Consider the following 276,893-nt stretch of genomic DNA (forward strand, 5'->3'; position numbering starts at 1 on the left):
GGTGTACCTCTTTGACAACATTTTAATACCACCTAGGTTGAGGTATAAGAAAAGTATTATGCCCATCGGATATGCTTTGCATGGTCGATCGAGCATTAAATACCATTTTTGCCTTAGTGCCATGCACATTCGTAAAAAAACACGCTGCTAGGTGTGTTATCCGATCAAGAACTTATGCGATGGGAATGCCACTTTGCATGTGAGTCAATTACACCTAGTTGAAGATGTGTGCAAATTATCGTGGCCATCCGATATGATTTGCATGGTTGATCGAGCATTAAATACCATTTTTGCCTTAGTGCCATGCACATCCGTAAAAAAACACGCTGCTAGGTGTGTTATCTGATCAAGCACTTATGCGATGGGCGTGCCACTTTGCATGTAAGTCAATTACACCTAGTTGAAGGTGTGTGCAAAGTATTGTGTTCATTGGATATGCTTTGTATTGTCGATCGAGCATAACACACCGTTTCTGCCTTAGTGTCATGCACAACCATATAAAAATACGGCCATAGGTGTGATATTAAAATAAGTACTTATCAGATGGGGGATCCACTTTGCACGCAAGTTCGTTTCAACTACGTTGAGGTGCATGCAACGTATTGTCACCATCGAATATGATTTGCATGGTCGATCACGCATTATACACCATTTTTTTCCTAATGATATGCACATCCGCAAAAAAACACGCCATTAGGTGTGTTATTTGACCAAGTACTTATCGGATGGGTGTGCCTCATTGAGAACATTTCAATACCACCTAGGTTGAGGCGTACAAAAAGTTTTGTGCCCATCGGATATCATTTGCATGGTCGATCGAGCATTAAATACTTTTTTTACTCTAGTGTCATGCACATCCGTCAAAAAACACGCTGCTAGGTATGTTATCTGATCAAGCACTTATGGGATGGGCGTGCCACTTTGCATGTAAGTCTATTCCACAAGTTTGAAGGTGTGTGCAAAGTATCGTGCCCATCGGATATGCTTTGCATGGTCGATCGAGCATTAAATACCATTTTTGCCTTAGTGCCATGCACATCCGTAAAAAAACACACTGCTAGGTGTGTTATCTGATCAAGCACTTATGCGATGGGCGTGCCACTTTGCATGTAAGTCAATTACACCTAGTTGAAGGTGTGTGCAAAGTATTGTATTCATCGGATATGCTTTGCATTGTCGATCAAGCATAACACACCGTTTTTGCCTTAGTGTCATGCACAACCATATAAAAACACGGCCATAGGTGTGTTATTCAAATAAGTACTTATCAGATGGGGGCTCCACTTTGCACGTAAGTCCGTTTTAACTACATTGAGGTGCGTGCAAAGTATTGTCACCATCGGATATGATTTGCATGGTCGATCACACATTATACACCATTTTTTTCCTAATGATATGCACATCCGCAAAAATACACGCCATTAGGTGTGTTATCTGACCAAGTACTTATCGAATGGGTGTGCCTCATTGAGAACATTTCAATACCACCTAGGTTAAGGTGTAAGAAACGTTTTGTGTCCATCGGATATGCTTTGCATGGTCGATCGAGCATTAAATACTATTTTTGCTCTAGTGTCATGCACATCCGTCAAAAAACACGTTGCTAGGTATGTAATCCAATCAAGCACTTATGGGATGCGTGTGCCGCTTTGCATATAAGTCTATTCCACCTAGTTGAAGGTGTGTGCAAAGTATCGTGCCCATCGGATATGCTTTGCATGGTGGATCGAGCATTAAATACCATTTTTGCCTTAGTGCCATGCACATCCGTAAAAAAACACGCTACTAGGTGTGTTATCTGACCAATTACTTATCGGATGGGTGTGCCTCATTGCAAACATTTCAATACCACCTAGGTTGAGGCATACAAAAAGTTTTGTGCCCATCGGATATGCTTTGCATGGTCAATCGAGCATTAAATACTATTTTTGCACTAGTGTCATGCACATCCGTCAAAAAACACGCTTCTAGGTATGTTATCCGATCAAGAACTTATGGGATGGGCGTGCCACTTTGCATGTAAGTCGATTCCACCTAGTTGAAGGTGTGTTCAAAGTATTGTGCCCATCGGATATGGTTTGCATTGTCGATCAAGCATAAAACACCGTTTTTATCTTAGTGTCATGCACATTCGTAAAAAAACGCAGTCCTAGATGTGTTATTCAAACTAGTACTTATCGGATAAGGGCTCCAATTTGCATGCAAGTCCGTTTCCACTAGGTTGAGGTGTGTGCAAAGTATTGTCACCATCGGATATGATTTGCATGGTTGATCACGCATTATACACCGTTTTTTTCCTAGTGGTATGCACATCCGCAAAAAAACACGCCCTTAGGTATGTTATCTGACCAAGTACTTATCGGATGGGTGTGCCTCTTTGACAACATTTTAATACCACCTAGGTTGAGGTATGAGAAAAGTATTATGCCCATCGGATATGCTTTGCATGGTCGATCGAGCAGTAAATACCATTTTTGCCTTAGTGCCATGCACATCCGTAAAAAAACACGCTCCTAGGTGTGTTATCCGATCAAGCACTTATGCGATGGGAATGCCACTTTGCATGTAAGTCAATTCCACCTAGTTGAAAGTGTGTGAAAAGTACTGTGCCCATCAGATATCCTTTGCATGGTCAATCGAGTATTAAATACTATTTTTACTCTAGTGTCATGCACTTCCGTCAAAAAACACGCTGCTAGGTATGTTATCCAATCAAGCACTTATGGGATGGGTGTGCCACTTTGCATGTAAGTTGATTCCACCTAGTTGAAGGTGTGTGCAAAGTATTGTGCCCATCGGATATGCTTTGCATTGTCGATCAAGCATAAAACACCGTTTTTATCTTAGTGTCATGCACATTCGTAAAAAAACGCAGTCCTAGATGTGTTATTCAAACTAGTACTTATCGGATAAGGGCTCCAATTTGCATGCAAGTCCGTTTCCACTAGGTTGAGGTGTGTGCAAAGTATTGTCACCATCGGATATGATTTGCATGGTTGATCACGCATTATACACCGTTTTTTTCCTAGTGGTATGCACATCTGCAAAAAAACACGCCCTTAGGTATGTTATCTGACCAAGTACTTATCGGATGGGTGTGCCTCTTTGACAACATTTTAATACCACCTAGGTTGAGGTATGAGAAAAGTATTATGCCCATCGGATATGCTTTGCATGGTCGATCGAGCAGTAAATACCATTTTTGCCTTAGTGCCATGCACATCCGTAAAAAAACACGCTCCTAGGTGTGTTATCCGATCAAGCACTTATGCGATGGGAATGCCACTTTGCATGTAAGTCAATTCCACCTAGTTGAAAGTGTGTGAAAAGTATTGTGCCCATCAGATATCCTTTGCATGGTCAATCGAGTATTAAATACTATTTTTACTCTAGTGTCATGCACTTCCGTCAAAAAACACGCTGCTAGGTATGTTATCCAATCAAGCACTTATGGGATGGGTGTGCCACTTTGCATGTAAGTCGATTCCACCTAGTTGAAGGTGTGTGCAAAGTATTGTGCCCATCGGATATGCTTTGCATTGTCGATCAAGCATAAGACACCGTTTTTGCCTTGGTGTCATGCACAACCATGAAAAAACACGGTCCTAGGTGTATTATTCAAACTAGTACTTATCGGATAAGGGCTCCAATTTGCATGCAAGTCCATTTCCACTAGGTTGAGGTGTAAAGTATTGTCACCATCGGATATGATTTGCATGGTTGATCACGCATTATACACTGTTTTTTCCCTAGTGGTATGCACATCCGCAAAAAAACACGCCCTTAGGTATGTTATTTGACCAAGTACTTATCGGATGGGTGTGCCTCTTTGACAACATTTTAATACGACCTAAGTTGAAGTATAGGAAAAGTATTATACCCATTGGATATGCTTTGCATGGTCGATCGAGCATTAAATACCATTTTTGCCTTAGTGCCATGCACATCCGTAAAAAAACACGCTGCTAGGTGTGTTATCCGATCAAGCACTTATGCGATGGAAATGCCACTTTGCATGTAAGTCAATTCCACCTAGTTGAAGGATCGTGCCAATCGCGGATATGCTTTGCATGGTCGATCGAGCATTAAATACCATTTTTGCCTTAGTGCCATGCACATCCGTTAAAAAACACACTTCTACGTTTGTTATCTGATCAAGCACTTATGCGATGGGCGTGCCACTTTTCATGTAAGTCAATTCCACTTAGTTGAAGGTGTGTGCAAAGTATCGTGCCCATCGAATATGCTTTGCATGGTCGATCGAGCATTAAATTCCATTTTTGCCTTAGTGCCATGCACATCCGTAAAAAAACACGCTGCTAGGTGTGTTATCTGATCAAGCACTTATGCGATGGGCGTGCCACTTTGCATGTAAGTCAATTCCACCTAGTTAAAGGTATGTGCAAAGTATTGTGCCCATCGGATATGCTTTGCATGGTGGATCAAGCATTAAATACCATTTTTGCCTTAGTGCCATGCACATCCGTAAAAAAACATGCCGCTAGGTGTGTTATCTGATCAAGCACTTATGCGATGGGCGTGCCACTTTGCATGTAAGTTAATTCCACCTAGTTGATGGTGTGTGCAAAGTATTGTGCCCATCGGATATGCTTTGCATTGTCGATCAAGCATAACACACTGTTTTTGCCTTAGTGTCATGCACAACCATATAAAAACACGGCCATAGGTGTGTTATTCAAATAAATACTTATCAGATGGGGCCTCCACTTTGCACGCAAGTCTGTTTTAACTATGTTGAGGTGCGTGCAAAGTATTGTCACCATCGGATATGATTTACATGGTCGATCACGCATTATACACCGTTTTTTCCCTAGTGGTATGCACATTCGCAAAAAAACACGCCCTTAGGTATGTTATCTGACCAAGTACTTATCGGATGGGTGTGCCTCTTTGACAACATTTTAATAAAACCTAAGTTGAGGTATAGGTAAAGTATTATGCCCATCGGATATGCTTTGCATGGTCGATCGAGCATTAAATTCCATTTTTACCTTAGTGCCATGCACATCCGTAAAAAAACACGCTGCTAGGTGTGTTATCCGATCAAGCACTTATGCGATGGGAATGCCACTTTGCATGTAAGTCAATTGCACTTAGTTGAAGGTGTGTGCAAAGTATCGTGCCCATCGGATATGCTTTGCATGGTCGATCGAGCATTAAATTCCATTTTTGCCTTAGTGCCATGCACATCCGTAAAAAAACACGCTGCTAGGTGTGTTATCCGATCAACACTTATGCGATGGGAATGCCACTTTGCATGTAAGTCAATTCCACTTAGTTGAAGGTGTGTGCAAAGTATCGTGCCCATCGGATATGCTTTGCATGGTCGATCGAGCATTAAATTCAATTTTTGCCTTAGTGCCATGCACATCCGTAAAAAAACACACTGCTAGGTGTGTTATCTGATCAAGCACTTATGCGATGGGAATGCCACTTTGCATGTAAGTCAATTCCACTTAGTTGAAGGTGTGTGCAAAGTATCGTGCCCATCGGATATGCTTTGCATGGTCGATCGAGCATTAAATTCCATTTTTGCCTTAGTGCCATGCACATCCGTAAAAAAACACGCTGCTAGGTGTGTTATCTGATCAAGCACTTATGCGATGGGCGTGCCACTTTGCATGTAAGTCAATTCCACCTAGTTAAAGGTATGTACAAAGTATTGTGCCCATCGGATATGCTTTGCATTGTCGATCGAGCATAACACACTGTTTTTGCCTTAGTGTCATGCACAACCATATAAAAACACGGCCATAGGTGTGTTATTCAAATAAATACTTATCAGATGGGGCCTCCACTTTGCACGCAAGTCCGTTTTAACTACGTTGAGGTGCGTGCAAAGTATTGTCACCATCGGATATGATTTGCATGGTCGATCACGCATTATACATCATTTTTTTCCTAATGACATGCACATTCACAAAAAAACACGCCATTAGGTGTGTTATCTGACCAAGTACTTATCGGATGGGTGTGCCTCATTGAGAACATTTCAATACCACATAGGTTGAGGCGTACGAAAAGTTTTGTGCCCATCGGATATCCTTTGCATGGTATATCGAGCATTAAATTCTATTTTTACTCTAGTGTCATGCACATCCGTCAAAAAACACGTTTCTAGGTATGTTATAGGATCAAGCACTTATGGGACGGGCATGCCACTTTGCATGTAAGTCGATTCTACCTAGTTGAAGGTGTGTGCAAAGTATTGTGCCCATCGGATATGATTTGCATTGTCGATCAAGCATAAAACACCGTTTTTATCTTAGTGTCATGCACATTCGTAAAAAAACGCAGTCCTAGATGTGTTATTCAAACTAGTACTTATCGGATGGGGGCTCTAGTTTGCACGCAAGTCCGTTTCAACTAGTTTGAGGTGTGTGCAAAGTATTGTCACCTTCGGATATGATTTGCATGGTTGATCAAGCATAACACACCGTTTTTGCCTTGGTGTCATGCATAATCATATAAAAACACGGCCATAGGTGTGTTATTCAAATAAGTACTTATCAGATGGGGGCTCCACTTTGCACGCAAGTCCGTTTTAAGTACATTGAGGTGCGTGCAAAGTATTGTCACCATCGGATATGATTTGCATGGTCGATCACGCATTATACACCATTTTTTCCCTAGTGGTATGCACATCCGCAAAAAAACACGCCCTTGGGTATGTTATCTGACCAAGTACTTATCGGATGGATGTGCCTCTTTGACAACATTTTAATAACAACTAGGTTGAGGTATAGGAAAAGTATTATGCCCATCGGATATGCTTTGCATGGTCGATCAAGCATTAAATACCATTTTTGCCTTAGTGCCATGCACATCCGTAAAAAAACACGCTGCTAGGTGTGTTATCCGATCAAGCACTTATGCGATGGGAATGCCACTTTGCATGTAAGTCAATTCCACCTAGTTGAAGGTGTGTGCAAAGTATCGTGCCCATCGGATATGCTTTGCATGGTCGATCGAGCATTAAATTCCATTTTTGCCTTAGTGCCATGCACATTCGTAAAAAAACACACTGCTAGGTGTGTTATCTGATCAAGCACTTATGCGATGGGCGTGCCACTTTGCATGTAAGTCAATTACACCTAGTTGAAGGTGTGTGCAAAGTATCGTGCCCATCGGATATGCTTTGCATTGTCGATCAAGCATAACACACCGTTTTTGCCTTAGTGTCATGCACAACCATATAAAAACACGGCCATAGGTGTGTTATTCAAATAAATATTTATCATATGGGGGCTCCACTTTGCACACAAGTCCGTTTTAACTACTTTGAGGTGCGTGCAAAGTATTGTCACCATCGGATATGATTTGCATGGTCGATCACGCATTATACATCATTTTTTTCCTAATGACATGCACATTCACAAAAAAACACGCCATTAGGTGTGTTATCTGACCAAGTACTTATCGGATGGGTGTGCCTCATTGAGAACATTTCAATACCACCTAGGTTGAGGCGTACGAAAAGTTTTGTGCCCATCGGATATCCTTTGCATGGTCTATCGAGCATTAAATACTATTTTTACTCTAGTGTCATGCACATCCGTCAAAAAACACGTTTCTAGGTATGTTATAGGATCAAGCACTTATGGGATGGGCATGCCACTTTGCATGTAAGTCGATTCTACCTAGTTGAAGGTGTGTGCAAAGTATTGTGCCCATCGGATATGCTTTGCATTGTCGATCAAGCATAAAACGCCATTATTGCCTTAGTGTCATGCATAATCGTCAAAAAACACGATCGTAGGTGTATTTTTCAAACAAGTACTTATCGGATGGGGATGCCACTTTGCACACAAGTCAATACTGCCTAGGTTGAGGAACGTGTAAAGTCTTGTGTCCATTGGATATGCTTTGCATAGTCTGTCTCACATGATACACCATTTTGTTCCTAGTGTTATGCACAATCGTCATAAAGTACATAGGAGGTGTGTTATCCGAACAAGTACTTATGAGATGGGTGCACCACTTTGTATGCAAGTCAATAAGACCTAGGTTGAGGAGTGTACAAAGTTTTGTGCCCATTGGAGAAATGTAGATGCGATAATATTAGAAAATTCTCGGTATATGTATATGTGTGTGTGTGTGTGGCAAACAATTTTGGCACAAAGTAAACACCTAGTGCACAAATTATGCACTTCATACCTTGAGTAAATAAGCTTGTTGATGAGGATAAATATACCCTTGAATAAAAGCACAGTTGTTGTATGACCACAATAGGATCGCTTTGACACCTGTGATTTTGCCCATATGTAAGTTTACAAATAGTATAAAAAATCATGTAATAATATATTAATAGTTTGCAAATGTGTATAGCAAGTGAGTAATGGGAAGTGGAAGTGGGAATGAGGAGGGAGGAGTGGAATAGGATAGGGAAGTAATAAGGGTGTATGATAATTAGTATAAAAAATAGTATAATAATATATTAATAGTTTTTAAATGGCAAGTGAGTAATGGGAAGTGGAAGTGAGAGTGGGGAGGAAGAATGGAATGGGAGAGGGGAAGGTAATAGGGGAGTAGGCTAATAAGGGAGTGAAATGAGTGAGGAAGTTAATAGGGGATGAAAAAGAGGAGGGTGAGATGGGGAAATATGGGATTTTGGAAAATGGGACGTGGTGGAAATGTGGGATGGGAGTGGTGGCAATGGGGAGGAAGAAGAAATGGATGGATGGGAGGAGGGCTAATGGATGAGGGATGGGGGTTCAATAGGAGAGGGGGAGTAATGGGAGCCAATGGGAGAGGAGATAAATGAAAAGCCAATAGGAGAGAGGGGAGGAATGGAAAGCCAATAGGAGAGGAGGAGGAAAATCTAATTTTTCTTATATATAGTCTTCCTTCATTCATTCTTTCTCCCCTCATTTCATTCAAGCAAGAAAGCAAGGACGATCAAGAGAGCAAGGAAGGAAGAGCAAGAAAGCAAGAAAGAGCAAACTTACAAACTGTTTCCAGGTACTTGCAAACTTTTTTTTCTAGTTTCTTTTTTAAAATTTGAAGAGAGAGAAATTAGAGAGAGAAAGGTTCAGGGGAGGGGAGGGAGGAGGAAGGGAGGGGAGGAAGAGGGTGGGACGGGAGGGAGGAGGAAGGGAGGGGAAGAAGGGGCGAAGAGGGAGGTGGGTGTGAGGGAACGGGGTGGGAGGGGAGGCTGGCGCGGCGGGTGGGAGGGAAGCGGGTGGGTGCAGAGGGGGGCTGAGAGGAGGAGGGGGGAGCGGCTGAGAGGGGGAGGGGGGGGCGCAGCTGAGAGGAGGGGGGAGCGGCTGAGAGGGGGAGGGAGGGGGGCGCGGCTGAGGGGGGGAGGGGGGGGGAGGGTGAAGAGGGGGGGCTGGCGACCGCGGCCGCCAGCCAGGGAGGGTGAGGGAGCGGCTGAACGGGGGGAGGGGGGAGGGGGGGCGCGGCTGAGAGGGGGAGGGGGGGGGCGCGGTGAAGAGGGGGGGCTGGCGGCCGCGGCCGCCAGCCCGGGAGGGTGGGGGAGCGGCTGAGGGGGGGAAGGGGGCGTGGGGGAGGGGTTGCGAAAGGGGGGGGGCGGGTGAAGAGGGGGGGACTGGGTGAGAGGAGGGGGGGGGGGCTGGCGGCCGCGGCCGCCAGCCAGGGAGGGTGGGTTCCGAAAGGGGGGGGGAGAGCGAAGAGAGGGGAGCTGGGTGAGAGGAGGGGGGGGGCTGGCGGCCGCGGCCGCCAGCCCAGGGAGGGGGTTGCGAAGGGGTTGGGTGAGACGAGAGGGGGGGGGGCTGGGTGAGAGGAGGGGGGGGGGCTAGCGGCCGCGGCCGCCAGCCAGGGAGGGTGGTGAAGGGGGGATGGGTGGGTCGCGAAGGGGGGGGGGGGGCAGGGTGAAGACCCCCCCTGGGTGAGAGGGGGGGAGGGGGCTGGCGGCCGCGGCCGCCAGCCAGGGAGGGTCAAGGGGGGGGATGGGTGAGTTGCGAAGGGGGGGCGGGAGTGTGAGGGGGGGGGGTGGGTGAGAGGAGGGGGGGGGGGCTGGCGGCCGCGGCCGCCAGCCTAGGGAGAGAGGAAGGAGAGGGGGGGGGGCTGGGTGAGAGGAGGGGGGGGCTGGCGGCCGCGGCCGCCAGCCAGGGAGCATGAAGGGGGGGGATGGGTGGGTTGGGAAGGGGGGGGAGGGTGAAGAGGGGGAGGGGCTGGGTGAGAGGAGGGGGGGGAGGGGTGGGGGGTGGGTGAGAGGAGGGGGGGGGGGCTGGCGGCCGCGGCCGCCAGCCTAGGGAGAGAGGAAGGAGAAGGGGGGGGGGGCTGGGTGAGAGGAGGGGGGGGGCTGGCGGCCGCGGCCGCCAGCCAGGGAGCGTGAAGGGGGGGGATGGGTGGGTTGGGAACGGGGGGGGAGGGTGAAGAGGGGGAGGGGCTGGGTGAGAGGAGGGGGGGGGGGCTGGCGGCCGCGGCCGCCAGCCCAGGGAGAGAGGAGAGGGGGGGGGCTGGGTGAGAGGAGGGGGGAGAGAGGAGAGGGGGGGGGGGCTGGCGGCCGCGGCCGCCAGCCAGGGAGGGTGAAGGGGGGGGGGATGGGTGGGTTGCGAAGGGGGGGGGGGTGGGTGAGAGGAGGGGGGGGGGGCTGGCGGCCGCGGCCGCCAGCCCAGGGAGTGAGGAGAGGGGGGGGCTGGCGGCCAGCCCCAGGGAGGCGGAGGGGGAGCTGGGTGAGAGGAGGGGGGGGTCGCCAAGGAAGGAGGGAGGGGGGGCCAAAGGGAGAGTGGGGAAGAGGGTGGAAAGGTTGGGGGGGTCGCCAAGGGGGGTGGGGAAAAGGGAGGAAGGTTAAAAGGGGGTAGGGGGAAAAAGGGGTAGGGGAGGAAGAGGTTAGGCGACAGGAGAGGGGAAGGGTAGCAAGAGGGGAGGGGGATTTTGGGGAAGGAGGGGGAGCGGAGGGAAGGGAGGAGTTTTGGCGGCGGAGGGAGGGGAGGGAAGGAAGTTGGAGGAGAGGATTGGGTCGAGGGATGGATGGAGGGAAGGAGAGGAGAGAGAGGAGAGAGAGAGAAGGAGAGAGAGAGATGGGAGAGGAGGATTTGACTTACTATCACGAGCAAGAACGAAAAATAAGATTTGACTTACGAGAAGAATGAAAAGGACTTACGAGAATGAAAAGGACTTACATGAAAAGGACTTACGAGAATGAAAAGGACTTACGAGAATCGAGAAGAATGTTGAAGAAAGTATCAAGAAGAATGTTGAACATAAATTTGAATTCAAAAGAATGTTGAAGAAAGTATCAAGAAGAATGTTGAACATAAATTTGAATTTAAAAGGAACGTATAAGAAGAAAGTATAAGAAGAATGTTGAACACAAATTTGAATTCAAATTTATAATGAATTCAAATTTCCCTCTCTTTTTTTAAAATTCAAATTTATGTGTAGGAGTGGACTAGTTTTAACTCTCTCCTCGTTTCATTGAAGCAACCAAGAGCGGAAGAGAAAGGATAAGCCGAGCCTTACTTTTTTCACTTTTTCCAGGTACTTGCATTCTTTTTTATTCGTCTTGTAATTCTATTTCTTTACTTACAATTCTTTTCAATTAGTTTCTTGTTAAGGTTTTTGAGTTCTATTTCTTAAAATTCGTATTGTAATTCTTTTTCTTTACTCATAATTCTTTTTCAATTAGTTTATTCTTAAAGTTTTTGAGGAGGGTGGTCTTTTAGAAGGCATTACAATTCTTTTTAAATTAGTTTCTTATTTGAGTTTTTGAGTTCTATTTTAATTAGTTTTTTATTTATATTCGAGTTTGTAAATTTGAGAAATGGGAGAATAGGGAGGGAGGGAAAGAGAGAAATTAAGAGAGAGAAGAGGGGCTCCTTAAGAGAGGTAGAGAGAGAGAGAGATTCACACAGAGAAGAGGGGCTCCTTAAATGAGAGAGAAGAGTAGGGAGGGAAAGAAAGAGAGAGGAGAGAGGCGGAGAGAGATTAAGAGAGAGAAGAGTAGGGAGGGAAAGAAAGAGAGAGGAGAGAGGCGGAGAGAGATTAAGAGAGAGAAGCTGGTAAAGAGAGAGGAGAGAGGGGGAGAGAGATTAAGAGAGAGAAGCGGGTCTCTTGGGGGCCGTGGCTACTTGAGGGAGGGAGAGAGTAGGGAGAGAGAGGGAGAGAGAAAGAGAGAGAGGGAGAGAGAGAAAGAGAGAGAGGCAGAGAGAGAGAAAGTTTATGGGAATGAAACGTGGCGAGAGGAGAGAGGAAAAGAGAGAGAGAGAAGAGAAGAGGGAGACTTAGGGAGAGAGAGGGAGAGAGAGAGAGAGAGAGAGAGAGAGAGGGAGAGAGAGAGAGAGAGAGAGAGAGAGGAATGAAACTTCTGTGCTAGAGGGAGAGAGAGGGAGAGAGAGAATAAGTGGGATGAGGATAGAGAGAAAAATACTTAAGAGTTGTCAAAGAGAGAGAGAGAGAGATTAAGAGAGAGAATGAGGTGTCTTGACTATGGCTACAAGGAGATTTAGGAGGAGAGAGAGAGAGAGAGAGAAAGTAAAGAGAGTTTTATATATTTACATCTTTTATATTATATTTTTAACTGAGAGAGAAGAGTAGGGAGAGAAAGAAAGAGAGAGGAGAGAGAGGGAGAGAGATTAAGAGAGAGAAGCCGGTCTCTTGGGGACCTTGGCTTCTCTTGGGGACCGTGGCTCCTTGAGGGAGGGAGAGAGTAGGGAGAGAGAGGGAGAGAGAGAGAAAGAGAGAGAGGGAGAGAGAAAGAGAGAGAGGGAGAGAGAGGGAGAGAGAGAGAGGAATGAAAAATACTTAAGAGTTATAGAGAGAGAGAGAGAGATTAAGAGAGAGAATGAGGTGTCTTGACTATGGCTGCAAAGAGATTTAGGAGTAGAGAGAGAGAGAGAGAGAGAGAGAGAGAGAGAAAGTAAAGAAAGTTTTATATATTTACATACTTTATATTATGCTTTTAAAAAATTATAAAAGAGTGAATTTATGGTTTGTTTTGAAGGTGAGATAATGTTTTTATATATATTCATCTTTTAAATTGAAAAATGTTAACTTTTCTTTAGATACTTGTTCTTTATTTATATCACATGCAGGTTTAGCCTCTACATCACAACCCCTTCTTTTGCATATTTAAGCCTCTTAAACCCCAGCACATTAAAATGAACACAGAAAAAGAAATTATTTATTGCTTTTCTTCGCTTCGACGGTTGGTTTAGCATAGTTTAGCATAGATTAGATTGCCTTAGAGGAGAGACAATTCTCCAAGTTGCCAATCGAAGCCATGCTCAAATTTTTCTAACTAGTTCCTAATCGTTGTCAGTCCCTTCGCTCACATGCGGTTTAACACTCATAACATGCTATTAAATAAGACCTTTTACCATTTACCAAGAAGTTTATCAGTGGGCAGATTGCATGAGCAGATATCAGTGGACAGATTGCATGAGCAGATATCAGTGGACAGATTGCATATATCAGTGGACAGATTACATGTCATGGGACATATTGGAGCTTGATGATTATTGGTTATTTTTATTGCATTTGTATAAATATTTAAGCTCATTTATTGTCATAAAAATCCTTGTAAAGCCTTTTATGCTATTTTTTACATTTATTGTCATATGAAGCACCTTGTAATAAACCCGACCATCCCGACCATTCACTAATTAACGAGTATCAGTGGGATGCATAAGTGGATATCATGTGGGCTGCATAAGTGGATATCAGTGGAACAGTTTTTAGTGGATAGATTGCAACAGTTGGGTATCAGTGCTCAGATATCAATGGATGGACAGATTACACGAATCTTCACGAAGATTGAAGCTTTATCACTAGACGACATTTTATATTACTTGTAAAGCTTTATTGGCTAATTCTTTTACATTTGTACAAATATTTAAGCCTTGTAAAGCCTTTTAGGCTATTTCCCACATTTATTGCCATATGAAGCCTTGTAAAGCCTTTTGGGCTATTTTCCACATTTATTGTATCAAGGGTTGTATATTGTACTTTACTTGTATGTATCTAAATTCTTCATTATCTTTTCTTGTAGGATTATGGAGCAATCAGCTAATGTGATGGCTATGCTAGATGACTCTGAGATCAGAGAATGGGTTTCTGATGTCACTTTGAATTTCAAAGGAAAGGAATATAGCCCCAATGGCTTTGGTAGGTGGACTCGATATCACATGGGTAGAAGAGCCTGGTTTCTTCATCAAAAGGAAAAGAGACTCTTTCTACTTATGTCAAAAAGGGAGTTCAATGGTGTTGAAGATCCATGGGATGCTACTTTCTTCAAAAAAGATATGACTTCAAGCCTTGTAGTAGGCATAATAATTCAGCGAAAAGACACCTTTGTGGATATTTTAACAAAGAGTTCAGATCTTGAAGTTGGCGGTATGCATTTTATTGTGTCAAGGAGAGACGCAAAGACCTTTGTGATGCCTCCTCCTCAACCATCAAAGTTTCCAGAGTTGCAAAGGGCATTGGAGACTCTTTCATATACTTGGGAGCAATTTCCTAGTGTGGTGGCAAAAAGGATGCATGCAAAGATAATGCTTGAATACTTTTAGGATGCAGAATATGCTCTCCATATGCAAGAATCATCACATGAAGGAGATCAAAAAGCTCAGACTTCAATGCAGGGACAAGAAGAACAGGCACACTGTCACAAACCTGTAGAACATGAGCGCAAACTTGTAGAGCCAGAAATGGTGAATGTAACTAAGGATGATGAAAAACAAGCCTTGAGTGCACGGGAATTAGCAAAAATTGAAGAAGATCAAGGTCGATCCACTGCAGTTATGCTAGAAGCTCTTGCTAGCAAACCACGACGTGAAATGCAAAAGGCTAGTACTGCAAGAGCCACGGTTCCAAGCAGTAAGAAAAGACATCGTCCCACTGTAGAGAAAGATAATGTGGATGAAAAACGGTCAAAAAAAGAGAAAGATGAAGAAGACTCAGAATCCGAGGCTGAAGATGATCAAGATGAACTCACATCAATTAAAAATCTTAATCTGCGTCTTAATGAAGCAGTTACAGATGATGATGTGGGATATATCTGGGGTCAAAGGACGTGGTTTGTGAATGCCAAAGATGTGGAAGCTGCAGCTCTGTTTACTAATAGCCGAAGCCTTGATATATCCTATGCAATGCAAATATACGAGGCTTTGAGAGATGGTAAGAAACCTGTGGCAAGTAATGTGGTCTTGCACCCAATAATGTTTTGTCCAACCAAAAATAGTTTTCTGGATCAAATAACATTTACAGGGCCTACACATTTCGAGGAGATCTTCAGTCAATTCTTTAAAAACACTCTAAAAAATATTCCACATGAACAAGGCAAAGAGGCACAAGGAGAGAATATGCTAAAGGAAGTCAAGAAGGAATTTCTCCTTCATTGCAGATTCTAGCCCATTGATGGTCAACATTGGGCTTATGCTTGTAATCAGATCGCAAGGGAAGCAAAGGAGGGCAAAAGACTCACTCCAGAACAATTTGTAAAGATAAGCTCATTCCATTATTATCCTGCAACAATCTGTATATTCAAGCATGAGATTAAGTATTTGATTGAGTCCGAAAGACTTAGTCATTATGTCCATGGAAAGCGTAAGATATCCTCAACATCAGAGGTCTTACAAAAGGCAAGGGTGATATGGACAACATTTGGTTCCCCAAATCCTGATTTGAAGCGAAAGGTCACAAAAGCAGACGCCGACACACTCACAAACTTTTATACTTCTTTGAGTGCAGTTGTGCCTAGGGGAACCCAAGAGCGGGAAGAAAGTATGACAAGCCTCAAGGTGGTGAGGGACAGATATGCCGACTATACTTCTATCATCTTTCGTCCTGTTGAAGTGTTCAATGAGATGCTTGAAACGTGCATTGCTTGTGAGCGTGGACAGCTGACCTATGAAGCTCCTTTGTTTATCTCCGGCAAGTCAAAGGTAATGGATAAGAAGGAGTTGACGGCAAGGATGTGGAGGCCTGTAAAGTACTTACCTGATAAGTATGCATCCATGGCAGCACAAAGAATTTTAAAGAAAGAATGGTTTTTTGGAAAAAAAGACAAAGACCACTGCATGGAAGAATGCATCAATGTACAGGTGAGGCGTGATGCAGTGCATAGTGCCATCAAGTATTTGCTGTCAGAGAAACAAATTCCACTTACTCATTGCAACATTGACTATAATGTGGTGAAGCATATAGCTTCTTTGTCAACACGCAACATTGTGTTAAATAATAATGGTTCTTAATTATTCGTGTAGGGAACATTGGAGTCTGGTGGTTTGGAACCTTGAAGACAACTATTGTTGGTTTGTTAACTCCATTGCAGGCTTTCATGGCTCAGTGCAAACGTAAGTATTCTATTAATCTGTTGTTACTTCTATATTATGTACCTTATGTGATAGATACACTAAGTTTTTTTAATATGTCACGATGAGCAGGTAGATTGAGAAGTTGGTATCTGCTATCAGAGAAACAGGACAGTACAAAGACTCGGTAGACTTCCAAAAGCGTTTAGTAGTAGAGCAGGAAGATGGGCATAGTTGTGGGTGGAGAGTTGCCTACAACTGCATGTTGATTTTCAAAGAAATTTTCTCACTTATGCCACAGATCTCATCGGAAGACTCTTTGGAGCTCAAATATTCAGAGGAGGATATACAATTGTTTAGGGCTGAAATCATTCGAGACCTAATTGCTGCCATTAGAATACAACGTGCAACTGAAGCAATACCAGAGCTTCCCTTTAAGGAAGAGGAGACTGAGTCTACTATGAAAGCACTGCATACTACAGAAGAAGTAGAGACCCAATGTACACCTACAGCACCACAGCCTCCACTGGAAGCATCAGAAGAGTTGCCACCGCCTCCGCTTGCATTTAAGGAAGAGGATACTGAGTCTACTCCGAAAGCACTACATACTACAAAAGAAGTAGAGACCGAGTGTACATCTACAGTACCACAGCCTCCATTGGAAGCATCCGAAGAGTTGCCAGAGTCTCCACTAGAAGCATCACAAGAGTTGTGATGCATGTATGATGTTGTGTTTGTAGTTTTTGTTGATTATACACCAATTTGTGACTTATTACTTAAGTGGCATAATCATGATATTTATATAATTTCTTTATGCACACAATTTTATGATATGAATGTGTGATGATGTGATTATTTGGAAATAAATCCTTGTGTGATGGGAATTCTGATATGAATATTTGATGATGTAATATTTGTAATATATTTATTTCATGCACACAATTTTATGATATGAATGTGTGATGATGTGATTATTTGAAAATAAATCCTTGTGTGATGAGAATTTTGATATGAATATGTGATGATGTAATATTTGTAATATATTTCTTCATGCACACAATTTTATGATATGAATGTGTGATGATGTGATTATTTGGAAATAAATCCTTGTGTAATGAGAATTTTATTCAGTTGGACAGTCTCCACTCACTTAAAGTAGAGCATTCGCAATGCTTCTCTCACTTTATTCCAACCCTTATCCTTATCATCTCCACTCACTTAAAGTAGAGCATTCAATCTCCACTCGCTTTATTCCAACCCTTATCATAGTGAACACATCGTGCCACTCACTTTATTCCAACCCTTATCCTTATCGTAGTGAACACATCGTGCCTTAGTGCACTTGTATTCTTCCATCCTAGTCTTTCCACAAACACTCTCTTATTTCTTACATCCTAGTCCTTCTGAGTAACTTGTATTCTTCTATCCTAGTCCTTCCGCAAACACTCTCAGAGTCTTCTTTCATCCATCCTGATAACCAAGTATTCTTCTATCCTAGTTCTTCCACAAACACTCTCTTCTTTCATCCATCCTAGTGCTTCTCATTAACTTGTATTCTTCTTGTATTCTTCTATCCTAGTCCTTCCGCAAACACTCTCAGAGTCTTCTTTCATCCATCCTGATAACCAAGTATTCTTCTATCCTAGTTCTTCCACAAACACTCTCTTCTTTCATCCATCCTAGTGCTTCTCATTAACTTGTATTCTTCTTGTATTCTTCTATCCTAGTCCTTCCGCAAACACTCTCAGAGTCTTCTTTCATCCATCCTGATAACCAAGTATTCTTCTATCCTAGTTCTTCTCTGCAGACACTCTCTTCTTTCTTGCATCCTAGTGCTTCTCATTAACTTGTATTCTTCTATCCTAGTCCTTCCGCAAACACTCTCAGAGTCTTCTTTCATCCATCTTGATAACCAAGTAATCTTCTATCCTAGTTCTTCCTCCGCAGACACTCTCTTCTTTCTTGCATCGTAGTCCATCTCCCTTTCTTTATCATCTCCCCACCCATGGATGTCCTTGGCATTGTCGAAGACGTGGAGTTCGGAATTAACAATCTCAAAGAATGGATTGCTGACCAAGGAGCACAGAGAGAGGCCAGAATTCGACAAGGTTCTCCTTTGACACACATGGAGAGAGAGGAATTTGCTGCACAAAGGCACGCAGAGAGGGAGGAGACTCTCAAGATAGCAGACAGTGAAAGACTTCTAAGACGTATGATAAAAGCACGACAAGATCTATTAGATTTCTTAAGTAACCTGCGTTATCGCAGCTCTCGTCATGGGCGATTTGATGCGGATGCTGAGAGAACAATAAGAGCCTCTCAGAGAAATTATAAAGAAACAATTTGTGATTGCTTAAACTTCTTCTTCGCATGTAATTATGTTGAGGATACAGCTGTGGAGGCAGTGAAGGATTGGGTTGTTGAGAAGATAAGAGAGACCAATGATGAGATCTTCTAGACTTAGATAAGAGAGACTGTATTAAGGTGTTTTTTGACACCATATGGCTTTGTATTAAGGTGTTTTTTGACACCATATGGCCTTGTATTAAGGTGTTTTTTGACACCATATGGCTTTGAGTAATATGATCTACTTCTTGTACAAATGTGATGTTAAGATGATGTTAAGAGAGACTGTCTTAAGGTGTTTTTTGGCACCATATGGCTTTGAGTAATGTGATCTACTTCTTTACAAATGTGATGTGCTCTTTTTGAAATGTACTCTAGTTTTCATAACATGTCACGCCATTTTTTCTAATTTGATTTTTTAAAATCTTACTTTTTTGTCTCTTTTAACAATGTGATGTACTCTATTTTTAACATCTCACGTCATTTTTTCTAATTTGATTTTTTTAAATCTTCCTTTTTGACTCAATGTTTTGTTTTATAAGAGCCTCTTTTTTTGAAATGTTTTATCCAGAATTATCTCACAAAATGAATTTGGACAGTGCAAGAGTCCAAAATTAATGAAATAGGTGTTTTACCTTGAAGATCATAATGTCCCAGTTGATGATGATGAAAAGATGGACTTACATGACCCGTTCAGAGAGAGGTTGGTGGATGAAGAGAAAGATGATGATGCCTTCTTTGATAATTATGGCTCGCAGGGTTATGTAAAAAGGCCACTACGATAATACTTAGCAGTATGAACTCTCTATTTCTCAACTAAATACAATTTTTTAAATAAGATTTAAATTTAAAGATAATGAATCTAATCTCTTATATTTGTTTACAGGCAATAGAGGGAGAAGAAATGGATGAAGTCAATATGGAGGCACTCCCTTCTACTTCAGCAATGCAACCACCTCTAAATTTGATTGAAGAATCCCATGAGCACAAGAGCTTTAAAGACACCATGGAAAAGCAAAATGACCGCAAACATAGAATACAAGCTATGACAGAGTCCTTTAGCTGCATTGGATAAAATGGAGAGCTCATATGAAGCTAGGATCGTTTTGAAACGAGAACCTCAGTATTTGAGCTTTGGTAGAGAGGAGGTTTCAATCCTCTCCAATCCTTTAAAAGAGGTTAATGACAATGTTATCCTAGCCATTCTCAGGTAACGTTTGTTTATTTGTTGCTACTTCAATGAGCTAACATTTGTTTATTTGTTTACAGTGTAGTTATATATATCAGTTTCCTAGTGCAGAATGCAAATCAATTCTATGAGCTAATGTTTGTTTATTTCTTGGTGCAATGTAGTTATTTCTCAGCTTCCTAGTGCAGTGCAGAATCGTGTCTACATGCTCGATGCTCTCCTTTCTTCTATTCTTAGCTCTCCTCAAAAGACTATAGAAGATGTTTGTACCTGGTTAAGCCCTTTGAATTTAGATGGGGTGCAAGTCATCTTTATGCCTTATCATGAGGAGTAAGTATCAACTCCAACCTTATTTTTACTATTTCTTTGGCAAGTTTGTGTAAAACAATAATCATTTTTATTCTGGTCGTGTAGCTCACATTGGAGTCTGATCGCTTGTGGGACCTTGAAGTCAACCATTTGTGGTTTATGAATTCAATGGAAGGCTATCATGCCAACTCCCCAAGGTAATTATTCTCTTAATATTTTTGTTACTTTCTTATTTTGTATCTTATGATCATGACATTAATATGTCATGATGGACAGTGTTGCATATCGGCTAGTATCTGCTGTCAGAACAACCACGGAGCAACAAGACCAAGTAGAATTCAAATGACATCTACCAGTGGAGCAAAAAGATGGGCACAATTGTGGGTGGAGAGTTGCCTACAACTGCATGTTGTTTCTTAGAGAGATTTTTGATTTGGAGTTACTAGTCAAAATGGAATCATATACAGAAGCCGATCTACTAGCATTTTGGGTTGAGAGCATTCAGCGTCTAATTGCTACCATTGGGAAACAACCTGAAAATATGACTACATTGTAGCATGTATGAAACCTTATCTTTATACTTGTATGCTTGTTCAAGCCTTTAATTGGGATGTGTAAATCTCATAACTTTTTTATATTTTCCTCCAAGAGGAGAAGAGACTAAGTCTAATGAAAGCATGCTATCTTTATACTTCTATGATTATTTAAACCTTTATTTTTATTTGGGATGTGTAAATCTCATAACTTTTTAAATTTTTCCTCCAAGAGGAGGAGAGACTCACTCTAATGAAAGCATGTATGAAACCTTACTTTTTAAATTTTGCTCCAAGAGGAGGAGAGACTCACTCTAATGAAAGCATGTATGAAACCTTATTTGCTTGTTTAAGCCTTTATTTGGGATGTGTACATCGCATAACTTTTTTATATTTTTATAGCAAAAGGAGGATGTAGAATACATAGCAAGTGAAGAAGAATATGATGTAGACTACTCTCTCAATAAGATGAGTCATGAAAATATGACTCTATTGCAGCAGATTGGAAGTTCATTCACCGCTATGTTGTTGATTCGACAACAACCTCATTTTTTTGAATTTGGTGAAGAAGAGATTTTAATCCTCTTGAATCTTAAGAAAGAGGTTAATGTCAAAGTCATTACAACCATCCTCAGGTTTGATGCAGCCTTTTCCTTGGCTTTATACTTTGCTTATTTTGATTAAACCCAAGAAGCTAATACTTTTTTTTTAAATATAGTAATGTTATAGCAAATTTCCCTCAAAATATACAAAGCGTTTCATATATGCTCGATCCTCTTATTTCGGAAGTGCTTAGCAACAAAGAAGAAACCATAGAGGATGTTTGCAAGTGGTTGAAGCACGTTCCTATGAATGAGGCACGAGTTATCTTTACAGCATATTATGAGAAGTAAGCATCAAACCCTACTTGTTTTTTCTATTGCATTGCTAGAATTGTCTCAAACATAGTAATTATTCTTTATTGATAATGCAGCTCACATTGGAGTTTGGTAGTCATGGACATCTTTGCTAAGAAGTGCTTCTTTGCCAACTCAATGACATTCGTCCATGGCACTGTGTTAGAGTAAGTATAGACTACACTTGTTGTCACTTCTTGACATGTAGATTGATATGCAATGCACATATTCACTGTTGTTATATGTTTTGATGTGCAGATCGGCTCGAAAGTTAGTAGATGCTATCGACACAGTAATGCGGCAATGTGACTTGGCACAATAAATAGAGTATATAACATGTCAGGTATCACATCAAGAGGATAGCCACATCTATAATTGTGGATGGAGGGTGGGCTACAATTGCTTTTTGGTACTTCGTCAAATTTTTGAGATACAAAATGACACTACACTGTCAACATATACGGATTTGCATCTCTATGCATTTATAACATGTACCATTCGAGTAATCATTAAGGGCGACATTATGGACCCTCCCATAAGGCAAATAGATAATGGCTCAGAGGAGTACAAAATGAATGCCGTCAAAGAGTCAAAGGGGATAGAAGACCTCAACTCTACAAACATGGCTTCATTGGAAGAATTGGGAAGCTCTTTTAATGTTAGGGTTATGATTCTATGTTTTAATGTTAGGGTTATGATTCAACATAGACCTCAGTATCTTGAATTTGGGGGAGAGGAGATTTCAATCCTCTCTAGAGCTTCAAATGAGGTCAATAACAACGTTATGATGGCCATTCTCAGGTTTGATATAAACTTTTTCTTTGCTTGATAATTCAATATTTTGATTAAATCTAATAAGCTAATATTCATTTATTTGTTGGTGCAGTATAGTTATGTCACGATTTTGTAGAGCCGTACAAAACCGTGTGTATATGTTGGATTCCCTCCTTTCTCCTATACTTAGCGATAGCAGAAAGACGATAGCCAATGTTTGTAAATGGTTACAGCCTTTACATTTACATGGCATGCGAGTCCTATTTATGGCATATCACGAGATGTAAGTATCATGGCAACCTTTATTTTCATCTTATACTGGCAACATTGTGTTAAATAATAATGGTTCTTAATTATTCGTGTAGGGAACATTGGAGTCTGGTGGTTTGGGACCTTGAAGACAACTATTGTTGGTTTGTTAACTCGATTGCAGGCTTTCATGGCTCAGTGCAAACGTAAGTATTCTATTAATCTGTTGTTACTTCTATATTATGTACCTTATGTAATAGACACACTAAGTTTTTTTAATATGTCATGATGAGCAGGTCGATTGAGAAGTTGGTATCTACTATCAAAGAAACAAGACAATACAAAGACTCGCTAGACTTCCAAAAGCGTTTAGTAGTAGAGCAGGAAGATGGGCATAGTTGTGGGTGGAGAGTTGCCTATAACTGCATGTTGATTTTCAAAGAAATTTTCTCACTTGAGCCACAGGTCTCATCGAAAGACTCTTTGGAGCTCAAATATTTAGAGGAGGATATACAATTGTTTAGGGCTAAAATCATTCGAGACCTAATTGCTGCCATTAGAATACAACATGCAACTGAAGCAATATCAGAGCTTGCATTTAAGGAAGAGGAGACTGAGTCTACTATGAAAGCACTGCACACTACAGAAGAAGTAGAGACTTAGTGTACACCTACAACACCACAGCCTCCACTGGAAGCATCAGAAGAGTTGCCACAGCCTCCGCTTGCATTTAAGGAAGAGGATACTGAGTCTACTCTGAAAGCACTACATACTACAGAAGAAGTAGAGACTGAGTGTACATCTAGAGCACCACAGCCTTACATCTAGAGCACCACAGCCTCCATTGGAAGCATCAGAAGAGTTGCCACAGTCTCCACTAGAAGCATCAAAAGACTTGTGATGCATGTATGATGTTGTGTTTGTATATATGCATGAGGAGCATATTCTCATGATGTTGTTTATTCCATGAATATTATGGTTGACATTTATTTGTTGCAATGTATGAATCATGATGTAGTTTTTGTTGATTATACACCAATTTGTGACTTATTACTTAAGTGGCATTTAGTCACAATATTTATATATTTATTTCATGCACACAATTTTATGATATGAATGTGTGATGATGTGAATATAACCTTCTGTGATGAGAATTTTGATATGAATATGTGATGATGTAATATTTGTAATATATTTCACTCCAAAGTATCAATTCCCAATGCTCCACTCACTTAAAGTACATCATTCCCAATGCTCTGCAAAATTTTATTCAGTTGGACAGTCTCCACTCACTTAAAGTAGAGCATTTCCAATGCTTCTCTCACTTTATTCCAACCCTTATCCTTATCATAGCGAACACATCGTGCCTTAGTGCACTTGTATTCTTCCATCGTAGTCCTTCCATAAACACTCTCTTATTTCTTACATCCTAGTCCTTCTGATTAACTTGTATTCGTCTTTCACTTTACGTCTTCCCTCACTTTCTATCACTCTTGAAGGAGGGGCAGCTCACTGTGCATCCCTCGCTATCCCTCCCTCACTCTCCTTCTCCAACTTTCCCTCTAAGACAATGACTAGTTACTATCCGACTTCATTTACTGAACTCAAATTTTGTCTTAAATCTCTTTTATATGGACCAATGAAGGAAATATCATTCGAGGAGGATATGTTATGCACATGGTTGCTTGATTTGAACTCAACAGAAGAGGTGAATATCCCTAGCTTTCTTTTTCGCTTCTTTTAATCACGTACTTCTTATGCTAACGAGTTAAATTTTTGTACAGGATATGGCGGTGGCTAGAAGCTGTATTGAAAAAAATGGTGAAGATGAGGAAAGCCAAGAGAGAAAAGAAGAGTTGTTGAATGCTTACAAGTCGGCGGAAGATTCGAAACAAGTTGTGAGGAGAGTCTATGAGGAGATTTGTGATGCCAGCCCTGGTTACGCATGGCCTGCAAGTTTAAAGTCTGCTTGTTTTCATGAAGCCAATGCCATAGTAGGCACTTTCGAGGACATATGCTCTCTCTAATGTCTTAATAGTCAAGTGATGGAAATTTAATTCCATAGAGACTTATGTGTTTTCTAAAGTAACGGTAATAGACAAGAAATGAAACTACAGTTCTACAAAGACTTTTTAGTTCTCTAATGTAAAGTTGTAATAAACAAGAGAGACAAAGATGAGATCTTCTAGGCTGAGCTAATGGAAGGTGTTTTTTAACACCATATGGCTTTGAGTTACATGATCTACTTCTTATACAAATGTGTCATGCTTTTTTTTAAATGTACTCTAGTTTTAATAACATGTCATGCCATTTTTTCTAATTTGATTTTTTAAAAACTTACTTTTTGTCTCTTTTAACAACATGAATTCCTCTTTTTTTAATGTACTCTAGTTTTAATAACATGTCACGTCATTTTTTCCAATTTGATTTTTTAAAATCTTACTTTTTGACTCAAAGTTTTGTTTTATAAGAGCCTCTTTTTTTTTAATGCTTTATCCAAAATTATCTCACAAAACGAATTTGGACAGTGCACCAGTCCAAAATTAATGAAATAGGTGTTGTCCTTAAATCATAATCAAGCTTAAGAGACCAAAAAAATCTTTTTACAAAAGTGTACTCTGGAGGTTTAAATCAAATAAAATCTAAAAAAAATCTTTAAAAAGGGGGGTCATCCACTCCCTTATGGAAAAATAATAAACCTTTGGAGATTAAACCATTGTAGCTGGGTGTAGTAATCAAAGTGATGTATTAACAATGGAGGGTTACTTCATAACCAATTTTAAGAGATCAAAAGAACAAGTTAAGATAGTAAGTAACACGAGCTTTATGCTCTTTTTGAGCTGGGCCCTGGGACATAGTGTGCTGGTAGAAGCTAGGTCATCAGGCCATCTTTGCTGCGTTGCCTCATTGTCGTGAATTAGAGAGGTCAAGGCCGAAGAGGGGGGGCTTGGTCTGCATAGTGGGACTACCACCGTTTGACCACCATTGGTAAGCGAAGCAGTTCAGGCATGCTAGTCGACTTGGCAGTTGACGGCGTAGCACCAGGTTCTTCCTAGAATAATATGTTCTTTGATGGCTTCTATAGGGAGAACATAAAAGCATATATCCACAGCTTGGTGAACAACCATTAGACTTAGATTTACATAACCCAAGGTCTATAGAAGTTGGCCATTTATAGCTCTTATTGAGGTAGTAGTGAGGGTTAGGGGTACTTGTAGCTTTTCCCATACCTCTTGGGAGATGAAACTGTGGCTCGATCTTGGGTCCACGACTGCTTTGATGCACATGCATGGTACCTATAGCTGAATAAGCAACCTGGTTGGATCTATTGTTGGCTCATTTGTTAGTTGAATCTATTCAGCCGTTGCGTTAAAAAGGGTCATTTGTTTATACTATTGGATCTTAGCATTACTAGCATTATGGATTCTGGCTTCCTTGATGGCTTGGCGCTTCATCCTAGCCACCTTTACCTTGAGCTCTTTTTCTCTATGCACGGCTTGAAGGGTAGGGATAGTGAGTGGCCTGTAGTATCTTTTCAATTTGCTTCCGTTTAGGTAGCCATCCATTTCCATCCCATCAAGGGTGGCTATTCGGCACGCCCCTTGGGGGGTGATCTCAACTACGTGGTAAGGACCCATACCTCGATACTTAAGCTTATGTTTGGTGTTGCCGACACTGTACAGGAGTGCCAAGTCTCCTTCTGCTAGGTCTTTGTTCTTGAGGTTCCAGTCAAGCCATTTTTTACATCGGGCCTTTTCTACTCGGAGAGCATCGGCTGCTTGCAACCTTGTCTCATCTAGCTTTTTGAGGTCAACTAGCTTTTCAACCAGTGCATTTTCTGTGAGTCTTTCCCTTATGGCAAGATAGAGGCTACGCACTACATACTCCATTGGCATTACTGCCTCTACCCCAAAGGCTAACTTGAAGGGGGTACAATGTGTTGCCACCTTGTAGGAGGTCCTATAGGCCCATAATGCTGCTATGAGCTTATACGCCTAGTTGGTAAAATTGGCTTCTACCGTACATGTGATAATCTTACAGCAAGTTTTGTTGGAGCTTTTGGCCAAGCCATTTGCTCTGGGGTAGTATGGCATTGACTTCCTATGAATGATCATAAACTCGCTTGTCAAGATTGCTATGGTTTCATTGAGGAACTGGGTTCCTCGATCGCTGACAAACTCCAACGGGCATCCAAATTGTGTGATGACTTGTTCATATAAGAACTTGGCGGTGAATCTTGCATCAATCTTCACCATAGCTCTTACTTCTACCCACTTGGTGAAGTAGTCGGTGGCTAGGATGATGTAGCGGGCCCTGGTCCCCTTAGTAGCTATGCTTATGGGATCAATGAAATCGATGCCCCACTTCTCAAAGGGTTGGTCAACTAGGATCCCAGTCAGGGGCATCATGTTTGCCCGGTGTGGGATTTGTATGCACTAGTAGGGTCACATCATTTGACGAATTCGGCCGCATCTCCAACGAGCATTGGCCACCAGAGACCAGCTTGCAGCACTTTACGTGCGATAACCTCAGCAGCAGCAAAATGACCTCCTACAATTCCTGAGTGGGCTTCTTCGAACACCTAGATGTATTTGTGTTCACATACGCACCTTCGAGTATGCCATCCTTACCCATGCGGTAGAGTTGGCCAAGTAGTGGCTAATTTTGGTGGCCCATTTTGGAATGACGTCGCGGAAGAAGAGGGAAGCATTGGGGAGATCATCTTCTACTCTTGTGGGAGCTTCATCGCCGTTAGGCATCCTCGATAGGTGGTTGGCTAAAACATGGGTTTTTCCCTTGCACACTGCGATTGTAAAGTTGAATTCTAGCAGGATCAGCATCCACCTAGTGATGCATCCCATCATGCAAGGTTTGTTGACTAAGTACAATAGTGCTTGATGGTCCACGAAGAAGACAAACTTGTTAGCTAACAAGTAGTGCCAAAATTTCTTGACTGCATGGACCATGGTGAGACCCTCTCTCTTAGTCGTGGTGTAGTTAACTTCAGCCTCATTTAGTTGATGGCTTGCAAAGTATACCGAGTAATGCAAATTATGCTCCCCGGGCTGAGCTAACACATATCCAATGGCAAAGTTAGAGGCATCAATGTGGACATGGAATATTAAATTCCAGTCGGGAGACCTCAGTACTTGGGGTGGTGGCTAGAGCTAGCTTGAGGGCGGGTGGGCTATGTTGGTGTAGAACAGAATAAACCTCCAGTAATAGCCCATATGGCTAGTAAATCAATGGACTTCCTTAGCATTGGTGGGAGGCGGTAACTCCAAGATGAGTTTGATTTTATTGTGGTCCATAGAGATTCCATTCTAGGACACTATGTGGCCAAGGATGACACCATGTTTGACCCAAAATTGGCACTTAAGGGGGTTCAGGGATATGCAGTATAAGTGGCACTTCTCGAGGGCCAGCTTGAGATACTTTAGGTGGTCATCCCATTTCGAGTTCACACAGATATCATCCAAGAAGACTTCCACAAAGTCCCTCAGGTATTCTTTGAACACCATGATCATCATACATTGAAAAGTAGCTGGGGCATTGGTTAGTCCAAAGATCATAACCTTGGCTACACATACTTCCCATTTGATTGCAAAGGCGGTCTTATGTTGATCTTGGGGGGCAATTGAGACTTGGTTGTAACCTGGAAATCCATCTAGGAAGCTATACGCTTCCTTCCTGGCTACTCTTTCTAGAACATGTTTCGTGAATGGCAAGGGGTAGTGGTCACGTCTCATGGCCACATTGACCTCTTCAAATCCACATATAATTTGATTTTTCCATTCTTCTTCAGGACTATCACAATGGGTGATACCCAGTCTATATGCTCGATCTCATAGATGAATCCTGCATCTATGAGTTTCTAGATTTCTTCCCTCTGAGTGCGTATTTAGGATTCATAGGATAGGGGCATTGTCGTACTAGCCTGGTACATCCATCATGGGGATTGTATGCTGCACTACTGTGGAAGGTACTCCCTTCATGTCCATGTACTTCCAGGCCATGCAATCCTTAAATTCCCGTAGGAGGGCTATTAGGGCATTCTCCTCATTGGGAGTGAGGTCATCAGTGACAAATAGAGGTTGTGGGTCCTGGCCTTCTGGGGCTAAGTTTACTTCCTTGGTCCATCATATGCTTGAGAACAACCATCCTCTCGAGTTCTTTTGGCTTGTTGATATAAGATCTTGCGATCCTGAATAGTATAGGCCTTGTAGTGTACCCATAGGTCTTCTTTGTCCTCAATCTCCTTTCCATTATCTACCAGGGTAGTGGACTCCTTGGCCGTTGCCTTGCCTTTGGATGTAGGGGATTTGGGACCTGAAGGGGGCTCTTCCCTTGTACTTATAGAGCCGACAGGGGTGGCTACCTTACTCACCCTATTTCCCTAGTTAGAGGAAAACTTGTGGTGGGCGGTTGTGGTGCCCACATAGGTCAACTAGTGAAGATTTTATTTTACCCTTATTGTTCCCTTACCTCTCATGGTTTGAGCATAGAGAACATCCTTAGGGGAACTACTAGGATTAGACCCTCGAGCTCTGGGGTGGTGATCTAAAACCCTACTCTTTCTAGGACATCTATGTTGGCCAAGATGTGCATCCAGTTCTGTGAGAATTTTGGCTCGAGGAGGGGTGCATACTAGAAGTCATCTGACTCCTTCTCATCGTCTCCCTTGTCATAGGGTTGGAATAGCTTTACAAAGGTGGTTTGGGTAGTGGTGTCAGACTCCATGGCAAAGAGGTGTCCTAACAATGGGTGGGCCTTGTAGGAATGCAAGTTCACTCTCATGGTTTGCTCCTTGTGCTGTAAGTAGATATTATCATTACGCCAGTCATTCATAAGAATGGTTTGCCTAGGATGGCTTCATATCTGGGCTATCGCGTGTGAAGTCCATGACCACGAACCTGACAGGGTACGTGAATCCAAACACCTTAATGTTGATGCCCATTCAATACTCCCAGAGGTTCAGCGGTTCCTCCATCGGCTAGCTTTACTACTAGATGGGTCTGCTCAAGTGCAGGCTTTCCCCACTTTTCCTAGCATTTCTGGGTGTAGACACTCTCCTGATCCTCCATCTAGGATGGCTTCCACCTTTTGGTTTTGGTAGACTATGGGGATTGAGGCGTTTGTGTCATCACCCTCAAAATATTGGCCTCGCTTGTTGATGGGAATCTTAGGTAGGTTCTGTCTGTTATCTAGCATTGATTGGTTGGGCCTAGGGCTGGTAAGGGCTGGAGGTAGGAATGGCATGTTCATCCAATTGGACAAATCATGCCATAGGATGGGATTTCCTCTTAGCAGAGATGCGATCGGCTTTTTCACTTTTGTAGATAGGAAGGCAGCCAACCCAACACTGTCACAAGGTTTTGGTGAAGCTCCTTCCTCCATGGACAACATGTCATTGAATCCGTACAGGTCTTTTTCATCTTGGAGGTTCTGCAACACTAGGTCTTCTTGGAACATCTTCTGCATCAGATCTAGATCTTCTGACTGCTCCAAGCTAAGGTGTTCCTCTTCGTCCACTCTTTTTGGGACCTTGAGAGATCTCACTCCTTGATGCCCCATTAGGTGGGATGGATGGATAGTATCTAATCCCCTACTGGCATTTATTCGATGCTCGAACTTATCTTGGCACTCATGCACCAAGTTCTGGGCATCACTTATGTATTGCTTTTCTAAGACCAGGTCATGGACCATAGGGCCACCTTGTCAGAGTTGGGGGTTGGGTGGGGCAGTTAGGGCCAATGGGGGTCGCATTTGATACATGGGTTAGGGAAGGGACCTCAAGAAGTGACATTGGGAGGTATCATGGTTTCCCCACCTATGGCAGTGTGCACAATAGAGTTTTGGCCTTGCCCTTAGGTGTAGGCACTCATTAGAAGGGTGGTTGCCATTGCATACCCCACACCAGACATTGTCTCTTCGTGGAAACAAGTGGGGGTTTCTTGGCACTTCTTTAGAGGTTCCTACTCTCCATCGTTGACTTAGTTGCTCCAACAAAGTGGAGGCTAGCTCACTCACATCCAAGCTTTTAGGCTCGTTAGCCTCCTCTTACTTGACTCTACACTTGAGGACCTAGCTGATGGAGCTGATTTGGAGGGGGCCAAGGCCTTGTTCGAATTCACTTTGTCCATCATATTGTCACATATATGGATGGTCACTTTGCTGCATAGATCAAAGGAGGTTGGGTTCATTACCATGAGATGGTCATGTAGCTTTGGGTCTGCTAACCCAATAAGGAAGCATGGCAAGCTCATTCACTCATAGGGTTCGCAACACGCATTGAGGTGCTTAATCCTCGCAATGTAATCCCTAAGGGATTCTTTGTCATTTTGTTTCACCCCATACATCTGGTTGATTGGGCTCCATTTATGACCGCTGGGAGCGAATCCCACAATAAAAACCTTTCTCAATCTCTCCTAGTTGATCTTTTCCTCTGGGGTGAGAGCTCTATACCATTGACTTGCCTTGTCGTCGAGGCTAAGGCCGAATGCATTGGCCATTTCAAGGTCGCCTGGTGCACCAAAGGCTTCACAAATCTGCTCAAACCTTTCCACATGAGAGACCAAGTCTCCTCTGAGGAACTTGGTCATGAGCTTGGAAATGGCTATGGGACGGCTCCTTGAGGGATTTGCCATCCCTGCAGGGAACACTGGGGCGGGTGGCGGTGGTGTTGCCCCCCTTCCTACGGCATTCACCAAAATATGCATAACCTCATTAGTCAACACCGTTTGAGTAGCTAGCAGAGGTGGTGTGGCTGTGGGCTTGATGGGTCGCAAGGCTAGCCTTAGGCCTTGTTGTCCAGGTGGTGGTGTCCATGTAGTTGCAGGTGTCGGCATCGGGATCGAAGTACCCATGCCTACGTTCATTGGTGCAACCAATATAGATGGTAAGGAATGGACTCTCGAAGGTGGGGGGTCCTGGGGCATGGTAACATTGGCCCCATGCTACAGGGGGTAGGTTGGAAACTACGACACCCCAAATTTGATGAAGGCTGGTGGAGCTGGGGTGGTTAGAGGGTCGTAAGGCATCCCACCTTGGAAGTTCCTCCCATCCCCTCGACTTGGGTCTTGTCTACATAGTTCCCTCATCCATGGATCCTCATCATCCATGTTCTCCCATTGGGGGGGTCTAGTGTAAGAGGAGGAACCTGGATTGGTGAAAGTAGTATCTGGCCCAGTTTGTGGCTCGAGAATTGCATGTTGCTAGCCTTCCCTTCCTGTGGACATGCCAGGCAAAGGGGTTCTCCATGTCTGCTAACTCTGTTCCTCCCAAGTGGTTGAACATATTGGAGAACATACCTCTAAGCCTAGATGCAACTGAAGGTGCAGGAGAGTTGGAAGAGGCTACACTCATGAAGGGGCTTCCGATGCCCTTGGACCTGTGGGGTCTTGCATCACTCCTTCAAGACTCTCTGTGTCGTTTGAACTAGATTGAGTTTTTGGGTGGGGTCCTATGAATGAGTGGAGGCTAGGAATCAAGCCGCCGGACCCTCAACTAGGATGGAGGATGGGTTGAGCATAGCTCGAAGTGCTTTCCTCTGGCACTGGACCCTTTGGCAAGATCCTTTTGGACCTCAAGTGCTTGTGGAATGCCTTTGATTGGGGACACCTAAGCTGAGCTGAGGTTCTAGAATTTTTTGTTAATTCCTTAGCTACCCCAGAGGTATAGCACCGATTGATGGGGTAACACTACAACACTGGTCGGTGGGCTACGGGTATAGCAATGGTGGTGTAGTATGGTTTTGGTAGAGGATGGTGGCATAACCTTTCAGCGAACAATCGGTGGGATAAGAAAATGGCACCAGTCAGTGCAATGGATGTATGGTGATGATTGGTGGGGAAATAGTTGCAACGTGTCGGTGCAATTGGAAGGACGGGATATCCCCATGGGTGTAGGGATACAGTATGACACTGATCGATGAAAAAATGACTTGATGGGATAGTATAGCAACGATGGCGTACACGAACAACATTGGACGATGGGATTTTATAGTGATGGGCGGTGCGATGTAGTAACACGACAGTGGAGGGGAATGATTATGACTATGGTCGAAGGGGTAGTTTTGCCACGTCAGCAGTGGGATAGTAAAATAGCAATAGTTGGTGGGGAACCACTCTAGCACCAGTCAACGACCTGTCAGATCAATGTAGAAGTAACTCTGACAAGCATTAACTCTAGGCGACGGGGTGAACAGTGGTTAGGGGTTAGGTTGGCGAGGAAGTACTACGGTGTCGGGTCATTGATGTTTGATCGGCGGGATCTGGCTAACACACCGATCGATGAAGAATCTGGTCGATGCGGTACACTACCACGCCGACTCGATGGGATAGTCAAACACAGTTGTGCCAACTAAGATTGGGTGGTTTCTAATGATTTTGCAATTTCTGTTCCTATTTTTTTGTGATGGGGGTGTGCTACACTACCTAATCTACCTACTCAATGAAAAAAAACTTGAAAATAAACGCTCTTTGGAAGTCAAAATGCAAAAACTTAGAAAAGGGAAGTTCTAAAGCATGAAATACTTCAAAACTTGACACAAATCCTTAGTTTTGTTATTTTTTGAGGTGATTATACTACACACACACCTTAGCAATCAAGTTACTATGTTCCTATCAACTTGAAACACCAAAAAGCAACCAAAACAAGCTTCCCAAGCTCAAAAATGGCATTCCTTCATGAAAAAACAGATTTCCATCTTCTCTCTCTCTCTCTCTCTCTCTCTCTCTCTCTCTCCTCTCCTACAACTCCACTAACAAGCTCCAAGTTAAGCTTGAGAACTTGTGTAATGGGAATATAATGAAGGGAGACAAGTGCAAATGCAAAAGCATACCTTTTCTCCCCGGCAACAGTGCCAAAAATGTGGTGGGACTCAGCGGTGACTCACGTGTCATGGGGTATATGCTGATGGAGCTTCCACTCCCAGCTACTCCTTATGGGAGCAATGCATAGCACGAGCCATCCGCAAGTGTCTCAAGCGGCCTCCGGATTGTTGCAATGTGGTTTCACGTGAGGAAGAGGGAAGGGGAAGAGGGGAGGGGAGAGTGAGAAGGAGGGAGAAGGGAGGAGGAGGAAGGAAAGAAGGAGAAGGGAGTGAAGGGGGATAGAGTGACAACCACAAAGGCACCATAATGGGAACAAGAGAACACCCAAAACGCGCTCTCTTGGAAGAGAAGAGGGAGCTTGTATTCAAACTTGTGCAAACAAGAATGAAGACCAAAGTCAAACTTTTGGCCTTTTATACAAGTCACCTTTTGAAGGGAGGGCCAACCCTTTTCCTTTTTAGCACTTTCCCTCACTTTACAACCATGGGCTCTTGGGCTCGTAGGGGCCAAGGCATATTGCTATTCTTATTGACTCTCCCTACTAGCAGAAATAGCGCTTGGGACAAACCTAGTAATAGGAGGTGATCCTAATCGATTTCCAAATAGTGCTTGTGTTAGCCTCGCCACTCCTAGGCTCAGGTGATTTGGGGCTCAAACTCCCTGAGAGCCCTCACACCTTCACCTGTTTGGGGTTAGAACCTCATGAATGCATCTCAAAACCTAGAGTGACGAGGCTAGGCTTTAGTGAGACACCCCATGACAACCCTGAATGTTGTTGGGAAGCCTTTTCTCTAGAATATTTGGGGATTAAACTCCTTGAGTTTGAGCTATACTCCTTTCATGGATATTTTTGTTGGTGTCACTATTTCCTGTGGATGTGGATCTGAACATTGCAAGGCGCATGCACTCTTTGTGGCTCAGAAGTGTGCATCTCCTTGTTCCAACACCTCCTTGTTCTGGCCGAGGGCAACTAGAACATATAACCTGTGCATGTTGCATGAAATCTTTGGACTTTTGGGTAGGCTTAGGGTATTTGGGGATCAAACTCCCTGAGTTTGAGCTATACTCCTTTCGTGTGCACATTGCTTGTAATCTTTGACCTTGGTGTATTTGGGTATCAAACTCTCTTGAGCTTGTCCTATTGAAGTAGATCATTCTGCTTGGTCACCTTTACTCATTGATTGCCCTACATTTGGCGGCTGTACTCTGTGGATGTTAAAACATCATGGTAGGATAAGGTGATGTGGTAGTTGTATGCCACATGTTAGTTGTTGTTGGAATGGCTCTCATCCACCATATTGCAAGGTTTGGATTCTAGTCTAGCACATGGCAAATTACCACATTGTCTATGCTTGATCTATGGATAGAGTTGAGGTATGCTAGGAGGTTTAGTGTGATGATTGAAACAATGAGGTTGATTTTGCATGCATAGGGCTATAGTGAAGCAATTAAGAGTGAGTATTCCTCCTTGACTACTACGTCTTGCATATCTACAACAACCGCCTCAATGTTGTAGTCTAAAAGGTTGAAGAAGGGAGGTGTAGTAGTACTAACACTACTTAGTAGATTGAAGGCGTGTAGTAGTATTGCCAATTCCTTAGAGCCTTGAAAGACCCAACCCAAAGCAAGCCCACAAGCCACTACTCCTCCTCAACATGGTAGCATTGCAAATTCACACATTATATTACCTTGGCTTGTGTACCCATAAGCTCCCACACAATAACATCTAGAGATGCTTGCAAAAAATGAGAGCTCTAGTGGCATCTCCTCAACAACTCAATCAAGGGATTTAACCCATGAGCTCCCACACAATAACATCTAGAGATGCCCAAAAACTAGAGCTTTAGTTGCATCTCCTCAATACCTCGATAAAGAAATTTAACAATGGCCACAAGAGCTCTATGAGATTGTTGGTGCACTGCCAGGGCTTATGAATGGTGGAGGTGAAGTGTTGTTTGGTTGTTGTAGAGCTATTGTTGTATGCAATGGGAAGTTGAGTGTTGGTGTATGAGAATGGAACCATGGAGATTGCATACTACTAATGACAATGCCTCTACCTCTAAGCGAAGGCAATTTCCAAAAGTTAAGTAAGCACTTATACTATGTTTTAGTTGTTGTATAGTTGTGTCAATTAGAATAGGTTGAAGTTCATGAAAAACTACAAGTCATAGATGAAAAAATAATTGATGCAAAGTGGTGGAAAAATGCAAGGTGATGTGCAAGGCTCAATGAGAAAATCTTGAGGACAATGAAGACTTGAGGTGCTAGGCTTGATGAGGAATGTTCCTTGAAAACATTGCAAAAATCTCATCCTTTTCTCTAAAAATGGCATAGAAATACACTTTGCGCCGAGATTCGAGAACATGAAGATGAGTACCAAAGAATCCCCCATGCAGTGTCCTTTCAAAGGAATCTTGGAATCTGCCATCAGAATCTAAATGACTCAATGGATGTCTATAGGAGCTATGCTACTATCACATATTCTATTTCCCTCTTACATGATGCTACTACCACCCCTTCCACTTCCAGAGCTATGCTTTCATCTCTTACCCTTTTGCCTACCGTGTTCATCTACATGCTAGTGATTTTCTACCTCCTATGTTTTCCTCTAAGTACCTGAAATCTACAGAATTTGTTAGCTGCCCCACAAAACGGTTAACAGTTCATATAGTGTAGATGTAGGAGAGGGCGTCAGGATTAGCATATGCTATTTCCTTTGGAGACGTATGGGCCCAAGTGATGTAATATGAGAATGAGAGAGGTATAAGAGAGTAGAAGGAGCCCTCCCTTCAAAAGGTGGAATGTATTTAAGCGAAAAGTTTGACTTTGGTCTTCATTGTTACTTGCAAAATTGGGAATAGAAGCCCTCTCTTTTTCTCTACATTCTCTTGCACTTGAGTTTTCTTGTCTCCTTTGCTAGTTGCTTTGAGTGATTCCCACTATCACCCTTCACCATTCTCTCCCTCATATCATGCCCATTCCCTCTCTCATTCCCCTCCCCTTCTTTCCCCCTTCTTCCCTCTCTCTCGTGGAATCACTTGAACACAATCTGGTAGATGCTTGGGTGACATAAGTGTGAGGCTTGTGCATACAAAGCCCCCACAAGGAGAGTAGAGGCTCTGATGGCATTCTTCCAAGATCCCCATGACACATGAGTCACCGCCATTGGACTACACATTTTAGGCATCATTACCGAGGAGTCGGAGGTATGCTTTCATATCGCATAAGCTTTCTACCATAACCCTCCCATTGTACAATGCTTCTAGCTTAACTAGGAGTGTTGGTAGTGGAGTATAGGATGGGGTTGAAGGAGGAAACTATGTGTATGAAGTAAAGTAGAAACTGTCATTTCTGTCCATAGGGCATTTTTATGCATTTAAGCTTGTTTTTTCTTATTTTCTATTGTTAAATCACAGGAATAGCTAGCTTGGTGATTTTCTAAAGTGTGTGTGGTGTTAAATCTCACTAAAAAACACTAAAAAATAAATTTGAATCAGATTTGGTAGAGGCATCAGTGAGTTCTCATCCACCCCCTTCAAAAATCTCCCATTTGATGCTTTCAAGTTGTTTTTTGTAATTTTTTGGTTTGAATAGGTAGATTAGGTAGCATAGCATCCCCTTGTGCTTACAAACCCTGCACAAAAACTAAAAATTCACAAAGACTACCAAAAACTAGGTGATGACAAAGAATTGGAGTGGAGCTCTTGCATGAGCTGCTGCCCTTGGCTGATCCTGTTGCCCTCTCCCACCATCTCTTCCCTCTCGCAACCTCCTCTACCTCCCCTTGCCCTCCTCCACTTCCCCCCTGTGTCATCTCCTCTCTGCCATCTCTTTTGCCCTTCACCTTCTCCTTGGCATCTCTCCTACCATCTCCTTCGCCTCCTGCCTCCCGCCTGCTCTTCTGCCCCCCCGCACCATGAGAGTGCTCTCAACGGAAGCAAGAACGGAAGAGGGAGAGAGAGACAAAGAGCCATACAATTTTTGGTGGGTGCAGAACCACCCTAATCTTATTTTCATTCATTTATATATGTGTTTGAATATTGTACATAACCAGGGTAAAGGCACAATGACCTTTAACCCCCACAACCTCCCACTTAAAGGACAAGGTGCCTTTAAGGGAGAACAACTAGTGAGCATACTATCCAATGCCCATCAGGTGAACACATAACCAGAAGTGGATCTCCTACTATCCACATGCCCTGCATAGTCTGAATCTGTGTACCCAAGTACACGCATGTCTCCTTTACCAAAGTAGATGCACATTTCCTTGGTACCCTTCATGTACCTCATGATGCACTTAACTGCCTCCCAATGCCTCTTTCCTGGATTAGCCATATATCGGCTAACAACTCCCACTTCAAATGCAATGTCTAGTCTAGTAGCTATCATAGCATACATAAGACTCCCAATTGCTGATGCATAAGGAACCTTGGCCATCATGGCCCTCTCCTTATTTGATTTGGGACTATCTGTATGAATCAGTTTCACATACGGAGGCAATGGAGTACTCACTGCCTTCCCCCCTCCATATTGAAATGATGCAATACTTTTGTAACATACTCCTTCTGTGAAAGCCAAAGGAGTTTCCTACTCCAATCACACGTGATGCGCATACCAAGAATATGACCTGTAAGTCCCTAATCCTTCATATCAAAGGCCTCATGCAACTTGGCCTTTAATGCATCTAGCTCATAAGTATTTTTGCTAGCCAATAGCATATCATCCACATAAAGTGCCAGGATTATTAGGCTATTATCCTTAGCCCTTTTAGTGTAGAGACAGTGATCAATTTCACTCCTTCTAAAACCTTGGGACTGAGTGAAAGCATCAAACTTTTGATACCATTCTTTAGGCACTTGCTTAAGACCATAGAGATTCTTCTTTAGCTTGCAAACTAAATGCTCTTTGCCCTTTTCTTCAAAGCCTTCCGGCTGCACCATGTAAATTTCCTCATGCAAATCCCCATGCAAGAAAGCTATCTTGACATCCATCTGCATAAGCTCCATATCCTCTGCAACCACTAGGCCAAGCATGCATCTAAGTGTGGTCATCTTCACAACCGGAGAGAATATCTCATCAAAGTCCACACCCTTCTCTTGCTTGAACCCTTTAGCGACCAAACGGGCCTTGTACCTAGGCACATCATCACCTGTGACCTTCATCTTGTAGACCCATTTACATGGCAATGCTTTCTTTCCATGTGGCAAAGAAACCAAGTCCCAAGTCTTATTCTTCATAAGTGAACTCATCTTTGATTGCATAGCATACTCCCACTTGTGTTGATCCTTGTGCATCATAGCCTCTCTGTAGCAAGAAGGCTCCCTGCAATCAATAAGCATCACATAGTCTACCGTTGGAACAAACCTATCAGGTGGTCTAGACACTCTAGATGATCTTCTCAAGGGCATTTCAGCTTGCTATCCCACTTGCATACCAGCCACATTTGGCTCATCATTTCCACCAATAGATGATCCATCATCTACCCTTGATTGTATACCTGTGGGAGTATTTGGTGGTACCATTTCTTGCACATTTGGTGCATGGATAGCTTGTTGTCTATCAACATATGTAGGTGGATTCACATCCTAAAAAGTGATTCTCCTCATTTCAACATCCCTCATGGGTGCCTTATGCATCTTCTTCTCATTGAAGACTACATCATGGCTGCGTATGATCTTCTTTGCTTCTGGATCCCAGAGATGATAGCCCATCTCTCCACTTTCACCATAACCCATAAAGATGCATTTCCTAGACTTCGAATCTAGCTTCTTTCGAAGCTCTTTTGGCACATGTGCATATGCCTCACACCCAAATATATGCAAATGAGAGTAAGAGGGCTTCTTGCCACTCCATGCCTCTTCAGGAATACCACCATCCAAACTCTTACTAGGTGATCTATTGATCAGATGCATTGCAATCTTCATTGCCTCAGCCCAAAAACCACCTGAAAGACTTGCATTGGAAAGCATGCATTGCAACCTTTCTTGAATGGTACGATTCATCTTTTCTACAATTGGATTTTGCTTTGGAGTACGAGGGGATGTGAGCTCCCTCTTAATCCCACGTGTATCACAGAAATGTTGAAAGTCATGAGAGAGATACTCTCCACCATTGTCAGTCCGTAGGCAACTTAGCATTCTACCTGACTGATTCTCAACCAAGGCCAACCATTTCTGAAATACCTGGAACACATCACTCTTCTGAGCTATAGCATAAGCCCACACTTTCCTAGTTGCATCATCAATGAATGTCACATAGTATTCAGCCCCGCCTAATGACCGTGTAGGCATGAGACCACATACATTTGAATGCACCAAATCAAGCTTTTCAAACTTTTTCTTTCCCCTTCTTTTATGGGCTGATTTAGTCTGCTTCCCATAGAGATAGTGCTCACAAAATTCAAAATCAGAGAAACTTAAATGTGGTACATAACCCAAATGGCATAAGAGTTGCATCCCATTTTGGCTCATTTGGCCCAACCGGCAATGCCATAAAGAAGTGCTTGGCTGCTTGGTTATTGCAACAACATGATCAAACGCCCCTGATACATGCAAGGTATACAAAGTCCCACACTTGGCACCCCTAGCCAAAAGCATAGAGCCCTTTTGAATTTTCCAACCTCTAGAACCAAAAATGGTCTGAAAACTAGCATCATCTAGCTGACCTGTTGAAATGAGAGTCTTGGTCAGCTTAGGCACATGTTTCACATTTTTTAAAATAAATGCAGACCCATTTGCAAAAGAAATTTATGTCACCTACTCCCACTATGTCACATGCATAGTCATTTCCAAGATGCACACAACCTGTCTTTCCACTGTCATAAGTGGAGAACCATTCCCTATGGGGAGTCACATGGAATGAAGCACCAGAATCCAAAATCCAATCCTAGGAATATGCATCATCTGAAGTGGTAAGAAACTCTACAGATAAACTAGAAATGAAGAGAATGTCATTGTCACTATCATGTGTGACTGCATTGATCTCCTCAATCTTTGCTTTTCCTTTGTTCTCCCTTGGACTCTCTTCCTTCTAATTTGCACCCCAATTTGCATTCTTTTTCTTATTCTTCTGCTCTCTTTTCAACTTGTAGCAATCCTTTTTCATATGGCCCTTCTTGCCACATTGGTAACACTCAATGTTCTCTGCCCTGGATTTGCTACGAGACTTCTCTCTTTCTTGGGACTTCCCCCTGTACTGTGATCTACCCCTTTGCACATTTAAAGCTACATCTTGCTTGTTGCCATCCATAGACTTCCGTCTAATCTCCTTGGCCAACAAGCTACCCACAACATCATCTAATTTTAGTACTGCACCAGGTGTAGAGTTATTGACAGCTGTACAGAAGGTATCCCATGAGGATGGCAATGAACATAAGAGAAATATTGCCTGAGTCTCCGCATCAAAATTCATCTTCTGAGCCTAAAGCTGGCTAAAAATAATATTAAATTCATTCAAGTGAGAAGCAATGGAGACCCCTTCCTTCATTTGCAGCTCAAACAACCTCTTCATGAGGTAAACTTTATTAGAGGCAGTTTCCTTCTCATAAATGGCACATAGTTTCTTCCATAAATCTTCCGTAGTCTGCTCATTTACTACTGTGAAATAAACTGACTCTGCAAGATGAAGTCTAATAGTAGACTTTGCTAGTGCATCGAACTCATTCTAATCATCCTTAGACATATTTGCAGGCTTAGCTTCAATCCCTGCCAAGGGTTGAATTTGCTTCTTTTGAATAATCACATCCCTTATTTGTTCTTTCCACAAAGAAAAGTTTGTCCCATCAAACTTTTTAATGCTGAAAAAATCATTTTCAGACATGGAAGAGGATGCCATGATGCAAATGAAGCAAAATCCCAAATGCTAGTGCCTGTAAGAGAGAATCACACCAAATACCAGGTGCACCCAAATGTGCATGCCACAATAGATTAAAATATCACCAAAACTCAAAGCTCAAAGCATCAAAAGATGCAGCTGACTCATGTGCATGTACTATGCATCCATATGAGCAAATCTGGCCCAAAAGAAAATGCCAACTACGATGGCAATCCAAAATGCCAATAAGTGCCAAATGGCTCAAGCATAAACACCATCCATGGGCATATACATCAATAATATCTCATCCAAGAGAGCATAACACTATCAGTGCATCACCTGCAATGTGTCAAAGCTATCCCTCAGCATAATATAGCATCCATGTGCAAAGCATCCATAAAAATAGCATCCCACAAGGCAATCTGGGCCTATTAGTGCATCCAATAAGGATCACAATGCATCCAAATAGCCTATAAATCATCCACTGCAACCCAATGCACACCACAAATGAGCGCACACGATAAAACTTCAACCAGAGCGATTTGCATAAGGTATGCTCAAGAAATCATGGTTCCACAGAAAAGACCGCTACTGAAAAATAGAACCTGAGATGCCTCAAAACATGGGCACCATTGCATAATCGGACTCAGTAAGAAAATCTGCAAATATCTCTTCTCTACCAGAATTCCAAAATCCCAACCGATGAGTGAGAAATAAGAGTCAACACTTATCCACTACCATGTGGCATAAATCTAAGTTTTCAAAACTTTAGAATGAAAAATGCATAATAGAGAGATGAAATCAAATACACAGAGATCTATAACTCTAAAAATACTCCACCAAATCGTGCAAGAACTGATAAGTAGAGGGTTTTTAGGCATCCGAAATGCAATGGGATAGATGGTTTTGGAAATCGTGGTCTCAATCATTGGGTCCAACACACGGACTGAAAACGTTTTTGGAAACAGAGCTGTCTATAAGCTCCACCGGAGTGCAAATGATGAGCAATATAGAAGTTTTAGGACTCCTCAGTCCATCGAAACTGACAAATCTGCAAATGGTTACTCCAAACTTGAGTTCCAACACCCAGGCAGAAAAACGTAGGAACTGACACAATGAGTCAGAAATCCAATGAAATGATCCCAGATTCAAGAATGAAGGTGTTTCCAAGCTCTTGAAGTGACTGGGGTAAAGGCACAGTGACCTTTAACCCCCACACACCATCTCTTGCACCACCTGCCTTCTCTTTAGAATCCCCCTGCCCTTCTCCTGTGCCTCCCATTGCTTCCCTGGCTCCTCCTTCAGCTTCCCCCCCACCTCCTCTTTGCCTTCCCTGCTTCCTCCTCCCTGCCTTCTTCACCTCTCCCCCTGCCTCCTCTTTGCCTTCCTTGCCTCATCCTCCCTGTCTTCACCTCTTCCCCCTCGCCTCTTCGCCCCCTTTTCCTTGCCATCCCTTGCTACCCCTCTTCCCCTTTCCTGCCTCCTTCCCTGCCTTCTCCCTCCTTCCCTTAGCCTACTATCCTCTTTCGCTTTCCTCTCGCCTCTTTTTTGCCTCCTCCTCTAACATCTCTCTACCTCACCCTAATTTTTTATCTTTTCCCTCCCTGTAGCAGGAGCGTTTGTGCTTGTTTGGAGAAAGAAATTCTTAGTGGTGACCCTTGGTCTAGCCAGAGGGGCTCTATGGCATCATTGTCGAATCCCACAGCCATTAAGGTCCTTCTTTCTCTAGCAGACAAGCAATAGGTATAGCGAGTAGTTCAGTCCCTCCAAGACAAGGTGATCGTGGGTAGAATTGTGGGCCTCACACCCACAAGGAAACAGGTGCAAGAGTGGATCTAGGCGAGCTTGGCACTAGAGGGTGACCACATTTAGGAGGTCACCATCTATGGAAGAGGCATCTTCCTCATCTAGTTGAGCTTCCCCAATACTGCCTCGACACTTGTGGAGCAAAGCCCCATCCTCCTTGGCCCACATTTGGTGTACCTCTTCCCTTTATACCATGGATTTATAGCGGAGGACATAAACATGACACACCATGTTCCCCGTTTTTCGGTTACACTCTTCCTGGGGCTCCTAAAGGAGTATAGAGCCATCTGCCCCTCCATTGGTCAAGCATTTGGCACTGTGATGGAGTCTCTGGCAGATTTGGCTGCATTAGTGGTAGTAGATGATGGGGTCCCCAGGATTATACTGGTGGTTGAGAGCCTAGGGTCCCAAAGCTGCTGATCCTCCTAGAGACACTTGAAGGGGGTACACTTTGCCAGCAAGTGGAGATTTTTGGGTTACTAGGCCAATGTCTTCATTGCAGATAGATGGGTCACCCAGCCAAAGATTGCCCTATGACGTCCAAGGTCGAGCTCCCCCCTCCAACCCCCATAGAGTAGGCAGAGTTAGTAGGCTAGAGCCTAGCACCTCCCTAGACAGGAGTAGTAGGAGTCTCAGACCCCCTAGGTGACTGCTTCAGAATGGGACTGGACCCAAGTTAAAAAGAAAAGAAACCAAGCAAATAGGCTCAAAAGCACCGTAGGCAAAGGGCTAGATGCAGAGAGAGAGAGAGAGAGTATCTTGAGAGGCACCTGAGGAGGAGTAGCAATCAAAGGCCATACATAGAGACCCACCCCCCCAGCAGCAGGGGCTAGTGCTCAGCTAGGTGGTCCTTGCAGGATGGAGGTCCAGTGTGCACATTCACCCTTGTATCAGTAGCGATCCTCGAGAGCTCTTGATGTTGTGATGGCAAAAGCTGTGAACGTTAGCCTGGGAGTAGTTGAGGAGAAGCACATTCAGAGCTCGGCGAGCCTAACTAGTAGGGGGCCTATGGTCACCCATACTTCCCCCACCCCCATCTCCCCCCAGATCCCTCTCCCTTTGCACTGCCCCCCCTTCCTCTTAGGTTCCCCTTGCCCTGTCCCCCCCTTTGCCTCTCCTACTATGGTCATCCTCACCACCCGTTCCCCTCCCTCCACCTCCCCTCCCCCTCCCCCTCCTCCTCTGCCCCCCCTCCACTTCCTTAGTAGGTTCTTCAGCCTCCCCCCCCTTCCCTGCCTCGACTCCCCTGCTAGCGAGCAAGAGTAAGACAGTGCCCCCTTCCGCTTCCTCATTGCAGTATCTCGTCCCCTCTCTTCATTTGGAGGGGGGAGCCATTGGGAAGGAGCCCTCCTAGTCAGCAGCTCCCAATTTCCAACCACGGCATCCCTTACTGTGGGACTTCTAGAGATTGGGACCCTAGAATTATGTAGATATTTCATACTCTTACCCTCTACCCTTGGAGGTAATGCTTGTGATGTTGCAGCCTCGAAAAGGGGGTTTGATCAGTGTAGTGGGCTCCCAAACACACCTAGTTTGGAGATTCCAGCTTGCCTCCATAGGGTTGGAGAAGTGGTTCCTAGTGGTGTTTGATGCTATGATGGGAGATCAGATTTCATGCATGATGGATGAGTGGATGGGGCCATAGGGACTCGACCTTTGGCACGCCCATGGTGCTGAGTTGAATTTTCAGTTGTGCTTCATGCAAGAGAAGCTGATGTGTGGTTTGGTGCTAGGAGTTATTAGATTGTTGGTTGAGGCAAAGGTTGATCAGGCATACTACTAGCCACTCTTGAGGTGTGCAGACTTGTTCGAGGTGGAAGTCTCCTTCATGATTAAGTGGGCATGGAAGATTGGCATTGAGCCAGTGTCCACCCTAGTATGCCGTCTTGTTTTTTGCATCCTCATCCTCATGAACTAGACCATAGTGAGTTGCAACATGCATGGGCTCCATGACCATGCTCATAGTCAACTGCAGTACCTGATCCTTTCGGCAGGAGCTATAGAGGGCAATGGTAGGGTGGGTACTGGACATCCTTTTGATTTAGGAGCATATGTTCTTAGCATCGGACATTAAACGATGACACCACCTCCTCTCGAGGAGAGGTCCGAAGGTGTGGCCCTCTCTAGCAGGACAGAGCAGAGGGGTTTGCATCTTGGTGTCATCTTGGTGTCATAGACAGTGGCTCTAGAGGCTTATGATCAGGGCGAGCTTATTCCACGACTAGAAGTTTGGATGGGAGTTAGGATGGGAGAGTCTAGGATTGGGATCTTGAACATATATGACCCAACATGCAGACATCACCATCCGGCCTTTTGGAGGAGGCTGATAGAGTGTCTTCCAGATGTAGACTCCTACAGAAACACCACCTCCTCTTGGTAGGGAGAGGCTCGAAGGTGTGGTCCCCTACTCTAGGGAGAGGCCTGGAGGTGTGGTCACCTACACTAGGAGGTTAGAGTGCTCTCAATAGAAGAGGAACAGAAGAGGGAGAGAGAGAAACAGAGAGCCACATAAGTTTTTGGAGGGTGTAGAACACCCTAATCTTCTTTTTTCATTCATTTATATCTGTGTTTGAGTATTGTACATAACCGGGTTAAAGGCACAGTGACCTTTAACCCCCACAACCTCCCACTTAAAGGATAATGTGCCTTTAAGGGAGAACAACTAGTGAGCATACTATCCAATGTCGATCAATACACGATAATACTCAAACCGCTGACTAGGTAGAGTCTTTGTCAGCATATCTATAGGGTTATCATCTATATGAACCTTGACAAGCTCTATGCACTTGTCCTCAAATACTTCCCTGATGAAATGGTACCTGATCTCAATGTGTTTGGTCTTTGCATGAAAGACCAAATTCCGTGCTAGCTGAATAGCACTCATGGAATCACTATGCAATGTCGGTACACCTGTATGAATCCCCAAATCTCCCACTAGCCGATCAAGCCATATAGCCTCCTTGCAACCCTCTATGGCTGCAACATACTCAGCCTTTGTGGTAGACAAAGCAATGCACTTCTGTGTGTGAGACATCCACAACACTGCCCCACCTACAAAGCTGAACACATAACCAGAAGTGGATCTCCTACTATCTACATGCCCTTCATAGTCTGAATGTATCTACCCAAGTACAGCATGTCTCCTCTACCAAAGTAGATGCACATCTCCTTGATACCTTTCATGTACCTCATGATGCACTTAACCTCCCAATGCCTCTTTCCTAGATTAGCCATATACCGGCTAACAACTCCCACTACAAATGCAATGTCTTGTCTAGTAGCTATCATAGCATACATACGACTCCCAACCACTGATGCATAAGGAACCTTGGCCATCATGACCCTCTCCTCATCTGATTTGTATGACTAAGTTTCACATATGGAGGCAATGGAGTACTCACTGCCTTCCCCCCCTCCATATTGAAACACTGCAATACTTTTGTAACATAGTCCTTCTATGAAAGCCAAAGGAGTTTCCTTCTCCAATCACGCATGATGCGCATACCAAGAATATGACCTGCAGGTCCCAAATCCTTCATATCAAAGGCCTCATGCAACTTGGCCTTTAATGCATCTAGCTCATAAGTATTCTTGCTAGCCCATAGCATATCATCCACATATAGTGCTAGGAGTATTAGGCTATTATCCTTAGCCCTTTTAGTGTAGAGGCAGTGATCAATTTCACTCCTTCTAAAACCCTAGGACTAAATGAAAGCATCAAACTTCTGATACCAGTCTCTAGGCGCTTGCTTAAGACCTAGAGGCTCTTCTTCAGCTTGCAAACTAAATGCACTTTGCCCTTTTCTTCAAAGCCTTCCGGCTGCACCATGTAAATTTCCTCATGCAAATCCCCATGCAAGAAAGCTGTCTTGACATCCATCTACATAAGCTCCATATCGTCTGCTGCCACTAGGCCAAGCATGCATCTAAGTGTGGTCATCTTCACAACCGGAGAGAATATCTCATCAAAGTCCACACCTTTCTCTTGCTTGAACCGTTTAGCAACCAAACGGGCCTTGTACCTAGGCACATCATCACCTGTGACCTTCATCTTGTAGACCCATTTACATGGCAATTCTTTCTTTCCATGTGGCAAAGAAACCAAGTCCCAAGTCTTATTCTTCATAAGTGAACTCATCTCTGATTGCATAGCATACTCCCACTTGCAATAACCCTCATGTATCATAGCCTCTCTCTAGCAGTGGTATTCCTGAAGAGGCATGGAGTGGCAAGAAGCCCTCTTACTCTCATTTGCATATATTTGGGTGTGAGGCATATGCACATGTGCCAAAAGAGCTTCGAAAGAAGCTAGATCCTAAGTCTAGGAAATGCATCTTTCTGGGTTATGGTGAAAGTGGAGAGATGGGCTATCGTCTCTGGGATCCAGAAGCAAAGAAGATCATACGCAGCCATGATGTAGCCTTCAATGAGAAGAAGATGCATAAGACACCCATGAGGGATGTGGAAATGAGGAGAATCACTTTCCAGGATGTGAATCCACCTACATATGTTGATAGACAGCAAGCTATCCATGCACCAAATGTGTAAGAAATGGTACCACCAAGTGCTCCCACAGGTATACAATCAAGGGTAGATGATGGATCATCTATTGGTGGAAATGATGAGCCAAATGTGGCTGATATGCAAATGGGACAACAAGCTGAAATGCCCTTGAGAAGATCATCTAGAGTGTCTAGACCACCTGATAGGTTTGTTCCAGGAGTAGACTGTGTGATGCTTACTGATTGCGGGGAGCCTTCCTACAGAGAGGCTATGATGTGCGAGGATCAACGCAAGTGGGAGTATGCTATGCAATCAGAGATGAGTTCACTTATGAAGAATAAGACTTGGGACTTTGTTTCTTTGCCACATGGAAAGAAAGCATTGCCATGTAAATGGGTCTACAAAATGAAGGTCACAAGTGATGATGTGCCTAGGTACAAGGCCCGTTTGGTCGCTAAAGGGTTCAAGCAAGAGAAGGGTGTGGACTTTGATGAGATAGTCTCTCCAGTTGTGAAGATGGCCACACTTAGATGCATGCTTGGACTAGTGGCATCAGAGGATAAGGAGCTTATGCAGATGGATGTCAAGACAGCTTTCTTGCATGGGGATTTGCATGAGGAAATTTACATGGTGCAGCCAGAAGGCTTTGAAAAAAGAGCAAAGAGCATTTAGTTTGCAAGTTGAAGAAGAGTCTCTATGGTCTTAAGCAAGCGCCTAGAGAATGGTATCAAAAGTTTGATGCTTTCATTCGGTCCCAGGGTTTTAGAAGGAGTGAAATTGATCACTGCCTCTACACTAAAAGGGCTAAGGATAATAGCCTGATAATCTTAGCACTATATGTGGATGATATGCTATTGGCTAGCAAGAATACTTATGAGCTAGATGCATTAAAGGCCATGTTGCAAGAGGCCTTTGATATGAAGGATTTGGGACTTGCAGGTCATATTCTTGGTATGCGCATCACGCGTGATCGGAGTAGGAAACTCCTTTGGCTTTCACAAAAAGAGTATGTTACAAAAGTATTGCAGCATTTCAATATGGAGGGGGGGACGGCAGTGAGTACTCCATTGCCTCCATATGTGAAACTGGGTCATATAGATAGTCCCAAATCAGATGAGGAAAGGGCCATGATGGCCAAGGTTCCTTATGAATCAACGGTTGGGAGTCTTATGTGACAAAATATGAAGAGGGGAGAGGAGAAGAGTGGAGATGAGGAGAGAGGGCACAGCTAGAGAGCACACCACAAATGACTAACTGTACACTAGATTTAGTTGAAAAAATAGAATATATACAAACCTTTTTAGGGTTAGGGTTAGGGGATCTAACCCTTTCCTTTATAGCACTCTAAAAGGTTAGTGCTATGCACATATGATCATGTGATGGTGCTATCCACACATGATCACATGATGTTGAGTGTGAACTCTCAACACCTTCCCTCAAGATCAACATCATGAAGTAGGCCTTCCCTCAAGATGATGATTCTGGGGAATTGAAGAAGGACTGAGCATGAAGTAGGCCTTCCCTCAAGATGATGATTCTGGGGAATCGAAGACAGACTGAGCATTACATTCCATCACACCCCTTTAATGGGAATGTCCTTCCTCTGCATCAAACCAAGAGCTAGTCGGTGTTTCTCGAATAGCTCTTTACCGAGTGGTTTGGTAAAGATGTCTGCAACATTTTCTTTGCTATCACAATGCTGTAATGTGATGTCACCAAGTAACACTCTTTCTCTAATGAAGTGCTCTCTGACATCAATGTGCTTTGTCCTGGAGTGATATACTGGATTTTTGGCCAATGCTTGAGCCGATTGATTATCATAGTATATTGTTGTTGGCTTTGACTCATCAAAGTAATCTGTTTCTGATAATAGTCTTCTAAACCATATAGCCTCACATGCACCTGTAGTGAGTGCTCTATATTCTTCTTCAGTCAAAGACAAGAAACAGTTGGCTGTTTGTTTGACAACCATGATATAGCACCTTGACCAAGGAAAAATGCATATCCCTGTGTCGATCTCCTGTTCTCATGATCTCCGGCATAGTCACTATCACAGTATCCATACAACCGTGGATGACTTCCTCTGTATTCAATCCCAAACTATCTTGTACCTCTGATGTATCTCAAGACTCTTTTGGCTGCATTCCAATGAGACTGTTTTGGATTTGCCATAAACTGTGCTAGTGAGCTTACTGTATAACAAATATCTGGCCGCGAATTGTCAGATATATAAGAGATCTGATGAGCTACCTGTACTATTTGTCATTGATTGTAGGCTTTTCTGAATCTTTAGTAAGTTTCAAACTCTGTTCCATGGGAGTGGCTGTAATCTTGCAATTTGCCATATGAAACTTCTTCAGCAGGAGACTGTCAACATATTTGAGCTGACTCATGAATGTGCTATCTGAATCTCTCCAGAACTCAATTCCAAGACAATAGTGCATAAGTCCAAGATCTTTCATGTCAAACTCTGTAGATAAGTCTTGTTTCAATTTTCTGATGAAGCTATCCTTGCTTCCTATCACAATCAGATCATCTACATACAAAAGTGCAATAGTAATGTCTTCCCCTTGAACTTTGTAGTAGAGAGTATGATCTGCATTGGACTTCATGTATTTCAGATCAGCAAAATACTTGTCAATTCTACTGTACCAACTTCTGGGTGCTTGCTTTAAGCCATAGAGACTTTGCTTGAGATGGCAAACTTTGTTCTCCTTTCCTGGTTCAACATAACCTGTGGGTTGTTGCATGTAGACTTCCTCGTCTAGATAACCATTGAGAAATGCATTCTTGACATCAAGCTGATACACATTCCATTTACTGAGTGTCACTAGTGATATCAAGAACCGTATGGAATCCATCTTTGCTACTGGAGCATAAGTCTCATCATAGTCCTGACCATATTGTTGTGTAAATCCTTTTGCAACTAGTCTGGCTTTGTATCTCTGAATACTGCCATCTAGATTGTACTTCACTTTGTATACCCATTTGTTGGCTATGGCCTTCTTTCCTGGTGGAAGGTCGCATAATTCCCAAGTGTTATTTTTATACAAAGCATCCATTTCTTCATTCATAGCAGTTTGCCATTTTGGCTTGTCTACTGCATCTTCGAAGTACACTGGCTCTTCTGTAGCCATGATGGTAGTCATAAGAGCATAGTTGGTGGTTTCCACCTGAATTGCTTTGCCTTTCTGAGCATATGTCAATCTGGCTGGTGGTCTGCTTTCCCTAGTAGACCATCTGAGCTGCTGTGGCTCTGCTTGAGGTGTTGCTGGCAATTCTTGCTCTTCTTCATCAACCTGTTCTTTAGATGACTGTGAAGTCGATGCTTCTATCTCCTGTGTAGGTGACGTTTTCCATTCTGATTCCTCTCATCAAAGATTACATCTCTGGAGATAATGACTTTGCGGTTGATGGGATCATACATTTGTATGCTTTGCTTTCTTCAATGTAGCCAACCATGATGCATTTGCATGACTTCGCATCCGATTTCCTGCAATGATCATTAGGTATGTGGGCATATGCTATGCAACCAAATATGCAGAGATGCCCAATGCGTGGCTTGTGTCTAGTGAATGCTTCATAAGGAGTCATACCCTGTATGGGTCCGGTAGGAAGCCGATTATGCAAGTAGTTAGCTATAGCTATTGCTTCTGCCCAATACTGATTCGGAAGATGCTTTTCACTAAGCATTGCTCTAGCACTGTTTGCTAAAGTCCCATTCTTCCTTTCAGCTATTGCATTCTGCTGAGGAGTATCTGCACATGTGAATTGTCTTCGTATGCTGTGATTTTTGCAAAAGTTCATGAATGCTGAAGACATGTATTCACCTCCTCTATCTGATCTCATGACCTTGATCTTTCTGCCTGTCTAGTTTTCTACCATGGCTTTGAATTCTTGAAATCTGGAAAACACTTCAAATTTCTCTTTCAGAAAGTAGACCCAACAATATCTGCTGTAGTCATCGATGAAGGTTAAGTAATAAAGTGAACCATTAATGCTGCGGGTCTGGGCATAACCCCATACATCTGTATGAATCAAATCAAGAATACCTCGTGCACGAGAGGTACTTCTGACAAAGTTGGTTCGCTTTTGTTTGCCGAAGCAGCATGCTTCGCAAACTTTTCCAAGAAACTGTAGCTTCGGAATCCCAATTGCCATATTCCACTTCCTTAGATCTAACAAGTACTAGAAATTGACATGACCATATCTCTTGTGCCATTTTGTAGATAGTGGCATCTGTTGCATTTGAGCTGACATGGCATGCTTATCTAGTACTGTAGCTAGCATTCTGTATAAGCGTCCTTCCTTGACACATTTTGCTACTAGTTGACATCTTTTGGATTTGTCTCTGATAGTGCATTCATCACCGTCGAAGTTGACTTTGTAGTTGTGTTCCGTCATTTGACCTACTGACAAAAGGTTCTTGCTGAGCTTCGGAACATAGAGCACATCTTTGACTAATCCTTTTGTTCCAGTGAAATTGTTCATAGGGATAACACCTGTCCCTTGAACTGGATTCGGTGTATTGTCTACTGTGTAGATGACATTTTTCTGTCCTTCCAATGGTTTCATCTCTGTGAACCATTCCTGATGATTTGTCATATGAGATGATGCACCGTTGTCGATGTACCAAGGATCCTATTCCACTTGGTCGACTTGATAGCTGAAATCCTCTTTGGGATTGAAATCAGTGTCTAGGTGCATTGCATCAGACTGATGCAATTCCTCGCTTGCAAGAAACATATTTCCATGTTCATTTGCAAAATGACTGTGACTAGAATGTCCACCACGATGATTTCCTCTTCCTTGGGAATTCCCTCGATTACTGCTGGATTGACCGCCTTGGTCGTACTGCTTCTTGCGGCAATCTCTTTCATAGTGTCCAAACTTGTGACAGTAGTTGCACTGAATGTTTAACACATTGGTGGATGCATTCCCTCGTCCTTGAAATCTTCCTCGATTGGAATGATTTCCTCTTTGCTGATTCTGACTTTGCTGAGGATGATGCTGATGCTGATGCTGACTTTGATTTTGTTGATGATGACCACTTTCGTGATATGATCTACCTCTACTTTTGCCTTTGCCTCTACTTCTGTCTGAAGCTGTGAATGCCTGATCATTAGAATGACCTTTGCGTGCTTGAATGGCCTGAGTCCTGAGTTCTTCACCAAGTAGAACTGACTGAAGTTCTTCCAGTGTTGGAATTCGCTTGGACTAGATTCTCGTATCCCTCTCCTAGTCCATTCAGGATTACTTGAACCATTTCTACGGGGTTCATAGTCTCTCCTGCTGCTGCAAGTTGATTGTTGTAGTCTTTAATGCGGAGTACATAAGCATGACCAATTTCACTACTGTTGCAGAAACTCTGGTTGATTTGGTTTCTCAGGGTGAGAATCCTGGATGTGTTTTTGGACTCGTAGAGAGCGGCAAACATATCCCATGCTTCTTTTGATCTCTTGACTATGTTGAGCTATCCTAGCATGACATCTTGCACATTCTGCTTGATCAGGTGATAGGCATACTTGTCTTTCTCATCCCATTCTGCTTGAGCTCGGGCAATGGTAGGATCTACTACTAGTGCAAAAACTGTTTGTGTAGATGTAGATCCCGTTGCTAGTGCTGTGACAACAGATGGAGTAGAGCTACTGGTGGCTAGATCGGCCAATGGTCTAGGTGTAGACCCATCGACATACTCCCATTTGTCCTGAAGCACAAGAATGGTCTCCATTTGGTATTTTCATGTACCGTAATTGGAGTTGTCTAACTTAGTAGATGCCTCCAGATTGAGGTTGCTAGTCAACATGGTGCAAGAAATGTACTCAGAAGTGTCATGAAGATCTCTGTATGAATCAACTGCAAATACACTGAATATGCCAAGTAAAATCTCTGAACCGTCGGTGAATATAGAACTGCAGTATATAAAATCTAATCTGTATTACAAGGCTTGTGGCAATGATGCCGGGAATAGCCAAGAGGCTTTACAAGGCTGAAATGATGTGCACGATGCCGTGAGATAGCCGAATAGGCTTTACAATGGTGGCATGTGTGTGTGAAATCAAATGCTATCTGCCCATTGAATCAATCTGCAATGCCTCTGAACTCTAAAGTTTGCTCACTGAACTGATGAATGTAAGGTTTCAGGTAATGTAATGATGTGAAACCATATGTGAGCGTATGGACTAACTCCGAGTAGGTACTAGTCGAGAATTTCAGGCATGGCTTAGATTGGCAACTTGGGGAAATTCAAAGCGTCCCCTCTATGGCAATCTAGTCTACTCTAATCTAGATCTAAACCAGCCGTCGATTGATGAAAGAACAGCAAATAATTTCTTTTCTTTTGTTCTTTTTTAAGTGCTGGGTCAGATGCGTCGATGTAGAGGCAAATGTGCGTGAAGGAAGTGGTTTTGTCGACGAGGCTCAAATGTGAGTGTAACTTGCGCCAAAATGTGCACATGATGTGACGAGCGCGTAGAGCACAAAACGACTTTCCTTTTTGGAGCACCCTCAAATTCTTCCTGGATCAAGAGATATGACTTGATCTAGGTGGAGGGACAAAAGGAGTGCAAATGTGCTCAATGATGATGTGTCACTGTGAGTCACATGCAGTGATGATGTGGCAGTGTGCCTAGCAAGAGGTGTGCCTGTGTGCACAGTGTGCTTGGCAAGGGACTGTGCCTACAGGGGTCAGTGCTGACTGGACAGCTGAGGTGGCAATGCTGAGGTGGCACTGCTGAGGTGACAGAGGTGATGTGGTAGTGATGACGTGGCTTGATGATGTGGCCTGATGATGTGGCTTGATGATGTGGTAGAGGTGACATGTCACTGATGACGTGTGCAAGCTAACGTGGCACTGATGATGTGGTAGCTGAGCTAGCAGAGTGACATGGTAGCCTCACGAGGCTGCTGATGTGGCAAGGTGGATAAGCTGATGATGTGGCACACGGGCCACGTGTCACTTGGCTTACCACACCTCAATGTGTGGTGAGGTTGAGGATAAGATATCCTCCCTTGCTGCCACGTGGCGCTATGAGAGCGATCGAAATCTATCAAAGATTCTATTGATTCTGCTGACGAAGGTTCACAGTCGACGATGCTTGGAGGTCGTCCATAGTTCAAGCGGCATTGTTGGAGTCGATGGCCTTGGAGCTCTTTGCATGAAGAGCTGGCTGGCATCGGCGTTGAAGCGAGCACTTCTGTAGAGGAGCCTGCGACTATGGAGTTGAGTAGCTATGGAGCCGCTAGGAGTCGAGGCTCTGCTATGAGCTTTGGAGCGGCTATTTTCGGCTATGGAGCCATTGTTGTAGAGGGAGCCGCTAACGTGGATGGAGCGTTGGTGGCTCTATGGATTGCTGGCCGAGCCATGAAGAGGTTGCCGCTGGCATGGATGGAACTACAGGAGGCTCTGAAGCATTGTTTGCATATCATGGAAGCTTGTTGGAGGCGGCTTTGAGAGGCTCTATGGAGCCTTGGAGAGGCAGAAGTCCGCTCATATGAAGGTCGTTGTGGATTACAGCACCTGGGATTGCAGCAAAGTGCATGAAGAAGGAGTCGTTGAAAGTTGGCTTGGGAGGTGCGTCGCCTTGAAGTTTTCTTTGCTTTAGACTTGGAGATGGCGTAGGGTGCTCCCACCCATTGGATACCTCCCGATTGTAGCCATTGAAGCATTGGCTATGTAAAGAGCTTGGGATGTAGGCTGATGGGCCGCCTTGCTGGACGTAGCTGATTGCCTTATGCAGCTCGTTGAGGCCCGTGAGGTCTGGTGAGGCTTAGAGATCTTAGAGCCGCCGCCACTGCTGTTCTATGAGTTGAGAGCTTAGAAGAGTGAGAGGTCGTTGAATGATTGATAGGAGGCTTGCCTTGCTTTAGAACTATGTGGACTCTTGCTTATTGCTTGCTTGCCCTTGCTGTTGAAGCTTTTTCTCAGATGCGTTGAGTCGAGAGAGCAAGTAGCAGGCCGACTTTGTAGAGGCTCGATGAGAGGCTCGTAGAGGGTAGTAGAGCTAGAGCAAAGCCTTGGCTAGATTGTTGTAGCTCATAGGTGCACAATTGCTCTCTCAAAATCTCTAAAAAACTCTCTGAGACACTTTCTCTCACAATGATATCAAATGGACGGATATCTATAACAGAAATCTCTCTCTCTCTCTCGGATTAAGAGAAAACAATTCTCAAGAGTGAAACTCTCACAATAAGAAGAATAGATCTCTCTTTTCTCTCAAATCTTTCTCAATGAAGAATCTCTCTCTCTCTCTCTCAACTCAAGAAACACTCAAAGGAGATGAACGGACAGAAATTCCTCTCACATGAACGGAAATCTTTCATCAACAGAGTGAAAGATAGAAACCTCTCAATCTCTCAATCTCTCTCGCACTCTCAAGAATCGCAATGCCTCAGCGGAAGGCAAGGGGGCTCTAATACCATGACAAAATATGAAGAGGGGAGAGGAGAAGAGTGGAGATGAGGAGAGAGGGCATAGCTAGAGAGCACACCACAAATGACTAACTGTACACTAGATTTAGTTGGAAAAATAGAATATATACAAACCCTTTTAGGGTTAGGGTTAGGGGATCTAACCATTTACTTTATAGCACTCTATAAGGTTAGTGCTATGCACATATGATCACGTGATCGTGCTATGCACACATGATCACATGATGTTGAGCGTGAACTCTCAACATTATGTATGCTATGATAGCTACTAGACCAGACATTGCATTTGTAGTGGGAGTTATTAGCCGGTATATGGCTAATCCAGGAAAGAGGCATTAGGAGGCAGTTAAGTGCATCATGAGGTACATGAAGGGTACCAAGGAGATGTGCATCTGCTTTGGTAGAGGAGACATGCGTGTACTTGGGTACACAGATTCAGACTATGCAGGGCATGTGGATAGTAGGAGATCCACTTCTGGTTATGTTGCAGCCACAGAGGGTTGCAAGGAGGCTATATGGCTTGATCGGCTAGTAGGAGATTTGGGGATTCATACAGGTGTACCGACATTGCATAGTGATTCCATGAGTGCTATTCAGCTAGCACGGAATCCGATCTTTCATGCAAAGACCAAACACATTGAGGTCAGGTACCATTTCATCAAGGAGGTACTTGAGGACAAGCGCATAGAGCTTGTCAAGGTTCATACAGATGATAACTCTACAGATATGCTGACGAAGAGTCTACCTAGTTAGCAATTTAAGTTTTGTCGTGTATTGATGGGCATTGGATAGTATGCTCACTAGTTGTTCTCCCTTAAAGGCACATTGTCCTTTAAGTGGGAGGTTGTGGGGGTTAAAGGTCACTGTGCCTTTACCCCGGTTATGTACAATACTCAAACACATATATAAATGAATGAAAAAGAAGATTAGGGTGGTTCTGCACCCACCAAAACTTGTGTGGCTCTCTATCTCTCTCTCTCCCTCTTCTATTCTTGCTTCCATTAAGAGCACTCTCACCTTTATCTGGTTGACAAACCATGTATGACTGGCCAGTCATTGTAACGACTAGGAGCATAAACTCACCATAGCACTTTGGGCATATTGAATGGCATATAAGGTCTCTAAACCAACTGCACGTCCTTTAGCCTAGCATTTGGGTGGAAGTAATTATGCCTATGGACTTTATCATTACAAGCCTTAGAGTTGCAATTAGGAAACGAATATCAGAAGAGGCAATCCTAGAAAGGCTAATGGCTTGATGAGACAAGGTTGAGAGCAGACTATGCCATAAATATTGAAATGCAACACTGCAAAAGGTGGCTCGATCGCAACCTCAGGAACAAGGCCTAAAGGAAGGTGACCTCGTGCTATTGTATAGCCTAAGGAACATAGAGTGAAAATTGAACTATAGAGAAACAGGTCCGTATCGAGTTGTAGAAATTATGCCTCAAGGGTCATGCAAAATTGCAACCTTTAATGGTATGAAAATGGATGGTTATATCAATGGCAGCAAGCTAAAATGCTACTATGACCCATTGATGCTTCCAACACTATAAGCCATCCATCGAAAAAAGGAGCTAAGGAAAGATGTCACTCGAATGAAGTGGCTATCGATGGAGAAACTAGGGCATGGCGGGCTAAGACAAAGAACTAAAGGCTAATAATAATCTGCAAGAAGGCATCCGTGCAAGGGTTAAACCCCATGGAGGATCTAACCATTGCCCCTTCTAGGGTACATGTGGACTTCCCATTATACATGAATACAATTTGCTCGACAAAAGCCTTCATTAATCCTGGTGCAAGCCATTATCTAATTTCATATGAAATGTGCATCTAGCCCAAAATCTTGCCCGTGATAGGTTGTATTGAATTGCACATGTCAGTTAATAACCACGGCATGGCTAGCAGCAGATGCTATGCTATGCCTGCAGGTGCCATGGATGAATAGGTTAACATTTGACAGACTTGGTGTTGGGCAGTCAATTGCCAAATCAACTGGCGGGAAAGCACCATGACTCTCACCAATGATGGCTACACCTTAGTCATCCTCTAGTCATCTCAATGGATCATAAGGCCCCACTTTTAGTGCCTCGAGTGATTCCAAATAGCCACCAAGTATTCCATGAGTCCCTCAGCGTCAGTGGAAGCCTCTTCATCTACTTCGACTACTATTTGAGAAACAGCAACCATTAGGAAAAAAGTAAAGTCATTTTGAGGCCTTTTAGCCTAGAAGGAAAATAGCCCTCCACCAATCAAGGGAGGGCCAACGTTATGTTGAAGAAATACAAAAAAGGAAGAAAAAAGAAATATTATCAAGTTTGCATTCAATGAGGATACTCGAGCTACTTTATTATATCTAACATGCGGTGTAGAACTCAGTATTTCTTCTCTTCATCTAGGAGATCTCAAATCTAGGACTCGGCGCTATCCCAACCACTTGACGCGTGTCGCGGGGTCGAGCAAAGCAAAGCAAAGCAGAACCGTTAGGTCAGAGCAGAACGGAGCCATCAATCGTGGACACGCGGCATGAGTAGAGTAGAGCACATGAGATGACGTGTGCCGACTCGTGTAAGCATCTGGCCTCCAGGGACAAAGTAGCACCATTTACTCCCCACGTGAATTGGAGGAGGTGGCAAGATCACCACCTGGGTGCGCGGGGCAAAACCCTTGGAATGACATTTGAAACACTGAAAATGGGCACCCGAAGGCCCAGAAAAGGCCAAAAACATCCCATAAAAAAAGTGTACTAAAGAAGGCAATTTGATAGGTTGGCCAAGGACAACCTATCAAATCACCTTCTTTAGTACACTCCTGGCCAACCTGTCAAATCGCCTTCTTTAGAACACTTTCTTTATAGGGCCTTTTTGGCCTTTTTAAAGCCTCGGGGTACCCGTTTTCAGTGTTTCAAATGTTGTTCCGAGGGTTTTGGCCCGCTCAAAATAGGTAGTGTTGTCAGAAGTACCAAATTCTACAACACCATGCGTCAGTGGAGTTATGTCGTATTTTAGATTTTATAGGAAACAAAAATGAAGAAATTGTGAATTTTTCTCAGGGCCCCAAAATGAGCTCCCTTTTTTCCTAATGATCCGTGCAATGATGTGATCCCCTTGCAGCTCTAAGTACAAGTAACAATGGATCGACCATCCATCCTGCCAATGGCTAGTACATTCAAAGGAAGGAGATCCTACTAGCATCCAAAAGGTACACTCCCACCCTCGACCCAACGCTTTATAGAAGATCAGATCCATTATGCAGCTTTGCCTCTCCACCCACTTCCTACGTCAATGGAGGTCGAAGCCTGCAACTACAAAAATCTAGTATAAGAAGATGCAAGACAACTAAGAGGAAATGGAAGTACGTCCCTAGGTAGGTTCCTAAGAGGTTGGTGAGGCTTGTGCATACAAAGCTCCCACAAGGAGTTTCTTGGGAGTAGAGGCTCCGATGGCATTCTTCCAAGATCCCCATGACACATGAGACACTACCAAACTACACAGCATTGTGACTTTATGGTTATCATGGTGACTCTTTATGAGTATTCCTCATATGTATCTTTTGTTTTTTGTTGCCAAATCTCTATAAGAGATTGAGATGTATCAAGGACAACATGTATATTATTTTTTACTAATATAATAACAATCATTTTTGCTCCCAAAAGCAAAAAGGAACCATAGAAACAAACCATTGGGACCAAAGAAACAAACCATTGGGACCGTAGAAACCCTAAAAATGTATAGCAAGAGCTCTCACGAGTAGAACGAGGGGCTTTTTGAACTTAATCAAAGATGGCACCCAAAGATACATGGTACCACAAGCTATATGAGTAGCTTGAAGAATCCAAAAGATGACTCAAGAGGAGGTCTTTGTGACTTGACAAAAGTAACGTTAGTGTCTCTACAGGATAGAGCACATTAGGCTTTGATACCATGTTAAAAGATTGGAGGAATAGAGAGAGGAGTGCACGACCAAGATGGTTAATTTTTTACTACTTGTATTATGAAGATGATGATGAATATATACACCTATACCATTTAGGGCTAAGCTTAGGTGTTGTCCTTATGCCCTTATAGTCCTCTCTAGAATAGTGAGATTTACATTATTCTTAGCATATATTATTATAGGGTTGAACATGTTACCTCCCATGCTACTCAGTAGTTTGAGTGTCTCAAATCTCAATGTGGCGCACTTGTTAGTAGAAATCCAAAGAATTCCCAAATAGGAATGCATCACATTTCTTAATAAGAGCCAAAGACTTTGAAACCAAAATGAAACGGGTGAAAGCTCTTTGGAGGAGGGTACTCATAGAGGAAGGGTGAAAAAGAAGAGGGATAAAGGTAATGCAATGGATTTAAGGTAGAGGAAGAAGTCATGGACTCTATTTGTTCTTTAGATGCCATAGAGTCTCTTTTCACTTTAGGGGAATACTTAAATACCAAAATGATAAGGAAGCCTATAAAAAAGCTCAACATTGGATCTAGGTAGAGCAAACAAGGAAGCCAAATTAACCTATAACATATGATGTACCAGAGTACAGAGGTAATGAACAAGAGATATGGATACCACCCCTATGCACACTTGATGATGAACAACCTTCAATGCAAATCTCTATTCTCATCCCTCCCATCTTGCCAAGCAATGACCAAACTTCAAGAAGAGAAGTCAACATGATTGGCATGGTGGGCACTATAATCAACACTCAACTAGGGGTCTTATTGGCTTGTAGCTATAATTAGCACTTAGTTGGTGGTGCCATTGGAACTCTCCTTAAGGGTAACACGGCCCTATGGCATGGATTAGATATATGTGTTTTCCCTAAGAGACCTCTTATTACTGAAATGAAACCTCTCATCACTGAAATGAAACCCACCGTAGGTGAATGATAATGGAGTCCTCCCTAATCGAGATCATGACGTCTCACTAGGAGATTGATGCCCAAAACACTACCACTCCCCTTAAACCATAGGAAAGAACCAACCATTGTAGTAGTGTTGATGGTGGTGCTAGTGAATGTGGTTTCCATAGACATTCATAACCTCCATTATAATCAATTAGTACACTAGGCCAAGATCCATCCCTTGGGAATTGTAAGAAATGTACCAATCAAAGCTGCACAATTATTCTTTACAATCACATATGTACTAATGCAATTATATAAGACACTATGAGCCTATGAAGCTATACTAGAATGGCCTTGGGTAAATCAAGACTACTACATGATGGGTAGATAGATGTGTTATGACTAAGAAAATTGCATCAAAGTGGATCTAGACACATGAAAGATCAAACAAGTTAATCTAAGATCCTTGGATGAGACATCTAGCACCGCCATTAAGAACTCCTATGGATGCATGTGATAGAAACCGTAGATGTGCCTAATATTAACCACGTGTTAAGTATGGAAGGAAGTTGAAGAGAGGTCTAAAAAAATACCACCATTCATTGATAGCTTACCGTAGGGCCCTTGGATCTGAGGACTCTCAATCTTTTCTTCTTGTAACTTTAATTTTTCTTGGTGGTGGTTGTACCCCTCTCTAAGGTGAGAGCTCGTTATTCCAAATCTTCATAGATTCATGATCTCTAGACTAGAGCAATGGTCAGCGAGTCATTGCTCTAGCTCTTCACATCCATCTAAGATGAATTTAGAGTAGTTAATTGCTTTCATGAATTAGTTCTCTCCTACATAACAGGCTATAGCGAGGGCTGTACTCAATGAGCCAAATTTGTCCCATTGTTCCAATCACTCTAAACCTCCTCATGGGACACAGACACCTACTTTGTGAGGCATCCTTGCCTGGCCCATGATTTCATCATATATCAAAGAGAAGGAAAATAAAGAGCGAGGAAGGTATATGATGTGGAGGCACAGAACGAGAATTTTGATTTTGTTTAAGTATAGACGATGGTGTACTATAGAATGGGGCCTACAAAAGCCAGTCTAACTACTTGTTGGACAATACAGTGTCTCCAAAATTCATTAAAGATCAGGGTCTCCGTAGCATCTAGGCACCAGAATAAGTGACCACTAGATGCATTATTGAGACTACGTGGCTCTTAAATATGTAATCGGTGCCGTGATGGCAGAAAGGAGTCTACAAAATACACATTCTTTGGATGGTGGAAATTTGAAAGCATGAATTAGCATGTCTTCCTAGTGCAGCCACATCCATGTCAACTTTTCTATTGATACAACTATCTCTACTAGCTCCATAGTCCACAACATCCAAGAAGCCTAGGCAAAACTTCATCTTCTTAGTTTGATTGCTTTTCTAGTTTGATTGCCCCCATGTTCCAACATTGTTCATGGTGGCTATGTTTAGGTACATTTTCTATGTTTATTAATGAATCTTTTGTTAGAAATATTTGCCGAGTTGATGCAGGTGCTTCTAGCGTTCATGTTATGTTTCTTTTGTTTGTCATAGGTTTGGGTGAATCTCCAAAAATCTAACGTAACATATTACTTTCAATGTTTGAACTTTGCACATTTAGCTAAAAGCTGTAAAAATGGGTGAGAGATAGTACTTCTTAGTTTTCTTCTTTCTTTTGATTAGGTTCAATTTATACTTTTTGGGTAGCTTGGGTTATGCAAACAACCACCCTACAAACGTCGTGTTGATTTCATCTCTTGCCAAAGAGATTGAGTTGGTCATCTTTTGGATGCTAAATCTTTGATCATCAAAATCTGGGAGGAGTTCTTACCTTATAAAAGTATATAATGCTAGAGGCAAAGCTCACAAGTTAATTGATAGTTTGATGCTTGCACACAACTAGCTATATGAAATTGTGCAAGCAATGAATTCTTGATCTATTTTAAGTAGGAGCTACCTTATCTTTTCATAAACATTTTGAATTTTTTAAAAATTTTAAGATTTTTAATTTTATTTTGCTTTGTGGTGCTTTTGTTAGATGCAAGAAAAGCCTAGCAATGTGTTATGGTAAGCACATAGGAACATGGCTTAGGGAGAGGCTAGTTTTCAATTTCATGGTACTATACTACCTGCATAGAATCTTGCAAACAAAGCATTTGATCATTAATTTGAGGATGGCGTTGGTTGGATATGAAAACACATAATGTGTTGACTTTGGGCTTGTCGGAAAACATGTGCACTTTGATTTGATTCTCTGTCCTTTTGTCCAAAATAGCATCTACCCTAGACAATTTCAGCTCCCTACCCAGCGTCCTATCCTACCCAGACCATCAGTGCTTGGTAGCTTATTACATGAGGCCATTCGACATAAGGAGAGATTGCTTAGAGCGCATAGGGGAGACTAGGGCATACATCTAAATGCTGCTCAGAGTATGATGTTTGAGTTTTTTTGACCACACAATTTTGATCGGGAGGGCTCACAGAGAGGTGACAACCACAAGGACCCAAGATAGAGTCAGAGACACGCCATGATCAACCAGCGTACATAGGCATGGATCATGCTAGGGGACCTTAACTCAATGTTTTCTTGATGAGACACACGACCCGTGGGAGTGGCTATGGAACTTGCTTGCTACAAGGCTACAGCCATGAGACCTTAGTAGGCAGTACATTCCGCCAGCCCCGCCAGTGCCCTATCATAGGATTTTTGCCCCTATAGCACTCTCACACACCAATAGCCCCCTCCTAGAGTTGACACTCTTGCCAGGTTCCACCTAGCGAGTCTTTTTCTTTTATATAGCTAGACCTCTATGGGCAGGACTATGGATTTTTAAAATTATGCATGCATCCTGGGTGTTGATGCCTATTTAGGGACTCTACCCATCAATTCATTGTATCAACTTTTTTTAGTCTCACAGACCCTTTTTGGTCTTTTGAAGACTTTGATAGACCTCTCTCTCTCTCTCTCTCTCTCTCTCTCTGGTGATTTGAATGGTTGTTGCTGAAGTCGCTTTCCTATGCATATTTGATCCTTCACGCTTGTTCCCTGCCTATTCTAGCCACACCATCACTATTTGCTCATGCCGTCTTCTAATCCGTGCACTTTGGGACTCCTCTCTAGCAGCTTCTCTAGACTCTAGATCTTTGTAGGTTCTACACCATCGCCACCATGCATGTGGACTTCAATGTATTAGTTAGGGCCTTCGGTGCATTGGTGTGCACCCATATGGTGCTTCTTCGATAGCTTCTCCTTGGGACAGGTCTCATATCTACCCCCATTGGACAAGATCACTCTGTTTACGTCCTCCTATAGGGTAAAAGTCTACTCTGATACCATGAAGAACCGTGGCACCCTCTCATTGGGCCATGTTTGGGATACCAATCCCACCACCTTGCCATCCATAAGGGAGCCCAATCCCCGAACTTGAATCCAATAATATGAGGTTGTCCGCCCTCAAGCCATTATATGGCATCCTCCATGAGAATCTCCTTTGCATGTGGGATATCTAATTTGGACCTTGCACATGTGGCAGTATGGCTTGCCAGACCATACGATGTAACATTGCTTATATGTGAGGGCTTTTTAAATACACAATATAACAAAATAAATCAATTAAATGTGGCTAATTCATAAGGTTACTATAACAATTACTTAGTTAACAAAAGGAAACAAATACTTTTGCTAGCATAATAAGCAAAGGAGGACAATTGCTAACATATGTAAGTGCTAAAACTAGATTTGCTTACATTAGTTAAGTGAATAGAGATCAGGTTACAAGTTGATTAATTAGCAATAGGCACATTCTCAATCCTACAGCTGATCCAAGCAAGAAGTAAATTATTGAGAATTTTTCCTTTCAATTTTCTTACTCAAGAATCAAGAAACCTAGGAGATCAACGGGTTTCGCTTTAGGCTAAGACATTGAAGCTTTGGGTGCAAAAATAAATGGGTGCAAATAAATTTGTTGAAATATGGTAATCATGGTGGCACATCAAGCTACATGATTGATGACCCCCATAAAGGAGAAGCAAATTATGTGATTGGACTTGGCTCAAAAATGGTAGTAAAGGCATCCAATTAGTAACCCTAATGGATGACTATGAAAAAGGGAGGACCGACAAAAGCAAGTGGCAAACTCAAGCATAACCCAATAAACTCGAGGAAATTCTAAGAGCATAATAGTTCCTAGAAGAAGCACAGCCCAATAACCCCAAGTAGAGGAAGTGAGAACAAACAAAAGAAAGCAAAAAACTCAAGTATAACTCGATGACCTCATGCATTTCTAGAGCGGGAGGATTGATAAAAGCAAGCAATAATCTCATCCATAACCCAATGACCCAAACAAAAGATCATGGAGGGGCCTGGGAGAGGGAGTTGGGAGGTGTTGCAACATCCCACCAAAATCTTAAAGTTGGTTGTAGAAGCAAGCTCACAAGGATGCATGCATTATGGGAAGATGAGAAGATGCAATGAGTAGGGGATGAAATAGGCTCCAAGGAATTCTAGTAGCTTGTGGGCATCCTTAAGCAAAACCAAAAAGTCAACCTACTTGTAAGAGGAGTGTGGGAGGAAGCATGTCCATGAGAAGGGAGTTAAAATAGGTTCAATAAGTCAAATAAAAAGCCAATCAAGGACCCTAATAGGATATGTCCATTAGGAAAGGATGAGAATGACAAAAGGACGAGGAAAGGCCTAAATAAGAAACCACAAGTGAGATGATGACAACAAAAGGAGATGAGAGGACCCTAATAGGATATGTCCCCATTAGGAAAGGAGAATGACAAAAGGATGAGGAATGACCAAAATAAGAAACCACAAGTGAGATAATGACAACAATGAGTGAGACTCAAGAGCAAACTTTATTATTAGAAGTAGTGGAGAAAAGGCAACGAATCGCACCCCTACTTTTGACAAAAGGGCTAAGAAAAATTCACCACCCCTGAGGGTCAAAAGTTTCAAACATTCCAAGGTTTTGATGAGGAGGATCCCTTCAGTCACTTGTAAATTTCACTACAAGATATTGGGCCTTCTTTTATGCATATTATGATGGAATTTGATTAGAATTGGAAATTTCTCTAACTATAAAGCCATGATCTAAGACCAATATTTTAGTGGCTATTATCCTTGCTAAACTACCATCAAAATTTATACCAAGTCTCAATGCTTTAAAGGTCTTGATCTAGTGTCAAATTGCCATCTAATCATGATGCTTCAGAATTTATAACCCTAAAACGTGTCAGTATTTATCTTAGTATATTGTTAGTTCTTGATGTAATACCAATGGCATTATTGGTGCTCTTTTTAAAGTTTTAAAAATGGACACAAGGGAATCAACACTATCATAGACTCTTTTGGCAATTTCATGTATCCCTTGATGTGCATTGTGCACTACAAAACTTACCATCTTGTTCATCACTTCAAGGTATTTTTTCATAACCTTCTCCTAAATCATGTATATTTACAAGGTTCTCAAAACCTATGTTGCTTGGGTAACAATAGGATAAATACAAAGCGCTTGTTGACAAGAAGATTGGTGCAAGTTTAAAGGGCCAAACATTCTTTGCTAGGATATAAGGGGTTATAGGCTTAGATCCAACTAGCTACTTTGTGGTGAAAGCTTTTAACGGCACTAAAGAGGAATAGTTATACAAGATTCATGAAAGAGGCATCCATGCAAGTAAAGGGCAATGTACTAGTATAAGTGCTTACTATGTCAATAAGCCCTCCACATTGGGCATTCACACCATATTTCAATGGGTAGACACAGCACAAAGTATTCTACAAAACACAAAAGGCTTCTATGAATTGTAATTTTGATTTGGATGCAGAGCAAAAATATTCCAACAAAATAAGTCAAACTATGTCTTCCATGCCAATTCTTTCTTTTGTCTTTGTTTGGGCTTGCAAGCCTTGCATGAGTCAAGTGGGATCCATAATGATTTGCACAGTGGAAATGTACTACTAGACTATGCATCTCACAAGCAAGTGCGGATTGGCATTCGTGAAAGGGACATGAAAACTGTGGGGCAAACTTTAAGGGAAACCTGCTACCTAGGCACCCATGCAAAATGGAAGCGGAGTATATTGAAAGAAAAAAAGAAAAAAGAGAGAAGTTTGCTAGCGAGCATCAGCAAGCGTCTGAGGTAATTCTTGGGAAAACCAAAAGGCCCTGGTCTTATAGAGCCAAGAACATGTTTGATTTCACGGCGGTTATGACTCCCACATTCTTAGCTTAAGATGAAAGCATAACAACATAAAAATGTAGCACATGATCACTTGGTAGAAGGAGGCGCAACTTTAGAGCAACAAGATGAAAATAATGACCCATTTATAGACACACAAATGAAATCTTTGATACAACTTCAACCGCTATAGCCATTGCTCCAATTAGTCAATAGGTATATATAGAGATAAATATTACAAAATTTTAAATTACCCAACACTTTTCTTTGCTCAGTCAAGTCATGAACCTATGCTTAATGTCCTTAATTGCACAATGGGAATTATTGCACAAAGATCGCTGATTTGCACCGCATGCTCAAAAGCTTTACTTCAAAGCAATAAAGATATTGTACATTTCATTGCTAGTTTGGCATGGATTTGGATACAAAAGGAACAACTAAATATAGAGTTTTAACTACCAAAGATGTTAAAAATAAAGCTAACTTGGAATCGCTCTTGAAATCATATATCAGTTATCAAGAACTTGAAAGCATTAGAACATCTCCACATTACTTGCAACACCAATGGAAAAAGGTGTTTGCATGATCCGCCAACCAAGTCCTCCAACATTCTTTTCAACATTTACAAGTGTAGACCACAAATGGAAAGCATTACTAGATGCATTGAAATAATTGTGCATGCCTCAATAATGCACTAGTAGAAATAATATCCCGACACATCAACTAGTTAGTGACAACCCTGTCACATGTGCACGGTATTATGACAGGCTTTGGGTTCGAGGAGGATTTTTATTTTGCCCTACACCTTGGGCTTCGATCCGATCAAGGAGGACAATCAGGTCACATCACTATTCATTAGATTTCCTGGTCTTCCTCAGGTCTACCATCGACTTCTTGCTACTATCGGAGCCACATTCGGAGTGGTCATCACTGAGATCCCCCCCCTTCCTGGCATGCCTTCTTCCTCGACAAACGTAGTCAGAGCGGACAGGGTGCCTCGAGTTAGGGTCATTGTCTCTGACCCTAACATCTCAGATGACCACATCGTGCTTCAGTGTCCAGATGGTGTTAACTTTTCTCAAGTCCACGCATACGTGAATCTTTCCATTCTTCTTCAGGACTACCCTAGGGCCAAGAAGGATCCCAAGAAGAATGTCAAACAAAGCCATATCTTTTTTTACTTTGAATGTGAAGGGTCTAACTGACCCTTGTACCTTTAAAGCTTTTTGAATTTCTGATCGTAAGTTGTGATCCTAAGATTACTGGGGCTAATCTAGAAACCACGTTAAAGGCTGTGAAAAGAAGAAGAAATTGGTACTTTTCCAACCATGAGGAAGGTAGAGGGGGGATTGTTGTAGGAATTCTGTCTCACTACAACAAAGGAGCATCAAATGTGATAGTAGACCCCCAAAATAGATGGCTCTCATTGCAATGTATGCTTAAGGAGCAGGATTTTTCTCTGATATCCATTTATGCCCCCAACAAAATGCTCATGACAGAACGTCAATGTGGGAGGCTATGAATGTTCTAAGAGGAAATTGCTTTGCCTTAAGTGACTTTAGTATGGTGGAAAACAAGAACAGATTGTCAAGAAAGGGTACTGTGATCACAGGTGGGGAACTGGCTGCTTGGGAAGAACTCAAAGATACCATGCAGTTAGTGGACACTAATGTTGGTGGTGACTTCAATTGGTGCAATAATCAGATAGGAGAGCTCAGGAGAGAAGCCAGGAAAGACATATTCGATGCTTCCCAAGACTTGATTGGCGAAAATGCTCCCTTTTAAAACTTAGGTGTTTTCCTCTCTCTCATTGTCAGATCATAAGCTTGTTTGCTTCAAGTGTGGCTTTGGGATGGGTCATAAGTCCAAATCTTGGTTTAAAGCTGATCCAAGTCTCCTCTTTGAAGAGTGTTCAAGAGAGGGTCAAATCTGCAACTCTTTTTTGGGCAGACTCAAATTTTCCTCGAACTTGCTAGGCAAAACAGAGCCAAAATCAGGGCTAAGAGGATGGATAGAATTCAGGAAAAGATTGGTTGTTTAGAGGTTGCTGCTAGACAAGGATGTGTTAAGAATTCTCAAGCTAAAGTGATAAGAACCAGGGTTGACTTCAAAAAGCAAGAACAAATAATTTTGAATGATTCCAAAATTTATTTCAGAGATTGGTGGGCTGGTAAGATGGATAGACCCACTAAAGAAACCGTCAAACTTATCAGAAGAAAGAGGGATAATGAGGTGCTCCTTTTGAGGAGAGGAGATGACTCTCTAGTAAGTAGCTAGGAAGAGAATGTTGATCTCATTCAACAACATTTTCAAAACCTTCTCTCCTCCACTATCAACCTTGATGATGAGGTTCAAAGAGCAAGGAAGATTTGTCAAACTGCTAGAGAGAAAACTGTCCTAAATTTTGACAATTTCTTTCTTGAGAGACCCTTGAACATTAAAGAGCTCAAGGAGGCTGTTATGGCCATGGCTGATGGTAAGACCCCAGGGGAGGATGGCTTAGCCATTGAATTCTATAAAGCCTTTTGGGAGGTTGTGGGCCCTTAACTTCTACTTCTCTGTACAAGAGAGACGATGCTCTCCGGTAGTCATATTAATGTAGGTGTCATTAAGCTCATCCCCAAAGATGGACCCAAAAATGAACTGAAAATTTGGAGACCCCTCACTATGAACTGCAGCTACAAATCTTTGCCAAATCCCTTTCCCTCAGGATTCAAAAGAGAATGGTTACTTGGATTTTACAAGAGCAAAAAGGTTTCATACTTGTCAGAGGCCAATCAAGGAGACCAAGCAAGATGTTTGCTTTCTTAAAGTTGACTTTGACAAGGCTTATGACAGGCTGGAATGGGATTTCCTCATCCAGCCTCTGTAAGACATGGAACTTGGTCCTCATTTTGTATCTTATGTGAGTCTACTTTTGACAAATGCCTCAGCTAAACTCCACAGTCAACCCTTCCCCTCAAAAGGTCAATAAGACAAGGATGCCCATTGGCTCCTTTACTCTTTGCCATTGCTGTTGACCCTTTAGACTGGCTTATCCAAAGTCAAGTTAAAGAATGTGCAATCAAAGGAATGAAGCTTCCTATTGGTAAACAGCTGCTGTGCCAACAGTTTGCAGATGACACTAATCTCACACCAAGGAACATTGTTCAAGATATTCAGGGTGTAATGAATTGCCTAGAGGTTTTCTGCAAAGCTTATGGGTCCAAACTTAATCATGCCAAGACTGGTTATTCCACTCTGAAGGGGGAAGAACAAGTCTTTCTAAAGGACATGGGCTACTCAGGATACCCAAAGGAATTGTTTTCAAGTTGCGTGGCATACCTATGGGATTGGTTCATGGACAGGTTCCTGGAGAAACTGGATAAATGGAGAGGGTTCTAGGATAAATAATCTTGCAAGAAGAAAATTAGTGCTAAATCATTGCATCTATCCTATTTCAATTTTTTCTCTCACTTGTTGGGCACCCTCAAAGACAAACTTAGACAGATTCATCAGACTATGTAGATCTTTTTTGTGGGGAGGGGATTCCAGAATTTCCAAGGTCAGATGATCTTTTTGCATCAAGCCTAAAGAGGAAGGTGAATTGGGGGTTACTGATATTGAACAGGCACCTAGGAAACTTTCTGCTTCTTGGGTAATCAAAGCCATCCGTCACACCCAAAGTGACTGGGCTCATCTTTTACACAGAAATCTGAGTCTCCTAAGACCCTATAGAGCTGCTAGGTGAAAGAATTACCATGTTCTATCAGCCATGTGCAACCCTGAATCTTGCAAGGCTAAGGGGAGTCATCTATGGCAATCCATTTGGAAAGCATTTGAGGAGATCAAAGGCCAAATAATTTTCTCTAGTAAAAGGGCTTTCATGGCAATAGACTCAATCTGGGGTCTCTGTGATTTTAAAGACATCACCTCACTAATGAGGAATTTTTAAATGCCGGTACTCGGTTCAAAAAAGGGCTCCAAGACTGGAGGAAACTGTGGAACAAGGAGCTCTTCATATGGAAGACTTGGCAGGAGATCAGAAGAGAATTTGCCCTCAACAATCAGTAGCAAGAGCTAGTGTTAAACAGGTTGAATCTGAGGAACAAGGATGTACAGTGGAAGGGGGGTAATCACTTAGTGTACAATAGAGAATTTAGTTGGGTGATTAGTCCACTATTCTTCCCCATACCCACCCCAACCTCTGACATTGAGGATCTTAAAAATTATTCAGATGGAAACAGGGGAACCCTTATGTTGGAAGTCCATTCTTCTAGGGGATGCCTACGAGAACAAGCAAGACAAATGGGCACAGATCAGGGCACATGCATTATGGTTCATTTGGCTGTCCAGGAACAACTTTCAATTTAATAATTTGATGTTGCTATTGATGTTGTCTTCCTTGCTTGGCGGGACAAGAAAAAAAGCGACTTGAAGGAACATGCTAGGTCTGTCAAGCACACTGATGAGATGAATACTGATGTTACTGGACACCTTCCTGTTGTCAGTCTTACTTTTGCTACAGGCCTCCTCTTCAACACAGGTAACCCTACTGATGATCACCTTGCTAAACAGATGATGTTCCACTCTGCTGGCTAATCTACTAGTCCATCTGCTGGACCCCCTACTGGCTACTCTGCTAGTCCATCTGCTGGACCCCCTACTGGATGTTATGTTGGTCCATCCATTGGATCTGCTCCTGGACATTCTACTGGACCCTCTTTTGGAGCTTTTGAATTATCTACTAGACCTGCTGTTGGACCCTCTACTAGATCCTCTACTGGGCCCTCTGCTGGAGCCTTTATTGGACCATCTATAGGACCTTCTACTAGACACTATACTGGACCCTCTACTAGACCTACTGCCGGACCCTCTACTGGACCCACTGCTGGATTTTCTGTTGGACTCTTTGTTGGACCCTCCACTGGATGTTACACTAGACCCTCTACTGGACCCTCTGTTGGATCTGTTGCTGGATGCCTTGATGGTCTCACTTATCAGTCTGCTCCTACTTTTGTTCTTACAAAAAGAAGAAAATCGCATTTGTATGAAGTGAGGAATAGCAACAATGCATTTAAACATTTCAAAACATATATTGCAAAGGCACATAAACAGGAATTACCAAAATGTAACACAACATTTAACGTTCAATGTGATCCAAGTATGTGAAACATGGAGCAACAAGACCACCTAGTAGCATTCTGTAGTATAACACAAAGGTAAACTATACTATGACAAGAAGCTCTATGCCCTTGTGGAATTTTTAAACAATGGAGACATTATTTGATTGAATTGCAAGTCATCATCAATACTAATCATTAACCTCTTCAATATCTTAACTCAAAAAACCATTAACAATCTTATGCATTTAAAGTGGGCATTATATATGCAATAGTTTCATCTGATAAACAAGTATAATCCAAGAGTGGAGTCCATTGCAATATTCCAACCTTCTCTTTATGTTTCTGATGAAGATATTCTCAAAGAAGTAACAACCCCTACTTGTCACAGTAAAGAAAGAGGGCTATTTACCACCTCCACAATGGGTTTCTGTGTAGTCTCAACGATGACTCACATGTCGTGGGGATCTTGAAGGAATGCCGATGGAGCCTCCACTCCAAGCTACTCCTTGTGAGAGCAATGCAAAGCACGAGCTGTCCGTAAGTGTCACTCGCTACCGGGTTGTTGAAATGTGTTTCCACGAAAGAGAGAGGGAAAGGGTAGAGGGGAGAAGAGGGGGGAAAGGGAAGGAGAAGAGAGGAATAAAGGGGGATGGAGTGGCAAACACAAAGGCACTACAAAAGAAACAAGAGAACACCCAAAAACACTCTTGGAAGAGAAGAGGGAGCTTGTATTCCAAACTTGTGCATCTAACAATAAAGACCAAAGTGAATCACTTGGCCTTTTATACATGTTACCTTTTGAAGGGAGGGCCAACTCTAATCTCTTTATACCACTCTCTTTCTTGATTCTTTACAATCAACTTGGGCCTATTTGGCTCCAAGGCACAATCCTAGATCTACGGTCTTGCCACTACATTGAATGTAGTTAACAGTTTCCTTACAAGTTCAACAAGCTTTATCTTCCTAAAGACCCTTGAAGGATGCTATCAATCAATGAGCACCATATCAACTCGAAGTTGGTCATATTGGGATCAATAATACTCCTACATCTTCAAAGGTAGTTCTATGGAGCTTACATGAAGCATGATGTTCATAGGTTTACTATGCACTAGGAAGAAAATTGATTATATTGACCTTTACCGATCCTAGAGACTTCAATCTCAAGCCTTGCCCTCAACTCGAAGGCAACATGATGACGTTATGATAATGGTCGCCAGATTTTTCAAAATGGCCATCTTCATTGCCACTAATAAGACATGTTTACCTCCACAAGCAAGCAAGCTTTTTAGCGCACATGTGGATACTTTTGGGTTGCCCTCACTCATTACAAACGACTATGTTTCCATGCTTTTGTCAATATTTCAGACCACTTTAAGGCAAGCCATGGACAATTGTCTTGATCATTCCACTACATGGTACCCTCACATGAAGGCCAAATCGAGGTTTTGAACAAGACTTAGTCTAGATGACAATAACTATCATCCACACAGGTTGAAACTTGGGATGAATACACTCTTATATAAGGACCTTGCTAGATCATAAGATCAAGACTACCACATCAAATCCAAGAGACTATTCTATGGGCAAGAAGGGCAATCTACCTTCAAAATAAGTATCTCCATCTCATTAATGTTATGGAAAGCATTAAGCTTGAAATGGAGGGAGTGATGTTTATCGCATCCCTAAGTAACCCTAATATTACATAGCATCAATATTCTTGAGGTCATCTTAGTTGGTGTTCTCTTATATGCATTATCTCAGGCTGTTATGGCCAATGGAGCTAAATTGTCCAACCAAGAAACAAAGTACAACATAACATATCCAATCCAGTAGAGAAAAAATACATGCATTTAGGTGCCTTGGGTATTGCATCAAGCATAAGGTTGTTGCATAATAATAATGTCCCTAATATCTAGGACGAAAATTAGGCCTTGGGTGTTGCATCAAGCATAAGGTTGTTGCATAATAATGTCCCTAATATCTAGGACTAAAAACTCTTGTACATGAGATGAAAACATATCTAGCCTAAAGGCCTTGCCACATGGACACCATGATGGACCATTTTCTATCTACCTACCTACACTTACATTGGTTATGTACAATCTACAAGACACGACAATTGAAGAGGATTTGCCTAATTTTAAGACTTCTATGGGATTTTCCCACCAAACCAAGAAATTGACCTAACAACTACCTAATGGGAGGTTGTAAACTCTATGAGCTCACTTGACAACAAATGAAGCTTACATAGAGATCTAACATGCAAACGAGCAATGTCAGCAAATGTGCATTAGCAAAAAGCTAACGATGAGTTACCTAAAGAACCAACGGAGGATTTAAAGATCCATTTTCTTCTAGACATATTTAGCTAAAACATAACATCGAGTGACCAAGTTTCCAACAACAGCCACCATGTTTGAGGACAGCTACTTGAGGTAGGTGCGGAACCATCTACTAGATATCAATCCGTCTCCTCCAAGTCCAAATTCAAGTTCAAGGCGTTGTGTTGCTTCTACTCATTACCTAGTGTCAGCATCCTATTCATTTGTATGGAGGTTCTCATCTTGATAGGATCCTTTGTGAGATTTTAAGGCTCCTTACCTTGTATTTTGTATTCTCGTATTCTACATGCAATGAACCATGTCCTTGAATATTCTATTGTGTGTTGAGTGAAGTTCTTTTGACTTGGTGTGAAGAGAGGCAAGGGAGAAGAGAGATCGGATTGTATGTATGTATATGCACACACACGCATGCATGCATGCATGCACATGTGTCCATGTGCATGCGCGCACATGCAAGTGTGTTAGCTATGTATCCCAAATATTAAACTTTTAAAAAAAGTGTGTTAATATGTGTCCCAATTTCAAAGCAACCTCTTTTTATCTCCAAATACTAGGTCCTATTTGGTACCCCTTGGTATAAGGATTTAGTCAAGCATCTATGTGAGCACGTCGAAATAGATTTCACATTACTAATGTGATCTTCAATATAACCGCCACCCAGCTCCATCGCTGTCTATGGTGTAGCTTGTGGCCAAATCAAACTAGAAATGTTGGTTAGTTAGGTGCATGCATCCATTAAATGAATATGTGTATATTTACAGGCTAGCACAGTAAGAACAAGAAATATGACGAGCAATTCAAATATGAACTCTCATCAATATGCTTCAAGATCTGATTGAAGTAGAATATCAATGTTATTAAACATAATCTCACCATTGATATTTTTCTTTCCATTTTTGTATCGGCCTTCACTTGGAGCATCTAGCTCAACATACAACTCTCCATAGCAACCCTCTTATTCTCAATCACACTCTCTAGCTTCAAGGGAAGATTTTTAAGTAAGAAAGCCAGGAATAGCTACACAATGAGTGCTGTTCATCGATAATGGGGTGTCATAAATCAGCCTTTCCAGATCCTGAGATGAGGCTGAGTAAAATATCCACTTACGAAGACATCAATCTGGATCCATGATTTCCACAAAACAGCAGACATTATTTTTGTGATGCAAACACTTCTGCACAAGAATGGCCTAGGAGTTCATGTATTAAGGCTGCAGAAACAGGTACAAATGGAAATGCTAAATGCATACCTCCTAGAGAAGTTTTTGCTGAGGTGGAGTATCAGACGCCGATCTAGCTCAAAATAGTTTGCAATCGTGCTCTACATCCATCATGGGAGTGGAAGAAAGATTCTTCTCAGTTAAAAAGCAAGAACAATATAGGACAGCTGTAAATAAAAGGAAAACATTTTGAGATGGGATGACCTCTGAGAAAAATTCAGCCATTATATTTCCATCAGAGCTTGTGTGTGGAAGACGCGACACTTCACAGCCTCCTTGAAACAGGACATAGGTTGGCAGCTGTCCCATGTTGACTGCACTGAATACATTAAAAAGTCAAACCTATTGATGATAACATGAGAAAAAATCAAGTCTGTAGTTTTCTTATAGCGGAGTGAAGCTAGAAACAGACATAATTCTAAACAAATGCACGCCTTAAAGAAGCATCTAAAATTTTCTTATTTATGCATAGACATGGATAACACTTTCTCAACGTCTCTCATTTGGGCGGCATAGTGCATACAGGATCTGCCAAAAGCACTGATGTGTAACGATCTCCAGTATGAACTCTCTCAAATTGTAGAAGAGAGAGATCCTTCAGTCAAATGGAAAATAATTGGAGTGAACCCTTTGTATTTCAACATCTGACTTTGATTATTTATTGGACCTTAAGATAGAAGGTTATATTTATTTCGTGCTAAAGATCGGGTTATCTCCTTTACAACGCCTCTGATATCATGGGTGTATTCTCCCCTTCTAAAAAAGAAAGGACTAGCTGATTCATAGTGCACCAATGAAATTATTAAACAAGTCTAGTAAGACTACAGTACTTTTCAGGAGCTTGAAATTCCTCGTCCAGGATGCAGTGCCAAGTTAAATTGGAAGCAATTGGATTGTTTTGGATTGAAAATTTCAGCGCAAAAGGCTAACTCTTCATCGTCTATACATAATGGATCAATCTGCTATTCTATTGACCGGAATTGATGACTTGTCTAACCAATCCTAATAGTGTATTCAAAAAGAAAAAAACTACACTCTTTGGACTCTGCTTGCACTCCTGAATAAACCTGAGACAAAAGTCAGCTTCTTTAAGCCAAAGTCTCAAAGGGAAATCAAAATAATACTCAACAAGAACACGATCTACCACCCATAACAAGTACTTGCAAACCAGGTGAACTTATCCAAAAATGAAAATTTGCTATCAGATGTGAATACGTATCGTCAACAGGTCTAGCCATAAATCTGATGAGGAAAAAATGTCACATTGGCCTACATAAAAAAAGTAACAAGAACAATTGTACCGATCAACGGGAACTGCCCCAACCAGCCATGAGTGATCATACTTGAGTGATTGCTTGCATCTCAGATGCTAGCTAAGTGATTGATGGTTGCATCAACCTAGAATGTCGATAATTGAAATCTTGAGTGATATCAGTGCACCGGTGATCTTATGCTCACATGGCAAGCAAACAAATCTCTACATGCTCATTGGCTCTAAATATTCCCCCTCTCGGATATGCTGAGAGGAGTACCTAGGCGGTGAAGAACAGAGCATGAAAAACAAATGCCTGATGAACAATCTCACCTTGTATCATAGGAGGAACATGAAACTCTAGGAAATCTTCAATATAGTCTGCACAATCAATCTCTAGGAGGTCCTTACCCAAGCGTAAATGAGGGCCACATAGGCTCGTATTTGCATCATTAAGGAAGTGACCCATTGTCTGGACAACAAAAAAGAATAAATATCAGCAAGCTAATCTAGAGAGGGAAAAGCCCCCCCTTCTCTTCCCAATTAGCACACTATTCTAGTAAGAAGGTGTAATAAAAGAAAAAGATGGAAGGGAAGCAACAAGAAGAGACGATCAAAGAGGAAGCACTGTGTAGTATTGGAGAAAGAGGCTTCATAGATAGAGAAACGTAGGGGAGAGAGAACGGCATAAAAGCAGACGGAGCAGACTAGACAATGGCAGGCAATGGAGAAGAGAGATTAGGTCAACTCGCATGGGACAATCCATCCTCTCTCTCTTCTTCCACCACCTGTACAGAACCTTAGAAAACAAATTGATGCGATTGCTCCTAGATAACCTCCTACATTTACCTCTCTCGCCCTTTTCTTGGGAGAATGAATTAGAAGTGTTCCCACTGCTCCTTGGCAATCAGAAAGTTCTGTCCCATGGAGCCAGCAGAAAAGCAAATGGTAATCAGCAAAGTGGATCAATAGCTCCTTCCTCCAGACCCCCTTATGCGAGGACGCTTCAACTGTTTACAACCTCCAAAAGAGATGCCAGCTCCTCCTCCAGCTAACTACGTTGCCATCACCATTGATCAAGCACTCCATAAAGATTCAATGGAATGGTTGAAAATGCATGCTCTAATGGGTTTCCTACCAGGCTCCGTCCCCCTGTTGCATTCCTTAAAACTTGGGTGAGGTCCAATTGGGTTAGGAAGGCTTGTCAGTCACAAATGTGCACTGTCCAAGGAAAAGATACTACGATTTTCTCTTTGAGAAAGAGGAAATGGCAGCCAAAGGAATTTGGGCAATAACAAATCAGTCTGTCTACTTAGAGAGCTGGACTCCTGAATTTTCCTCGGATAAGTCAAGACCCACTAAAACCCCAATGTGGGTGGAAGCTCCTTAAATCTACCTCTCTCTCTATGCGACCAGGCAGCTAAGAATTTGTGGTGGCCTTGGTGAGGTCCTAAGGGGTTGAGAAACAACAATTCATCAACCCAAGAGGCCTCAAGTGTATAGTGTGTGTATAGATGGACCTTGCTTAGCACCCTAGTCATTTTGAATAGGAGTGGGAAAGTCTACAAAGAACAGCAGCTCATTTACAAGAATATCCCAAACTCCTACTTCTTATGTGGACTGTCAACCCACATAATAAGAATTTTTCCTCAAAGAAAGAGCAAGGCCATGTCTCCTATTGAACCTACAGCCCCACCTACTGCTTAAAAAGCGAAGTGGGTGTCAAAGGGGAATATTGGCCAAGATGTAACAGCTCTGAACCAATTAAGGGGGTGGAAAAAATGTCTGTATCTAGAGACCTCACAAGCAAGGAACAAGAAGCATTATCTTTTATCTCTAAGAATGCTTTTGAGGCTCTAGTGGATCAAGAAACTGATGAATGGGTAGTTCCCGCTGCCCGCCTGGCTGCCCCCCTCCGCCATCTCTTCCTCCCCGCAGCCCTCCTCCGCCTCCTTCCCGTCGTCTCCTCCCTCTCCACCACCTTCTCCACCGCCTGTTCCTCCACCTTCGCTGCCCCTCCTTCCCCGCCTCTTCCTCCACCATTGTTGTGGAGTTAACCCTCGAGGAAACATGCCTTCTTTTACATATTGCTGAACATCTCGCAGTTCTGGCCATCCAGTGTCTACCAAAGAAACCACCCCCCGGTCTTGTACTACAATGGCTTGAGTAGCCAACTCATCTGCTCTTTGATTTTCTTTTCCGTTTATATGAACAAACTTGCAAAAATCAAACTGACTACATAGTGCCATAGCCTTTTGATTAAGCTCCTTCAAATGAGGACTTCTTGTCTTGTAATGCCCTTGTATTTGCTTTATAATAAGCTGAGAATCTCCTCTTACTTCCAATTCTTTAACTTGACTTTGAAGACAATCCTCCAAACCAAGAATCAAAGCATTATACTCAGCTGCATTGCTAGCTGTGGTACCTAGAAGCTCTTGTCCTCTTGCCCACACCTCTTGACCTTCGGAATTCATCAAGACTATCCCCCCGGCTCCTTGTTGGCGTGAAGGACTAAAAGCCCCATCAAAATACAAGACAAAAGTTGTTGGTGGTGTATCCCTTTCATCTTTAATGTCCTCTTTATTTTTCTTTTCTTCTCTTAGATCCTGCCGTTTTGTGAGCAAATTTGCCATAGTGGACCAGTGGTATTTTCAGTAACAAAAGAGAAAGAGAACTCTTGAAGCTCTAACAACCATTTTGTAAATCTTCCCCAAAGATTAGGTTTATGAACTAGATATGCTAATACAGACTGAGAGGTAAGGAAGAAAAATGGTCGAGGTAATAAATAGGAGCGAAACTTTCTAATTGAAAACACAAAAGAGAGAGCTTGTTGCTCCATTTCTTCATACCTTGTTTCCACCTCTGTAAGCTGTCAGCTAGCATAATAGATGAGTTGCATTCTACCTGCCTCTCCTTTTTGTAACAATACAACCCCAACTGAATGCAAAGATACAATTCGATTTACATAAAATTCTTGAGACCAATCAGGGGCTTCAATATTGGGCCCTTACTCATGGCCTCCTTAAGTTGCTGAAAAGACTCTTATTGCTCCACACCCCATTGGAAAGAAACTCCTTTTCTTGTCAACAAGTTCATGGGATGCACTATCTCTGTGAAATCATCACAAAAGCGTTGATAATACTTGCTCTTTTCTAGAATTCTACGAACACCAGTGACACTCTCAGCACTTGGCAATGCCATGATTTCTTGAACCTTGTCACGATCCATTTGCAGGCCTTCTTCAGACATAATATGCCCAACAAGACTACTTTTGTTTGAGTCAAATAACACTTGCTAGGATTTATACACCCTTTTGCTTCATCAATCCTAGCTAAGGCCATCTTTAACTTCTCCATGTGATCTATGTGTCGAGAATAAATGCAAAAATCATCCAAAAACACCCTTATGAACTTTCCCAAGTAAGGCTCGAGCACTTGACTCATGAACCTTTGAAATATAGCTGGTGCATTGGTCAACCCAAAAGGCATCACTCTGTAAGCAAAAACTCCCCAAGGTGTGACAAATGATGTCTTCTTTTGATCTTCCTCCCGAATGCGAATTTGGAAGTATCCAGAATACCCATCACATACAGAATACATCTCATGCCCTGCTACTTGGTCTAGTATTTCATCTTGGAATGGGAAAGGAAAATGATCCCTCTTAGTGCATGCATTCAAAGGACGAAAGTCCACACAAACCCATCACTTATTTCCTTTCTTTAGTGTGACAACTTCACGAGATATCCATTCTGAATCATCAACAGGAAAGATGAATCCCGCCTCAAGTAGTTGTGTTACCTCTTTCTTTAGTGCCTCAGCTTGGATCACCCCCATTCGCCTTAAGCGTTGCACAACTCGCTTGCTTTCTGGCTTCAATTCAATCTTGTGCTTCACAAGAGAGACAAGTCAAACCTGTGAATAGCTTGTTGCAAAGAGACATTGAAAATTATCTAACATGGTGCTGGTTGGTCACTTATTTTTGAAGATTTTATTGAGGATCATATTGTGGAAGGTTTTCAACAAGTGGTCATGCATAATAAGTTGGTCTTGGTATACTAAGGCTCTGTGGGATCTTGTTTGGATCTTGTTTGAGATATTACTTGGATCTTGGTATTTTCTTTTTGTGTTTCATCATGGTGAAGATTCCAGTGTTTCGAGGGACCCAAGAGGAAGACCCGGAGTCCTATCTTTGAGATTTTGTTCGAGGATGCCGGCTTTCTGGATGGTCCATGAAGGATCGGGCGCAGATTTTGCCTGATTTTCTTGAAGGTGTACCCTTGAGTTGGCATGAGGCCTTGCCGGACTCTACTAAGGAGGACTGGGACCAAGTGGTAGCTACAATGAAGCAGAGATTTGGGACAGTGGAGTCGCAAAATTCTTTGATGTTGCAGCTGGATCGGTTCTATCAAGGAGAGGGTGAGATGGTCTCTGCATTGGCAATCCGATATGAAACTTTATGAGAAAGTATGAAAGGGCAGCTTTGCGAGCTGTGGCATCTACATCATCAGCTCCTCAAAGTCTCGTAGGGATGGAGTACTTAAAGATGAGCAAAGTTGTTATCGCTTTGGAGCCTCATCTTCGCTCAAAAGTAATGAGTAAAGACGTGGAGACACTTCGCATTGCGACCAAGAAAGAAGCTTCTCTAAAGATCGAATCCTCTTTTGTGTCTTCAACAGCTATAACTTCTAAGGTGGAGCTAATGGGCACTCCTCAGGTACCAAAGTCCACTGAGTTAGATCATAATATCTCTCAATTATTGATGGCAGAGTTTGCTGATCTAAAATTGCATTTCGTTAATGCACGACAACCTAGAGCACCAAAGAGTGAGGATAGGCCTCGAGATAAGAGTAGGGTCACTTGCTATGAATGTAATGAAAAAGATCACTATCGCCCCAAGAGCCCTAGATTAAGAAAAAAAGAAGAAAAACGAGTATTCTTGTTAGAAGCTTCTTCAGGGGATGAGGAAAGAGAGGTAATGATGGCTAAACGGGAGCGTGGTAAAGCAAAAGAAGAAGAAGAAAGCAAGGAAGCAGTAGATGAGGAACATCAGGAAGAGAAACGCCGTAGTAAGAAAAAGAAGGCATCTAGAAGGAGAATTAGCTAGTCAGACTTTCCTTTAGGAGAAGGAATTGGAAGCTATGACTTGTTGTCTGACCTTAAAGAAAAGAAAGCTCATATCACCTTTGGTCAATTACTTGCTTTGTCTCCAAAACTACGGAAGGAATGGGAAAATCTAGCAAGCACAAGAGTATCAAAGAAGAAAAAGAAGAAAAGTGCCATTCCTGTTGTTAAAAAGGTAGATATAAATGTTGGTGATGATGATGTACCTGTGGTTGATGTGATCATTGATGGTCAAGTGATTTCTAATGTTTACATTGATGGAGGTGCATCGATTAATGTCATGAGTGAGAAGACCATGATAGATGCTAATTTAAAATACTCTAGTACTACCTCTCCTTATCGCATCAAATTGGCTGACAACACTAGGGTTAAGACCTTGGGAGTTGTGAACTAGGGTTAAGACCTTGGGAGTTGTGAAGAATCTAGAAGTGGATGTATGTGGAATTTCTATGCTGACTACTTTTCAGGTGATCCCTACCAAGCCAGATGCACGTGTCTATCCATTGATTTTGGAAAGACCTTGGCTACGTAAGGTAAAGGCTGTTCAAAAGTGGGATACTGGAGAATTGATTTTACAGGGAAATGATAAGAAGGTGCACTACAACATCAGAAGCCGTAAAAAGGAAGTTGTCAAGAAGTAGTCTTCAAAATCAGAGAGTTCAAGCTCTGATTTAACCAAAGAAGAAGAAGAGACAGGGTATAGCTATTGTGTATACATGCATTCAGAATCACCCTTCTCACAATTGAAAGTGTACATAACAGCTTCAAGATATTGTACTCTTCATCATTTGCATAGCAAAAGAAGTTGAAAGCATTGAGAATCACCACTCCACTGTTATAGTCAAAAACTACTTAAAGACTCAACTCTTCTTCACACCAAGCTGCCATCGCATAAAACAATCCCCAATCTATCATTGTGCCTGCTGCCGGCGTTGTCGATTCACCAACATATTCAAGAGTGCAAACATAAAGGATATGATCATGATGACCGTGCGAATAGCTTGAGCATCACCTTCACAATCTTCTAGTTCTCTTAAACGGGCTGCAATCTCTTTTAACGGAGTTCTTCCATGCATCTTCTCTATCACATCAGAAAACACATGCCTATACTAGACATAACATGCAATCAAGTACACCCGAGATGGTTTAGTAAGGTGGGATGAATCCAATACCAAACGTACCCGACGTCTCCACCAAAAAGATGTGACATGAAGTTGGGGGTAATAAACTTCACGCACCTCTTCACTTCCTGCTGCTTTCGAACTGAGTAATAGATATATTCATCATTGGGAAAAGGACATTAAAAAGAAGCTTTTATACCAAGAGACCACACCATACTATCCTTCCTTATATGAGAATAAAGATGATAACATCCCAAGTGATGTTGTACTCAAGCATAGGGAGAAGGAAAGGATCAACGGAGGCCATAATCTCAGCAACCCGATCTGCGTCAAAGAGAAGAGCGATACGTTATTGAAAGAAGATCTTGCGGCTCAACATGACATGAACTGATATATATCGAGGAGTTTGAAGGGACTGATTGGGTCGGATGGGTAGGTTTCGGGGAAACATTGTACCTTAAGAGGGAGTGAAAGCTCCAAGACTACTCACAGAGAGAGAATGAACTAGAGAGAGATTGACTCAAGAGTGTACATAAGAGAATATCTACAAGAGGGAGAGAAGACTCATGGAAGAGGCTTAAGGAGACTAGAGCTACAGCAACATGAGGCCTAATGGTGGAAGAGATGATGAACAAGGGAGAGGAGGGCTCCTTTTATAGAGATTTTGTTACCCTCCTTCACCCATTTATAATTGCTGCCTGTAGATTCCTTTCCCCATCAATCACATAAGCCCATATGTCACCATCCATGTCCTTTTTGGCTACTCTCGCCATGTGTCCCATCAAAAGATGCTCAAGACTCTTAAAATATCGAGAAAGTCAAGAGTCTCCCCACATGGAGCCCATAGGGACCCTCTCTTTTTCATATGTCCACATCCTCCTTATTCTACATAGGAATTCTAGAAGGATTCCTCTTGACTCCACACTCCTCCACATGCCTTCCACACGATTGGTATGTGATCTCTCTTATATTATTAGAACACATGGACATGAGCCCACCTCTTTATATGACTCACTCTTCCTATTTTCTAAAAACCCCATAATATCCCATACACAAATAACTCTCACCCCATACCAAGGTATTTATCATTCATACACATGGTATTTACAATGATCCATTTCCCTCATCCTCTCAATCCCATACAATATCTTAGAAAATAGAAATAAGTGAGAGCAGCTCGGCTATCACTTGATACTCAAACTCTTATCAAACATAGAGAAAAACAATAACAATGCCAAATTAAAAAATATCAATTTTTGACATCACGAGTAGTTCAATTTTATGATCAATGGTGGCAGAGACCCGTGGCGAGAGCCAGATTTCAGTAGGATACCTAGCAACGTCCTCTTCTCTTTCAAACAGAGGAGACATGATGGACTGCTTGAAAGGCTAGACCGCTTCTACGTTGGGGACTGGGCACTACATAGAGGCGGCTCTACCGTAATTCTGGTAAGTACCACGATGTGAGACCACTCTCCAGTAATACTTCACTTAGAGCAGCCTCACCGAGGTCTTTCCCAAAAGGGAATCTGCATTCCAAAGGACCTCCTGCAAGACGAGGAGATTCAACAGGTCATATTTGGTAACAGTCAGAGACGGCACCGTGCGAGGGCTGGGCTTCGTAGGTGGCCGATGCGATCCAGAGGAGTGAGGAGTTGCAGGCTCATGCCCTTAGGCGGAGGAGGACTCTTCACGAGCGCGAGCGGGACTGAGGAGAGACCTCGCCTCCATAGAGCGGCTCAGGGAGCAAGACCCAAGATCTCAGTGGCTTAGTGACAAGTTTGAGAGCGCTCGCCTTAAGCTTCAGGAGACGGAGATTCGGTGGGCTGAGTTCTCCTATCACTCTTTCTGGGCCCGATGGGTACAGTAGGGGATAGGATGACAAAGCATTTTTTTAATACCACTAGGCCCCGATCGCGGCAGGCACACAGCTGCAGCATCTCTGAGATCTGTAGGGCATCATGTACATTGATCCGCATGAGATTTTAGACTTGACCACATATTTTTACAGCCATCTCTTTCAGACAGAGAGGATGACTCCAGTTGGTCTTGTGGCCCGGGAGGTAGTTTGGGATCACGTTCCGACAGTAGTCTCGTAGGATTTGTGCAACAGTTTGGAGGAGCCTTTCATGAATGAGCAGCTTTGGGAAGCCCTCAAGGCTCTCCCGACCCAGAAGTATCTAGGCGAGAATGTTTCCGGAAGTGGAGACCGATCAATTTGCTTGATAGTGCCTACAAGATCCTCGCCAAGGTCTTGAGTTTGCAATTACGGGCCCATCTTACTGACATCATTCATGACACGCAGACCGGGTTCATCCAGGAGTGCGATATCTTGGACAACATCTTCATGTTCTGGGAGGTAGTGGATTGGTCCAAGGAGGAGTCACAGCCGTTGGCCATCCTCCTCTTCGATTTTGAGAAGGCGTACGACAGAGTGAAGTGGTCCTTCTTGGAGGGTACTATGCGGAGATTGGGTTTCTCAGATAGATGGGTCAGAGGAGTTTCTGTGCTTTATGCGGGGAGCTCGAGCCATATGCTTATCGGAGGACACACAGGCGAGGCTCTCGCTCGGTCCGCCAAGGCTGCCCCCTCGCTCCCTTTTTCTTCTTGTTTGTGGAGGCTTTGGGCTACTACTTGAGATCACAGGTGGCGGGCCTCACAAGGTTGAGGCTCCCAATCAGGCAGGAGGAGTTGTTGGACTCTGAGTTTGCAGATGACACAGCCTTGTATGTAGAGGGCACCACAACGAGTTTGGAGAGAGTCTAGGGAGCCCTGGCTATCTACTGTGAGGCCTCGGGTGCGCAGATCAACTGAATACTTGATAGACAGTGATCATGCCACAGGCACTGGGAGGCTTGGGTATCATTGATAGCTGGCCGCCCACAGAGGCTTGCCCATCGGCCCATGGTTGGAGCAGATGCGGGTGGAGGGGCAGTGTCACTGTTGCTCTACTGGTTTTCTAGAGACGATCCCGCACTGCCTTTGGAGTTGTCGTAGCGCAACAAGGATTTGGATGGGAGCCCTCAGGATTATGACCCGTATGCAGAGTCTTTAGAGGGACTACACTTGGGGGATGGTGGCCTAGTTGACTAAGGGAGGACACGCGTTCCAGATTGATGAGATCTCCCCAGCTTACCGAATACAGAGTCAGAGCATTCACAGGATAGAGCTCCATGAGGTGGTCCCTCTTGATAGCCTGGCTCCTCCTCCTCCTCTAGAGGACAGTGTATGGGAGGTAGTAGCCAGTATCATTGCGTGGAACATTTGGGTTGCTCGCTACAGTCTGGTGATGGGTGGGCATCCGGTTCCACCCTCGGCTACCTTAGTCGCCATCTTGCAAGATATCATCTACACCCTCCACTCCACCTGGGAGCGTGGGACCCCAAGCTCTAGGGCGACTATTGCAAGGCATGCTCGATTCTGCAAGGCTTAGCCTACACGAGTTTTTTACATTTTTTAAGGGTTCTGGTCGTATAGTCCCCCACCTAGCTGTTAGCCCAAGTACCAGAGATCCCCTAGGCAGTGAGCTAAGTTTCTCTGGAACAGGCTGGTTTTTCTTTGAGCCTTTTCCCGTTTTTTTCCATACTCAGCACCTTTGGGGTGGCTGTTTTGTATGAAGTCTTTCAAGCATTAATAGAAGGTTCCTTTCTTTGAAATTTTTAAAAAAGAAAAAAAAAAGAAACTGATGAATGGATTCAGGAAACCAAAGACTACATTGAGGACAGAAGGTAACACCGTCAAAAGACTTGGCGATGAAATAAATCAAGGGGATGCAATGGTTACAGAGCTGGTAGATGATGATTCTGAGGAGGAACTACCTCACTGAAATGTTAGGTCAGCACTTTTCAGTACAAGGGAGAGCTTTAACAACACTGTAGAACAAAAGAAGGTTGCCACAGATTAAGGAGGCTATCTTGCAGATTAGAAGCCCCACCCCCAAGGTTAAGAAGGGGAAATTTAAGAAGAGTAAGCCCTTATCATTTGTCACCCTTAAGATGTATGGACTTACTACTCTTCTAGAGTGTATGAAATAGCTAGTTGGCTGAGATCAAACTCTCTCTCTCCAATCTTTTTAGCTTTATGGGAAGTCAAGTTCATAGACCTGAATCTTGAGACGAGGCTAAAATCAGTGGATAGAAGGAGAGAGTGGTTCTTTACCAGTCATGAAGAGGGAAGAGGGGATGGGGTACTCTCCCATTTCAAGGAAGGCATAATCAGACAATGGAAAATTGTGGATGAAAGCTAGATAGCTTTGCAATGTAAAATGAAAGGTGTACAGCTCACTGTAGTTTCAGTCTACCCTCCCACAGGTGCCCAAAGCAGATCATAAACCTGTGAATCTCTTTCAATATTGGTGGTAATGCCTTCATACTTGGGGATTCCAACATGGTGGAGGATAAAGTGGACAGATGGCTGGGCAAAGGATCTGTTATAAGGTCTATGTTACATATTTCTGCCTTGACTCCATTGAACAGAATCTCATATTCTGCAGTTGTTACGCACACCCCACTCCATAGCGAAGATGTATCAGAGCCAAAATCAACTAATTGCTGGACCCCAAGAACAGATTTTTCAGTTACAGCAAGAGATTCGAGGGCGTAAGCTATGTTTGGTAGCAATGGAATCATGAGTCCAAGATCTGGGAGAGCCAGGGAAGCAAGCAGTGATAGATGAGGTAATACAAACATGCAAGATATCTCCCCTTACCCCTCAGTTGGTTTTTACAGTCAAGGATACGATTAATGCAGACCTGCAGTCCATAAAGAAAAAGGTTACTGTACACGTGGATATGAAGGTCAAAAAGAGATTAAGGAACACGAGGCCAACTGTGATAATGCCCTTAAAATCAGGATCAGGGATATACCCTATGGTACAAGGAGGAAGACTCGTGTTTTAAGACCTTTGCACAGATTAAGTCGGCAGTCCCAACTATTGAAGGGCCAGAAGATGACAAAAACAAAGTAGATGATGTAAAGCGCATCCATCAAGCTGAGACCCACGCTGTACTTACTCTTAGCACATGGGCTGCAAGACTTAACATTCTTTACGAGTCCAATAAATTGGAGGTGACAAAAGTATAAATAGCCGAGGATCTTACTCGAGCACAACTGAGTCAAAAGGCAAATGAGTTGGCCAAAGTCCGAGCGGCCAGACAGGCCGGCGAATCGCCAGCATAGTTACTATCAAACGCGTTTGGTTGGGTTACCAAAAGTTTGGAAACGTTTGAAAAAGGGGCGTTTGGAAACTCCAAACAAACCCTGCTTTGCAAGCCCACGTTTGAAAAGTTTCAAACGTTTGAAATTTTGGACGTTTGAAAAAAACCGCGTTTGAAAAAGCCCTGAAGTCAAAAATTGCATCGATTTTTGTGTTTTTTTGGTGCGGCCGTTTTGGACGCCGTACTTGTGCCAGTACCTCCCGCACACCTATGCTCCTCGACTTGTCCTCAAGTTGTATGTACTACGGTGTACCTGTTCTTTGCTGCTCTCCAAGCCTCAAGGCCCTACATAGTACAAGGCTCAAGCCTTGTCCTAGCTACTGTTTTGTAATTTTGTTTCAATTTATGGCTAGGGGCGTACGCCTCACTTCCAAGCTTTAATTCAAGTTTCAACTATTTGAAAGTAAAAAATGAGAATGTGACTGATTCAGTAGTGGACTGTGGTCACTGGTAACTTGTAAGTTGTAACTACTATAACTAGTAACTAGTTTTTGGTTTGAAAGTCTAAATTTTCATGAAATTTGAAGCTTGTTTGTAAGCTGTGTGCTATTACTTGTAATGTTAGAGTATAGTATGCCAAAATATGCAATATAGCATGTTTTTTATTGAAATTATGACTTTTAAAAAAAACCCACGTTTCGAAACTCTGCCTAATTTTTTCAAACTTATCAAACGTTTGGAAACTCCAAACATTTGGAACCTTCAAACGTTTGATAGTAACTATGATCGCCAGTATATCAGGAGGGTATCGCCCTCATCAAGGAGTTTAAATCAAAACCAAGAGACCCTCATTCTTAAACTCATGTATATCTGTCTATCGTCTTACTGTTTCAGACTATAATGTTGATAACTCATAATAACTCGGAGTCGCTTTAAGCACTCTTTGGGAGCTGCCTTCTGCCCTACCTGAATGGATATATTAGCTGGCTTTTTTGCTGTCCCATAGACCTGTTGGTCTCCCGTGGACATTAGTAGTCTTTCTTTCTTTCTTTCTTTCTTTCTCGTTGCACTATTCTATCCCCTCTTTAACCTCTTATATCTCCCACCTTCCTTCCTTAGTTTTCAGAATAGAGCGTTTCACCTAAAATACATAATCACTAGGATAGCACCCTTAACTGCTTCAAGGACATTGTTGAAACATGTGATCAATTTACCAATGGAATACATCTGTACCCTGCTTGGGCAGCTCATCTTATAGACCTACATCTTATTCTAATATAATGTCAACTTGTTTCCTTATAAGAAACGATTTTCTTGAATGAAAGCCACAGCAAATGAAAAAGTGCATTGCATATTTTTATTATCCTTTTAGAGATGTGTTGATAAGGTTGAGCCGGCATTTAAGTGAAAAATACCTCCCAAGGATATGCAATACTTTTCACCCGCTTTGGGAAACCTTCCTAAGTCAACAGAACCAAAATAAAGGTCTTCGGTTGAATATCTGTCAAACAGTTCCCATACCTGGGTGAGTCGCTTTGTTACGCGCAGGGAATTCAGATATAAGAAGTCACTAAAACATGATTAAGTCACCTTACAGAAAGATTAGTAAAACCTCGGCTTGTTTGAATACATCGAGAAGACCAAACTGCTCGGAACTCTATCTGTCACCACAATGTTTCTCATATAAGCCAGGAAAACACTTTTTAGATGACGATCTAAAAGCACCTATATATCAACTATTGACAGATGACAACAGTGAATAGATGAATGCTGCACATTGTAAAGCTTCAATAAAATGCCATAGAGATCATTGAATAGTGAATATAATAACAAAAAATAATAATGTCTGGAAAAAGAATAGCCACCTTTATACCTACAAGAGCCAAGCTAAAGTGCAGAGCAAATTTTAACAACGTGAGTAGTTGGGAATGAACAAGAAGAATTGCGGCTAAAAGAACACCAAATCAACCTGCCTGCAGTAGATATTAGATAAGCATCTTGGTGCTTCAATTTCCCCTACAAGATTTTCTATAGGATCATCTAATGGTACCCCATATGCTAAGGTTACATTTCCAGGGAACTTAGTGATTTCTCAACAAACAAGTGCTATAAAAGGGCAACCATGTTCCATGTAACAAGTACACTCTCTGCAGCATGGCACCCAGTAGTGTAACATGGTTTTGATGTTTGCAAGAGGTCATGGTAAATCCGATGAACATACAGATTGATAGTACTTGTATGATATAGAAAGACATATAGAAGACATAATCTCATAACAGGATTTCGTTCCTGCTACACAATATTTGGTACTCATACCAAAAAAGAAATCTCCAATTCGACTAGGGTCACAATGTGTACTGGGTCATTCAAGGCCCACCAAAGCAGCTTCTCATAGCTCATAGATGTTTGTGATAAGCAAAGAACAAAAGCAAGAAAGTCGTACTTACATATCCATAACAATCTATATAATATTTGTAATAGCAACAAATACTTAAGTTATCAATATAATCTAGCAAACTCCCTGCAGAGACCTAAAGGAGATATGGCAACTGACAAGCCCTTCTTGCTCTCTCAGAATCAGTATCTTGTTGAAAAAGAAAGAAAAGCGCAAGTTTCCCCATGATTTGTAACATGAATGATATGGAAGCAAACAGAGATAAGCCTATACAAAATTTCCAAAACAAAAGGGTTTTGATTAACAAGATAGGTCCGAAAATATGACCAGCCAGCCTTTAGCAGAGTTTCCATCCAAAAGCTGATTTTCCAGCTGCAGAGGTGTCATCTGAACAACATTTCCTGCCAGCTCATCCCACCAAAAAAAGTAAGAGAACTATTGTATCTAACTTTCTGGAAATAAAAGGGAGCAAAGCAACAGAGTATATCTTTCACTGAGTTTTGCCAAACATGTGACAATGACACAGCTTCTTTTGAATCAAGAATTGAAAACATCAAGTAAGATCCAGCTTCAAATTTTTAACAGAGTGCAGAGACATTTAGTCATGTTTCCGCATTATAGACATTCCAAAAACTTCTTCAAAGATTCACATTTCCCATTCAGTTTTTGCAACAAATCATAAGAGGAAACAAAGCTATCACATTAAAATACTGGCATAGTTACACATCATTAATGTTGGGAGTCCAAAAAATAGCACAGCATAATGGCACTTATATGGATTTTGCTCTAAAGAAGTCGTTTGGATGGCTTATTGAATACCAAAGGTGATATTCGTCACGCATAACATCAACGATGTTGGAGATATCATAGCCAAAGAGTGTGTGAGATGTGTGGTGTGATGTGTTGTACTAGGAGATCTAGGACTAGTTCATGTTTGAGTCATGTGTGAGTGCCATGTGTCACCATGGGACTTATTCCATATGCACGTGGTGCTAGTGTGTGTGTGTCTAGCCCATAAAGGCTTGTACTTCACCTGTCATATCATACTTGATGAATGAATGTGAGCCTTTCCCTTATGTCTTCATTTGAGTATCATTTCCTTCCTCCCTAGCCTATCTCTCTCTCTCTCACACACCATGTTTCTAACATGGTATCAGAGCAGGTCAGCCCTAGCCCGTACTGCCACGTCATCATCTTCTCCAACCTAACCCTAATTCTGCTCAGCTCTCTCCTCTTGCAGCCTCCTCATTTCCACCTCTAGCTGCCTCTTCTTGCAGCTGTTTGCATCCGTCTCTGCCAGTCCCCGCACGTGTGGTTCCCCAGGGACGTTTTGGAGTTCTCCATCGCTGAAATTAAGGTTTCTAAGCTGCTGCTGTATAGCCGCCTTCAACAGAGACATTTCGGGGCTGTTTATGGCCTTCCAACACATCCACAAGGCAGGGGATCCCATGAACCCGGAGAACTACAAGACCATTATGATTGGACATGTCATGTCCAAGATTTATGCATCAGTACTTGATTCTGAGGTTAGCAGATTTGCGGAGTGTCGAGGACTTAGAGCAGCGGGACAGGCTAGTTTCAGACGGGATCATGGGACCATGGACCATATTCTCGCACTCAGATGTATCATCGAGGAGGCGAGGGCACGGAAGCAGAGGGTTTACTGTCGCTTTATGGATTTTCGCAAGGCATTTGACATTGTTCCGAGAGCCCGCCTCATACGTCACCTACACGATTTGGGTCATGACTAGGAGATCATTTGGGTTGTCATGGCACTTTATGAGCGAGTTTCAGGCAAAGTCCGAACAATATCTGGATGAACAAACGAGATCATGAGCACTATCGGGGTCAAACAAGGGTGCCCTTTATCACCTACCTTGTTTGGCCTCTACATCGACGAGCTCGAGACAATGATGCATGCACAGGGTGGGGTAGGTTGCTCTCTCACGGGCACGCTGATCCGGATATTGCTTTACGCAGACGACGTGGCTCTCTTGTCTTCCTCAGTAGAGGGGCTCCAAAGACACCTTGATGCACTACAGTCCTTCTGTAAGTCTCATGATTTGAAGGTCAACTTGGGTAAAACCAAGGTTATGATCTTCAACACATCTCGAGTCGTCATGCGAGATGAGCATTTTGCATTTGATGGGTCCCCTGTTGAGGTAGTTTCATCATACACTTATCTTGGGGTCGTCTTTAACGGACCCATCTTCACTATGAGACCGGCGATGCATGCATGCCTAAGCAGAGGATATGCTTCATTGGCTAGACTAGAGAGGCAGTGCTTCCGCTCTCACTTTCAGAATCCACGGACCAAAGGGTTGCTTTTTGACTCCTTGGTCCGCCGCATTTTTTGCATTCTACATTGGTATGGATGCTTGTTTAGTAGCTCCACTATCACAGCTCATTGTATCATGTTTTTCACAGTCTCATAGACCCATCGGTCTTCCGAAGACTTTAATAAAGTTTCTTTCTTTCTTTCTGCTTGAAGACCTACTACAGCACCTCGATGTACCTTGACAGTAGCCTTTGCATTTTGGATCTGTCTTGCCAAGCCGCTTTACAAATTTTGAGATCTACCTTCGCACTTGGAGCACTACAACTACCGCTTTGCTGATTTCGGACCTACTGCAGCATCTCCAGCACTTACCTTGACCACAAGGGCTCCTCTTCTGGTTCAGTTCTACATCTCGGTGCATATTCTTGCTGTGTTTTCATTAGGGTTTACATTTTGGATCCTCCGAGGTCATCGACTAGCTGCTAGAAACATTTAGTCAAGCATTTCTTCAACTGCCTTACATTTGTGAAGGCTGTTGATCCATTTTGGAGCCTTAGACCAGCCCCTCTATTTGCTGGTTATTCATTTCAGCTTGTTGGCTCTTCATTTTCTGCTGCAAAATTTTAATATCTCCTTTTGCTACTATGGAGCCTAGTCCTTGTGGTGAAGACCCATCAGCACAACTCTCAGCTTGGGATGAACAGAATGGCAAAGCACTGGCGCTTATTGGTGTGAGGCTGGCTAACAATCTACTTCATCATCTTGATCTCTCACTACTTCAGCCAAGGAGACATTGGATGCCACATCAACTGGACCTGAGGAGCAAGCTTTATTTGCTATATTGCATGATGTATCCCTCTCCGAGGTGGTTGATGATGTTCACTGATGCTATGTGTTTTTGAATTGAGTCAATAAGGGTTCTCAACCTTGAGTTGCCCCTCTAAAATGAATGTATTTGGAGTCAATAAGAGGTACTCTGCCCTAGGTTGTCCCCCAAAAATAGATGTATTGTCTTTTACTTTGGTATGATGGTATTGACCACTCAGTTTAGAGTAAGGGAGGGGGGGTGACGAGTGATGGTTTGCCCTTCCGGTTGACTGAGTGGATAGTTGGACTTGCTCTTTGCAATATTGCGGTGGAGGGGGGATCCGTCTACTCCTTGTGTGTTGGGTCTCACACTCTTTGCTCGGAAGGGAGGTGTTGGAGATATCATAGCCAAAGAGTGTGTGAGATGTGTTGTGTGATGTGTTGTACTAGGAGATCTAGTACTAGTTCATGTGTGAGTCATGTGTGAGTGCCACATGTCACCATGGGACTTATCCCATATGCATGTGGTGCTAGTTTGTGTGTGTAGAGCTTATAAAGGCTTGTACTTCACTTGTCACATCATACTTGATGAGTCTTTCCATTATGTCTTCATTTGAGTATCATTTCCTTCCTCCCTAACCTACCTCTCTCTCTCTCTCTCTCTCTCTCTCTCTCTCTCTCTCTCTCTCTCTCTCTCTCTCTCAACGTTCATCGCTCAGCCCATCCGTCGTTTGTCTCAGCCGCCGCCTGCCCCGCCTAGCCTATCTAATCCTATCTAATCTAATCTAATCTAACCTACCTAGCTAGCCTAGCTAACCAGCTACCAGAGTTGCCGCCAGAAGCTAGCAGCCCCCGACAACCGTCAGCCGCCACCAGTCGCCAGCTCCCCCTAGCCTGTCATCACCAACAAACCATCAACCCCGAGTTGGGCTAAACCCCCAATCCAACCCGGGGGTTAGGTTCAGCTAGGGGGTTCTACAGACAGCCAATTATGGACTGGCCTATCCTCTCCTCCAAGTCCCCCTCAACTCCTTCAACCTCCATCAGGACTCGGTACTCTATAGTTGCAGCAATGACACCCTCTCCGTATGCACGCAATTATCAACAAGAAGGCTCCAAACGACCCATCCTTGGGCAACAAGATCAGATTTTTTATCTACAGCAAGCAGTGAGAGAGCTACGATTGGAACTAGCAGAAGTAAAAGCTTGACTTTACATACTGGAAGGGCCTGGCAAGCAGGCAGTAATTGATGAGCCTATAAAATCTTGTAAGGACTCCTCCGCTACCCCACAGCTAGTCTCTACAATCAAAGATCTTGTTCACATTGAAGTACAAACGGCTAAGAAGGAAGTGATTGTGGAAGTGGATACCAAAGCAAGTAAGTCTGATATTCAAGCAGAGATTAAAGAACACGAAGCTAGATGTGATAATGCGCTGAAGATTAGAATAGGCAGACTTCCAGAAGATTGGTACAAAGAAGAGGACACTTATAGTGAAATATTGACAAGGATCAAAGCACGCTTGCCCAACATTGAATGGACGGATGATAATGAGCAGGATGATGACGACTCCAGGCCCGCTTCTATTATGCACTACAAAGGTCAGGCAATCCTTACACTGGAGTCAAAAGATAATGCGAATCAAGCTTCTTCGACAAGCTTACAAGCTCAAGGGTACCAAAGTATGGATAGCTGAGGAGCTTACACAAGCTCAACTAAAAAATAAGGCAACTGAATTAGCTAAAGTCAGGGCTGCCAGAAAGGATGAAAAATGGGCAGTTTACCATGAAGGTGTAGCCTTAATCAGAGAGTTTAAATCAAAACCAAAAGACTCACAGTCTTAAACTGATGTATGGCTGATTACTCTTTCAGACTATTATGTAGGTACTCTAAATAAATGGGGGTTGCTTTTGCACTCCTTGGGAGCTGCCATGCGCCCTCCCTAAAGCAGTTGTACTAGAGGGTTTCTTGCTGTCCCATAGACCTTTTGGTCTCCAGTGGACGTTAATAGACTTTCTTTCTTTCTCACTCACACCCCATGTTTTTAACAAACAAGGCGTTCATTGTCGAGGATCACAACCTGATGAATACCCATAGACTTTCTCTTTTCCCTCAAGAAAAAGCAGGCCCTAACTCTTGCCTGAGACTATGACTTCCACTGCCTTGAGACCCACACATCGTAGACAAAGGCATTACACCCTTTAGCCATGCTGAGTACTGCCTATATAAGCATCACAAAGCAGTCTCTCAGTCAGCTTATACAATCACACAAACTTCCCTTCAATGTAAGAATCTGTGATAACTCTACGAACCACAGTCTCATTTGACATATACAAACCAGAATTATGTGAAGAAAATTTATTTATTGCTGGAGATTGTAAGTAATCTCGAAGTAAGAATAGGTACAAAAAGAAATAAGAATGGCTCGTTAAAGCAACGCTTGCAAACAGACACTAGGGTAGATCTTATTTAACCACAAACTGGTGTGTCAGCAGAAGAAAAGGACTTACAAATAGCAAAAGTTGTAGAAGGTTACTAGGATGTACTTTAGTATGAGCCACCATATCGGACTAAACTTTGTTCTGAAAGGTCATAAACTATATAAGACCGATTTTTTACTCTTATGATATTCCAACTTGTCTTCCAAAAGCGTGGAGCAAGCATCTTATTTCAGAAAACCATGCTCTCATGAATAAATATCCACCGACCCACTCACACTTAAGCATCCATTTATGCAAAGGTCTTCCTACTGAGTTTCTATCAAAACTCTGGAGGTGAAGACTGGACTCAATCATGACAAAGGCTAGCACTAAACGAGGCGGCTAATCAAAAGTATTTCACCCAAGCTCAGCTGCTTGTGAAGATAGAGCATTTCAATGTATTCTCTGTCAAACAAGCATTTCTAAGCAAAAAGACTTAGAAAAGATAGAAGATAGGCAACACACCAATACAAGGTTTTCACCATCAGAATTCTGAAGGTAAAGGGCAGACTCACCCATGATGGAGGAGGCTATTATAAAGAAAGTCTGATGGAGGAGCCTAATCTAAAGAAGTTTGCATTCTCTTCACCAAGAAGACATTAGTATTTCATTTTGGTCTCTCCCAAACAAGCACTTTTAAGCGTAGAAAAGATAGCTGATAGGGAAATACACCATTACAAAGAGACGAATTATTGCACTATTAGCCATAACTTGGATGAGAACTTCACAATTTGAAATTTGCATGTCTGCTAATGCGGCACAAAACATCTACTTAGATGAGTCTAGGAACATGAGCAAACTCATCCTCTAAAAAGAGAGCAAACAACTCAATTCATTCATGATGCCCATCATGTGATCCCTTTTGGGGGACAGAGAGAGGAAGTAGCTAGTTACAGTTAATGGTTTAGTTGCAGCCCCTACTAGGGAATAGGCATCAGCTTCCGTCATGGTAATCCCTCGCAGACCTTGGCCCCCCCTCAGGCACCACTTGGAGGGCCAGAAAGCAGCCTCAGTAAGCAGCAGTAAACAACAGCCTTGGGGAATTCAGGGCATGGATCAGGCCTCCCACAGATTGCTGCTGAAAGGCGTAACAGAAAGGAAGCCTATTTCTGTGACAAGTGGACCAGCTCAGATAGCTAGTAGATTCAGACAACTGACCAGTAGGTAAGCCAAGCTATCTGTCCCACATCCCACTAGGCAGGTCCTATATAAGACCCTAACCTTGTGTAGCATCAAGTAGGCCACTTGGGGACTAAATTGGCAGGCAGTTAGACAACCCCCCGCTCATGAGTTGGGGAAGCTATTTGGGCCTCCAGCCCACTCATCACAAGCAGTTGCACCTAGCTATCCCTTTGCCAGCAGCCATACGCAGCAATTACTCGGGTCGTTCATCCCATAGCATCCATCGGGCCATCAGCAGCACTAAGTCTCTCCATGAAAAACGAGAAGTGTAGCACCAATTGTAATGCTGGAACTAATGAGTATGGATTATGTTTGTGGAGAACCACAAGGGCTTGATAGTTAAATAAGAGGAACAATACAGGTTAGGGCATTGTATCATGCTGCACCATCATAAATGTAAAAGGGCTAGGTCCTATAAGTATGTCTAGGCCCACAAGAGGGTTTACCATTTGACTAGAGAAGAGGAATGGAAACTCAATAAAGGACTACACAATAGACTAGTAAAGGAGCCAAAAGCCATGGAGAGCGAGACCTCAAAGATATTTACAGGGTTACAGTAGATGTAATATTGCTATCGATGCAATCTATGACGTGGGAGTTAGGGACCTGTGTCCTTTTCTTGGGAATCAATTGCAGTCCATGCGATCTCAAGCTATGTTACAACCCACCAAGATGTGACTGTGCTTGGGCATTGCAACCTGTCAAGATGCATCATCAACTACAACCTCCTTTCAAAGCTCAAAGCTTGGCTGGTGCAAAGAGAGAGCTAGCAAGAATGCTGGTGTAGGCAATGTAGAAGATGATAATTGTCAGTAGTCTGTTGAATAGTTGCTTGAGGCTTCAAGAACATAATTTAGTGCCTGAAAAACCAAGCTATCTTTTCTGAAAGCCTCTCTTCTCAAGCTATCTTCTGCCTGATGGTGGCTGTTCAAAGATGATGCCCAGATGGTAGTGTCCACCTTCATTATGTTGCCTACAAAACCGACATGTAGGGCCTCCTTTGCTTCTATAAAAAAACCATCAATCACCTTGCTTTAGGTCTTAAGGATTTATCAAGCATGTCTAAAGATTTTGAAGGATGTGGAGATAGCTATCTTTGAAAAGACACAACAAGATGAAAAATTGAAACTTTTTATTTTAGGACCAGATGAAGGCAGATGCTTAACCTAGAGGAACGTATACTAAACCTATGACCTATGTGTTCATTTAATTGATCTGCACAAAGCATCTTGAAAAATGTCATCTATGTAAATCCTTTGCCATGTAAAAAATGCCACATACTACTCCAATAGAAAGGAAGAAGATAAAGAACAATAGAAAGGAAGAAGATGAACACACTTTTTTTTTTTTTTAAAGGTGAAAACTTTGTATGCTTTATATTACAATGTAGCTATCCCAAAACTGGGAAGCTAAAAGATACATAGCTGGAAAATACATCAAGAGAAAATCTCAGTGTAGGACAAATATACATCATACTCTATATAGTGAGTTTGCAAGCAATCAAAAAGAGATTGCTGCAAAGAGCGACGAAAGAAAAGAAAATTTGAAAAACTAGGGTCACCATAGACTCTATGGTTCTGATCTTTCCAAAGAGTCATAAGTGCCCAATAACGCACCTAGGAAAAGAACAAGTCAAACTCCGATCGGCGAGGATAAATCCCAAAAAGTCAGAAGAACCTGTCGAAAGTAGTATGAGAAAAGCGTAATTGCAATCTCTACTGAAGAATGTCAATGAACTCACATGTGTCAGGGCAACGCCAGAAAATATGAGAAACAAACTCTCTGGGGTGCCAAGCAACGATAACAAATCAGGAGCAATATGCCGGCATGAGAGCAAGAGTATAGAAGGAAAAACCCCCAATAGAATGCACCAGAAAAAGATATGTTGTCAAAGAGGAAGCTTGGAATGGCAAATCTGCCTCAAGCGTCGCCGCCACCATTTGACTGGACGAGTCATTCCGCACATTTGATTTGCTCGAGTTGACACCCAAGGTGGAGGCAATAAAACTTTATATAAAGAAGACACTGTAATGTGAGACAACTTCAAAGGATGAATGGATGAATTTAGTGACACAGAAAAGCCTGTCTTGAATTTCTAGAGGTGGAACCGGCTGAAAAGAGTGGAGCATACGAGTAATAGCCTGCCATACAAGGCGATAATGCATTCCCAAGCAATATTTTCCAGCAGCCAATGGAAATAATAAAAGAGTCCCATCATCATGAATGACATCAGCCATAGAGGAGATCCCTTATGAATTAAGGAAATATGAGCGTCTGGGCTCTGCAATGCCAATGGTGGAGAAAAAGCTCGGGACCAGTGAATACTTTCAGCTCTCAAAGAACTGCCTTGTAAAGAGTCACGTCCATGCCAAGCCAAATGCGAGAGAAGATGTTTCCAATCCAAAAGCATTTGAGAGAAAAGAGGGCCAGATCGAACTTTGCCTTCAATACTTCCCAAGAGAAAATCCCACCGAGTAGGCCTCCAATAGCCAAAAGCAGGGGTGGTGATTTGAAGAACCAAAAAATGCATCATAGCAGCCCAAGGGTGATCCTTCTGTAGAAATTGGAGCATCATTTTCCCCTTATGAGCAAGATTATGCACATGAATATTCAATCCCTGATGCATTTTTGGCGAACATAACTGCTGTAAAGGAAGTAAGCGCAAGCTTTTCTTGTCATGTTTTGAATGCCAAAAAACTTCCATGACAGTGGACATATATGAAGTAAGACCAGCCTTGGTAAAGAAGATCAAAGGCACACACTCCTCCATTGCCAAGCATACACGCATATCAGGTAAAAATACAGCGTGCTGCAGATCGAATCATTGGGAAGGATCTCGAGTGGCGTCCTGAACAACTGATACCAGAGTGTCTACGGGGTGGACGAGGTTTGCATCCTCTCCAAGGGGGGTCAATAGCTCATGGGACAAGTGGCTCATGTAAACCACATCAAGGGCATGGTCAAAGTGTATCTAAAAGGGCATGGTCAAAGTGCATCATCTCCGAGTGGGGTCGGTAGCTCACAGGACAAGTGGCTCATGTAACGGTACCGCATCAAGGGCATGGTCAAAGTATATATAAACATGGTGGGGGCAAGAGGGTCCCATCCTGTGGCTGACATGGTGGTCAAGATGCTGAATTCCAGATAGTAATAATCAGCACCAAGTGGGAGAGGAGGCACAATAAGATCATGCACATGCGACACAAATGCTGGGACACCCATCAGGTACCTGTTCCCTCTCCGTGTGGGAACCAGTGAGCCCCCAGGTAACGGCCATCTATGAAGACCGTTTACATGTAATCAAGTCATGCACTGCTCCATCTCCAGTAGGTATCGGCCATATCCTGTGACCTGTGTGCATTCTCTGAGTGCCTTACAATCCCAAGCTCTATTGGATCTATCTTTGGTACTCTGAGGGGGTGAAGTAGATGCACTTGTCTACACCTTGTGCGCATATTGAAATCGCCTAGGAGGAGGATCTCCCCCTATCGATCGTCTCATATGAGCTGTGACCCTCTGTGGTAACCTCATGCGCATATAATGTGTCTGACGGAAGTAGCTATTGCAATGAAGATCGCTCTGTGTCAAGCGATTCAAATTGTATCCACATGTGGTGTGCATGCCCCTCCTTCCACATCATATATATAAACGGTCTCGGATTGCCATTCCTATAGCAATGAAGAACAAACTTAAGCAATGAAGAGATCACACGCTTCGCACATCACACACATTAGGGTCCAGAAGCAACCGGATGGACCCCCCGTAGGTATTTTATTCATTGCCTCAAAAATAGAATTTTATACAAAGGTGCTCAGCCCGAGCTGCCTCTAAGCAATTCTCAAAGCTGGTTACAAGCATGGGAACAGAAAGGTGCCCGAATTTGGCAATTTCCAAAAAAGTTACAATCTTCATGCCTTGAGCTGGCAGTTACTATAGTCTGTAGCCTTCTCAGCCCTTGGTCATATGTGAGGGTGGAACCCCTGCTTGTAGGCAGCAAAAACCCCTTAAAAGTAGGGGCAATTAACCCTTCTTCTACACCTACAACAACTCAACTAAACACACAACCATGGCACCATTAATTCTTAGTCATTCGCATGCAAATCAAATACTTGGACTAATCCTAGTCTATGCGGGCGTCCCTGTTATGCAAAACCATGCATAAATAAAAAGGATACTCTGGTTGAGCAGGGTCAACCTTCTTGACCTTAGTCACGTCTCCCTAACCATAGTTAGGTCTCTCTGACAAAAGTTAGCTCTGTGGTTCTCTAGTTTATCATAGTCAACCTTCTTTAACTGAAGTCAAGTCTTAGGACGTGGCCAATTCTCTTTGCCATTAGTCAATGCTTTGACCAAGGTCAAATAAAAGCCTTTGACTCTTTGACCTTGGTCCAACAATACCATAGTCAACACATAAAATAATCCTCTTTTATTACTTGGGGATAGTTACAAAATGGTGACATTTGGTGACATCCCCTCTGCTTTTAGTCCAGTTGACATCAACTGAAAAGCCTCTTTGTACACATCCAAAAGTTGTGAAAGAGAAGGTCTTCATCTATCTAGTTGGCATTTAATACAAAACAATTTCACAAGAAATCTGTAGGTAATCTTGTCCAAGGTTCCCTTCTTGAGTATATGGTGTACAATCTACTCTAGTTGGAGTATTTCCTCCATCTCATCCACCTTAGGTGGCTCTTCCAAAATAGAATCTATAGGCTCCGGTCTTTGATCTTTTGAGAAGACTCACATGAAAAGCATTGTGGATCCTTCAATGCTTTGGTAGTTGCAACATGTAAGCTACCTCATTGATCTCGTCTATGACCCGAAAAGGGCCATAATACCTGGTAGACAACTTGGAATAAACTTTCTCTTTGCCCTTTTGTTTGCGGAGCCTAGCTTTCTCAAACTTTAAAAGCACCCAATCCCCTCGCTTGAGTTCTAGCTGTCTTTTGTGGTCATCTACAGCTTTCTTACGTTTCTCCTGAGATCTCTCTATTGCTGTCCGCACTTGGCTGAATGTTGTCTGGAGATCCGTAACATACCAATGAGCTGCAAATATCTCATCTTTGGTCTTCACGATTAGTGGCAGAATCACCTTTTCATATATGACCTCAAATGGAGTTTTTCCAATGGAGCTATGAACTGTATTATTGTATGCAAACTCCACTGCGGAAGGTACTTTTTCCAATCTGATTTATGATCAGCCACGTAGCATTTCAAATGGTCTAACACAGTTGAATTTGCTACCTCACTTTGACCATCAGTCTAGGGGGAGAAAGGAAGAAGAACAATTCAGGTTCGTCCCCATATTGTCAAATAAAGCTCTCCAGAATAGGCTAGTCATTCTGGGATCTTGGTCACTGACAATGGACTTTGGCATACCATGGTGCTTAAAGATCTGAGCCATAAAAACTTTGGCTATATGGTCTGCCTTAATGATTTTGCGTACCGGAATAAAATAGGGATGTTTGTTGAATCTGTCTATGATGGTCCCTATCCCATCATTCCCTGTCCTTGATTGTGGAAATCAAAGATAAAGTCCATTGCTATGTTCTCCTGTGGTGCCTGAGGCACAAGAAAAGGCATCAATAGGCCAAGTTTCTTCCGTCTATCATACTTAACTTTCAGGCAAGTAAGGCATTCTGTAACAAACTTGTATATATCCTTGCGCATGGCTGCCCTACTAAAAAATCTCTCTCCAAAGCTTGAGTGTAGCTGTAATTCCTTTATGTTCAACATACGGAGGTGCACGACATCCCTCTAGACTAGTCAGTCTCATGTTTTTGTAATGTAGAGGCAGTCATTCCTCATTAGATACCCATTTTTATAGAGTATTAACTTGAAGATTGCCCATCCTGCACATGCTGCATTATTTCCCCAAAGTTTGGGTCACTGACATATTGTTCCCTCAGCTCTTCAAGATCCCTGCAATAAACATATTGACCTGAGTTCTTCAAGATAAGAGAATCTGAAAATGAAACATGGACAGTAGATTTGCCCAGGCCCCATTTCATGTGCTTTCCTAAGAGCTTAGTCTATGTTAGGAAATACCTCAAACTTTGACGATCAGTTTTAACAGTAAAACCAGCACCCAGGAGATAATGTTTCCATGTGTTTATGGCATGTACTACAACTAGTAACTCTTTCTCAAAAAACCCATATGCCCTTCAGCATCTCATAATCTTCAGCCTTCATAAGCCACCATGTGACCATCTGATGAAGAGGAACCCCAACACACTCTCCACATGCATCACAATCCACATCAAAGGGCTTGTACAGATCAAGGACAACCAGAATGGTCTGTAGTCAACTTCCCCTTGAGAGTATTAAATGTTGTCCTTTGTCGCTCATCCCCTTTGAAGGCTGCATTCTTCTTAGTCAGATCGTAAAGTGGAGCGGCAATATCAGAAAAGTGCCTGATAAACCTCCTATAATAGGAACAGAGACCTAGAAAACTGTGTACTTCATGTATGGATGTCATCTTAGACCATTCTTGAATGGCTTGTATTTTACCAGGGTCCATTTGTATCCCATTCTTGGAAATGATGTGACCTAAATAATGGATCTCCTCCATGAAAAATTCCCTCTTTTTACTATTTGCTTAGAGCTAATCATTATGCAGTTCTTGGAAAACAATCGCAAGATGCTCCTTGTGCTCTTTCAAAGCAGACAGACTTACCCCTTCCTTGAATTTCTTGCCCTTAGATCTTTTCCTCTTCTACCTACCCTTTTTCATTCCATGATGAGTTCACTTCCTAGGAGAAGAAAAAGAGTTGTTGCTGGAGGAAGATAAACTGGAAGAGGAATCAGAGGGAGAATGACTACGCTTCTTTTTTCCATGCTTCTTGCCTTTCGTACCATGATCCCCATCCGTTTGCGAGTTGAATCCTTGGCACACGGTAAGGGGACATCTTGGAGCAAAGCACATGTGCGTCTACGTCAACATGACCTTCATTGAAAGATGTTTCAAACGTGGATCCTTTTTAAGTTCTTTGAGCTCCCACATGCCCAATCATAATGGTTGTGTAGTTCCTGGATCCCCTGCCTTGCGGATAGGTGCGATAGTGTTAAGAGTCCAAGTGCGTGGGAAGCCAAGGCAAACGGCTTCATTAAATAGCTTTGCGGATCGGGGCGAAGAAATTAATCCCATATGCAATGAATTCAGTGCATAGACCCTCATGATCTTTCGCTTGGCCATTATAAAGCTTCATCACCGCGTCCTTAACACCCCCCTTAGTGAGGAGTATACATGAAGTAGGGTGAGGTTGGCGTGACAGCAAGTGAGGAGTAGGCTGATCACAGATGTCATATAATGTGCGTGTACAGTCCCTAGTATCGGTGAGAGGTGGAGGGGACCATCTCTCTAGGAATCTGCCAAAAGTCCTTGGAGTTACTCCTAAACAAAATGTTCAATAATTCCTCCTCATTTTGGCGGATAAACTCTTGTTTCTTTTTGCGTACCAATCTACGATACTCGTGTATTGTGTCAGGTTCAGTCGGAAGATTATGTTTAGTACCGAGTTTGAGTTGGCGGCATAAAGTCTTACACTCATCATCGTACCAACTGTTGCAAGGGACGGTCCCCAATGATGGTGGGCGAGTAGTATGAGGGAAGGCGTGAAGTGCAGCGTCATGGAGTGAATAGGTGATCATGGCAACGCGATCCTCTAGTAGGGGGGTGAAGTCAATATATGTGAGGAGAGTATGAAGGCGTGTTGAGTACCTAGGTGAAAGAGTACGATCGAAATGTGTGTCCTAAAAAGGGCTGTGAGTGATTGGAGGAGTGAAGGTTATAGCGAGGCGGGGTGTAGAAACACTAAAAAAGAGAGAGGTATGGTCAGCCCCAAGGGGGTAGTGGCGTGATGGAAAAGTCAGAGATGTGGGAGGCAAAGGCAAGGGATCCCATGATATGGTCAACAACGCTAGAGCTCCCGCCATGAGGGAAGCAAGTAAAACCACCCGAGGATGGCCATCTATCAAGACCATTATAAATAATGGGATCAAGCATCCTGCCAAGACCTAGCAATGCCTGACCATAAGATGTAACCGAGGCTCACCTATCTGCTAAGACACACAACAAGCGTGTATCCTCTAGGTCAATATTTGGTAACATAATAATATTTGAAGTCGAGGAGTGATACCAGACGTGCTCTTGACGTGCTCCTATCCTCGTGTTGAGAAAAGATCCCATGTCCAAGATCTATGCATCCGTGCTTGACTCTTAGGTCAGCCGATTTGTAGAGATGCAAGGGCCCAAAACATATGGACAAGCTAGGTTCCGACATGATCATGGGACCATGGATCACATTCTCACACTCAGATGTATCATTAAGAACACGAGAGCACGGAGACAAAGGGTTTATTGTTGCTTTGTGGATTTCTACAAAGCCTTTGATACCGTTCCCAGGGGCCACCTCATCAAGCGCTTGCAGGACTTAGGTTATGATCAGGTCATCATTTGGGCAATCATGGCACTTTATGAGAGAATCTCAGGCAGGATTCGGACAGGGGCTGGTTAGACAGATGAGATTCTGAGTACGATTGGGGTCAACAAGGATGCCCTTTATCACCCACCTTGTTTGGCCTTTACATCGATGAGCTTTAGGCAGTCATGCAGAAGTTAGGGGGGACGGGATGCTCTCTTGCTGGCACTCTGATTCAGATATTGCTTCATGCAGATGATGTGGTACTTCTATCATCCTCAGCAAAGAGGCTCCAGAGCCATCTCGATGCACTACAGTCTTTTTGTGAGTCGCATAATCTAAAGGTCAACCTTGGTAAAACCAAGGTTATTATCTTCAATACATCTCAAGTCGTGATGCATCGAGAGAGTTTTACCTTTGACAGGTCATCGGTAGAGATAGTTTCAGCATATACATACCTAGGGGTTATCTTTTCCGGACCCATTTTTACCATGAGACTGGCAATGCAAGCTCTCATGAGCAGAGGGTATGCCTCGTTAGCTAGGTTGGAGAGGCAGTGCTTCCATTCACATTTCCAGGACCCACAAAGCAAATGTCTTCTATTTGACTCCTTGGTTCGACCAGCAGAGATGTATGGCAACCCCTATTGGGGGCCAGACCTGTCAATTACGGGATGGTCCAATGTAGAGCGGCTACAGGTGCTTGTGCTATCACGGATGATTCGGAGTAAGCCGTCAATCCCTCACCATGTCATTCAGGCTGAGTTTGGATCTTCACCATTGCAACTTGATGCAGCTTTCCAGGTCATTACCTACTTATATTGAGTCAGGGCATACGGGCCTTGACCTCCTCCATGCCGTTATCAGTGGACAGGTGACCAGAGATGCTGGTATGCGCACACAGTGAGATGGTTTGAGCGACTGGGGTTACATATGGATAGACTTCCTACAGCATTGATGCGGCCATTCTCCCCAGTGTAGTATCATGAGGTCAACCAGGTCATACGTGAGGATCTTCTACAACTACACACATTTCGGACCTGGTTGGAACCAACTGAGCTCCTTGTGAAGATTAGCTTCTATAGAGATCATTACCTACATATCTAGGATGAGGGGTTTATCGACCCACCAGGGTATACACGGGTTCACTTACCCCATTCATTGAGGATCTCCATTGGGCAGCTTCGGGTCTCTACCTAGGCTCCGCATTGAGAGTGACCGAGTAGAGGGTCTACCTAGGGAGGGGCACATTTGTACTCTGTAGCCCACAAGAGGTTGAGTTGGAGGGACGTTTCATCTTCAGATGCCTTGTTTACTATGAGATCAAGGGGCTATTCTATTGCCTATTCAGAGATAGTTCCGGGATATTATCCTGATTTCTCTCTTATCTAGATCAGAGATGCTCGGCCGCATTCATTCATGAGGCAATAAGGCATCATGAGCACCTACTCCAATCTCAGAGACATGAGAAGCAAACCCAGTTAGACTCATCTCAGAGCATGATCACTTAGTATTGAGATATCGAGCTCCACTCGTGATATGCCAGGGTGACCGTTGTGCATTTATGTCATCGACTTGTTAGCTACAGATGCGGTTGTTACACCTAGGTTAGCTGAGTTTGGTTTGAGACCCACGTATAGGGTTCACCTATTTCTTTTGTGCTTAGAGAGAGTTCTTTTGGCTTTCACAACTAAGAAGAGGAAAACTATTTTCAGCCTCCATCTTTGTGTGTATTTCCCCATTGTGTATGTGAGAAAGCTGCAAGTGAGACTCCTTCATTCTCTCCCACTCTCTTCACATGGTATCAGAGCTCGGTTCGTGATAAGAAGCTCAAAAGAGCAAACCAAGTTCGCGGTGTCTTGGTAAGAGGATCAGTGTTGCTTTCCTTTTTCAAGTTTGGGAGCAAATCTCTGCAAGTAGCACAGCCGGAAAGTGCAAGAGTGCACTGTCTCAGATTGGAAAGCCCTTCGCGGTGTGGCGAGAGGGCAATATATGCTACGGGGCCCGTTTTGGTGGCGGAAGTTTTCCGCAAGCACTCAAAAAAGTGCCATGTTTTTGCTGTGCGACCACTATTCTGCAGGTCGGTGAAAAGTTGCCGCAGAAATTGCATCGTATGCTTGTGCGCAGAGATATTGGGAGTGACAGAATCATTCTTATTGCCTGTTGATGCAAAATCGTCACTAGGAAGTGATTGTGTGGTCAAATACCACTTTCGTCAGTTTTGCAGATTTGCCCTTGTGAGGCAGAAGTTGTGTTTTTTTGCAGTGACAGGATATTTTTGTAGTGTTCTGTAATGGCGTCTGATGCTCTTTCACAGATAGTCACTGAAAAGCTTGACAAGAACAACTTCCCAGCATGGAAGTTTAGAATGACGAATTTTCTTAAGGGAAAAGGCTATTGGGAGTTCATTTCTGGAGCTGAACAAGAACCAGTTATTCCTAATGTTCCCAATCAACAGGAGTTGCAGGCATTTAAAGGCTGGAATGAGAGAGCCAGAAAAGTTATGTACTTGCTGTCTATCAGTATTTCAGATTCTATGATTGTGCATATTCAAGATGCAAGTACGCCGAAGGAGACATGGGATACTTTGACAAAAATATATAGCACAAATACAAAAGCCACGAAAATGCAGCTCAAGCAAGAGTTGCATAATGTGCAGAGAGAAAATATGAGCATCGATGACTACCACATGAAGGTGAAGAAGATTGCAGATGCACTTGCTTCCATTGGGTCGCCAGTGAAAGATGATGATTTAGTTTCTGTGACCTTGAATGGTCTAGGAAAGGATTATGCACAATTCCGGACATCCATTGCCGTCCGTGAGAATTTTCCTGATTTTGAGGAGTTGATTGCTCTTCTAATTTCTGAAGAGCAGAGAAATGGTGGTGCATCTTCTTCAGGAGGAACTTCAAAAGAAGCTGTCTTCTACTCAAATACTGGAAGAGGTAGAGCAAGCCGATCTGGACGTTGTGGCAGAAATCAGAATATGCAGCAAATTCAAGAAAACCAGTCCTATGGAGGAGGACGTGGTAACTTTAAAGGCAGGGGGAGCCAAAGAGATCGTGGTGAATGGCACAGAGGCCAAAATGCAAACAACAATGTTGAATGCTACTACTGTGGTAAAATGGGTCATATGGTTAAAGACTGCTATAAAAAGCAGAATGACATCATGATTGAAAAATTGCAGCAAGGCAATTATGCATCCTCTAGTAGACAGGGTGATGACAGAAATGAGCATTTGTTTATGGTGCAGCACATGACCAACTCTGTGACAAGTGCAGAAGAAAGCAATGATGTGTGGTATGTTGACTCAGGTGCGTCAAACCACATGACAGGTCATGCAGAATGGATGCAGGATGCAAGGAAAATGGAAAGACCAGGATTTCTGGAGACCGGTGATGATATTGCACATCCTATTGTGCAGATTGGTAAAATTCCTTTGTCTATACAGGATGGAAAAAGAAAATACATGTCTGATGTATTTCATGTCCCGAATATCACCAAGAACCTAGTTTCTGTTGGTCAAATGGTTGAGCAGGGCTTGCAGGTCAGATTTAATCCTCATGGATGCTTTGTTGAGGATATGAAAAATAAAGGTCGCTTGATAGCAAAAGGGAAGAAGAAGGGCAGAACGTTGACGTTGGATGCAGACATGCCTGAATTGAGTGCAGCAATGTTTGCACATGGGACCGGTGTAGTTGCAGATATTGATATCAGACATAAACGCATTGGTCATGTTAATGTACAGCGACTTAAATTAATGTAGGCCCAAAATATTGTTGCAGGATTGTCTAAGTTCAAGATTGCAGAAATGCATAAGGTATGTGAAGCCTGTCAATTTGAAAAATAGGCAAGGAAACCATTTCCAAGACATGTTCAAGAGAGTAAGAGGCCATTGGAATTAATCCACTCTGATGTGTGGACTACTAAAGCTGCATCTATTGGAAGCTGTCATTATTTTGTATGTCACTTTTATTGATGACTACAGCAGAAAAGTTTGGATGTATTTTATGAAAAAGAAAAGTGAAGTGTTTGGGCATTTCAAAGCTTTTAAAGCTATGGTTGAAAAAGAAACAGGCCTGCAAATAAAATGTCTAAGATCAGATGGAGGGGGAGAGTACCTCTCAAATGAGTTTGCAAGGTTCTTGCAGGAGCATGGCATAAAGCAACAATATTCATGCAGTCATACCCCACAGCAAAATGGACTTGCAGAAAGGAAACACAGGGATATTGGAGAGGTATCTCGTGCCATGCTCAACGAAAAAGACCTGCCATATTATTATTTGGCTGAAGCAGTTGCTACAGCAGTCTACATAATGAACAGGACTCCCACTGCAGCAATACATGGCATGACGCCAGAGGAGAGATATACTGGTAGGAAACCAGATATTTCTCATTTGAAAGTTTTTGGTTGCATTGCCTATGTTCATGTGTCAGATGAGTTTAGATCTAAGTTGGATCCAAGAGCTGAGAAGTGCATCTTTATTGGTTATTCTTTGCAGCAGAAAGGGTATAGATGCTATAATCCTTCTACTCGTAAGTTTACAGTGAGCAGAGATATTTTTTATGAGATGAGCAATTGGTATAAACCAGTAAATGTGATTGATGATGTAGATGCACAAAATGGTGATGCTGCACAGAATTCACAGCAGTAATCACAAAATATTACTGGACCTGTAGTGTCCTCTAGCAGTGGTTCATATACTTCGCCATGGACAGGCAGATTGAGATCAAGAGAATCTCCTCAAAGCAATGCAGATAGTGGTATGCAAGTATCACGAAAAGGAAAAGAGAAAGTAGATCAGTCCATGGTTGATGTGAATACAGGTCACTCTTATGTGGATGGTGAATCCAGTGGCTCAGAACAGAGCCTTGATGATGAGTTGGGTATTCCTTCTGTTGTTACACCTGGAGTAAGGAAGACAAGGGATGTTTTGAGAGCACCTGGTAGCGAGCCTATTTTGCGCAAGTCTACCAGAGTTAGGTATCCTGTGGATAGGCTGAAATATGATGGATTTACAGCCATTCACTATGCCTATATGGTCAAAGTGATACAAGAACCAGAACCCACTTCTTTTGAGCAAGCCATGGGAAAAGAAAAATGAGAGAAAGCCATGGATGAAGAAATGGATGCCTTGGAAGCAAATGCTACATGGGAATTGGTGCCTTTGCCTAAAGACAAGAATGCAATTGGCTGCAAGTGGATTTATAAGGTGAAGCACAATGCAGATGGTTTTGTGAACAGATACAAGGCAAGATTAGTTGTCAAGGGGTATGCACAGACATATGGCATTGATTATGAAGAAACATTCAGTCCGGTTGCAAGGATGGTAACCGTAAGAGCAGTCATTGCTATGGCTGTATCAAAGGGATGGTCTTTACATCAGATGGATGTAAAGAATGCCTTCTTGCATGGTGATTTACAAGAAGAGGTCCATATGGAGCAGCCACCAGGTTATGTGCATGCTGTTCAGCCTGAGTTTGTTTGCAGGTTGAAGAAAGCCTTGTATGGCTTGAAGCAAGCACCCAAAGCATGGTCTAACAAGATAGGACAGTATCTTGTCACTATTGGCTTTCAGATTTCCAAGGTAGATTTCTCACTTTATGTGAGAAAAACAGAGAAAGGCATTATGCTGCTTGTCATTTATGTTGATGATTTGATCATCACATGTGATAGTGATGAAGATATCCTTCATGTGAAAATGCTATTGAAGCAGAAGCTTGAGATGAAGAATTTGGGAGAGCAGCGTTACTTCTTAGGTATTGAGGTGATTAGATCCACAAGTGGGATATGGCTCTTGCAGAGGCAGTATGGATTGGACATGCTGTCCAAATATGAGATGACAGGCTATAAGCCTATTTCAGTTTCTTTGAAGCAGAATGTGAAGTTGAGCGCAGATGCAGGCGAGCTTCTGGAAGACCCTAATATATATAGACGCATAGTAGAAAGTTTGATTTATATGACTATTACCAGGCCAGATTTGAGCTATGCTGTTGGGTTGATAAGTCAATTTATGCAAGCTCCAAGGAAACCGCATTTGGCTGCGGCTAAACGCATACTGAGGTATGTGAAGTCCACATTGCAGTATGGACTATTTATGAGACTGGGGTTCAGATACAGTTGCATGGATACAATAATGCTGATTGGGCTGGTAGTATTTCTGATAGACGATCTATCAGTGGATATGTGTTCTCTTTTGGGAATGCTGCAGTCACTTGGAGCAGTAAGAAACAGCCTACAGTTGCCTTGTCAAGCACAGAGGCTGAATACAGGGGTGCAGCAATGGCTGCATGTGAGGAAGCTTGGTTGCATAAGCTACTTTGTGATATGCATCAGTCTATAGATGGACCAGTTGTCATTTATTGTGACAACATAAGCAATATACACTTGGCAAATAACCCAGTCTATCATGCTAGAACAAAGCACATTGAGGTGCATTATGACTATGTGCGGGAGAAGGTTCTAGTAGGTTTTATTGATCTAGTTTATGTCAGCACAGAGGATCAGGTAGCTGACATATTCACGAAGGCATTGGGTGCAGAGAAGCTGCGCAAGTTCAGAGACCTGCGCAATGTGCAAGAATTGGATTGAGCTCAAGGGAGAGTGTTGAGATATCGAGCTCCACTCGTGATATGCCAGGGTGACCATTGTGCATTTATGTCACCGACTTGTTAGCTGCAGATGCGGTTGTTACACCGCCCATGAATAATAGCTGGATGACAGCTATCTTTATGTACTCTAGTTAATGGCTCAGTTAGTATGCCACCTAGGTTAGCTGAGTTTGGTTTGAGACCCACATATAGGGTTCACCTATTCCTTTTGTGCTTAGAGAGAGTTCTTTTGGATTTCACAACTAAGAAGAGGAAAACTGTTTTCAGCCTCCATCTTTGTGTGTATTCCCCCATTGTGTATGCGAGAAAGCCGCAAGTGAGACTCCTTCCTTCTCTCCCACTCTCTTCACACTTAGTTCTTTCAGTTGGATCACACGGATGCCTGCTCTACAGGTCTCAGACATGATCACGACCAAGAGCCAGTGACACAACAGCTCAGACAGAGGGTTGATGCACAGATTACACTTGGGGACATTCCCTCCATGTTCAGATTGGGAGCCAGACTGACAAGTGTGAGGGTCACCCTTGTCAGACGCAGACTTATGACAAGGAGAAAGCGTAGGGCTACACCCACTGGGGGCAGCCAGCACTCCATATCTGATTTCATGCTATTACTCCCTCACTCTTGACGAGGGGAGGAGCCACATTGTCTTGGAGCACACTTCATTCTGTCTTATGATGGTAGTAAAGGATGGTTTTTCTGTAGATGATTACTATTATTGTTTGATATACTATGTATGATACAGTTTTCTGTTTTCTGTATGGGTGTGGATGCTCGGTTAGTAGCTCCACCCCTCTAGCTGGATTTGTATCAGGTTTTTTTCAGTCTCATAGACCCATCAGTCTTCCGAAGACTTTTATAAACTTTCTTTCTTTCTTTCTTTCTCATGCTGTCTCTTCCAGAGTTACTTTGGCTCAGCTGTCTCTATTTTCTAGCTGCAAGAGAATCTGAAGTGTTGTTACCAGCATGCTCTCCTGAACCTTCCATCGAGTGTGAATCCCGTCACTCTCTCTCCCCCGAGCTGTGTGGCCCATGTCCTGGCAGGCAGAATTTCCAGTTAGAAGCTTCGACGCTGGCCCCTTGGTGGTATAGAATGATGGGCCTCATCTGATATACACCGAAGAGAGAGAAAACTCCAGTGGAAAAAGGAGAAACTATGACGAGTGAGTCTGATGAGCCGACTCTAAAGGTGAGGGTTTGTCAAGTGGCTGCATAAGGCACAGGCACAGAGAGGATTTGCACAATGGAAAAGAGTAGAGAGTTTCCAGGGACAAAAAAGATTCAGCACCTACCAGAGGTGAAAAGGCACCTAAAACCAGAGCTTGGAAGATTTTAACGAATTGTGAAGTTAAAATATGTGGGTCAGTAAATTGAAATTTCTCAAAATTACATTTGTAGCCATAATCCAATAATATTTATAGAGGAAACCCGGCACATAAAACAAAGTAACATTATCTCATTGATATTTTTTAACAATTCTTTCCACTAGATTATAAAACAGAGTAATAAGTAACACAAAAGAAGTAGCAAGATGGGCATACCTAAGCCTTTGAAAGAAGGCTGCTTACAGAGAAGAAAGATAACTGCAAAAGAAAAGCATGTGAAACTTTCAACCCTAGGGGTTCAACTAAATTATGATAGATTAACACCCCTTAAAGAAGAAAGCATTTATTAAATCATCATCACTAATCATCATTTTTTTGCAAGAGCAGCCTCTTGGGAAAGATGAAATACACTACATTGACAAGTACAGACTGAAAATTAAAAATTTTCAATTAGCAAGTGTAGATGGAAAGCCCTGCTGTATTTTAGCATATAGCATTGAGAACACCTGGATCTTGCTTTCATGAAGTTCAAACCATAGACTTCAACATTGATAGCCTGGACTACATGCTATATCATCCATCCACACCAGAAAGGGCATGCATATCACATTAAAAAAGGTACGGGCAGTTGGTATTCATACAGCTGAGTACAGAGCAACATGCTGAGTTTTTTGTATTTTTATATACTTTCAAAGGGGAGACTTAGCTATGAGAAAGAATACGTTAGAGAGCTTAAAGTACTAGAGTCCTCAACTGGTCACAATCACCCAACAAGTCTCTCGCAGGAAAGAAAATTGCTACAGGGAAAAGGACAAAGCTATGCTTGATCCTGGAACGAGAGTCTCCAAAGCTTCATTTTAGCTACTAGGATAGAGGACTATTTCATTCCATAGCACAGAAGACCTTTGACCATGCCTACTCTTGAGGAAGTGGATGTATATATGTACAAGCCCTAAATGAACCTGAACAATGTAGTAGACATCTTCAGCAAGGTGCTTCCAAGACCGCAAGCTTTACACTTGATTCCATTTGTTATGTGATTCTGCCTTCCCTGTACTTCCACAAATTGCTATATCCTCTTGGATAAACATGTGCAACCATGGCATCAGTTCCAGGTTTCTCTGAGACGTTTCTAGAATACTTCACCCATATCATGAAGAGGCATTTGATAGGTATTAACCCCTGGTATGGCTTTGTAGGCTAGTGTGTGTGCTAGGATAAAGTCAACCTTAGAACTTAAAAAATTTGCCCCATGGGTTGATCAAGCTAGGGCTTTAGGGTTAGACCTAAAAGGGATGTTGCATCCTTCACTTGTATTTCCCTTGCACTAGTGTCATGCTCCAATAACTTCCACACCTCGTTTTCTACTCTTCAGCTCTCTACTTTCCAAACATCCTAACACACTGCTCAATTGGTGAATGAAGACAGTTATGCACCTGGAAATACAAGATGCCACCCTCACCTTCGAGGTAGCACCAATCTTTCTATCGGAAGAACAATGTCTCAAATATTGTTGCCAACATCATTGCCTAGAGCTCTAGTAGCATGATATAGACTAGTGATAGGACAGCAAATCCGACCTGTTGTCACTCTCAATAACATCCAGTTAGACATCATACATACCTTCCAATGATTTGAGAGCAAGGTGAAAAGTTTTTCATAAGACTATTGAATTAAAGTGAACACTTTTGTAAGGCCAGTGTCCTAGTGTCCTAAAGTGAGAGTGTCATAGGTTGTGGGTGTGAAGAGTCCTTGGACCACTTGTGTAGGTCGACCAAGTCCAGTCAGGATTACATTTGTGAGGTCAGGAGATATTCCTCCACTGACCTCACCTATGATGTAGAGTGTGAGGCTGACCAGCCTATAAATGAGGCCCCTTGTACTTGATTTAGCTATCACGCATCAGTACTTGCCTCAATCCCGTGTCTCCATCATGTGAATGCCTGGCTCTCTCTCTTTCACCATGCTTTCTAACATTGTATCAGAGAAGGAGCTCTGCAGCGCCATGGCTTCTGCCTCAAAGCGTACCTATTCCTGTACACCTGCATACTGATCTAAAGAAAATCTTTCTCTAACTTGGTTTTGATCAATGCCACGCTAGTTCCTGGACAGGCACGCTCCCATTTTGTTTCTCTCAGATCATTTGGATTCCTGCATTAGATCTGCAACTATCAGCAATTCATATGGGGGGCGATCTGGGGTTTTTCAATAGCGGTAGGGTGATTTTGCTGAAGACTCTAGATCAGTTCTGTCTTTCTGCTGTCTGTGATATTTCTACCACACGACTATTCTGAAATCAGACCATCGTCTTATCTTTAAGAAGCTTTTGATCTGCGCAGCCTTCTTTTTCAATCATGTCATGTGCAATTTCACCACCTGCAGGTCGTTGAACTGCTTCTTGAGTCGTCACTGCCAGGAGCCCTCCATTCTGATATTGCCACTAACAAATTCGTAGATGATGATGCCGTTTTCTTCTGACCTGGCCATTGTCATCCTTAGAGTACCATCGCTATTCTAAGGGTAACCCTTGGTGATCATATCCTCTGATGGAGAAGCACTACCCATCATTTTTTAATTTACTCCAACTGGTCAACTTTCTTCTGAGAAATGAAGAAATGCACAGAGTTTGATGTTTGCTTCTGTTAGCAGCTTGAGCTAGGGAGTCATCCTCCATAAGCATCCCTTGATGGCATTTCACCCACGCTTCCTTGACAGAACCTGCGCCAACTTGCTCTGCTTCTTTGTTGTCCACGTTATTGAGTGACATTTTTTTTAAAAAAAACTTAACGGCAGCATTCAGACTTGATCACCGTCAACTTATGGAGGTGCCTTACCTGCAGTCCATTATACTTCTATTGCCCAACAATTCTTCTTCAAGCTTGCTGACACAATTGGGAGTTTTTTCCCTTGAGTGACTTTGAGGACCAGTTTTATTTTTGTGCGCTCTTAGTCATGCAATAGGATAAATTGTTCCACAACTGCCTGCTTTACTATTCCACTGCTACGCCATCTTTTCGCCTTCCTACCTTGCCTGGCCACTTCCTTCAAGAATGCAAATTGCACATCATCTGAGATCCTTTAGAAAGTCCATGAGATATATAGTGAAGAAGATGGGGATGCAGATTACAATTCAGCATCTCAATGGAGCAATGGTGTTTCGAAGCATACATGGGTGTGGTTTGGCAACGTCAAGCTAACAAAACCGGACCGGAAGAAGGCTCAACTTTGCAACCTATAGCACAGCAATCAGAGTGGATGTATGCATACATGGTCTTAGTATGATAAAGCCACTTCACAGAGGTCATTACTACTTCGACATTGGAAGTTCCTTTATCATAAAAAGATCTGAAGTGCCATGGCTTGTAGCCCAAAAAAAAAGACATCGAGGGGGGAGATGCCCAACATCTTTACATGTTTAATCCTTTATGTGTGTGTCTCAGGTACTCTTGCCTTATTCCCCCAAAAATGAATGTAATAAAGTAAGTGTGATTTTGTGTGCCTTGTTTCATAAAAGGCTCAATTCCTTGTAGGAGACAAGTGGGGATGCTTTCCTAGACCTATGAGCTGGTCATGCATCCATGCTTAGACATGAGCCTCTCTGGTCATGTTGAACTTCGAGCCATGAGAATATTTAGTTCAATCTCTAAATCAAGCTCAGACTTTAGCCTTTGAGATTATATGGGATGCAATAGTCAGAACGTTGCCATCATGTGTGCTCAGGCCTAGGTGCACCTAAATGTGTAAGAATGCCAAGGGGCAAATGGTTTAATTGTGCCCCAAGAGAGGGGTAAATGGTGTACCAAGCTAAAGGTCTAAAATGATGACATGTGGCAGAGGGAACCATCTAGGGAATTGTGGGCTTGTGGATAGGCATGAAGGAATAAAAGTTACGTATCTTTATACACATGCGATCCACAAGAGAGGCTGGGAGGAAAAACGGATGCCATCGCCTGTGAGCTAGCCAGTGAATCAACGAAAACCAGAGAGATTAGAAATTGTACGTATCATTTGGTATCAGAGCGCTGGTTATCGGAAAAGGAGGGATGAAGGTGGACGAACATTGCACAAAAGCAAGCTACGTTAAATTCTAATAGCGAGGCTGTCGCTCGGCTTTTATTGTCTGACCTTGTAGAGCTATGACTGTGAACGTTGCGCATAAGCATGTCGAGATTTATTACAGGCCTTTCAATTACGTGGGCTACATCGACGTCATAGTTACCAGACGCGCAAGCTTTGACGCTCTCAGTCTGGTTATGAGAATTTGGTGAAGGGGAGGAAGACTCACTCACAAACATATCAATTATGTCATTGGAAATGGCAGTTACACTTGAGACCGCTGCAATTTCAATTCCAAAGCTAGGCATACGATCGGCGCTGATGTAATATACTTTACTAGCTTGGAAAAAAAAAAAAAGCTTTAGAGCTCAGGTCTTCATGCCTTAGTCGTGAACATGGACGAGCTAGAGTCAACACCAGTGGTCACGTAACTAGCCCGTGGGCTGAGACTGATTTTCAAACAGAGACCAGGCTGGTACAATTACCTGCAGAACAGTAGCTTTCTGATATTCAGTCAACTGCGTGGGTTCAAATAACATCGATTACGTCTGAGAAAGAAGGGCGTCCGAATTCGAGCTTTTCCCTTCTATACAAATTTTCAATTTGCAGTTTATTATTCCTGTACAGCAAAGGGGAATTTGCAGTGAAAAAATAATAATAATCTATTTTCCCTTTTGAAAGAATGGAGACAGAGGGACAAGATTCCAGGGTAAATCCTGGTGAATCTAGAGCGCGATCTACGCAAGAAGTGTCCCATCACACAATGCCTACTCTGGTGGGTAGGATTTCTGTATTAGAAGATGCCATACGACATATCATGAACCAGCAGCTTCAAGTAAACGCTGGTCAAAATGAAATTAGAGAGATGGTGCAAGCCTTGTCGGCTAGACCATCTAGAAATGAAAAGGGCAAAGCTCCAGCAGAGCCAGAGCCTAGTATACACTCGTCGGAACGTGCGAAGGTCAAGGTACCTAATATTGCTAATTATAGACCGGAAAAGTACGCTGGTCGGATGACCGAGTGCAGTTCTGATGTGATCGAGGTTTAATTACACAAGTGGGAAGAAGCCTTCGCCATTTGTGAAATCAGATCTGATCTAAAGAAAATCCGCGAGACCACTCACCTGTTTATTGAGGCAGCGGATAGGTGGTGGATAAAGCAACAGAAAGATCAGATTGCCCCTACCACCTGAGAAAAGTTTAAGGCTGAATTTAAGAAACACTTTCTTCCACCTGACGAAGAGTCCCGAGCTTGGGATGCTTACAGAAACCTTCGCCAGAGGAATTTGTCGGTGGCAGAGTACACTAACAAGTTCAGGGAATGTGTTATGAAAATAACAGACCCTCTCCCTATGTCGGTTCAGTTGAAAGACTATATCTATGGACTGAACGACAAGATTAAAATGGAAGTTTGGCTAAATATGTGACTACATTAGATGAATCTATTGCAGTAGCCCTAAACTATGAGGATGCCAGAGGCAGATCTAGTGGGTTTGTGCAGGCAGGGACTCAGCATGAGTACCCGAGAAAAGGAGGATTTCAGAGGAAATGGACTTCAAAGACAAGTGTCTCGCAGCCAAGTGGCCAAACCAAGCAGGTGAAGCCGGTTGAGGGACAAACAAAGACAAGTACCACCGTTGGGGTGAAAAGAAAAGTAAGTCCAATGGCAGCCCGGGCTTGGTCAAAGTCCTCGTTGACCCCTGAGCAAAAAGAAAAAGCTAGAAAAGGAGGATTGTGCTTCGGCTGCCTTCAGCGACATCAGTGGAAAGATTGTCCACTAAACAAAGACCGTTGCACGGCCAATATGATAATATCTGAATGCGACGCCGAAATGTAGGAGAGTCCCAATGCGGAATATATGCAGATGCAATTGGCGGGACCTTCTCAGAGGTTAGTACCTGTGTTGTTAAGTGTGTCTGTTACTAAGTTAGTAAGCGGTGCACCCGATAACATCCTTTCAAAGCCCGCAGCAACGGGATATACAGTTTTTGATGAGTCCGAGTTGATTAAAATGAAAGGGCAAGTAGCCAATCATGATGTGATTCTGTTGTTCGACTCGGCGTCAACACACAATGTAATTAACTCGAAGCTTATTAAGAGGCTCAAGTTGAAAACTAGTCCGTCTGACTATGCTTATACGGTCACGATGGCGGACGGAAGTTCAACTGAAGTATGGGACCAAAGGATTACCCAATTGGAACTTCGAATACAGGACTATGTTGAGAAGCTGGACTTTGAATTGACCAGGCTAGCTCACGCAGATATAGCCCTAGGTATGGCTTGGCATTTTTAGAAAAATCCAGCCATTGATTGTAAAAAGCATATTTACCAGTTCAAGATGAACGGGGTAGAATATGTTTTGCAAGGTGAAAAGGATTTACCTCGAGGACCATTGATTTCAGCCATGGAAATTCGAAAGACTCTGAAAGAGTTTCTATGTCTATGTATAGCATCGGTAGAGTCGATTGATGATGCATCGGCTAGCACTGAGGCTACCCAAGATGGGGAAATGGCCGAGTTGGCTAAAGAGATATCGGAGAAGTTCTCTGATTGTTTTAGGGATGAGTTACCTTATGGGTTACCTCCAAAGCGGAATGTTCAGCATAAAATTGAGCTTATCCCGAGGGCAGAACCTGTAAATAGACCTCCCTATAGATTAAGCTTTACAAAAGAAGCTGAGGTGCGAAGACAATTGGAAGAATACCTCAAGCTGGGGCAGATTCAACCCAGTTTTTCACCTTTTGCTTCCCCTGTGATATTAAAAAGGAAGAAAGATGATACTTTTCGCCTCTGTATAGATTACAGAGCATTGAATAATATCACTATTAAGCACACGTATCCTATGGCTCGGATCGATGATTTGCTAGATGCATTACATGGGGCCGTAATTTTCACTAAGATAGATCTTAAATGTGGCTACCATCAGATCCGTATTAGAGCCGAGGATGCGCGTAAAACCGCTTTTAGAAGCAAGTTTGGTCATTATGAGTTTTTGGTAATGCCCTTTGGACTTACCAATGCTCCAGCTACATTCGTCATGCTTATGAACGATTTACTACGTCCGTATATCGGAAAGTTTCTAGTACATTTTATTGACGATATTCTGGTATTCAGTAAAAGTGTTACTGAGCATCATGAACACTTAAGAATAGTGTTCAGTACTTTGAGGAAAGCCAGTCTTTATGTAACTAAGAAGAAAACTATATTGTGTATGGTTAGACTTGAATATTTAGGATTCATAATTACTCCAGAGGGGGTAGAAATGGATCCAAAGAAAGTGGCTGTGATACTGACTTGGCCAATCCCTCAGAGTTTGACCGCTTTGCGATCATTCTTGGGATTTGTCCAATTTTATCGAAGGCATATCAAAGGATATTCCGAAATAGTATTACTGATCTGACCTCAGATAAAGTACCTTTTATATGGGGACAGAATCAACAAGAAAGTTTTAACACCATAAAACAAGCTGTGGTCACAGGACCGGTGTTAAACTAGTTGATCCCCAAAAACCGTCGTTCCTGAAAACCGATGCAAGTGGCATTGCAGTAGGAGCAGTTCTCCTCCAAGAGGAAAGGCCAGTAGCCTTTGAAAGCAAGAAGCTTTCTCCCTCTCAACGGAATTGGCCAACTCATGAATTAGAGTTGTATGCTGTTGTCCATGCTTTGAAAACATGGAGACATTATTTGTATGGATCAGAGTTTTATGTGGATGTTGATCATGATACTCTGAAACATTTTGGTAAACAACCTGACTTGAGAGGCCGCCAAGCTAGGTGGGCAGAACTCATGCAGGAGTTTAACTTGACGATTCGGTACCGAAGAGGGAAGGATAATAAAGTTGTTGATGCGTTGTCACGCATTATGCATAACATGAGTTTCACGGTGTTAGAGAGTGCTCTAATGGCCGAGATTAGAGAAACTCAAAAGGTGAACGAGTTTGTCCAGAGCCTATGGCCTAAGGCTCATGTGTTAAAACCCGGGGAAAAGGATGACCTGGCATCCAGAAAAGGCCAAACTTATGCAACATATGCCATAAGGGATGGTATGCTAAAAAGCAATGGCAAGGTAGTAGTACCTAATCAGAATGATCTCAGGCAGAGAGTCATTCGACAATGCCATGATAGTCCATGTGCGGGACATCCAGGAGTCGAGAAGACATATGATCTCGTGAAGCAAGATTTCTTTTGGCCAAAGATGAAAAAACATATTCATGAATATGTGACACGTTGTTTTTCGTGTCAGGTAAGTAAGGCAGAGCGCGTGAAGCCACCCAGACTTTTACAGCCCTTGGAGATACCACTAAGTAAGTGGGAGAGCATTTCCATGGACTTTATTGTAGGGCTGCCTATGACACAAGGTGGATATGATTCTATCCTTGTGGTGGTTGATCGTCTTACCAAGATGGCTCACTTCATTCCAACTAGAGAGTCTATTAGTGCCCCGCAAGTAGCGGATTTGTTTATTAGACATATATTTCGTCTGCATGGATTACCCAAATCCATAGTGTCAGACAGAGATGTCAAATTTACCAGTCATTTTTGGACTGCGGTATTTGAGACACTAAGGACTGAGTTGGAAAAGCATTTCTTTCAGTCTATCCCTCCAATTGACTGGATAATACTGTGGGCAGAGTACTGTGGGCAGAGTGAAGCTCCTGCGAGCCCCCCTCCCTCCCTCCCGCAGCCTCTACCTCCCTAGCCTGCACACTCCCGCCTCGGCCGCATCCACGCCCTCACCCCCTCGCCTCTCCACCCTCGACCCTCGCCTCTCCTCTCACCCCGCCCCTCGCCTCACCCCCCGCCTCCCGTCTCGCTCCTCGCCGCGCCCTCCGCCCCCCCTGCCTCGCCCCCCTGCCTCACCTCGCCCCTCGCTACGCCCTCCCCCGCCCCCTCGCCTCGCTCTCCACCCGCCCGCCCCTCGCCCCTCCGCCCTTCCGCCCCGCCCCCTCGCTTTCCTCCCCCATCCGTCCCCCGCCCTCGCCTCTTCACCCCCCCTCCGCCCTCCAACCTCCGCCCCCACCCTCGCTCTCCACCCCCTCCCCCTCCGCCTCCCGCCCTCGCTTCCACCGCCATCCCTCCCCCTCACCTTCGACCCCCGCCTCCACCCTCCGCCCTCCACCCTTTTCGCCTTCCGCCTCCGCCCTCGCCTTCGCCTCCGCTTCCCCCACCCGACTCGTTTCGTCCTGTATCGCCTCACGCTTCTTCATCACACCCAGGCTCCACCCCCTCGTCTATCCCCCTCCTTTTTTTTGGGTGGCAGCCTCTTCTTCATCGGAGGTCTCGCAGTTTGTCTTGGCGGTATGGCGGCTCCCTACCCGGAACCGGAGGCCCAGTCGGACCCTCCCTCTCCAGATGCCTACCGCGTTATCTTGACAGAGCAACAATCGTCTCGGGTACAAGAGGTTGCCAATGACTTTGCCCTGACTTCCGTCTATGGCAGAGTCATTGGACACTCCCCATCCACATCAGCCATCAGGGACTGGCTCCAGTCCCCACTCTCATGCTAGAGGACAGCCACATTGAGGAGGTGGCTCTTATGGGAAGGGGCATCTTCTCGCTTAAACTCTCCACTGCGAAAGCTGCGAGCAACCTGATTGCTGGTTCCCCCACATCTGTGGATGGAAAGATCATTATGATAGTCCCTTGGTACCGTGGATTTAGTGCAGCGGATTTTGATGCTCGTTTCCGCATACCTCGCCACCCAGTGACGCTAGTTTTTCCAGGCCTTGCTGCTGAGCTGCGGCCGATTGTCAGGGACCTGGGCTCCCACTTTGGCTGGGTTATGCATGACACTTTCGCCGACGCGGTTACTACGGCAGGAGCCCCCCGGGTCCGTGTGGCTATGGCAGACCCTGCGACTCTCCCTGCAGTGATTGAGATCGTGACAGACGCTGGCAGCATTACCCAGAGCATGGTAGTCACAGGACAGCCAGGCCAGTGCCTGAGGTGTCACGGCTTTGGGCACCTGGCTGCTATTTGTCCACGATTCTCCAGTTCCTCTCGGCCCCCCCCCCGCCCCCTCCCCCTCCGCCCCCTCCCCCCCCCTCCGGGCAGCCACGCCAGGAGGAGCAGAGGCAGCCGGAGTCCGGTCCAGAGATGGCTGGCGGTTGGACTGAGGTCAGAAGGAAAAGAGGAAAGAATAAGAAGATTTCCGAAAAAGGCAAGGAGGCAGAGGTTACCCAACCTGCAGCAGCGCCTCAGAGACCTGACAGGCAGCCGCCCCAGGGTCCTGGGAGAGCTTCTTCTTCGACGGTAGCCCGCCCTCCGCAGCCTCAGGTCCCTCTCTCTTCCGCTCCCCAGCCCGCTTCCACTCAGTCCCAGCCCCTTCCCCAGTCTCACCCCCCTCTTCCCGACCCGCAGCATAAGCCCCCGCCTCTTCCTCTTCAGCCCCCTCCTCTTCCTTCTCAGCCCCAGTCCCAGGTTCAGCCCCATCCCCCTCCCCCCGCCTCTCTCAGCTCTCCTGCAGTGTCAGTTGTACCGATGGTTCCTCAGCCGCGGGCAGCCCCCACTCCCCCTCCTCCATCCCCCCCCGCTAGTCGCCTCCGTGGAGTCTGAGTTGCCTACCCCCCAGCCACCTCCCCCTTCCCCTCCACAGGCAGGACACCCCGAATCTACACCACCCCTGGAGCAGTCTTCCCTGTCTGCTAGCCCGACCCCCTCAGTTGCAGACTCTGGTGGGCCTCAGCTTCAGGAGAGAGAGCTTCCTCGCGACTTCTACAGATCTGGCCCCTGGGACTACTTGGATGTGGCCGACCTTGGGACCTTCCCTGCTTGTCTCGACATCAGTATCTTCCTGCTCCGTAAAGGGGCGGATGGGAAGATCGCAGCCTTGGCCCCGAGGGATGGCCCTAGCTTTGCTTTCACATTCCTCAGCGACGGCACCGAGACTTGGACAGACGACTCGGTCTGGGAGGCTCTCAGAGAGCAGACGCACGCTCAGGTTTGCTCCTGGATAGGCCCGTCGGGTGGACAGCTTCTCGAGACTCAATGGTCCGGCGCCTGCGGTGGTGTTGTGCCGCCAAACGCTTCAGATTGATTGTGATCCTCAGACCCCCTCTGTTGTGGCCCCTTCCCCAGGATGTCAGAGCCTGGACTCCTCAGAAACTCCGAGCCTTCTACGGGATGACTACCTCAGAGATCTGGAGTTGGCTCGAGAAAGCGTTTGTCCATGGCACTAAAGGCCTTACGCCTTTGCTAAAAGTTTTGAAGAACGGGCAGGACGACCCCGCCTCCCCCTCCAAACCCTCTCAAAAGCGTCAGCACCTCCATTCCGAAATGTCAGCTTCTTCATCGACATCAGCCGCGAGCAGACAGTTGTTCGCAGCCTATCAGTCCTCACCATGAGCTTACTTTGGAGGACCAGCAGGGCAGAGGACCAGAGTTTACAGGTATGGCTCAGGCAGAGCAGTCCGCTTGGGACTCCTTTATCTTCGCGACAGGAGGTAGGGACAGCTGGAGAGACCCGTCCTTCCGCCGTTGGCACGGGAGCTTGGACTTCTCGTGGGGCTTCCACAGGGAAGGAGGCAGACTCCTGGAGAGACTAGATAGATTTTATGTCAGTGATTGGGCCATCAGCAGAGGTGGTCAGGCGGGTATAGTGCCAAGGACGACACTTTCCGACCACGCGCCTGTGCTCTTATCATTAGACTCGGCAGCTCAGTCCCTTCCTGTTTGTGCCGGATTCCCGACTCCATCTTCTCGAGGGAGGAGGTGCGCAGTAGTATCGGTAGCCTTTGGGACAGAGATTGGGGCGAGTGCGTGGATCTAGTTGATTCGGTGGCGCAGGCTTTGCAGGAGTCCAGCCAGATTTGCCAGCTCGCAGCCCTTCAGGTTCGACAGGGGTGGTGGGGCAGAGAGAGAGCTCCTCGCTTCCATTCAGCGACTCCAGCAGGCAGCCCCGGGCTCGGAGGAGCTTCGGATCCAGGCCCTTTGAGCCAGAGCCCTTCTTGAGGAGACTCTCCAGCGCCGCTCAGAGTTTTCCTATCACGCCTCCCTCTCATACTGGGCTCGGAAGGGCGACCAGATGAGCTCTTCAGGACACATGGCCAGAGAGCAGCAGGTGATCAGCTACGGAGTCTTAGGACAGCGGAGGGGCACATCGTTACTGGTCCGGGTGAGGTCTTGGGGTTGGCTACCGACTTCTACAGGACTCTTTTCCAGCAGGAGCAGCTTGCCCCTCGCACTCGACGTTCCCGCGAGGAGGTGTGGAGGCACATTCCAGCCCTGGTTCAGCCCAGCATGCAGGCGACATTGATGGCACCGTTCACTACTGACGAGATGTTGGAGGCCTTGATGGCCATCGATTGGCAGAAATGCCCTGGCGAGGATGGGCTCTCTCGTGCTTTCTTCACCTCCTTCTGGGATCAGATCCATCAGCCCCTCCTAGCAGCCCTCCAGAGGATTTTCAGCAGCGGATATATGCCTGAGAGCCTCTCCTCGGGACTGATTTGCCTCATCCCGAAGGGAGGAGATTGACAGGAGATCCGTCAGCGGCGCCCGATCACTCTCCTCACCACTGCCTACAAAATCCTTGCCAAGATGATCAGCGTCAGAGTTCGGCCTCTACTTCCTGACCTCATTCATGACACTCAGACAAGCTTTGTCCAGGATCGCAGTATCCTGGATAATGTCTTCACATTCTCAGAGGCGGCGGAGTGGGCTCAGCACAGTGGGTCACATTTAGCCATCCTACTTCTCGACTTTGAGAAGGCCTACGATCGAGTGGACTAGTCCTTCCTGGAGGGTACTCTGGAGCGACTAGGGTTCCCAGCAGGATGGATTCAGGGTATTTCAGCATAATACAGGACAGCTTCCAGTAGGGTCATTATCGGCGGCAGGATGGGAGAGCGATTTCGTTTGGAGAGATCAGTGCGTCAGGGTTGCCCCCTTGCTCCTTACCTGTTTCTCTTCTTCGCCGAGGCCATGACATACTACCTTCGGGCGAGGTCGACCGGGATCCGGGGTGTTCGCCTCCCCATCAGGGAGGACACGGAGCTCCTGGATTTGGAGTATGCAGATGACACAGCACTGTATGTTCAGGATGATGAGATGATGCTGGAGAGGGTGAGGCTGGCCCTAGAGGTCTTCTGTTCGGCAGCCGGTGCGAAAATCAACTGGAACAAATCAATTGGTTTTCTCACAAATCCCGGGGCGTGCTCACAGTGGGGGAGGTTTTTGGGTTTCAGGTGGATCCCGCGGGGACAGACAGCTAGATATCTCGGCTTTCAGGTCGGCCTGGATATCACGCCAGCTCAGTAGTTTCTCCCAGTGCTAGATTCCATTCGACGGAAGCTGGCTTTCTGGAGCACTGCTAAGCTCTCTCTGGCAAGTCGTGCTCTTGTAGTCAACCAGGTTCTCCTAGCCACGGCATGGTATGTGGCCTCTTGTTGGTGTTTCTCGAGATCCAACGTGGCACAGCTTAGGAGGTTGGTCCGGAATTTCCTATGGTCTGGGGGGGACGGTCTCCCCAGACAGTCATTCTTCCGCAGGTTGAGGGTGGCTTGAGAGTCATCGATCCTGAGCTTTAGAGTCAGGCCCTGCTGGGCAAGTTGGTTATCCGCGGTTTGACCTCGGGGGGGCAAACGTGGAAGATGCTACTTCAGCAGGGGATCGGTTCTTGTGTGCCGCACCGAGGTGGACAGTGGCTACCGTCCCTCGGGTGGATCTTCACTTCTGCTCCGCTCACTCAGCCCCGCTCCCCGCTCATTCGTAGCCTTCTCATGGTTTGGAGGCGGCTCCGCCTCAGTCTCATACAGTCCCCTCCTAGCTGTCAGGAGGAGATCGATCGCCAGCCGCTCATCTGGAACAATCAGGTCAGAGATGTCGTGGGCCTTCAGCTGGGAGAGAGATCACACATCAGGTGGGACGGTTGGATGCGGGGGCCAGCCCGGTCCCTTCGAGTTAGGAGGGACACGTACAAACACTTGGAGACCGCTGCTCTAGCAGCCGCAGCTAGAGGTGCCCGTGGAGCTCAGGCGAGACGCACGGAGATAGACGGAGCGATTCCAGCCGGTTGGTTGGTTCCACCCGAGATTCAGATCCTCATGCCTGGTGATGACCGTTGGCTGGGACAGTTCACCCCCCGTGGCATCCCACTGGTGGTTGCAGGTCGGATAGACGACACCTCTGTTTCCTTCTTCGCGGTTATGGGGGACAGCCGACTCAGGAGAGAGGATGTGCTCATTGACCCCCTACTCCCATGGCAGAGGGTTCGGGTCGTAGGCCTCGTGGGGAAGGTTTGGCGGACAGATCCTAGTATAGAGCAGGATCAGCTGCAGTTATGGCGACTCTGGCTCTGGGAGGGGCGGGCCTTGTCAGAGCTTGATTGGGACCCAGGAGAGTGGAGATGGCCAGAGATTGTGACAGGTCAGGGGCCGACCTCTTTCTTCGCCTACAGCACGACATTGGACAGGAGAGTTCTCGGGAGGATGCAGAGCCGCCCGCCCGCCCACCCAGCGGCCCAGTTGGTATGCTCAGGGTATCTTCAGGCTATTTTTGCAGGCCTTCTGGAAGGCCTTGTGGGAGAGCTGGCGGCCGCGGAAGATCTCCTACTTCCTTTGGCTACTCGCCCACAAGGGTCTTCCAGTGGGGAGCTGGTTGCGGCAGGTTGGTCAGGATGGACGTTGTCAGATCTGTCATGAGGACGAGGAGTCACCAAAACACTGCCTGTGGAGCTGCACTCGCGCCCAAGAAGTATGGAGGTGGACCTTCGGGATCCTTACTCACGCAACACCGGAGTTAGGTTTGATCACTTGGGGCGCGTTCTGCTCGTGCAGCACCGCACCTGGCTTTCATCAGTTGTTCGAGGCAGGTCCGCAGGTACCCACGTTCCTTATCACACAGGGGACTTGGGGGCCGCTCGAGAGCATTCCGCCGCACCTGGCAGAGGCTGACACAGGATCTCGTGAGAGACAGCCAGTCTGGGAGATTATTAGCAGCATCGCAGGATGGCACATTTGGACCTCGCGCTGCGCGCAGATCCTCGGTGGCACCTCCCTTTCGACTGCCCAAGTCATGACCGACATCTGGAGTGAGATTATACACACCCTCAGAGGCCAGTGGGACCAGATACAGGGAGACTCCCGGGCTGGCCGAGAGAAGCGGAGACGTTTCCTCCGTGATTGGGATACACAGGGCCTCTTCTTCAAGCATACTTCGCAGGGCCTTCAGTGGCGCTATTCACCACCTCTCTGGCTGTTCATTCACACTCGCCTAATCCCTCCATGAGAGAGAGCTTTACATTTTTGTTTCCTTTTACGGCTGCGTCCGATTTGTGAACGCAGCCCCGTCAGTTGCAAAGCTAACCTCATGTATCTTGTTTTCGAAGTAATATAATCAGCACTGTTTTTTCGGCAAAAAAGGACTGAGTTGGGAATGAGTAGTGGGGATCATCCAAAAACGGATGGTCAGACGGAAAGAATCAACCAAATTTTAGAGGACATGCTTAGAGCATATGTGTCATTGAGGCAACATACATGGGACAAGTGGTTGCCATTGTTAGAGTTTGCCTACAATGATAGAAAACATTCCTCTACAGGGTTCAGTCCGTTTGAACTGAACTATGGTTATAGGCCAGCGAATCCAACAATAGTTGGAATACCTCAGAAAGTGCCTAGTGCCGCGAACTTTGTGGTTCAGATGCGGGAGATGCTAGCACTTGCGAGAGCTAACATCCGCCAAGCTATGGATAGAGCTAAGGCATATGCAGATGAAAGCCGATCCGCTAGAGAATTATAGGAAGGAGAAAAAGTTTTTCTCAGAGTTCCTTCGCACTTCAAGTCTTTGACTGCAGGAGAGTGTGCTAAGTTATCACCTCGATATTGTGGGCCATGGTTAGTTCTAAAAAGAATAGGCAAGGTAGCCTATAAATTAGAATTACCACAGGGGTGTAAGGTGCACCCAGTGTTTCATGTTTCTCGTTTGAAGAAATTTTTGCATACTGGTGACTCACTAATCGAAGGTGTTGTTTTGTTTCAGGAGATAGAGGATAATGCAAGACGCAAACCAACAAGAATCCTGGACCGAGGAACAATGCAAGTGCGCAATCAGAAGATACCCACGGGGTTGGTTGCATGGCATGGTCTACCTCTATCGGAAGCTACCTGGGAATCCGTATACCAGTTACGGAGAGTGTTCCCAGATTTCATCATCGAGGATGCTGATGCTTGAAGAGGGAAGGAATGTTATGCTCTAGCTGAGATAGCATGACCTCGGAAAGATCGGTGGGCATTTTCTCTTAGATGACCGACTTCTGTAATATTTCATGTGCGTAAATTAAATGGTCAAGGTAAGTAACTCCCAAGGTCCTAGGTGAGGGTGTATTGGCATCGACTAGGTGGTTCTGAAAGCTCAGGCCTAGGTGCACCTAAATGTGTAAGAATGCCAAGGGGCAAATGGTTTAATTGTGCCCCAAGAGAGGGGTAAATGGTGTACCAAGCTAAAGGTCTAAAATGATGACATGTGGCAGAGGGAACCATCTAGGGAATTGTGGGCTTGTGGATAGGCATGAAGGAATAAAAGTTACATATCTTTATACACATGCGATCCACAAGAGAGGCTGGGAGGAAAAACGGATGCCATCGCATGTGCGCTAGCCAGTGAATCAACGAAAACCAGAGAGATTAGAAATTATACGTATCACTACAAGTACCAAAGATCCTAGGTCTATCTTATACACCCGGCGCCATCTACAGAATCTGCATTCATCATGTTGAAGAATGATTTACTATGCCCATATATTAGGAAGTTCATAGTACATTTTATTGACAGCATATTGGTTTACGGGGCAGAAGTATCGTTGAGCAATAGGAAACATGTAAGAAGAGTGTTTAGAACCCTGAGACAACTAGTCTACTTGAAAAAGAAGAGAACTCTGTTATGAATGATTAAGTTACATTGTCTAGGATTCATTATAACTCTTCATGGGGTTGAAATGGATTCAAAGAAGGTGGCTGCAATTTAAGTGTGGCTAGTGCCTAAGAATGTGACATCTTTTCCATCGTTCTTAAGCTTTCTTCAGTTTTATAGAAGACACCATAGCATATTATGATATCGTGTCACCATTGACAGAATTGATCTCAGATAAAATACCTTATGTTTGGGGCAAGAATCGACAAGAAAGTTGACACAATGAAGACAGCAACTGCCCGAGGACCCATGCTTAAAATGGTTGATTCCCAGGAACTGTTCTTCCTAGAAACCAAAGCAGTTCTATTACAAGGCCAGTTGCCTTTGAAAGCAAGAAGCTTTCTTCCTCTCAGAAGAACTGGCCAACTCATGAACAAGAGTTGTATCCCATGATTCATGCTTTGGAAACATAGAGACATTACTCGCATAGTGCAGCGTTTGATGTTGATGTCGATCATGATACTTTGAAGTATTTTTCTAAACAACCTGATTTGAGTGGCTGCCAAGCTAGGTAGGTAGAACTCATGTAGGGATCCAATATGGAAATTTGGTGTGGAAAAACAAAGGATAATAAATTTATTGCACGCATTATGCATAATACAAGTTTCACCAAACTAGAGGGCATGGACCCTCTATTTTATTCTGAAGATCTTACAACCCTGGAGGTGATCACTACTAATTTGTAGCAGCTCAGAGAGATGGGGCTTGAGGCAGTACGAATGGCCCAGCACATTGCTACTAATGGATACCCCACAGGTCTTTCTTTATGAACAACACGAGCATAGCCGCTACACCAAAGAGCTCAAAGACTTTTATGATGAGCTTGTGGAGTGTCTGGAAGAATGAGAGAAGGCCGATATATAGCTCGCTCATCTACATGTGGCTCATGATCAGCTCCACCATGGAATTTTTCTCCATCAAGTGCTCTAATGACTGAGATTAGAGAAACTTAAAAAAGTGGATGAGTATCTCTAGAGCCTTTGGGCTAAGGCTATTGTGATTAAACTCGAGGTTGTAGATGACTTGGCATCTAGGGAAGGCGTATGTATGCGAGATATACCCATGCCTTGGATCAAGGACTGTCTATGTGGTTGTCTACAACCAGCCATTGGCCCATGACAAAGGCCACATGAGCTGTGATAGGACAGCATCAGATGCAGCAACAACCTGCCAAATTAGATCAGGTTGGGCCTATAAATAAGAGGCCCTTCCTCCATTGTTTGCATAACAGTTAGTGAGGAGCAGACCTTTTGGATTCCTTCTATCTACAGTGATACCTCAGTTTTGAACAGAGTCCCTTGACTGTATTTTGCCCAGCACTCTGCTAGATATTTGCTTCACCCTCATAGTTGCCAGCTGAAGCGGAAATGGAAAAAACCAAAAACAGAGTTTCCCACCCGAGCTGAAATGGCGAAACGAGAAACAAAAATATAGTACAATTTGTGTTTTAAAACAAATACAATTATGAATATAGGAGGAGGAGGAGAGAGAGTATGAGGAGCAGGAGGGGGTAGATGAGGAGAAGAGTGAGAGGTAGAGACGAGTGAGGGGAGAGTGAGAGGGTAGAAGAGAGTATGAGAGGGTAGAAGAGAGTGAGAGGGTAGAGGAGGAGGACTGAAGGAGGGAATATGAGGAGGAGGAGGAGGAGGAGAGTGGAGAGGGCAGAAAGAAAGAAAGAAAATTTATTAGAGTCTTCAGAAGACCGATAGAGTCTTCAGAAGACCGATGGGTCTGTGAGACTGAAAGAAAACCTATTGGAGAGAGTCGTCTACATTTTCCAATGCGCACATGTGCATACTCCAGCAACTCAAATTCTGACATGGTATTAGAGCCTCGCAAGCGACTCTTGTGATACCCCTTAGTCCTGAAGGAAGGAGCGCCTCCACGAGAAAGAGGCGAGACCCTGTTCTCAAGAGGCGACACCAAGATGCAAGGAGTAGAAAATGCATGTTTGTCGGTTACAGTGATGTGTCTAGGGCTTCCAAAGAAACAAAGTAGGTGTTGGACAGTCCTCCGAGAGACTGAGCCCTATCTTAACAACGAAACAATTTCTGCACCTGCACTACTCCCAACGTGCCCCGAATCAAAGCAAAGAAGCAGAAGCAATTTTGACAAGTTCAGATTCTTAATCAGAAGAGCTATATCCGACAAAGAAGAAAACTTCCACCAAAGAGAAGAGATTACCTCGATGGTACATGAGGACCCCGGAAGACTCAAAGGCAACTGATATCCCTGATGTGAGTTCAGAAGGTCTCGGAGGAACCAGAAAGCTCTCACAGATAACTATGCCTTGATGGCTCCAATCAAGATGATTCGTGAGACAAAGACCTTCAAGGAAGCGCAGGACGTACCTGAGTGGCGAAAGCAATGGAGTTTGAGATGAACACCACTGAGAAGGACTGGACTTGGAACTTGGTACCAAGCCCGGCCAAATGGAAAGAGCTTCTCAGTGGAAGCTATGGAGCATCTGCATCACCATGTGGCTGTTGGCCCACGGTGGGTCGTTCAGCTCCAACTACAGCCTGCGACCTCTCGTCCGTACAGTCCGTACAACTGTACGGAATACTGCCGTACCGTTGCGCCGTACAGATCAGCTCGTCGTACAGCTCTGCTCCCGTACAAATCCGTACTCCATCGTCGTCCATACAACGCCTTGCAGACCTGCTCACCGTACATCGTCGCCAGGCTGTACGGTTAGCCGTACAGTTCCGTACAGCTCCCGTACAGTTCCGCCATACAGCTCGCCATAGTTGACCGTACCTGCGCGTACATTCTGTCCAACAGCACAGGTATCCGTACATGTTTTCGTACAGGTTATTTTTTCTGTACAGTGTACTACTTTGCCGTACAGTACCTGCCTATGTACCTGCTCTCCATACAGTACCTGTCGTCGTACCTGCTCGCCGTACCAGCCGTACCATCCGTACAGTGCCGTACCAACTGTACGGCACTTCCGTACTGTTTTCAGTATTGAATCTGCTTCCGTACAGCAGGTAGCCCCTTGGTTTCGTACAAGAGAGCTAGCAGGTGATCTTTGGCAGGCAAATTTTGCAGACAGCCATTGTTTGGCTCAGTATTCTGGGAGTACATTTGGGGCATTTTGTATGTTGCAGACATTGCAATCATTGTGTAGTTTCGGAGCTACATCTGGAGCAAAAATTGCAGATTTTGTCTAAAATTTGGGGCTTTTGCAGACAAATCTGCAGATCTAGTCTGAAATTTGGGGCTTTTGTTTAGAAATTGCAGATTTGGGGCTTTTAGTAATTTTGCCCCTTTCTGGTTGCAATTTCAAGCCACAAATTGGGGCTTTTGTGTTGGGAGAGCAATTTTTGGAGTATTCACTTCATACTGCCTTTCTTGGAGTGTTTGAAACACTTTTGGCAGATTTTGGAGAGTTTTTGATGCTTGGACAGATTTCTGACAGTGCAAGTACAGAAATCTAAGTTGCATTTACAGCCCGTGCTTGGCTGTGTTTTTTGGGAGTTGTGCATTTCATTCCCAGTAAGGGAATTCAGCTTTGTATCTGCTTCAATCTTTTTCTCAGATATGGCCCATCAAATTCGGAATGAGTTCCAGTTCGGTGGTCTTTCACAAGAAGACAAGTTGGATGGTACCAACTACTCCCTCTGGAGTTTCATGGTACGTAATATTCTGATTTCTCGCAATTTATGGGATTATGTCAATGGGGATGAGATCCGACCAGCAGATATTGCACCTGCTACCCCTCCCCAGCAAGGAGGTGGAAGAGGTCGTGCACAGGGTGCAGCTGCAGGACAAGTTGTTGGTGCAGCTACAGTCACTACTCCAGAGCAGAAGAGATGGGATTCACGGGATGCCTTAGCTTTGTCATGCATCTCTCTTTCAGTAAAAAGATTTATCATTCCGCATATCCGGTCGTGTAAGACCTCCAGGGCAGCGTGGGATATTTTGGAAAGCATGTATGCAGCTCGAAATGATGCAAGGGTATCTTTCTTGAAAAGAGAGTTGAGTAATACACATATGGAAGAGGGTGACTCCATGTCAGTCCACCTCACAAAGCTACGGGAGCAATTGTTAAACATAGATGAAATTATTCCTGATTCAGAGATGATTACAACCACTCTGAATTCTCTTCCTGAGTCTTATCTCAGCTTTCATACCTCGCTGAACTTATCATTGAGGGGGGGTGCAAATCCTCTCACTTTTCATGAGTTGATAGGACTTCTGCTTCAGGAAGAGCAGACCAGGAAAAATTTGGCTTCACGTGCAGGTGAACAAGCCATGCTCTCAAAATTTAAATCAAAAACAAAGGGACAGGCAAAGACATCAGTAAATCAGCCTTCCAGTGGGTCAGGACAGCCTTCACAAAAGGCTAAAAATGATGCAAGTAAGCCCAAGAAGAAGGGTTTTTGTCACTACTGCAAAAAGCCAGGTCATCACATAGCAGAATGCAGGAAAAGGCTTGCAAAAGAAAAGAAAAACAGCTCAGGTATGGCTGTTTCAGATTCAGCTCCTCATGCATCTGACAGTGGGGATGCTGCAGCCAACTTTGTTGGACAGGATTATGCCTTTTTATCTTGCATTTCAGATTCTAGGTTGGCTGTTCCAGATGCTCGGGATAGTACAGCCACTTGCAGTGATGATACATATGCATTTTTTACTTGCAGTTATGACTCTTCTACAGATGCATCTGCTTTCTGTGTTAATGAAACACTGAACACATGGTATTTTGACAGCGGTGCATCCAAGCACATCACTTCTAGGAAGTGTCTTTTTACTTCCTTGCATCCACCTCCCGTTGGTAAGAAAGTCACTTGTGCCAACAACTCATCATATTCAGTACGTGGCACAGGAGAGGTTGAGCTCACTGCCATTGATGGCTCAATTTTCAGACTTTCAGATGTCTTATATGTACCTGGCATAACCAAAAATCTCCTTTCAGTGTCCACTCTTAACAGAGGGGGATTTCAGGTCATCTTTGAGGATGACAAATGTGCTGTCCGAGACAGGGAAGCTGACTATGCCTTAAGGTTATCTGGTACTCTGCTGCGTGGGCTTTTTCAGCTTGATATTTTTGAGAAAAGAGCAGCCCATGCTCTTGCAGTTTCTACCCCTACAGCTGCCATGCAGAATGCAGAATTATGGCATGCTAGATATGGCCACATGCATTACAACAGCTTGATGACACTTCAGAAGTTTTCCATGGTTGATGCATTGCCACCTCTTGAGATACCTCCTCCACATGCCTGTGAAGGGTGCATTTTAGGTAAGATGCATAGATTCCCCTTCAAGAAGGATGGTTCAGTTAAAGCTGTCCGCAAATTACAGCTTATACACAGTGATGTCTATGGTCCCATGAGGACTCCATCGTTGGGTGGTCATCTCTACTTCGTTACACTTATTGATGATTACTCCAATTTTACTTGGGTTTATGGGCTGAAACAAAAATCTGAAGTGTTCACGGTGTTTAAACACTTTTCAGCCATGGTTGAAAATGAGACCAGACTCAAGATACAGACATTACGCACAGATAGAGGTGGGGAATACTTGTCTGGAGAATTTGATGCTTTTTTGAAAGGCAAGGGTATTGTGCATCAGCTCACAGTCAGGCTGACCCTCAGCAAAATGGCAAAGCTGAGAGGAAAAATAGAACCCTCATGGACATGGACAGATGTATGCTGAAAAGCAAACACATGCCTCATAAATTCTGGCTAGAGGGTTTGATGTGTGCCAATTACATTTTGAATCGGGCACCCAGTAAGGCTTTAAAAACAAAAACTCCTTATGAGGTCTGGAATGACAGGAAGCCTTCAGTGGATCACTTCTGAGTCTTTGGATGCCTTGCTTATGCACATGTGCCAGTTGAATTTAGGCACAAGTTGTCAGATAAAGCCATCAAATGCATATTTGTTGGATACAGTGTAGAAAGCAAGGGGTACCGTCTCTACAATCCTGCTACACGCAAGATCATAGTAAGTAGAGATGTGATATTTTCTGAAAATTCAGCTCACACTCAGGCTGAATTTCAAATGCCTTCGTCTTCAGAGGATGTCTTTGAGGGGTTGCTACCCATTGCCTTGGGTTACCCTGCTGATTTTTCTGATGCAAATCAGAATTTACAGCAACCTCCAGATGCTTCAGTTCCGCCACAGGATGTCTTGCCCCCTCCACAGGCAGTGGAACAGGTGGTGCAGCAAGAAATTGCAGACATACATGCAACAAAAACAGTCCCAAACTGGCTGTTACAGACTCTCTTTGATGCTTGTTGGAAGGCATTGCACAGTTGGTTGAAGTGCAGTTGAGTCAGCAAAGCTTGGAGAAAAAAGTGGACGATGCCATGAAGCAAGTCATTGGGTTGGAGCCACTCATATGTTGATTCAATGTGGGTCAGTTGTAGAGTGGGATTTTGTGTTGAGTTGCTGTGAGAAAGGTGGACTAGGTAAGGCATTGTGTGGGCCACTGTAGAGGTCATTGGAGCTAGGTAGTGTCACTGTAGTCGCCTATGCATGGAATATTAGAAGCAAGTTGTGCTACTAGAGTCACAGGGGCTCACAGAGAGTAAAATTGATGCTCCGTTATCTGGCAGGACTCGCAGTGCAGCAAGGCACATGGAAGGTGCTAATTCAGTGGAATCAGCATATGCAGGTACTCTCCTTGATGAGAAGGAGCCTGCCACATTCGAAGAGGCAAAGGATAATGTGCATTGGATGAATGCCATGCACGATGAGTTGCAGTCCATTGCAAAAAATCAGACTTGGGATGTTGTAGACTTGCCACAGGGTAAACATGCCATTGGCACACAATGGGTTTTCAAGGTCAAACGGAAGCCAGATGGCTCCATTGACAGATATAAGGCAAGGCTGGTTGCTAAAGGCTATGCTCAAAAAAAGGACATAGATGATGAGGAGACATTCGCTCCTACATCCCGGATGACCACCATCCGATCAGTTATTGCAATGGCTGCACATTTTGAGTGGAATGTTCATCAATTGGACATAAAAACAACCTTCTTAAATAGGGACTTGCTGGAAGAGGTGTATGTCAAACAACCTCCGGGATTTGAAATTACAGCAAATGCACTTCAAGTATGCAGGCTCAACAAAGCTTTATACGGGCTGAAACAGGCCCCTCGTGCATGGTATACCAAGATACATGCCTTTTTGACCAGCAAGGGGCTGCACAATAGTCCTACTGAGAGCATCCTCTACATCAAGATGGATGGGGGGGAAATTTTAGTCATCCTTCTTTATGTCGATGACTTACTACTCACACGGTCCAATGAAGAAAAAATTGCAGATTTCAAAGCTGATTTGCAGACCAACTTTGACATGTCAGATTTGGGGCTGCATCACTTTTATTTGGGGATCCAGTTCTCTCATGAGAGATGTGGCACTGTTATGTCTCAATCCAAGTATGTTCAGAAACTCTTGGACAGATTTAACATGCATGAGTGTAAGCCCATAGCCACTCCCATGGAGCCGGGGCTGAAACTCACAATGCATGATGCAGGAGAATCAGTTGATGCCACACTTTACAGTCAGGCTGTTGGATGCCTCATATATCTCTGCAACACTAGACCTGATATTCAGTTTGCAATATCTCAGGTGAGCAGGTACATGCACAGCCCAAAAACTATGCATTGGCAGGCAGTTAAGCGCATCTTCCGTTATTTGCAGGGCACAAAGTCTTTTGGCTTGCTATTTCCCAGGGGGGGTGACTTGCAGATGCATGCCTACAGTGATTCAGATTGGGCTGGTGATTATGACACTAGGCAGTCCACTAGTGGCAATTGTTTCTTTTTGGGTAAATCTTGCATTTCCTGGCTGAGCAAGAAACAATCTACAGTGGCTACCTCATCATGTGAAGCTGAGTACAGGGCAGCTTTCACAGCAACAGTTGAATGTGTCTGGCTGCGACGTCTATTTGCTGATCTTCATCTGTCTCTGGAGGGTCCTTCTCCAATTCTCACCGATAGTCAGAGTGCCATTGCAGTGGCAAAGAATCCAGTATTTCATGCTCGCACGAAGCACATTGAGGTTCACTATCACTACGTCAGAGAGAAGTTGCATGCAGGAGAGATCAGTATGATCTTTGTGTCCACACATGACAACGTTGCAGATATTTTCACCGAAGCACTACCACGTGAAAAGAGGCATTTCGCAGTGCCCTGAACTTATATCCGTTTGGTGATTGATCAGCCTTGTACATGACATTGGCACTGCAAGGGGGTGTTAGAATTATAGATATAATTCAGCAGTGACCAATGTAATATAATAAGCTAGTTAGGGGCACTTTTCCCTCTTTAAGAGGTTTTTCCCCCTAACCGCAGTTAGTTCACTAACTATGGTTAGTGACTACTAAGGTTTTGTCACTAGGACAAAACCTTATCTTTCTCTCATTGTGTTGTACTCTCACACTCTTCTATTGCAATTCAGCTTCCAAGCTTCCAGCTCTCACTCTCTCTCACTCACCATCTCCTCACAAGAACATGGGGTAGGTGTACTAGAACTCAGAAGCAAAATAGGGCTCTGCGAAGGCTGCTATTAGAGCAGACTGAGAAAGAAAAAGATGGGACAGTGGCTGACATGTGGACAGCTTGGAAGGCTGTCACATGGGTAGTACTCCTGCCCTGGCTTCAGTGCTGTGTATAGTCAGCCATGGGGCCATGACAAAGGCCACATGGACAGGGACAGGTCTGGGCCGGATGCAGCAGAAGCTTGGAGCAGAGAACGCCCTGCAAGGGCAACCAACATGGACTGCAAGGGCCATGATATAGACCCTGCAGACAGTGACAGCCAAGAGCAGCATGTTGTTGGCAAAACTGTACAGCAGCAGCAGGTCAGGGCAGTGCTTGAGCAGGTCAGGCCAACAAGTGACTGCCACGTGGCAGTTAGGTGGAAGAATTGGAGCAGTTTCAGTCAGCAGATCAGGTCAGCCCAGTCTCTATCCCTGGGCCCTCTCATCCATTCATGGAGCCTCAGCATAGGCTGCCTAGCAGAGCAGCAGGAAGGCCAGGAGTCGTGTAGAAGAGCCTCACAACAGGCTGCATTGCAGAGCAGCAAAGAGGCCCAAGAATTCAGCAATCAAGTCTGCAAATCACCTTCCAGGGTGAAGAGCAGTGCATTGCAGAGGATCATTCAAGGTGCCTTGTGCCTCATCTATTGGTTGCAGATGGAAGCAGCAAGGAGGTCAAGGAATGGAACACAACAGTACCTCACCTTCCGCTGTCCACAGGAGCAGCAAGGAGGCCTGTTTGAAGAGCAACTACTCAGCCCACTGAAGCTCTTGGGGAGCACACAGGATGATTGTTTCTGAAGGTGCTAGGAGGAGCTGGGAGAACAGTTTTGTGGTGCTAGGGGTCCACATCTAGGCAGTACCTTATCTGCGAGATGGTGGCACACTGTGTACACCTCTGTACAAGACCTTGTCCATTTTTGGAGCAAAACATATTGACTGTTTCTACCCTCATGTGCATGGTCATTAGCTGTCATCATCTATCTTATTCACTTGTGTCCACAATAAGGAAAAGGAGTGAGATTTGAGTGAGCATTGTGTGATTTCTGGGCAATATCTACACAATATTCGGTTGCAGGAGTGTGGCTACTACAAGAAGCAACCTCATCTGCCACTAACACAAGGGGTGGTTGAGTATCTTACCAAGATGGCTAAACTTCTCTCCGACAACAGAGTCAGTTAGTCCCTTTCAAGTGGCGGATTTATTTTTAAGCAACATATTTCCTCTGCATAGATTACCAAAATCGTTATATTAGACAGGGATACAAGGTTTACTAGTCATTTTTGGACTGCTGTATTCAATGCAATTAGGACTAAGTTGGGAACGAGTATTGGGGACCATCCTGAGGCAGATGGTCGAACAAAAAGAGTCAACCAAACTCTCAAAGATATGCTAAGAGCATATGTTTCATTAAGGCAAAGTTATTGGAGCAAGCGGTTTCCACAAAAAGCACCTAGTGCTGTGGATTATGTGATCCAGATGCAGAAGATGCTAGAGCTAGCTAAATCAAACATCCATCGAGCCATGGACAGGGATAAAGACTTACGCAGATCAGAATAAAACTTTTAGAGAGTTTGATGAAGTATAGAGTTTTTCTCACAATTCCTTTGCACACTAAGTCCTTAACTACATCATAATGCATTAAGCTATCACCCTGATATTGTGCACACAAGTTAATTCTAAAGAGAATAGGCAAGGTTGCCTATCGGTTGAAATTACCACAAGGTTGCAAGGTTCATCTAGTATCTCATGTATCTTCATTGTTACGGGAACTAAGGAAAACACAAGACGCAAGCCAAACAGGATCTAGATCAGGGAGAAATGATTGTTCCAAATTGGAAGATACCTTTGGTTCTGATTGCTTGGCATGGACTTCCTCTATATGAGGAATCCGTTTACCAAATACAGAGAGCATTCCCAGTTTTTATCATCAAGGACATTGATTCTTGAAAAGGGAAAGAATGTTACATTCCAGTTGAATGTGGCATGACCTCGAACGGATCAGTTGACAGACATCCTTACGGAGATCATTTAGTAGTGTGTTGTAACCAAATGTGTACTAGCTGACCTCTTTTGGATTTGTCTCTGATAGTGCATTCATCACCGTCGAAGATGACTTTGTAGTTGTGTTCCGTCATTTGACCTACTGACAAAAGGTTCTTGCTGAGCTTCGGAACATAGAGCACATCTTTGACTAATCCTTTTGTACCAGTGAAATTGTTCATAGGGATAACACGTGTCCCTTGAACCGGATTCGGTGTATTGTCTGCTGTATAGATGACATTCTTTTGACCTTCTAATGGCTTCATTTCTATGAACCATTCCTGATGATTTGTCATATGAGATGATGCACCGCTGTCTATGTACCAAGGATCCTGTTCCACTTGGTCGACTTGATAGCTGAAATCTTCTTTTCTCTCTCTCTCTCTCCAAGGAGGAGCTGAGAAGCTTGCTTTTCAGCTGTGACTCCAAGGAATTCTGGAGAAAATTCCTCCGCTCGAAGTCTCAGAGCCCCCTCATAGATCCACGTGTCTGGTCTGCATACACTTCAGCTCTATACGATGTTCCAGATCAGCCAGCCATCGATTTATCCCATTCCCCTAGGCCAGCTTCATCTAGTCTCTTCACACCAGAGAGTGTCCGTGCAGCAGTCCACCGATTGAAGAACGGGAGAGCTAAGGATCATGATGGATTGCAAGCGGAGTATGTAATCCATGGGATTGATGCCTTAGATTTTGTTCTTTCCCGTCTCTTCAATGAGTCTGTTTGTACAGGCCTACCACAGTCCTGGTTAGGCAATACCATAGTACCTATCCACAAGTCGGGGGACCCTATGGAGCCGTCGAATCACATGACCATCATGATTGGCCACGTTATGGCCAAGATCTATGCATCAGTTTTGGAAAGCTGTATAAATGACCATGCCAAGATGACAGGACTCAGAGCCAGAGGGCAGGCTGGATTTCGCAGGGATCATTCGACACTTGACCACATCCTCACACTCAGGGCACCTGGTAGAGGAGGCGAAGTCACGAAGGCAACGGCTTTATTGTTGCTTCGTGGACTTCAGGAAGGCATTTGACACAGTTCCGCGATTCAGATTGTTTCAGAGGATTCGCCAGATGGGCTTCAGTGTGGAGAGATACAGTGGGCTATCATGGCTTTGTATGAGAGGGTCACTGGTCGGGTTCGGACACGTGAGGGGCTCTCAGAGGAGGTATGCAGCACGATTGGGGTGAAGCAGGGTTGCCCGCTCTCTCCTACTCTCTTTGGATTATATATTGATGAGCTAGAGATGTTTATACAGATGACAGGCGGTGTGGGCTCTACTCTCTCAGGATCCTCCATTCCTATCCTCCTGTATGCGGACGATGTGGTTCTCATTTCCTCTACTACTCAGGGCCTCCAGGCACATATTGAGGCACTCCACAGGTTTTGCCAGGACAGGGGGTTGACCGTAAACCTTGGCAAGACCAAGGTTATGGTTTTCAACACCTCTGATCGTATTTACAGCACGGATGAGTTTTGCTTCACTTATGACGGACAGCCCATTGAGCTTGTTAGAGAGTACACTTATTTGGGGGCAGTTTTCAGGGGACCGGTTTTCACCATGACATATGCAGCACGAGATAGGATTAGTAAAGGGTATGCTTCGTTGGCTCATCTTGAGCGTCAGTGTTTTTAGTCCCACTTTCAGCATCCCGATACGAAATCCTTGCTTTCTGATACATTGGTGAGACCAGCTGCGATGTATGCAGCTCCTTTCTGGGCAGGAGACCTCGGCGCTGCAGATTGGAGACGAGTAGAGAGGTTACAGATCATCATGTTCTCTCAGCTCATTACGGCCAAGGCTACAGTTCCGCACGAGATCATGCTAGCAGAGTTTGGAGCTACTCCCCTTGCATTGGATGCAGCGTTTCAGTCGGTCATGTATTTGCATAGGGTTAGGGAGTTTGGAGACTCAGCAGCAGGCAGAGCTCGGTTGCCATGGTTAGCACTTGCATCTTCTATGGAGTTGGCACGATCTGGGGCCCGATACTGCTGGTACTTCAGACTCACTAGGTGGCTCACATCTCTTGGACTAGACATGGATAGACTGCCTCCCTTCCGATACAGCATAGATGCCCCTCATCTCGAGTTGACTCGCCACGAGCTTAGCCAGGTCACGAGAGCAGACTTGCTGCAGCTTCATACGTATCGCACTTGGATTTATCCCACGCAGCTTCCGACGAAGATGGCCACATATCGTGACCACTTCCTTCGGATCTCAGAGGATGGATTTGTCATTCCACCAGGCTATACAGGTATCCACATGTCCCACTCACTAAGGATTGCCCTTGGCCAGCTTAGAGTCTCTTTGCATCAGCTCGAGATAGAGGCTGGTAGGATGCGACGCATGGAGGATGGACGGCGACCAGGCCGAGAGACCAGGATCTGCCCTTGTTACCATGGGAGAGGTGGAGTCAGAGGAGCACTTCATTTGCAGATGCCCGCTATATTATGAGCTCAGAGGTAGATTCCACTGTCTCTTCACGGATGGCTTTGGACCTCTCTCACGAGTGATGGACTACGAGGATCAGCATTGCCTAGCTCTTTATGTCAGGGAGGCCACTATGCTTCGACGAGACTACCTCAGAGACCATCAGCATAGACCGGAGCGTGATAGAGCCCAGCCTGATAGAGCTCAGGTACACGCTATACCAGAGGACAGAGACCAGGAGGAGCACGAGGAGGTCAGAGCTCACACAGGACACATGCCTCCACCCTGTGGATGTACATATGAGATGGTTTGTAGACGCCGCAGGATCTTGTTACATAGGGGACGTACTCGTCGCTTCATCTCCAGACGATCCAGGATGATGGCAGCTTTTCGGAGGAGACTTACTCATGGAGATCTCGCCCCACCAGCCGCTCACCTCACCTTTGCTCAGATTTGTACTCTCATAGCAGGAGGCAGAGTCGATGGACAGCATTTCCAGTATTATTTTGGTTCTCAGACTCCGTGACACCTGGACTTGTATCTTTGCATTGGCATATTGTACTCATCCCCCCATTTTGCACCCAAGGGTGGTTTCCTTGCATCTAGTTTACTTTGTATTTAGGCTCAGATTTGACATTATGTACTTTCACTTGCATTGTATTGCGTAGCACTTAGATGATATTCGACGATGCCTCTTCTTTGTGGCACGTTGATTTTGTGCTATCTTGTATGCAGAGTTCTTGATGTCCCATGGGCCCATTTTGGCCTTTAGTGGACAATAATACGCTTTCTTTCTTTCTTTCTTTCTCTCTCTCTTATTTAAAATAGAAAAAGCTAAATAGACCCTTTACACTTATGTATCGATTCCTACAAAGAGGCAAAATTACAATCCTAACTTAGAAAGCACAAGCATACTCAATCAAACTCTCTTTTGAAACTAAAAGAAAAACAGGCTATTCAGCTCCCTGCTTTTTGTTTTCAGCTTATGTTCAATCATTCTAAACATACCTAAGGCCGATACACCATAGATAAAAAGACTTCATATCTAAGATTGTGCGTACTTTTTTCATTATTTTCCTTGGATTATACCTCTTGTGTAATAGTAAAGTGATCAAATTACTACATTGAGTGATAAAAGACTCCTTAGTTGTACAAAGGCATGAAAATCTATGGAATGATTCCATATTTTGCCAAAGCCCCCCCCTCCCACTCAGCCCACCCTGCCCCCTCTCTCACTCCCCCCGCTCCCCCCTTTCCGCCCTTTCCATTGAGCAAGAGACAAGAGGAGGAACAGAAGTCAGAACTGAAATCGATCTGAGGAAGAAGTGTGATGGGAGAGATGGCAGATAAAAGCTAAAGAAAGATTTCCTGTTACATTAATCAGGAAAGCAACGATGAAATCAGAGCAAGGTGCCAAGGACGGCCATCGCTGAGGCCTGTGCATCTCTCCCTCAATCGTGATTGCCTCTATGAATCCAAAAAGGATAGCTTGCAACAGCATGCAACCGATCACTCTTTTCAGTCACTCCAAGTGCTCTCGAATGTGGATCATTGCTGACTCTCGGGAAATTATGGAAAAGTTTTTGAACCGTAGATAACAGTTATAGGGAGCTGAACAAGGCCTTAAATCCGAGAGGCTCCCTCCCTGCTCCTTTCGTCCCTCCCCCTGGCGGCTCACCTGCTTGCCCCTTAGTCCCTCCCTCCTGGCACCTCTCCGTCCTCCCTCCCTATTTCTCCTTGCACAGGTGGAAGATTGGCGCATAGCAATGACCATATGGGAAACCATGAAGGGGAGGGAGAGGTGAATATATGAGGACTAAGGCGGAGGCATGCACAAGGGACGACAGAGGGAGTGAAGCAAAGTGCCTATAGCAATGGCAAGAGGCACAGGCGCGAGGCGATCAACAGGTTGCACGAGTCGGTTTTAAAGGAGTTCTAGACTTGCATCTAGAAACATCTCAAAATTTTGGGTCGTAACTTAGGTTATGAGCATTATGAGCCCTTCCTTTTCACCCCTCTCACTTTCCCCTAAACAAATTAATGGATTTTTTTCTCTCATAGCCCCCCTATTCAGGTTGTTCACATTTATCGTATATATCAACCTCTAATCCTATGGTAGATTGAGAAAGTCTAAGATCTAAGAAAACACAAGAATCCCCTCTTGAAGTGCAGTTCAGTTCACAAGAGTCACGAGGATAGATTCCTTCTCCGAAAGCACAAGCGTCTTTGTACATAAAGTCTTGAAAGTCAAGAACATCTGGTACAAATAAATCATCTATAAAACGCCTTACTTGGCTACGCTTATGTAAACTGATAGGGCAGGTATTGATAAAAATAAGACGTTGCATAAACTCAACTTCATAAGTGAAAAGATAAAAGTTTGCTAAAAAGATGGCACAATTAGTGCCCATGGGGATTCCTATAATTTGTTGAAACAAAGAATCACCTATTGTGATGTAAAGATTATCTAAAAGAAAATCTATCCAAGAGCAAAGCCCATGTTGAACTTTGGGAGAGAAGAGTTCTTGAGCATGCTGAACTCTAGGAGACTTCTATAAGAATGTTCGACCTAGAAGATATGAGAAGTAATTGCTTAAGCAAATTCTAAGACCCAAGAAAGACCTTGATGATGTTTTAAGTTGATTATTGTATTTTTCCTGTAGACATACATTTGATATGAATTAATAGAAGGAATGAATCCCTCCATGAAGCATTCATGAGTTCAAATGTTTAAGCTTTCAATAATATCTTGGAAACATTTAAGTCAAAAGTTGAGTACTGGTTATTTTGCTATATGCACTAGTTATTTAGAGTGAGTTTAAAGTCTTTTTCGAGATTTATTTGATTCAAGCTAGTAAACGGGGCTCACCTAGAATAAATGATCCCATTTCAATGCTCCTAAATGAAACTACCCCTGCATTCTCAGTGAGCCTTGTGAATAACTTGAGATTCGATCAAATTAAATAAATCTCAAATAAGGGTCTCAATAACTAGTCCACAATGGATATAGCACTCTAATTTAAATGCTCCCAATACATTATAAAATTTAGAACAAGAAAAATCGCTTGGAGCAAATTCTAGTAACCAGATAATTATTGTATTTTGCATGTGGATGTACATTTGATATGAATGATTAAAAAGGAATGAATTGATAGAGGTCCCCCATACCGGCCCCTTCATGAAGCATTCATGAGTTCAAACGTTTAAGCTTTCAATATCGTCAAAACCTGAGCAGTGATCTTTTTGCTATACACTAGTTATTCAGACTCTTATTTGATATTTAAAGTTTCAGGTTATTAAATGGGACTCCCCTAGGATATATGAGCTAGCTTCAATGTAAATGAAACTACCGCCTCCATTCTTGGCGAGCCTTGTGAAATAACTTCAGATTAAATAAAAATAAATAAATCTAGCATGTCATAGTGACTGGGGCATCTCAGCAGCCTGTGCTCCTCTCTCGTCACCTCTTACATGACACACAAGGTATGGAATCTCAACTCATGGTGGTGTCGTGTGGCCTCAACCTCATGCCCCTTGTCCCACGTACATTATTGAAATATGATCTGTTGTATAACAACTTCCTCAATGGCAGTCTCACCGACGGAAAGTAGGAATTGGATGATATATCCCTAACTACATAAGATCATCCAGTTTCCTTCTCACGCCTCTCCAAGTTATTTTGTGAATCCCCCCCCCCCGACATCAGTATGGAATGAACCAGTTGATTGCTCCGTTCCATTCCCACGTCAGTTCTATTTTTTATCTAGTGTGTAGGTATTCCCTCCGAATCCATGATTCTATTTGAATATTCCGTTTTTGTCCCCTGAGACAAGAGCTAGGGAAGCTCCTCCACAACTGGCGCCCGGTGGGAAGCTATCCCCCATCAGTTCGAATTCACGCAATGAAAATAAAAATAAAAAATTTGTCGGATATCGAGGTACTAAACATGTAGTACCCGAACAAGGTGCATCCTTCTTAATCCTATCACCATCCAATCTTTTTCGTAACCCCCTGCCCCCCGACCCAGACGGAGGGGTATATGGAAGGGGGGGTGCATATTCCGATAATTCTGGATCGGGGGGTATGACTGTCATTCAGGGATGTAAAATTGATGAGATGATGTTCGGGGCTGGCCCATAGCCATCCGTACGAGATGGATCTCTAGGAATCTAGGTGCCCTGATAAAGCCATCCTCGGTCAAGCAATAAAAATTATCTTTGTAGAATATCATTTGGGCAGCACATGGCTCCACCAAGAACACCCAGATACGCTGAATGTACAGATCGTCACTGATAAACACTATGTAGTGTCAACTGTGACCTTTTGTACTTAATTGACCCCCCAGGCTATTCCTGTAAATCATGCCTTTAGGAAAACAATTCAATTGTTAAACTCAGCCAAACAATAAGTTTCATTTGAATTTGCACATGCAAGCTTCCATATAGGCCCTTTGTACTTAAATGACCCACCAACAATGCCTATTTGCGTTTGATAAGTTGTTGCCTTTAAGGACGCAATTCATATTATTATGCCAAGCCAGACAAAAAAGTTCCAAAAAAGAGAGGACAACATACCTGCAAAAATTATGAAGTACCAAGCTGCCAACCGCCGATCAAGTATAAGAGCTAGCAATATCAATATTCCCTGTAAAGCAAGTTGCCACTAAAATGCTTGTTTAAAAAGTAGCAGAGCCTTGTGATCTCAACTTGTTATTATCTAGTTTATTTCACTTTGATTAACATATCAAGATAGGTGAGCAACTAACCTTTCCATACAACAAGCTGTTTCCGCAAATAACTTCATAACTGATACTTTTTCTACACTGCATCATGGAATAAAACCACCCAAGTGAACATACATTGATCAATCCACCTTGAACAACGGCATTACATAAATGAGTCACTTGAATGAACAAATTAAATTCATCTACATAGAAAAATACAGGAGAAGAACACAGTATATATCTTTATTCTCCTTTAAAGCTCAATAATAGCCTTGCTAAGCTAAAGGCCATCATGATGGCTTGGCAGTGCCCTGTAATCTCATCTCTCTGACAATAAAGAAGAATCCACAAATCCATACATTGCAAAGGATTCCACTGTAATTATGAGGCCTAGAAGAATCCTTACTCAAGCTCCCAAATGCCTCCTACTTGAATATTCCTAATAATATTCATATTCCTAGCTAGACAAACTCCAGTTCTAGAGTTTGTGAAGAGCCCACTTTTGTAAAAAAAGCCCAGCCAAAGAGGAAAGGGGCAGGAGAGGGGGGGTGGCGGGGTGTGTGTGTGTGTGTGTGTGTGTGTGTGTGGGGTGTGTGTGGGGGTTTTTGGAGAGCTTGTGACGGTCCCTGCTGCTCAGCCTCGCCACGATCCCGTACAGGCTCGCGACCTGTCCGTACAACTGTACGGACGTCGTACGTCCACCGTACGGCTGTGCGAACAGCCCGTCTCCTCCCTGCGCAGCCCCGAGCATCTCCGTTCCTCTGTTCGTCGTCATCCCCATTTCTATTCTGAATCCCCTTCTGTATGTCCGTACCCCCCCGTCCCTTTCCGTACAGCCTAGTCCCCCGTGCTCCGTCAGCATCCCCACCTGCTTTTCTTTTTCCGTACAGCTTCTGCGCGCCCTGACAGCCTCCCTGTACGGTTCAGCCTCTTCCGTCTGCCCGTACGGTCCGTACACTCCGTACAGCCCGTACAGTCCGTTCTCTTGCCCTGTAATTTGTCCAAACTCTTTGTCCATACTCTTTGTCCGTACTCTTTGCCGTGCAGTGCTGTTTTTTTTCTGCAATTTCATCAATCCCGCCCTGCATACCTCCATGGAGGACCAGCTTAAAAGTTACTCCCGCAAGGATTCGACCCGGGACTCCAAAAGATAGCAAGTCGATTTCTCTACTGCAGCTCCTGTAGATGCTCACTATGCTTTCGACATGCTCAAAGATGAATTTCATCACAGCCGGAAGGAGTGGGCCAAACCTCCCCCGGCCCTTAAATATAAGCTGAAGCTGCCCTCATTGGTCGCTCCTCTTCGAAAGTTCTCTCAGCAAGCAGTTATCATTTTCTTTCCAGGGAAGTTACCTTCAGCAAATGATGTGGCTCAGTGGGTTCAGGCTTTGTTGGGAGGTTGCTTTGTTGAAGGAGTATACTTTGCTTCTCGAGGTTTTTATGAAGTGCACTTTTTGAATGCCTCATATCGTCAGCAGATATTGGAGATGTCACCTCTATTCTATGGCAGACAAATGGTGCATGTCATGCCATGGTCGCCAAATAAAGATTATCACAGTCTCATTCGACATGTATGCCCACCCCGTCCTTCGAGTAATCGAAATCGGTTTTGTGTTCTTTGGGATACAGATCACCCAACCCCTCCTTCCATTGCGGTAGAAGTGGAGAATGTTCCCCTGGGCGAAAAATATTTTGACTTAAAATGGGGAGTATTTGCAGGTGCTTGTTTCACATGTCATAAGTTTGGCCACCTAGCCTCAAAGTGTCCTGCAGTCCTGCATCAGCTCCCACCTACAGCCATTGCTCCAGAAAATACTTCCTCCCCAACTTATGGCCCGGGTCCTAAGGCTATGCCTACCAAGCTGGGTGATGTGGCATCTAAATCTGCCCCTCTCAAAGAAAATGTGGTTCAGGTTTCAGCCAAGCAAAAGGATAAGGGAAAGGGCAAAATTTCAGAATCTCATGCCTCTCCCTAGGGTGCCTGGCAGCAACCCAAAAAGGTATTTGCGCTCAAGCCACGACTGTTACAATCTCGCCATTGGGATGCCTCAACTTCCACCCCTGGTCAGACCTCTACCCCTGCTGATACCCTCACTTCTCAACTGTGGGTTGATGTGCTAAAGAGGGGCATCCTTGTATGTGACAATGATGAGGATTATAGAGCTAATGATCCAGGAGGCCAGGTGGACGTTGATGTCATGGTTGAGGCCTGATAGCTTATACCTCTACTATGTTTTTTGGTTTGACTGTACATATCTGTACATAGAATGCACCCCGATGTAATCTCTTTACAGGAACACAACCAACACTTCTTGGCTGGCCAGCAAGGTCACTATGCTGGTTATGATATCTTTTATGCTGGTACAATGCACTTTTCGGGGGTCTGCATGCTAGTGAAACATGATATGCAGCCCACGGTTGCTTACAATGACCCCCAGGGTCGATGGATGGTGATCAAATGCATCTGTCATGCTGATCTCTATGAAATAGCATCTGTTTATGCCTCTCAAACTTCTGCGACAAGAGCTCGAATGTGGGCCTCCCTCAAACAATATCCATGGCTGTCCAATGCCTTTTTGTGTGGAGACTTTAATAACTCACCTGCCATTCAAGACAATACCACTCATCGTTCTCATATGATCATCCTTCGGGTAATCGAAATTGGTTTTGTGTTCTTTGGGACACAAATCACCCAACCCCTCCTTCTATTGCGGTAGAGGTGGAGGATGTTCCCTTGGGTGAAAAATATTTTGACTTGAAATGGGGAGTCTTTGCAGGTGCTTGTTTTTCTTGTCATAAGTTCGGCCATCTAGCTTCACGGTGTCCTGCAGTCCTGCATCAGCTCCCACCCACGGCTATTACTCCAGAAAATACTACCCCTCCAACTTATGGTCCGGGGCCTAAGGCTATGCCTAGCAAGTTGGGTGATGTGACATCTAAATCTGCTCTTACCAAGGAAAGTGTGATCCATGTTTCAGCCAAGCAAAAGGATAAAGGAAAGGGCAAAATTCCAGAATCTAATGCCTCTCCCTAGGGTGTCTGGCAGCAGCCCAAAAAGGTGTTTGCGCTTAAGCCACGATCGTTACAATCTTGGCATTGGGATGCCTCTACTTCCACCCCTGGCCAGGCCTCTACCCCTGCTGATAGCCTGACTTCTCGACTGTGGGTTGATGTGCTCAAGAAGGGTATTCTTGGATGTGACAATGATGAGGACGATAGAGCTATTGATCCAGGAGGCCAGGTGGATGTCGATGTCATGGCTGATGCCTGACACCTTGTACCTTTATTGTGTTTCTCGGTTCGGCTGTATATATCTCTTATGTCTGCTTCAATTACTTGCATTACATACAACGTCCAAGGTCTTTGCAATGTCAACAAGTGGAGACTTTTTTGGCACTATGTACATAGAATGCACCCCGATGTTATTTCCTTACAGGAACACAATCAACACTTCTTGGCTGGCCAGCAAGGCTGGCCAGCAAGGCCACTTTGCTGGTTATGACATCTTTTATGCTGGTACAATGCACTTTTCGGGGGTATGCATGCTGGTGAAACGCGATATGCAGCCCACAGTTGCTTACAATGACCCCCAGGGTCGATGGATGGTAATCAGATGCATCTGTCATGCTGATCTTTATGAAATAGCATCAGTTTATGCCTCTCAAACTTCTACGATAAGAGCTCAAATGTGGGCCTCCCTCAAGCAATATCCATGGCTGTCTAATGCCTTTTTGTGTGGGGACTTTAATAACTCGCCTGCCATGCAAGACAACACCACTCACCGATCTCACATGATCCCCACTGAGCTTCGACATTGGGAGCATATGCTTTCTTCCTTGCATGCAGAAGATTTATGGCTCTCAACAAGGGATGGAGATATGGGTTATACATACCGTCATAATGCTTTCACTCATTATTGGGCTTGACTTGACAGATGGTATTTGTTGCATGCTCAAGTATGCTAGTTTTACATGTGCATTATGGGTTGATCATTCCCTCTTGCTGTCTGATCACTTTCCAGTATGCTTGACATTATCTATAGCACGGTTGACAGATGATATGCCTTTTTTTGGTCGTCGTCTACTCCATATTAACAGTGCTTATTTGCTTCATCAACAATTTCAGAATATAGTGAGAGTGGCTGTCCGCCCCCTCCTCTTACATGCTCAGGAGGATATGGATTTTGCTTGGATCAGTCTTGCACATCGCCTGCAGGCTGTTATTCAAGATTATGGACGGAGTCACATGGAGAACCTCCGGCTTAAGCTGAAATGGGCTCAATCTCACAAGTAACAAATGGATGTAATCACCTCTTATAGACAGCTCACTTCCTCTAAACAGGATTCTTGGGCTTATGCGGTGCATATCATCCATCAAAATGATTTTCACAAATTAAAGAAGTGGCAAATCCGAGCTCGCATGAAACCCCTTTTGGATAAGGGTTCCTCCTCCAAGGCCTTCTTTAAAAGTTTGCATGCGGATCGGCGAAAGGAGGATATTTGCAGGATCAGGCAGGATGATGGCACCTGGACCACCTCCAAATCAGAATTGGAATCGCAATGCTCTAGTCATTTTCAGCATCTCTTTTCTCCTCAGCCTGATTATTCGATGCAAGTGAATGCAGCTAGGTCTCAATTTCTTATGCATGTTCAGTCTATATTGTCTTGGGAACAGGCTCATGCATTGGAGCAGCCATTTATGCTTAATGAATTGGATAATGCTTTGAGTCATTTACGTAAAGGCAGCTCCCCTGGTTGGGATGGATTGACTGTTAAATTTTTCCTTGCATTTTGGGATGATCTCAAGGACACTCTTCTTCTTATGATCAATCATGCTTGGGCAGAACAATCTCTTCCTCCTTCTTGGAAGCATGGCCTTGTCAAAAAAAGGTTGTGTGAGACAATGGCTGATTGGCGGCCCATATCTCTTATGCCAGTCATTTACAAACTCATTGCCAAGATGATTGTCCTTAGGGTTCGATTTATCTTGCAGGCAGGACTTCATCCTAGGCAGTATGGGTTTGTTCCCAGAAGGCAGATTATTGACAATATCTCCAATGTTTTGCTTGCAATTGAGTATGCCAAATATTCTAAACAACATGTTCTCATTCTGCAAGTGGACATTGCGAAAGCATTTGATACTGTCCATTGGGATTTTATTTCTCAGACTATGCATAAATTGGGATTTGGCCCTCGGCTGGTTCATGTTATTTACAAGTTGTATTCTCAAGCCACTGCGCAGTGTCTGCTTGGCAGTGGGTTGTCAAGGACATGGACTATGACCCGCTCAGTGAGACAAGGATGCCCTCTTAGTGCGCTACTGTATGCCATTGCTACTCATCCGTTATCGTTGCATATGGACCATCTTGCAGATACTGGGCAGCTTCATGGCTTGCAAATTCCAGGTCCACAGCCGTTTCTTGCACAGGCATATGCTGATGATTCATATTTTATGCCCAGGAATTCTCAACGTGACCTCTCTCATTTGATGCATACTTTGGATGATTTTAGCATAGCTGCTGGCCTGCATATCAACTTTCAGAAATCGAATCTTCTAGCTTTGAAAGAAGCTGATTGGCATCATGCACTTCTGTGGCCAAGCCACATTATTTCTTCCCATATCATTGTGAGGCATTTAGGGTATCCCATTGGCTGGAATATTACCCCTCAACAACAGCTTAAATGGGTGCTTCAAAAGATTAACAAGAAGCTGGAATATTGGCACTTGTCAACTTGGCCTTTACATGTTCGACTTTAGTGCAGCCTATAATTATGGCATATGTGCAATTTTATTTGCCTCTTCTTCACTGGTCTTTTAAGCACTTGGCTTCCTATATGTCCCAGGCTATGGAGATATTTTGGAAAAGTAAATCTCACAAGAAGGCTTTGCGACTACTTCCCATGCAGTCTGTTTGTACTCCTAAGACTCATGGGGGACTGAATATTCTCAATCTTCGGTTTCATATGTTGGCAAGAAAGAGCACTATGATTGCTGATTTTTTTCAGCAAAAACAGCCATGGGCTATTATGTTAGCAGCTATGTGTGGAAACATGAAGTCTCACGCATATGGGCATTGGATTACAGATCACTGGGAAGCAGTAATGACTACATTTCAGGAGAAAATTCCTGGCTGTCCTGTTTCTACTGCTTTTATTCATGATTGGAAGAGAATTCTCTCTTATGCTAAATGGTCAGGTGCTTCCTCCCATCATGATAATTCTCTTCGTTTGGAAAGTATCCATTGGAGCAAGGTGTTTGATTCACCACTTGCTTTATAGGCACCTATGAAAGCATATAATCTTATGAAATTAGGCATAAGATTTGTCGAAGATGTGGTGGATCAACATGGTTATGTGCTTTCATTTCCACAAGCTTGCAGGACATTCCCCTTGGGTCTGCATCATAGGCCCATTTGGAGGCTACTTACATCTATGTTGCAGCCTTTTGTTCCTGTTCCTGTTCCTCCGTTGTTTGTACAGGACAGATTACTGGACTGGAATCTGACTTCCTTGTCTCCTGCTACCAATTCACTTTCAATGCATAATTTGACATCTTCGATGGTCTACAGATTTCTTCTTCCACCGCCATGGATTGATAAGCATGCCAACACTCTTTGGAATTTGGATAGGCCTTTATCTTGGTGGCAATCAAAACTCAAGAAAATTTGGAAAGCTAAATTGCCATTGAAACAGAGGCTTTTCTTTTGGAGATGTATAGTGGGAGCTTTTTCCATTGGGGTGAAATTGGAAGCACGTCATATTGCTTTCTCTTCCTGCCCCCGTTGCTCTAATCATCGTGAGACAGTTCCCCATCTGTTATGGTCTTGCCCGCACTCTCGGATATTGATCACTCATGTCTCTCATTTGCTGCGGCTTCGGTTTCCCTCTATCAGATTCGGGAAACTCTTCTGGATGTTTGGATGCTTCTCATCTCAGATGTCTCCATTCCTCCTTTTCTTTCACTGGGCTCGTTTTTGGGTACTATGGACTATTTGGACACAGAGATGGCATTTTAGGATGAGACAACAGTTCCCTCAGGCATATGCTTTCTTCAGAATGTCCCTCAAGCAATCTTTATATGATAGTTATGCTGTGAGGGATTTGGATGCTACTAGCCTTGAAGTGTTTTCTCACTGCTTTTGAGTGCTTCCATTAGGCTCTCTTTTGGAGTCTAATGTCATGTACATTGATTTTATGTTAATTTTATAGTCACTGGTTTCACCCCAAAAAAAAAAAAAAGTGTGTGTGTGTGTGTGAGGGAGAGAGTCTAGCATCCTCTCTATCCTGTGTACCAAGATCTGCGAGATGGAGACCGCCTCCGCCCTGCCAGCCTCATCCTCCTGCGAGTTTCCGTCCGTACCGCACCCTTCTTGTCCCTGCAGCCTACCTCGTCCCCCGTACAGCTGTCGTCAGCTGTACGGCCTTCCGTACAACTGCCGTCAACTGTACGGCCTTCCATAACGCTGCCCGTACAGGCTCCCATACAGAATTTCTTGCAGCTCCCGTGCCCTTTCGACCTCCCCGTACAGAATTTCGCGTCTACTGTACGGCCTTCCGTACAACCTGTACGGAAAACCGTACTGCCTGTACCGTCCACCTTGCAGCCCTCTTCCTCTTTCATTTTCTCCGCCTCGACGCCTCCTTCTGCCACTGTTCCTCCCACCCGTGTCTTTCTTCGGCGGAAGCATGGTGGATTGTCTGCCTCCCCCTTCATCAAATCAGCAAAGCTGGATGCTTCTGATGGCCCTTCTTCTTCACTCCAGCTGGATCTTCTTCGCCAATTGTGTTATGCCTCTGTCACAGAAGTTCCTTCATCGAGTTTCCCGTTTGTTTGTTCCTTGGACTCTGCCCTTTTGGTCTCTGGTCTTCGACAGGCTCAGCAATTTGGAGTCTGCCTCTATTTCATGGGCAGGGTTTTATCTTCAACTCAGCTCCGTCAATGGGCTGATGTTGCAGTGGGTCGTGATTGTATTTCTTCCTTTGTTTTTCTCGGCAAAGGATTTTACTATGCCCACTGCTCTTCGACTGAGGTGGTAGAGCGCCTTGTCAGCGATTCCGGTGTTCCTGGAGCTGGTGTTTTTGCTTATGTAATGCCCTGGGACCCGCTTTTCGATCCTTCTGCAACCTTTCTGACTCACTGTCTGGTTTGGATTACTCTTAAAGCGTTGCCTATGCCTCTTCTTGAACATCTTCCAACTCTTGCAGCTTTATTGGGAAGGCCTCTTCATGTTTCGAGACAGCAGTTCTTGCAAGCTTCCCGTGATGTTCGTCTCTGCATTTTGTGGGATATGATGCAGCCCGTGCCATCTACTCTGGATCTTGACTTGGGATTTGCTCATCCAATGCGCATCAGGCTCCATTTTGCATCTTTTCCCACTGCATGTTATTAGTGCCGATAGGTTGGTCATTTTGCACGTGCTTGCCCTTCTACTTCCAAGCCCATACCTCCTGCTCCTCCTTCAGCTGTCAAGGTTACTCTCCCTTCTCCTCCGGTTTCTGGTATGGCTTCTTTGGTGAAGCCCTCTACTGCTCCGAAGCACTACTAGAGGAAGGTTGATAAATCACAGGCACATCTTCCTCTTGCTGAAGAAGCTCAGGATTGCACCCTTGTTGAACACCATCAGCTTCTTTCTACTCAGGATATGGATGTACCCCTTGCAAAGGGCAATTTACAGGATGACATGCATGCTCTCTCTCAGGATACTGCCCCTACTCTTACTCAGATTGATCCTCCGAATGAAGCTCCAATGCTAATCCCTGCTTCATCAAATGCAGCTTTTTCATCGGAAGATACGGATGCTGATTTAGCTTCTCTGCCTTTGATGCCTGTGCCAGAGTCTTCTTCTCTCAGGGATGCAGAAGTACCTTTTCTACTGGAATCTTTTCATCCGATGTTACAACAGGTTTTTGACCCTCTGATTCAATTTCGGGTGCCAGCCTATATCAAGAAGAATCACAAGGGCAAAAAACAGCTTGTTTTTATTGATGGTGTGGTTTCATCACTGCATCAGTTTTTACATCAGAACAATTTGAAGCTGGAGGATGCTGTGTTTGACTCTCCTCCAGCTTGATATGTAACTTTTTACTTGGCTACCTCATGACTTTTGCTCTGAGGTTTTACTTGTAAAAACCTTTTTCTTGTACTTATTGGTGGGTTTTTACCTCTTTTGAGGTTTCCCACACAGAAATATAAAGATTTCACTAAAAAAAAGTGTGAGGGGGAGAGTGATCGGTGTGTGTGTGGGAGCGATGGCGAGCTCTGGAGCCCCCGCAGCCCTGGTTGACCCCTCTATTTCTATTCTGTCATCCTCTGTTCACCTCCCAGTCCCATCCGTACCATCCGTACAGCTTCCTGCTCCCTTCTCGCGCCCGTTTGTATAGTCCCAGCCCTGTTTTGTCCAGTCACGCCCTTCATCTGGTCTCCTCACAGTCCGTACAAGTTGCTGCCTCTCCTGCACCCTCCATACATCCCTCGGGACTGAGTCCTACAGCCTTTGGCCTGCAGCAGCTTTGCTGTCTGCCTTTTCCTTCTACAAACCCTATCGTACAGGCTATATGGCCATCATGTGTCCCTGCACCTCTTCTACCTTCCGTTCCGGTGTTGCAGCCCTTGGTGTCATCTTCCTCCTCCCTTCCTGCTGCTTCAACACCTGTTTCCTTTGTTTTTTCTGCCTCAGCCCCTCCTCTTTCTGCCTCTACTCCAACTACTCCTGTTTTTCTTCAGCGGAAGCATGGTGGTGTGTTTGCCTCGCCTTCAGTCAAATCGGCAAAGCTGGATGTTTCTGATGGTCCTTCTTCTTCTCTCCAGCTGGATCTTCTTCGCCAATTGTGCTCTGCCTCTATCACAGAAGCTCCTTTATCGGGTTCCCTGCTTGTTCATTCCTTGGATTCTACCCTTTTGGTCTCCGGTCTTCGTCAGGCTCAGCAATTGGGAGTCTGCCTCTATTTTATGGGCAGGGTTTTATCTTCAGCTCATCTTCATCATTGGGCTGATGTTGCAATGGGTCCGGATTGTATCTCTTCCTTTGTCTTTCTAGGCAAAGGATTTTACTATGCCCACTGCTCTTCAACTGAAGTGGTAGAGCGCCTTGTCAGTCGTGTTGGTGTTCCTGGAACGGGTTTTTTTGCTTATGTGATGCCCTGGGATCCCTATTTGATCCGTTTGCCTCTCTTCTAACCCACTGTCCAGTTTGGATAACCCTCAAAGCGCTGCCTGTGTCTCTTCTTCAGCATCTGCCAACTCTTGCAGCGCTTCTAGGGAGGCCTCTCCATGTTCCGAGACTGGAGTTTTTGGAGGCTACCCGTGATGTTCGACTCTATATCTTATGGGATATGATGCAACCTGTGCCATCTTCTCTGGATCTTGATTTGGGCTTTGCTGATCTAATGCGCATCAGGCTACATTTTGCTTCTTTTCCTGCAGCATGTTATCGGTGTCGTCAAGTTGGTCATTTTGCACGTACCTGCCCTTCTACTTCCATGACCACTCCTACTGCTGCTCCTTCAGCTGTGAAGTTTACTCTTCCTTCTCCTCCGGTTTCTACTAAGGCTTTGCTGGATAAGCCTTCTTTTATTGCTCCGAAGCATTACTGGAGGAAGGTAGAAAAATCACAAGCCACTCTTTCTCTTGCTAAAGAAGTTCAGGATGCAACTCTTGTTGAGCATCTTCAGCGTCCTTCCCCTCAGGATATGGATGTGCCCCTTGCAGAGGGGATTATACAGGATGCTGCCCCTACTCTTTCTCAGGTTGATCCTCAGAGTGAAGCTGAAATGTCGAGTCCTACTTTATCAGATGCAGCTCTTTCGTCGGAGGATACAAATGTTGATTTAGCCCCTTTGCCTTTGATACTTGTGCCAGAGTCTTCTTCTGTTTAAGATGCAGAAGTGCCTTTTTTACTGGAATCTTTTCATCCCATGTTACAACTGGTTTTTGACCCTGTGATTCAGAAATTTCGGGTACCAGCCTATATCAAGAAGAATCACAAGGGCAAAAAACAGCTTGTTTTGATTGATGGTGTGATTTCATCACTGCATCAGTTTTTACAGAGCAACAATTTGAAGCTGGAGGATGCTGTGTTTGATCCTCCTCCAGCTTGATATGTAACTTTTTACTTGGCTGCCTCATGACTTTTGCTCTCAGGCTGTACTTGTAAATTTTTTCCTTGTACTTATTGGCAGGTTTTTACCTCTTTTGAGGTTTCCCACATAGAAATATAAGATTTCACTTTTAAAAAAAGTGTGTGTATGTGTGTGTGTGTTGGGGATATGGAGACACCCTCTTGCTGGGGGATTTCAATGCACGTACAGGAAATAGACACGTGGGCTTACTTGACTTCTCAGATGATGACAGAGACCCACACATAGTCCCGGAACTAGATGCAACTGAGCTTGGGATAGTAAGGCATTCTGTAGATGCCCCACAGGTAATAGGATATGAACGACATCTGCTTGAGCTAGGGGCAATCCACGACCTGATCATCTTTAATGGCCTTCACAGCTGGCCATCTTCTGGGAGACTCACTTGCTTCCCACATGGTGGTGGATCTAGTACAGTGGACTATCTACTAGGCCCACTAGACTTTGTCTCACGGATACACGACTTCGCCATACCCCCCCCACACACCCCACTTGGAGCTGACCACTCATACTTGGCCTTCCATATCTCCACCACCATGCTAGCCACAAGGAGAGCTCCCCCCATGCACTCATATCCACTTATACCATGCTCTTGACCCAATGTACATGAGCCATCTAGCCAAGGAGCTCCCAGCTCTACTTGGAGATGACATAGACCTCACCAACGCCTCCGACACCCTTGTCTCAATGGTACAGGACGTTGCTATCAAATCTTTTCCCACGACCCGATCCGGGCGGGCCAGGGATGGGAAGATGCCTCGGAACCCTTGGTTCAATGACGAGTGCATGACGAGTGCAGAGAGGCGAGAGCCCACTTCACACAGCAGCATGACTTGAGTCATCTGACGTCACCTGAGGCACAGAGGATCTATCGACGACTGACGTGTCATAAAAGACGGGCTTTCCTCACACATAGGATGGATGAGATTGTCAAATCATTCCGAGGAGGAGACCTGACCACTGGATGGGGATTTCTATCAGAGGGGAAGCCACCTATCCCATCTCTAACCCAGATGTGTGGCACACGTGCATCCTCCCTCTATAATGCCCAGATGCAGACACCGCCGGATATGTCCTCCACGCCTAGGCACACCACTTGTCATCTGTTCACCACACAAAATGTACGGGCTGCACTTCGCCGTCTACACAATCGGTGAGCGCAGGACCATGAGGGCCTTCGAACTGAGCACTTTGCACATGAATAGGAGGTCCTAGCCCTGATCCTAACACAAATGTTCAACCGGGTTGTGTCACGCCTTCTTGGGAGTACCACCACTATTGTGCCGGTACACAAAGCCAGGGACCCTATGGAGACGGGGAACTATCAGACCCTTATGATTGGCCACACTCAGGCCAAGATTTATGGATTAGTTCTAGAGAGGGAACTCAGTAGTCATACAAAGGATCGAGGGCAACGGGCACTAGCATAGGTAGGATTCCGGAGATAGCACTCTACCCTAGATCACATCTTCAGTGTTCACTCTGAGGGTTATCATTGAGAAGATGAGGTCTAGACACCAAAAAATCTACACATGCTTTGTAGACATTCAGAAGGCTTTTGACATTGTCCGACGATCCCACATGATCAAGAGGCTACAGCAGCTGTCAATTCTAGAGACACTGATATGGGGGGTGATGAGCATATATGAGTCAGTCAGAAGTAGAGTTTGTGCCCCAGGTGGCCTATCGGATTGGGTTGAGAGTATGAGCAAGGTTGCCCCCTCTCACCGACTCTCTTTGGGCTGTACATTGATGAGATCACCTCTTTCATAGACCGCCTAGGAGGCGAAGGATCACTACTGGCCGATCTTAGATACAGATATTGCTATACGCTGATGACATAGTCCTTATCTCATCCTCAGCGGAGGGGCTGCAAAGACACTTGGAGGCCCTAAAGGTGTTCTGTAGAGAGAGAGACCTAACAGTCAACCTTGGGAAGACCAAGGTTATGGTCTTCAACACCTCACATGCAGTAATCCGACGACTCAGTTTCACTTATCGAGCCGAGCCAGTGGAGATAGTGCAGTCCTACACATATTTGGGAGCAGTCTTACAAGACCCCTTTTCACTATGACACATGCAGCCCAAGCACGACTCACACGGGGACGGGGTGCTTTGGCTTGATTGGAGAGAGAGTGTTTCCAGGCACACTTTCAGGATCCACCGATGAAGTGCTGGCTTTTCGATATGCTAGTGCGACCGACTGTCATGTATGCAGCACCCTTCTAGGCATGTGATTTACCGATAGCAGTGTGGAAGAGATTTGAGCGGCTACAAGTGACCTTGGGATGTAGGATGATTCGGAGCAAGCCCTCAGTCCCGCATGAGATAGTACAAGCAGAGTTCGCCATGACACCACTACATATTGATGCCATCTTTCAAAGAGTGACTTTCATCCAGTGTCTGGGACTTACCTCATTGGAGATTACCAAGAGTGGCTCTGGAGTCATCCAGACGACTAGCTGAGGATGGGGCGGACACATTGTATGCACATGTATCCACATGGTTTGCCAGACACGGGATTCAGATGAACAGGCTCCCCCCCTTTCAGTGTAGTTTGGATGCACCCCCTGAGTCAATACCACGAGATGAGATTAGTTGTATCATACGGTTAGATCTTCTCTAGCTCCACACATCTCAGGCTTGGGGGGGAGATCAGAAGCTTCCCACCAAGACACAGGTTTACTGTGACCATTTCTTGAATGTCTCAGAGGAGGGATTCATCGTCATACCCCTATACCTTGAGGACAGAAGTGTCTCACATGCACTGAGGATCGCCATTGGGCAAATGCGGGTTTTATCCCATCAGCTGAGGGTTCAGACAGGGAGAGTAGCACGTATACCTAGAGAGCAGCGGACCTGCACGCTATGCACACTGGGCGTGGTTGAGACAGAGAAACTTTCTTTGCACCTGCCCAGCCTGCTACGAGATCCAGGGACGATACCATTGTCTCTATCAGGATGAAAGTGGCTTCGGCCCACTATCACGATTGATCCACTTCCATGACCAGGTCTACATTGGACTCTATCTGCTTGAGATGCGCCAACACTAAGAGACTCTACTACAACAAATCAGACAGCAACAGGAGGCGATCACACCACAGGATGCAGAGGCTAACCATACACAGCAGCACGTCACAGATTTTCATGCATTCGAGTGGACTCCAGGGCATAGTGGAGGAGGAGCTGGCTACTATGCGGGCAGTCTAGATTACCGAGAGAGGATTGCAGAGGCCATAGAGCACACTCGATTGAGGTTCGCCCTCTCATAGCTTTCCTCAAAGGGGACCGCCCGAGACAAGGGGTCACTCTGAACATAGCTCAGCAGGTTCAGAAATCGAGGAGACCGTGCCCCCTCCGACACCGCAGCATGAGACAGCCAGACAAACTCAGATTCGAGCCACCACAGTGCCAAGTTTTGGTTTCTGAGTTTTCAGTTCCAGTTCCAATTCTCAGCCTACTCGCACCAGCAGATAGCACGTGATATGATATATTTTTGTACTTGATTTTGCTTTAGCCATTGAGCTCTTTTTATTTCAGCATAGTACTTAGTAAAGGGTCTTAGCGCGCCCTTTGCCTCAGCCCTTTGTGGCTTGTATGAGTTTTTCTATGTTAGTGTCAATTTGTCCCATTGACCCGCGAGGCCTCCCGTGGACATTAATATATCTTTCTTTTTTTCTTTCTTTCTCAACTATAAAATTGAAGGCACCTTCTGTGGCTGTGCATTGACTACTTGAGTTCTGTGTGCAAGCACAGAAGTCCAATTCGCAGTCAAAACTATCACAAATGCATAAAAGTATTGTGATTTGTATTCCAAAGGGCATCGACAAGTCGGATTTCACTGCTGAAAGTTTTAAAAACTGTCAAAACTTGAAAAAAGTGCAAGCACACTGTTTTTACATATTTATCCTCTTGTCAAAACTGTTTTTGTTCCTCTTGCTATGCAGTAATATTGCACAAACTATATAGATGCATATACAAACATTTTTGTATGTAAGTACAGAACCCACACGATTGTATGACCTCTATACTAAAATTCTCAGCTTTTTTCTCTACAATTTTGTCGCCTCCTTGTTGTAGGCTCACGGAAGCAAAAGGATGCACAAGAGTGGAGCAAGAAGTGGAAGCCGTCACATCAACTAGAATAATGAAAATGAAAGTACAAAGTACTATAAAAGAGAACCTTAGGACCTAGTGTCCTAGTGGTACCACTAGTACTAGGTGTCATAAGACACTAAAAGTACTAGGTGACCTAAGTGCCAATAACTAAAGCTACATGACACATACCAGGGCCCAGAGGCCATCAATACGACCGGGAGAAGATGGCCTATAAACCCCCCTCCATGGTATGGGCTGAAGTATTCTAGAAATGTCTCAAAATACCTAGTATTTTCTGATCATGGTGGCACATGTTCATCCAAAAGGATATAGCCACCTATGAATGTACAAGGTATGCCAGATCATGTAACAAAGGGAACCAAGTGTAAAGCCTGTCGAAAGACTTCGAACTTGGGACGAGAAAGTGCCTTTCTAAACATATCTGCTATGTTGTCCTCTGTGGGAAGGTAGGACAACTCTATGTCTCCTGCTGACAACCGCTCTCAAACATAATGATAGTGAACTTCAATGTGCTTGGTACGCGCATGAAACACTAGATTACGTGCAATGGCCAAAGCACTCTGGCTGTCAATGTAGACCATAGTGGAGGATGTCTGGGGAATAGCAAGATCTGTAAGTAGCTGTCGAAGCCAAACCGACTCTACTGTAGCGGTGAAGGCTGCCCTGTACTCAGCCTCATGGCTGGATGTGGCAACTGTGGGTTGCTTCTTGCTGAGCCAAGAGATACATGAACTGCCAAGCAAAAAACAGTTGCCGGCATGTGACACTTTGGTGTCGGAATAACCTGCCCAGTCACTATCCGTGTAAGCATGCATGGTAAGTGAACCCTGATCACCATAGAAGAGGGCTAAATCCTGAGTGCCTCTGAGATATTTGAAGACTCTCTTCACTGCCTGCCAATGTTGTGAACTGGGCATGTGCATGAACCTACTGAGCTGGGATACTACATACTGTTAGTCAGGTCTGGTGTGGCATAAATAAATGAGACATCCAACAGCCTATTGGTAAAGAGTGATATCACATGGTGGGCTCCCATCATGAGCTGAAAATTTGAAGCCAGGGTCCACTGGAGTAGAGATTGGCTTGCAATCCTCAAACTGAAAATGATCAAGGAGCTGTCCAATATACTTGGACTCTGACATCATGATACCCCCCTCAACATGAGCAAACTGAATGCCCAAATAATAGTGCAGCTGTCCCATGTCTGACATTTCAAAAGCTTGCTGTAACTCAGCCTTGAAAGCTGCAATATGCGGAGTATCAGGGCCCGTGATCAGCATGTCATCCACATAAAATCAGCACTAAAAAATCAGATCCACTCCCACGGACATAAAGAGTGGGCTCTGTGGGGCTATTTTGAAAACCAAGGGACAATAAGTGTGCATGAATTTTAGCATACCATGCCCTGGGTGCTTGCTTCAAACCATAAAGGGCTTTTCTCAGCCGGCATACCTTGTTTTCAGAGACAACAACCTCAAAGCCAGGAGGTTGTGTCACATAAACTTCATCCTGCAGATCCCCATGAAGAAAGGCAGTCTTGATGTCGAGCTGGTGCACTTGCCAATGGTGATGGGCTGCAATGGCAATGACACATCTAATAGTGGTAATCCTGGAAGTGGGAGCAAAGGTCTCCTCAAAGTCAATGCCTTGTTGTTGGGCATACCCTTTTGCAACAAGACGGGCTTTGTGTCGATCTATGCTGCCATCAGATTTCCTTTTTTATTTGTAGACCCACCGGGTACCAATGGCATGCTTGCCGAGAGGGGGAGATCTAATTCCCATGTGTCATTTTTGGCAATAGATTGTAGCTCAGCTCTCATTGAATCCATCCCTTTGCTGTCAAAAGCATCTTTATGGCACAAAGGCTCTTCATTGCAAGCTGTAGCAAGGAGTGCAAACTCAAGAAAGTGACCATGCATGGAGGAGCTGCTCGGTGAGCTCCCCCCCGCTGCCCGCGGTGGCCTGTAGGCTGCCCGCGGCTCTTGTTTGCTCCGCCCGCTGCCCCCTCCTCCTCGTCGCCCCTCCTCCCTACCTCGTCCTCGCCCTCTCCCTCGCTCCGCCTCACCCCTCCTCCCTCTCGGCTCTGCCCTGCCCTCCCCGCTCCACCTCTACTCCCCGCCCTGCCTTCTCCCGCCCCGCGCCGCCTCCCCTTGTTGCTCCCCCGCCCTACCTTCTCCCTCGTGCCGCCTCCCCTTGCTCCGCCCCCCGCCCTGCCTTCTCCCCTGCTCCACCCCTCCTTCCGCCTCCTTGCCTCCCACTCCCCTCCTTGCCGCCCCGCACATCCTCCCGCCAGTGCACCCCCCTCGCCACTCCGCCTCCGCCCTCCTCCTCCTCTTCTCCTGCCTCTCCAGCCCTCCTTCCTCCTCTTCATTCCTTCCTCCTCCTCCTCTCCCTCCTTCCTCTCCTCCCCTCTACTTTCCCTGCCGCCCTCTCCTTCTCTCTCCTCCGTCTTTCTGCCTCGCCTTGCCTTGTCATTCTTTCTATTCCTTTTTCATTTGCCTCCCTGCAGTGGGAGCATTAGTGTTTGTTACAGTGAAAGAAAATCTTGGTGGCGATTGGTCTAGCCAAAGGGGCTTTCTGGAAACACCCTTGACTCCCACAGCCGTTAAGGTTCTTTCCCCAGCTGACAAGCAACAGGTACAGCAGGCAGTTCAATCCCTCTAGGACAAGGCGCTTGTGGGCAAAATTGTGGGCCTCACGCCTACAATGAGATAGGTGTGAGAGTGGATTCAGGCGAGCTTGAAATTAGAGGGCGACCACATCCAAAAGGTCACCATCTATGGACGAGGCGTTTTCCTCATCCAGCTGAGCTCCCTGACACCGCCTTGACACTTGAGGAGCAGAGCCCCATACTCCTTGGCCCGCACCTTGTCTATCTCTTTCCTTGGTATCATGGGTTCACAGTGGAGGACATGGACACAACACACCATGTTCCACGGTTTCCGATTACACTCCGTTTCCCAGGGCTCCCTAAGGAGTATCGAGCCATCCTCCCTTCCATTGGCACGGTGCTTGAGTCCCAGCTAGAGACAACCGCCTCCATTCTAGCAGATGATGGAGTCCCCAAGATCAGACTGGTGGTGGAAAGCCCAGAGTCCCTCCCAGAGTTGATCCTTCTCAAGACCTTGGAAGGGGGCACACTTCGCCAAAGGGTGGAGATCTCCGGGTTACCAGGCCAGTGTCTTCGATGTAGACAGATGGGTCACCTCGCCAGAGATTGCCCCCGTGGTGGCCTCCCTCGTGCACCTCCTCCCCCTCCTCCACAGAGTAGGCAGAGTCAGCAGGCCCGAGTTCAGCGCCCTCTCAGGAAGGAGAAGCAGGAGTCTCAGAACCCATGGGTTACCCCCTCGGAAGGGAACTGGACACAGGCTAAAAAGAAAAAGGAAACAAGCAAGCAGGCCCGCAAACGTTGCAGACAAAGGACCAACCGCAAGGAGAGGGACAGGGTTGACCGAGAGCCTCGAAAGAGGAACAGCAGGAGCCTCCCTTAGCAACGGGGGCCTCTGCCCATCTAGCCAATCCTCCAACTTCAGAAGTCCAGCCTCCGCACCCACCCTTGCAGCAGCAGAGAGCCCCAGGAGCTCTAGATGCAGCGATGGCAGAAGCCGCAGTCGCTAGCTCGACGAGGGCCATGGAGGAGCCGATCTAGAGCCCTCGCGAGCCTGATTAGCAGAGCGGGGACCTGAGGTCGCCCTTTTCCCTCCTCCTCCCCCTCTGCCCCCCCCCCGACCCCTCCCCCTCCTCCTCTTCACTTCCCCCTCCCCCTCTAGGGTTCCCCCCACACGCTCATGGTCCTTCAACCCCGAAAGGGGGGTTTGATCAGTGCAGTGGGATCTCAGACACACCCTGTTTGGAGATTTTCGGTTGCGGACGTGTGGATGGGACCACAGGGACTAGATCTTTGGTACACCCATGGCACGGAGGTGAACTTTCAGCTGAGCTTTACGTGCGAGGAGCCGGTGTGTGGTTTAGCAACGGGAGTTATCAGATTGCCGATGGAGGCAAGGTGGAGTAGGCACACTTCTGGCCCATCCAGACGTGTGCGGAGTTGTTCGGGATGGAGGCCTCCTTCATGATGAAGTGGGCACAGAATATCGGTATTGAGCCAGTATCCACCCTAGTACGACGCCGCACAGACACTGACTACTCGCCCTCCAAACCCCCGGCAAAATCACACAAGTCAGTCTTTCTAGGACATGCACCCACCCACAGGAGAGCCTTGTTCCCGACTCCTCCGTCCTCATGAGCTGGACCATAGTGAGTTGGAACGTACATGGGCTCCACGACCATGTTCGTAGTCAGCCGCAGTACTTGTTGCTCCAGCAGGAGTTGCAGAGGGCAGTGGTAGGGCGTGTAGTGGACATCCTTATGATTCAGGAGCACATGTTTTCAGCAGCAGACATCAGACGACGCCATCACCTTCTTCCAGGGAGAGGTCCAGAGAAGTGGTCTCCCGCAGTAGGACGGAGCGGAGGGGTTTGCATCTCAATCTCACAGACCTTGGCTCTAGAGGTCTACGATCAGGGCGAGCTCATTCCAGGACGAGCAGTTTTGATGGGAGTTCAGACGGGAGAGTCCAGGATTGGAATCCTGAACGTGTATGCCCCAGCGTGTAGACAGCATCACCCGGCCTTTTGGAGAAGGCTGTCAAAGTATCTTCCGGATGTTGACTCTTGGATTGTTAGAGGGGACTTCAACAAGTTTGGGGAAGACAAGCACGGCGGCGCCTCGTTCTCTGAGATGCCAGCGGCAGAGCGTAGTACATGAGAGCTATTCATTTTCATGATCAGTGGTAGAGACCCATGGAGAGAGCCAGAGTTCAAGCCGGACTCCTGGCAGCCTTTGTAATGAAGGTGGGAAAAAGAAGGATTTTAAGGGGGTAATAGATGGGAGAATAGTAAAGGAAATGTGGGAACTGTGGGGGACTATATAAGTCAACCCAAAAGGATTGTAAGGCACTTTTTGATGTGACATCTAATCCTATCTACGCTCCTTCCTGCTACCTACTGCCTACGCTCACACTCTCTCTCTCTCCCTCTCTCTATCCCCTCAGCCTTCTCTCTCTTCCTTTCTCCTTCCCCTTCTCCTCTCTTCTCCTCCCCTCCTTTTGCTATTCTCTCCCCATCTCCAAATCTGCCCCTTCCCCCTTCTCTACATTGGTATCAGAGCACCGCTCTCTGGCACCTTCGTTTCCCCTTCACTTGCAAATCCCCTTTCGAGCAGGCAAACAGTACCAGCGCTCCACAGCAACCCACGAGGGCATCCACGAGACCACAGCCCAAGCGCACGAGAGCCCTCCGACCATTTTAATCTGAAGCTCCACACGGCTGCCACCGATGGCCTCGAGCTGCCCATCACCACAGCCTCAAGCTACCCGTTCCGTGATTCGTCGGAGCCCTGCGCCTCCCGTCGCCGTTCGTGAGTCGCCGGAGCCCATCTTTGTTCGTGGCATCTACACCCTGTAGTCTCCTACGCCGCACCGCCTCCGAACCTCGTCTCCTCCCCGTCGCCTTCTGCTCCGCCAGTCGCGCGCCCACGGTCCTCCCCGTCGCCTTCCGCTCCGCCAGTCGCGCGCCACCTTTGCCGCCCTGCAAACCTTAGTCTACAAGGTCCTAGACTTTAACTAGGGTTAGTTCAGTTAGGGTTAGGTTTAGGTTTGGTTGGTTAGGTTAGTTTAGGTCTAGTTAGGTTAGTGATTGGATAAGGTTGGGTTTAGTCAGTTTGGTTTAGTTGAGACTACCCTAGGTGTCTTAGTTGTCCTAAGCTACACACACACACCCAAAAAAAAAAAAAAAAAACCTCTTTTAGGGTACTCCTACAGCCCTATTCTGGGCCTCTCTAAGCCACCTTCGTGGCTCATTTTGAGCCCCCTTCCCAGCCTCCTCATCGAGCTTTCTTCGACCCTCTTCAACGACTGCAATTGAGCCTCTTTACTGAGCACCCTCGCGAGCCTCTACATCGAGCCTTCGACACTTGGCACATTTTCCTCGTGTCACTCATGGCACCCAAACGTGCACCCCGGTCAGATGAGTCATCTCAGCACGGTGACGATGTTGCTCAGCAGGAGCAGATGCCGGTCCCCGAGGGTGCATCTCCTTCACAGCCAGTTTCTGCTATGCCTACCGACACACAGTTTCTAGATGCATTGGCCTCGATGCTTCAGGGGGCTTTTCAGCAGATGGGTCAGCAGTTGGGGCAGCAGCTCACCACTGCTATGGCTATGCACGATACAGCTATCACCCAGATGGGTAAGAACCTTGGGCAACAGATCACTACCGCCATCAGTATGCACGATAAGGGTAAGCAGCCCGCGCCCCAGCACGGGGATCAGTCGGATAGCCAGGGTGATTTTCCTGACCCACACAGGGGATTTATGGCTGATGGCCGTCGCACTTATGATGTTGGTTCTATGCATGCACCCCAGCATGGGGATTCTGTTGATTTTGGTGATGCCTTGCCCGTGCCGCCGAGCACTTCTCTTATTGATTTCAGGCCTCCATTTGGCTCGCATATTTCATTGGCTGAGCCGTCCATTTTGGGCCGGCCCATTGGCACATTTTTGCCAACGGCGAGCATGCCTGGATTGGGTGTTGGGTTTCCGGGCAGTTGGGAGAGGGGCCAGTCCTCTTCTCAACCTTTTTCTATGCCACCCACCCACCGAGATGTTTATGGCAGGCAGACTCAGCAGGGATTGCATGCTTCAATGACACCTCCTGTTAATACATTCAGTCAGACTCAGCCTGCGTATCAGGGAGGTAATGCTTTCAGTCAGACGCACTTTATGCATCAGGGGAGTGGCTCTCCTAACCAGCATGATGCTGGAAGTGGGCAGCATGCAAACATGGATGATGTGCTTTCAGATGCCTTACGTTCATATAGGGCTTTGCCTGAGGATGTTCGTAATGAGATGTCCTTTTCACAGTATGTGAGCTTCAAGCGTGAGTATGCTGGTAATCACTATAGGAATAACGCAGCCAAAGATGTGAAAGATAAAATCTCTGTGCATAAGTTTAAGGGTGACACTCGTACTCCCAATGAGTTGGAGGAGTGGCTCACGAAGCTTGAAGATTATTTCCGCTTCTACCCTAAGAATGACGAGGAGAGAATCATTTTTGCTGGCATGCATTTACAGGATTATGCGCATACATGGTGGCGTTACATGCGAGAGTCACCTCAGAAGCCTACCACCTGGAAACAGTTCAAGGAGCTTATGGTCACGACCTTCGTCTCGGCCCTGATCCTTGAACAGTACCTTGCTGAATTCTATGCACTGTCACAAACAGGTACGGTCCAGGAGTACTTGCAGCGTTTTTGGAGACTTTCTTTGTTTGTACAGGATATTTCTGAGAAAGGGAAGTTGCTGCGTTTTATACAAGGCTTAGATCCCTCTCTAGCTGCTGATGTGAGAGCTCACAATCCTCTAACCATTGAGCGAGCAGCCCAGCTTGCTGAGGTGTTTGAGCCAAAATATGCTGGCAAGTACAAGCATGTGTCACATAGCTTCTATGGTACTGCTTATGATGCTGACAGGAAGACAAATTCTGCTGATTGGATTGATAAGAAACCAGCAGCTGCTTCCTTCCCACGATATCCAACGGTTTCAGGAAGTAAGATGCCATATGCAAAGCCATACAGGCCCATGGATGCAAAGACAGGTGTCAAACCCAGCGCTGGTTTTGGCAAATCAGAAGTTAAACAACATTCCAGAGCCATAATGGACAGTAGGAAGAAGGCAAATTTATGCTTTAGGTGTGGAGAGAAATGGACACCTGAGCACCGAGATGTGTGCAAAATGAAGAATGTCAGCTCAGCCAAACTCAGCATGATAATTGAATTATCTGATGATGATGAAGTGGCTGATGTAGGAGACCCCCATGATGTCTCTCATGAGGAATTGACAGGAGTTCATGATGTAGATGAGTCTCCTGACACAGATGCCACAAAGGGGACTGCTTTTCCTTTTGATCCGGGTGGGGCTATTGAGCAAACCACTCATGTGATGCATGAGATTGATATTCAGCCTACATGTAGCAGGAAAGGCCGTAAGCCAACACTCTCTGTGTTGGAGCATCAACCTACAATGCCTTTTCCTGTCAGAGGTGATGCTAATGGTAGTGTTCCTGTGGATGATGAACAGATTTATTGGGATGTCCAGCCTACACTGTATACCATCTCACTACATGCCTTGATGGGTGCCAAAAGTGCTGACACAATCAGGTTGAAGGGAATGATTAATGGCAGATCTGTCCATGTATTGGTAGACAGTGGTAGCACTCACAGTTTCATTAATTGTAGAACATTGAAAAGATTGGGATTAGTTGCTACAGAGATAGACCATGGTCTGAAAGTGGAGATCGCGAATGGACAGCACATGATCAGCAGACATTGTTGCCAGGATGCCAGGATCAAGTTTTCTGATCATTATGAGTTTGCAGGTGATCTTTTGGCATTGGATATGGGACCCATAGATGCTGTCCTGGGTTGTGATTGGCTGAAATCCCTGGGGAAAATCAGTATAGATTTGAATGCTTTATCTCTTGAGTTTTGCCACAAAGGTAGAACTGTTACATTGCAGGGCATTGTGAATCAGAAATTGCAGGTCATTTCAGCAAGGCAGCTAGCTAGGGAACTCAAGAACGAAAGTGCCATTTATGCATTGAATGTCTCTGTACCTCAGGAGGGTGGTATTCCCCATGTGGATAATTGTGAAATGCAGAAATTGCTCTTAGAATTTGGGGATGTGTTTGCTGATATGCCATCTCAGTTGCCCCCAAAAAGAGATGTTGATCATGCCATAGTCCTGGAACATGGTAGTAAACCAATAAACAAGGCCCCGTACCGACTCTCTAAGGTTGAACGGGAAGAAGTGGCAACACAGGTGCGAGATTTGCTTGAGAAAAACTTCATTGCTCATAGCACCTCGCCATTTGCATCTCCAGTACTCCTGGTGAAAAAGAAGGATGGCTCTTTTCGTATGTGCATTGATTACAGAGAATTGAATAAGACCACCATTAAGAACAGGTTTCCTATTCCCAGGATTGATGACCTGCTGGATGAACTCAAGGGTGCTCAGTATTTCACGAAGATTGATTTGAGGTCAGGTTACCATCAGATCAGGATGAAAGAGGGTGATGAGCATAAGACTGCCTTTCGTACAGAAAGAGGATTATATGAGTTCAAGGTGATGCCTTTTGGTTTGACTAATGCACCAGCCACCTTCCAGGCACTCATGAACAAGATCTTACACCACCTTCTTTTCAAATGTGTGCTGGTATTTTTCGATGACATTCTCATTTATAGTAAGGATGCACAGGAACACATTGACCATGTCCGACAAGTGCTAGAAATCTTGAGAATGCATCAGCTTTATGCCAAGGCCAGCAAGTGCACATTTATGGCAGAGGAGGTTGAATATCTTGGTCATGTTGTAAGCAGGCACGGAATCAGGGTAGACCCAGCTAAGGTGAAATGCATTAAGGAGTGGCCGCAGCCACAAAATACCACGCAGCTCAGAGGTTTCTTGGGTCTTGCTTCTTTTTACAGGAGATTCATTAGGCACTTCGCCAAAAGGGCTGCCCCTCTCACTGATTTGTTGAAAAAGGATGCCTTCCAATGGTCAGAAGCAGCACAACTCAGCTTTGATAACCTCAAGAATGCCCTTAGCAATGCACCTGTATTGGTGTGCCCTGATTTCTCACGGTCTTTCATTATTGAGACGGATGCCAGTGGCAAAGGTTTAGGGGCTGTCCTAAAACAAGAGCATGGTGTGATTGCTTTTGAGAGCAGGAAGTTTAATGCCAGAGAAATGAATTATCATGTTTATGATCAAGAGATGCTAGCAATCTTGCATGCTTTTGCAAAATGGCACCACTACCTGTACGGTAGCAAGATTAAGGTCAAAACGGATCACAGGACACTCAAGTACTTCTTAACGCAGCCTAATTTATCCATGAAGCAGAAGAGATGGCTGGCTGCAGTTCAGTCCTATGATTTTGACATTGAATATAGAAAGGGGAAAGAGAATGTGGTTGCTGATGCCTTGTCCAGGATGTGGTCATGCAAACTGTCTGCCATTTCCACGCTTCATCAAGAGTGGATAATTGGGATTCAGGAGGAATACATGCAAAATTCTGATGCAGCTCCTATTTTTGTGGAGTTGCAGAGTCCGTCCAGCCAAGGACATGTTCGATTTCAGCTCCGCAACGGACTGTTATGGTGCAGGGACAGAATTTATCTTGTGCCAGACTCCAAGTACAGGTTGATGGTATTACAGGAAATGCACTCATCCCCTATGTCAGGGCATACGGGTATCACAAAAACATATGAAAAAGTCAAGGAGAGCTTTATTTGGGATGGTTTGTGGCGAGATGTGGTTAAGTTTGTCAGTGAATGTTTGCCCTGCCAACAAAATAAAGTGGACAGCCGGTTACCCGCAGGCCTTCTGCAACCGCTACCCATTCCTGAAGGCAAATGGACTCACATTGCCATGGACTTCATTACAGGCTTGCCTTCTACAGATAAGGGTTGGGATAGCATATTTGTGGTGGTTGACAGGATGACTAAGCAGGCCCATTTCATACCGACTAAAACTCGGTACTCCGCTTCACAGGTTGCCTGGCAATTCATTGAGTATGTGTTCAAGCACCATGGTTTTCCTCAGGAGATTGTCAGTGACAGGGATGCTAAATTTATGGGTCACTTTTGGCAGGAGTTATTCACTGCAGTTGGTACTTCCCTTGCGCCTAGTACTGCTTATCATCCACAGACGGATGGTCAATCAGAGAGGGTGAACAAGTGGGTGGAGGAGTATCTAAGGCATTACTGTCATGACACGCAGAAGTCTTGGGACAAATGGTTAGCATTGGCTGAATTTTGCTACAACAGCACCAAACACCTCTCTATTGGCATGAGTCCATTTGAGGCTATGTATGGATGCAAAGTGGGAATGCCTTCCAAGGTTGCAGACTTGGCTGTGAAAAATCAGCAAGCAAGGAATGATTTGGAGAGTATGAATGCCCTTCTGCAGTTGGCTAAGAGGAATATGCAGGATGCCCAAGCCAAGCAGAAGAAGTATGCGGATGAACAAAGGAGGTACTTATCTTTTGAAGAAGGGGATTATGTGCATTTACGTCTCCATAAGAATCGATATTCCTCGCTGAAAGGTAATACCAACACAAAGCTTGCCCACAGGTATTATGGCCCCTACAAAATCATCCGCAAAGTTGGGCAGGTAGCATATCAATTGGAACTACCCAGTACCTCTAAGATCCATAATGTTTTCCATGTATCCTTGCTGAAACCACATGTCGGACAGCATGTCCAGGTTCTTCCTGAGCTGCCTCCTATGGATGAAGAGGGCCACATAATCTATGTGCCGGAGCAAATCAAGGGCTTCAGAGATCGTGTACTCAGGAACAAAGCCTACACAGAATACCTCATCAAATGGAAAGGTTTAACGGAAGATGAGAATTCTTGGCAACCTGAGAGCATTGTGCAGGACTACCCCTATCTCCTACAAAGCTGATCAGTTTCTGTTGTATCCTTCTCATCCAGGGCACCCTCTTGGAAATTTTGAGGGCAAAATTCTTTGGGAAGGGATGGCTGTAATGAAGGTGGGAAAAAGAAGGATTTTAAGGGGGTAATAGATGGGAGAATAGTAAAGGAAATGTGGGAACTGTGGGGGACTATATAAGTCAACCCAAAAGGATTGTAAGGCACTTTTTGATGTGACATCTAATCCTATCTACGCTCCTTCCTGCTACCTACTGCCTACGCTCACACTCTCTCTCTCTCCCTCTCTCTATCCCCTCAGCCTTCTCTCTCTTCCTTTCTCCTTCCCCTTCTCCTCTCTTCTCCTCCCCTCCTTTTGCTATTCTCTCCCCATCTCCAAATCTGCCCCTTCCCCCTTCTCTACAGCCTTCTCTTCTCCTTTGGACAGAGGAGACACGATGGATTGCTCGAAAGATTAGACCGCTTCTATGTTGGGGACTGGGCATTACACAGAGGCGGCGCTACCGGGATTCTGGCAGGTACCATGATGTCCGACCACTCTCCAGTGGTACTTCACTTGGATCAGCCCCGCCGAGGTCTCCCCCAGACGGGGGTCTGCATTCCAGAGGACCTCTTGCAGGACGAGGAGATTCAGCAGGTTATGGCAGAGATCTGGGAGCACTCAGAGATGGCACCGAGTGAGGGCTGGGCTGCGTGGGTTGCCGATGAGATTCAGAGGAGCAGTGTGGAGCTGCAGGCTCACGCCCTCAGGCGGAGAAGGAGAGACCTCGCCTCCATCGAGAGGCTCAGGGAGCAGGATCCAGTGTCTCAGTGGCTTAATGATAGATTGGAGAGCGCTCATCTCGAGCTTCAGGACACGAAGCTGCGGCGGGCTGAGTTCTCCTACCATTCCTCCCGGGCTCAATGGGTACAGCAGGGGGACAGGATGACAAAGCAATTCTTTCAGACCACTGGGCCCCAATCGACTGGCACACAACTACAGCGTCTCCGGGACTCGCAGGGCATCATACACACTGACCCGCAGGAGATTCTTGACATGACCACCGGTTTTTATAGCCAGCTCTTTCAGACAGAGAGGATGACCCCAGCCGGTCTTGTGGCCTGAGAGCTAGTTTGGGATCACGTTCTGACAGTAGTCTCGTGGGCAAACTTGAGGAGCCTTTCACAAATGAGGAGCTCTGGGAAGCCCTCAAGGCTCTCCCGATCCAGAAATGCCTGAGGGAGGATGGCTTGACTCCGGCCTCCTTCTGAAATTTCTCAAAGATTATCTCCACCCCTTTCCGTTTAGCTTGCCAGAAGATTTTCGACACATGCCTTCTCCCTCAGTCCTTGCACAGGGGGTGGATTTGCTTGATCCCGAAAGGGGGAGAGAGGTCAGATATCCGACAGTGGAGGCCGATCACTCTGCTTGATACTGCATACAAGATCCTCGCCAAGGTCTTGAGTCTGCGGTTACAGCCTCATCTTACCAACATCATCTATGACACACAGACTGGGTTTGTCCAGGAGTGCAGCATCTTGGACAACATCTTCACGTTCTGGGAGGCAGTGGATTGGTCCAGGGAGAAGTCACAGCCACTGGCCATCCTTCTCTTGGACTTCGAGAAGGCCTACGACAAGGTGGAGTGGTCTTTCCTCAAGGGCACTATGAGGAGATTGGGTTTCTCAAACCAATGAGTCAGAGGAGTTTTAGCGCTATACGCAGGGAGCTCTAGTCAGATGCTTATCAAAGGACACACAGGCGAGGCCTTTCCTCTCTCTCGCTCGGTCCGCTAGGGCTGCCCACTAGCTCCCTTCCTCTTCTTGTGTGTAGCGGAGGTTCTGGGCTCCTATTTGAGATCATAGGTGGCGGGTCTCACAGGGTTGAGGCTCCCAATCAGGCAAGGGGAGGAGCTCCTTGACTCGGAGTTTGCAGATGACACGGCCTTGTATGTTGAGGGCACCACAGCCAGTCTAGAGAGAGTTAAAGGTGCCTTGGCTATCTATTGTGAGGCCTCGGGGGCACGGATCAACTGGACGAAATCCATAGGCTTCTTCACGGGCTTTGAGGAGACACAGGATATCCGTGAGTGGGGGAGTGACTTTGGTTTCAGATGGATACCGCAGGGCCAAACAGCAAGATACCTTGGATGCTAGGTGGGTATTGACATCACAACAGAGCAACAGATTGCCCCAGTCCTTGAGAGTGTTCGGTGCAAGCTTCTTTATTGGAGCTCGGCCAAACTCTCCCTTGGAGGTCGCGCCTTAGTAGCAAACTAGGTCCTTGCCACTGCCTGGTATATTGCCTCCTGTTGGTGCTTTCACAGAGGATGCATTGGGCAGCTCCGACGGTTGGTACGGAACTTCCTCTGGGAGGTTCAGACGGCACGAGGAACACTAGGGCCCGAGTAGCTTGGGAGACGGTCATCATGGGTATCATTGATCCGGAGATGCAGAGCAGGGTCCTTCTGGGCAAGTTGGTGGTTTTTGGCCTCACCCCAGGTGCCGAGCCTTGGAAGCTCCTCTTACAGAGAGGGACTCTGAGGAACACCCCACGCACTGGGGGACAGTGGTAGCCTTTACATAGATGGATCTTCTCAGAGGCCCCCCTTATGGGGAAGGGCTCCCCCCTGATGAGGAGTCTTCATAGGGTTTGGCAGAGGCTAGCAGGGGTCTCATCCATGCTCCGTCCAGATGCAAAGAGGAGTTTGAGTGCCAGCCCCTTATGTAGCACCCAGAGGTCAGAGATCAGGAGGGACGTATGCTTGGGCAGCGGACTCACATTGGCTGGGCACAGTGGGACAATGGTCCAGCAGGGTCTTTTGGTCGCTCGAGCAAACTACCTATGGAGGCAGAGGCGAGGCTTGATGCCCTAGCACATTTAAGAGGGGCAGGGCAGCGGATGGGCGAGATCGACTTAGCCATTCTTGAGTCCTGGTGGGAAGGACTTCACATTTGGAGAGACAGCAGATGGTTGGGACAGTTTTCCCGTACTGGTGTTCCCTTGAGGATTTTGATGCAGAGCGGCAACATGCACCCCGGCTTCTTCCGTCTAGGACCTGGAGGCCTACTTCAGCCCCTCGCTGGGAGTGACCCTGACATGGATGGGAGTCTTGATGGGATACACTGGCAGACGATCAGAGTGGTAGGACGCTTGGGGAAGGAGTGACACATTGATCCTCCCAATGTCTCAGAGCAGGATGCCTCTCAATGGCACCTATGGCTTTGGGAGGGTAGACCCTGAGGGAGGTCCAGAGGGATCCGGGGGAGTGGGGCAGCGTAGCTGAGATGATAGATGAGGTGCCTTTCTTTTCCTACACCACACAGATTGGCAGGAGACTTCAAATGGACTCGTCGAGGTGGACTCCCTCGAGAGAGAAACACTAGGTGACCCAGAGAGTGCCTCGGGATGTTCGCTCCAAGTTTTGGACGCAGTTGTGGTCCAGCTTGCGGCCAAGGAAGATTTCATACTTCTTCTGGCTGGCAGCCCACGGAGGCTTGCCCATCGGCCCGTGGTTGGAGCAGATGCAAGTGGAGGGGCAGTGCCACTGCTGCTCAGATGGTGTCCTGGAGACTATCCCGCACTGCCTATGGGGCTGTCGTAGCGCAGCGAGGATCTGGATGAGAGCCCTCAGGATCATGACACGCATGCAGAGTCTACACAGAGACTACACCTGGGGGATGGTGGCTTGGTTGACAGAGGGAGGACATGCGTTTCATATTGATGAGATCTCCCCAGCCTACCGGATACAAGGTCAGAGCATTCAGAGGATTGCACTCCACGAGGCAGTCCCCTCTAAGACCCTAGCTCCTCCTCCTCCTAGGGAGGACAGTGTTTGGGAGGTGGTAGCCAGCATCATGGCTTGGAACATTTGGGTGGCTCGGTGCAGTCTTGTGATGGGAGAGCACCCGGTTTCACCCTCGGCTACCTTGGTTGCCATCTGGCAGGATATCATTTACACTCTACGGTCCACCTGGGAACGTGGGACTCCAGGCTCCAGGGCGACTATTGAGAGGCGTGCTTCTTTCTGCAAGGCTTGGCCTCCAGGTGTTTTCTACATCTTCACACTGCGAGGGATTCGTTGGCTGTATAGCCCCCCCACTTTGCTGTTAGCCCCAGTTCTAGAGATCCCCTAGGTAGTGAGCTGGGCTTCTCTGGAACAGGCCGGTTTTCTTTCAGCCTTTTTCAGTTTTTTCATACTCAGCACCTTCGGGGCTGTTGTCTTGTATGAAATCTTTCAAGCATTGATAGAAGGTTCCTTTCTTTGAAAAAAAAAATAAATGAAAATAAAAAAAGAAAGTGACCATGCATCTGTCTATTCCCTGATCTTGTCCGAGCAGCAAGAGGTTGATCTTGTTTGCTGTCCCTCAATGTGTCAAGAAGCCATCTGGAAACTTGCCTTTGCTGTCTATCGACAGCTCTTTCTTCAATCACTGCATCATGAATAGTGGGAGCATTTTGTGCTGGAAGAGAAACCTGCAAATCAGCATGGGGTGCTGGCTGATCATTGCTTGTTAGAGGGCCTGCAGGAGGCTCATGTTGCTTGTCAAAGTCCTCCTCTAAGGGAAGCAGAGATAACCAAGAGTCAAAGGCATCAAACATGTCAACTTCTGGCTTAGCTTTGCAGTCCACAAGAGGAGAAGCCGAATGTTCAGCAAAGATTACATCTCTACTGACAATAATCTTCCCAGCATTTGGTTGATACAACCGATACCCTCTGCTCTCCTGGCTGTAACCAATAAATATGCATTTGATTGCCTTATCATCAAGCTTTTGTCTCAGCTGAGATGGTACATAAACATATGCAAGAGACCCAAAATTCTCATGTGTGAAAGTGAAGGCTTCCTGCCTTTCCATGCTTCATAAAGTGTAACAGTCCTCAATGCCCTTGTAGGTGATCTATTCAGCACATAGTTGGCACACATCACTGCATCAAGCCAAAATTTATTGGGCAAGGACTTGGCCTTAAGCATGCATGTGGCCATCTCCATAGTGGACATGTTCTTCCTTTCAGGAATGGGATTATGCTGAGGAGTGTAAGGAGTAGTGCATGAGTGAACAATGCCCCGTGAAGACAAAAATGCATCAAACTCCTTTGACATATACTCTCCCCACCTATCTGTGTTGAGGGTGACAAGCTTGCATCCTGATTCATTCTCAACCATATTCAGCCACCTCTGAAAGCATGAGAACACTTCAGATTTGGCTTTCAAAGCATATACCCAGCAATATCTTGTGAAGTCATCAATTAGAGTCATGAAATATTTGTACCCTCCAATGGCATTTGTCCTCATTGGACCACAGACATCATTGTGCACTAGCTGCAATTTCCTTTGTGAGAATTTCGGACAATTCTTTTGAAAAGGAAACCGATGCATGTTACCAAAAGACAACCCTCACACACATGTTTGGAAACTGTGTGAGTTTGAGGTACATCATTTGCCATGCCCTGTGAATGTAACTTGCCAAGAGCTCTATAATTGAGATGACCCATTCTCTCATGCCAAAGATGAGTTTCAGCAAGCTCTGAATCTGAAATAGCAAATGCTTCAATAGAAAGTGCAGCTGAGTGATGATCAAGGTGATAAAGCCCCTTTTGCAAAGTGCCAGTGAGAACTATGGCATTGTCATCACGAAGATCATATACTAGGCATCTGTATCCATCAAAAATCACTCTGAAACCTGAAGTGGCAATTGCTGAAATTGAAATCAAGTTGACTTCAATTCCAGGCACAAAAAGAACATTTGTCAAAGTGACAGGATGGCTTGAAATGGATGTGAGCTGCACATCTCCAACTCCTTTTACAGCATAGGAAGCATTATTAGCACATGTGACAGTCCCCCCTCGAGGTGCATTAGCTAAGGAATGAAGCAACTGTCTGCAAGATGTGACGTGCTTGGAAGCACCACTATCAAAATACCAAGACTGAGCATCATTAGCAGTGAAGAATGCATCAACTTTGGAGGGTGGACAGCCCATGCCCAATCATCCTGGAGAGCATGTGCATGTGAGGCATCTACTAGCTCGTGGGATTCAATTCCATGTGAGGCATTGACTGTCGATCCTACTTTCTTTTTCTCCGAAGCAATGCGCTTCCTGCATTCTGAAATTTCATGCCCTGGCTTGCGACAATAGTTGCATCTTTTCTTCTTTGACTTATCTCCTGTATTTTGAGATGCATTGGAGGAATTGCCACTGTTAGGCGCATGTTTAGGCTTGCCCATAGGCTTGGAAGCCTTGCCTTTTCCTATCTGCTATGAAGCAAATGCATGATCAGGAATAGTAGCTTGCCTATTAGCACGACTTTGCTCTTCCTGCAAAAGCAAAGTGACTAACTGATCAAAGGAGTAGTGGTCTGGATTACCCATGGCCACTAGTCAAAGGGTTGTAGCAAACCCTTGATATGTATCTGGCAGCCCATTCAATGTGGTACCGACAAGCTAAGAATTTGGCACCACCTCATCAATATTGGCAAGTTGTTCCATGAGGTCCTTGACCTTTGTCAAGTATGCATCCATAGAGTCACCTTCATTCATGCTGACTTCCTGCAATTGCCTTCTTAAATATGCAACACGTGCCTCATTGCGAATCTGATAAAGAGAAGCCAATTTGTCCCAAGCATCCTTTGCTGTCCTGCATGACTGGATGTGTGGAATAATGATTCTCTTGCATGATAAAGCAATACACGAATGTGCATTTGCATCTCTTGCATCCCATCTTGTTTGTTCCTGAGTTGGAGAAGCAGCAACAAGGGTGCTAGAGGATAAAGCATCAAGAGGAGTACCCTTTGCCGAGGGACCTGCAATAGGGGCCAAAGTTACGGGAAACGGGGAAACGAGAACCGGAAACGAAAACGGAAACGGAAAAGTTTCGGGATTTTTGAGAGGGGGTGAAACGGGGAAACGCCACGTCATCAAGGGGGTTTAGAGTAATGCATACACACATTTAGAGTGCTCTACCTTCAAAAAAAGTGCACAATAAGCTATAGCTCTACCTAGTACCATTAATATTGATTGTAACTTTGAACTTTGGAGATTCAAGTTTCATTGTTCAACCAGTTACCAATCACACAATGCAAATTTCAATTACGCAAGGTGGGGTAATTTATAAATCCTATAACAAGTTACAAAATGGAAAAAAGATTCATGATTCATGATATTTAAGAAACCAATCATGATTCATAAATGGTAATTCAGCTTTCAAAGCCCAAATGTCATAGTAACAAAAAGAAAGCTGAAATCCAAAAAAGGCTACATCAAGGATGATATCATATATGATCAAATAATAAGCTCATCCTCATCCTGAGACTCAACCTCTGCCTCCTCCTCCTCCTCATCATCATTCTCCTCTACTAACAAATCATCATCATCAGGTGAGTGGGCATCATCTGGGCTATGAAATCCAATATATTTGTCATGCGTATACTCGTGTCTCATCTTGTTAAGCAAACGCAAGTTTGCATTAACAAAGACAAGATCATTGGCCCGTTGCGTTCGCAGACAATTTCTCTTCTTTGTGTGGATATGGGCAAAGCTACTCCACAAACGCTCACAAGAAGAGGAGGTGCAAGCTTGGCTTAGAATGCGGATGGCAAGCTTTTGCAACTCGGGGGAATCAGCTCCATAATCCTCCCACCATGTAACAGCCCCAACTCGAAATCTGAAATTCCAAAACTCATAAATTTAAGATTTCTAATTTTGTATTAAATAACAAATTACAAGTTCCTAAAATCTGAAAATTAAAATGAGTTAATATTACCTATCATGCTGTGCATCTGGCCATCCATACATGCCTTCCTTATTGCGATAATTGGCAAGCTGGTCTTTTATCCTCCTCCGTCCATCAGGAGTTGGCACCATCTTTTGAAGAGTGAGGTTCCAACCACGAACAACCTCTGCATCACTCTGTTGTGCACTTGCCTTGTGTTGAAACTCCGGGTCCAACACAAAGGCAGCTGCATGCATGGGAGAGTAATATTGATTCCATCTGCTCACAGCCAACTCTTCCAATTCTCTCAACCTTTGGGGATCCTTTTCTATTTCTCTGATATTCTCACTCATCCGATCCATCCCCTCATACACCTTACCAAGAAAAGGCATATCTCCATCAACTCAGTTAAGCAGCTTCACAATAGGCACACATAGATCAACAATGTGAGATGCATCAGCCCAAAATTCATCACTGCCTATGCACAAGTCATAACAATAAATTCCAAGAGCTTGCCTAGAAGTGGGCCATGCATCCCACTCTTGGCTTGCCACAACTTGTTTCAGTGCAGGTCTCATTTCAAGGAGCCTGCGAAGCATCAAAAAGTTGTATGCAAATCTTGTCTCTGCATACTTCAAAAGCTCCTTGTTGGCAAATTTCCGGTACAAAGCAAGAGAAAAATTATGTCGTGTGATGAAGTTAACCACCTCTTTTCCATTGTCAATAACATTCTTGACCCAATCCAATTTGCCAATGTCTTTCAATAAATTATTCAAGCAATGTGCTACACAAGCACTCCACTGGATATGAGGATACTTTTGCTCCAATAATGCACCTGCTGCCTTATTGGTATTTTCCCCATCTGAAACAAGTTGCAAAACATTAGACGGCCCCACATATTCCACTGCATCTGCCCACATTTGCATCAATACAGGTGCTGTTTTTTGTTGCACTCCACACTCTATGGAGTGTATGTAGAGTGCAGATCCCCTACAATATGCAAGGATACCCTCTAGTGAGTGACTTCCCACATCACTCCATCCATCTGCAACCAAACTTACCCCATACTTTACCCATTTCTCTTTCACAGGTTCAATAGCTTGCTTAACTGCCACCACCTCATCCTCTAGAAGCTTGCCCCTCAAAGCATCAAATGTGGGAGGGGTATATGTGGATCCAAATGTTTTGATCTCTGACACCATCTCTTTGAAGTAGGGTGATCTAGCAACATTGAAGCTAATCCCATTGGAGTAAAAAAATCGGGCCACAGCTACATCTACTTGTTCCTTCCTTTGCGGATGCCATGATGTGTAAAGACTGCCCTGCCTATGTGAAGTAGACCGAGATGTAGTAGGAATATTAGCAGGAGCTCCATGTGCACTCGCAGAAGAAGAAGCCGTAGTAGCAGAGGGAAGAGGACTTCGAAATGCAGTGGCCTGCTGAACACGTGCTGCATGAGCACCTGAAGAAGCTCCTACACCAGTGGAAGCCATTGTCTTTGCCCTTTTTGTAGTGGGCAATACTTCAACCTCTCTTTGCAACCTTTCTTTCTCTTGTGGTGAGATTACGGAGCATAGCCCAATCCCCCCATCCTTAATGCCAAGAAGATGACATTTGACCCTATCAGGGTTCCCTCCTCGCTCCAATCCACACCATCTGCATCTAAACTTGCGAGCTCCTCCTTTCTTGGAGTCATACTTGCCTACCAAATCAACTTGGCTCCACCAATAATCCGATTGGGTGAACAACTTCTCTTGCTGAGGGACAACGCTTTGTGAAGCCATATCCATGAGCAAAAAGAGCACTTGTACAAGCTGCAATAGATCAAATTTCAAAGGGAAAAGCCAAGAATCAATGGTTGCAGCCAAAAAACAGCAAGATGTTTGTGGCAAGAGAAGCATAGAGAAAGGAAATATGCTCACTAAAGCCGGGTGTCCAAAAGAGCAGCCACTCGTAGGACTGGGACTCGGGACTCGGGAGAGAACCAGGCGGGCAGGAAATCGGGGGGGAGAGCAGCAGGCAGAAGAGCAAAAAAAAGTGACGGCGCGGGCGGCGTTTTTTTTGTTTTGCCCTCTTTTTATGTCACGCCCGAAACGGCACCAGAAACGGCGCGTTTCGGGTCTGAAACGGCGTTTCAGATGCCGTTTCGGCATTTCGGATCGCCGTTTCAGCCTGTGTTTCGGGTTTCGGGGCCGTTTCGCGTTTCGGGGGGTCTGGCACGGGGGAAACGCCATTTCAGGCCTTTGTTGCGCTGTTTCGGCGCTTCAGCCTAACTATGGTAGGGGCAGCCACTATAGCATTGGCTGGCCTCAGATCAACCCCAGAAACACTATTCCAAAAATGCCTTGCAATAAGAATATGTTTCATGAAATAAGACCACATCGGATAGTTGATGCCATCCAACTTATCATCTTCACGAAGAATGCCAAATAAATCATGATTGTTGCCAGCCATTGCAAATGATACAAGTCAAAAAGCACTGACAAAGTGACCCAAAAGATAGTCTCAAGGCTTGCAACTGCAAAAAATAGGACTTGCTGTCCAAATCTGAAAAAGCCCCAAAATAAGCTGTAATTTGCAAATGTGATCAAATGGCCTACAAGTTCTTGCCAAATTCACTGCAAATTTGAAAGTATTGTGCAATCTGCCTGCAATAGACCCAAAAGCCCCAATTTGTAGAGCAAAACTGAGCCAAAAATGGGGCAAATTCAAGAGAAGCCCCAAATTGTCTGCAAATCTGCAATCTACCTGCAAAATCGTAGCCCGAATGCAAAAGCCCCAAATGTCACAAAAAAATTGCAGATCTATTGCAATGTCTGCTCCAGAGGGTACGGAACGATACGGCCGGTACAAAACTGTGCGGACGCCGAAGTACGGAAATGTACGGAAATCAAACCTGTACGAAAATCGAAAACTTTACGAAAATCCATACAACTGTACAAACAGTACAAAAATCCGTACAGTTGTGCGGACAAGTTCTAACGCGCTGTACGGACGGTCGTACAGAATTGTACGGACATGAAAAAAAATCAGCATTTGCCACGCTGTACGACTATACGGAATTGTACGGACAGCAGGTCACGAGGTCGCGTCGGAGCTGTGCAGGACGTTCGGTAGCTAACCTTGACGATGGAGCTGAAGTGCGGGAGCTGGAGCTGGAAGCAGAAAGCTAGGAGTAGGGAGTAGGTCCAGGAAGGAAGTGCTCTGATACCACTGTAGGCTCACGGAAGCAAAAGGATGCACAAGAGTGGAGCAAGAAGTGGAAGCCTTCACATCAACTAGAATAATGAAAATGAAAGTACAAAGTACTATAAAAGAGAGCCATAGGACCTAGTGTCCTAGTGGTACCACTAGTACTAGGTGTCATAAGACACTAAAAGTACTAGGTGACCTAAGTGCCAATAACTAAAGCTACATGGCATATACCAGGGCCCAAAGGCCATCAATACGACCGGGAGAAGATGGCCTACACTCATAATTTCCACACGATTGAACTAATTCAATAAAGATGATTTGCTTGCTAAAAATGCAATGTATGCCAAGATGTTCAACATGTTCAAGCTGCACTTATTATCACTGCGCAGAGTGCTCCCACATACTTCGAGCTGTGTGCCTGGAGAGTTTAAAGCCAATTTCAGTGATGAAAGTTATCATATTTGGAGGTCTTTTCGGGCTTACCTCCAAGGATTCACAAGTGCACGAGCTGGTGCACGACTGCTCTTGGAAAGTGGCTCCATTACAACTTGTTAAGGGGTTGAATACACTTTGGCAAACACAAAAATTGTAAAACCCTAAAGCCTTAACTAATACTAAGTCCTATAGTGACACACAACATATTACCACAATGCACCAACCTATAAAGGACCTTAGACTCCTTCATTGAATTTGAGTCGAATTCTAAATTTGAACTCTACAAATGGTGACATTAATTACACGTGTTGTAACCTAGTGTCGTTTCAATAGAACAATGGATGAGGCCATTATCCAATCCATGGGTCCTGGAAGCATAAGCTGTCACGATCTGTGACGTATTCCTTTCTCTATACCTTAGACTTATGGATGGTTTGATGATTGGACACTTGTGGAAGGGTATGCCCTTTCGAGACGGGACACTTCCTATGAGGCACAACCCTTCACAAGAGACACATTCTATTGAAGAGACACTACCATTGTAATGTACCCTCTCATTAAGGGTCACGCCCTTCACAAGGGGTACACACCTCTTCATGCACATACACTTTGGAGTACACACCTTTTCATGTGTGACTCTTCATTCTCTATATAAGAGAGGCCCAACTGTATGGATGACACACTACAGACACTCAAGCAATACAAATATTCCTTCTTCTCTGCTATTTTAGTCTCCTTTCTGTTCCTTATAACTTTTCCAAATATAGTAAATCTAGGATTTCTTACAGTGGTATTAGAGCAAAGTTCGCTCCTGCCTGTAGGAAATGCCCCCCACCTTCTAGCGCCTATCTGATACATCTACTTCCGCTAGAAGGATATCCATGCACTTTTGTGCATGGAAGAGATGGAAAGAATGAGCGTAAAAAATTTTAGCGCCAACCCCACCTAAGTCATCAGTGGCCTCTCCATCTTTCTCACATCACGAGTTGATGTGAATGGACATGACAAAAATCGTGTCTTTTGATGTGCTTGGGCTGTCCCAAAACCAAGGGATGCACCTTTTTAACCATCGGACCCACCTTTTGATGAAGAGCTTTTGACTCCTCACCCAAAGGACACACCCCATCGTGAAAAAAGACACATCTTTTCGTGTGGGGACACCCCTCTTTAAATTAGGGTTACACTCGTTCATGAAAAGGTACACCTATTCCAAGGGTCATACCCCTTAAAATAAGCACACCATTTGGCACCAAGCACCAACCTACAAAAGGGTACCTAGAGGGCCTAAAAAGGGCAACCAGCCCTACACCCAAGGCCTAACCCTATACTACCTAAGGGTTCCTTGAACCCACGTTTTAATTTTTGGCAACCACCAACCAGCAAGAAAAAAAGGCTTAATTAAATTGCGATTTCACGTCTGCCTTCTCCGCTCCAAAACGGCCGTACGTGATTTCCGCCTTCTCCTTTACAAGCAGGCTGCGCCTTCGTCAGGCTTCCATCCTACCATCTTCTGGATCGTTTCCAGCAGCCGGCTCTCTCTGGTTCATCACCATACCCGCCTGTGACCAGCAGCCCTTGCTGCCCAGACTCTCACAATTCAGACCAGCCTGCCTCTTGCTGCTCATCCCGCCACCTTAGCCTGTGAACAGCAGCCTTTTTGCTGTCTTCCAATTCCGACCAGCCAGGCCCGGTCCTGTTTCTAGCACCCCACAGGTAATAGCCACTGCTTTCAACGCAGGAAAAGCAAGTTCCATGCAATCTACAACACACCTCTGCCAATGCCCCTATCTGCCTCGAATTCTCGCCAAGCACCTTTTTCTTGTTCACATTTCAACGTGGACTTGCAAAGACACTAAATGAACCTCCGGACATAGATTTTCAGGCCATTCTGTGCAACTAATTGGCAGATCTAATCTATGCCAGGTAGATTCTTTCCATTCTTTTTTCTAAGGATTCTCTTTCATATTGTTATTTGCTGCTCATTATCAAATTACAGCAACTGAAAAACCCTCTCTTTAAAGCATGGAAACCCCTGGTAATGCCCCAGCCCCTTCAAGGACACCTCATGCATCACCTATCACTCAATATCGTGTTCAGATTGCACAACCAGCCCACTTTGGAGCTTTTGCATCGTGGGTCTTCTGTGTCACGTGCCCTTCCAGTGACTTGGACCGACCACATCCTATATCTTCTGCATGAGGCACCTCAATTACACTACTTCCTCAGCACAGTCCAGGTTGTGTGTCACGAGACACGTAGATACCCAGAACCCGATATTCCACATGAGTTCGCTGTCCATCTTTGGAGAGACTTTTACCCCTCAGCTTCAACATCTCCAAGGTACTCTCCACCTCCTTCAGCTCCCAGATATCCTCCTGAATAGGTTTCACCTTCCCCAAGACAGTATTTACACTACAGTATTTACACTCTGAAGGCACTCCTTTTGGATATCCTCCGCTTCCGACAGCAGCTCCTTATCCTTTCTCAGATCCGTGGACTCTGCAACCAACTCCTATCCTCTCACGAGCAGTAACACCCACTTCGGCATCACCAAAGTTACCTCATTCAAGACCTCCTTTGCCAGATTTCCACGGGTGGTTCCATCCTGCCTCGCCTGCCCCCTCAAAGTCCTTCGCACAGTTGCGGCGGCACTTTCAGCCTCAACCTTGATTTTTTTTCTAGCTCTCCTATATGAGCTTCGTTTTGCCCTGTTAGGGTGTTTATTATCTCATGCCTTGCGTGCATGTACTTCTCTCTTGAGCTTTGGTCTTGGAGTTCCGTTCATACTTAATAGAAGTCTTTTCTTTGGCAAGAAAAAACTTCACAAACATGAAAATTACATGAAGAAGTCCAAACTATATCAAAAGGGTAATTTCAAAATGAATGCACTAAATCTTTGAAATCATCTTTAAGCTTCACGAATAAACCAAATTTGTCTAAAAGTATTGAGAAAAATACCTTGATGCATAAAAGAACCCCTAGAGTAAGAAATGCTTGAAGCTCCTGAAAAGGAAACAGATGTGTGACTCTCTCTCTCTCTATCTCTCTCTCTCTCTCTCTCTCTCTCTCTCTCTCTAAAAACAATGGATTTCACTTTCGAAGGGGAGTCTTGGACACAGTCACTACATACAAATATTTAGGGCTGGAATTTGCAAACTAGTGGAATGCAAGCGTGGAAAGGAGAATTCTAGGGGGTTTGAAAGCTTTGTACAGCTTCCAATTTCCAAAACAAGTGCAAGAAGGCACACCTATGAAACTGCAAAATGAGAAATTTTATATACACTATGTTTGTGCAAACATTGATACTACATGAGTGCCCAGCTTGAGCACCCAAGGCTCTCTAGAACTTCCTAGAGAGGAATAGAAACTTTACATAAACCCTTTCTCATAGGAGAACTAGAGGTCAAGGTACATACACCCTACTCCATCCTATTGGCTGAGACTGGTATAATACCTCTCAAAGGGGAAGCATTATGCCAATACATATTCTACCTCAATAAACTTGAGACGATGGATGCAAGCAAGATAGCACACAAAACAATGGAAGCAACACAGACCACTGAGTGGCAACATAGAGGGGATGAAATGGATGGAATCATGGGACATAACGGCTGCTGATATACCAGAAGATGCATGTGAAATCAGGACTTTAGTGACGCAGAAATGCTACAAAATTATGGCAAGACCCGGGGGAAATTGCAGTTTTACAAATAGGAAATTAATCCGATGGATGGTTATGAAATGCAAAAATACATCTGAAAGAATATATCAAAATAAGGACCAGCTCACATGACCTAGAGGCAGGTGGCAAGACCAAGGGTCCCAAGAGAGGCAAGTATCAGCAAAATCTGCCCCACGGGGGAGGTTGAAAATGAGCAGTACGTGCTCCTAAGATATTGAGCCTATGCACACATCAAAGCAAAATGTGGTGACAAAAGAGAACCTCAAAAATCCATTGGAACAGCCAGCCAAAAAGCTAGGATGCTACTTAAAGAAAGTCTAGGAACACCGCAGCAAAGTACTTGGACTAGTGCACAAGCTTAGCTCAACAAGTACTCACAACATAGCAAGCTTTGTAAAATTTTCTTTCACTAGATGTAAAGGACTACTATTAGTTAACAATGGTCACCAATCCCATAGATCCTGAAGGGTCGGACTTTCATACGAGCATATCATATCATCTCTCTCTCCCTCACACTAAGGTCATGATTTTCAACACCTCGCGGGGAATACTTTATCGACATAGTTTCACTTACCAGGGGAGCCGGTGGAGATCGAGCAGTCCTACACTTACCTAGGAGCAGTCCTCACGGGACCAGCTTCCACGATGATTCATGCTTACACGAGTCAGAGAGCTTTGGCCAAGTTAGAGCGACAGTGCTTTCAAGCGCATTTCGAGGACCTTTTGACAAAGGGATGGCTATTTTATACACTAGTGAGGCTGATAGCCATGTATGCAGCACCCTTGTCAACTGATTGGAGCAGATTTGAGAGACTACAGGTGATCATGGGATTCCGAATGATTCGGAAGAAGCCTTCAATCCCTCATCAAATAGTACAGGCAGAGTTCTCCATGACACTGCTGCAGATTGATGCTATCTTCCAAACATTGGCATTTCTTCATATGGTCTGGGCTTTGCCTAGCTGGAGACTACCGAGGTTGGCACTAGAGTCATCCATGAGACTAGAAGATGAAGGGGTTAGCACGGCATAGTATGCACGGGTATCCAAATGGTTCACCATCGGACCCCTTGATCACACGAGATGAGATCAAGTGTATCATATACTCCAGCTCTATACATTACAGACATGGGAGAGGAACCAAGAGTTTCCCACCAAGATCCAGTTCTACCAAACCATTTCTTGAGAGTATCAGAGGACAGAGTGGTCATCAAACCCCAGTACCGAAAGGAAAGAGGAGTTCCACATGCACTGAGGATTGCCATTGGGCAGATGCAGGTCTCGTCCCATCAATTCACGATCGAGATAGGAACAGTCATTGGCACACCAAAAGAGCAGCGGATCTGTAGAGTATGCGGGCTGTAGGAGATGGAGACAGAGGAGCATTCTTGTGTACCTCCACAATCTATTATGAGATCCGCGGACGGTACAACAGCCTCTTTCAGGAGGGGCTTGGCTTTGGACCATTCTCGCCACGTCCGCATTGGACTCTACGTGATTGAGATGCGATGGCATATCAGACAGCAGCAGGAGATACCAACGCTGCAGGAGACTCGGATAGACCAAGCAAAGCAACATGTCATGGATTTCTACGCATTTGAGTCAGCCCCAGAACATAGTCGAGTGGAGGAGAAGGAGCTAGCCAACATGAGGGCATAGTGGATCAGCGCAAAAGAATGATGTGAAGCTACAGAGCCAAAGATGCAGAGACCATGCACAATACAGAGGATGACTAGAGCACGCACGATAGAGGTTTAGCCTATCACAACTCTTCTCAGAGGGGACCGTCAAAGCTGAGGTGTCACTCTTGATATGGCTCAAAAGATACAAAGATCACGGAGACAACACCTCCCACCACAGTGAGAGATGACTCAACAAACACAAATTTGAGATATCTTCGCGGCTCATCAGAGAGGTATTTTGAGTACTAGGTTTGAGTTTTAAGTTTGAGCTTTCGGCCTTCTTAGCTTTGCATAGCACTCAACAAGGGCCCTTGCAAGCCCTTTGCCTCAACCCACAATGCCTTGTATGTGTTACTCTTTTTGATTTTGTACTCTGTCTAATAGGCCCGCGAGGCCTACCAAAGATGTACATGCATCTCTCTCTCTCTCTCTCTCTCTCTCTCTCTCTCGCTCGCTCTCTCGCCCGCAAGGCCTCCCAAAGATGTAAATGCACACAGAGAGAGGTGGTTTGAGTGATTGGGGCTCCACATGGATAGACTTCCTCCCTTCCAATATAGCACTAACACGCCATTCTCCCCACTCACGTATCATGAGGTCAATCAAGTCATACGCGAGGATCTTCTGCAGCTACATGCATTCCAGATCTAGTTGGAACCAAATGAGCTCCCAATGAAGCTTAGCTTCTACAGACATGATTGCCTACATATCTCACAGGAGGGGTTTATTGACCCGCCACGATATACGCGCATTCATCTACCCCATTCACTGAGGATCTTTGTTGGGCAGTTTTGGGTCTCGTCACATAGACTCCATATTGAGAGTGGTAGGGCACAGGGTTTACCCAGGGAGAGACACATATGCACCTTGTGTGACCTACAAGAGATTGAGACTGAGTTCTTCTAGCCAGACCATACAAGCTCTCACCCCACAGGCCTTCGCCAAAACCACGACCAAGACCCAGTGACACGACAGCTCAGACAGAGGGTTGACGTAAAGATTACAATTGGGGATTGGGACGCGACCAACAGGAGTCACTGTAGCCCTTGTTAGATGTAGAGCCATGACCAGGAGACAGCGCATGACCGCGCGCACAGGCAGCCGGCAGCATTCTATCTCTGATTCATGCTCCCACTCCCTCACCCTTGACGAGGCGACATAGAGAGGACTAGTCGTGACACTGGAGCATATTTCACTTTGTATGACAGATAATCTAATGATGAGGATGATAGTGATGACTTTAATAATCTCTCTCTCTCTCTCTCTCTCTCTCTCTCTCTCTCTCTCTCTCTCTCTCTCTCTCTGAGGTCTTGCCTCACCTTAACAAGATCTGTATGGCCTTGGTTGAGAAAGTGGACAACCTCGAGACCACCAATGTGACATTGATGATAGAGAAAGCGCATGTTAATAAAACACTCAATGAAATCAAGAAACAGGAGGGCGTATGCAAGATAAATGGAAAAAGGAGAGAAACAAGAAGGATGAGTTGGGAGAAGGAGAAGGCAACATGGGAAGCTGAAAAGACAAGCCTTAATGACAAAATGCAAGCCATGGGGACAGAATTACAGCAACTAAGAGACGTGCAAATGACACCGGAAGGGGCACACAAGGTAATGGAAGAGCTGAAATCCAAGAGAATGACAAGCTCAAGAAGGAGATGGCAGCCTTGCAAACAACCATACGCTGAGTTTACACAGCAAATCATCAAAGGGGAAGCAGATATGTTAGAACGGAAGAATGTGGTTAAGAAAGGTACGGCAGCCCCCAAGAAAGAGATACTCTCTGAGGCTCTGGAGGAAGAAAAGAGAAGGAGCAGCAAGGCTTTGGTTAGAGGCTTGACAGTCGGAGATCCCCCCATGTCAGATGCCAAAACATTGTTCACCAAGATGGGAGTCAACCTCACATGCGAGACAGCATGGAGAGTTGGCAAAGCCGAGGCCGCAACAAGACCCCTTACAATGAAATTCAGGACAGCAATGGACAGGTATACCCTCATGAGCATGAGGGCAACCTTGCAAGGGACAAGAATGTACTTGGATGATGTACTTGGATGATGACCTCACATTGCTACAGCAGGAGCATCGGAGAGAGGGGATGGTGCGTTATGGCAGCAAGAGATGCAGATAAATGGGCTGTCTACAGAGACGGGAAAGTGATCATTAGAGGGAGAGCAGAACGGGAAGTAAGAGAAGAAAGAGAGGAAGGGGGAGCCCGCTATATATGCTCAAGTCATGGATAGCCCCCAAGTCGAGTTAATGCCTCCCATATGCTGTCACTGGTGCATCTGCATCTTCTGACTGTCTCACAATCCCCAACTCTGCCGCATCCATCTCCGGTACTATGAGGGAATCCTCATCAAAATCTAGCAGGCCAACCTATCTGTTCCCAGTGCGTACAAAGGAGGAGAGTGTCCCCTTGTCTAGAAAGCTCTGTGATGTCATCATGGATGGTCTCATATGGGCTATGCCCGCCACCAGTGGTGACTTCTCATGCCTAGGATGATGTGTCTGGGGGAAAGTAACACACTGCAATGAAAAGTAGGTGTGTGTCTAGTAGCTGAACTCGCACCCACATGTGTCGTGCGTGCTCCTCTCTCCGGATCACAGATATGAGTGGTCTCAATTATGCTCTGAAAAGGACAGCCACACCTCCCGAACCCCAAACCCCACTGCCTCCTCTCATCTCCTCCTTGTGGTCTGATTTCCAAATATATCCGGTCACTGTTGGCAGCCCTCTTTTTGGGCTTTCATGGGTCTCGGTGTAGAAGATCATGTCTATGTTGCCTTGTGGTCTAACGTTTAAAAAAATCTTCTTCTTCTTCTTCTCTCTCTCTGGTACGCCCAAAGATTAGCAGATCTGTAGCTATGCATGCTGGAGGAGGTGGAGACAGAGGAACACTTCTATGTACTTGCCCCATTTACTATGAGATCCGAGGGCGATACCATTACCTATCTTAGGAGGGGCTTGGTTTTGGGCCTCTCTCCCGTCTCATACATTTTCAAGACCAGGTCTGCATTGTTCTCTATCTGATGGAGATGCGACAATACAGCAAGACCCTGTTGCGCTAGATTAGAGAACAGGAGGAGATAGTGACACATGAGACTGTGATAGATCGAGCTCAGTGACTTGTCATAGGATTTTACACTTTTGAGTCTGCCCTCGGACATTGCGGAGTGGGGGAGGAGGAGATAGATGATATGAGGGCCACGTGGATCAGTGAGATGAGACGACGGCAAGTAGAGACGCAACCAAAGATGCAGAGATGGGCCAAGACAAGCACAATGGAGGTTCAGCTCATCACACATCTACTTGGAGGGGATCGCTCGACCAGAGGCGTCACTTTCGGCATGGCCCACCGAATACAGAGATCATGGAGACCGCATCCCCCCACCACGACCCGATAGACACAGATAGGAGACATTTTCATAGCCCATAGGAGAGCCACCTGAGACTTGGCTATGTATTTTGATTTTGACTTTGCAATTGAGCACTAGTTTTGTTTATTTAGGTTTGATTTTTTATTTTTTTTAAGATTTGAGTTTTTTAGTTTAGCATAGTACTCAGCAAAGGGCCTTAGTGAGAGGGAGATCAACAGTCATACCAAAGAGTCGCTTGCTTCGTAGACTTTCGGAAGGCTTTCGACGCTGTCCCGCGATCCCGCATAATCAGGAGGCTACAGGAGATGTAGATCCCAAAGACTTTAATTCGGGGTGTGATGAGCCTATATGAGTCTGCCAAAGGGAGAGTTCATGCGCTGGATGATTTGTCAGACTGGGTTGAAAGCACGATAGGGGTGAAGCAGGGCTGCCCCCTCTCACCGAACCTTTTCGGACTCTACATTGATGAGATCACATCTTTCATAGACCACCTAGGGGGCGAAGGATCACTTTTGGTTGACCTCATGATACAAATATTGCTATACGCCGATGACATAGTCCTCATATCATCTTCAACAGAGGGGTTGCAGAGGCACTTACAGGCCTTAGAGGTTTTTTGCACAGAGAAAGACCTGACAGTCAACCTTGGAAAGACCAAGGTGATGGTCTTCAACACCTCGCGCACAGTGCTCTGTCAACAGAGCTTCACTTACCATGGTGAGCCAATGGAGATAGTACACTCCTACACGTACTTGGGAGCAGTCTTCACAGAACCCATCTTCACGATGTCTCAGGCAACCATGCCACGACTCACACAGGGACAGAGTGCTTTGGCCCGACTAGAGAGACTGTGTTTTCAAGCACACTTTCAGGATCCACCAACGAGGGCTGGCTATTCGACACTCGCCCGACCACCATGTATGCAGCACCTTTTTGGGGATGTGATATCCCGAGGACAGAGTGGAGGAGATTTGAGCGGCTACAGGTGATTATGGGGTCCAGGATGATCCACGAGTAAGCCCTCCGTCCCACATGAGATAGTACAAGCAGAGTTTGTTATGACACCTCTCCAGGTTGATGCCATCTTTCAAACAGTGAGATTCATCCACAGAGTTTAAGACTTCCCTCACTGGCGACTTCCGAGGCTAGCCCTGGAGTCATCCAAACCACTAGCAAAGAGTGGGGCAGACACATGGTATGCACGTATTTCCGCATGGCTTGCTAGGCATCGTATCCAAATGGACAGACCCTCTTTCAATACAGCATGGACATGCCTCCTAAGCTGATCCCACAAGATGAGATCAACCATATCATATGGTTAGATCTCCTCCAGCTCCATACATCTCGGACTTGGGGGGGGGGGGGGGGGGGGGGGGGGGGAAGGCACTAGGAGCTCCCCACCAAGATCCAGTTCTACCGCAATCACTTGGGGGGGGGGGGGGGAGGGACCAGGAGTCTCACATGCACTGAGGATTGCCATTGGACATGCCGGTTTTGTCCCATCAGCTGAGGATTGAGGCGGGGAGAGCCACAAGTATATCCAGAGAGCAACATATCTGCATACTACACACATTGGGGGCGGTTGAGACAGAGAAGCACTTTCTTTGTGCTTGCCCAGCCTACTATGAGATCCGGGAAGACTACCACTATCTCTACCTCGAGGGGAGCGGCTTTGGTCCACTCTCATGACTGATCCATTTCCATGACCAGGTCTGACATCAAAACTTGGCACTCCTATGCACAACACGTTGTATGACAAACCTAACCAGCTAGCACCCGCCGATCTCTCACATATACCCACCTCCGCACACTCTTCAGAGCCAGTAGTGTCAAACACGCAGCCTTGAAGCTTCACAACGGCTGAGCAAAAGATCGTGAGGGCCTACATATTGAATTCAATGCATATGGAATCAACACCCTGGACCTAATCTTAGCGAATCTTTTTGACGAAGCAGTTTGCACAAGCTTCCCACACATTTGGACCCTTAATACAATCACCTCCATCCACAAGGCTGGCGATCCCATAAGCCCAGAAAACTACAGGACCATTATGATTGAACATGTCATGTCCAAGATCTATGCATCAATACGTGACGCAAAGATTAGCCTGGTTGCAGAGCTTCAGGGTTTCAGAGCCGCTGGACAGGCAAGCAGGATAGATCACGGGACCATGGATCGTATACTTACTCTCAGGGGGGTTATTGAGGAGGCCAAGGCACAAAAAGAGAGGGTCTATTGTTGCTTTGTTGATTTCTGCAAGGCGTTTGACACAGCACCAGGGGCCCAACTCATCATACGTCTACAAGAGTTGGGATACGATCTGGAGATCACCTAGGCAGTCATAGCACTTCATGAAAAGGATGATGATCCTTACAATGATGAATTGGCTTTCCAATCTCTTTTTGAGTAATTACATTATAGCTGCCTTCATCCATGAGGCAATTAGGCATCGAGAGTGCTTACTCAGATCACAGAGATAGGGAAGGGACACACAGGCAGACTCGTCATAGCGAAGGGACACACAGGCAAACTCGTCTCAAAGCATGATTGCTGAGTTCTTCCAGCCAGACCACCATTCCACGGGCAGTCAGCAAGGTAGAGATCTAGAACCAACGACACGACACACCCGACAGAGGGTGGACGCACAAATCATGCTTGGAGACATCCCTTCCATGTTCAGGACCAGGGCATGACCAACAGGTGTTACCGTAGCCCTTGTCAGATGCAGAGCTATTACTAGCAAGCCATGCCGCACTGTATCCACAAATAGCTGCCAGAGGTCCAACTATGACCTTGTACCACCACAGCCCCACCAACCACTAGGTCCATCATGACCTTCTAGAGGCCTCCAGTATTCGCTGCTATATCGGCCCAAACTTGGCATTGGATTTGATATGATATGATGATGATGATATCGACAAGGATGTTGTTGTTATGACTATGTATTACTGATGATTTTATGACTATGTAGCATTTAGCATTTAGCATCTAGCATGGGTGATGATGCTCGTTTTAGTAGCTCCACCCTTCCAGCTTGTTTGTATCAGGTTTCTCACAGTCTCATAGACCAATCAGTCTTTCGAAGACTTTAATAAACTTTCTTTCTTTCTTTCCAGCTCCCTAGGATTGGATCGACAGCCAAGAGCTAAGAGGGGTTGTTATAGTCAAGTCCTGTCTGTACATTTGGGAGTGAGGGCTTCTATGTGGCTGTGCCCGCCCAGAGAGAGGTGTAGTATATTGCTCCTTTCTCACTGTCTGCAGGTTAGGTGGGGGTCTAGCCAGGGCACATGCCACAGTTAGAGGCTGAGTTCGTGGGCCTGATTGAGGCTGTTCGGGGCCTGGTAAAGGCCACAGTTAGTGCCACTAACGACCCCAGTTGCACACACCTTCAACTAGGTGGAATTGAATTACATGCAAACTAGCATTCCTATCGCATAAGTACTTGTTCGGATAACACACCTAGCAGTGTGTTTTTTTACGGATGTGCATGACACTGAGGCGAAAATGGTATTTAATGCTCGATCGACCATGCAAAGCATATCCGATGGGCACAACACTTTTCCTACGCCTCAACCTAGGTGGTATTGAAATGTTCTCAAAGAGGCACACCCATCCGATAAGTACTTGGTCAGATAACACACCTAAGGGTGTGTTTTTTTGCGGATGTGCATATCACTAGGGGAAAAACGGTGTATAATGCGTGATCGGCCATGCAAAGCATATCTGATGGTCACAATACTTTGCATGCCCCTCAACCTAGTTGAAAGATACTTGCGTGCAAAGTGGATCCCCCATCTGATAAGTACTTGTTTGAATAACACACCTAGGACCGTGTTTTTTTATGGTTGTGCATTACACTAAGGCCGTGTCCTTGCTGAAGCCACATGTCGGACATCATGTCCAAGTCCTTCCTAAGCTACCACCTATGGATGAGGAGGGCCACATACTCTATGTTCCGGACCGCATCATGGGTTTCAAGGATCACATACTCCGAAACAAAGTCTGCACTGAGTATCTTATCAAATGGCAGGTACTCCCTGAGGATGAGAATTCATAGCAGCTAGAGAGTATTGTCCAGGACAACCCCTATCTCCTACCGGGCTGACTATTATTTGCTGTTTGCTGCTCCTATTTAACAGCCCGCATTTAAAATTTTGAGGGCAAAATTCTATGGGAAGGGATGGCTGTAATGAAGGGGGAAAAGAGGGGCCAAGTTAGAAGCCCTTTAGGTTTTATATGTGGAGGGACTATATAGGTCTCATCCACCCCCTACTATATACTTTTTGATGTGACATCTAACCCTATCCACTCTCCCTTCCTCCTTCCTGCCTACGCTCACTCACTCTCTCTCTCTTCCCTACTCCCTCTCAATCTCTCCCTCTCTTTCCTACTTCATTCTCTCTCTCCTACCCTTCCCCTCCCTCTTCCCCTCTCTCTCTCTCCCTTCTGCTACTCTATCCCCCTTCCTCCAAACCTGTCCCTATGCCTTCTCTACAGATACTCATATTGTAAATGTTAGTAGAGGACACCACTCTAACAACTATCATTTCTTTGATAGCAAAAAAAAATTAGTGACCAGATCCAAGCAAAGTTATCTCAGGTTTAACCAACAGCACCTATGATTGAGGCCACTTTGGGACCCTGACCAGGGTCAGATCAGCCGACCTGACTAGGTCAGGTTTATGCGACCAGACCTGGTCGGCCAGTCAATGCCAGGTCCCCCCTTATAAAAAAAGTCATTTGGCCCTGCTCTTGTATGTTGTGGAGGCACAGTCTATAGCCTATGCGTGAGCTCTCTGAGGTGCAGATCTATTCCAGATCTCAGTGATCCATAAGTGCAGTTCAGCCCTTGGATTGTACAGTTTGCTGGTGCAGTTCATGCCACTGTTTGAAGCAGTCTGAGGTGCAGTTCTACCTCAGTTTGCAGTCTGAACATAGGCCCAGTTTTCCATCCTGTGTGTGGTGTGTTCCTGGGTGCAGTTCCTGCCCTAGTTTGCAATCATTCACATTAGGGGAGAATCGGGGTCTCAAAAGGGCCTCGTAAGGAATGGATTAAGTTAAGACCAAGTGAACCCACTATGGTAACCCATGGGCTAAGGGTCCCCTAGCATTTACTCAACTGACATGGTTACCTTTATTTGAAATCGATCAACCTTGGCCTTCGGATGGAGGTGGATGGTGGATGGATCAAAGGCCTAGGATGCTCAAAATGGTTGAAGGCACCTTTGGTGGGCTCCAAACTGGCAAGAGTTGACAAAAGGGGGGTCTAATAAAGAGGGAGAAGTCACCATATGCTATGGACCATTGGATCTTGGACAAATCAAAGGTGGAGATGAAGAGATCAAATCAAGGGCTGAGATCTAGGCGCATTTTGGAGGGTGGAGATGAAAGCAATTGATGGAGATGAGATCAAGGGCTGAGATTGAGGCGCATTTTGGAGGGTGGAGATGATGGAGATGAGATCAAGGGATGAGATTGAAGCGCATATTGGACGGCCCGGATTTCAGTGCCTTTTGCATCCATCTCCTCCACTAGATCTTGATGGAATCAAGGGCCCGGATTCTAGCGCCTTTTTCTTGCATCTTCACCCTTGGATCTATCTCTGGATGGATGGCTGAAAATGACCCGCCTTCTATTTTGATCTCATCCATTAGATCCTTCCCTTTTTCAAGGGTTTAGATTTAATCCCTTATCCTTTGATTGTATCCCTTGGATCTAGACCTTGATCTAATGGCTGGAAGTGTTCTACCCCAAATTTGAATGTATCCCTTGGATTGTAGATGAGATCAACGGCTAGGAGTGAAAATCAAGGTCTAAACCATGGGTGAGATGTCTACCCACCCATAAATGCTCAACATGGCCTTTTGTACACATCAATACACCATTGCCCCACACAAAGGAGCACTTTCATTGGTACACCTCAAATCTCTCTCTAACCCCTTGAAATTAGGAAACACTAATTGGAGGCCTTTTTGAGACCCCATTTCTCCCCTAATGTTGGAGGTTTTCTCAGCAACATATGCAGAGGTTATCCTGTAGTTTTCTTTGCAGTTTCATATCTCTCTCTCTCTCTCTCTCTCTCTCTCTCTCTCTCTCTCTCTCCATGATTCTCTGTCTTTATATTCGCAGATCTGCTCTCTATTTCTGTTCGCATATTCCACTGCACTTTGACATGAAGAAGTGTGCTACCCTGTGAAGCGTATGACGCATACAAAGGGTATAAAATGTAAGCATGTCCTAGCAAAAAGCCATACCCTTTCATGAGTGCCGTCCACCAATCCATCCATTAGTAGAGTTGTAGGAAGGATGTGGGTCACAAATTGGGACAAGTAGCTATTTAACATGGTTTTGCTAATGAATTCATCTTGTTATGTTGGTTCAATTGAGAAAACAATAGTTTCTTCTACACATGATGTAACTGCCTTTTCCTTGCCATTTATACATGCAATCAATGCTAAAGTCAACTGCCTCAGACTACGGTGAATGCGGTCACCTAAGTATATATGCACATCAACTCAGAGCTCTATGAAAGTGAAATCCAACCATCACCTTATCAGATGTGCATTACATCTAAGAATCATGCACTGCCTAATTGATGGCCTTCACCAAGCCTGGAAAACTTGCTTCCACGCAAAATTGAGCCTCCTTACGATGTAAATGACACTATTCATCACTTCCTTCTCCATCAATGACTTCCAACACACTAAAATCAAAGCACTTCTTGAAATTTTTGAAAACTTTCAAGTGATGTTTTAATGGATGACCATGTCCTCAAGTTAAGCTTAATTTAGACTATAACTATGCTAAACCCTAGAAAACCACTTTTGAAGTCGCTACAATCCAAGGTGTAATAGACCTCTACAAAATTGACAAACTCTTGAGGTGACTTTCACAAATAAGGGCTCTTATACCATGTGGAAATTGGGTGTCAAACTCTGAATGACAGTATGCTTTCAATGTAGGCAACGCCATAGGCTACATTCAAACTTACTATTGTTGCATACAATGGGATGACCTTAAGTATGGAGTGAACAGAAGTTGAGGAGCATGGCTGATCCCAAATTGGTTGCTGCAATCCCATGTATCAAAACTTAAATAGATTGACATTCATAATCATAAATGCAAAAACCCTAATGTTGAATTAAAGCCTAATTTAGCTTAAACTTCTCATCTTGAGACCAAATGCTATGGATCCATGCTGTACCTATTTGCTACTGAAGTGTTTAGTTCCATGATGCCATGTCTATAGCCCAAATTGGATCCTTACAAAGCCGAAACTCTACTTCTCAAAGTGAAAGAACTGTGTGTTTAAAAAAGCTCAAGAAGAATAGTGATGGCATCCGTTTGACCTAGGAACTAGATGACAAGTGTCCCTTACATGTATGCCAATTTTGGTGACGTGTAAGGATGGAACTAATAAGATGAATGATAACAAATCATTCATAAGGCCTGCCCGAGATCCAAATAGCGAAAGAGGGCGGAGATGATGAATTGATAGCGATGAGGGAGACAAAGAGAGAGAGAGAGAGAGAGAGAGGAGGGGGAGGGGGGGCTAGAATAGCACGAGAACTGAACGTGTGCTTTGCACGGGCAAAGATGCATGACCATCCTCAACCACTCCCCATCTGAAGGTGGATCTGACACCTTCCATCTCTTACTTTCATTCCATTAACCTTCCATCTCCAGCTTCCTCCCGGAGGTGACCTTCCATCTCCTCCTCTGAGACCTTCCATCTCCTTCCTCCCGAAGAGGTGACCTTCCATCTCCTTCATTCCACTAACCTTCTATCTCCTCCTTGTCCCTAAAGCTGCCTCTTATCTTTCCACCTCCTCCCTAAAGCCTGTCTCGTCTTTCCACCTCCTCCCCCTCCAAGCCTCTATCTAAGAGCTCCTTCTTTGTGACACGTGGTAGGCTCTTCTCCTCCAAGCTGCCACGTGTCTTTTCTTTTTTTTTTGGTTTTCCGTGGTTGATAGGTTAAAGAAGATGTGGATCAATCAAAAATGGAGAATTTTTTAAAATAAAAATTGGCTATTTTCGCTTCTTGTTGAATCGCTTCACTTAAGACCTACCTATGTCAGGCCAAAAAGTTATATGTATGCCATATGGAATAATGTTTTGTTGAGATTTGCTTCTTGTTGAATCGCTTCCTACCTATGTCAGGCCAAGAAGTTATATGTATGCCAATTGACGAATCTCGGGAAACCTAAGACCCAAACTTTCCACTTTGTATTTTAACGCTGTATTTTACTTCTTGTAAAAGCCTATGTTTGGCGGCTGTCTATAAGAGTATCTCTGGTTGCGCTGAAAGGCAGGCTATGAAGTTTATTTAAGGTGTTAATCATGACGCAGGATGATCTTTTAAATATCTCATCCTTGGCATCTCGAACAAGGTAATAATGAAAAGTATCCATAAAGCTCATGTGTCTTGCCTCGTCAACTTATGGTTCTACGTCAAAATTTGCCATCATGATCTGTACTTGAGATGGAAACATGATACTAGAGCAATGAGAACATACCCGGCGAAAAAGATGGTCACGAAAAAGATGAGAGGAATAAGTGGTAGCCGCTTGGCGAGCTATGAAGTAGGAAAGAAAGGTAACGATGTGAATGGCGTAGAAAGGCTCCGAAAGAGTACGAACAACCTGCTTGGCCACCTCCATAACCTTAGCATCTGAGAATCTTAGCTCAAATGTTGTTGGAACATTCTAAACGATGAACAAGAGTGCAGGGAGCATATCACTTTTTGGCATTGCATCACTTTTTGGCATTGCAAAGGCAATGCGTAAGCGCTTGTTTTGCCTTTTTCAATATATGGGGATTGTGCAAGGGCCTTAAATCAATGCTATCATGGCAATAACTTGAGGTGAGGTTTTCCTTAAATGAATGCTATCATGGAACGATAACTTGAGAGGGGATTTAACGGTTTTCCTAATCTAAGGGTCAGGTCCCATCGCCTTTGGCACGCCTTGTTTTCTTTCTCATACACCCACTCCACACATCATTACACTCAGAGCTACCCATCTCTGGGCGGCCGATTTTTTAAACAATGGGCAGCCATCTCGTTACACTCACAATGCCTCCAATCCTACGTGGACTCCACATCTTCATTGTTAGGCTTGGCACCCTTCAACTTTGCTAATCATCTCTATGCATTTAGGGTCCTGCAAATTATAAAACCATCATTGGGCGGCTGTTGGGCGATGCAGGTCTGCTTCAATAAGTAAAGAGTTGACGAGTTGTTGAGCTGCCGCGCCCCTCCTAGCTGCTCTACTGCCTCGCCCCGTCTACCTCCCTCTGCTCCCCCTCTGCACACCCTCGCCCTCTCAACCTCCCCGTTTTCTCCCACCTCTCCTGCTTCCGCCGCCCCTTCAACTCCTGTCTCCTTGCCCCCCACCTGCCCCTCCCGCTTTTGCCTCTTCTGCCCCCCTCCACTTGCTTCGCCCCCTCCGCCTATTGCGCCTCTGCCAGCCCCGCCCTCTTCCGCCACCTCCATCTCCTCCGCCTCCTTCTCCACCAGCCCCACCCGCTCCCTCCACCTCCATCTCTGCCTCCATTTTCTCCACCTGCGCCCCCCACCACCTCTGCCTCTTCTGTCCCCGCGTCCTCCTCCTCTCCCCCGTCAACTCCCTCCCTCTCCCGCCTCCTCTCCGCTCTCTTGCCCTCTCATTCCCTCTTTTTCTCCCTCCTCGCCTTCTCTCCCTCCCTCCTCCTCTGCCTCCCGCCCTCCTTGCCCTCCTTCATTCATTTCTATACTTGCCCCCTCCTTCACCTCGCCTCGCCTCGCCTCTGCCTCCCCCTCTGATGCTTTTCTTCCTCACCCTCCTTTTCTTCTTCCTCCCTGTAGCGAGAGCACTTGTGCTTGTTAAGGCGAAAGAAGAACCTTGGTGGTGACCCTTGGTCTGGCCAGAGGGGCTCTATGGCAACACCCTCGAATCCCACAACCGTTAAGGTTCTTCTAACCCAAGCTGACAAGCAACAGGTACAGTAGGCAGTTTAGTCCCTCTAGGACAAGGCGCTTGTGGGCAGAATTGTGGGCCTCACACCTACACGGAGACAGGTGCGAGAGTGGATCCAGGCGAGCTTGGCATTAGAGGGAGACCACATTCAAGAGGTCGCCATCTATGGACAAGGCATTTTTATCATCCAGCTGAGCTCCCCCGACACTGCCTCGACACTTGTGGAGCAAAGCCCCATCCTCCTTAGCTTCCACGTTTTTCGATCACACTCCATTTCCCAGGGCTCCCCAAGGAGTATCGTGCCATCCTCCCTTCCATTGGTCGGGCATTTTGCACACTGCTCGAGTCCCCGTCAAAGTCGGCCAAGTGTTCTAGAAGATGATGGAGTTCCCAAGATCAGGTTGGTGGTTGAGAGCCCAGAGTCCCTCCCAGAGTTGATCCTTCTCGAGACCCTGGAAGGGGGCACACTTCAGCAAGCCCGAGTTCAGCATCCTCTCAAGCAGGAGTAGTAGGAGTCTCAGACCCCATGGGTTACCTCCTCAGTAGGGGACTGGACACAAGTTAAAAAGAAAAAGAAACAAAGTAAGCAAGCCTGCAAACGCCACAGGTAGAGGGCCAATCGCAGAGAGAGGGAAAGGGTTGACTGAGAGGCCTTGAAGGAGAATCAGTAGGAGCCACCTCCTCCGGTGACAGGGGCCACTCCCCACTCTGTCGATCCTCCAACTTCAGAGGTTCAGCCTCCGCACCCACCCTTGCAGCAATAGTAAGTGTCAGAAGCTCCAGACGCAATGATAGCAAAAGCTACAATCGCTAGTTCGATGAGGACTACGGAGGAGCCACAATCCAGAGCCCTGGCAAGCTAGATCAGCAGGGGGGACTTGATGTCGTCCTTATCCCTCCTCCTCCTCCTCCTCCCCCTCCCCCTCCCCCTCCCCCTCCCCCCCCCTCCCCCTCCCCCTCCTCATCTTCACTTGCCCCTCCCCCTCCAGGGTTCCCCCTGCCCCCCCTCAACCCCCCCTCCTGTAGTCACCCTCACCACCCGCCCCCCTCCCTCTATCCCCCACGTCCCCACTGCTCCCTCTCCTGCTGTCCCCCTCTCCACATCGACAGCGGGTTCTTCCGCTTCGACACTCCTATCAACTGGCAAGGGGACCATGACGCCCCCTTCTGCCTCCTCATCACAGCAACAGACCCATTCAGGGAGGGATCCTGAGGGACGAGGCTCGTCTTCCTAGTCAACGGTCCCTAACCTCTAGCCTGGGCGTCCCTTACTGTGGGACTTCTGGAGGTTAGGATCCTGGAACTATCTAGAGGTTCCAGACTCTTATCGTCTACCATTGGAGGTAACACTCATGGTCCTTCAGCCTCGAAAGGGGGGTTTGATCAGTGCAGTGGGATCTCCAACACACCCCATTTGGAGATTTCTGTTTGCCTCCACAGGGGTGGAGAAATGGTCCCCGGAGGTGTTTGATGCTATTTTGGGGAATCAGATTACACTCATGATGGATGAGTGGATGGGGCCACATGGACTAGACCTTTGGTACGCCCATGGTGCGGAGGTGAGCTTCCAGCTGAGCTTCACGCGCGAGGAGCCGATGTGTGGTTTGGCGACAGGAGTTATCAGATTACCGCTAGAGGAAAAGGTGGGGAGCAGGCACACCTCTAGCCCCTCCAGAAGTGTGCGGAGCTGTTTGGGGTGGAAGCCTCCTTCATGATGAAGTGGGCATGGAAGATCGGTATTGAGCCAGTATCCACACTAGTACGGCGACGCACAGATACTCACCCTCTAAACCCTCGACAAAATCACACAAAGCAGTCTTTCTAGGACAGGCACCCACTCATAAGAGAGCCTTGTTCTCGACTCCCCCGTCCTTATGAGCTAGGACCATAGTGAGTTGGAACATACACGGGCTCCACGATTGTGTTCGTAGCCAGCCATAGTACACCTGATACTCCGGCAGGAGTTGCAGAGGGCAGTGGTAGGATGGGTAGTGGACATCCTTATGATTCAAGAGCACATGTTTTCAGCTTCAGACATCAGACGACGCCATCACCTTCTCCCAAGGAGAGGTCTAAAGGAGTGGTCCCCTGCGGTAGGACAGAGAGGAGGGGTCTGCATCTCAGTCTCACAAACTTTGGCCCCAGAGGTCTATGATCAAGGCGAGCCCATTCGAGGACGGAAGTTTGGATGGGAGAGTCCAAGATTGAGATCTTGAACGTGTATGCCCCAGTGTGCAGACAGCACCCGGCCTTTTAGAGGAGGCTATCAGAGTGTCTTCCGAATGTAGACTCCTGGATTGTTGGAGGTGACTTCAACGACCTGGAGTTTAGGGAAGACATCACGGTAGAGCCTCTTTTTCTGAGATGCTAGCAGTAGCAGAGCATAGCACCTGGGAGCAATTCATTTTCATATTAGTGGCAGAGACCCGTGGAGAGAGCCAGATTTTAGTAGGAGACCTGGAAGCCTTCTCTTCTCCTTTGGACAGAGGAGACACAATGAATTGCTAAAGAGACTAGACCGTTTCTATGTTGGGGACTAGGCACTACACAGAGGCAGATCTACCGGGATTATGGCAGGAACCATGATGTCAGACCACTCTCTAGTGGTACTTCACTTGGATCAGCCCCACCGAGGTCTCCCCCAAAAGGGGGTCTGCATTCCAGAGGACCTCCTGTAGGATGAGGAGATTCAGCAGGTCATGGTAGGGATTTGGGAGCAGTCAGAGATGGCACCATGTGAGGGCTGGGCTTCGTGGGTGGCCGATGCGATTCAGAGGCAGTGAGGAGCTACAGGCTCACGCCCTTCGCCGGAGGAGTATCCTTCAAGAGTGAGAGTGGGCTTTGAGGAGAGACCTCGCCTCCATTGAGAGGCTCAGGGAGTAGGACCCAGTGTCTCAGTGGCTTAGTGGCAGATTCAAGGGCGCTCGTCTCGAGCTCCAGGACACGGAGGTGTGGCGGGCTAAGTTCTTCTATCATTCCTCCCGGGCCCGATGGGTACAATAGGGGGATAGGGCGGTTCTTTCAGACCACTGGGCCCCGATCGACAGGCGCACAACTACAGCATCTCTAGGACTCACAGGGCATCATGCACATTGACCCACATGAGATTCTAGACATGACCACATTTCTATAGCCAACTCTTTCAAACGGAGAGGATAACCCCAGCTGGTCTTGTGGCCCAAGAGCTAGTTTGGGATCATGTTCCGCCAATAGTCTCGTAGGACTTATGCAGCAGACTTTCATAGATGAGGAGCTCTGGGAAGCCCTCAAGGCTCTCTCGACCTAGAAGTGCCCATATGAGGATGGCTTGACTCCCCGGCCTTCTTCTGAAACTTCTGGGAAATTATCTCCACCCCTTTCCATCTAGCTTGCCAGGAGATTTTTGACACGCCTTCTCCCTCAGTCTTTGAGTAGGGGATGGATTTGTTTGATCCCGAAAGGGGGAGATAGGTCAAACATTCGAGAGTGGAGGAGGCTGATCACTCTCCTTGATACTGCATACAAGATCCTCGCCAAGGTCTTGAGTTTGCGGTTATGGCCCCATCTTATGGACATCATCCATGACACATAGACTGGGTTTGTCCAGGAGCGTAGCATCCTGGACAACATCTTCACGTTCCGGGAGGCAGTGGATTGGTCCAGAGAGGAGTCACAGCCATTGGCCGTCCTTCTCTTGGACTTTGAGAAAGCCTACAACAGGGTAGAGTGGTCTTTCTTAGAGGGCACTATGAGGAGATTGGGTTTCTCAGACAAATGGGTAAGAGGAGTTTCAATGCTATATGAAGGGAGCTCTAGCCAGATGCTTATCGGAGGACACACACGCAAGGCCTTTCCTCTCTCTCGCTCAGTCCACCAAGGCTGGCCACTTGCTCCCTTCCTCTTCTTGTTTGTGGTGGAGGCTTTGGGCTAGGGTCTCATAGGGTCAATTGAAGCTCCCAATCAAACAGGAGGAGGAGCTACTTGACTGGAGTTTGCAGACGACACGACCTTGTATGTTGAGAGCACCGCAGTGAGTCTGGAGAGAGTCAGGGGCGCCCTTGCTAACTATTGTGAGGCCTTGGGGGCACGGATCAACTCGACGAAATCTATAGGTTTCTTCACAGGCTTTGAGGAGACACAAGAGATCTAGGAGTATGGGAGTGACTTTGGCTTCAGATGGATACCGCGGGGCTAGATAATGAGATACCTCGGATGCCAGGTGGATATTGACATTACAGAGCAAAACATCAGATTGCCCTGGTCCTTAAGAGTGTTCGGTGCAAGCTTCTCTATTGAAGCTCACCCAAACTCTCCTTAGCAGGTCGCACCTTAGTGGCAAACCAAGTCCTTCTTGCCACAGCCTAGTATATCACCTCATGTTGGTGCTTTCACAGAGGTTGCATTGGGCAGCTTTGACGGTCGGTATGGATCTTCCTTTGGGCAGGTTCAGATGGCACGAGAAACACTAGGGCCCGAGTAGCTTGCTGCAGGCATTGGGAGGCTCATGTGTCATTGATCCGGAGATGTCGAGCAGGGCCCTTTTGGGCAAGTTGGTGGTTCGTGGCCTCACCCTAGGTGCAGAGCCTTGGAAGCTCCTCTTACAGTGAGGGCTTCTCAGGAACACCCCACGCACTAGGGGACATTGGCAGCCTTCACATCAATGGATCTTCTCAGAGGCCCCCCTTATGGGGAAGGGCTCCCCCCTGATGAGGAGTCTTCACAGGTATGGCAGAGACTCTGGCAGGGGGTCTCATATGTGCTCCACCCAGATGCAGAGAGGAGTTTGAGCGCCAGTCCCTTATGTGGCACTAGAGATCAGAGATAAGGAGGGCCATATGCTCAGACAGTGGACTCACATTGGTTGGGCACAATGGGATAGTGGTCTAGCAAGGTCCTTTGGCCGTTGGAGTAGACTACTTAGAGGCGAGGCTTGATGCCCTAGCGCATCTGCGACAGGCAGGGCAGCAGATGGGCGAGATTGACTTAGCCATTCCATCTCATCAACAATTCTCTTAGAGCAATAGGATCTATTCAATCGCCCTTTTTTGTGAAGTTGTCCTATCTTATTGTTAGTCCAAGTAAAAGTAGTGTCTTCTTATATGTCAACCAACTCTATCCTCTCTTTGAAGTAAGTCCAAGAATTCAGTTCATGCCCTCTTATCACATTGCCTATCCCCTCCCATTAGTCGATCCTTCTCTTGACCATGTTGAAATCTCCTAATAGCAGTGCATTGTTTGACAGGCGAATGCTTTCCCACATAAGTGCTCTGTCCCTAGCTGAGTTTGGAGCATACACCGAAAAATTTTGGCATGAGAGATTAGTGTGAAAAAAATATATCCCCACCCCGTATTTGCCCAAAATCAAGATTACTCTCCCCACTCCTTGGGTGAGATGATTTGCTACACTTAAGACTGCACCTCCTCTCCCTTCATCATGGTTATTTGTGAACCACAATGTCTTGTCATCAATCTATTTTAGATGCCAAAATAGCTTTGCTCCTCCAACTTTGACTTCTTGGAGAGCTAAGAAGTCAAGGGAGAGCTTATTTAACCCTAGCCATCTCTTTAAAACTAGGGGCTTTAAGTCATTAGTTAACCCTTGAACATTTACTGAGAGACAAGTTCAAGGGGGAAGGATTCCCTACTTGGCAAACTAAGGTTCAATTGCTCCTCATGAAAGAAAATGTATGGGATGCTATTGATGATGACGCTCCCACAACAGATCCTCAATAACTCAAGACATGGAAGTAACACAACTCAAAAGCTATTGCTATCATCAATCATACTTTGATTCATCACATCAACTTCAAATCAACGGCCAAGGTGATGTGGGCACGTCTCGAGAATCTTTTTGGTAATAAAATCACAAACTCCAATGTTTTCTTGAAGTTGCAATTTTATAAATTGAAAATGGATGATGGTGATACCTTGAGTGCACGTTTAGAAAAAATGCAATCTCTTATGGAACAACTTTCAAGGCTGAAGTGTTCCCTGGATGACGACTCATCATTGGATAGAACTTTTATTCCTCAACTTCTTGAAGTTAACCGGGCTCATTTGAGAAGATAGAGAAAATCCTCTAGACAACCTTCTCTTTTCCCTTTTTGCTAGACTCTTCTTAGTTGGGTTATCTAAGTTGGGGCAGCATGCACCCCGGCTTCTTCCATATAGGACTTGGAGGCCTACTTCAGCCACTCACTGAGAGTGACCCCAAGATGGATGGGAGTCTTGATGGGATACGCTGGCAGATGATCAGAGTGGTGGGCCATTTGGGGAAGGAGTGGCACATTGACCCTCCCAGTATTTCAGAGTAGGATGTCTCTAGATGGCCACCTTTGGCAGTGGGAGGTTAGACCCCTGAGGGAGGTCCAGTGGGATCTCAGAGAGTGGTTCTGGTCCTCCAGGGGTAGCCCAGCTAAGCAAGTGGATGAGGTGCCCTTCTTTTCCTACACCAGGTAGGAGGCTTCAAATGGACTTATCGAGGTCGACCCCTTTGAGGGAGAGACATTGGGTGACCTAGAGAGTGCCCCGAGATGTGCGCTCCAGGTTCTAGACATGATTGTGGTCCAGCTTGCAGCCAAGGAAGATCTCTTACTTCTTCTGGTTGGCCGCCCATGGAGGTTTGCCCATCTAACCATGGTTGGAGCAGATGCAATGGGTAGTGCCATTGTTGCTTCGATGGTGCCCTAGAGACTATCCCACATTGCCTGTGGAGCTGTCGTAGTGTAACGAGGATCTGGATGGGAGCCCTCAGGATCATGACACGTATGCAGAGTCTTCATAGGGACTACACCTAGGGGATGGTGGCTTGGTTGACTGAGGGAGGACATGCATTTCAGATTGATGAGATCTCCCTAGCCTACTGGATATAGGGTTAGAGCATCCAGAGGATCACACTCCATGAGGTAGTCCCCGCTGACAGTCTAGCTCCTCCTCCTCCTAAGTAGGACAATGTCTAGGAGGTGGTAGCCAACATCATGGCTTGGAACATTTGGGTGGCTCGCTACTGCAGTCTTGGAGCACCCGATTCCACCCGTGACTACCCTAGTTGCCATATGGTAGGATATCATTTACACTCTATGGTCCACCTGAGAGCGCGGGACTCCAAGCTCCAAGGCGACTATCAAGAGGCGTGCTCGTTTCTACAAGGCTTGGCCTGCAGGTGTTTTCTACATATTCAGTCTATGAGGGATTCACTGGCTATATAGTCCCCCCACTTGGCTGTTAGCCCCAGTTCCAGAGATCCCCTAGTAGTGAGCTAGGTTTCTCTGAAATAAGCCAGTTTTTCTTTCAGCCTTTTTCGGGTTTTTTTCCACTCAGCACCTTTGGGGCTGTTGTCTTGTATGGAAATCTTTCAAGCATTAATAGAACGTTCCTTTCTTTGAAAAAAAAAAGTCCACAGTGGTGGTCAACTCACGCCACATGCACACCCCCAACCACATGCTAGGACACCATGCCCTAGCCTCCAAAATTTGGACCCGTGACCTAGGGATTGGAAGCCCAATGCTCAAACCAATAGGCCAAAGCCTTGGAGGCAAGGCTATTGTGTCTTTGTGAATAGGTGTCTTGGGAACAATGCTCAAGAAAATATTTTTTTGAGCCTTTAAAATTCAAGGTAACATTAAGATTTAACCGAAATCCAATTATAAAAGTAGCTAAAAATTTATACTATAACTAGGATTTATAACTAAAAGATGTAAATCCTATCCCTTAAAATTATATGCTATAAGCAGGATTTATAACTAAAATATGTAAATGCTATCCCTTAAAATGATATGCTCAACCAAGTTTCATGGGCACTGCTTGGGAATGCTTGATTGGCACTTGGGAATGCTTAATTGGCCTAGATGTGCCATTAAAATAAAAAACACGGTTATGAAACTCAACGAAATCGATGGACTAATCCTAATTATTTAACGGTTGTCCCCAATGCATGTAATGAAGTGAAATTTTCTTGTAGTTGACTCAAAGTAGCCCACTTTGACAGAAGTCTATAGTTCTTAATCAAGGCAAAAAATAAAGCAAGTTCACTTATGCATTTGCCATTGCTAACATTCTTAGTATCTAGTGCTGTTTTCTAATTTTCCTGGCCTCTTTTTCTCGTGTCATTGTTTTAAGAGAGCCCTCATTTATTTACTTATCTACCACTAAGTATTTGCCTTCCTCTTTCTCTTTCTTCTACTTTAACATTATAAAGCACCTATAAATGAACTTGCTTGTGGATCTAGACAAAGCAAGCCACTCTTATTTCTTCCAAAAGATTTGCATGGGATGCATGTTTTCCCTTGCTTTTGGAGGCCATGGTCTCATACTCTTGGAGAATGGACACATCAAAAGGTGCCTTAAATGATGGAAATTGGTAGGCAATGTAAATAGGATTATGATTAGTCCAGTATGCCTCAATTGTTCCAAAGTAACTGCTTGTTATGGGTGCATTTGTTCAGATGTAGTCAATTTGAGATGCGTAAATTCCACGTTGAGCTTTTGTTAACTAGTTGTAGATGACTTTATTCCATGAGCTTTGCTGATCACACTTGTTTTTTAGAGTTATTGAGCATGTCAATGCCTAAATCCCCTAGCACAAATGTTGGGTAATCTATTGGTTTTTGGTCTAGTATTCACCCTAGGTGGTGCAAGACGATGTCAAGACTACATGGTTCAATTCGGAATATTGCCACTATATGCACATCGATTGCCTTGGATTTGGTCAAAAATGTGCCATAATTATGTCAACCCCAATTGTTGTAATTTGTCCTTTGAAGCTAAGGAAAGTCTGTGCTTGTACAATAGTGATATGCCCATTTTAGCGAATGTTGTGATTTCAGAGAACCTTTTTGTGTTGATGTATTTGGCAGGATTTGATATTATAGTTTCATTAAGGCAAAGTAAGTATAATGCGTGGAGGTTGTAATCTACATTTAGTAATTGTAATGAGCATTTTTTCAGTCATTGTATGATGAAATGTGTTCGAGACCATTTTTGGAGTCACGACACACCAAATTGCCAAGCTGTTGACACAAGGGTCCTATCCACTTACAACACCCACAATTTGACCTACACAGAAGTGATTCTTGTTCAAGGGCTTGAGAAGGTAAATATTTACTTTGGTACTTATTCTTGAAAGTGCCATGTATGCGATGCCATGATGTGGTCGACCTATGGGATCAAAACATAATGCTTCTAGGCTTAAGCCTCATGCACAATGTGATGTTCTTGTTGACGCTAGCTAGACTAAATACTATGTTCATGTGACCATGTAGTTGGTGTTGCTTCCTATTTGTATCTCTTTAGTTTTCAGTGAAAAGTTATAGCTCTTGCAAAAAGTGACGAAATTCATTTCTTGCGAGGATTTTGTGTGTTGGATCTCCATATCTAGGCCACCATTTGCAGTTCTGACACTCCCAATGGATCTTAAGTGGTCCAAAACTTCTACTTGAGAAGCTGCTTCTAGTTCCGTGAACTTTTAAAGCTGTGGTGAATCTCTGTCTACTCCGACATCTTCATTTTGCCATTTCCTGTGTGAGTGGGATCTCAACATCCGTGCCTCCATTTGTAGAGTTGTCTGTCTTGTTGGATCCAGGACTTCCTAAAACATATGTCCACAACGCTTCTTGCCATTCCATGCAGAATCGAGGGAGTTGTGATTTTCTGTGTTTTTCCATCATCTCTTTAAAGGAAATTTCTCAAAGTTTCCAAGACCTTCTCATTCATTGCATTTTGGCTAAGGTTACGTTTCCTAAGGCTCATTTTTGTAAGTAAATGCAAGTGGATGAGATTTTGGAGTTATGGCAGAAGAGAGATATTTGCAGATTGTCTTGCTGAGTTTGATTATGCAATGACACCCATGTTTTGAGACATCCCAGGTTCTACTTTCACTAGCGGTCATTGCCGTAAGGCCGTGATTTCTTGGATATACCTTATGCAGATCACTTTGCTTGCATTTTAAGCCATGTGCGCTCATTTGTGGTTTGCATTGGGTTGCAATGGATGCTTTACAGGCCATTTAGATGCACTGCGATCCTTGTTGGATGCATTGATAAGCCCAAATTGCCTTGTGGGATACTTTATTGATGGACGTTTAGCACACAGATGCTATTTTATGCTGAGGGACAGCTTTGACATATTGCAGTGGATGCACAGGTTGTGCTATGATCTTTTGGATGAGACATTATTGATGTTTATGCCCATGGATGTTGTTTATGCTTAAGGCATTTGGCTCTTATTGGCATTATATTTGCCATTGTTTTGCCATTGTGGGTTAACATTTTCTTTTGGGCCAGATTTGCTCATATGGATGCATAGTACATGCACATGAGCCAGATGCATTTTGATGCTTTGAGCCTTTTTTGGTGACACTATCCTTCATTAAAGCATACATATTGGGTGCACCTAGTATTTGGTGTGCTTTCTCTTTCGCGGATACTAGCATTTGGGATTTTGTTTCATTTGCATCATGGCATCCTCTTCCTTGTCTGAAAAGGAGTTTTTCAGCATTAAAAAGTTTGATAAGACAAACTTTTCTTTGTGGAAATAATAGATAAGGTATGTGCTTATCCAAAAGAAGCAAATTATACCCTGGCAGGGATTCAAAAGAAGCGATTAAACCTTGGCAGCTTATTCAAAAGAATAAGATGAAACCCTAGCAAGGATTCAAAAGGAGAAGATTAAACCTTAGCAAGGATTCAAAAGAAGCAGATTAAACCCTTGCAGCTTATTCAAAAGAAGCAAATTAAACCCTTGGCAGGGATTGAAGCTAAGCCTGCAGATATGTCTGAGGATGATTGGAATGAGTTGGATGCATTAGCAAAGTCTACTATTAGACTTCATCTTGTAGAGTCAGTTTATTTCACAGTAGTAAATGAGCAGACTACAGAAGATTTGTGGAAGAAATTGTGTGCCACTTATGAGAAGGAAATTGCCTCTCATGAAGAGGTTGTTTGAGCTGCAGATGAAGGAAGGAGTCTCCATTGCTTCACTTGAATGAATTCAATATTATTTTTAGCTAGCCTCAAGCTCAGAAGATGAATTTTGATGCAAAGACTAAGGCAATATTTCTCTTATGTTCTGCCGTCCTCATGGGATACCTTCCGTACAGCTGTCAGTAACTTTGTACCTAGTGGAGTACTGAAGTTTGATGATGTTATGGGTAGCTTGTTGACAGAGGAGATTAGAGAGAAGTCTATGGATGGCAACAAGTAGGATGCAACCTTAAATGTGCAAAGGGGTAGATCACAATTCAGGGGGAAGTCCCAAGAAAGAGGGAAGTCTCGTAGCAAATCCAGGGCACGGAACATTGAGTGTTACCACTGTGGCAAGAAGGGCCATATGAAAAAGGATTGCTACAAGCTGAAAAGGGAGAAAAAGGATAAGAAAAAGAATGCAAATTGGGTGCAAATAAGAAGGAAGAGAGTAAGGGAGGACAAAGGAAAAATGAAGATCGAGGAGATTAATGCAATCACTGATGATAGTGACAATGACATTCTCTTCATGTCTAGTCTACCTGTAGACTTGCTCACCACTTGAGATGATGCATATTCTCAAAATTGGATTTTGGACTTGCATTGCAGGTTGGGGCACATGAGCCAAAATGGAATGAAACTCTTATGCAAATTAGGTTATGTACTGCATTTGAGTTTTTTTGATTTTGAAATTTGTGAGCACTATCTCTATGGGAAGCAGACTAAATCAACCCATAAAAGAAGGGGAAAGAAAGAGCTTGAAAGGCTTGATTTGGTGCATTCAGACATATGTGGTCCCATGCCTACATGGTCATTAGGAAAGTAACATTCATTGATGATGCAACTAAGAAAGTGTGGGCTTATGCTATAGCTCGGAAGAGCAATGTGTTCCAGATTTTTCAAAAATGGTTGGCTTTGGCTGAAAATCAGACAAGTAGAACACTTAAAATGTAGATGGACTGATAATGGTGGAGTGTATACCTCTCATAACTTTCAGCATTTTTGTGATACACATGGGATTAAGAGGGAGCTCATGTCCCCTTGTACTCTAGAGCAGAATCTAGTTGTAGAATAGATGAACCGCACCATTTAGGAAAGGTTCCAATGTATGCTTTCCAATGCAAGTCTTTTTGGTGGTTTTTGGGTTGAGGCAATGAAGACTGCAGTGTATGTGATCAATAGATCACTTAGCAAGAGTTTCGATGGTGGTATTCCTAAAGAGGCATGGAGTGGCAAGAAGTCCTCTTACTCTCATTTGCATATATTTGGGTGTGAGGCATATGCACATGTGCCAAAAGAGCTTCAAAAAAAGCTAGATCCTAAGTCTAGGAAATGCATCTTTCTGGGTTATGGTGAAAGTGGAAGATGGGCTATCATCTCTAGGATCCAGAAGTAAAGAAAATCATATGAAGCCATGATGGGGTCTTCAATGAGAAGAAGATGCATAAGACACCCATGAGGGATGTGGAAACGAGGAGAATCACTTTCCAGGATGTGAATCCACCTACATATGTTGATAGACAGCAAGCTGTCCATGCACCGAATGTACAAGAAATGGTGCCACCAGGTACTCCCACAGGTACACAATCAAGGACAGATGATGGATCATCTATTGGTGGCAATGATGAGCCAAATTTGGCTGATATGTAGGCGAGACAGCAAGCTAAAATGCCCTTGAGAAGAACATCTAGAGTGTCTAGACCACCTGAGAGATTGTTCCAGGGGTAGAATGTGTGATGCTTACTGATTGCTGGGAGCCTATAGAGAGGCTATGATGCGCGAGGATCAGTTCAAGTGGGAGTATGCTATGCAATCATAGATGAGTTCACTCATAAAGAATAAGACTTAGGACTTGATTTCTTTGCCACATGGAAAGAAATCATTGCCATGTAAATGGGCCTACAAGATGAAGGTCACAGGTGATGATGTGTCTAAGTACAAGGCCCGTTTGGTTACTAAAGGGTTCAAGTAAGAGAAGGGTGTGGACTTTGATGAGATATTCTCTCCGGTTGTGAAGGTGACCACACTTAGATGTGTACTTGGACTTGTGGCAATAGAGGATATGGAGCTTATGTAGATGGATGTCAAGACAGCTTTCTTGCATGGGGATTTGTATGAGGAAATTTACATGATACAGCCGGAAGGCTTTGAAGAAAAGGGCAAAGAGCATTTGGTTTGCAAGCTAAAAAAGATTCTCTATGGCCTTAAGCAAGTGCCTAGAGAATGGTATCACAAGTTTGATGCTTTCATTCGGTCCCAAGGTTTCAGAAGAAGTGAGATTGATCACTGCCTCTACACTAAAAGGGCTCAAGATAATAGCCTGATACTCCTGGCACTTTATGTGAATGATATATTATTGGCTAGCAAGAACACTTATAAGCTTGATGCATTGAAGGCCAAGTTGCATGAGGCCTTTGACATGAAGGATTTGGGACCTGCAGGTCATATTCTTGGTATGTGCATCACGCGTGACCGAAGTAGCAAACTCCTTTGGCTTTCACAGAAGGAGTATGTTACAAAAGTGTTGTAGCATTTCAATATGGAGGGGGGGAAGGCAGTAAGTACTCCATTGCCTCCATATATGAAACTGAGTCTAGAAAATAGTCCCAAATCAGATGAGGAGAGGGCCATGATGGCCAAGGTCTCTTATGTGTCAGCAGTTGGGAGTCTTATGGCTATGATAGCTACTAGACCGGACATTGCATTTGCAGTGGAAGTTGTTAGCCACCGGTATATGGCTAATCTAAGAAAGAGGCATTGGGAGGTAGTTAAGTGCATCATGAGGTACATGAAGGGTACCAAGGAGGTGTGTGTCTGCTTTGGCAGAGGAGAGGGTGTGTATTTGGGTACATAGATTTTGACTATGTAGGGCATGTGGACAGCAGGGGATCCACTTCTGGTTATGTGTTCACCTTTGCAGGTGGTGCAATGTCGTGGATGTCTTGTGTACAGAAGTGCATTGCTTTGTCTACCACAGAGGTTGAGTATGTTGCAGTAGCCACAGAGGGTTGCAAGGAGGCTATATGGCTTGATTGGCTAGTGAGAGATTTGGGAATTCATACAGGTGTACCGACATTGCATAGTGATTCCATGAGTGCTTTTCATCTAGCACAAGATTCGGTCTTTTTTGCAAAGACCAAACACATTGAGGTCAGGTACCATTTTGTCAAGGAAGTACTTGAGGACAAGTGCATAGAGCTTGTCAAGGTTCATATAGATAATAACCCTACAGATATGGTGACAAAGAGTCTACCTAGTCAGCGGCTTGAGTATTGTCATGTATTGATGGGCATTGGATAGTATGCTCATTGGTTGTTCTCCCTTAAAGGCACATTGGTCTTTAAGTGGGAGTTTGTGGGGGTTAAAGGCCACTATACCTTAACCCCTGATTACGTACAATACTCAAACACATATATATATGGATGAAATGGATGATTAGGGTGTTCTACACCCACCAAAACTTGTGTCTCTCAAGCTCCCTCTCACCCTCTCAACTTTGGTTATGTCCTCACAAGAGAAAGTGAGTGAGCGAGATCAACGAAGAAAGTATGTGACAGTCTAAATTCTAAATTGAGAGCTGAGATCAATATGTTCCATCCTCGTTCAGTGAACTCTACTATTTCACTTGCAATGAATTGTAAGAGAGGAAGAATGGAATCCCAAAAGAAGGAAAGAGCTTGGATCAGCCTATACCATTCCATAAGAAGAGGAGGTTTGACAAAAAGCCTTTCTTCAAATCTAAATCTGGTTTTGTTCCACAGAAGATAGGTTCTTCTTCATAGCCAACCGGTGAAAATTTCTAGAAGAAGGAAATAAGGTGCCACAAGTGCAATAAGGTAGGACATAAAGCAACTAAATGTCCAAAGAGAAAGAAGACTCCAATAGCAAAACTGCATTTGATTGAGAACAAAGCAGCTAAGCAAGAGGGAGACATGATGCCAAGCCACTCCGAAGGTGGAGGTAAGTATAATTGTCATGCTCTTTTGAAAATGAAAGGTTTCATTAAGGTGTTATTCTACATGATGATGGTAGTACACATGATTTCATCTTGGAAAGAGCTTTGGCAAAGCTAAACCTAGAGTCATCCCCGTCTCATTATCAAGTTAAGGCTGCTTTCACCAAGACAAAGTATAATTGCACTAGAGAAGTCAAGGATCTGGAAACTTCAATCAAACCTTACAAGGATAGATGAAACTTCCTAGTGGCACCCCTACAAGGAGTTGATATCATCTTAGGAATGCCATGGAGACACTAGTATAATCCTAAGATTGATTTTGACTCACATCAGATGTGGATTGAGAAGGAAAAATAAGAAATATGTTTGAAGAGTTCTATGAAAATGGAAATCGGTCTTTTACTCAAGCATACACAAGCCAAGAGAGCAATTAGGAAATGTAAGAAAACATATTTAATTTTGGTGAATATGATAACAACTACTCAACCAAACACTAATACTACACACCAAAAGTTTCTTTCTCAAAATTTTGATTGTTTTGTAGAGGATTTACCATCCAGATTACCGTGCTCTTGACGTGAAGATCATAGGATAGAAATCCTACCAGGTAATACTCCATCTTGCAAGGCTCCTTATAGAATCAACCAGCTAGAAAAAAAGGAAATTCAAAAGCAAGTGGAGGAACTAATACATGGAGGATTGATAAGACTTAGTAGTTCTCCTCATGGGGCACCTATCTTACTGGTCAAAAAGAAAAATGGAACCTATCGAATGTGCATAGACTACCGTGCACTAAACAAAATCATAGTGAAGAACAAATATCAAATCCGTGATTTCCTAGAATTGACGAATTTTTAGACAAATTGAAAGGGGCCAAGGTCTTCAGTAAGATTGATCTTAAATCTGGCTATCATCAAGTCCCTGTATGGTAGAAGAAAATATGTACAAGACTTCCTTTAGAACTCAAATGGGACATTATGAATTCCTAATTATGCCTTTTGGGCTAACTAATGCTCCAGCTACTTTCAGTAGATTGATGAATCGAATCTTTCTTAAACACCAAGATTGTATGGTAGTATTCTTTGATGATATTCTGGTGTTTAGAAAAGACATTGAGGAGCATAAGAAACATCTCAAGAGGTTAGTCTTTTCACTTTTGAAAGAAAATCAATTGTACATAAATCTTGAAAAGAGTAGTTTTTTCCAAGATAAATAGAATATCTGGGTCACATACTGGGATTTGAGTAGAATCTGGATCCACAAAAAAATTGAGTGTATAGTCACATGGCCTAAACCTCAAGACCTACACGAATTAAGATCATTCTTGGGATTGTGTAGCTTCTATAGGAAGTTTGTCAAGAATTTCACATTCATTGCACATCCATTGATAGGCCTTCTTAGAAAAGCTAAGCATTTCTTATGGACCGAGCGTCAAGATAAATTTATTGTAGCCTTAAAAGAAGCTCTCATGCAAGCTCCCATGTCGCAACTACCAAATTTCTCTAGATCATTCTTTGTAGTTGTAACCAATGCTAGTGGATATGGAATTAGAGCCGTGCTTATGCAAGATGGAGATCCTATAGCATATGAGAGCGAAAAATTAAAACCAGTGGAATCCAATTATAGTACATATGATAAAGAATAAACCATTGTTTTGCATGCCTTATGAATATGGAAACATTATTTGATGGGAGCTAAGTTTCTTATCAAAACCAATCAACAAAGTATCAAGCATTTGTTGACTCAGCCACTAATATCCGATAGGCACATCAAGTGGGCATCATTTATACAAAGTTTTCAGTTCATGATTCAGTATCATCCCGGTAAAGAGAATGTAGTTGATGATGCTCTTAGCAGAAAGCCAAGTATTAACCACATCACTGCTATAGAGACCCAGCCTTTTGAAGGTATGAAGAATTCTTATCAAGAGGATCAAGAATTTTTTGATATATGGAACAAATTAGAGAATAATAAATGGAATCCTATGTTGGGCTATTCATGCAATGATGGATACCTCTTTTATCAAAAGAAATTATGAATCACTCGACCCTTTAGACAAATTGTGATGGAAGAAATGTACCAACCACCATATATGGGACATAGGGGAGTGACTACCACTTTACAAGTGATAGCAATAGAATTTCATTGGCCTACTATAAGAAAATATGTGGCTAAGTTTATAGGCAAACGTATTACTTGCCAGAAGATCAAGAGTTATAAAGGAAAGACTCATGGATTGCTAATGCCTTTGCTTATTCCTATGCAATCCTACTGGGAACAAATATCCATGGATTTCATAATAGGTTTTCCCACTATAGCAAATCAAAATGATATGATATGGATGATAGTGGATTGATTTATCCCGTGCAAGAAGACTTTAACAGCTCAACAAGCTGCACATATTTTCATCAAGCATATCTTTGTCCACCATGGATTGCTGAAGATCATAGTGTTTGATTGAGATTTGAAGTTTTGCAGCAGTAATTGTTGGACTGCATTATTTCATAATCTAGGCACTAAGTTAGATTTCTCCTTAGCTTTTCATCTAGAATCCAATGGATACGTTGAAGTCACAAATAGTACTATTCTAGGCATGTTAAGAGCTTATGTTGGAAGTCAACCAAAGTCTTGCGACAAATATCTTCACCTCTTATAGTTTTCTTACAATAGTAGTCCTTATTCAACAATTGGAAGAGCACCCTTTGAGATCATCTATGGGAAAATTTTACCTATACCTATCACACGATTGACCCATAGAGTTGAAGCAGTAGTCGCATTTACCCACAACTATAAAAACATTCTCAAAGAGGTTCGAGAATCCATTGCAATCACTCAAGAGAAGTACACAAAACAAGCTAATAGGAAACAAAAGCACATGGTTTTTAAAGAAGGTGATTATGTACTTCTCCGTATTGAGAAAAGAAGATTAAAGAGTGTTGAGAAATGGCCAGTAATCAAGATGCCCCCACGTTTTTATGGACCTTTTAGGGTGATTCAAAAATCAATGATCTAGCATATAGGCTTGAATTACCAGATAATTGGAAAATACATAATGCTTTTCATATCATCCTCTTGAAGCCCTTTAAAGGACCTATACATCCTATTTATGTAGAGGCTCCATTGATTGTTGATGAAGAACAAATATTAGAGCTTGACTGCATTATTCATCATCAATAAATCTCGACCCAAAAAGGAAATGTCTAAAATGTCTACATCAAATATTTGCTCAAATTTAAGACTCATCTGAGAGATGATGCTTAGTGGATGCTTGGTTCTTTCAAACTTTTCCAGACCTCATCAGTTCCTATAATCAAACACACAACTGATGCCAGTTGCAATCCAAGCAAGAGGGATATTATGGAAATTATATTTTTGATATATGTTGCTTTGGATATTATTTTATTTTAGTCAAATGTGACTATAGCAAAGTATTCCATAGGAGCACACCAGACGCGGCAGGGGTCTTGTTAAATGCTTTTTGTGGTTAGTTGGGGATGTTGAACTAGCTTGTGTTTTACCATGCTAGATGGTCAGTGTTGTGGGTGATTCCATGTTAATACTGATGTTGCTAGTGTTATTCGTGTTGTGCTTGATCATTGTACTTTGAGCACGGTTATGTTGGGATTGATTGATTCAGTAATTTGTTCAATTGATTGTTAATAACTAATGTAATTGGTGGCTTAAGTATAGGTGATGGAACTCATAGCGACGATTGGAGTTAGTGTGAGGGTACCAATCGAGGTGTCGTACGATGCATCTTTTATGGCCATGGGCCAATTTTGTATTTCTTTAATGTTGCAATTGGAGGCAGTGTGAGGGTACCAATCGAGGTGTCACATGATGCATCTTTTATGGCCATGGGCCAATTTGTTATTTCTTTAATATTGCAAAGTTTGAGTAATATATTTTGGAGAGGATACAAATCATTTTTGGGCCCAAAGAGGCTATGTAAAGCAAATCCCTTATTTTGGAAGAGGGGGATAATTTTGGCTCCTTGTGCTTTCCAAATTGGTTGCATATGCTAGTCACTGACAGATGCTTCACTACTCATGTACAAGGTGGTCCCCTCTATAAAGATGCTGTTGTTACTATTGAGAGTTCTCTGTGAGTGTCATCTCTCTTTAGAAGCTTGTGTTTGTAATGTTTTGAGCTGCTACGTGAGGCGGTAGATCTCTCTAATGCTAATATCTCTTGAAGTATTATTTCATGCAGAAGAGTATGTGTGATTATAAGGTCATTATATGATGACAAACAGACCTGTTCAGGTGTGTGACTTGTCTCTTGAATCTTTTCATCAACATAGTCTTGAATTCGGTGTGTCTATTGGCTCTCTAATCACTGATATTTCATGCTAGATAGCTTTTGTGCTTTTAATAGTATTCGATAAGTTTATGCTCTCAATACCAATGAGTGGTATCAGAGCCATCCTTCCACAACCTGTTGTCTATTGTAAGTCAATATGGAGGGTTGGTCAAAGTCATCATCTAAGTATGGGTTACCAGATACCTCCATGGTAGTTGGATGGTAGAAATTTTCCATCATGGCAGATGTTCGCTCATTTGCTTCTTATGGAAAAAGGCTTTTGGGGAGTCATATATTAGGAACAAAGAAGAAACCTGCTGCAGCCACTGTTTGGAGAAAATGCAAGCATTGGATTTGAAGAATGAAAGAGCTCTAGGATTACAAGGTAGAGCCTTAGGTATGGAATACTTCCATCATGAGTGTGAATGATGAGCAACATAGAAGTTTTAGGACCTCCTAAGTCCACCGGAACTGACAGATCTACATGGGTGAAGGAGAATTAATACATCTGAATAAAATTCATTCCAAAGATGTTTTAGTCAGTCGAGGATGAAGAAGCCAAGGTAGTTTTACTTACTAGTTTCCCATCTCGATACTCAAAGATTGTGAACACTCTAAGGTTAAATTCTGATACTTTTAATTTCCAAGATATCGTGTGTGTTCTTTTGAGTGAGTAAAGGAGAGCTGATATGAATGTCCTTGCTAGAAATAGCAAGCCGGCCTATGCAACCAAGGAAAAGAGGAAAAATAGAGATCATGAAGGCACAAAGTCTTCATTAACTTGTGAATATTGGGCATGATGGACACGTGGAAAGTTCTACTACGTGAAAGATTTTGATGTAAAGACAAGATATCTAAATGGAAAAGCTTGTCTTGTCGAAGATTGGAAAGATGAACATGTTGTTGGACTAGTACAGGAAGAAGGACCTCTTGCAATCATTTTGGACTTTGCTTTGCAGATATTACTATGTTTTGTTATCCCCACTCAGTTTATGGGGGTTGTTAGCACTTGCAGGCTGGGGTAAACTTGTGGGGGGTTCTTTGGTTTGGTTGGCACGTGGTTATGCAATGCCAAATGGGAATCCCCATGTTTTACTCTATGTGACTGAGAGGCTTTGTGAAGGTTGGGCTTTTGGAGGCTCTCATGCAGTTGGTCTATTCTAGTTGGTTTCAATCTTGTGGCTCCTCTATTTCTCCATGGGAGCCACCGTGCTATGGCTCCATCGATTTCTACAGAGCTACTCATAGATGGTGGCAAGGTTCTCGAATTCATCAAAAATGTTGGTGCAGCCAACAGATTGGCCATGCTTTCTCTATGTTGGTGCAACTAGCAGATTGGCCATGCTTCTCTTTCCATATTAATCGTATATGTTCTTGCCACTCACCGATAGATGCTTCACCGCTCATGTGCAAGGTGGTTTCCTCTATAATGATGTTGTTGTTACTATTGAGAGTTCTTGGTGTGTTTCATCTCTCTTCAGAATCCTATGTAGCTTATCTTTACATAATGTTTTAAGCTAATGTGCACGTTGGCATATCTATTTGATGCTAGTATCTCTTGAAGTAGTATTTTATGCAGGTGGGTCTATGTGATTATAAGTTTGTTATATGATGCTACAAATTGTGCAACATTTCTGTTGAATATTTTCATCAATATATTCTTGCCTTCGATGTGTTTATTGGCTCTCAAATCACTGGTATTTCATGCTAGATAGCTTTCATGTTTTTCATAGTATTTGATAATTTTATGCTCTCAATACCAACAAGGATCTTATTCACCAAAGGCTTGCATTGAGAGAAGTTTTAAACGTTAAATCCTCGTGATGTAGAGGGGATCTAATGATATCAATGTGTTGATTTATGGGCCATTGGTATGGTTCACCTACATGTTTAAGGATTATAGAAAAGCCCTAGGTACCTAGACCGATATATTTCTTTGGATGTATGATAACTTATCTTAGGGTTATGTATAGATCCTATCATGTTCTTATTTTCTTGAATGCATGTGTGTTGGTGGTCCTCACATTTCCAACTTGGAATCATAGCATTTTAACACATTTGAGTAGGTGTTGGAAATAAATCGTTTGGACTAGAATCTCATTTGTCTCCAAATTTTTGCTCATGGTTAATGCTTTTTGTGTTATACTTATGATGATAGGGGTTAATATAAATGTGTTCTTATTTATGCTACTTTCCTAAACATTTGCATTTTGAACCTATTTTTTTAGAAATTTAATGTGTTTATTGATATTTATGTCATTCACAATCATTTTGCAAAAATGGATGGTGCTTTGGACAAATGTATTATTATTCATGCTAATTAGACATGAATGAAAACAAATGATATGCTTTTAAGACTCTTTGTAATTTAACTACTGGTAAAAGCACTTTTAGTTTTTTATGAATAGCATTGGTAATGCCTTGATAGTGGATCTTTAGTTGTGCTTACAAGCAATAATAGTGTAGCACACTAGCATGCTTCCACCCTTTTCAACTTTCTAATTCAGATCCATCACTCTACATCATAAAGCTATAATAAGCAGAGCTCTTGTAGCACATGATCTCATTAGCCATTGGTTTGATTTAGCACAAAGATGAAAACTTAACTCGCTTTTGAGTATGACATTAGTGACATGAGATATTGACACTATTTTCCCTAGCATAAAAACCTGGAGAAATGAAAATGGAACCATGTTGATAGAAGGAAAGTTTTCCTAAGAAGTGTTGAATTGGTCTTATTTACAAGATTCTATTTCACCAAGGAAACTCAATAGCTCAAGGATACTAAGTTGGAGATGTTTAAGCAAGCAACCTTCACCATGTCTTTAGCAATGCTCACTCCATTAAAAAGAGACACTTAAGTCCAAATACTTTAAGGAAGATTAGAAAAGAAAAAGATTTCTCGCAAATTAGTATAGATATGGTAATTGGAAAGCAATGTAAATACATTGAGTAAGCATTAGAGATGATCCTCTTGAGCAAGTATCAAAGATGATCCTTAATACCTTAAGAGTATGTGAAAAGAAGACACATGCAAATTAGTATCAAAATGGTGTACTGGCTTCAAAGGGCCTTTGAGAGGTTGACTTTAATGTATAGATATGTTCTCTTGTGAGATGAATTATGCCTTTTTTGAATTTAAAGACTAGTTGGAGGAGAAGTTTCCTAATCTTGAAAAGGTCTTATTATCAAGGTCACAACTTAGGATTTACTTGTTCTGGAGTTGGAATACTTACATTAGATCCCACGTGTGCACGAAAATGGTTCTTTGACATGCATTCCTTCTCAGAGTGTCTTGCTGCATTGGTTGCCAAACTACTTTTCTCTTTGCATAGTCCTTAAAGGGATAATCATTTCTTTCAATGACCTCCACCTTGAGTGAAGGTTGCTAATGCATTAGAATTTAAAGGAATGACTTACATTTGGAGCCCAACTTCTGCATCCCAAGCTATGAGACATAACAACTCCACTTCTCATTGAGTATGATGAAGGTGAATACCCGACATACTTGATGGTGAGGCTCATCTTAGAGTCTTTCACCCTTGTTCTCAACAAAAATCGGTGAAACCATTCATTGAACTATTAAATTGTGTCATCCACTCTTGGGCTAAGAAACTTCCCTTGGTGAAGGAGTTTCTCTTTGTCCCACAACAACACAGAGTACTTGATACTTTGCCCATTACTTCCCACATATTAATAGGAGGAGGATGTTCCTTTCAACCTTGCTTTGAATATGGTCCTAACATTGGATAGATCCTATTGTGAGCTTCATGGAATCCATGTACAATAGGAGGTGTACCTGGAAAGAAGGCTAATACTTGAAGTAAAAAAAGAGGTTCTTCTTTTATTGATCCAACTTATTGGTGTTTAATAGCCCAACAAATGCAATGACATCTAAGGTTGTATTAACTTTGAAGTATGTAGCCAAGATGTTGACTTGAGAAGCTGACTGGCAACCTCAAGATGAGAGAATTCTCCCTACATTAAAGAGCGATCTCTTTTTGTAAAAAGAGCCCTTATCTCTATTCACAAAGTGAGCTCTCCCATTTTATGTTTCGTTTGTTATTTCTTAAGGACAAGGAACATGGGATTATAGTGCCACTTGAATTCTTGCTAGTCTCTTGTGCATTTGAGATGCCAAAGAGCTAGCTAATTGGTCCATTATTTAGCCTTTGTGTCTTTAAAGTTAAAATTTGGACCCCCTCCCACCCCTAGGAAAAAAAAAGAAAACGGTTGCGAGGGACTAAAAATGGTTTTTTTTTTAAATTTGGGCCCAAAAATGATGGTGGAGTCCCCAAAGCAGTTGTAGACCACCCAACACTGGCATTGCGGGTCTACAACCATTTTGGGGCCTCCACCGAGGGCAACCAAAATGGCATGAGGGACCCAAAATGTGGCAAGGAGATTGGGAACGAGACAGTCAATTGAGTGTTGTGTGTACCTGGAGACTGATATTGCGGGGCTTCTCTTTGAGCCACAAGCCAATAAGGAAAGAGGTTGGCTTTGAGGAGTATAGTGCAGAAAAGAGCCATACCCTCATGTACAGAAAGCGAGAGTGAAATTGAAGAAATGGAATTCTCCACCATTGGATGGGATTCACAAGATCATGAGATTTGGCAAGGAGATGAGATCCACATAGGCTTAGATCAAATTCATAGGATTTTAAGAGCTTTCATCACAAGGTGAAGGTAGTTCCACCCTAGTCATAAGGCACATGAACTAGTAGAACTCTTAAATAGGAAATCTATTTGACAAACTATTTGGATTAGCTTGATGCTTAATTGAGGATTTGTCCTAGCACACAATGCCATACATCACCTTTTGGGGAATTTTATTTCATTAGTCATATATCACAAAATTTGTCAAGTTTTGGTAGATGGTCTAGGTCTACTCGTGTGTGTGTGTGTGTGTCCACCTCCCAAAACTTACTTTGAGTTATGTCAATGTAGGGTATGTCTACTAAAAAATAAATATAATCGATGTGGCATAGAAGGCAAAAGTGCTCGGCATCACGTGGGGAGCCTAAAAACCATGGGAACCTACCACAGTTTATATGGGGCTTATTTGACTTGGTTAAATGGGTTGCATGCATTCCATGGTAGGGCTCCGTGTTTTTGGGCTTCTGCATGATGCTGAGCACTTTTGCCTTCTATGTCATGGTGAGATTCTTGCTGGATTGCTCAGAATTGACCATTATAGTGCAAAAATCTATCCTGATAGCATGCTCTTAAACAAAATAATGAATGAAAATATTAATACGAACAACAATTAATGCTATATAATACAATGACAACATAAAAGAAATTTTGTAAAAGAAGGAAAATTGGGACATTGTATAAAAAGGATACCTGTATTTATAAAAAATAAGAGTTTTGTTATAATAAGGCTTCACAACCTATTTTTCTTTTTTACTGCATCTAAAACATAGAGAATATTGGGATTTGAATTCCCAAATAAACTCCTAGCTCTAAACCTAGTTGATAGAGATCAAGGCTCTTGTCGTTCCTGGCCAGGGACATGAATGTTGTCATCAATGCCATACCTTGAAAATCGGTGCCAAATGACCATTGGCCAAGGACATGACTGCTACTGCCAATGCCATACCTCGAAAATCGATGCCAAATGCATTGAGGGCAACCCTGCGGTTCACCAAAATGACCTTGTCAACATTTTGATTGATGTCTGCATGGCCAATCAGTTGCTATGACAAGGCCTTGCACTTCAAGAGGTCATCATTTCCTGATGGCAAAAACTTTTATGAAGCACCCTTTTGCTTCATTGAGGTAATGTGCTAGTGAGTGATCTTAGCTGAAACTACCACGAACAAGGCATTGCCAAGATGAGAACGGGTCGACATCAAATGCCTCCTACAACAATCCAACATTATGTTATAAGGCCGATAAAGCAAAGTTATACCAAGAGACAAGAAATTCAAAGATTGTAGTTTTTTACCCCTCTATGGTGTCGTCATGCTCGATCCACTCCCCTTTGTCAATGAGGATGGATCTAGGGATCTCCTGTTGTTTGAAGTGAGATATGGATGCTTCTTCTGGCACATCAAGTTTTTGCATCTTTTATTGCAGCCAGTGTTAAAGCAAGAACCTCTTCTATTGAATCATTTTCTCCCAAAAACCCAGGTTCTTGCATAGAAGTGTCCACCTCGTATCCACATAGGACACCAAGGGATTTGTCCTCCTAGAGACGAAACATAACCTCGATGTCATGGAGAAAGAGGTATTGTTCTCCATCGATAAGAAGGGGAGCAAGAAACCATATGTCTGTTTTGCTGTGTGGTGCCTGGGGTAGATGGAAGTTCAAAAGTGGAAGGTGGTTCAGGAGGTCTTTGGAGCACTTCTAGGGCCAACATAGCTTCTCAATCCTCAGCTTCTTCATCAATGGGCTCTTCATTGTAGATGTTGGGCTCATCTACAAAAATAAGTGGATCAACAGGGGCAGAGGTAATTTTTGAGGCCTAGGCCTCCTCTTCCATTTTTCCTTCCTAGAGAAGGAAAATAAAGGTCATTTCCTAGGATAGGAACCTATTTCCTGTGTTTCCAATGACTGTACATGCTAGGAGGGAATTGGTGTCCACCTCCTTAAACCCCTAGGGTGTAAGTTGGGGCTCGAAAGCAATCTAAATGCTTCTAGTACCTAGGTTCTTGATCCAACAGGTACTTCAAATAATCAATTGGTACCCATCTCTTTGTAGACTCATCAAGTTGGTATGCAAAACTTGTGATGTGCTCTTGCATATACTTAATGAGGTCTTCAAAATCATCCTAGCCTCTTAAGTAGGTCCTAGGATATCTACACTCTTATCAAAGACTAAAAATAAATACTCCTCCTGATCAACCAACAGAGTACGGAAGATGAAATTATTGAAGGAAGATCTAGCAGAATCCATGGTAGTTCGGTATCTAGGAGTGCTATGGCTATGAACAGTTTCGAAGCTAGGAGAACTATGGCTATGAGAGTGAAATTTTGAAACTAAAGTAATTCTATAACCTATATATACCCAAATGTTCTAAATATAAATAATAAAATAAACCGTATTTTTTGGGGGGAATTGGACACGAAACCAAACCATTTAAAACATCAAAATAAATTGCACCACTATAAATTGGAAAATGTCAAATCCACAATTGTTCTACCCCACATTGCTTACCATCTTCAATATTGTAGGAGAAATAAAAGTGGCACTACATGCTTGCCTACCTTTTCACATTAAGGTAAAATGCAAGGACTCAGATATGCCATCCTCCATAACTAATAGGTGTTCCCTCACATCTCTGAGAGTCCATTGTAATGTAATAGTTACATTCTTAACATGTCCTAAATCAAAATCAATATCATTGTTAGAGTTAAGGGGGAGCCAATTGCCACCTATTTTCTTCCAGCGCCTATATTGGAAATCTAAATATAACATCTGGTGAGAGATGTGGTACTTGACAAACACATTGTCCTTACATGCATGGCATTGAAATAGTAGATCACCATTTTGTCCACCTGCTTCCCCAATTCACCCCAAGCAATTCCTTAAGTGCATTCTTATGTAGATGCTTGCATGACCACATAGTTTTTGTTCTGTGCATTTGGATATTCTGCAAACAAGAAGCAAAAATGTGCAGAGGCATAAACCAAGACAAGCTTACCCATTTAGAGCCAAATGTAAACTCCATGTCCATGCCCACATCCTTTGCAATCTTATCCTTGTATGATTGCACTGTTCTATCCATCATGTTGCAATCCATGTCTTCAAGTTGTGGTGGTGGAATGCATTGAAGATGGCCATAGAAGAATGCCATCCTTGGAGTAATGTATTTGGAATTATATCAATAGGTATTCTCTATCTTGAAGCAAAGGACTTCTCTCCAACATGCGCTTGCCTACCTAAATTCTCATGAATGGTAGTAAAGTTACCTAAGAAGCACTCGACTGGTTCCCACTCCTCAAAGTCTGAAGAAAATACATCTGCTATGCAAAAATTCTATTTCAAAATCAACATACATTTTCAAAGTAACGCATTACACTTAGAGAACTTACACAAAATACAGACTTACAATGTGATGGTATTGGGAATTGATTTCTTGATGGAGCGAGGTCACCGTCCACATGTAGATGCATTGCCTAGGTCATGGATAGATCAAATGTTCCTACCTCTCCTATAGCTATCTACAATGAGAAAGTAGATTCTATAGCTCAAGTCGCCGTTTGGGCAAAAAGTGCAAAAGACAAGGAACTCAAATTGAAGAAGGATCTACGAGGAAAAGGAGCTTGAAGGGAGGAATCAGTCCCCTTCACAAAAGGAGCAAGAAGGGCTAAGCCTTTAACCAAGAAGCTCAAATCAAGGAAAGAGGAAGCAACATGAAGGGAGGGGCCGGGCCCTTGAAGGAAGGAACCAGCCCCATCGGGAAAGGAGCAAGGAGGGCTGAGCCTACAATCAGGGAGCTCAAAAAGGTGACCTGCTCAAAGCAATGTGGAACCATCCCCCTGAAGGAAAGGAGTCCTTGAGATGTAGGGGAGTGTAGGAGATGTGAGAGGAAACAAGGGGGGAGGAAGATAGGGGAGTGTAGGAGACGTGAGAGGAAACATAGGGGGGAGGAAGATAGGGGAGTGTAGGAGATGGGAGAGGAAAAAAGGGAGAGGAGAGAGGGAGGGAGGGGGGGGAGGGGGGGGGAGAGAGAGACACAGAGAGAGAGAGAGAGAGAGAGAGAGAGAGAGAGAGAGAGAGAGAGAGAGAGAGTATAAGCTCGGCATTTTTGAGAGAGAGAGAGAGAGAGAGAGAGAGAGAGAGAGTATAAGCTCGGCATTTTTGCACATGCTCGTCAAAAGGTTGCTCGCCAAAAAAATGCACCCCTTTAAGAGGACTAAGAATAGCCTTGACAATCCAAGAGGCTAAGAGTCTGTGGGTAGCTTGTTCAATATCAACAACACCCAATCCTTCCTCACCTTTAGGTTTTGTGCAAAAGGATCACCTTACTTTTGATAGTCGAGAGGGACCTCCCCACAAGAAGGACCTACATAACTTGATAAAACTTTCCAGCCCAGCTCTTGAAGGTTACTAACAAGAGAGGTAAAATATGGCCACATGGTAGAGGCAATGATTAAAAGCAAGCTTTCTCCCATCTAAGTTAGCTTGGTACCCTCTCCATTTGTCAAGTTTTGTCTTAAATTTGCCAAGAAACTAGTCCCATCTTTGTTTCATTGAAATTTGAAATCCCACTGGTATTCCTAAGAGGCAAAATGTCAAGCCATGTGAGATTCTTAAGAATCCAAGATCTCTCAAGTCTTCCTATTCCTTTCCACTTAGAGTTGCATATCCTATTTTTGAGTGATTGATTAGGGATCTTGAGGCCTCATAGAAAACTTCAAGGCATTTCAAAACTTGATCAATTGTTCTTTGGAGTGAAATTGGTGTCATCAGCACATGCTAGGGCAGATAAGTTGTTTGCCTAAGGGAAGCTCTATACCTTTGAGAGTACTATTCTCAGCCTCATTATGAATAAGCCACCTAGCGAATCAACATCAATTGCAAAGAGGAGTGGTGCAATAGGGCATCCTTGTCTGATAGACCTTATGAGGGGGAAGGGATGACTCATCTCCCTATTCACACAAACTTTAGTTGAAACATTAGATAGGAGCAACCTCACGAAAGAAACAAAGGTTGGAGGATTCCCATGTTCTGCAAGGCCTGGATAATGAAATCCTAGTCCATAGCCTTCCCAAATATTAATAAGGTGACTTTTTTGGTTGTTATCATCCAAGAGTATGGCAATCTTGCTACAAAGCTCGAAGGAAGTGGGATTCAAGGTGAACAAATGATCATGCAACTTAGTATCCCTTAATTCAATGAGGAATCAAGGCAGAAGCCATTCATCACTGATCCTCTCATGTGGTTAGGAATGGGAATTCATATGTTTAATCCTTGTGATGTATTCTCGTACGACTTTGTGTTCCTTTTGCTTAACCTCATACAACTGATTGATCAAACTCCATCTCGAGCATGTGGGAGAAAACCCCACTATAAAGGCTTTCCTTAACATTTCCCCGTTTATCTTCTCCTCTACTCTTAAGGCTCTATACCATTGGCCTACTTTTCCATCTAGGCTTACCCCAAATTAATTCACCTTATCTAAGTCGCCAATATCCCCAAAGGTCTCGCAAATTTACTCGAACCTTTCAACATGAGATACAGGATCTCCTTCTCCTAAGAACTTACTTATGAGCTTGGAGATGGTGACTGGATGACTCCATGAAGCATTAGTATGTCTACCCATAACCACTTGTGGCACGGTCCCCCTTCCTAGTGCTTGCACTAGGATCCTCATAGCCTCATTAATGAGCATTGTCTATGTTGCAACAGGCGGAGATGCTTGAGGAACTGGCATGGTACCATAGTTGGGTGGCACTTGGGGTGGATTCTAAAAGTCTTTCAGCCAAACAGGAATTGTTTTCACTATTCCTAGCCTGTAGGACCTAGAATCGACATGCGTGGTGGGCTCAAGTTTATGGGCTCAGGTTTACTAGCCTCACTGATATGTACCTTGGCATAGGTATGTTTTCGTTAGGCATCGGTCTATAAGGTGTAGCCATGGGGTACGGGGTGCCCTCTGGATCTCCTCCCTAGGTTGTATACAGATTAGGATGAGGGGCCATTGGCTATGATAAAGTGTTCTCCCCAAAGTCCATTTGATCATTCCCCTGCCCTTCAAGACTTGGTGGCTAGAATTCAGGTGCACATCTTTGGATATGGCCTACATGATCTTTTGTGTGATTTCATCTGCCTGTTGAAGTTTGTTTACAATGACTAGAGAGGGCCACACCTTCGGACCTCTCCTCGAGAGGAGGTGGTGTCATCGTTTAATGTCCGATGCTAAGAACATATGCTCCTAAATCAAAAGGATGTCCAGTACCCGCCCTACCATTGCCCTCTATAGCTCCTACCGAAGGATCAGGTACTACAGTTGACTATGAGCATGGTCATGGAGCCCATGCATGTTGCAACTCACTATGGTCTAGTTCATGAGGATGAGGATGCAAAAAACAAGGCGGCATACTAGGGTGGACACTGGCTCAATGCCAATCTTCCATGCCCACTTAATCATGAAGGAGACTTCTACCTCGAACAAGTCTGCACACTTCAAGAGTGGCTAGTAGTATGCATGATCAACCTTTGCCTCAACCAACAATCTAATAACTCCTAGCACCAAACCACACATCGGCTTCTCTTGTGTGAAGCACAACTGAAAATTCAACTCAGCACCATGGGCGTGCCAAAGGTCAAGTCCCTATGGCCCCATCCACTCATCCATCATGCATGAAATCTGATCTCCCATCATAGCATCAAACACCACCAGGAACCACTTCTCCAACCTTATGGAGGCGAGCTGGAATCTCCAAACTAGGTGTGTTTGGGAGCCCAATACACTAATCAAACCCCCTTTCCGAGGCTGCAACATCACAAGCATTACCTCCAAGGGTAGAGGGTAAGAGTACGAAATATCTACATAATTCTAGGGTCCCAATCTCTAGAAGTCCCACAGTAAGGGATGCCGTGGTTGGAAATTGGGAGCTGCTGACTAGGAGTGCTCCTTCCCAATGGCTTCCCCCTCCAAATGAAGAGAGGGGACGAGATACTACAATGAGGAAGCGGAAGGGGGCACTGTCTTACTCTTGCTCGCTAGCAGGGGAGTCGAGGTAGGGAAGGGGGGGGAGGCTGAAGAACCTACTAAGGAAGTGGAGGGGGGGCAGAGGAGGAGGGGGAGGGGGAGGGGAGGTGGAGGGAGGGGAACGAGTGGTGAGGATGACGATAGTAGGAGAGGCAAAGGGGGGGACAGGGCAAGGGGAACCCAAGAGGAAGGGGGGGCAGTGCAAAGGGAGAGGGATCTGGGGGGAGATGGGGGTGGGGGGAGTATGGGTGACCATAGGCCCCCTGCTAATTAGGCTCGTCGGGCTCTGAATGTGCTTCTCCTCAACTACTCCCAGGCTAACGTTCACAGCTTTTGCCATCACAACATCAAGAGCTCTCGAGGATCGCTACTGATACAAGGGTGAATGTGCACACTAGACCTCCATCCTGCAAGGACCACCTAGCTGAGCACTAGCCCCTGCCACTGGGTGGGTGGGTCTCTATGTATGGCCTTTGATTGCTACTCCTCCCCAGGTGCCTCTCAAGATACTCTCTCTCTCTCTGCATCTAGCCCTTTGCCTATGGTGCTTTTGAGCCTATTTGCTTGGTTTCTTTTCTTTTTAACTTGGGTCCTAAACTTGGGTCCAGTCCCATTCTGAAGCAATCACCTAGGGGGTTTGAGACTCCTACTACTCCTGTCTAGGGAGGTGCTAGGCTCTAGCCTACTAACTCTGCCTACTCTATGGGGGTTGGGGGGGGGAGCTCGACCTTGGACGTCATAGGGCAATCTTTGGCTGGGTGACCCATCTATCTACAATGAAGACACTGGCCTAGTAACCCAAAAATCTCCACTTGTTGGCAAAGTGTACCCCCTTCAAGTGTCTCTAGGAGGATCAGCAGCTTTGGGACCCTAAGCTCTCAACCACCAGTATAATCCTGGGGACCCCATCATCTACTACCACTAATGCAGCCAAATCTTCCAGAGACTCCATCACAGTGCCAAATGCTTGACCAATGGAGGGGCAGATGGCTCTATATTCCTTTAGGAGCCCCAGGAAGAGTGTAACCAAAAAACGGGGAACATGGTGTGTCATGTTTATGTCCTCCACTATAAATCCATGGTACCAAGGGAAGAGGTACACCAAATGTGGGCCAAGGAGGATGGGGCTCTGCTCCACAAGTGTCAAGGCAGTATTGGGGAAGCTCAACTAGATGAGGAAGATGCCTCTTCCATAGATGGTAACCTCCTGAATGTGGTCACCCTCTAGTGCCAAGCTCGCCTAGATCCACTCTTGCACCTATCTCCTTGTGGGTGTGAGGCCCACAATTCTACCCACGATCACCTTGTCTGGGAGGGACTGAACTACTCGCTATACCTATTGCTTGTCTGCTAGAGAAAGAAGGACCTTAATGGCTGTGGGATTCGACGATGATGCCATAGAGCCCCTCTGGCTAGACCAAGAGTCACCACCAAGAATTTCTTTCTCCAAACAAGCACAAACGCTCCTGCTACAGGGAGGGAAAAGATAAAAAATTAGGGTGAGGTAGAGAGATGTTAGAGGAGGAGGCAAAAAAGAGGCGAGAGGAAAGCGAAAGAGGATAGTAGGCTAAGGGAAGGAGGGAGAAGGCAGGGAAGGAGGCAGGAAAGGGGAAGAGGGGTAGCAAGGGATGGCAAGGAAAAGGGGGCGAAGAGGCGAGGGGGAAGAGGTGAAGACAGGGAGGACGAGGCAGGGAAGGCAAAGAGGAGGCAGGGGGAGAGGTGAAGAAGGCAGGGAGGAGGAAGTAGGGAAGGCAAAGAGGAGGTGGGGGGGAAGCTGAAGGAGGAGCTAGGGAAGCAATGGGAGGCACAAGAGAAGGGCACGGGGATTCTAAAGAGAAGGCAGGTGGTGCAAAAGATGGTGTGTGGGGGTTAAAGGTCACTGTGCCTTTACCCCAGTTATGTACAATACTCAAACACATATATAAATGAATGAAAAGAAGATTAGGGTGGTTCTGCATCCACCAAAACTTGTGTGGCCCTCTATCTCTCTCTCTCTCTCCCTCTTTTGTTCTTGCTTCCGTTGAGAGCACTCTCAATTGGTATTAGAGCTCGAGTGATCTAGCTAAGCGTGCATGAATGCCTAGAAGCTTAGTAGCTCTCTAGGAGGAAGGAGAAGCTCTGTGGGAAGCTTTGTGGGTGACCTTACTTGCATCTGAGTGTGTAGAGACCTTGGAGGGATCTTTAGAAAAGTCACTTTGGTTTTGCGAAGTGGTTTTGAGAGCCTGTTAAGTGTTTTCAAAGAAAAAGTCATTTTTTGAGCTTTTCCCTATTCCGCTCGATGACAGAGACTCCGTATTGACTTGTAGAGGCAACTATTGCTTGCTTTTATGTCCATTCCACTTCAAGAGCTTGGAAACACCTTCATTCTTGAATCTGGGATCATTTCATTGGATTTTTGATTCATTGTGTCAGTTCCTACGTTTTTCTACCTAGGTATTGGAACTCAAGTTTGGAGTAACCATTTGCAGATTTGTCAGTTCTGATGGACTCAGGAGTCCTAAAACTTCTATATTGCTCATCATTTGCACTCCGGTGGAGCTTATAGATAGCACTGTTTCCAAAAACGTTTTCAGTCCGTGTGTTGGACCCAATGATTGAGACCACGGTTTCCAAAACCGTATGTCCCATTGCATTTCAGATGCCTAAAAACCTCTACTTATCAGTTCTTGCATGATTTGGTGGAGTATTTTTAGAGTTATAGATCTCTGTGTATTTGATTTCATCTCTCTGTTATGCATTTTTCATTCTAAAGTTTTGAAACCTTAGATTTATGCCACATGGCAGTGGATAAGTGTTGACTCCTATTTCTCACTCATCGGTTGGGATTTTGGAGTTCTGGTAGAAGAGAGATATTTGTAGATTTTCTTACTGAGTCCGATTATGCAATGGCACCCATGTTGTGAGGCATCTCAGGTTCTATTTTTTAGTAGCGGTCTTTTCTGTGGAACCATGATTTCTTAAGCATACCTTATGCAGATCGCTCTGGTTAAAGTTTTACCGTATGCGCTCATTCGTGGTGTGCATTGGGTTGTAGTGGATGATTTATAGGCCATTTGGATGCATTGCGATCCTTATTGGATGCACTAATAGGCCCAGATTGCCTTGTGGGATGCTATTTTTATGGACGCTTTGCACATGGATGCTATATTATACTGAGGGATAGCTTTGACACATTGCAGGTGATGCACTGATAGTCTTATGCTCTCTTGGATGAGATATTATTGATGTATATGCCCATGGATGGTGTTTATGCTTGAGCCATTTGGCACTTATTGGCATTTTGGATTGCCATTGTAGTTGGCATTTTCTTTTGGGCCAGATTTGCTCATATGGATGCATAGTACATGCACATGAGTTAGCTGCATCTTTTGATGCTTTGAGCTTTGAGTTTTGGTGATATTTCAATCTATTGTGGCATGCACATTTGGGTGCACCTGGTATTTGGTGTGATTCTCTCTTACAGGCACTAACATTTGGGATTTTGCTTCATTTGCATCATGGCATCCTCTTCCATGTCTGAAAAGGATTTTTTCAGCATTAAAAAGTTTGATGGGACAAACTTTTCTTTGTGGAAAGAACAAATAAGGGATGTGATTATTCAAAAGAAGCAAATTCAACCCTTGGCAGGGACTAAGCCTGCAAATATGTCTGAGGATGATTGGAATGAGTTTGATGCACTAGCAAAGTCTACTATTAGACTTCATCTTGTAGAGTCAGTTTATTTCACAGTAGTAAATGAGCAGACTACGGAAGATTTATGGAAGAAACTATGTGCCATTTATGAGAAGGAAACTGCCTCTAATAAAGTTTACCTCATGAAGAGGTTGTTTGAGCTACAAATGAAGGAAGGGGTCTCCATTGCTTCTCACTTGAATGAATTTAATATTATTTTTAGCCAACTTCAGGCTCAGAAGATGAATTTTGATGCGGAGACTAAGGCAATATTTCTCTTATGTTCATTGCCATCCTCATGGGATACCTTCTGTACAGTTGTCAGTAACTCTACACCTGGTGCAGTACTGAAATTAGATGATGTTGTGGGTAGCTTGTTAGCCGAGGAGATTAGACGGAAGTCTATGGATGGCAACAAGCAAGATGTAGCCTTAAATGTGCAAAGGGGTAGATCACAGTTCAGGGGGAAGTCCCAAGAAAGAGAGAAGTCTCGTAGCAAATCCAGGGCACAGAACATTGAGTGTTACCAATGTGGCAAGAAGGGCCATATGAAAAAGGATTGCTACAAGTTGAAAAGAGAGCAAAAGAATAAGAAAAAGAATGCAAATTGGGGTGCAAATCAGAAGGAAGAGAGTCCAAGGGAGGACAAAGGAAAAGCGAAGATCAAGGAGATCAATGCAGTCACACATGATAGTGACAATGACATTCTCTTCATGTCTAGTTTATCTGCAGAGTTTCTTACCACTTCAAATGATGCATATTCCTAGGATTGGATTTTGGATTCTGGTGCTTCATTCCATGTTACTCCCCATAGGGAATGGTTCTCCACTTATGACAGTGGAAAGACAGGTTGTGTGCATCTTGGAAATGACTATGCATGTGACATAGTGGGAGTAGGTGACATAAATTTCCTTTGCAAATGGGTCTGCATTTATTTTAAAAAATGTGAAACATGTGCCTAAGCTGACCAAGACTCTCATTTCAACAGGTCAGCTAGATGATGCTAGTTTTCAGACCATTTTTGGTTCTGGAGGTTGGAAAATTCAAAAGGGCTCTATGCTTTTGGCTAGGGGTGCCAAGTGTGGGACTTTGTATACCTTGCATGTATCAGGGGTGTTTGATCATGTTGTTGCAATAACCGAGCAGCCAAGCACTTCTTTATGGCATTGCCGATTGGGCCAAATGAGCCAAAATGGGATGAAACTCTTATGCCATTTGGGTTATGTACCACATTTAAGTTTCTTTGATTTTGAATTTTGTGAGCACTATCTCTATGGGAAGCAGACTAAATCAGCCCATAAAAGAAGGGGAAAGAAAAAGTTTGAAAAGCTTGATTTGGTGCATTCAAATGTATGTGGTCTCATGCCTACACGGTCATTAGGCGGGGCTGAATACTATGTGACATTCATTGATGATGCAACTAGGAAAGTGTGGGCTTATGCTATAGCTCGGAAGAGTGATGTGTTCCAGGTATTTCAAAAATGGTTGGCCTTGGTTGAGAATCAGTCAGGTAGAATGCTAAGTTGCCTACGGACTGACAACGGTGGAGAGTATCTCTCTCATGACTTTCAACATTTCTGTGATACACGTGGGATTAAGAGGGAGCTCACATCCCCTCGTACTCCAAAGAAAAATCCAATTGTAGAAAAGATGAATCGTACCATTCAAGAAAGGTTGCAATGCATGCTTTCCAATGCAAGTCTTTCAGGTGGTTTTTGGGCTGAGGCAATGAAGATTGCAATGCATCTGATCAATAGATCACCTAATAAGAGTTTGGATGGTGGTATTCCTGAAGAGGCATGGAGTGGCAAGAAGCCCTCTTACTCTGATTTGCGTATATTAGGGTGTCAGACATATGCACATGTGCCAAAAGAGCTTCGAAAGAAGCTAGATCCTAAGTCTAGGAAATGTATCTTTCTGGGTTATGGTGAAAGTGGAGAGATGGGCTATCATCTCTGGGATCCAGAAGCAAAGAAGATCATACGCAGCCATGATGTGGTCTTCAATGAGAAGAAGATGCATAAGGCACCCATGAGGGATGTTGAAATGAGGAGAATCACTTTTTAGGATGTGAATCCACCTACATATGTTGATAGACAACAAGCTATCCATGCACCAAATGTGCAAGAAATGGTACCACCAAATACTCCCACAGGTATACAATCAAGGGTAGATGATGGATCATCTATTGGTGGAAATGATGAGCCAAATGTGGCTGGTATGCAAGTGGGATAGCAAGCTGAAATGCCCTTGAGAAGATCATCTAGAGTGTCTAGACCGGCTAATAGGTTTGTTCCAACGGTAGACTATGTGATGCTTATTGATTGCAGGGAGCCTTCTTGCTACAGAGAGGCTATGATGCACAAGGATCAACACAAGTGGGAGTATGCTATGCAATCAAAGATGAGTTCACTTATGAAGAATAAGACTTGGGACTTGGTTTCTTTGCCACATGGAAAGAAAGCATTGCCATGTAAATGGGTCTACAAGATGAAGGTCACAGGTGATGATGTGCCTAGGTACAAGGCCCGTTTGGTCGCTAAAGGGTTCAAGCAAGAGAAGGGTGTGGACTTTGATGAGATATTCTCTCCGGTTGTGAAGATGACCACACTTAGATGCATGCTTGGCCTAGTGGTAGTAGAGGATATGGAGCTTATGCAGATGGATGTCAAGATAGCTTTCTTGCATGGGGATTTGCATGAGGAAATTTACATGGTGCAGCCGGAAGGCTTTGAAGAAAAGGGCAAAGAGCATTTAGTTTGCAAGCTAAAGAAGAATCTCTATGGTCTTAAGCAAGTGCCTAAAGAATGGTATCAGAAGTTTGATGCTTTCACTCAGTCCCAAGGTTTTAGGAGTGAAATTGATTCACTGCCTCTACACTAAAAGGGCTAAGGATAATAGCTTGATAATCCTGGCACTTTATGTGGATGATATGCTATTGGCTAGCAAAAATACTTATGAGCTAGATGCATTAAAGGCCAAGTTGCATGAGGCCTTTGATATGAAGGATTTGGGACTTGTAGGTCATATTCTTTGTGGGGTTAAAGGTCACTGTGCCTTAACCCCGTTATGTACAATACTCAAACACATATATAAATGAATGAAAAAGAAGATTAGGGTGGTTCTGCACCCACCAAACTTGTGTGGCTCTCTGTCTCTCTCTCTCCTTCTTCCGTTCTTGCTTCCATTGAGAGCACTCTCAACTGGTATCAGAGCCCGGGTGATCTAGCTAAGCGTGCGTGAATGCTTGGAAGCTCAGCAACTCTGTGGGAGGAAGGAGAAGCTCTGTGGTAAGCTTTGTGGGTGACTTTACTTGCATCCGAGTGTGCAGAGACCTTGGAAGAACCTTTGGAAAAGTCACTTTGGCTTTGCGAAGTGGTTTTGAGAGCCTATTAAGAGCTTTCAAAGAAAAAGTCGTTTTTTGAGCTTTTCCCTGTTCCGTTCGATGACAAAGACTCCGTATTGACTTGTAGAGGCAACTATTGCTTGCTTTTGGTGTCCACATTACTTCAAGAGCTTGGAAACACCTTCATTCTTGAATCTGGGATCATTTCAGTGGATTTCTGACTCACTGTGTCAGTTCCTACGTTTTTTGCTCGGGTGTTGGAACTCAAGTTTGGAGCAACCATTTGCAGATCTGTCAGTTCCGGTGGACTCAGGAGGTCCTAAAACTTCTATGTTGCTCATCATTCGCACTCCGGTGGAGTTTACAGATAGCTCTGTTTCCAAAAACGTTTTTCAGTCCGTGTGTTGGACCTAGTGATTGAGACCACGGTTTCCAAAACCATCTGTCCCATTGCGTTCTGGACGCCCAAAAACCCCTACCTGTCAGTTCTTGCGCGATTCGGTGGAGGATTTTCAGAGTTATAAATCTCTGTGTATTCGATTTCGTCTCTCTGTTATGCATTTTTCATACTAAGGTTTTGAAACCTTAGATTTATGCCACATGGCAGTGGATAAGTGTTGACTCCTATTTCTCACTCATCGGTTGGGATTTTGGAGTTCTGGCAGAAGAGAGATATTTGCAGATTTTCTTGCCGAGTCCGATTATGCAATGGTGCCCATGTTTTGAGGCATCTCAAGTTCTATTTTCAGTAGCGCTCATTACCGTGGGACTATGATTTCTTGAGCATACCTTATGCAGATCACTCTAGTTGCAGTTTGAGCAGTGTGCGCTCATTCATGGTATGCATTGGGTTGCAATGGATGATTTATAGGCCATTTGGATGCATTGCGGTCCTTGTTGGATGCACCGATAGGCCCAAATTGCCTTGTGGGATGCTATTTTTTATGGACGCTTTGCACATGGATGCTATTTTATGCTGAGGGACAGCTTTGAAACATTGCAGGTGATGCACTGATAGTGCTATGCTCTCTTGGATGAGACATTATTGATGCATATGCCAGTGGACAGTGTTTATGCTTGAGTCATTTGGCACTTATTGGCATTTTCTTTTGGGCCAGATTTGCTCATATGGATGCATAGTATATGCACATGAGTCAGATGCATCTTTTGATGCTTTGAGCTTTGAGTTTTTTGTGATATTTCAGTCTATTGTGGCATACACATTTGGGTGCACCTGGTATTTGGTGTGATTCTCTCTTGCAGGCACTAGCATTTGGGATTTTGTTTCATTTGCATCATGGCATCCTCTTCCATGTCTGAAAAGGAGTTTTTCAGCATTAAAAAGTTTGATGGGACAAACTTTTCTTTGTGGAAAGAACAAATAAGGGATGTGCTTATTCAAAAGAAGCAAATTAAACCCTTGGCAGGTATTGAAGCTAAGCCTGCGGATATGTCTGAGGATGATTGGAATGAGTTGGAGGCATTAGCAAAGTCTACTATTAGACTTCATCTTGCAGAGTCAGTTTATTTCACAGTAGTAAATGAGCAGACTACGGAAGATTTATGGAAGAAACTGTGTGCCACTTATGAGAAGGAAACTGCCTCTAATAAAGTTTACCTCATGAAGAGGTTGTTTGAGCTGCAAATGAAGGAAGGGGTCTCCATTGCTTCTCACTTGAATGAATTCAATATTATTTTCAGCCAGCTTCAGGCTCAGAAAATGAATTTTGATGCGGAGACTAAGGCAATATTTCTCTTATGTTCATTGCCATCCTCATGGGATACCTTCCGTACAGCTGTCAGTAACTCTGCACCTGGTGGAGTACTGAAATTTGATGATGTTGTGGGTAGCTTATTGGCCGAGGAGATTAGACGGAAGTCTATGGATGGCAACAAGCAGGATGCAGCCTTAAATGTGCAAAGGGGAAGATCACAGTTCAGGGGGAAGTCCCAAGAAAGAGGGAAGTCTCGTAGCAAATCCAGGGCACGGAACATTGAGTGTTACCATTGTGGCAAGAAGGGCCATATGAAAAAGGATTGCTACAAGCTGAAAAGAGAGCAAAAGGATAAGAAAAAGAATGCAAATTGGGGTGCAAATCAAAAGGAAGAGAGTCCAAGGGAGGACAAAGGAAAAGTGAAGATCGAGGAGATCAATGCAGTCACACATGATAGTGACAATGATGTTCTCTTCATGTCTAGTTTATCTGCAGAGTTGCTTACCACTTCAGATGATGCATATTCCTAGGATTGGATTTTGGATTCTGGTGCTTCATTCCATGTTACTCCCCATAGGGAATGGTTCTCCACTTATGATAGTGGAAAGACAGGTTGTGTGCATCTTGGAAATGACTATGCATGTGACATAGTGGGAGCAGGTGACATAAAGTTTTCTTTTGCAAATGGGTCTGCATTTGTTTTGAAACATGTGAGACATGTGCCTAAGCTGACCAAGAGTCTTATTTCAGTGGGTCAGCTAGATGATGCTGGTTTTCACACCACTTTTGGCTTTCAAAGTTGGAAAATTCAAAAGGGCTCTATGCTTTTAGCCAGGGGTGCCAAGTGTGGGACTTTATATCCCTTACATGTATCAGGGGTATTTGATCATGTTGTTGCAATAACCGAGCAGCCAAGCACTTCTTTGTGGCATTGCAGGTTGGGGCACATGAGCCAGAATGGAATGAAACTCTTATGCCATTTGGGTTATGTACCGCATTTGAGTTTCTCTGATTTTGAATTTTGTGAGCACTGTCTCTATGGGAAGCAGACTAAATCAGCCCATAAAAGAAGGGGAAAGAAAGAGTTTGAAATGCTTGATTTGGTGCATTCAGACGTATGTGGTCCCATGCCTACACGGTCATTAGGCGGGGCTGAATACTATGTGACATTCATTGATGATGCAACTAGGAAAGTGTGGGCTTATGCTATAGCTCGGAAGAGTGATGTGTTCCAGGTATTTCAGAAATGGCTGGCCTTGGTTGAGAGTCTATCAGGTAGAACGCTTAAATGCCTACGGACTGACAATGGTGGAGAGTATCTCTCTCATGACTTTCAGCATTCTGTGATACACGTGGGATTAAAAGGGAGCTCACATCCCCTCATACTCCAGAGCAAAATCCAGTTGCAGAAAAGATGAACCGTACCATTCAAGAAAGTTTGCAATGCATGCTTTCCAATGCAAGTCTTTCTAGTGGTTTTTGGGCTGAGGCAATGAAGACTGCAGTGCATGTGATCAATAGATCACCTAGTAAGAGTTTGGATGGTGGTATTCCTGAAGAGGCATGGAGTGGCAAGAAGCCCTCTTACTCTCATTTGCGTATATTTGGGTGTGAGGCATATGCACATGTGCCAAAAGAGCTTCGAAAGAAGCTAGATCCTAAGTCTAGGAAATGCATCTTTCTGGGTTATGGTGAAGTTGGAGAGATGGGCTATCGTCTCTGGGATCCAGAAGCAAAGAAGATCATACGCAGCCATGATGTGGTCTTCAATGAGAAGAAGATGCATAAGGCACCCATGAGGGATGTGGAAATGAGGAGAATCACTTTCCAGGATGTGAATCCACCTGCATATGTTGATAGACAGCAAGCTGTCCATGCACCAAATGTGCAAGAAATGGTACAACCAAGTACTCCCACAGGTATACAATCAAGGGTAGATGATGGATCATCTATTGGTGGAAATGATGAGCCAAATGTGGCTGATATGCAAGTGGGATAGCAAGCTGAAATGCCCTTGAGAAGATCATCTAGAGTGTCTAGACCGCCTGATAGGTTTGTTCCAGGGGTAGACTATGTGATGCTTACTGATTGCGGGGAGCCTTCTTGCTATAGAGAGGCTATGATGCGTGAGGATCAACGCAAGTGGGAGTATGCTATGCAATCAGAGATGAGTTCACTTATGAAGAATAAGACTTGGGACTTGGTTTCTTTGCCACATGGAAAGAAAGCATTGCCATGTAAATGGGTCTACAAAATGAAGGTCACAGGTGATGATGTGCTTAGGTACAAGGCCCGTTTGGTTGCTAAAGGGTTCAAGCAAGAGAAGGGTGTGGACTTTGATGAGATATTCTCTCCGGTTGTGAAGATGACCACACTTAGATGCATGCTTGGACTAGTGGCAATAGAGTATATGGCGCTTATGCAGATGGATGTCAAGACAGCTTTCTTGCATGGGGATTTGCATGAGGAAATTTACATGGTTCAGCCGGAAGGCTTTGAAGAAAAGGGCAAAGAGCATTTAGTTTGCAAGCTAAAGAAGAGTCTCTATGGTCTTAAGCAAGCACCTAGAGAATGGTATCAGAAGTTTGATGCTTTCATTCGGTCCCAGGGTTTCAGAAGGAGTGAAATTGATGACTGCCTCTACACTAAAAGGGCTAAGGATCATAGCCTGATAATCTTGGCACTATATGTGGATGATATGCTATTGGCTAGCAAGAATACTTATGAGCTAGATGCATTAAAGGCCAAGTTGCATGAGGCCTTTGATATGAAGGATTTGGGACTTGCAGCTCATATTCTTGGTATGCGCATTCGCATCACGCGTGATCGGAGTAGGAAACTCCTTTGGCTTTCACAAAAAGAGTATGTTACAAAAGTATTACAGCGTTTCAATATGGAGGGGGGGAAGGCAGTGAGTACTCCATTGCCTCCATATGTGAAACTGAGTCATACAGATAGTCCCAAATCAGATGAGGAAAGGGCCATGATGGCCAAGGTTCCTTATGCATCAGCAGTTGGGAGTCTTATGTATGCTATGATAGCTACTAGACTAGACATTGCATTTGCAGTGGGAGTTGTTAGCCAGTATATGGCTAATCCAGGAAAGAGGCATTGGGAGGTAGTTAAGTGCATCATGAGGTACATGAAGGGTACCAAGGAGATGTGCATTTGCTTTGGTAAAGGAGACATGCGTGTACTTGGGTACACAGATTCAGACTATGCAGGGCATGTGGATAGTAGGAGATCCACTTCTGGTTATGTGTTCACCTTTGCAGGTGGTGCAGTGTCGTGGATGTCTCACGCACAGAAGTGCGTTGCTTTGTCTACCACAGAGGCTGAGTATGTTGCAGCCACAGAGGGTTGCAAGGAGGCTATATGGCTTGATCGGCTAGTGGGAGATTTGGGGATTCATACAGGTGTACCGACATTGCATAGTGATTCCATGAGTGCTATTCAGCTAGCACGGAATCCGGTCTTTCATGCAAAGACCAAACACATTGAGGTCAGGTACCATTTCATCAGGGAGGTACTTGAGGACAAGCGCATAGAGCTTGTCAAGGTTCATACAGATGATAACCCTGCAGATATGCTGACGAAGAGTCTACCTAGTCAGCGGTTTGAGTATTGTCGTGTATTGATGGGCATTGGATAGTATGCTCACTGGTTGTTCTCCCTTAAAGGCACATTGTCCTTTTGTGGGGTTAAAGGTCACTGTGCCTTAACCCCAGTTATGTACAATACTCAAACACATATATAAATGAATGAAAAAGAAGATTAGGGTGGTTCTGCACCCACCAAACTTGTGTGGCTATCTCTCTCTCTCTCTCCTTCTTCCGTTCTTGCTTCCGTTGAGAGCACTCTCATTCTTGGTATGTGCATCACGTGTGATCCGAGTAGGAAACTCCTTTGGCTTTCACAGAAGGAGTATGTTACAAAAGTATTGCATCATTTCAATATGGAGGGGGCAAGGCAGTGAGTACTCCATTGCCTCCATATGTGAAACTTAGTCATACAGATAGTCCCAAATCAAATAAGGAGAGGTCCATGATGTCCAAGGTTCCTTATGCATCAGCAATTGGGAGTCTTATGTATGCTATGATAGCTACTAGACTAGACATTGCATTTGTAGTGGGAGTTGTTAGCCAGTATATGGCTAATCCAGGAAAGAGGCATTGGGAGGCAGTTAAGTGCATCATGAGGTACATGAAGGGTACCAAGGAAATGTGCATCTACTTTGGTAAAGGAGACATGCGTGTACTTGGGTACACAGATTCAGACTATGCAGGGCATGTGGATAGTAGGAGATCCACTTCTAGTTATGTGTTCACCTGATGGGCATTGGATAGTATGCTCACTAGTTGTTCTCCCTTAAAGGCACGTTGTCCTTTAAGTGGGAGGTTGTGGGGGTTAAAGGTCACTGTGCCTTTACCCCGGTTATGTACAATACTCAAACACATATATAAATGAATGAGAAGAAGATTAGGGTGGTTCTGCACCCACCAAAAATTGTATGGCTCTCTGTCTCTCTCTCTCCCTCTTCCATTCTTGCTTCCATTGAGAGCACTCTCATGGTGGGGGGGGCAGAAGAGCAGGCGGGAGGCAGGAGGTGGAGGAGATGGTAGGAGAGAGGCCAAGGAGAAGGTGAAGGGCAAAAGAGATGGCAGAGAGGGGATGACACAGGGGGGAAGTGGAGGAGGGCAAGGGGAGGCAGAGGAGGTTGCGGGAGGGAAGAGATGGTGGGAGAGGGCAACAGGATCAGCCAAGGGCAACAGCTCATGCAAGAGCTCCACTCCAATTCTTTGTCATCACCTAGTTTTTGGTAGTCTTTGTGAATTTTTAGTTTTTGTGCAGGGTTTGTAAGCACAAGGGGATGCTATGCTACCTAATCTACCTATTCAAACCAAAAAATTACAAAAAACAACTTGAAAGCATCAAATGGGAGATTTTTGAAGGGGGTGGATGAGAACTCACTGATGCCTCTACCAAATCTGATTCAAATTTATTTTTTAGTGTTTTTTAGTGAGATTTAACACCACACACACTTTAGAAAATCACCAAGCTAGCTATTCCTGTACAAGAAAAAACAAGCTTAAATGCATAAAAATGCCCTATGGATAGAAATGACAGTTTCTACTTTACTTCATACACACACTTTCCTCCTTCAACCCCATCCTATACTCCACTACCAACACTCCTAGTTAAGCTAGAAGCATTGTACAATGGGAGGGTTATGGTAGAAAGCTTATGCAATATGAAAGCATACCTCGGACTCGTTGGTAATGATGCCTAAAATGTGTAGTCCAATGGCGGTGACTCATGTGTCATGGGGATCTTGGAAGAATGCCATCAGAGCCTCTACTCTCCTTGTGGGGGATTTGTATGCACAAGCCTCACACTTATGTCACCCAAGCATCTACCAGATTGTGTTCAAGTGATTCCACGAGAGAGAGGGAAGAAAGGGGAAAGAAGGGGAGGGGAATGAGAGAGGGAATGGGCATGATATGAGGGAGAGAATGGTGAAGGGTGATAGTGGGAATCACTCAAAGCAACTAGCAAAGGAGACAAGAAAACTCAAGTGCAAGAGAATGTAGAGAAAAAGAGAGGGCTTCTATTCCCAATTTTGCAAGTAACAATGAAGACCAAAGTCAAACTTTGCCCTTAAATACATTCCACCTTTTGAAGGGAGGGCTCCTTCTACTCTCTTGTACCTCTGTCATTCTCATATTACATCACTTGGGCCCATACGTCTCCAAAGGAAATAGCATATGCTAATCCTGACGCCCTCTCCTACATCTACACTATATGAACTGTTAACCGTTTTGTGGGGCAGTTAACAAATTCTGTAGATTTCAGGTACTTAGAGGAAAACATAGGAGGTAGCAAATCACTAGCATGTAGATGAACACGGTAGGCAAAAGGGTAAGAGATGAAAGCATAGCTCTGGAAGTAGAAGGGGTGGTAGTAGCATGCAAGAGGGAAATAGAATATGTGATAGTAGCATAGCTCCTATAGACATCCATTGAGTCATTTAGATTTTGATGGCAGATTCCAAGATTCCTTTGAAAGGACACTGCATGGGGGATTCTTTGGTAGTCATCTTCATGTTCTCGAATCTCGGCGCGCAAAGTGTATTTCTATGCCATTTTTAGAGAAAAGGATGAGATTTTTGCAATGTTTTCAAGGAACATTCCTCATCAAGCCTAGCACCTCAAGTCTTCATTGTCCTCAAGATTTTCTCATTGAGCCTTGCACATCACCTTGCATTTTGCCACCACTTTGCATCAATTATTTTTTCATCTATGACTTGTAGTTTTTCATGAACTTCAACCTATTCTAATTGACACAACTATACAACAACTAAAACATAGTATAAGTGCTTACTTAACTTTTGGAAATTGCCTTCGCTTAGAGGTAGAGGCATTGTCATTAGTAGTATGCAATCTCCATGGTTCCATTCTCATACACCAACACTCAACTTCCCATTGCATACAACAATAGCTCTACAACAGCCAAACAACACTTCACCTCCACCATTCATAAGCCCTGGCAATGCACCAACAATCTCATAGAGCTCTTGTGGCCATTGTTAAATCCCTTTATCGAGGTATTGAGGAGATGCAACTAAAGCTCTAGTTTTTGGGCATCTCTAGATGTTATTGTGTGGGAGCTCATGGGTTAAATCCCTTGATTGAGTTGTTGAGGAGATGCCACTAGAGCTCTCATTTTTTGCAAGCATCTCTAGATGTTATTATGTGGGAGCTTATGGGTACACAAGTCGAGGTAATATAATGTGTGAATTTGCAATGCTACCATGTTGAGGAGGAGTAGTGGCTTGTGGGTTTGCTTTGGGTTGGGTCTTTTAAGACTCTAAGGAATTGGCAATACTACTACACGCCTTCAATCTACTAAGTAGTGTTAGTACTACTACACCTCCCTTGTTCAACCTTTTAGACTACAACATTGAGGTGGTTGTTGTAGATATGCAAGACGTAGTAGTCAAGGAGGAATACTCACTCTTAATTGCTTCACTATAGCCCTATGCATGCAAAATCAACCTCATTGTTTCAATCATCACACTAAACCTCCTAGCATACCTCAGTCCAAGCTCCAACTCTACCCATAGATCAAGCATAGACAATGTGGTAATTTGCCATGTGCTAGATTAGAATCCAAACCTTGTGATATGGTGGATGAGAGCCATTCCAACAACAACTAACATGTGGCATACAACTGCCACATCACCTTATCCTACCATGATGTTTTAACATCCACAGAGTACAGCCGCCAAATGTAGGGCAATCAATGAGTAAAGGTGACCAAGTAGAATGATCTACTTCAATAGGACAAGCTCAAGGGAGTTTGATACCCAAATACACCAAGGTCAAAGATTACAAGCAATGTGCACACGAAAGGAGTATAGCTCAAACTCAGGGAGTTTGATCCCCAAATACCCTAAGCCTACCCAAAAGTCCAAAGATTTCATGCAACGTGCATAGGTTATATGTTCTAGCTGCCCTCAGCCAGAACAAGGAGGTGTTGGAACAAGGAGATGCACACTTCTGAGCCACAAAGAGTGCATGCGCCTTGCAATGTTCAGATCCACATCCACAGGAAATAGTGACACCAACAAAAATATCCATGAAAGGAGTATAGCTCAAACTCAAGGAGTTTAATCCCGAAATATTCTAAAGAAAAGGCTTCCCAACAACATTCAAGGTTGTCATGGGGTGTCTCACTGAAGCCTAGCCTCGTCACTCTAGGTTTTGAGATGCATTCATGAGGTTCTAACCCCAAACAGGTGAAGGTGTGAGGGCTCTCAGGGAGCTTGAGCCCCAAATCACCTGAGCCTAGGAGTGGCGAGGCTAACACAAGCACTATTTGGAAATCGATTAGGATCACCTCCTATTACTAGGTTTGTCCCAAGCGCTATTTCTGCTAGTAGGGAGAGTCAGTAAGAATATCAATATGCCTTGGCCCCTACGAGCCCAAGAGCCCATGGTTGTAAAGTGAGGGAAAGTGCTAAAAAGGAAAAGGGTTGGCCCTCCCTTCAAAAGGTGACTTGTATAAAAGGCCAAAAGTTTGACTTTGGTCTTCATTCTTGTTTGCACAAGTTTGAATACAAGCTCCCTCTTCTCTTCCAAGAGAGCGTTTTGGGTGTTCTCTTGTTCCCATTATGGTGCCTTTGTGGTTGTCACTCTATCCCCCTTCACTCCCTTCTCCTTCTTCCCTTCCTCCTCCTCCCTTCTCCCTCCTTCTCACTCTCCCCTCCCCTCTTCCCCTTCCCTCTTCCTCACGTGAAACCACATTGCAACAATCCGGAGGCCGCTTGAGTGACACTTGCGGATGGCTCGTGCTATGCATTGCTCCCATAAGGAGTAGCTAGGAGTGGAAGCTCCATCAGCATATCTTCAAATACCCCATGACAAGTGAGTCACCGCTGAGTCCCACCACATTTTTGGCATTGTTGCCGGGGAGAAAAGGTATGCTTTTGCATTTGCACTTGTCTCCCTTCATTATATTCCCATTACACAAGTTCTCAAGCTTAACTTGGAGCTTGTTAGTGGAGTTGTAGGAGAGGAGAGAGAGAGAGAGAGAGAGAGAGAGAGAAGATGGAAATCTGTTTTTTCATGAAGGAATGCCATTTTTGAGCTTGGGAAGCTTTTTTTGGTTGCTTTTTGGTGTTTCAAGTTGATAGGAACATAGTAAACTTGATTGCTAAGGTGTGTGTGTAGTATAATCACCTCAAAAAATAACAAAACTAAGGATTTGTGTCAAGTTTTGAAGTATTTCATGCTCTAGACTTCCCTTTTCTAAGTTTTTGCATTTTGACTTCCAAAGAGCGTTTATTTTCAAGTTTTTTTTCATTGAGTAGGTAGATTAGGTAGTGTAGCACACCCCCATCACAAAAAAATAGGAACAGAAACTGCAAAATCATTAGAAACCACCCAATCTTAGTTGGCACAACTGCGTTTGGCTATCCCATCGAGTCGGCGTGGTAGTGTACCGCACCGATCAGATTCTTCACCGATCGGTGTGTTAGCCAGATCCCGCCGATCAAACATCAATGACCCGACACCGTAGTACTTCCTCGCCAACCTAACCCCTAACCACTGTTCACCCCGTCGCCTAGAGTTAATGCTTGTCAGAGTTACTTCTACATTGATCTGACAGGTCGTTGACTGGTGCTAGAGAGGTTCCCCACCAACTATTGCTATTTTACTATCCCACTGCTGATGTGGCAAAACTACCCCTTCGACCATAGTCATAATCATTCCCCTCCACTGTCGTGTTACTACATTGCACCGCCCATCACTATAAAATCCCATCGTCCAATGTTGTTCGTGTATGCCATCATCGCTATACTATCCCATCAAGTCATTTTTTCATCGATCGGTGTCATACCGTATCCCTACACCCATGGGGATATCCCGTCCTTCTAATCGCACCGACACGTTGCAACTATTTCCCCACCAATCATCACCATACATCCATTGCACCGACTGGTGCCATTTCCTTATCCCACCGATTGTTCGCTGAAAGGTTACGCCACCGTCCTCTACCAAAACCATACTACACCACCATTGCTATACCCGTAGCCCACCGACCGGTGTTGTAGTGTTACCCCATCAATCAGTGCTATACCTCTGGGGTAGCTAAGGAATTAACAAAAAATTCTAGAACCTCAGCTCAGCTTAGGTGTCCCCAATCAGAGGCATTCCACAAGCACTTGAGGTCCAAAAGGATCTTGCCAAAGGGTCCAGTGCTAGAGGAAAGCACTTCGAGCTATGCTCAACCCATCCTCCATCCTAGTTGGGGGTCCAGTGGCTTGATTCCTAGCCTCCACTCATTCATAGGACCCCACCCAAAAACTCAATCTAGTTCAAACAACACAGAGAGTCTTGAAGGAGTGATGCAAGACCCCACAGGTCCAAGGGCATCGGAAGCCCCCTTCACGAGTGTAGCCTCTCCCAACTCTCCTGCACCTTCAGTTGCATCTAGGCTTAGAGGTATGTTCTCCAATATGTTCAACCACTTGGGAGGAACAGAGTTAGCAGACATGGAGAACCCCTTTGCCTGGCATGTCCGCAGGAAGGGAAGGCTAGCAACATGCAATTCTCGAGCCACAAACTGGGCCAGATACTACTTTCACCAATCCAGGTTCCTCCTCTTACACTAGACCCCCCCAATGGGAGAACATGGATGATGAGGATCCATGGATGAGGGAACTATGTAGACAAGACCCAAGTCGAGGGGATGGGAGGAACTTCCAAGGTGGGATGCCTTACGACCCTCTAACCACCCCAGCTCCACCAGCCTTCATTAACTTTGGGGCGTCATAGTTTCCAACCTACCCCCTGTAGCATGGGGCCAATGTTACCATGCCCCAGGACCCCCCACCTTCGAGAGTCCATTCCTTACCATCTATACTGGTTGCACCAATGAACGTAGGCATGGGTACTTCGATCCCGATGCCGACACCTGCAACTACATGGACACCACCACCTGGACAAGGCCTAAGGCCAGCCTTGCGACCCATCAAGCCCACAGCCACACCACCTCTGCTAGCTACTCAAACGGTGTTGACTAATGAGGCTATGCATATTTTGGTGAATGCCCTAGGAAGGGGGGCAACACCACCGCCACCCGCCCCAGTGTTCCCTGCAGGGATGGCAAATCCCTCGAGGAGCCGTCCCATAGCCATTTCCAAGCCGATGACCAAGTTCCTCAGAGGAGACCTGGTCTCTCATGTGGAAAGGTTTGAGTAGATTTGTGAAGCCTTTGGTGCACCAGGCGACCTTGAAATGGCCAATGCATTCGGCCTTAGCCTCGACGGCAAGGCAAGTCAATGGTATAGAGCTCTCACCCCAGAGGAAAAGATCAACTAGGAGACATTGAGAAAGGCTTTTATTGTGGGATTCGCTCCCAGCGGTCATAAATGGAGCCCAATCAACCAGATGTATGGGGTGAAACAAAATGACAAAGAATCCCTTAGGGATTACATTGCGAGGATTAAGCACCTCAATGCGTGTTGCGAACCCTATGAGTGAATGAGCTTGCCATGCTTCCTTATTGGGTTAGCAGACCCAAAGCTACATGACCATCTCATGGTAATGAACCCAACCTCCTTTGATCTATGTAGCAAAGTGACCATCCATATATGTGACAATATGATGGACAAAGTGAATTCGAACAAGGCCTTGGCCCCCTCCAAGTCAGCCCCATCAGTTAGGTCCTCAAGTGTAGAGTCAAGTAAGAGGAGGCTAACGAGCCTAAAAGCTTGGATGTGAGTGAGCTAGCCTCCACTTTGTTGGAGCAACTAAGTCAATGATGGAGAGTAGGAACCTCTAAAGAAGTGCCAAGCAACCCACACTTGTTTCCACGAAGAGACAATGTCTGGTGTGGGGTATTCAATGGCAACCACCCTTCTAATGAGTGCCTACACCTAAGGGCAAGGCCAACACTCTATTGTGCCCACTGCCATAGGTGGGGAAACCATGATACCTCCCAATGTCGCTTCCTGAGGTCCCTTCCCTAACCCATGTATCAAATGCAACCCCTATTGGCCCTAACCGCCCCAACAAACCCCAACTCCGACAAGGTGGCCCTATGGTCCATGACCCAGTCTTAGAAAAGCAATACATAAGTGATGCCCAGAACTTGGTGCATGAGTGCCAAGATAAGTTCGAGCATCGAATAAATGCCAGTAGGGGATTAGATACTATCCATCCATCCCACCTAATGGGGCATCAAGGAGCGAGATCTCTCAAGGTCCCAAAAAGAGTGGACGAAGAGGAACACCTCAGCTTGGAGCAGTCAGAAGCTCTAGATCTGATGCAGAAGATGTTCCAAGAAGACCTAGTGCTGCAGAACCTCCAAGATGAAGGAGACTTGTACGGCTTCAATGACATGTTGTCCATGGAGGAAGGAGCTTGACCAAAACCTTGTGACAGTGTTGGGTGGCTGCCTTCCTATCTACAGAAGTGAAAAAGCCGATCGCGTCTCTGCTAAGAGGAAATCCCATCCTATGGCATGATTTGTCCAATTGGATGAACATGCCATTCCTACCTCCAGCCCTTACCAGCCCTAGGCCCAACCAATCAATGCTAGATAACACGCAGAACCTACCTAAGATTCCCATCAACAAGCGAGGCTAGTATTTTGAGGGTGATGACACAAACGCCTCAATCCCCATAGTCTACCAAAACCAAAAGGTAGAAGCCATCCTAGATGGGGGATCAGGAGAGTGTCTACACCAAGAAATGTTGGGAAAAGTGGGAAAAGCCTGCACTTGAGCAGACCCATCTAGTAGTAAAGCTAGCCGATGGAGGAACCGACTTTGGTCTTCATTGTTGTTTGCACAAGTTTGAATACAAGCTCCCTCTTCTCTTGCAAGAGAGTGTTTTGGGTGTTCTCTTGTTTCCATTGTAGTGCATTTGTGGTTGTCACTCTATCCCCCTTCAGTCCCTTCTCCTTCTTCACTTCCTCCTCCTCCCTTCTCCCTCCCCCTCCCCTCTTCCCCTTCCCTCTTCCTCGCGTGAAACCACATTGCGACAATCTAGAGGCCGCTTGAGTGACACTTGCGAATAGCTCATGCTATGCATTGCTCCCACAAGGAGTAGCCAGGAGTGGAAGCTCCGTTGGCATATCTTCAACTACCCAACGACATGTGAGTCACCGCCACTGAGACCCACCACACATGCCAATATGACATATGGCATAATGCCACATTATCACTACCACATAGGAAATCCACCTCTATTACTACCACCTTATCTAAAGAGTCATCATGCCACACGTGCAGACATTGCCACATCACTTGTGCATGCTAAGCATACACATTGGCATATGTAACTATTTGCCACATCATTCTTTTTAATCAAACCTTCCAATTGCCATCGCATAACCTCACATGCCATCATTGTAAAGCCGCTTTTTTTTTTAAATAAACAAGTGTTATCTTCTACCTTAAGTTGTTCCATGATGGCAAAGTTAGATGATGACATCATCTTCTTGGATCAAAATAGCAAATTGGATGACAATAATTATGCAAATTGGAAGTTCAAGGTTGTGAACATTTTCTAGTTAAAGAAATTATGGAGAATTGTCATTGAGTCAAAGAAAAGACCCAAAATTTATGCAAAAACCTCTAAACCCTTAATAGCCAATGAGGCTAGTGAGCTCAATGATTTATAAGCAATTGGGATGAACAAGCTCAATTGGCACTTGACCTCATTAGTTTCCATATCAAAGACAAAATTGTTGGAAGAGACTTCTGTTGTGAATCAATGGAAAGTAGCTTCAAATAGTTTCAATGCAAAGAACACGTCTCATACTTGAAAATCAACTCAACAGTGCCAAGAAGGTCTAGCCTAAGTCTTGGCTACCTAGTTTGACTTAACAATCTTGCAAATCAATCAGCATCCATTTGAAAAAAAAACTAAAAAAGAGAGACTGTTTTAATTGCATTGAATGATATAGGCAAGGACCATGAGCAATTTTTGACCAGAATAATGACAAGCGAAGATGACTTTTAAAGTGATGTTTGACATTCTTATGCAAGAGCAGTCATTCTCAACTAGAGACAACAATTTTCAAAGAGGCCAAGGTAGAAATCAATTCAACCCAGACAGGAACAATCGTCAAAGCTAGAAGCAACCATCCACATATTCTTGGAAAAAATTCTCAAAATTATTGAGAGCAACACCTTCCACACATCAACATATTCCTGCCAATTAGAGAGGGACAAAATATGAGAGAAATATGTAACTCAGCAAAGGGTGTTATCAGTCTAAGCAATTGCAATTATAGTGGTGTACTAGGTCATTGGTAAATTAAATGCATGAATAAATATAGAGACATTGCAAGCGAATACTTCAATGAAAATAGGTTAAAGTTTTATTTCTCAGCACTCAATTATAGTAAGTCCAAAGCACTTGGATAGTGATGCGGCTATTCAGTGGTTTGGTTTAGGAGTAAGTAATCATATGTCCCATAATGAAGAATGGTTTTTAAAATTTCATCTATTTAAAAATGTAAGGGAGAATATATTGCACCCATGCAAGATACTAGGAATGGGAGACCTTTTTTCTACATAGCTTTATGGTCATACACAAAATATGTGTTGTTAATTGGTCAGATTCTTGAAAGAGACGTAGACAAACCTAGTTTAAATCCTTTCACTGGTCTACTTCTAGAAGGAATGTTTGAATCATTCCATTATGGGAAAGCAACATTGACAACTTGTCTAGCTCCATGGTCTAGGAGCACTAATACATTCAAATATTTGGGGTTATGCCTCAGTTCAATCGTGAATAGAGCCTTGTATTTCATCACCGTCATGGACAATTACTCTAGAAAGACTTTGGATTTATCTTTTTCCTTAAACAAAAATGTGATGCCATGATGCATGTAAAGCATTCAAAGGTAGAAAAGAAAACTAGCAAGTACATAAAGACCCCTCGACGTGACCATGGAGGTGAATATAAGTTGGATGACTTCAAATAGATTTTCAGACAACATGGCATAAAGAGATAGATTCTTCAACAAAATGGAGTTACAAAAAAGAAGAGCAAAATCATAGTAGAGTAAGCCAGATGCATGCTAGAAAAGAAGAATATTCCCTTTTCTTATTGGGCCAAAGCATGTGAAACTATAGTTTATCTTATGAATAGAAGCCCAACCACAATCTTGCAAAATGTAACTTTAGAAAATGATTTCATAGGTCATTTGAGAGTTTTTATATACACACATTCTAGATGAACTGAGGACAAACTTGGACATGAAGTCCATCAAGTGTATCTCCATTGGCTATAGTAAAGAATCAAAGGCATATTGCCTCTTTGGTCTAGTTAAAATGCAACTTATCATTTCCAAAGATGTTACTATGCATTCATGACCAAAGTAATGGAAGAACCAACCAAGAGGCACTGCCAGCAATGGGTGAAGATTACAATGCTCTTATCAAGACCCATACATGGACTTTGATCGATCACCCTGTAAAGAAAAAGCCCATAGGTTGCAAAATGGGTATACAAATTGAAGCTCAACTCAAATGGAGAAATTGAGAAGTACAAAGGTAGATTATTTGTCAAGGGATATATGCCATAGTATGGAATATATTATAAAGAACCTTTGCACTACTTGCAAAGGTGACTATACTCAAAATGGCCATAGGTCTTGCTTCACACACTTTGGTCACCCTATCTACCAGTGGGATGTTAAGAATGCTTTCTTCAGTGGATATTTGGTTGAGAAGATCTACATGACACAATCTATAGGCTATATTGTCAAAAGAATGGGAAATAAATTCTCCAAGTTGCAAAAACCTCTTTATGGTTTAAAACAATCTCCCGGTCTATGAAAATGATTTGCTTATATTAGGTTTTTCACCATTTGATTAGATCCATCATTTTACATAAAAAGTACTACAGAAGATAGTTCTTTATGCTAATGGCTTGGTCATCATAGATAAAGAGTCCAACACACAAAAGACAAGAATGTAAGCGAACATAAACCTCTTCTCATTGGGAATAAAGCTAGATTTTTGTGCAATGGCTAAGAAGTGCCTTTAGAAAGTATTTGTATGTGATTTGAGGAACTTCTTTTTTGTATTCATATCTATGACTGATGCTACTTTATGAGAAGCCAAGGATTAAACACAAGTCTAGTTAAAGAAAAGGGATTAGTAAGTGCTTAGGGATAGCACAAAACTTTTTTCCCAACCAATCAAAATAAAGACTCTCTCCAAATCAGCTAGTTTTTTGCATCTCAAAACATACACATTTGCTGGATTTTATGCTAAATAACTCAAAATCTTAACCACCAGTATTCTAAAGATGGGGAGAAATTTGAGGGGTTCTTCTTAATTTTAGTTAGTGCAAAATACACTAAAGTGTATTTTTTTTTCCAAGCAGTGCTTAGGGTGGAGGGGGAAAGAAGATTATTAACTTTGCATTCCCCCGTCTCCAACTATTATGTAGGAGGCTTCTTGGCTGGAAAAGTTCATGGCAATGGGGACATAAGTGACTTTGTTTCTTCCAATCCTGCAGCTATTGTGATGCTTCTCTCCATTGTCATCAAACTCTACATGAGCTTCCCATTCACTCAAATACTCCAAAGCATTTCATCTCCTAGAGGTAAGACAAAACATTGAGGAGATATCCACAACTGGAATGTCATGCACTTCATGGAAAAGCATTTCCCTTTGTAGGAATGTGCTTTAAGTACTTAGAAGAATATAGGAAGTCTGGTTAAAAACAAGGTGGCAAAAGCATTCACGACCCTGCTTGCTTTTAGTAAAGTAATAGCAGTTGGGATGCCACATAAATGCTTAAAAACAATCAACCTGTACTTAGAAGAATATAGGAAGTCTGGTTAAAAACAAGGTGGCAAAAGCATTCATGACCCTGCTTGCTTTTAGTAAAGTAATAGCAGTTGGGATGCCACATAAATGCTTAAAAACAATCAACCTTAACATGGCGTTATTGCTTGAACACTTTCTTGAGTGGATGAAATTGAGCAAATAAAAAGAGGGCATCGGCCCTTATTAGTGAAAAATTAGTGCACTTTCCATATACGCTTAGAGCATATTCCCATGCAAACGAATGGATCATTTCAAATTTCACAATTAGACTTATTTAGCCTTCTCCATGGTTTTCTCCTTGCAAATAGGAGGTCCCATTAACACTAACAAAACCCATGAAAACACGCATGATCATTAGATGTCCATTATTTTTGCTTTGTTTTAGCCAATGAAAACCAAAATGGCTACTTGCAATCCAACTGATAAGCTCAAAATTGTTTTGAGCTTTTGCCGATTTGGATGTTCCCATGCATTTGCCAATTTTGCTAGTTGACAATTCTCCACCCAATATTGAGCTGTTGAGAAATGTGGGAATACACTCTTAGCATGGCCAAAAAGGGATTAGTAAGTAATTGGAGTGTGTATATGGACTAGAGCTACCCATGCCACCCATGGTACATTGAATGCATCTAGGCCATGTGCTAGACGTGGGTTGGCAATCTTGCATGTCCATCATCCATGGGGGGTGCTTATGGTGCACTAGTTTGTAAACACCCTTAGGTTGGGTTCAGACCCCATCCTCCCTCTCAAGAGTGGTTTGAGGTGGAAGACCAGAATTGGAAGACTTACATATCTAATAGATGCCATCCTTGTCTGACAAAAACCCCTCACCCAAGCACCTCCAAGGTCAACTACTCAATCCTAATATGTGGCGTGTTGGAATGTCCAATCAACTTTCAAAATACACCCTAATGAGAGAAATCGTTTGCCCTGGTCACAGTGTGCCGAATGGCCTGAACTTGCCCTAAGCATGCTAAGGCCGGGTTCATACCAGGTGGCAGCCATGATTCAAAATGATACGTGAAGGTCTGCCATCCCAGGTGGACCAATGACGAGCATGCAATTTACACGTTGTGGACAGCTTAGGCCCAAAAAGTTGGGCAGCATGTAGGGGTCAAACAAGAGATGGTGATCAGTTGCCCTCTCGCTATCCCACATATTGTAGACCAATAAGTCATTTGATCAACATGGCCGTCGCCCAGTGTGAACAACAGACTTGATGGCCATTCATCTTGCTCTGAGTGGTGTTAACCCAAGAATTCTTAAGGAGATCCCTTTGATTAGAGTTGGCATGGTGAAGAAGGTTCCCCCTTTGGTTGTCATCTTCTTCCTAGGATTGGTTTTTGAGTGGGTTAGACGTGTGCTTGCACTCATGCCAATCCATGATCCACGTGTGATGTCCATGATGCCCTTAAGCTAGGTTTAGACGAGCTGGATGCCATTCTCCCTCAGGGGCATTGCATGAGGTGGATGCCCACCGTTGGATGACTTACATGTCCAGTGGATGCCATCTCTCCTCTAAAAAACCTCCCCTCCTCCATCGTGCCCAAGAATTGACTAGGGTCTAGCTATCCAATTTGAAATTTGAGGCGTGCTGGAATGGGGGGCATGTAGGGGTCGAATAAGCGATGGGCATCGATTGTGATTAGTTGCCCTTGCTGTCCCACACATTGTAGACCAATTAGCTGTCTGATCAACATGGCCACCGCATGTGAACAATAGACTTGATGGCCATTCGTCTTGGTTCGAGTGTGGAAGCTCTGACTACTGGGAAGCATGAACCCACCCTAAGGGGGGAAGTCAAAAGGAGATCCATTTGATTGGAGTTGGCATGGTGAAGAAGGTTCGCCCTTTGATTGTCGCTTCTGCTTTTTGAGTGCAGCTCGCAATTGTGCGAGTCCATGATGTGAATGCCCTTAGGCTAGGTTTAGGCGAGCCGGATGCCATTCTCCCTCGAGGGCGTTGCATGAGGTGGATGACCACCATTGGACGACTTACATGTCTAGTGGATGTTATCTCTCATTTGACAACCCTCGCCCCCCTTCCCCCCTACCCAAGCACTGCTGAAGGTCTGGCTACCCAATTTGAAGTCCAATCCTCCTTGTCTGAACACATAGAGTGATGGTTTAAACTGCTCTAAACACCACTATGTTTGGGCTCACATTGGGCGGTGGCCATCCTTTAAAATGATACATGAAGGGTTGCTATTGTGGATGGACCAATGAAGAGTATGCACTTTACATGTTGTAGACAACTTAGGCAAAAAAAGTCAGGTTTTTATACGTTGATTACACTTGCTCCGAGTTTTGGAAGCTTCGGTTGGGGCTTGTTTCCACGCAACATGAATGCACGCATTCATGTGCGAGAGCTTGCGTTTAGGCAATTCACGCAATGTCATTAGGTGGATATACTGGGTGCGAGGAGTCCAACGGGGTTTGGTGTGCTCTAGACACTGATTAAGATGTATCACCAATGAGTTTGCATCCACAGCCTCGAGCCTTGCGTCGGTAAAAAGCTAAGTATATTGTAAAAAGCTAATAATAGGCCAACTGATCTAACGGCTTAAAGTGTGCCACATGGCTTGGTAGAATGTCAGAGTTTCATAAAACGCTCTAGTGCTGGCCGATAGGCAGATGAAGTGCGACCCGGGGAGAGTATAACACGGACGGCGGTCCTGAGGGGGCGAGTGGCGGATGAGGCGGGGGAGAGGTGGGAAGAGGTGAAATGGAGGGAGGACTGAAAGCGTGGAGAAGAAGGATCCTTGTGTTGAGGAGGTGGTGGTCACTTGTCTTAGTAGTCTACTTTGCTTTGCTTTGCTTTTGACTCAATATTCACACACAACACATCATACAAAACGCTATGCCTGCCGCCTCTTCGCACTTTCCCCTGCATCTTCTCTGAGTTCTCACTTCTCTTCCCTTTCTTCTGCTCCCCTATATATCTTGCCCCTTTCCTTTTTTTTCCCAACTTCGCCTCTTTCCCTCCTCCTCCATGGCTGCCTCTGGATCTTCCCCCCCTCCTCAACCCGAGTCCTCCGAGCCGTGAGTTCTTCTCCCCCCCCCCCCCCCCCCCCAAATGTACTTTCTCTCGCTTTTCAATCAAATTTCTGTTTTTTCATTGCCTTCCGAATGAATCGTCTTTCTTTCGAATTTAGGGTGAAAATCGGTTCGCCTTGCTTGGTTGGATTTGCCGTCCGTAGATCGGAGTCCGAACCTCGTTTCGCACCCCCTTAAAAGGGTGGCTTGCCTTGTTTTGGCAGTACTTCGCTTTCGGTCGGCGTGTCGACTTATGTCTGCCAAGTATCTGCGTGGATCTGTTGAGTAACTGGCTATTTTATCTACGTCTGTAAACATGCAGGAAAGGCACCAAGCGAGATTTTAGCACCGCTATCTTGGAGCGCAAGAAGGCTCCTAATCGGTTGGTTGTCGACGAGGCCGTGAATGATGACAATTCTGTGGTGTCCTTGAACATGGAAACGATGGAGAAGCTGCAGCTTTTCAGAGGCGATACCGTTCTTATTAAGGTGAAGTTGTTGGCACCGCTCTCGCTATGGTTCAGAAGTTTTTGTTTATGTTTGGACCGACAGAAAGCTCATCCGTTATTTTATTCCGATGCAGGGAAAGAAGCGGAAAGATACTGTTTGCATAGTACTTGCAGATGATACATGTGACGAGCACAAAATTCGGATGAACAAAGTGGTAAGAACGAATTTGCGGGTACGCTTGGGGGATGTTGTGTCAGTTCACCAGTGTGCAGATGTAAAGTATGGCAAAAGAGTTCATATTCTTCCAATCGACGATACCATAGAAGGAGTCACAGGAAACCTATTTGATGCGTACTTGAAACGTATGTCATTGGACCCCAAATCCTTTTCCCTTTGTATGCCCTTAGGGATTGTAAGGGTTGTCCTTTTGCTACAGTAGTCTAAACTTTCTGGTGGTTGTTCTGGCAGCTTACTTTCTGGAGGCCTATCGCCCTGTGAGAAAGGGGGATTTGTTTTTAGTGCGCGGGGGCATGCGGAGTGTAGAGTTTAAGGTTATTGAGACAGACCCGGCAGAATATTGTATTGTTGCCCCAGACACGGAAATCTTTTGTGAAGGTGAACCAATAAAACGGGAGGACGAGGAAAGACTTGATGAAGTTGGTTATGATGATGTCGGTGGTGTCCGCAAACAAATGGCTCAGATTAGAGAGCTGGTTGAACTGCCTCTTAGGCACCCGCAACTTTTCAAATCTATTGGTGTGAAACCTCCCAAAGGCATTCTTCTCTTTGGGCCTCCGGGATCTGGGAAGACCCTCATTGCAAGGGCTGTGGCTAATGAAACCGGCGCTTTCTTTTTTCTCATCAACGGTCCAGAGATTATGTCTAAGCTTGCAGGTGAGAGTGAGAGCAATCTACGAAAGGCATTTGAGGAGGCAGAGAAGAATGCTCCTTCTATCATTTTCATAGACGAGATAGATTCCATTGCTCCTAAGAGGGAGAAGACCAATGGTGAAGTTGAGCGCCGAATTGTGTCACAGCTACTTACTTTAATGGATGGTTTGAAGGCTCGGTCTCATGTTATTGTCATGGGAGCAACAAATAGGCCTAACAGCATTGACCCTGCATTGAGGCGCTTTGGACGGTTTGATAGGGAAATAGATATCGGAGTACCTGATGAGGTGGGCCGTTTGGAGGTCCTGCGAATTCACACGAAGAACATGAAGCTTCAAGAGGATGTAAGTGCATTACACTGTTTTGGTTAAATGTGCATGGCTTTTCTCACAGTGGTTCAGAATGGCATGGTCATGAAAGAGGTGCAGTTCATGTTGAAGAAAACAAATTTATGCATTTGATGTGGGTTTTCCTCTCTTATGTGCTTAGGTTGATCTGGAAAGGATTGCCAAAGATACCCATGGTTTTGTGGGAGCAGATTTGGCAGCGTTATGCACTGAAGCTGCATTGCAGTGCATCCGGGAAAAAATGGATGTCATTGACCTTGAGGATGAGACTATTGATGCTGAGGTCCTGAACTCCATGGCTGTGACCAATGAGCATTTCCAGACAGCTTTAGGCATCAGCAATCCCTCAGCATTGCGCGAAACTGTGAGTATAGAGCTCTGTAGGCTGATAGGTATAGTTCTTTGGTTGGCATTTCAAAGTGCCACGATAGTTGATTGCTTTATTTTATTCAAGTTTGTGGTGCGTATTGCGTTCAGGTTGTTGAAATACCCAATGTCTCTTGGGAGGACATTGGTGGTCTCGACAATGTCAAGAGAGAGCTGCAAGAGGTACGATCCTTGTTGTTGAGTTAGTCTGCTCATATATTGCCTTCTGGTTTATTGGTTCTAGCAGCTAGAATGGACTGTTTGTTAGTGGCAATCAAGCTAGTCACTTTTGCAAATGGTGAGGATGTTAACTTTGTCTATTGACTTGCAGACAGTACAATATCCAGTTGAGCATCCAGAGAAATTTGAGAAATTTGGAATGTCTCCCTCCAAGGGCGTTCTCTTCTATGGACCTCCTGGATGTGGGAAGACGTTGCTTGCTAAAGCTATTGCCAATGAGTGTCAAGCAAATTTCATCAGTGTGAAAGGCCCAGAGTTGCTGACTATGTGGTTTGGTGAAAGTGAAGCCAATGTGCGAGATGTTTTTGATAAGGCCAGACAGTCTGCTCCTTGTGTTTTATTTTTTGATGAACTTGACTCCATTGCTACCCAGGTAAACTGATTGCATTTTGAATATTAACTTCTAAAAAAGAGGGACGGGCTAGAGGGAGGGGGGGCTTTCAGTTAAAGATACAGGCATGTTTGGAGGACAACTGGAAATGTATGCTTAGGTCTCTATTTGTCCTTTTCCCATCCCAAAATTTTCTTGATCGCTTTTCTGTAAATGTGAAAGATTTTTTTAATCACCTGTTTTACTATATATTATTCTGTGCTTGCAGCGTGGAAGCAGTGTTGGTGATGCCGGTGGTGCTGCTGATAGGGTTTTGAACCAACTTCTGACGGAAATGGATGGGATGACTGCCAAAAAAACAGTATTCATAATTGGGGCCACCAACAGGCCTGACATCATAGATCCAGCTCTGCTTCGTCCTGGTCGTTTAGATCAATTGATTTACATTCCATTGCCAGATGAGGCATCACGGCTGAATATCTTCCAAGCCCGTCTTCGGAAGTCCCCTGTTGCAAAGGAGGTTGACTTAAATGCTTTGGCCCGATACACACAGGGTTTCAGTGGGGCTGACATCACAGAAATCTGCCAACGAGCTGTCAAGTATGCAATAAGAGAGAATATTGAAAAGGTATTATTTCATCAATGAAATATGGCCTTCTCTGCCATAATCATGTATGTCAAGCTTGTGTGATAATACGGAGGTAGAACAAGGTTTTGGTGGTGTTCATATTTTGAGAGGATTAATCTGACTTGTTGTATTGTTCTGCAGGATATTGAGCGGGAGAAAAGGCAGAAAGAGAACCCTGAGGCTATGGAAGAGGATGAAGTTGAAGAAGTAGCAGAGATTAAAGCAGCCCATTTTGAAGAGTCTATGAAGTTCGCTCGTCGAAGTGTGAGTGATGCTGATATTCGCAAGTATCAGGCTTTTGCTCAGACTCTCCAGCAGTCCCGAGGATTTGGTTCAGAGTTTCATTTCCCAGATCGTCCTGCTGGTGCTGCTGCTGCTACAGCTGGTGTTGATGCCTTTGCCCAGGCAGCTGGCGGTGATGATGATGACTTGTACAATTAATGATTAATGTTATGTCATTTACGATATCTTATTTTACAGATGCAGAAAACATGGTGATCATGATGTATCTGTTGAATTTACATTTATAAAAGATATGGGCCACATGCATTGCGGTGGTTTGTCTGAAATGCTCTTTTGTTTGGAAGTGGAGGCTAACAGACTATCTGCAGCCCCTATCTGCAGACTGGTTGTGTGTCTTCTAACCTTGTTGGTGGCTCTCATCTGGTCAAAACTGCACTGTTGGTTTTTTTAAAGAATATGAGTCTGGGCTTGTCCTAGATTCACATATATGTTGTCCCTATTAGCGATTTGTCCATGTTGTGTCCTGCTGCTAAGAGCTTGGATTAAGTGAATGTGGACTATCTTTGATTAGCCTCCTTCACCTTTGGAGTGCTGACAGTTCGTTTTGATGACTTCGGTTATTCATTTATATTTGATTGGAGTCAATTTGTATACGCCGTGCATAAAGTGAGCTCAGGAGCTAAACATTGAATTTTAGCTTGGTAGTTGGTGTATGCTACTCAGATCATTTGGAGAACCAGATTTACCTGGACCACTCTCGATTGTGTGAATAGTAAATGCTAGCTTCTTTCTGTCTTTTGGATAAAAATGTTTTTTCTTTTGTTTGCATCTTGTGCCTGTCATTTTGAAGATTTCTTTTTTAATCATTTGTTTATTAGTTTTACAAAGCGGGCAGCAATTTGGTGTCCCTGACGTTCTTTTCTACACCTGGAACTCAGCGTGAATAGTTAATGATTTCTTTGTCTTTTTGACTTGCACCTATCATTTTGAAGATTACTTTTTGAAATGAATTGTGAAACAGAATATTTTATTAGTTTTATTGGTTTTACAAAGTTGGTAGCAATTTGGTGTGTCTGATGTTTTTTCGCACTGCTGTGCTGTGCTGGGTCACAGGTTGTGGTATTCTGGAAGTATTTTTTAAAAACACGTTTTATTGTTGTATTTTAAAGAGGGAGTGTAGATCGTCTGCAGGCAGCAGAAAACAGCCAAAACTATATTGTGACATGTACCTAAATGTTCGACTCCAAAGCATGAGAATTCTACAATAGTGAGAGAATTTAAAACTTGTGTTATGATTAAGAGATGACAAGTTTTAAGGTTTGGTTGTGGAATGCCATAGTAGCTAGTCTAGGCTATGTGATTGATTACAACCTGCGACTCATGAGATGAAACTGCACCATTTCTTGTGTTGTTCAGAGGGTAAGTTTAGGCATGTCCTTGGATTCATCTAGATATACGTTTGTATTGTCAATTGAAAATTAAGCTAGCTTAGGTGGATGTGTGTGGACATGTTCTAGGCACAACACAAGAAAGTCTTGATGACAAATGCATTGTTTACCCTCTGTTCCCGTCGCTTCCACCTCAAGCATGGCATTCCCTCCCCATTGTGCCCATTCATTGATGTCTCCCCAATTACTTTACCTTAGATCTCTCCTATTTACCTTCAAACTAATTAAACTCTTCATAACTACCAAAAAAGTGATTCCCTAGGCAAGAATTTGGAATTTTTCTTTTCTAATGAGCTAAGTGTGAATTGTTGATTTCCTAAGCTTCTCTTGCTTTGGCCGACTGAGTGAAGACTATTTGTAGTGAGAATTAGTTGACATGCTTTGAGCAAGCAATAGGCTTTGTTAGACTGTCAACATCAAGGCTATGAGCAATCCTACGGTTGCCAAACAGAAACACCTTGGTAGTTTTTGATTAGGAGGGTGAGAGTTAAAAGATGAACAAGCATGGTGAGGTGAATGGGTGAATGGGTGTACATGGTAGTTTGATTAGGAGGGTGAGAGGTAGCAAGGTGAACAGGTGAATGGGTGTACATGGTCCCTTTGTCAATAGGTTTTGTTGTTCTTCCTCCCCAATTCTTATGTAGCTCATTTTTCTCGGTTGATGTCATTTGAAATGCTATTATGAGCTCATTTTAACGATTGAGGATAGATATAAGTGTTGTCTTTCTTGCCGTTCTTAAATGGAAATGTTGAGTTTTGCAAAGTCATTCCTTAAAAACGCCACTCTGCAACCTACCTTTTTGTCTCTGCAATAAAATAGGAATTGGTTCCCTTGTTATGTCACGTTTGTCGTACAGATTATTACTGTCTCATTTGACAGATTCATTACCTTGATTAATACATGCCGCATTTGGCCCACTGCGTGTGGTAATATGCCTTTTGGTGTCTGGAAGCTATTAGCCATGGGTAAAGAGCATGTTTTTATGTGCTTCATTGGCTCAACTTATGGATTGGCATGTCCACAATTGTTCCATGGATGGAGCATGGATGGAACATGAAGGATGCTTGCTAATGGAAACATGTGGAGAAAATATGACCATAATTCAATAATAAGCCTTTGTCATGTATAGCTTGTCTTGGCAATGGATGATGTGAATCCATTTCTCATCGATCCACATCTTGGTCTATTTGGCCAATGGTAGTAATGAACTACAATATTCGGCTATGGCTCAGTATAAAGAAGGGACTTCTATTCTAGTGCTTATTGTCCTAGGGAAATCATAAGGTTAGGACATGAATGCATATCTTGGATCCTTTGGTGGAGGAATTTCAAATTCTATTGAATGTGTTTTAGATCTATGACATCTCAAGGTCATTATCCAATAAATTCTATTAACGAAGGGGTATTTTAATGTGGACAATGCAAAATTATCCCAGCTTGCAATATTGCTTAGGTTCTCCTTTGTGAGCAACTAGTGACATGGCTCAATTTGCTGGCTACAATTCTAGGCTATCAAGGAGAGAGGTCACTCTAGTTCAAAAAGCATGAAGACTTTGAACATCTAGACTCTTCCAATTGCTATCTTGCACACTAGTTTGGCCTTGGCCCAAATGGAACCATAATCCCAATCGAGTTCACTTGAGATATATGTGGTCCACTCGATTCAAATTGTCCATGAATATGGTCTCTTTTTCAATTGCTAAGTTGTATGGCACTCTGTGGCACAAAAGAGTGGAACTTGCAAATTTTGACTTTTTCATGTAGTAACAACTCAAGTTTCTGGTCTACTTTTTTTTAAAATCGATAACTTTTAATTTACATCTCCGATGAGCATGTTACTAAGCCCAACCTTGTGTGTGAAAATGCCATGCCAAAAAACCAGTTAAAATAGCATTTTAAAAATTGTCATTCACATTAATTCACGTTAAGCTAAGTGCAATACTTGGCACTTAGCTTAATAAACTAAACTAAACTAATGTTCCCTAACGTCAAATTAATGAGGAGTAGCCATTGAGATCACTGAGAAAAGGGGTGGGAGGGGGCACGGGTTGGGGAGGGGAGGGGAAGCATAGATGGTGCGGGGGAGGGGAGGGTAGGGCAACAGGGGGAGGGGTTGGGCCGAGGAGGGCTGAGGAGGGGAGGGGAGAGGTAGGCTAGCGAGTCTAGGAGTGGTAGGATGGGGGATAGAAGCAAAAGGGGGGGAACATTGCAAGGATAGGAGACCAAGGGAGGGGAGGCGACAAGGGCGAGGGAAAGGGAAGGAGAGGTGCAAGGGCAAGAGGAAGGGGGTGCAAGAGAGGGAGAGGGGCAGGAGGGAGGAGCAAGGAGACTCTAATTTTTCATTTTGGGGGTGTTCATTCTAATTTTTAATGGCAAGAGAGGGTACACAAACAGCTAAGGTTAATAAATCAAATTCGTGAGGGAGGGGAGGAGAGTAATGAATTGATTTTTCATTTTTTGTTTGATGGGGTATATAATCAAGTTTGAATGGAGAACTCAAGTTTGAATTCCCAAAAATGGCTCACCTTTGCATCATGCAAATAAACTATGCAAGTATACTTTGTTGTATTGTATGCCCATCCTATGCATTTGTATGCATTTTGGTGACATGAGTAGGTAGGGCTTGGATTCCACCATCACTCGAGTCCAAACTAAAGTTCATTAGGGTCCAAATTAATTGAACTTCAGTTCAATTTTGTAAGGAACTTTTTGGGGCAAAAGACGTGCTATCAAGCACAATTATCCTTATAGACTAGAGTAGATAGGGCTTAGAAATTGCCAAAATCTCCACCTTGCCCATGAAGTTTGTCATATGCTAGTGACAGATAGGGTGCCTTCACAATAAATTCAACCAAAGATGAGATTTTGAATTCGTAATTGAAGTTCAAAACGGAGCCTCTTTCCTTGGTTTAGAGTGCTCTTGAGCACTTGATCAGCATCATGGCATAGAATATGTGAACAAGTGAACACATGGATAGGCTTGGGTAGATGAAACTCCACTTGTCAAGTTCTTTGAACTCACGATACGTTGATTTTGGGCAATTTAACACTAAATTTTCATTTTTTGCTCATTTGTCGGCCATGTGAGATCCTTCCAATGAAATTAGATATGTTGGTAGTGTTGAGGGAGCATGGACACTAAGAGTGAGAATGCATAAGAACACACGAGTGAATAGAAGAGCACACGAGTGGAGTGAACATGCTACCCAAAGAGTGTCTAGTGCTTTGCATTATGGTGTGTTAGACATGAGCATGTTGCATCATGAGGACCACTTTCAATGAGAGAAACCCTTGTCAAAGTTGAACTTACACAATTTTTGTGTGTGATGTTGATCCTTGCAATGTATAAAGAGTGGCACATGTATTATTTGAATATGAGAATTTAGGAAGGATAACACTAGAACCGATGCATAATAAACATGGTATAGAATGAGATACACTAATAGAAGATATGGTGTTGTGTAAGAAAATAATGCTAAAAAGAAGTGTCAATGATGCCATGTGGTACGTTATATGGTCCAAAGAAACATGCTTGGGTGAGTATTCTAATCAATTTCAAAGACACATCATGCCCCATCATATGCTACCAAGTAGCATGGGTAGAGATGTGTGGGGAGAGAATATGTACAAGGAGAATGTAGTCATAGAAACACTATGTTGAGGGTATCAAGGGAAAAAGGAGGGATTGGAATACAAGGGGATGGGAAAGAATATACAAGAGGAGGAAGGTGATGGAGGAAGGGGATGAGGAAGAATATACAAGGGATTGGAATACATGGGGATGGGGAAGAATATACAAGAGGAGGAAGGAGATGGAGAGGAGAACGTGGGAAGGGTGGAAGAGTATTACATGTGATGGTGGGAGAGGACACACAAAGGTGCAAAAGAGGCTTCTATTATGAAATGATAAGAAAAGGGTAGCATATCCAAGCCTCCATCTTTATAGGCAATTTCTCCTCAGTTAATTGCCCTCCCACATGCACAAGGTCAGTAGAGATATGTGAGCATAAGGGTCCAACCCCTTCAATTGGGTATAACACCACTTAGCCTCCCATCTTCACAAAAATCAAAGCCATAACCTCCCATTCCAAGATTGGTTGACTCACAGACTTGGCCTCTTCCCCACTTTTAAGATACACAAATGCTAATTAGGTGGACAAGTAGAGGCCTAGCATAATGATTCTTATCACCTCATCATACTTTCCCATTTTCATGTGTTTATCTCCTTAGATTTCACACAACCACTCATAAGGCCATTTGGAATAAAAGGTTGGCACAAGTGAGAGCTTGATCTTGGACCTTGAACCATGGCATGGCCTCTTCCCCACTTTTTAAGATGCACACATGCTAACTAGGTGGACACATAAAGGGGTAGCACAACGATTCTTGCCACCTCATCATACTTTCCCATTTTCATGTTTTTATGTCCTTAGACTTCACACAACCACTCATAAGGTGCCCTAGGTTGAAAGGTTGGCACAAGTGAGAGCTCGCACTTCAACCATGGACATTGGACCGTGTTCTCATACATTGTACATCCATTCATGCAAATTTGTATACCAACATTATTATTGATGTTTTCTAGCTAATTACCCATATTCCTCTCCCCAATTGGAGAATCATTCCCAATCCTAGGTCATGGTTGTACATATAAAAATTTCAAATGATGCTTGTTGAAAGTCTTATGACCATGTGCTCTTCTAGTTCTTGTACCTTAATAGAACCCTTGTATTTTTTATATAGACCAACCCATGTATTTCACAAGCTTTTGCTAATCTAATGGTCAAGCCACTTGTTCAAAGTATAACACTAATTACCCTCTTTGAAGTAACACGTCTAGTAGTCCTTCCAATTTCATCCCTCCTTGAAGGGAGATTTTTTGCTTATGTATCCCTTGCAAAGGGTTTGGCTATATAAATTTGATTTTATTTACATATGATGGGGTAGAATGGGGCCTTAAAAGACCCATTCTATCCATAAAAAATAAAAAATACATGAATATTTCTATATAAAATCGATGGAAATACAATATTGTGTTTTCATGTTTCAAATTTAGAAGCATTAGGACTCAATGGAAATATCGACATTGGATCAATATTTTGAAGCATCGAGGCCCATAGCGATGGCACTTTAGCAAAGATAATACCAAGCTAAATATTGAGGTAAGACTACGTCCTTGTACTTAGAGAAAATTCCAATTCTGCCCATTGTCTTGTAGTGAGATTTACAAGTGACTAGAGCGATCCTCTTCATCTAGATCTTCAAATGCTTGAGACCATACTTTAGCCTCAAGGGTGATGAAATTTTCTTAGCCCTTTTTCCAAAAAAGCATTACACTTCCCCATTAGTCTCTAATACTAACTTTTGCTCTTGGGTCTTGCATGCTACTTATCTGTAGTTTCTTGTTTGCCCTTTTGTCATTTCTCATCCTTTTGTAATGGACATATCTTGCCAATTTCTTCTCATACCATTCGGCCTTATTTTTTGTTTAGTTGGCTTCTTGATGCTACTTAAACACCCTCCACATGGTAGATTTTGTTGCATGTTTTTATTTTACTTGAGGATGTTCACAGCTATTAGAATTCCTCGGATCTTGCATCAACAATGAACCTCTATCCATAAACTGACTTTCAAGAAAGAAATTAATAAATGGATGTCTTGGATACCAAATTATAATCACACACTTCCCTTCTTTCTTTGTAGGTGCCATCTATCATGTAGCTCGATGTGCCATCATGATTGCCAAATGTTAACGACTTTATTTTTGAATCCAAGTATTGAATGTCTTAAACTAAAGGGCATTGGATCCTTTCTCTCCTAACTTGACTCATCCTTAAAGGAAAAGGGTAAAAGGAAGGACCTACAAAAAATTGACTTCTTACCTAGATATGGTGGGCTCAAGATTAAGGATGTGCCTATTGTTGATTCTCAACTTGTACCCCGATCCCTGTCCACTTAAATAATATAAGAAAATATAAATTTTATGCTTAGAGATGTTAGTAGTTGTCCTAATTAGCTTATTATGTTTGCAAAATCATTTTGAACATTGAGATTTGGAATTAAGCAACATTTTTATTGTAATTGATAGTTTTATTATTTTTGTGTATTTAAAAAATCCTCACGTAAGCAATGGCATCTTTCTCACTTTCTTCAAATTTTGTGTATAGGTGTTCCTTCAGAAGACCGAGGGTCTATGAGACTATGAGAAACCTGATACAAACAATCTAAAGGATGGAGCTACTAAAATGAGCATCATCGATCATACTACATGCTACATGCTATATAATCATAAGAACCTCAATACCAATAATAACATAATGTCCATATCAATATGACCCTGCCCACCACCACTATCATCATAAGTCATCAGAGTACAAAGCAAAATCTAGCACAATGTCATGAAGGACCTGGCGCCCTGTGGTACAGTGGTAGCATAAAGTCGGAGTCTGGAGATAGAGTGTTGTCGACTATCTATGGGTGCCACTCAATGGGGTCTCTTAGTAAAGGCTTTGCGTTGGACTACAGCTATTGTGACCCCATCCGGCCGTCGCCGTAACCCTAACCCTAAACATGGAAGGGATGTCTCCAAGTGCAATATGTGTGTTAAACTACCTATAATTGATTCTCCCTTCTACAATTTCTTGTACTACCCATATTAGGTGCTTCTACACTTGATTAATACTACCCAATATGGGTGCTTCTACAATTGATTGTTAGTACCCATGTTGAGTGCTTCTAACAGTAGATGGGTTTTTGGTTCAATCCTTTGTGGTTCTTGTTTAGAGATTGCCTTGCATGGGCCCATCTCCGTTACTTTCTTTCTATGGTTTACTCATACTTAGAATATTTTTAAGTGCTAATACTAGGGCATTACTCTTTACATTGATCATGTCAAGGCCTTGATATTTACATCCATATGAGTATTGGTTAATATTAGCATCCATATTCTTATCTGCAAATCAATAATCCAAGATCCAACCTCTAACTTAAAAAAATATATAGGATGTTGGTTTTGTTTAATCGGTAATCAATTGAAATACCAATACTATGTATAGCATAATTGAAACTCCCAAATGCTTTATGCTTGTTCTCCTCTTTGGTGACCATGCATTGCCTTCACTCTCCCTTGTTTCCCTACATCTTTGGCCCCATTCTTCTCTCACATACACATCCTCACCCACCATCCTACTTATCCAAGTTTTCCTCTTTCGGAAGCATGTTTAACTTTTGGAGCAAGAGGAAGCATGTGGAGCTAGAGACAAACTAGGTTTGATTTTTGCAACTCCCTCCTACCAGGTTATTTTTGTTTTGTCTCCCACATCTCTTTCATTGCATTTTCAAGTCCTCATAACTTCTTTAATTAGGGATATGTAATGTTTGAAGGATCGTTAGAAGATTCCCTTCCATTTTTACTTTATTATGCTATGATTTTGGCTATATTCTCTTTCCCTTCCACCTATCTTCCAATAGGTTTATTGGTTTCTTTTTGTTTCTTGTTTGCTAGCTACTTTGACTAGGTGTAGGTCTTCTAATAGTGGGTCTAACCATCAATCTATCTTGTCACATCCATCCAAAATGAGTCTAGAGTAGGCTTTGCATGAATCAATTGTTGCCTACTCCCTAGGCTATAGCTAAGGCTGCACTTGAGAAGTCAAGAATTGCATCCCTTCTACCACTCATTCTAGGCCTCTTAGTGGGACACATATGCCTACCTTCTTGACATCATTGTACATAAAAGAGGA

General features: G+C 44.2%; 3 protein-coding genes and 1 pseudogene across 4 annotated transcripts; 2 read left to right on the forward strand and 2 right to left on the reverse strand.

Annotated features, from left to right (window-relative positions):
• Positions 1 to 75,108: 75,108 nt before the first annotated feature.
• On the reverse strand, positions 75,109 to 204,065 carry LOC147899483 (Thioredoxin superfamily protein). Of its 2 annotated transcripts, none has more exons than XM_087378445.1 (11): positions 203,774 to 204,065; positions 189,479 to 189,523; positions 148,480 to 148,536; positions 148,289 to 148,376; positions 113,998 to 114,039; positions 91,005 to 91,078; positions 89,873 to 89,943; positions 89,698 to 89,783; positions 75,839 to 75,948; positions 75,665 to 75,735; positions 75,109 to 75,534 (listed from the first exon to the last, which is right to left on the reverse strand). In XM_087378445.1, the coding sequence occupies exons 1-11, from the start codon at positions 203,915 to 203,917 to the stop codon at positions 75,519 to 75,521; spliced, it is 804 nt and encodes a 267-aa protein (XP_087234571.1). In that variant the 5' UTR covers positions 203,918 to 204,065; the 3' UTR covers positions 75,109 to 75,518. The 2 variants fall into 2 exon arrangements, with proteins under 2 accessions (XP_087234571.1, XP_087234572.1); XM_087378446.1 differs by having other exon boundaries at positions 75,110 to 75,534; positions 148,289 to 148,358; positions 203,774 to 204,063.
• On the forward strand, positions 170,065 to 182,076 carry LOC147899484 (uncharacterized). The gene is made up of 2 exons (XM_087378130.1): positions 170,065 to 173,306; positions 181,992 to 182,076. The coding sequence occupies exons 1-2, from the start codon at positions 170,065 to 170,067 to the stop codon at positions 182,074 to 182,076; spliced, it is 3,327 nt and encodes a 1,108-aa protein (XP_087234256.1).
• Positions 182,461 to 184,107, reverse strand: LOC147899485 (uncharacterized; annotated as a pseudogene).
• Positions 204,066 to 263,971: 59,906 nt separating the features above from the next.
• On the forward strand, positions 263,972 to 268,028 carry LOC147899486 (cell division cycle protein 48 homolog). Its single transcript, XM_087378321.1, has 9 exons — positions 263,972 to 264,213; positions 264,530 to 264,695; positions 264,790 to 265,018; positions 265,125 to 265,891; positions 266,037 to 266,258; positions 266,372 to 266,443; positions 266,592 to 266,873; positions 267,100 to 267,459; positions 267,601 to 268,028. Exons 1-9 carry the CDS (start codon positions 264,164 to 264,166, stop codon positions 267,898 to 267,900), a joined length of 2,448 nt encoding a protein of 815 aa, XP_087234447.1. The 5' UTR covers positions 263,972 to 264,163; the 3' UTR covers positions 267,901 to 268,028.
• Positions 268,029 to 276,893: the final 8,865 nt, after the last annotated feature.

This window comes from Dipteris shenzhenensis, chromosome 8, assembly GCF_047967505.1.
Source record: "Dipteris shenzhenensis isolate YYH24624 ecotype China chromosome 8, Dip_SZ_1.0, whole genome shotgun sequence".
Lineage (NCBI taxonomy): Eukaryota > Viridiplantae > Streptophyta > Polypodiopsida > Gleicheniales > Dipteridaceae > Dipteris > Dipteris shenzhenensis.

What these genes read in the sequence shown, in the direction of transcription:
- LOC147899484 (XM_087378130.1), top strand. Translation starts at nt 170,065, where the DNA reads ATGGCTGATGGCCGTCGCACTTATGATGTTGGTTCTATGCATGCACCC. An exon ending in AAAAAGGATGCCTTCCAATG is followed by an intron (nt 173,307 to 181,991) that starts GTCAGAAGCAGC and finishes GACCTGCAATAG; the next exon opens with GGGCCAAAGTTACGGGAAAC.
- LOC147899483 (XM_087378445.1), bottom strand. Translation starts at nt 203,917, where the DNA reads ATGGAGGTGGCCAAGCAGGTTGTTCGTACTCTTTCGGAGCCTTTCTAC. An exon ending in GGGTTCTTTTATGCATCAAG is followed by an intron (nt 148,537 to 189,478) that starts GTATTTTTCTCA and finishes TCCATGATGCAG; the next exon opens with TGTAGAAAAAGTATCAGTTA. An exon ending in TGGCTGAATTTTTCTCAGAG is followed by an intron (nt 75,736 to 75,838) that starts GTCATCCCATCT and finishes TGATGGATGTAG; the next exon opens with AGCACGATTGCAAACTATTT.
- LOC147899486 (XM_087378321.1), top strand. Translation starts at nt 264,164, where the DNA reads ATGGCTGCCTCTGGATCTTCCCCCCCTCCTCAACCCGAGTCCTCCGAG. An exon ending in GCGATACCGTTCTTATTAAG is followed by an intron (nt 264,696 to 264,789) that starts GTGAAGTTGTTG and finishes ATTCCGATGCAG; the next exon opens with GGAAAGAAGCGGAAAGATAC. An exon ending in ATTTGATGCGTACTTGAAAC is followed by an intron (nt 265,019 to 265,124) that starts GTATGTCATTGG and finishes TTGTTCTGGCAG; the next exon opens with CTTACTTTCTGGAGGCCTAT.